The 288358-nt window shown below is 41.9% G+C and overlaps 2 protein-coding genes and 1 long non-coding RNA gene across 7 annotated transcripts in view; 2 read left to right on the plus strand and 1 right to left on the minus strand.

The window, feature by feature from the left end:
• The first annotated feature begins 37006 nt into the window (after nt 1-37006).
• Nucleotides 37007-226204, plus strand: PALD1 (phosphatase domain containing paladin 1). Of its 5 annotated transcripts, none has more exons than XM_069980555.1 (21): nt 37007-37154; nt 37416-37469; nt 125220-125426; nt 126713-126815; nt 128219-128398; nt 131988-132152; nt 132299-132459; nt 134370-134445; nt 136568-136719; nt 137604-137700; nt 147109-147213; nt 161365-161460; nt 161916-162050; nt 163074-163190; nt 164660-164839; nt 168506-168703; nt 170096-170236; nt 172267-172338; nt 175166-175306; nt 209260-209415; nt 223541-226204. In XM_069980555.1, the coding sequence occupies exons 2-21, from the start codon at nt 37447-37449 to the stop codon at nt 223688-223690; spliced, it is 2655 nt and encodes an 884-aa protein (XP_069836656.1). In that variant the 5' UTR covers nt 37007-37154; nt 37416-37446; the 3' UTR covers nt 223691-226204. The 5 variants fall into 5 exon arrangements, with proteins under 5 accessions (XP_069836656.1, XP_069836657.1, XP_069836655.1 ...); XM_069980556.1 differs by having other exon boundaries at nt 37007-37139; XM_069980554.1 differs by lacking the exon at nt 37007-37154 and adding an exon at nt 37312-37329.
• Nucleotides 226205-245076: 18872 nt separating this feature from the next.
• LOC138799422 (uncharacterized) lies at nt 245077-252506 on the minus strand. Its single transcript, XR_011364261.1, has 3 exons — nt 252429-252506; nt 251697-251793; nt 245077-245122 (listed from the first exon to the last, which is right to left on the minus strand). It is a non-coding gene; the product is annotated as an uncharacterized lncRNA (long non-coding RNA).
• Nucleotides 252507-261887: 9381 nt separating this feature from the next.
• ADAMTS14 (ADAM metallopeptidase with thrombospondin type 1 motif 14) overlaps nt 261888-288358 on the plus strand; it is a 121013-nt gene continuing 94542 nt past the window's right edge. Inside the window, exons 1-2 of the mRNA XM_069981848.1 lie at nt 261888-262302; nt 263214-263602. Coding sequence (XP_069837949.1) covers nt 262218-262302; nt 263214-263602 — 474 coding nt within the window. The 5' untranslated portion in view covers nt 261888-262217. The remainder of the gene's footprint in view (nt 262303-263213; nt 263603-288358) is intronic.

The following is a 288358-nucleotide window of genomic DNA, read 5'->3' on the forward strand; positions in this document are numbered from 1 at the left end:
CCTAATGGTAACCAAGAGCCTCATTACTTTTGTGGAAGTTTTTTTTAGCAGTTGGGAGGGCTGCTTTTAACTATTTTCATGTCTGTAGTGGGTCTGTATCTTGCCATTGCGGTGAGCTGTTGCATCTTTTTGTGTTTTTGTGTGTTTGCAACTTCAGCCATAGCAATGTGCTCCTGCCTAGTGTGAATGGTGTTCTAGGAGAGCTGGCCAAATTTGTCCTTTTATTTTCTGTGTACCTGAAAAAGGCATTTTAGCCTTTTAATAAATGTCCCCTATATGTATAAATATGGCTTGGTTTTCTGAAGCCAGTTTCTAGAATCAGTGGAATAACTTGATAACATATTTTTTGGATGAAGCCCTGAATTTGCTTAGGGCCCTATTCCACCAGACGATTATCGTTCAGATTATCGTTAAATTGTTCAAATCTAAACGATGATCGTTCGGTTGAAATGCAGTTAATGATTAACGACCGAACGAGAAATCGTTGATCGCTATATAAGACCTGGACCTATTTTTATCGTTGCTCGTTCACAAAACGTTCGCAAATCGCTCGCATTGAATAAGACATCGTTCGGTCGTTCGCAATAGATACGAACGCAACAGCGAATAAATAGCGAAGAAAAAACTATCGCAATTACGATCATATGCAATCACTAACGATTATGCAAACGATAATCGTCCGGTGGAATAGGGCCCTTAGACAGAAACAATGAGAATTCCCTACTACTCCCTGGTTACATGCTATTACAGCAATTATAACAGTGACCATATTGAAAAAATGTCAGAAATCAAAATTGTAGCTAACATTTTATGTGTGAACATATACTCATACTCATACTAGGCGCTCCTAGTGTATGGTCTGATGAATGTTCAGAAAGGGGTTTCTAGAATACAGAAAGACTCCAAAAGGGGCACTTTTCTTGCACTGGCTCAACTAACATGGTTATACTTGTAGGACTCGTCAAGTTAAAAAAAAAATTTAAAGTACATTCAAGAAGCAAACTTGCCTTCTTTTTCTTATATACGTATACTTATATCTTATTTCCTACTCTTGTTAAAAGCTCATTGTATAGGTTACAGACCGCCAATCTGCTCTAAAAGCAGTGGTCTGGCTGGTATAGACATATATATATATATATATATATATATATATATATACATACACACACACACACCTTATACAGTATATTTACACTGCATCTCTATACATCTACACTATGGGGCATATTTATCAACTTGTTTTCTGGCGTATGCTAGGAAAAATGCACAGATTTTTGCACAAACCACTTGATTTGTGCAAAAATCAGTGCCTTTTCCCTGGCGTAAGGCCCGCTCGCCTGATGGGTGGGCAAGGGGGTGCGTGAAGGCATAAATCATGGCAGAAATCTACACCTGATCTAGAGCAGCTATAGATTTCTGAGCTTGCTGTGCAACAGGCTCACGTCCCACCGGATGTACTGAGAGACGTGTGCCTCTTAATAAATCTGGCGAGGTGAATGGTGGTAGTGCTTTATGTAAGACGTTTCCCGGCTATGTTCCCATTCTGCCAAGTTCCGCTGACCTAAGCTCTGTGATTGGCTAAGCAGGGAGTGGGACGTTAGCAGACGGCGTCAGAATGGGAACACAACCAGGATCAGAAGATCACATTCATCCAACTGTCCATCCCATGTACACATATATGTCTGAATGTTTATGTAATTTCAGTAGAGAGCTGAGGAGTAACACGCTGCCAGACTCTTCTGGCGGTGACTTAATTTTCTGACATTAAAAGGGTTGTCTGGTGAAATCCAACAAACCCAACATCATCTGTCTTGTGAGAGTCATAAGGCCACTATACACATTAGACAGCTGGCCACTCTCACCGAAGTCAGTTCAGATAACTATTGACAAATGTGTATAGGGACCTTTAGATACAACTGTTTGCTCACAATCATGTAAAATCATTGTATTAACTAGCATAATTGCTAAAACATCTATATCCTTTGCTGGAAACATTTAAAAAGCTGTTTTGTTACAAACAATTATAACAGAGTATACTATGTACTGTAGCTAAATGCAGTTGATCTTTGAAGCCATCATCTGGGCAATAGGTAGAACTCTGTCTGCAATATGCAACTGAGAAGGAAGGCACAGTGCAAAACCTGTTGTATTATTATACATGAGCTCTCAGTAAAGCTAAGCTAAGGTTTGTAAGAGAATGATACAACTAAACAGATGACTTTTATGTTTTACGTTCTGGTAACCCACTGGAGTCCTGCTCGGTGTGGTAGATTGGCCTATCCTTTATGGTTGAGCCACTGTTGTCCTGAGCGGTTCAATATAACCACCTCCCATCATATGTCTAATGTGTATCTGGTTGCTGCTGAAATTGGCAAGTGCAAAGTGCATCTACAGCTCACTTTATTAGTGTTCAGTTAGTGACAATCTAATATGTATATAAGGCCTTCCCAACCTAATGGTAGAAACAAGGATTGGATCTGACGCCAAAGATATGATTGATATTTGTCAATGACAAACAGCGACCTATCACAGCTCAGCTTTCATTTCTCAATATAAGCTGTGATTGGTTGACAATCATAGACACCTTTTTCTTGTGGACAGATTCGTAAATCCGGGTCAGTATACTTGTTTCGTGCTTTTCTCTATATTGTGCATGTACTTGTGAAAACCCTGTTTACTTAAGCTATCAATGTAAAACAGAATTCACGAGGTGCTAACAATGATCTCTGTTTGCTCACTAATTGCACTTACCAGTAGCTGCACTGACAGAATACACCACACTCCTTGCACTAAATTGGTTACTTTGTAATTTCCTGGACTGTTATTTTGTCTTAATTGCAGAGCATACATTGATTCTAGTTGTAAGGCTGTAAATGAATGATATTGGACACGTGAGGGTGCAGCCACCTATGGGTTTGAGCAGACACTTGTCTTCTTAAAGTAATTACTCCCTGCAGAGTAAGTGTTCATTGCAATTAATATGTAAGACACCAGACAAGGTGTTATAAATCAGGCAGATATCGTCCTATACAATAGGGCCAATGATTTGTCAATGAACGGCAGTTCACTCACTTCTGACCTGTCAAAAAATAATCTGCTGTCATCCGCACATCTGTTTCCTTCTAGTTTCTGCAATGCCACACCTATCCACTAGGGTGCACATTCCTATATAATTTAAAGGGCCAGTGTGCTGCTGCATCCACTGATCCTGCTCCTTTTGTGCCTAGTTTAAAGTTATTCTGCCTGTTCCTCCCTGCCTGAGCGCCGTTGCTTTTATGTGTTCCAGAGAAAAGATGTGTTCCTGTGTCTGCTATTTCATGTATCCTGACTCATGCCTGTTTCTCTGATTATTCTTGTCTGCCTAACCCTTTCTGTACCATTTGCCATGATGATTCTCTGATGCCTTGCACCAGCACTGTCTGGTTCTTGGGACCAGCCATTGCCCACACCAGGACAACCAGTGTCCTCTAGCTGCAGGAGTCCATCTTAGAGCAGCATAAAGAAAGTGGACTCCTCTCCCTGATGTGCACTAAAGCCACACCAGTTCGGTAGCACAGCAGGTCTACATCTGATACTAATCTAGAGTGTTCCATATGCATGAATGCTTGATTGAAGATTCAAGTATTTACAATGGATAGAGGAGGGAAAGCCACTATCAGCTTTCAAAAGTGATGGGTCAGACCCTTCTAAACTTTTCTACAGACCACTGGTGCCACTAAGTGCTTGAACACTAAATATAGAAAACCCAACTATTTCACTCTGAATATCCAGTTCTTTTGGTCCTATTATGTTTTCTATTCCTTTTATGATTGAGAAATACAATGCATTTGGAAGGTTTTTTAGACCTTTTCACTGGTTTCACATTTGTATAGTATATTTTCTCCCAAAGTACCCAAATAAGTCTCAGCCTGCATAAAACAAGATTCTATGTTCTGATGAAACCAACACTAAACTTTTTTGGCCTCAATGTCATCCCTTCAGTGTATCTTGGTGGTAGCAGCATCATGTACTGTGGGTGTTTTTCAGTGACTGCAATAGGGAGACTGGTCAGAGCTGAGGCAAAGAGTTGGAGTAAGTACAGTAACCTGAAAATTGTTATCCACCAACAGTCACCATCCAATTTACAGAGAGGGAATAGCAGAAAATCTCTAACTCCAGGTGGGTAAACCTTGTGGTATCATACCCAGGACAACTGGGGGTTGTGATCTCTGCCTAATGGATTTCAATGTTAATGCAATATTTAAGTTCTTCCTTATAAGTAAATTAGCAAATATTTCTAACATTATGTTCTCACTTAGGCACTATTGGGCATTGAGTACAGAATGAAGGGGGAATTTTGTTTTTTTATTTATTTGGAAACAAGGCTGCAATATACCAAAATGTGAAAAAAAATTTAAAGGGTCTAAAGACGTTCCGAACGCAAATGCATGTATTCTACAAACTTGCAGACATGCATATATTTATTTTTAAAGCAGCCTTGATTCCAGAGTGCTGTCTGTCTATCTATCTATCTATCTATCTATCGGATAAGTGATACATTTTTATTAAGGGCTCCCTTTAAAGACAAAAAAAAAAAAAAAAATGTCTAGTTTGCATTTCATTATACTATCTATTATTACTATTATGTGTTAAAACTGCCACATGTTGTAAGATTTCTATTATCATGTGACAGTCAACTGTTTTCACTTATTTTTGGAATGAAGTGTTTTTGAAGCAGTGTATTTCTGATTCACTTCTATTCTAAATGTAAGCATGTGTGTGTCTGCTCTAAGAAAAGCACTGGACTTAGTATCCAGTATCCTGGATAGATCCCATTGCAAGGAAATAAATGACACAGCATATCTCATACTTCCATAATGTATATATTTATAAGGCTGAACATAGCCCTCGTCACTCTTTTGTTTAGATCTTTCCGTTCTCTTGGCTCCAGACATATTCCAGCAATGCTTCGATTTCTTACACATGTATATTCTTGGATAACATATGGGGTGTGCAAAATTCATTTATTAGAAACAAAAGACAAGAAAAAAGCTGCGGTGTAAAATACAGGCAGGTAGCCATGTAGCATAAAACTGATCAAAGCAATTCCTTCAAACTGTAGAAGCATAATATGTTACCTCCGCTGTGTTAATAAAAATAAGACACTACAATACCATTGGGGCCATATTAACAGCTTACATTGTCATGGTCACTAATCCTGAATACAACCCCATTAACAGCATATTTACTTTTGCAAATATCATCATGATTCACTGATTTCTGAGCTTTCGTAATGAGAATTGGTCAGTGTTAACTTATGTTTATCATTAATGAGCAATTATGGTGCCGTAAAAATAATTGTTATTGGGTTACTGATGGTACAGTTGTTAAATGTTAATGCCATGTATTGGTGTTGTGGACTGTTTTACCCAAGACTCATGTGGTCTAATAGGAAATATAGTACAGTGGTACCTCGGATTACAAGCATAATGTGTTCTGAGAACATGCTTCTAATTCAAATCACTGGTAAAGCAAGGCACATTGTCCCATATGAAATAATTGAAGTGCAGAAGATTTGTTCCACAACCAATAAATAATTATTTACATACTGTAAATATCACTGGCAAAATTGAAATGGTTAAAGGGAATCTGTCAGTAGGTTTATGCCGTCTTGAATGAGGGCACCATAAACTAATGACAGAAATGCCGAACAGATCGGTGTATTACTTACATCATTCTATTCAGACGTTCTCCTAATATGCAGGAGAATAGGATTCTTGCCACACCCCTCCCCCCGCCGTCCAGCTGCTTATTGACAGGTGACTGCCTATACACATCATTGATAGATAACTGCCAATCAGCAGCTGTTGGGCCTAGTTTTCTGCTTCTCATGAATATCCAGGACTACTTTGCTCATGCACATAATGAAGATGACTACTTATTGCCATGTTATTCCAGAGGATATATCTGGATCAGCTGCACAGAATAATGTGAGTGATACATCATTCTGTTCAGCTTTTCTATTACAAGTTTATGCTACCCTTAGATAGAGCAGCATAAACCTGCTGACAGAGTCTCTTTAAAGCTATACACTTGTGTGCATACACAGGTCTACCACTTTGTGTTATTGGAGTGAAAATCAGCTGGGACACTGGAAATCGGGTGAACTGCATGGCTGCTGTTACAAGCTGATACATTGTAGAGAATCACCAGTGCAAGGCAACAATTTATTTTGATTATTGAGAATAGTAATGTTATGTTCCTTATTACTGACCAGGCCCCCAACACAGGCTGCAGATGCTGCGCAGTTGTGGCCGAGCATGCTTGAGAAAGGCCTTTACTATATACAATAAGGCCGAAACGCTTTGCAAATAAAAAGTTTATGTTTACTACATCTTCTGTGGTCGATCGGACCGTCTGTGGCTTGATGGTTTTAGCTTGTACCGCTGTGTACACCTCCTGGTACTTCTACGCTGATCCAAGTTGTGTGGGGACCTTCTCCTGGTCCTATAATCGGTTGATTACGTTGTTCGCATACTCTTCTCCCACCTACGGTGGTGACGTCCCCAGAGCAGCTGCGGAGTATACTCTTATATGCCTAACCTTGCACAACTCTTCCAGGTGAGTGGATCCCTGTAGTTATCTGCTACCACACTCCTGGCCTCCCTATACTACACAAGGAAGCGCCCATCTCCTTCCCTCTTTACATAAGCCACAAATGAAGAAGTCTAAGTCGTCCTCTCCAATATACTTCTGAGCTAAGTAGTCTTCTCTATGCGTCAAGATGCCCAGTCTGTAGGCTAACAACAGTGAAATGCAAAGGAGTAGAAAGATGCAAATTACAGATTTGGAATCAGAATCCTTTATCCTACTTACCGATTACTTTAGTTTAGGTTTTTTAGGAGGGTGGGTTGGAGGTGACAGAGTCCCTTTCATGGAGTTACAATTTTTTGAAATCGTTAACGTGTCTTGCAAAATGCTTGTACACTATGTTACTCACAAACCGGGGTTCCACTGTATAATAAGACAGAATCTAGAAAAAATAAACATATAGTAGCCCAAATGATAATAAATACAGAGACTAAATAATAACACCATACCAAGACTTACGGTAGACACAGGAAGCTAACTATCGTTAAGTAATTATTCTCATTCTTATTTCAGTGGGATTGGCTGACTATGTAATAATTATAGGAGTCTCCATTCTTCTCCCCAGTGGCAGATATCAGGGGAAAGAAGGATCAAGTGTGTTCAATCTTATGTCTCATGGGATAGGAGCTTGGAGACAGCCTATTTCTTTTCCCATTATGAAAATACTTTCATGCTTGGTCCAGCCGAGTTTATCCATGTCTATCATGAAACTGTGAGGAATAGCTGTCATCCAATAACTATCTCAAATGTATGTACAGTGTTCTCTTTCTTGGACACTTGAGAAATATGACTTTTGTGTTACCAATTTTAGATTATTCTTGCTCTCCAAACTAAATGAAGCCAAGAACTTTTTGAACTCTGCGAGCCTATTGTCTCATTCAATTAGCCTTATTCTTTGCCTCCATAATTGTCTACTTAGATGTAGGAAACAAGCACATGGAGCCTGGCAGTCATGCAGCGCCAATTCTTTTAATAGGAATGTTGTATAAAGTTATTGTTGTTGTATTCAATTATAAAACACAGGGGTTTTTTAGCAGTCCACAAAATTATCAAAAATGTAGTGTACAAAAGTTACATAGGACTTAATTACCAAAAATATGCTGAATTAATCATGGCATAAGCTTGTACTTTGTAGTATAGTTCTTGCTCCATTATACTTAGACTGTGCTTTATTTCCCTTTATACCTCAGACTGCAAAACATGTTATATATGTTAAAAGTAACAATAGTGTTGTGCCGCGCTAAAAAGTTATCATATAATTTAAAATGATGAAAATAATTCACATATTCTCTTCCATGTATTTGTTAGAGATAAAATCACTCACCACATTGGTGTACTGGTTGTGCTCTGACTTGTGGTCCTCCGTATCAACAAACACAGCGTCCGATAAGTATTAGTTTCTATTTAAATTCCTTTAAAATCCACAGAATAGGTTAGGGTTCTGTACGTCCTTTGTAGTTGTTTTTAACTTCTTTGCAAAGCGTGCGCCCCGGCCGGTGGCGCGTAAACCGCTAGCTGGGATGATCCTGAACGGAGTTCTCTGTGAGGTCACAGTATGGGTCGCTGTAGGAGGCAAAAGTGTCCTCAACGCGTTTCAAAGGTTCCGACCTTCTTTCTCAAGAGCCCTCTTGAGAAAGAAGGTCGGAACCTTTGAAACGCGTTGAGGACACTTTTGCCTCCTACAGCGACCCATACTGTGACCTCACAGAGAACTCCGTTCAGGATCATCCCAGCTAGCGGTTTACGCGCCACCGGCCGGGGCGCACGCTTTGCAAAGAAGTTAAAAACAACTACAAAGGACGTACAGAACCCTAACCTATTCTGTGGATTTTAAAGGAATTTGAAAAGAAACTAATACTTATCGGACGCTGTGTTTGTTGATACGGAGGACCACAAGTCAGAGCACAACCAGTACACCAATGTGGTGAGTGATTTTATCTCTAACAAATACATGGAAGAGAATATGTGAATTATTTTCATCATTTTAAATTATATGATAACTTTTTAGCGCGGCACAACAATATTGTTACTTTTAATTATTTTATTGAGTGGGAGCAGTAACCACTTGTTGGTAGCCTGCTGCTATACGGACACCTACGAACAGCGGTGTCTATCAGGAGCGCGGTTGTTTTTTATAAATTTTTTATGTTATACTAGAAAATGTACCCGACGCTGCCCGGGTATAAAGTGTCAGTGTGTTAATTAGATTTGTTATAAGGTGCCCAGGAGGCCAAGCTAAAGGTATTGTTTCATCTGAGTTAATCAGTGGAATTAGTGTATATCTGTAGTGCATAGTTGGAGGGGTTCTGTATACCCACAATGTATAGTTTTTAGGGGTCTCGCATATCTGTAGTGCATAGTTGGGGGGGCTGTATACCTATAGTGTATAGTGTGTGTGGGGGGGTTCCTGTATAACTGTAGTGTGTATTTGGGGGGGACTGTATACCTTTAGTGTATAGTTGAAGGAGGTCCTGTATACCTGCAGTGTACAGTTGGTGAAGGTCCTGTATACCTGTACTGTATAGTTCGGGGGTCCTGTATACCTGTAGTATATAGTTGGTGCTGTATACCTGTAATGTATAGTTGGTGGAGGTCTTGTATACTGTACCTGTAGTTTATAGTTTGAGGGTCCTGGATACCTGTAGTGTATAATTGGTGGAGGTCTTGTATACCTGTAGTATATAGTTTGGGGGTCCTGTATACCTGTAGTAAATAGTTTGAGGGTCCTGTATAACAATAGTATAGAGTTGGTGGAGGTCCTGTATACCTGTAGTGTATAGTTTGGGGTCCTATATACCTGTAGTATATAGCTGGTGGAGTTCCTGTATACCTGTAGTATATTTGGGGTCCTGTATACTTGTAGTATAGAGTTGGTGAAGGTGCTGTATACCTGTATTATAGAGTTGGTGTCGGTCCTGTATACCTGTAGTGTATAGTTTTGAGGTCCTGTATACCTGTAGTGTATAGTTTGGGGTCCTATATACCTGTAGTATATAGTTGGTGGAGTTCCTGTATACCTGTAGTGTATAGTTTTGGGGTCCTGTATACCTGTAGTGTATAGTTTGGGGTCCTGTATACCTGTAGTATATAGTTGGTGGAGGTCCTGTATACCTGAAGTATATAGTTGGTGGAGTTCCTGTATACCTGTAGTGTATAGTTTTGGGGTCCTGTATACCTGTAGTGTAAAGTTTGGGGTCCTGTATACCTGTAGTATATAGTTTTGTGGAGGTCCCGTGCACCTGTAGTGTATAGTTTTGGGGTCCTGTATACCTGCAGGGTTGTATTTACCCGTATGGCAGTGTTATTCAGTCACAGTGTGTCGGTATTGGTCATGTCTGGTATGGCAGTGTTATCCAGTCACAGTATGGCGGAATTGGTCAGGTCTGGTGTGGCGGTGTTATCCAGTCACGGTATGGTGGTATTGGTCAGGTCTGGTATAGCGGTGTTATCCAGTCACAGTATGGCAGTATTGGTCAGGTCTGATATGATGGTGTTATCCAGTCACAGTATGGTAGTATTGGTCAGGACTGGTGTGGCGGTGTTACCCAGACACAGTTTGCCGGTATTGGTCAGGTCTGGTATGGCAGTGTTATCCAGTCACAGTATGGCGGTATTGGTCAGGTCTGGTATGACAGTGTTATCCAGCACAGTATGGCGGTATTGGTCAGGTCTGGTATGGCAGTGTTATCCAGTCACAGTATGGCGGTATTGGTCAGGTCTTATATGACAGTGTTATCCAGTCACAGTATGGCGGTATTGGTCAGGTCTGGTGTGGCAGTGTTACCCAGTCACAGTTTGGTATACCTGTTGTGCCCTGTATATATATGTACTGTATAGATGGAGTAGGGGTCCTGTATATATATGTACTGTATAGATGGAGTAGGGGGCCCTGTATATACATGTACTGTATAGATGGAGTAGGGGGTCCTGTATATACATGTACTGTATAGATGGAGTAGGGGGTCCTGTATATATATGTACTGTATAGATGGAGTAGGGGGTCCTGTATATACATGTACTGTATAGATGGAGTAGGGGGTCCTGTATATATATGTACTGTATAGATGGAGTAGGGGCTCCTGTATATACATGTACTGTATAGATGGAGTAGGGGGTCCTGTATATACATGTACTGTATAGATGGAGTAGGGGGCCCTGTATATACATGTACTGTATAGATGGAGTAGGGGGTCCTGTATATACATGTACTGTATAGATGGAGTAGGGGGTCCTGTATATACATGTACTGTATAGATGGAGTAGGGGGTCTACCAGTTATTACTGTGGATGTTGTGAGGCAGCTTCCCTAGCAACCATTGCTCCCTGTGAAAATGAAAGCAGTAATCCTATTGGTTGCTAAGGCTCCAACTGCCGTGTCTGCTGCAGCTAATTATATCACCTGTGTTTGCAGTGAGGAGATTTTCCCATTCATCTCTATGGAGCGCTCTTTCCCCTCCCCCTCCCCTCCTGTACATCTGGCGGGGACGGGACCTTCGCAATAACCTTCCCGGGCACCCAATGTATCTGTGTGCCAAATTTGGGGTCAAACGGTTTAGGCGTTTGGAAGTCTATAGAGGACAGACAGACAGACAGAAGGACAGACAGACAGACTTTGATTTTTATGATATAGATATGTTATTGAAACAAGCCAATGAATTAGCAATGAAGCTAGCAAATGCAACTTTAGGCTATGTTCACACAACGTAAGAGACCGGCCGTTCCGTGACTTAATGGCACCATTATGCCTAATTCTGGGCAACAGCCTGGTGGTCAACCTCAAGACGATAGTGCTGACCCAGACCAAGATGGGCAAGGACAATGAGCAGTGAGGTTGGATAAAAAAAAAAGCTACCCTGTAGACTGGCTGCAGGTGACAACAGATACTAGTCAGACTCATTTTTGGAGGTTGTCGTATAGATTCTGTGTGTAAGTTGTGCTGTATGGTGTATGCCACCTCTTACACAGGACAATGAGCAGTGAGGTTGGATATGGCTGCACTAAAAAAGAAAGCAACCCTGTAGACTGGCTGCAGATTACAACAGATAATGGTCAGACTAGTTTTCGGAGGTAGTCGTATACAGTCTGTGTGTAAATGGTGCTTTATGGTGGATGCCACCTCTTAAACAGGACAATGAGAAGTAAGGTTCTATGCAGCTGTACTACAAATCACAGCAATACAATGAACAACAGCAGCAGCACCAGCCACAAAAAAAATAATAGTACTGAGGACTTCTTTGGGGTCTGTATGCACCACCTGCTGTCCCCTTTCTGCCAGCAGTCGATCATCACAGTGTGCAGCTAAGAACGTGGTAGCTGCACTACCAGTCCCAGCAAACATGACACAAAAAAAGCTCCAATCTGCGATGTTTACCTAAATATTGGACTCTGTAACAATGTAAATCTTAATTATGTACACATCGCATATCCTACCACTCGTACAGATATAACTCACAAAAATATTGTATACTAAAAATTATGAGCATAAGTATCCATAAAATAATCCACTTTATTAAAACAAAATCATCAATACATGTTAAAAAACAAGGGAGTAAACAATGTCAAAAATACAGCATAACAGGACAACAAAGCAGCATAGGTCTATAGACTGCATTCATCTACCCCAAGAGTCTACAGATATAGCAGTCAATAAGGTGCTCACTTAGTTACTCATATTTTAGCACAAATCCCGATTACTTATATCACCTATTTATATCACCTATAATGCTGTAAGGTGTCCGCATATATCTACTGGGAATGAGAGTATACTATGTCTAAAAACTGCGTCACAACTTACCCATGATGCTGCGGTTGTCCAGATGCCAACCCCGACGTACGTTTCGCCAGTAAATGCTTTATCAAGGGGTGTATATTAAAAAACTAAAGTCGGCTTTATATATATATATATATATATATATATATATATATATATATTCATCATATATTTATATGATGAAGTCCCTTATCACATAACAACCAACTCCTGGAACGCCGGCGCATGTTTCCGGTCAAAGCAGGACTGCGTCAGATCCGCCCTGGTAGCTTCGAGGTCCCGCGCTTTCGCAGTATCTCAATTGAGGCCGTGCCGATTTAACAGCTGCCCGGCCCACCACAGACATGCGCACATTTTTCATGCGTTTTTTGCACAAAATGATTTTTCACTTTGCACTTTATCATGTCACTTTGTCTGATATACTCTTTATTACTCTTATTGATATGTTATTATAATAGATTTGTTGTTTTTTCACGGTATGAATATGCACTTGCACTTTTGATCATGATATTATATCTGATATTAGCAGTCTTACATATAATTGTAGCATATGGGTAATAGTTGTTATTTAATACTTAGACACTATGATGAGTTTATTCTCCAGAGGTTCTGTACTGCTGCCAACCCCGAAAACAGCCCTTTCCCTCCTCCCCTTCCTTTCTTTTTTTCGTATGCAACTGACGGAGTGCGCATGTCTGCGGTGGGCCGGGTGGCTGTTACACTGCCTAAGCGCGGGACCTCTGAGCTGCCGGGACGGATCTGACGCAGTCCTGCTTTGACCGGAAACATGCGCCGGCGTTTCGGAAGTTGGTTGTTATGTGATTAGGGACTTCATTATATATATATAGAGCCAACATTAGTTTTTTAATATACGCCCCTTGATAAAGCATTTACTGGCAAAATGTACATCGGGGTTGGGTAAAATGTGACACAGTTTTTAGACATAGTATACTCTCATTCCCAGTAGATATATGTGGACACCTTACAGCATTATAGGTGATATAAGTAATGGGGATTTATGCTAGTTATATGAGTAACTAAGTGAACACCTTATTGACTGCTATATCTGTAGACTCTTGGGGTAGAGGAACGTAGTAATGTTTGTATGTTTACAGTCCATAGACCTATGCAGCTTTGTTGTCCTGTTATGCTGCATTTTGACATTGTTTACTCCCTTGTTTTTTGTATTGATGATTTTGTTTTAATAAAGTGGATTATTTTATGGATATTTATGCTCATAATTTTTAGTATACAACTCCCAGCAAACAGCCTGGAGTACTCCAAACAAAATAAAAATTTTAAGCCCTTACGAGGGCTGTTGTGTTCTTTGTCTAGTATCCCTGCCTATAGGAACGCTAATTCCCTTCCTAACACTGTTTCTGGCAGCAGTCAATTACCACAGTATGCAGCTAAGATCGTGGTAGATGCACTGCAAGTCCCAGCCAGCAGTCTGGAGTACTCGAAAAAATTTAAAAATTTTAAGCCTTTACAAATGCTGTTGGGTTCTTTGTCTAGTATCCCTGCCTACAGGAATGCTAATTCCCTCCCTAACACTCTCCCTGACAATCAGCAGCTCTGTCCCTAATGTCTTCCAGCATGCATGTGAGGCAAGCACCCCCGTCCCAGATGCCGGGGTCATCTGATCTGGCCAACCAATCGCTGCTATCGACATGTATGGGTCCCACGTGATCGCAGGATGTACCAAAGAGTCTTCTACATGTTTATTGGCTGAGAAATTGCGCCCAAACTTGCAGGAAAAGGATGATGCCATTTTCTCGACTATCGCGAGATGCTCGTCTGAGCATCAAGCACCTTCAAGTACCTTAATACTCGAACGAGTACCAAGCTCGGACGAGCATGCTCGCTCATAACTAGTTAGCACATTATATGTATCTACACATGGAGACACTCTCTTTTTTTCCCTGGAGTTTCTTCTTTTCTTCAAGGTACACTACTTTTAAAATAAAAGGTTTGCAGAAGGAATGTGAACTGTGGTAAATGCAGGGCTGTAAAATATAAGGGTTTTTTTTCAGCTACTTTCATCATACTATTTACTCATGTACTTACACCACAGACTATCCATCCAAACACACGAGAGTAACAATTTATAGTACAATAAACATTAATAACTTAAAGTCCTTGTATTTGGGTAACAGTGTTTAAAAATCTGCAATAGCTGGCGACATGCTCTGATTGTTATTTTTGTGAACATTAGGACAGGATCGGTCATAGTCATCTCCAGAAAAGGATGAGTATTAAGTAAACATCCGGGTTTTTTTTTACTTGCCTTGCTTTGCCAGATACAATAAAAGTAAGAGTGAGGCTGTGTCCACACATAGTATTTCTGTCAGTCTTTTCTTAAAAAGACTGACGGAAATACTATGTGTGAACTTCGCTTTAATGTGATGTTACAGATATAAGACTAATTTATAGCAAGGCACGAGTTCACTGCCTACACATTTTATTTTCTAGTTTTCTCAAGAATATTGCTTGGGCTATGTTCACACAACGTATGTTTTGCATAAATCACGGCCGTGATTTATATATAACATATGTTGTATAAGAATGAATGGAATCCTTGCCGGAGCATATACACATATTATACGCTACAGGCGGGATTCCATCCTGCCGCACGAAAAACTGACATGTCAGTTTTCTGCGACCGCTATTCATTGAATAGCAACCGCACAAGACATGTCAGTTCACACAATGGAGCGTGTGGCTCCAACCGCACACTCCATTGTGTGCAGCGGTGAATTGGGGGGGGGGACGCACACAGGTGCGCCCGCATCCGAATTCATCAGAAATGAAGATCATTCGGCTGGTACTGCAATACCGGCTGGGATGCTCTTCAGTATCAGTATCAGATACATGCAATCTGATGAAAGGAGATGGAACTCCCGAAACACATAATTGCTTATTTTATGTAGGTTTTTACAGATTTTATCCAAAAAAATCAGCCATTTTATTTTTTTGTACTTCATTCTTGGAATTTTTGGCAACGCCAGGACACCAACTGAGGTACTTTTTTCTTCTTCTCTCTATATACAACTTTATTAACAGTTATCTCTTCTTTCCATTCGTTCATGTGTTCCTGATGGGGTGGGGAAAGCCGAAGCCAGACTATTCTGGCGCTGCTTATCCCTCTCAAGAATAAAAGGGTTGGGCAGTGAAAATCCATCACGTTCAACACTTATAGGAAGCTTCCATACACCTTATACTGTGTATTATACTAGTGTGGGTTCGGCCAACCTTTGTATGAAGTGTATGGGCACCTTTTATTTGGAAGACTAGTACAATCCTTTGTATTCTAGCTATCAGTTTGGGACAAAGCATAGTAACATAGTTAATAAGGTTGAAAAAAGACAAGTGTCTTCAGCACTAAGAAAACATACTTTTTAGATCCAGAGGATAGCAAAAACCCTTATGAGGTAGATGCCAATTGCCCCACCACGGGGAGAAAAATTCCCCCCTGACTCCAATGGCAACCAGAACAAATCCGCGGATCAATGTTCTATCACATGTAATCTAGTGCCCGTAACTTGAAATATTAAATTTTTCAAGAAACACATCCAGGCCCTCCTTTAACTTATCCAATGAATCAGCCATGACAACATCATGTGGTAGAAAGTTCTATAGTCTCACTGCTCTTACAGTAAAGAATCTGCATCTGTGCTGATGGTGAAACCTTCTTTCTTCTAATCGTGTAAAGAGATCACTACAAAAAATCTCTGTACTTTCCATTCATATATTTGTACATTGTGATCAGATCGCCCTTAAGACGTCTTTTTTTCTAACCTAAATAGCCCCAAGCTTGATATCTGTCCTGGTACTGTAACCCACTCATTCCCTTACCTGTTCAGGACTAAGAATGTCAATGTACATCTCTTTTTGCGGTGCACTGCCACTCAGAGACGTACAGTTTCGTCCTGGGACCACGTGTGTCAGTGACAGCTGAGTACCTGACGTGACCTGCACCGAGTCGGGATTGTGAGTCCGGATTGTGGCAGGTGCTGCGATTAGTGCGATTGCAGCATCTATAGTGCAGAGAACAGCCCAGATGGTTTCTATGATAACAGGATTGCCCAGTAATTGGTGAGCGCCCTGTCAGTGCAGAGACCAGACCAGAAGGGAACAGAAGGCAGAGCTGCAGTGTCCGGGGAAGGTTAGATGACACCAAGGATGTTCCGAGGACAATGGGGAACATGGTAATGTAAGTAAATACTTAATTATTTTATACTACAATCATAAGCTGCCATTTAGGACCTGACCTAAAGAAACAATGAGCTGATGATCGTTGTTGTTGGCTGATCGTCTTTATTACACGAGCGATAATTGGCCAAATCGGCCCAATTCGTATGACTATCACTCTGTGTAATAGGGCTCTTAGGCAGATGACATTTATAGGAGAATTTACATCACCCTTAGCCATGTCCCCTGTTATAGGATTCTCCTCTGAATACAGTAGAGATTAATGTATTTAGTAGATTGGCCTTTTCCTCATCTCCTCCACCATTGCACCCAGATTATTTTTGATGGGACCAATAGTTTTAAGTCTCATATTATTTATATAGATTTATATATCTTTCTTTCTTCAGCAATTTCTACTTCTTCTTCTCTTTTTTTAACACCATTTATTCGTCTGCCTATAATTGTTTAATGCTTCCTCGCTACCTTCTTGGTAGTTCCTGCACTAGTTGTTTATTCTATACTCTCACTGTACAGATTTGGATTTACTACATTATTAAAGTCTTTTACTTCTTGTAAGAATGCTTTCGGCACAGCGTGAAGGATTGCGCTGCAGTGTCGCCATTTTGGGCCTTGGCTTTAGCTGAGCTGATCTTGATCCTGGATGTTCCACCCTCCTCTTCAGACGCAGCGCTTGTGTGCCGTACTACTGCAATAAGTGGAGTTCACAGTTAGTTCACATGATATTCCTGAATACAGAAGCATATCCGTAAATATCATGTGACCTATGAACATCTAAGGGGGAGGGAAGTGAAGCCAATGGCCTTTCTTTGTTGGCACTTATTGCGAGAGTACGGCACACAAGTGCTGCGTCTGAAGAGAGTGGAACATCCAGGATCAAGAGACGCCCACCGCAGCTGACATCATGGCCCAAAATGGCGGCACTAGAATGTAGTTTTGCCAAAAGTAAGTACACGTTTACAAGACTTCTGGCGGGAGAGCTGCACAGACAGTATGCTTTGGCCGGACTACCCCTTTAACTAACAAAGACAAGTCAGAAGATCTGATGGTCCTTTATAAATCCATATACATTTGCTTGTGCTAAGGTATGGTATATATGTCTACAAAATAATGATTTTGCACTGCCCATTTTTTTATTTTTAATTATTCAAATAATTTTTCATCTCCTTTAATAAAGAGTTGTTTCAGATACAGAACACCATACACTGACTCTTCACAGTAATTTCCCCAGTCCAAATTGTGTATAGATGATGCCCAGCCTACGTCTCACAATAAAGGGATGATTCTACCACATCTGGGAACTAATCTTGTCAAATTCTGTAATTCTAGTGGTAATTTACCTATGCTTTGTATGGCCATTGAACCATGTAGTTGCTGCCTGCATTATGGGCTTTGTGGGCCGAACAAAATAAAGGGTATGTTCACACAGAGCAAAAGTGGCGGAATTCTGCTGTTTTTGCTCAGTGTAAACATACCCTAAAGGGTTCATATTTGACTGTGGAAAAAAATACATATACAATCACCCTGCTATGTTGTAACAGTAATAGGATTGTTGTAATAGTTGCTCCAATACACTATAACTAAGATAAATATTATGCTCATGTACAGTTCAGATTACAATCTATTATTCACTGTTATCAGCCATTTCAGCCCGGTGAAAGGCTGACTATAATGTTCCTTAATATGATTACTGAAAGGAAGGCCAGGACACTGTCTGTCCCATGATCACTACTTTATCTCACTTATCTCCAATTCTGAGAACCTCCAGTAGAATTAGATGCTTTTTTTTATTTCCTATGGATTTTGTGCTTGGAGCTGCTTTAGCTTTAGATTTATGAGTCAACATGTGCAACCACTGAATGTGATATCTGTTGTGTGTTGTTGCTGTTAGTAGCTGATCAGACCCATACTAAAAATATTACTAATCATTATATAAATGCATTTTACAATAGGGATGATACATGTTTAGCCAGAATCAGACACAATATGAGTAAGGATCCTGCTCACATAAGCTCACAGTCTATCAATAAATAGGGCTGAAACAAAAGGTAGATTAAAGTGCTTTATGTCTGTAGTGGTCCAGCTGTATCTTCATAAAATAAAGTGGTATCATCTGTATAATCCAGTCAACAGCCAGTATATGCTATTTAGTGTGGTGATCCTGATGAATGAAAGATGATGGTAAAAAAGATTGAAAGCCGATTACGAAATGTGTGTTTCATGGGAACTCATAAAACTATAGATTTTTTAAGTGCGATTAGGATTTAACTTTCCAAAGGACTGATGCATCTTATACACAATAGTGGAAGGTTTGACCACTGGGTCTATCTAGTCTTCCCTTTCAGCATTTTGCTTTCTTATTATCTTAGCATAGATATACAGTATGTTTATCCCAGGCAGGTTTACATTCAGTTATTGTAGATCTGCCAACCACATCTGCTGGAGGTTTGTTCTAAGCATCTACTACTCTTTCTGTAAAGTAATATTTTCTTGTGTTGTTTCTGACCTTTCCCCCAACTTTTTTTATGAACACAGTCCCTCTTAAAGGAGAAGTCTGGTGAAAATTATTATTAAAGTATTGTATTGCCCGCAAAAAGTTCAAATCACCATTATACACTTATTACGGGAAATGCTTATAAAGTGCTTTTTCCCTGCACTTACTACTGCAGCAAGGCTTCACTTCCTGGATAACATGGTGATGTCACTTCCTGGATAAAATGGTGATGTCACGACCCGACTCCCAGAGCTGTGCAGGCTGTGGCTGCTGGAGAGGATGATGGCGGGGGGATGCTCTGTGTCCCTCCAGTGCCCTGTGTCCCTCAGTGTCCCCCTGCCATCATCCTCTCCAGCAGGCACAGCCCCTACAGCTCTGGGAGTCGGGTCGTGACATCACAATTTTATCCAGGAAGTGAGACCTTGATGCAGTAGTAAGTGCAGAGAAAAAAGCACTTTATAAGCATTTCCCATAATAAGTATTTGCCAGGCAAGTATTTTTTAGATGCTTGCCTGTAAAATTCATAATCCGAGATTTGTGCCCAACTTATCATTTGCGTAATTTAAAAATAAATCACAAAAACAAGTGCAGGCCTATGTCTGGTCAGTAGAAGGTGATTTTTTCGCAAATTTTTGTGAATATTCTGCAATTATTATTTACTCTTCTTTTTTGTTAAATTAGTTCTATTTTCCTGGGTAAAAAAACCCCAAACACTCTGTAGAAAAATTGCATGTTTTAAACTCAATAGTAAATGTCCCCCATTAGATCATTAGCGAAATAAACTGTGAATCAATCCATAAGAATGTTTCCTGGCCGTAAATGATGCACTCCAAAAAACTTTACATGATGTTGTCTACTAATAAAATTTGGGCATCAGAACCCCTGAACCATCAGAAGACCCTTGGGTACCAAAGAAGGCCAGTCTGACTCTGTCTCAAGCAGTTGACAGGTTTAGACACTCTAGTACTGTAGATCTCTGCTGGAGCCCAATATAATCAGCAATTATCAGCCAGGTAACCACAAAGTAATTGTCTATTCTCCTTACATAAAATGTGTCTGTGTCTCAGGCCACCACCAGAGTACACAATAGAATAGGTGTTAGGAAACACACATGTAATAAGTCAATTTAATATGCTCAACAGTAGTGAATTACGGTGTTAGACAATGGTACAGGCACACTTCTGCATAACAAAAAGGTTACAATCTCATTATATCGTCTATGGGGTGTGTTGCTTAGCTCCAAAACAAAAGCAGAAAAAATACTTCAACTTACCATTTTATTACTTTGCGTCTCTTCTACATATTTTTAACCATGGCATGCACTGATATGATTTAGCCGTTGTATGTTTAATATCCAGACACAGATTTATAGGTATATAAATATTATTTTATAATGTAAAAAATAGTAATAGTAACATGATCCCCATAAGTAGTAGGTTGGCTTTATTACACAGGCCACTATGGTTGTTGGGAATTGTATATTGTATGATATTAACAGTTTGGACATGTATTCAATACATAGTGTACATATCAAGGTCAATCAAGGAGGGGAGAAGATGTGGATAAAGGGGAAGGGTATGTGTAACTTAAGTACAAAAGCCCCATTTTTCCATAAGCAATAATGGTATTTTGTTCTTAGAACTTGTCTAGACCTGTTTTAAAGCCCTCAGCTGTTTTAGCTGTGACCAGATCCTGGGGTGGACTGTTCCAAAGACTCGCTGTTCTTACAGAAAAGAAGGCTTGTCGCCTCCGGAGAGTGAGCCCTTTGTCTCCAGGGGGAGGGAGTGTCCCCTTGTGTATTATATATACAAATAAGTTGATCATGTCCCCTCTTAAACATTTCTTCTCAAGAATCCTTATAGTTGTAAGGCCTTTTGCCAGTATAGTTGCATGCCTTTGTACCTTGACCAGTTCTAGGACATCTATGAACTGGTAACTAACACTAAACAGCCTACTCCAGGTGAGACTTTATAAAGTAATAATATATATCCCTATTCCATGAGTCTGTGCTTCTTTTATGACAATAGCTTGCTGACCTAAAGGCCATTAGCTCAACAATACTGAGAACTGATCAGAACTCGATCAATGAGCCCTACCATTGATCAATCTCTTACAGGCTACAAACGATCCTAGGATGATTCCCTTTAATGTCATGATTGATGGCCACATATCACACACTATTGTTGGCTGCATATCAGCCAATATTATGATGATGATTTAGAAGCCTGCATGAAAGATCCTATCAGTTAATGAACGATGCATGGACTGTGCCGTAGTGTGAACATACCCTGATGGTGCAGATATCCAGCTTACCCACTGATCAGCTGCACTACACAGTGAATGGGATGGAAGCAGTTTGTTCACGGTGTTGTGGTGCAACCTGTAACTGCAACTCAGTTCCCATTTAAGTGAACAGGAACCGATCAGTGGCTGATTAGCTATCATGGATAGATCATCAGTTTATTTTGCCAGGAAAACCCCTTTAAACTGAAAGCCCACTGATCCCACAACAGAACCCCTTTAAACTGAAGCCCACTGATCCCACAACAGCACCCCCCCCCCCTTCCCCGGCAGCAGAGATGACAGGAGCACATAAACTGTCAACTACTTCCCTACTTCCCTTATGCCGGCCGGCTTACACACGTTCACTGGAGGTGGCGTGGGTTACAAGATTCGTGCTGGCGCCGGGGGAAGAAGGAAACACTGCAAGCCCTCCACACAACAGTATCCCACCAATAAATCATCACATAAGTAAACATGTTGAAAGACAAACGACAGAAACGATCAGCCGACATCATTCATGTCGGCTGATTGTTGTCTTCTATTACATAGGACGATTATCGGCCGTAACGGCTGATATCGGCCTAATACGGATAATCATTTAGTGTAATACTCCTGGGGTTCTATCAAAATACAAAGACTGCCTGTACATAAAGGTAACTTTACAATTAGGCAATAAAGGGAGACATTTTTGTAAGACAACATAAATAATACAATAGATGATAGCCAGAGCGGTCCATATACAAAGTATGCAAGCAAGAAGCAAGAATACAGTGTGTAGTATATACAACCAGAAACAAAAGTGCAACACTGTGGACGTGATGTAGCATAAGAATGTCCAAAAGGTATGGGCTACCAAGATAATCTAAGGAACAATTAACAGAAGAAACATTAAGGGGCTTCAGAATCACCTTAGGGGCTTCGGAGTCAGAAATAAACAAAAAAAAAAACAACACCAAACAGAACCAAAAACATAGAACAAGACAAGGGGTAAAACACTAGGGAGGAGAAGTTGTCGTGTACAGGACATCCCAAAGGTCCCAGACAAGGCAGAACTTCTCTACTGTATTACTATTTAGAGCAGAGAGATATTCCATTCTCCTAACATCCATTAATTTATTAATCAGAGCCTGACGTGGAGGAGCATTAGCACTCTTCCAAGCAGCAGCTATGGTACACTTGGCAGCAGTAAGGATATGTAATAGGAGACGTGCAGTATGTTTAGGGAGATTCTTAGGAGGAATATTCAGTAAATATGTAGAGACATCTAATGGAATGGCAACTCCCAGAACTGACTGGAGCAGTATCTTCACTTCTCTCCAAAACTAGGTTAACTAGTTGCATTCCCAGAAGATGTGGGGTATGGTACCTATCTGCGATTCACACCGCCAACACAGCTCTGAGACTTGAGGAAACAGTTTATGCAGCATGGCAGGAGTGTGGTACCAGTGCATTAAATCTTGTATTGGTTTTCTTTATAACTGACACAAACAGAGGACCACATCTGCCACGTCTCAAGAGGTAGTTCCCTGCCCAGGTACGATTCGGGAGTCCTCCTTTTATTGACAATAATGACCAGTATCAATGTTTGCTCTAGTTTTCACTAAAGAGAAAGTAGAAAGTGCCAAGTTCAGCAATATTAACGACTTTTCCTAGCAATTTAGTGTTTAAAAGAAAAAAATCATTGCTTATTGTTCACTAAATGAATGCTTAAGCAATTTATCTGTATGTTTAAAAGGACCCTTAAAGGGAACCAATCAGCCCATTTGGGCTGATATGGTTCCCTTGAGCATTGTATAAAGCACCTGGAGCCGGAGACGAGCGGGGAAGTAGTCATGGTGGGCGGCTCCCCGCTCGTATCTTGTCACTGCGCTCTGCCTGTCAGCGTGCTCGGCGGGATGATTGACAGGCAGAGAGGCCAGTAACTGACCTCTCTGCCTGTCAATCATCCCCTCTGAGCGCGCTGACAGACAGAGCGCAGTGACTAGATACGAGCGGGGAGCCGCCCACCATCACTACTTCCACGCTCGTATCTAGTCACGAGCCGGGGAATAAAAGTCATTTTCTCCGTTATAAAGCACCTGCTGCGGCCGCGGCCGGTACGTGCCGGGGCTGCTCCAGGTGCTTTATACAATGCTCAAGGGAACCATATCAGCCCAAACGGGCTGATTGGTTCTCTTTAAGGGTTCTTTTAAACAAAATTAGTATCGGCCACCTCAGACGATAATCGTCTTGTGTAATCAGTGTCGGACTGGGGTACCTTGGCCCACCAGGGAAATTGATTCTTGGGGCCCACCCAACATATAAAGACATAATCAGCGCCAAACCTTTCACGTTAGTACAGCGATTTTGCATAGAGCTGTGTATGTGAGCAGCAATGCTAGTGCACTGCCAGTCACTTATACAGTTGTTACTGATTTATGCAGTTGTGGTAAAACTGCACCATTTATATAGAAACTTTAATGAAATTCCAACAATATTGCTGTAAAAACACATCAAAAATGTAATGTGTGAACACAGCCTCAGAAGATGAAGGAAAAAATGACCATCTAGTCTGCTCCTCTATTACAATCTCCAGCAGAGGAGACCCATGACGGTTTTGCCTCACCACAAGCTGTTGGGCTGGAATAAGACTTTAAAGGACCATCATGAAAAGCACATCAGTGGTCATTAAAGCGTTAAAGAGGTACTCTGGTAAAAAAAAAATATATATATATTTTTTTTAATCTGATGTCAGAAGTTACAGATTAGTAAATTACTTCTAATTAAAAATCTTCAGTCTTTCAGTACTTATCAGCTACTGTATGTCCTGCAGGAAGTGGTGTATTCTTATTAATCTGACACAGTGCTCTCTGCTGCCACCTCTGTCCATGTAAGGAACTGTCCAGAGCAGCAGCAAATCCCCATAGAAAACCTCTCCTGCTCTGGACAGTTCCTGACATGGACAGAGGTGGCAGCAGAAAGCACTGTGTCAGACTCGAAACAATACACCACTTCCTGCAAGACATACAGCAGCTGATAAGTACGGGAAGACTGGAGATTTTTAATTAGAAGTAATAAATAAATTCGTATAACTTCCTCACACCAGTTAGTTTAAAAAAATATTTTTCACTGGAGTACCCCTTTAAGGTCAATACAAAATGTCAGACAGACGTGATTAAAAGTTTAATCTGTCTCAGGGGTGAGACACCCAACAATGGCCAGAATGTCACTCAGTCCATCATAATGCAAGTGAGGGGCTGAGCACTCATTATAGGAGATGGGTTCCATTATAGTCTATGGGCCTGTCATGTGTAACATGACTGATGGAGTGATGATCTAGCCCCCAGATGAGGTCTCAGCACTGACACCCCGACTGATCGAAACATTTCACACGTCTGCATGATGTCAAAAGTTTTTATAATGACAGTCCAGGCTCTTGCACACATCCGTGTACGCCTCCATAAATGCACTGTCCATAACCACACGCTGCCCAAGTCTATGCAGCCCGGCTGCAATCTGGGCCATTTAATAACATGTATTTCTTAGGGGTTCTGCTGATTACAGGAAACAAACTTCATATAATATAGTGGGGACAGTGACCTGTAATCAGCCGGACTGCGCACAAGGTCTGGGAGTGATGCTTGTTACTATCAGAGAGACCCCGACCAAGCTAAACCTCTCATATGTCAAAAGTTCATTCAAATAACAGTTAACACTTTAAAGACTGCAAATATTCACAATCAATGGCTGCAGCAGGTCATTGCAGTGATTGGCTGAGCGGGTTGTCAGCGAGTCAGGACCAGTAGAAGCAGCAGGAGTGCACCAGTGGAAAGAAAGCGGTAAGCATGGTGTCACACAGCTACAGTAGGTTCACACAATATTTTGGTCATTTTTTTTGTAACCAAAACCGGGAGTGGATCTGAAACACAGAAAGGCTCTGTTCACACGCTGTTGAAATTTAAAATAACGCCAATTATTTGCCATTAAATGGCGGCCATCCACTAAATTTCTACAGTGTGGGAACATAGCCTTTCTGTGTTTTCAATCTACTCCTGGTTTTGGTTGCAAAATACTGAGCAAAAATACTGTGTGTGAACCTAGATTTAGGCTGGGTTCACACCACATATAACACCGGCTGTTTTGTGACGCAGCTGGGTCACAGAGCAGCCGGTGTTACTGGAGATCATCCCGGATAGTACTGCAGTACTGGCCGGATGATCTTCATTTCTGCTGAATTCGGATGCAGGTGCACCAGTGTGCACCCGCATCCGAATTCACCACTGCACACAACGGAGCGTGTGGCCGGAGCCGCACACTCCATTGTGTGAACTGCCATGTCTGTACGGCCGCAGAAAAATGACATGTCAGTTTTTCGTGCGGCTGGAGCGTATACTATGTGTATACGCCCCGTCTGGGATTCCATTCATTCCAATACAACGTGTGTTTTGCATAAATCGTGGCTGTTATTGCAAATTGCAACAACAGCTAAGATTTATGCAAAACATATGTTGTGTGAACATGGCTTTAAGATGTAATCTGCCATTTTATACTAGTAGAAGAGAGAGAACACCATGCGGTGCACATAGCGTATTACTGCAGAACAAATGTGTGTAAGTGGCTAAACCTGCTGCTCACCTTGGGCGGTCATGCTACAAGCCCAACACCGCCAGTCACTTTAGCGGTGGTTTGTACACCTTGATGCCGCTTGCAGCCCTTTCAACGGAACCAGGAGACTTGGTACAATAATTCAGCAGCAAAGACAGCACCAAAGTAGTCAAAAATCTTGTGACTTTATTAACTCCCTCTTGTGCAATGTTTTGCCTTACTCAGAGCTAAAACGAAGAATTTTTACTACTTTAGTGCTGCCTCTGCTGCTGCTCCGGAGGGGGTGCAGTCTGGTTAGGGGGCATAATCCTACCTATCACTGATACTACTGCTCCGGAGGGGGTGCAGTCTGGTTAGGGGGCATAATCCTACCTATCACTGATACTGCTGCTCCGGAGGGGGTGCAGTCTGGTTAGGGGGCATAATCCTACCTATCACTGATACTACTGCTCCGGAGGGGGTGCAGTCAGATGAGGGGGGCATAATCCTACCTATCACTGATACTGCTGCTCCGGAGGGGCTGCAGTCAGATGAGGGGTGCATAATCCTATCTATCACTGATACTGCTGCTGCTCCGGAGGGGGTGCAGTCAGATGAGGGGTGCATAATCCTACCTATCACTGATACTACTGCTGCTGCTCCGGAGGGGGTGCAGTCAGATGAGGGGTGCATTATCCTACCTATCACTGATACTACTGCTGCTGCTCCGGAGGGGGTGCAGTCTGGTGAGGGGTGCATAATCCTACCTATCACTGATACTACTGCTGCTCCGGAGGGGGTGCAGTCAGATGAGGGGTGCATAATCCTACTTATCACTGATACTACTGCTGCTGCTCCGGAGGGGGTGCAGTCAGATGAGGGGTGCATTATCCTACCTATCACTGATACTACTGCTGCTGCTCCGGAGGGGGTGCAGTCTGGTTAGGGGCATAATCCTACCTATCACTGATACTGCTGCTCCGGAGGGGGTGCAGTCAGATGAGGGGTGCATAATCCTACCTATCACTGATACTACTGCTCCGGAGGGGGTGCAGTCAGATGAGGGGTGCATAATCCTACCTATCACTGATACTACTGCTGCTGCTCCGGAGGGGGTGCAGTCAGATGAGGGGTGCATAATCCTACCTATCACTGATACTACTACTGCTGCTGCTCCGGAGGGGGTGCAGTCAGATGAGGGGTGCATAATCCTACCTATCACTGATACTACTGCTGCTGCTCCGGAGGGGGTGCAGTCAGATGAGGGGTGCATTATCCTACCTATCACTGATACTACTGCTGCTGCTCCGGAGGGGGTGCAGTCTGGTGAGGGGTGCATAATCCTACCTATCACTGATACTACTGCTGCTGCTCCGGAGGGGGTGCAGTCAGATGAGGGGTGCATAATCCTACTTATCACTGATACTACTGCTGCTGCTCCGGAGGGGGTGCAGTCAGATGAGGGGTGCATTATCCTACCTATCACTGATACTACTGCTGCTGCTCCGGAGGGGGTGCAGTCTGGTTAGGGGGCATAATCCTACCTATCACTGATACTGCTGCTCCGGAGGGGGTGCAGTCAGATGAGGGGTGCATAATCCTACCTATCACTGATACTACTGCTCCGGAGGGGGTGCAGTCAGATAAGGGGTGCATAATCCTACCTATCACTGATACTACTGCTCCGGAGGGGGTGCAGTCAGATGAGGGGTGCATAATCCTACCTATCACTGATACTACTGCTGCTGCTCCGGAGGGGGTGCAGTCAGATGAGGGGTGCATTATCCTACCTATCACTGATACTGCTGCTCCAGAGGGGGTGCAGTCTGGTTAGGGGGCATAATCCTACCTATCACTGATACTGCTGCTGCTCTGGAGGGGGTGCAGTCAGATGAGGGGTGCATAATCCTACCTGTCACTGATACTGCTGCTCCGGAGGGGGTGCAGTCTGGTGAGGGGTGCATAATCCTACCTATCACTGATACTACTGCTGCTGCTCCGGAGGGGGTGCAGTCAGATGAGGGGTGCATAATCCTACCTATCACTGATACTACTGCTGCTGCTCCGGAGGGGGTGCAGTCTGGTTAGGGGGCATAATCCTATCTATCACTGATACTACTGCTGCTGCTGCTCCGGAGGGGGTGCAGTCAGATGAGGGGTGCATAATCCTACCTATCACTGATACTACTACTGCTGCTGCTCCGGAGGGGGTGCAGTCAGATGAGGGGTGCATAATCCTACCTATCACTGATACTACTGCTGCTGCTCCGGAGGGGGTGCAGTCAGATGAGGGGTGCATAATCCTACCTATCACTGATACTGCTGCTCCGGAGGGGGTGCAGTCTGGTGAGGGGGGGCATAATCCTACCTATCACTGATACTGTTGCTGCTGCTCCGGAGGGGGTGCAGTCAGATGAGGGGTGCATTATCCTACCTATCACTGATACTGCTGCTCCGGAGGGGGTGCAGTCAGATGAGGGGTGCATTATCCTACCTATCACTGATACTGCTGCTCCGGAGGGGGTGAAGGCCGATGAGGAGGGGGCATAATTCTACCTATCACTGATACTACTGCTGCTGCTCCAGAGGGGGTGCAGTTTGGTGAGGGGGGCATAATCCCACTTGTGTCTGTGTCTGCTGCTTATATCTTTATTCTTGAGTCGGTACAATAGTTGAGAAGAAGTTCACACTCTGGAGGTCCCAGTTGTGCAGGAGATCCGTGAGGCTTGGGCGCTGATCAGCTGAGTCAGGATTCTCACATCAAAGATGATAGGTGTCGTATTAGATGTAGGAGTAAGATTTAAATCAATGGATGAGGCGTTTCTAAGGGAATCCTCAATAGATCTGATGATCTCATCTGATGAAACGCGTCATCCATTGATTAAAGTCTTACTGTGATATCAACTACAACACCTATCATCTGTGATGTGAGAATCCTCAGCTGATCAGAGCCCAAGCCTCACGGATCTCCTGCATAACTGGACCTCCAAAGTGTGAACTTCTCATCACATACATACAGTATACATATATACACAAATAGACATACTGCAGACATACACACTGTATACATATATACACAAATAGACATACTGCAGCCATACACACTGTATACATATATACACAAATAGACCTACTGCAGCCATACATACTGTATACATATATACGCAAATAGACATACTGCAGCCATACACACTGTATACATATATACACAAATAGACATACTGTAGACATACATACTCTATACATATATACACAGACATACTGCAGCCATACACACTGTATACATATATACGCAAATAGACATACTGCAGCCATACACACTGTATACATATATACACAAATAGACCTACTGCAGCCATACATACAGTATACATATATACGCAAATAGACATACTGCAGACATACACACTGTATACATATATACACAAATAGACATACTGCAGACATACACACTGTATACATATATACACAAATAGACATACTGCAGACATACACACTGTATACATATATACACAAATAGACCTACTGCAGCCATACATACAGTATACATATATACGCAAATAGACATACTGCAGACATACACACTGTATACATATATACACAAATAGACATACTGCAGACATACACACTGTATACATATATACACAAATAGACATACTGCAGACATACACAAACATGCAGACACAACACACATTACATATATACATCTAATGTCACGAGTGGCTGGGGGAAGATAAGACACAAGACAGTGGGCCCTAAATCTGACCCCACCCACTGTCACCTGCCTACTTGCCTCAGTCGACCCTAGGCGGTCGCGGACAACCACGAAGACAATCCCTATACTGGATACGTGCAGAACATAAAACGCAGACAGACAGACAAACAAAATGCGGAGAGTCAACTAGCCGAGTCAGGAACCAAACGAGCAACGCAGTACAAAATCAGAACCGAGCGGAGAGTCAGGGGACAGGCAAAAGGTCAGAATCCAGGCAAGACAAAATGGAGAAGGATAGGACAGAATACAAGGGACTGGGGAGCTGGGATCAGGACAACTAATAGCCAGCGATAACCTGCTGGCTACACTGAAACTTTATACTGGACCAGGAGCCCGGACCAAAGGCTGATTGGTCCGGCCTCCTGAGTCCAGCCTCACTGCAGCTGTTGCACTGCAGGCTGAGCGGCCGGGCGACCTGTCACTCAGCCTGAGTGCAAAACACATCAGCTGCGTGCCGGCCGGCCAGCCGACGGTCACGTGACCCCACGGCGTCCCCGGTTGCTAGGGACGCCGCCGGGTCTCCGTGACGTCACTCGGCTCCGGCGGGCGGAGCAGCGGCGCGCTCCCGAGCCGACAGCCGGAGCCGAGCTGGAAGGAGACGCCGCTGGAGCCGGACAAGGTAAGTTCCTTACATTACCCCCTCCCCTATGAGGGGCCTCAGGACCCTTAGTAACAGGACCTGGTTTAGACGGGTTGTGCAAATGATATTGCCGAATGAGACGAGGTGCATGCATATCCCTACTTGCTACCTAAGTGCGCTCCTCTGGGCCAAATCCTCTCCAATGAACCAGATACTGTAAAGAACTCTGAACTCGGCGAGAATCCAGAATCCTCTCTACCTCATATTCAAGTTCACCCTGAATAATCAAAGGAGCAGGAGGAGCAGACGGTAACACGGGATTAATATATTTTTTTAACAGAGACTTATGGAAGACATCGTGAATTTTTAGACTCTTAGGCAACAGTAACTTAAACGAAACTGAGTTGACAACTTTTACTATGGCATAAGGACCAATATATTTAGGAGAAAGTTTACCAGATGGTGTTTTCAATCTCAAGTTTTTAGTAGAGAGCCATACCTTGTCACCTACCCTGTACTCAGGGCCAGATATACGTCTTTTGTCTGATTGTTTTTTTACAATTTTCTTGGGCTTTAACCAGGTTCTGAAGAGCCTGGGCCCAAACTGTGCACAGTTTTCTGTAGATTTTTTCGGCGGATGGATTAATGGACTCGGCCGCATGTACAGAAGAACAACGAGGATTAAACCCAAAATTACAAAAAAATGGTGACATTTTGAGAGACTGACTTTCACGATTATTCAGGGCAAACTCTGCCAAAGACAGGTATTCTCTCCATTTCTCCTGTGACCCTGCAACAAAACATCTCAAGAACTGTTCCAGTGACTGGTTAACCCTTTCCGTCTGACCATTGGACTGCGGATGGAAAGCTGAAGAAAAGGACAAGGATATGCCCAGGCGACCACAAAACTCCCTCCAGAATTTAGACACAAATTGTACTCCCCTGTCAGAAACAATATTCTCTGGTACACCATGTAAACGTAAGATATGATTAATAAAAAGAGAAGCCAAGGTACGAGCATTAGGAAGCTTGCTGAGAGGAATTAAATGGCACATCTTAGAGAACCTATCAACCACCACCCAAATCACAGTTTTACCCTTAGAGGGTGGTAAATCAGTTATGAAGTCCATTGAGATGTGGGTCCACGGTCTAGCAGGTACCGGTAGGGGTTGGAGAAGTCCCTCGGGTAATCTGCGAGGAACCTTGGACCTGGCGCAAATCTCACAAGCCTCCACAAACAGCTTAGTATCTCTGACCCAAGATGGCCACCAAAAATGACGAGATAATAAATACTTAGTACCAGCAATACCTGGATGACCTGCCAAAACTGAACAATGTGTTTCTTCCAGGACTCTCAAACGAAGATTTGGGGGAACAAACAGTTTGTTCTCCGGGGTATTTCTAGGCGCCATAGATTGAGACTGGACGACTTGGGCAGCCAGATCGGGCTGCAGTATAGCCACCACCACCCCCGGAGATAAGATGGTTTCAGACTCCTTTATGGGGACTTCATTGACGTCGAAACTACGAGATAAAGCATCTGCCCTTACATTTTTGGAACCCGGTCTGAAGGTGATTTCAAAGTTAAACCGTGTGAAAAAGAGTGCCCATCTGGCCTGTCGTGGAGTAAGACGCTTAGCTTTATCTAAATAAACAAGGTTTTTGTGGTCGGTTAAAACCTTAACTTTGTGTTTAGCCCCCTCTAGAAAGTGCCTCCATTCATCGAACGCCCACTTAATGGCAAGGAGTTCCCTATTGCCTATATCATAGTTGCATTCTGCTTTGGAGAACTTTCTAGAGAAATAGGCAATGGGTCGGAGATTGGTGAGAGTTTCAGGACCCTGTGAAAGAACAGCCCCCACCCCTACCTCTGAGGCATCCACCTCGACAATAAAAGGTTGCTCAAAGTCAGGTTGAATCAACACCGGAGCTACAGAAAAACATCTTTTAAGTTTGTCAAATGCCAGAATGGCTTCAGGAGTCCAGTTATCCACATCAGCTCCCTTTCTGGTAAGATCTGTTAAGGGCTTAGCAATCACTGAAAACCCCTTAATAAATTTTCTGTAATAGTTAGCAAATCCCAAAAATCTCTGTAAAGCTTTAAGATTCCTTGGGCGCTCCCACTTGGTAATGGCCGTCACCTTAAGGGGATCCATCCCAAAAGAACTAGGGGTGATTTTATATCCCAAAAAAGAGACCTCCTGAACACCAAACTGGCACTTTGACAATTTAGCAAACAAATGGTTAAGTCTTAGGAGTTCCATAACCTTACGAACATGACCAACATGCGAAGACCAATCTGGAGAGAAAATCAGGATATCATCCAGGTATACCACTAAAAAACGTCCCAGGTAGTCGCGAAACACATCGTTAACAAAACGTTGAAAAACTGCAGGTGCATTACACAACCCGAAGGGCATGACAAGGTATTCGAAGTGTCCTTCGGGGGTATTGAAGGCAGTTTTCCATTCATCGCCCTCCTTTATACGAATCAAATTATAGGCCCCCCGGAGGTCAATTTTGGAGAACCACCGGGCCCCTACAATCTGATCAAACAAATTAGGAATCAGAGGGAGAGGATGTTGATTTTTAATCGTGATTTTATTTAATTCCCGATAGTCAATGCAAGGGCGTAAGCCACCATCCTTTTTGCCCACAAAGAAAAACCCAGCACCAAGGGGAGAACAGGAAGGACGGATGTGACCCTTATGTAAACTCTCTTTAACATAATCACGCATAGCCTCTCTCTCTGGTTTAGACAAGTTAAAAATGCGTCCTTTCGGGTACTTGGATTCAGGAACTAGATCAATAGCACAATCGTATGGACGATGAGGAGGTAGCTCGTCCACCGATTTTTCATCAAAGACATCAAGAAAATCAGATAGAAATTCAGGGAGCTCTCCTTCTAACGAAGAACATTCGGTTAAATTCAAAGAAATACAATGGGCGGCACAACCTGGTCCCCATTGGACAAGTTCTCTGTTTACCCAATCAAACACAGGGTTATGCTGGGTCAACCACGGTAAACCTAAAATAACATCAGAGGACAAATTGTCCATAACCAAAAAATCTAGACACTCAGAATGGATCGACCCCACTTTCACTTCGAGAGGAGGAGTAATATATTTTACCCTTCCTTGGGCCAATGGGGTAAAATCCGCCCCCGTGATACTCAGCGGGCATTTAAGCTGAAGCGGGCATACCCCCAGACCGGACCAAAACCCGGAATTAACAAAATTAGCGGATGCCCCTGAGTCAACATGGGCAAACCCCGAGATACATCTCTCGCCCAAGCATAGCGAGATGGGAACCATCAATTTATTCTTATCGAGTGGTACCTGTGCGCCTGAGTGACCCCCTCGATAGTCACTCAGGCGCTGGAGTTTTCCGACGATGTTCCAGGCCTGGAGGTACATTCCCGAACCCGGTGTCCAGCTTTGCCGCAGTATAAGCAAAGATTATGCTGCATCCGATGGGCTCGTCTAGTTCTTGCATCGGTGGCGCCAATTTGCATAGGTTCCTCCGGTGGTGGCAGCAGGGAGGAGGGGTTTTTAGGAAAAGACACAGGAGAGAAAGAGGTACTACAGGGTTCAGAGGTGCACTTCTCCCTTCGTCTGTCACGCATCCGGCGGTCTACCCTAATGGCTAACGTCATTGTCTCTTCTAACGTTTCAGGGGGAGGATAAGCTATTAACAGGTCCTTCAACTGGTCAGAGAGACCCACCCGGAACTGGTAGCGCAGAGCGGAGTCGTTCCAACCAGATGGGATACACCACTGGCGGAACTCTGCGCAATAATCTTCCACTGGTCTTTTCCCCTGTTTTAGGGACGTCAATTGTCGCTCGGCCACTGCAGTCCTGTCAGGGTCATCGTACAATAGTCCCAATGCCGAAAAGAAAAAGTCCACAGAAGTTAGTTCTATGGCGTTAGGAGGGAGAGAGAATGCCCACTCTTGTGGGGGACCCTGCAGGAGGGACATGATTATTCCCACTCTTTGGGCCTCATCTCCTGACGAACGGGGACGCAGTCGAAAAAACAACCGACACCCTTCTCTGAAGGTTCGAAAACTCTTTCTATCCCCCTTAAATTTTTCCGGGAGTTGTACAGGCGGTTCAGGGGGAGAGGGCGTGGTCATCGTAACCTGTCGAGGAGCAGCCTCCTGCTCCTGAACCCGTTCAGCGAGATTCTGAACCAATGTGTTCAGATTCTGCATCTGTTCCAGTAGTGCCTTCATAGGATCCATGATAACAAATCGTTGGCACACGTCACACAAAATTTTAAGGCTGGCTATTCTGTCACGAGTGGCTGGGGGAAGATAAGACACAAGACAGTGGGCCCTAAATCTGACCCCACCCACTGTCACCTGCCTACTTGCCTCAGTCGACCCTAGGCGGTCGCGGACAACCACGAAGACAATCCCTATACTGGATACGTGCAGAACATAAAACGCAGACAGACAGACAAACAAAATGCGGAGAGTCAACTAGCCGAGTCAGGAACCAAACGAGCAACGCAGTACAAAATCAGAACCGAGCGGAGAGTCAGGGGACAGGCAAAAGGTCAGAATCCAGGCAAGACAAAATGGAGAAGGATAGGACAGAATACAAGGGACTGGGGAGCTGGGATCAGGACAACTAATAGCCAGCGATAACCTGCTGGCTACACTGAAACTTTATACTGGACCAGGAGCCCGGACCAAAGGCTGATTGGTCCGGCCTCCTGAGTCCAGCCTCACTGCAGCTGTTGCACTGCAGGCTGAGCGGCCGGGCGACCTGTCACTCAGCCTGAGTGCAAAACACATCAGCTGCGTGCCGGCCGGCCAGCCGACGGTCACGTGACCCCACGGCGTCCCCGGTTGCTAGGGACGCCGCCGGGTCTCCGTGACGTCACTCGGCTCCGGCGGGCGGAGCAGCGGCGCGCTCCCGAGCCGACAGCCGGAGCCGAGCTGGAAGGAGACGCCGCTGGAGCCGGACAAGGTAAGTTCCTTACATCTAATCATACTAACACACACAGACTCACCAACATGGATACACAGATACAAAAGCATGCAGATTACACATATAAACCATCTATAGAACTACATTACATAATATACACTATATACATGATAGACAACACACACACACACACACACACACACACATATATATATATATATATATCACTCACATGCATAAACACATGACACATGTACAGACACACACTGATGACAGATAGACAAGTATATACACACACACTTACATGTTCAGCAGGGCGGGAAGCTTCAGTCTTCTTGTCTCCATCTTCTCTTCTCCCTGCCAGGCCCAGCAGCTTGCAGCCTCTCCCCATCTCCTGTGCACCGACTGCACACATAGCAACAGGAGAGAGTCACATGATTGCAGAGGGGAGGGGGATGGAGGAGGCCCTGCTGCTGCTCTCCTGACAGGCAGGAAGAGGTCAGTGCTGAGGCCCAGAGCTGATGTAAGGGAGCAAGGTGAGCAGGGTGGAGGGGAGGGCCAATGATTATACAAAGGACGGGCCCTGATGCCGTGCTGAACTCACCCCAGCAGTGTGGGAGCCAGCAGGGGGCCCCTTGAGCTCCGGACACTAGGCAGCTTCCAAACGGGAGGCCCCTCTCTGGCTTAGGGGAAGGGCCCTGCAAGAGGGAGGAGGGGGTGGGGCCCACCGGGGGATCCCCCGGCTCCCCGGTGGCCCAGTCCGACGCTGTGTGTAATAGAAGACAACGATTAGCCGAGATGAACAATGTCGGCTGATCATTGCAGTCATTTGTCTTTCAACATGTTGAAAGACGAACAAATAATATAGCAGTGATATGCTACTGTCACTCTGTGGAATAGGAGAGGCAGTAGCAGACCGCTGCTATCTGCTATGGGTTGCCCGGACAATTAAACCATCACCTGGGCAGCCCTTCGGCAGCTCCCTGTGCCCCCCCTGTACTCAGGGGGGAAAGAGGAGCAAATGCGAGCTGACATCGCTCGTTTGCTCCTCTCTGTCGCCTATAGAAGATGGTGTGGGCTCAATGACCTCCTCTATATGAATGCTGTCACCTGGCTGTACAGATAGGCACAAAGGGATGAACAGGTTTTCTAGCCTGTGTGAATGTGCCCTAATACTTCATCAGCTTCATCTGCACAAACAAAATAATGGCACATTAAAGGGAGCCCTGTGTAGAAGTTATGAGAGTTATGAGAAGTTATGAGTTACCTCCAAAATGCTTTGCAAAGGCTCAGGTGCATTTATGTGTCTATTTTATATAAGAATTAGAGGAGGGTCACAGGTATCCCCTTGTGCTATCACCTGAAGAGCCTCACTACATTTACCAGCAGCCTTTGCAGTTTCACTGCATTATTTCATCGTTTTACCTTCTTCCACATTCCCCCCAAAAAAAAAAAAAAAAAAAAGAATATTGCCTGCATCACCCAAAATATTAAAGGTAATGAGAACTCAATGTTGCTGTGTGACACAGAGTTGCTAGTATGTATTTATTAATTCCTATAAAGTAAAGAAGGTAACATCAGGATGGCCAGGCATTCATCATGTAGAACAAGCACATATGTGAAGTAAGGCTGAGTGTGCAAGCCTGGGCTCTTCTGTTAACCCCCCCCACCTCCTAATTCCAGTGTGATGGTGTTCCTGGGAGGAGCGTGTACAGGCTGAGAGCAGAGAGCTGCAAGAGGGATCCCGCCTCTCTTTGCACATCTGTATTCAGCTAGAGAAGACAATACCAGAAGAGAGGGGTACCCCAGTATTGAAGAGGGGAGAGACAGGAGAGAACAGAGCTACACCAGGGAGGGAGGAGATCCTTATCCCTCTCTAATCTGCATTTTGTAGAGCTGTGAGTCTATTCCCTGTGAGTTCAGCCCTGCATATCCAAGTAACTGTCTCTTACTCCTGTATCAGTCTAGTCTTTGTGCCTCCCCCAGTCTGTGTTATCCAAATGTGTGCCTGTCTGACCTTTTTCTCCACTCCCCAGACAGTCTGCTGCTCTGCTGACCACCTATACATGCCTGCATGCTACCCTCTCAGTATGTTTCTGCAATACCACTGCAACCTGTTGCACTTTGTATATGCTATCCCCTAATGTCAGTCATTTCTATTTCTTTTATAAAAGGACAATTTATCATCGGTTACTAGTCTCAACCATGCAGCAATCACAACCCCCCAGGTAAGAGACTATCACAGCTTAGTATTCTAGTATTCATATGAATGTACACTGTATGGATGGTAGGATGATCTTTCGTTTTACTCCCTTTACTATTTATAACTAATATATCATTGACTTGTATATGGTTAAAATGCAGAAAAGCGCAGATGATCATGTGCAATTGATGCAGTTGTTGGCTGTTTGTGTTAGGATGATATGGCTGCACTACAGATGTCTGTAACATACAGTAATACTTAAGCCAGCTTACATTTTCCATAATAGTCTAAGTTTGCAACTTAGCGTTCCCAGCTCATCTAGCCTTTACGCCATCCCATTACGGTTGTAAATAATGACCTCCTTTCAATGCTTTGCCAACTTCAAGTTCCATGTCCATTATCTTAAATGCAACTGCTGACAGTGTTAATAGGGGGATTTCCTCCAGACACCAATTAGGGTGGGAATTCTGGAAGAAAATTTTGAAGGCACGGTGGTTATACTCTTGATTCGGGATCCTGAAGCATAAGAACATAGTTTGTCAGTTTGGAGGCTCAGAAATAAGTTCAGAACAATAGCACACTGCGTAGCTGGCTCATTCATATTCAAGGCATGCAAAGGAATTTGATTGAAATAAGGGTCCTTATACCCAAGGAGAGTGTAGTGTTGGATAAACTATGCTAAATTATGCACTCCTTTGTGGGGCACATACAGATATGCTGTTTGTATCCAGATGCTATTGTTAGCTGCTAGTAAGGCTTTCTCTTTTTTTTTTTTACTTGGTTAAAATAGGACTGGTGTGAAGTGTAACCCTTCTCCCCAGAGACATTGTACCATTACCTCATTTCTCTGGGTTTTTCTGTGGCTCTTGGTAATTGGAGAGGAGTCGCAGAAAACTGCACATGCTCAGCAAATCTGAGTATATTTGGGAATGTAACATTTCCTGAAAAAAAATGTTTTTGGCAAAGAGCTTGTGCTTTCCTGAGATGCCGTCCAAGACCTTCTGAGCTGTGTGTTAGTTTGTGGATTGCGATTTTAGAAATAGATTAAGAAGGGAAATTATTCAGGGAAGGATATATGCAGAAATATAAGAAGGACTTAAAGGGAAGCAAAGTTTTAGTTGTTTATATGTATGTATCAATAAGATAGACAGATAGATAGATAGATAGATAGATAGATAGATAGATAGATAGATCAGGATGTGAGTGGCACTACAAGCTCAAAAGAGGCGGGTGCCGAGCAGACTTGGTTCCGACCACGAACCTTAGTCAATAGTGTAAACGATGATCCGCGGCACACCAATCGAGTGAAAAAACTTAGTTGTTCATTTTACCCTAGATAGATAGATAGATAGATAGATAATAGATAGAAGATAGATAGATAGATAGTCTGCTGAACGTATGCCATAGACATTTGTAACTCTCTGTCTATACTACTTCTTTTGTCTGCCATTGACAGTTTCCTGATGTACAGTATACTGACCAACATGTGTAATTTAGTATTCCTTTATATATATATATATATATATATATATATATACACATTTCTATATGGTTTGCGTGAACACCTACTTTACAGTATATTACTATGCTTCCAGGGATATGCGATGTAAATAGCATGTTTAGTAGTTGTAAATGTAGATGGCCATTGTATACAGTAATCGTTTGCTAGAACACCACTATTTTGACCACTAGTAATACAAATGAAAATGTGCAGTTTGAGTTTTTTTTAAATTATAGATAGCAAATTTTATCTTGTAGACATCTGGGTTATGATTTCTAACCATGGTTGAAGATTATTTTAGCAGAATCATGATTGGAGGCAGATTTTATCGATGTAGAGTTGTTTTCCCATTTTAGACGCCATGAAGTAGTGACTTTTCCTATGCGGCACCCATGGGCTCAGTCTTTAGTGACCTGCTAGGGGGCGCAATGGAAGAAATTAGCAATAGGTTTTGTTGCATGGTTGGGTGGTGTGCAGGTGCTGTGTGGTGTCACTATAAAGGGGTAAATAAAATATATAGATTTACCTGAGGCCTTGTAAATGGGTAAATGTTGGGTAAATGTTACATCATATGTATTCAAGTACAAATAAAGAACACTAACAAGATGAGAATATTCCACAGAGCAGTTCTGTTAGGATAGGGACAGGGAGACACAAGGATAGGTGAGCCCTATAGCTTGGCACCCGCCCCGCTGCCCCTACCTGCTTGCCTCAGATGCCCTAGGTGGCAAAGGGACAACTGGACGGCAGTCCCCGATCTACTAAAGTGCAACACTAGACGATATAGTGGACAGGAACCTAGGTGCTGACAGCTAACTGGCTAGGTCAGCTGTCAGTCAGAACACAGCAGAGACAATTAGTGAGTGAGCCACAGCAAGAAAGTGCAGGGAGAACTGAGAAAACATGGACCGGATAACAAGCAAAGAACATAATAAAACCAGGAACGGTCTTAAGGTCAAAAGCGCCGTCTTTGGCGCAGCGGTTGGATCTTCACCACAAAGGGTGGCACTGATGCCTTTTCAGGCACGATCATGACAAGTTCAGACTTTCAGGCATTCACTATTCTTGTTATAAATTGACATATATATATATATATATATATATATATATATATATATATATATATACTAGAAAATGTAACCGGCGCTGCCCGGGTATAAAGTGTCAGGGAGTTAATTAGATTTGTTCCAAGGGTGCCCAGGAGGCCAATCTATGCCACTTTTTTCTTTTGTTTAAGGGGAAATCGCCAGGAGCCCTATATAGCCGTAAATACCCTGACAGTCCTGCACTGTTTATGTAAATTGTAGCTTATGCACATTAGAAATAAACTAAAAACATTAAACATCCTAAATACCTAAAAGCCAAACTGAGATGTCATGTGATCAGACTGTATCAGACAACATTGGTAGTGTTATATACAGCCTGGTTATATACAACATTGGCAGTTTTAATATACAGCCTGATTATATACAACATTGGCAATGTTATATACAACATTGCCAGTGTTATACAGAGCCTGGTTATATACAACATTGACAGTGTTATATACAGCCTGGTTATATACAGCATTGGCAGTGTTATACAGAGCCTGGTTATGTACAACATTGGCAGTGTTAGCGGAGGTAGCGGAGAGCATGGGGCAGTCATCGGGGACCCCCCTGTGGGGTCCCGGTACAAGCGATCAGCGGTATATACTATATACCGCTGATCGCTTGTACCATGTGCCGCCGGCACTTTTTATCCCCTGTCACCATGAATGATTGGTGACAGGGGATAAAAAGTGATGTCCCCCCCACCCCCCAAGTCGCCCCCCACCCCCCCTGTCACCCCCGTCCCCCAGTCACCCCCCCCCCCTTCCCCATATACATTACCTGATCCTGGAGCTCCTTCCTCCTCGGCGTCCTGGCTGGTTATGAAGTGCGCATGCGCTTCACAACCAGCCAACTCTGGAAAATTTAAAGTGACAGAGACCAATTTGGTCTCTGTCACTGAACTATGATTACTGTGATAGAAAATATCACAGTAATCATAGTAATACAGTGAAAAAGAATTTATAAAGTACAAAAAGTGACAAACATACAAAAAAAATAAAACACACGTTTTTTATTATAGTAATAATTGCAGTTTACTCCCAAATTACCCCTAACCCCCCCAGATTACCCGTAACCACCGCACGTTGCCTATAACCACCGCACGTTGCCCGTAACCACCGCACGTTGCCCGTAACCACCGCACGTTGCCCGTAACCACCGCACGTTGCCCGTAACCACTTCACATTGCCCGTAACCACCCCAAATTGCCAGTGACCCCCTCCAGATTGCCCGTAACCACCCCAAATTACATTTACCCACCCCAGATTACCTATAAGCACTTCAGTTTATCAGTAACAATCCCAGATTGTCTGTAACCCTTCCAGGTTGCACATAACCCCCCCAGGTTTCCCGTAATCACGCCAGATTACATGTAACCCCCCAGATTGCACGTAACCACCGCACATTGCCTCTGACCACGCCACAATGCCTCTGACCACCGCACGTTGCCTCTGACCACCGCACGTTGCCTCTGACCACCGCACGTTGCCTCTGACCACCGCTTGTTGCCTCTGACCACGCCACGTTGCTTCTGACCACCCCAAATTGCCAATGACCCCCTCCAGATTGCGGTGCCCATGCCAGATTACAGGTATCCACCCCAGATTGCCTATAAGAACTTCAGTTTATCCGTAACCACCCCACGTTGCCCGTAACCACCCCAGATTGTCTGTAAGCACGGCAGGTTGCCCGTATCCACCCCAGATTGTCTGTAAGCACTGCAGGTTGCCCGTAACCACCCCACGTTTCCCGTAACCACCCCAGATTGTCTGTAAGCACTGCAGGTTGCCCGTAACCACCCCACGTTGCCCGTATCCACCCCAGATTGTCTGTAAGCACTGCAGGTTGCCTGTAGCCACCCCACGTTGCCCGTATCCACCCCAGATTGTCTGTAAGCACTGCAAGTTGCCCGTAACCACCCCACGTTTCCCGTAACCACCCCAGATTGTCTGTAAGCACTACAGGTTGCCCGTAACCACCCCACGTTGCCCGTATCCACCCCAGATTGTCTGTAAACACTGCAGGTTGCCCGTAACCACCCCATGTTGCCCGTAACCACCCCAGATTGTCTGTAAGCACAGCAGGTTGCCCGTAACCAGCCCACGCTGCCCGTAACCACCCCACGTTGCCTGTAACCACCGCGCGTTGCCTCTGACCACCTCACGTCGCCTCTGACCATGCCACGTCACCTCTGACCACGCCACATCGCCTCTGACCACTGCAGGTTGCCTCTGACCACCGCAGGTTTCCTCCGACCACCGCAGGTTGCCCCTGACCACCGCAGGTTGCCTCTGACCACCCCAAATTGCCAATGACCCCCTCCAGATTGCGGTAACCATGCCAGATTACAGGTACCCACCCGAGATTACCTATAAGCACTTAAGTTTATCCGTAACCACCCCACATTGCCCGTAACCACCCCACGTTGCCCGTAACCACCCCAGATTGTCTGTAAGCACTGCAGGTTGCCCGTAACCACCCCACGTTGCCTGTAACCACCCCAGGTTGCCGTATCCACAGCAGGTTGCCCGTGACCACCCCATGTTGTCCGTAACCACCCCAGATTACCTGTAACCACCTCAGGTTGCCCATAACCACCCCTGGTTGCCCGTAACCACCCCTCATTACCTGTTATCTCATTTTTTTTATTTTATTTTAGTAACTGCGCTATTCTAATAACCATTACTAGCTGCAGTTTTGCTCCAGTAAATTGGCACTCCTTCCCTTCTGAGCCCTGCTGTGTGGTACAGTGGTTTATAAACAGTGGTTTATGCCCACATATGAGGTACCGTTTTACTCAGGAGAACCTGCGTTACAGCGTTTTGGGGTACGTTTTCTCTCCTGTTCCTCGTCAAATTGAGAAATTTAAAACTAAACCAACATATTATTGGAAAAATTCGAGTTTTTCATTTTTACTGGCCAATTTTGAATACTTTCCTCTAATACCTGTGGGGTCAAAATGGTCACCACACCCCAAGATGAATTCTTGAGGGGTGCACTTTCCAAAATGGGGTGACTTTTGGGGGGAATCTATTCTGCTGACACTACAGGGGCTCTGCAAACGCACCTGGCGCTCAGAAACTTCTTCAGAAAAATCTGCACTGAAAATGCTAATTGGTGCTCCTTCCCTTCTGAGCCCGGCTGTGTGCCCATGCAGTGGTTTATGCACACATATGGAGTACCGTTCTACTCAGGAGAACCTGCGTTACATATATTGGGGTGACATTTCTCTCCTGTTCCTCGTGAAATTGAGAAATTTCAAACTAAACCAACATATTATTGGAAAAATTCAAGTTTTTCATTTTTACTGTCTAATTTTGAATACTTTCCTCTAATACCTGTGGGGTCAAAATGCTCACCACACCCCAAAATGAATTCTCTGAGGGGTGTACTTTCCAAAATGGGGTGACTTATTGGGAGATTTTACTCTGCTGGCACTACAGGGGCACTGCAAACGGACCTGGCGCTCAGAAACTTCTTCAGCAAAGTCTGCATTGAAAAAGCTAATTGACGCACCTTCCCTTCTGAGCCCTTCTGTGTGCCCATACAGTGGTTTACGCCCACATATGGGGTACCATTGTACTCAGGAGAACCTGCGTTACAAATTTTGGGGTACTTTTTTTCTCTTGTTCCTCGTGAAATTGAGAAATTTCAAACTAACTGAACATATTATTGGAAGAATTTGAGTTTTTCATTTTTACTGTCTTCTTTTGAATACTTTCCTGTAATACCTGTGGGGTCAAAATGCTCACCTCACACCAAGATGAATTCTTTGAGGGGTGCACTTTCCAAAATGGGGTGACTTATGGGGTTTTTTCTACAGGGGCACTGCAAACGCACCTGGCGCTCAGAAACTTCTTCAGCAAAATCTGCATTGGAAAAGCTAATTGGCGCTCCCTTCCTTCTGAGCCCGGCTGTGTGCCCATACAGTGGTTTACGCCCACATATGGGGTATCATTGTACTCATGAGAACCTGCGTTACAAATTTTGGGGTACTTTTTTTTTCCTGTTCCTCGTGAAATTGAGAAATTTCAAACTAAACAAACATATTATTGGAAGAATTCGAGTTTTTCATTTTTACTGTCTTCTTTTGAATACTTTCCTGTACAATTTTTGTTGTGAAAAATGCAAATTTTTCGTGAAAAAATTCCAAAATTAGCATTTTTATCATAAAAATTTTCTGTCCTCACCTTGTGGGTTTAATCATGTCATAATTTTATTGACAGTGTTGTTATGCACGCCATGAAACTATTATTTTATTGTCCCACCATAGGAACTTCACAGTGTTATTGCCTTATTACAGGCATACTGTATAATGTTGCAGTGCTGATCTGCACTGCACTGCAATGCAATATGCTTGTAATAGGAATAGCTGATCAGGCTCAGCCCGGCTATCACTGACCCACATGTCATCCCAGGATGTAACTGTACATCCCTCAGTGGCAATGCACCGCAAAAAAGGGACATACAGTTACGCCCTTAGTCCTGAATGGGTTAAAGGGGAAGCATCTAACCTGCTGATATTTTGCAATAGTGCATGGGATACTAAGGATGAAGGTAGTTTTCTTACCTTCATCCTCCCTGATGTTTTCTGTATATTAGCAGTTTATTTAACATGCTAATGAGGTGTTTCAGGATTGGTGTCCCACCCAGCCGTGTAGCCCGTCCGAACAATATTAGTTTGAAATGACAGGCCATCTGGGGGCAGATCAGAGCACTGAGGGAGGTAGCCCCACTCCCAGTGCATTGAAACACCTCATTAGCATATTAAATAAACTAATATTCCAAAAATGGATGCAGAGGATGAAGGTAACAAAATTCCCTTCATCCTCAGTGCCCCATGCACTATAAGTATATATGAGCAGATTAGATGTAGGTTAGTTTATGTTTCCCTTTAACTGTTGACTACAAAGAACTAGTGACATAGCTACCATAAAGGCAGACTACGCCACTGCTATGGGGCCCATGCACTAAAGGAGCCTTCAGGCCTCTGACCCTTTAACTTTAAGTTTTTGTGATGAACACTTGATGAACAGTTAAATACTTCATTGGGTTTCTGCCCTCCTAGCCACTCGTGTGGCCAGAGGCAGCATTGCACCTCCAGCCATAAGCGGCCCCCCCATACACATACTCACCTGGGTCGGCCCAGCTGGGAGAATGAAGGAACTCTGGGGGACTGTGAAAGGGCCAGGTGAGTATGGCGCGGTGGGCAGGCGTACAAAGAACAAAAAACAGACAAAAAAATAGAGTAGATTTCTGTATATGCCAAGGATTTGTTCCTATCAATTGATTATCCCAGTTTTATATTTACTCTACTAAGGGTATAATAACAAGGGCAAAGTAAAAATAACACTATGGTTTGGCACTATACTCAAGCAATGTAAATGATAGGCCAGTAGGTTATCCACAGTGTGTTAAAATACCATATTGTCACTATGAGGGGGGTAATTTGAGGGCTATGTACACTTGATTTAAGTTTTCTACAGCTTTTATGTAGATTCAGGTGTCTCTATGGTAACATGGACACATCTTTTTACCCATCTCTTATCTCTTCCTTTCATACATTCGGTAGGTTGATAGAAGGTCAGGGACTGGTAAAATGGAGCATAAGGGGAGGACTATAAAGGCTTTGTTTGTAATCTGTTACCATGGAGATGCATAAGACTTTATAGGAGCTGTTAACACACAATGCACCATGGCTTCATTTTACATTTTAGAACCTTTGGGGCAACAAACAAATGGCTGTTTAGGTGGACATAGTCTTAGAAGGCTTACTTGGAAGTAACCCCCACAAACATGGGAAGAGCATACAAAATACAAACTCCATGCAGATGTTACCATGAATGGATTTGAGCCAATGGCTACAAGGTAATAATACTAACCAATGAGCCACCATGAAGAAATGCAAGATTCTTATTTCTCATTTTTTGAAAGCCCCCTTATCCCTCCCGGGCCACCAGCCTTCATGGTACCATACCTGCACTATCAAGGATTATACACCTTTTGGCTGGGTTCACACTACGTATATTTCAGTCAGTATTGTGGTCCTCATATTGCGACCAAAACCAGGAGTGGATTGAAAACACAGAAAGGCTCTGTTCACACAATGTTGAAATTGAGTGGATGGCCGCCATTTAATGGCAAATATTTTCTGTTATTTTAAAACAACGGCTGTTATATTGAAATAATGGCCGTTATTTACTGTTATATGACGGCCATCCACTCAATTTCACCATTGTGTGAACAGAGCCTTTCTGTGTTTTTAATCCACTCCTGGTTTTGGTTGCAATATGAGGACCACAATACTGACTGAAATATACGTAGTGTGAACCCAGCCTTTCAAAGTACACCATTGAGGATAAAACATGTTTTCTCTATAAACTACCAGGCTTCATCCATCAGACATTTGATAACCACCAAAGAATGGGGACTAGGCACTGGCCACACTTTAGGGTTCAAGCAGTAAAAGTTTCATTGACTACCAGATACCCCATATTAATACATTGCAGATATCTGAATGTACTGCAACACAAAAATAGCAGGAAAGCATGAACAATGAGTCATGACAGTCATGTCCTGTGGTTTCAGTAAAACCAGTCATAAACTTCGCTATGGATAAGTAGAACAATGGATGACTATGCTGTTCATTATTTGTTGTAAGCGACACATTCAGTGTGTCAGTTCAGTAACAACAGTGTAGTCAAAGCCATGCATCCATAGCAAAAGAGGGAAAAGAAGAGCCCGCTCATTTGGAATTTATGGTATTTCTAGTTACGCTAAACATTTGCACTGAAAAAGAAACATTATCTACACATTTCTTCCTTCAGAGAAAACTGTGGATGACATCAATGTGTGATGATCTGATACGGAGGCTCATGTGCCCCTTAGAACAGGCTGTGTTGCCTTGGCAGTTGAGCACAGTTTCCTGTTGGCTTCATGTGATTTTGTCTCCCTACCACCCTTTCTTCGTTTCTATGTACTTAAAGAAGCACTCCGGAGTTATTTTTCTTGGACTACTAAATATTTGGTAGTATTCTAGCAGTGTTATTTCATCCCAGTTCAGTTACATCCATTCATACTGAACCCTTTTATTATTAACAGTTGTGTCATGTGATTCCAATTTGACCTCCAGTCTAATGCTCAGTACTTAGTAACCAGGATGTCTAAAATCACTTAGGCTGGGTTCACACTGCGTTTTTGAATGGGGAAAAAAAAGGATGAAAAACAGATGCAAAAACGGATGCAATTTTATGCAATTGGTTTGGGTCCGCTTTTTAATTAACTTCTGTTATAAAAATAAAAAGGATCAAAACAGATGCGTTTTTTTTTTAGCGTACACAAAAACATGGTTGACCACGTCCTTACTTACCTCTCCCAATGCCGTGATGTGCCGCAAGACCAGCTCCGGGACCTCCTTGGAATGCATTTTCCCCTAAATTGTTATGATGTCACGACTTGGGGGAAAATGCCATTCACGTCTGATGGACAGCCCGTTCAGCCAATCAGTGACTGGAGCAGTGTCCCACCCTAGTCAATGAGTGAGTGGCCAGTCCATCAGATTGGTCGTGATGTTGGCTCTGCTGCAGATCCTGGAGCCTGGCGGGGGTCCCAGAGTCGCGATCCAGCGCTGGAGAAGAACAGGGAGAGATGAGTTAGTATAGGTTATGTTCTCTGCATGCCCTGCCATTTGAAAAAAAAAAATCATGAGGCCGAACTTGTCCTATGAGAAAGTCACCCATTCGTATAAAGAGGTTATATTTAACCCTTATTTTACCCCTAAGTTCGTCCATGTCTAGCTGATATCACAAGGACAACTTGAGAAACGGATTTTCCAATTGAGACAATAAGCAACAATTAACAAAAAAATAATAGAAGAAACTTTTCTTTAAGAGATACCTTTATTTACAATCCCTGTTGCTTTCCCAGCTGTGTCTTTGTGTTACAGCAGGATTTTTGGCTGCTGGACTGGATGCAGAGCTGTGGAAGTGAATCCATCCAGGTGCAAAGATTAGGATGTGTAAACATGACTCATAGCAAAGTCCTGGCACAATATTAAGGGTTTAACCAGACATTCACAGCTCTGTTTCTGCTCTTTACATCTGCCTTCTGCATGTACAGTAATGTACAAACATGGATATACTTTCCATAGATGGCTCCTTAAGGTTCAAATGGGCAGTGTCATAAAAAAAAGCACATAGTAAAATAAATAGACCGACTATTGTCATATTAGTTACGGACATTATTCCATACAGTGTGTGGGCTGCTGGCCAATTTCCCATTGGCTTTAATGGGGCGCATTATTATATTGAATATACGGATGTATTTTTACCTAAAAATTACACCTGTATTTTACATTTTTTCACAGTGTGTGAACATAGCCTAAAGATGATCTCCCAAAACTAATCTGTCTCCCCTTTTAAAATTTTAATATAAAGTTCCTAAATGCAAAGAAGTGCATGCAGAGGTATACTGTTTCATTGATCTGTCAGACAAAAGGTATTTAGTAAGCCTGAAGTTGCAAATAGTTGGATCCACTTCAAAGATCTGAAAGTGAAGTTTATTTTGCCTTTCCCTCTTCAAACAGACCCAAGTGAATACTGTACAAACATATGCTTAAAGGTGAAGTCCAGGCAAAATATTTTTAAATATATGTTATTGCCCAACAAAAGTTATGAAAATTACTAATAGTCACTTATTATGGGAAACACACCTAGTGCAATTTCACTGCTGCACTTACTACAGCATGGAGTGTTAATATTTTCTTTACTTACTACAGCATGGCCTATTCAGGTCTCTGTAAAGTTTGTGATGTCACGTCACATAATCTGCCAACTCCTGCTGCTCTAGTCTGTCCCACCGCTGCAGCAGGAGTTGGCAGTTTATGTGACGTGACATCACCAACTTTACAGAGACCTGAACACTCCATGCTGTAGTAAGTGCTGAGAAAACTCACTATAGGTGCATTTCCCATAATACAGTTAGGGCCAGAAATATTTGGACAGTGACACAAGTTTTGTTATTTTGTAGTAAAACGGACTGGCACCAGGGAGCTAATCAGTGGATGAGTGCAAGTCCTAACAGCCCAAAATACATATATGCCACAAAAGAAAAAGACTGAAAAAATTGGACTGCACCTCACAAACAATGCAAAATGATAGAAATTTTATTATACATAAATGCCGGGAACAAACAAAGACCATAAAAAACAATTAAAAAATACCACCAAACCACCGGCCCCGATACGGCCAGGTGGCACCCAGACCACTGAAAAATGTATTAGGCGATGACCATACTCTTCATCAAGAAATAAATAAATAAATAAATAGGTATATAAATAAATATGTGAATAAACGACTATATTGAAGCCAATGAGTGTATACAATGACCAGACACAATAGTGTGTCAAATCCCCTGTGCTAAAGCACACTAAATCACATGAATAAATACATCATAACAATGCAAGTAATCAAAAGTGCAAGTGCAAGCAAAGTGCAAAGAAGAGGGGGTAAGTGTAATACAACCACTTATGGCCATCACTCAGTGGGTAGGGGAGAACATCCCACGCGTTCCGTCACATGGACTTCCTCAGGGATGAATGCTATTGTCCCCAATGCTACTATATATAGGCCGTAAGATAAATCAATACATGCTGAACAGGTGTATGGCTTAAACAGTACTAACAGACACATGTGGAAGACACAAATCGGCGGACCCCGCATGGACCCGGCGCCATCTTGTTCCGGTCACATGATGTATCACATGACGGAATGATCACCTGATATCTGTCATGGTGTACGGGAGGTCAGGATGGAACATAGTCTAAGTGCACAAAAATGTGCACAGCGCATGCGCAACAAGGGCAGAACTAAAAGCATATAAATAAACACAAACAAGTACCAATCAATATATATGGTGCCTGTGCATTCAACTAAAATGTGAGGATATATATATAGTATAACTCCTGATGATGAAAAATGCACACAATACAAAAATAATAATACTAAAAAACAAGTTTTGTTATTTTAGCTGTTTACAAAAACATGTTCAGAAATACATTTATATATATAATATGGGCTTAACCCCTTAGCGACCCATGACGTATCTGATACGTCATGGTGCCGCGGGGGGTGTTCAGAGCGGGGTCCCGCCGGGACGTGCAGCCGGGCAGTGCCTCTGTTAGCCGGCGCGGGTCCCGTTGCCGCGCCGGCTAATTAAGCACTTCAATGCAGCTGTCAAACCTGACAGCTGCATTGAAGTGCTTTATGCACACTATCCCTGGTGTCTAGTGGCACGGATCTCCCCCCCGCGATGCGATCGCGGGGGGGAGATCCGTTCTTCTGCCCGTGCCGGGCCTCAGCGTCGGAATGACGCTGATCCCGGCTCGGCAATAGATTGCTATCGCCTGCAGCAGGCCATAGCAATCTATGACCGATCTGATGGATCTTTGCTGTGTATATACACAGCATTGATCTCTATGAGAGATCAGTGCTATGTATATACAAGCCCCCCAGGGGGGCTTCTAGTCCATGTAAAAAAAAAAGTAAAAAAGTGTTTTTATTAATAAAAAATCCCCTCCCCTAATAAAAGTCCAAATCACCCCCCTTTTCCCATTTTATAAATATAAATTAATAAATAAACAAATAAATAAACATATTTAGTATCGCCGCACACGTAATCGCCCGAACTATTAATTAATCACATTCCTCATCTCGCACGGTAAACGGCGTCAGCGCAAAAAAATTCCAAAGTGCAAAATTGCGCATTTTTGGTCGCATCAAATCCAGAAAAAATGTAATAAAAAGTGATCAAAAAGTCGTATATGCGCAATCAAGGTACCGATAGAAAGAACGCATCATGGCGCAAAAAATGACATCTCACACAGCCCCATAGACCAAAGGATAAAAGCGCTATAAGCCTGGGAATGGAGCGATTTTAAGGAACGTATATTTGTTAACAACGGTTTGAATTTTTACAGGCCATCAGATACAATAAAAGTTATACATGTTATATATCATAGTAATCGTAACGACTTGAGGAACATGCATAACAAGTCAGTTTTACCATGGGACGAACGGCGTAAATGCAAAATTCCCCAAAATCAAAACAAATTAGTTTTTTTTTTCAATTTGACAGCGCAAATGATTTTTTTCCGGTTTCGCAGCATATGTTATGGAAAAATAATGCCTGTCATTACAAAGTACAATTGGTTTCACAAAAAATAAGCGCTCATATACGTCTCTAGGTGGAAAAATGCAAGCGCCGTTGACTTTTAAACTTAAAATGGAATAAGCAAAAGCGCAAAAACGAAAATTGGCTTTGACCTTAAGGGGTTAAAGTGCACACTCCCAGCTGCAATATGAGAGTTTCCACATCCAAATCGGAGAAAGGGTTTAGGAATCATAGCTCTGTAATGCATAGCCTCCTCTTTTTCAAGGGACCAAAAGTAATTGGACAATGGACTCTAAGGGCTGCAATTAATTCTGAAGGCGTCTCCCTCGTTAACCTGTAATCAATGAAGTAGTTAAAAGGTCTGGGGTTGATTCCAGGTGTGTGGTTTTGCATTTGGAAGCTGTTGCTGTGACCAGACAACATGCGGTCAAAGGAACTCTCAATTGAGGTGAAGCAGAACATCCTGAGGCTGAAAAAAAAGAAAAAATCCATCAGAGAGATAGCAGACATGCTTGAAGGAGCAAAATCAACAGTCGGGTACATTCTGAGAAAAAAGGAATTGACTGGTGAGCTTGGGAACTCAAAAAGGCCTGGGCATCCACGGAAGACAACAGTGGTGGATGATCGCCGCATACTTTCTTTGGTGAAGAAGAACCCGTTCACAACATCAACTGAAGTCCAGAACACTCTCAGGGAAGTAGGTGTATCTGTCTCTAAGTCAACAGTAAAGAGAAGACTCCATGAAAGTAAATACAAAGGGTTCACATCTAGATGCAAACCATTCATCAATTCCAAAAATAGACAGGCCAGAGGTACATTTGCTGAAAAACACCTCAAGAAGCCAGCTCAGTTCTGGAAAAATATTCTATGGACAGATGAGACAAAGATCAACCTGTACCAGAATGATGGGAAGAAAAAAGTTTGGAGAAGAAAGGGAACGGCACATGATCCAAGGTACACCACATTCTCTGTGAAACATGGTGGAGGCAACGTGATGGCATGGGCATGCATGGCTTTCAATGGCACTGGGTCACTTGTGTTTATTGATGACATAACAGCAGACAAGAGTAGCCGGATGAATTCTGAAGTGTACCGGAATATACTTTCAGCCCAGATTCAGCCAAATGCTGCAAAGTTGATCGGACGGCGCTTCATAGTACAGATGGAAAATGACCCCAAGCATACAGCCAAAGCTACCCAGGAGTTCATGAGTGCAAAAAAGTGGAACATTCTGCAATGGCCAAGTCAATCACCAGATCTTAACCCAATTGAGCATGCATTTCACTTGCTCAAAAAGACAGAAAGACCCACAAACAAGCAAGACCTGAAGGCTACGGCTGTAAAGGCCTGGCAAAGCATTAAGAAGGAGGAAACCCAACGTTTGGTGATGTCCATGGGTTCCAGACTTAAGGCAGTGATTGCCTCCAAAGGATTCGCAACAAAATATTGAAAAAAAATATATTTTTTTTGGGTTATGTGTATTTGTCCAATTACTTTTGAGCTCCTAAAATGTTGAGTGTTTGTAAAGAAATGTGTACAATTCCTACATTTTCTATCAGATATTTTTGTTCAACCCTTCAAATTAAACGTTACAATCTGCACTTGAATTCTGTTGTAGAGGTTTCATTTCAAATCCAATGCGGTGGCATGCAGAGCCCAACTCGCCAAAATTGTGTCACTGTCCAAATATTTCTGGCCCTAACTGTAAGTGTCTATTAGTAATTTTCATAACTTTTGTTGGGCAATAAAATCTCTTCAACATATATGTGTATTTTTTAAATCAACTGTTACTAGAAAAATATAGATGTGTAAATTACTTCTATTTACAAATCTCAAGTCTTCCAGTATTTATCAGCTGCTGTATGTCCTGCCCTGTGTAATACTGGTGTATTCTTTCCAGTATGACACACTGCTTTCTGCTGCCACCTCTTTCTGTGTCAGGAACTGCCTAAAGCAGGTTTTCTACGGGGATTTGCTACTGCTCTGGACAGTTCCTGACAGGGACAGTATATAGGCAGGACAGGCACAGCAAGTCCTTTAGCACTCCACTTGAGAAGGTTTGTGGCAAAAGCAGATTATAATAGGTCCGTTTTGGGCGGTAGCCCAGGGCTCTGAGCTCCTGGGGGGCCCATGGCCACCCAAAAAGACTTATACTTTCAGTGGTGTATTGTCCCTGGCTACAGTTCTGCCATGATTTGCAAAATAAATTGCTGCTTTTTTACCACAATTTTGCACAAATCAGGGCATCATGACATTATCTATCCTGTGCTATGAATACCACACTGGTGCTGCCATAGTTACAGTAGGGTTGGGGGCCCAGGCCTGGTAAACAGCCCGGGGCCTATGGTAAAGTTAATCCGCCCCTGCAAAATGCGTTCTTGTTTTGTCCTGGGCACCTACAATAGGAAAGGGACTGTGGGGTAGGACCACCCTATTAAGGAGTTGAGTTCCCCAAAGGGCAGGGAGAGTTTTTTCTACTATTGAACATACACTTTACCCCTCCCATCCATTGTATTGGATCCCATGCCATTGGAGATTAGTCTTATGCACAATTTTGATTTGTTTCACTTTTTAGAATTGTCATGATTTGCGTAGATTTTATGTACTTTATTAAAAGTTAAAGTGTATGAACCATCAGGTGCATTTGCTTTAAGCGTTGCACATGATCTGCACGTGCGCGGGAACTGGGCTGCAGTTAAAAAAAAAAAGGACCGCGACACTGGCTTCCCCATGCTGTTCCATTCATGTGCATCACTTAAGGAGAATGCACCTGATGGTACATTTGCTTTAAGTTTTATATATCCAACTGTGGTCCTTGGTAATCGGTGAATTCTGTGTATACTGATCACTGGGTCACCATTATCTATAGGATACAGATCCCTTGATCTATTCATAAGTGGATATTCTCAAGCAGCTGCTTAAAAAGGAGCTCTAATGTTAAGCCAAAACATTGCAGATTTTTGGGTGAAGTAAACACAACACGATTGTGAATTTATCCGTAGAGCTGTGGTTTCTCATTATATATATATATATATATATATATATATATATATATATATATATAATTTTTTTTTTTTTTTTTTTTGAATACCCCTGAAATGTTGGTAGGGCTCTAGTTTCTCCACTGCTTTAACACTTATTACAGATGAGTTTTGGCAGCCACATTTTGATATTTCTTTAGACACATCTAGATTTATTATGTGCCTAACTGTGTGAATTATTGCAGCTTTCAGTAGTGAAATGTACACTCGTCATATTGCATAAAGGCTTTCAATGTATCAAAGACATGAATGAAGGACACAACTGTGTAGATCTAAGCTATGTCAGCTATGGCCTGTGTGCCATAGATATCTTTTGGTGCCTCAGTGCCTGGTTGTGTGGTCCCTAAACCTAATTGGAAACTTAATGCATCATAAAATATAACATAAAATAGATTATTTTAATGTAACATAAAACGTAAGACATCTTGAAAGAGCAATTCTTTTCAAAATGTATGAGCAGTGGATGTAATGGCATGTTAACATTAAAAAGGTAGATTGCACCAGAGCACTCCCCACCACTTCCACACGGAAAAAAAAATGAAAGAAAAGTTGTCTGAAGAGCACATCTTCTTTCATACTGGAATACTAGAATCATGACGTGTGATGTAAGTCAATATATATATATATATATATATATATATACACTGTATGTACAGTGTTTACTTGGTTTAAGAGTAACTTGGATTAAGAGTGTTTTGCAAGAAGAGCTCACAGTTATTCACAATTGTAACTTGGTTTAGAAGCTTCCTGTACTGGGTAGGAGAAGGAGTGGGGGAGGGGCATGGTCTCCATAGGTGGTCTACAGTACTGTACTCTGACCCAGGAAGTCTCACTCACCTTCCAAATCACAACAGATCCACTTTAGGCTGGGGCTTACATCAGAGGACAGGACTGTGGAGGTAATCTCTCCATAGCTGTAACCCCTCTCTCCCTGGACAGAGAGTGCTGCTATACTGTGCTCACCCTATACCCTGCTCATTCCTTCCTGCAGTCTCTGTCATCTATTTCCCATCCTCTCCATTCCTGCTATAATGTGCCATCACTTACACTCAGCTATGCACACTGCTGTGTATAAAAGCTTCTGTCACTGTCCTCCTGCACAGCTATTCCTGAATGGCCCATGCTAAACACACACCCCTTCTCCATTGCTGTCATGTGACCACACAGACCTCTGACAGCAGCCCTGCTTCTCTATTCTAGCCTGCTGTACTACGCTACTGCATTATAGGGATCTGCTGTTCCATTCTGTATCGACAAACTGCTTCTGTTTTTTCAGGTTTATGCACTTACTATACATTATACTCCACATGCTGATTGCTATACTGTACAGTGACCTATAATATCACATATCCAGCTTTTTAAATGTTTGTTTAATTAGTTTTACCTGTTATTCAGAATACAAAAAAAATCATTATTTAGGGATGTGAAACCAATTGTCTGCATTTCAATGATTTCTTATGGCAAAATTTGCTTTGGGTGAAGAGTGATTTGGATTACAAGGATAGTCCTGGAACGAATAATGTTTGCAATCCAAGGCACCACTGTATATGATATGTAAAGTGTTTTAAAGTATACTTGTACTTTCAAGTAACATCTCAGGATAAGTTGCAAGTAAATTGTACTAATGCTGCAATATTACTGCAGTGTGTGTCTCTGCGAAGCCCTAGGCCTATTGCAGCTTTAGCTTTAACATGAAGAGCAAAGTGAACCTTCAACATTTTTGTATAACAATATCTAGTATTGGCAGGTTACACTTTCCTATTTGGTACTGTATTAGTGTATATCACACTTTCCAACACTAGGTGGCAGTGCACATCTAATTTGGAACAGAGGCACGCTTGTATAATTGTGGTAAAAATAACCTAAGAACATAAATATAGCAGTACTAAACCAAATAGTGGCATGATTTCCACAAATTGTATTATTTTACTGTCTTAGTAACATAAAAAAATTAAAGGTGTAGTCATAGATAAGTTGTAAGTATATACTGTCCTCTCAATATGACTGCATTGTATAATGCACTCTCAGTATTTTTCTCTTCTTTAAATTTCACATAAAATCTCATCAAAACAACACATTTTACCTCCCCCCTTTTCGCACAAACCAAGAGGGGCAACCCCCCCCCCCCCAAAAAAAAAAAAAAAAAAAAAGATACCACACATCCTTGCCTACAACCACCCTAACTCAAAAAACTCTCATCTATAATTTCATAATGTTCAACGATTGTCACCATATTGGACCAGCTTTGTACTAACTATGTATGCTCGAGTCCATCCGAACCCGAACTTTCGGCATTTGATTAGCAGTGGCTGCTGAAGTTGGATAAAGCCCTAAGGCTATGTGGAAAACATGGATATAGTCATTGGCTGCATCCATGTTTTCCAGACAACCTTAGAGCTTTATCCAAGTTCAGCAGCCCCAGCTAATCAAATGCCGAACCCGGTTCGCTCATCTCTATGCAAACCATAGAATAGTTCTCTTCTGTTAGTTGATATATGTATTTCATTGCAGGCTCCCTGTCTCAATGAGGATTTAACAATGCTAGCTGACCCTTATGAGTGCATGCTGATGCAATGGTCGTGGGGGAGCACAATGACTGATGGGGGCAGATGCCTTTGGGACAGTTGCTGGGGAGATCAGAGCTGCAGTGTCATACACTGCTGCTACTCATTCATTCACACTCTGCGTAGCACGCTTTTAGGGATGTTACGTCTCATATGGCTTTGTCATTCAGTGTCCAGCTGTGCCTTGTCATCATCCTCATATCATTTATTCCAGAGATTGTAAATACTATGGTGGCTGCAAACCAGTTTATACAATTTAGCAAGTTTGAGTCTTAAAGTGCGATGAGTCGGGTGTGTCTGGCTTTTTCATGTTCCATAATGGTTTTGTTCCTATGTGCCTCAGAGAGCTGTAAACATTTATAATTAGGACTTGTTGTTAAAGGGCTCTTGTTAAAGGATCACTACAGTTTTTCCCACCCATATGCACACTTACCATCACTAGTCCTATGGCGCCATTTGTTTTATGTTCAGCATAGCTGCATTCATTCTATGTAATTGGGTTGCAGTAACCTGGCGATGCTAGGTGTTGTTTGCAGTGGGCTAGGTGTAGGGGTGTACCGACTAGGCGCTTGTCACAGTGGCCAGGAGTGGTATGCCCCCCCTCGAGTATACTAACAGTAGGCTTTGAAAAGGTAGAACAAGGGGTGTGTGGGGGCAGGTGTAGTTGTAGAGCAAAAGGAGGACAGAGTCCAGCACTTAAAGTGACACCGTCACCTCCTTTTTGCATTCTGACATCTCTACACAGGTGTAAAGGGTAAATTTAGCGGTTTTCATACCTTATTTTATATCATATGTCATGGTGCTTGTTCAAGTAAAAAGTCATCTTTTATCAACTGCAGATTGTGTTAAGTGGGCGTGGCCTCGCGGCATTAGCGCCACTTGGCCCCGCCCACAACACCACAGTTGGTCCCGCCCCCTCGCAGACCATTAGAACAGGCTGTCCGAAAGGTCTAGACCCCACCCCCTTTACGTCGACCACCTAATGGACGTCAAGGGGGCGGGGCCAACGACGTTGTGAGCGGGGCTAAGTGGCGCTAATGCCACAAGGCCACGCCCACTTCATACAATCTGCAGTTGATAAAAGGACACTTTTTACTTGAACAAGCACCATGACATATAATACGAAATAAGGTATGAAAAACGCTAAATTTACCCTTTACACCTGTGTAGAGATGTCAGAATGCAAAAAGAAGGTGACAGTGTCACTTTAAACAAGAGGATATTTTTCTCTACAAGAGAATACTTTACCCTTGAGTGCAATACAGCTTAACCCCTAGGCGACCCTGGACGTAGGGTTACGTCATGGAAGTCTGTCCCCAGACGACCCATGACGTAACTCTACGTCCTGGGTGTTTCTCCCGCTATGAAGCGCGCTCCGGAGCGGAGCGCGCTTCATAGGAAGTGGGGGCCGGCTGCAGTGAGCAGCCGGGACCTCACTGGTAATGACACGCTGCAGCGATCGCACTGCCGTGTGTCATTAACCCCTTAAACGCCGCGTTTAAGTGTAAGTGACAGGGGGAGTCCCCTGTCACTTACCGATCGGGACCCCCACAGTGTGACTGCGGGGGTCCCGATCGTTGAAACGGACCAGCGGAGGTCTCTCACCTGCCTCCGTTTGGTCCGATCGGCGATCTGCTACACTGAGCCTGCACAGGCAGGCTCAATGAGCAGATCGCCGATAACACTGATCAATGCTATGCCTATGGCATAGCAATCATCAGTGTAGAAATCAAACCAGTGTATGTAAAAGTACCCCAAAGGGACTTCAAATGTGTAAAAAAAAAAGTTCAAAACACTATTACACTACCCCAAAACCCCTCCCCCAATAAAAGTTGAAATAACCCCCCTATCCCATTATATAAATAAATCATATAAAAATAAATAAATAGATAAACATATAATATACCGTAGCGTGCGTAATTGTCCGATCTATTAAAATATAACAAGCGTCATTGTAATCGGTAAACGGCGTACACGAAAAGAGGGAAAAAAGTGCGCGGATTACCGATTTTATGTTACATTATATATTTAAAAAAATCAATAAAAAGTTATCAAAACGTCCGATCTTCACAAATATGGTATTAATAAAAACTAGAGATCATGGTGGAAAAAATGGCACCCCATACAGCCCCGTAGGTGAAAAAATAAAACCGTTATAGGCGTCACAATAGGCCCATTTTATTAATATTTAATTGCCAAAAAAAAGGATTTCATAAAAAAAATACATATATAACATTAGAGAATCTGTGTAAACCTGCATATAGTTGTGTTCGGGCTGACCTATAGAATAATAGTATCATGTCGCTGTTACCATATAGTATATTACGTAGACACAGGAACCCCCCAAACGTTACCATATTGCATTATTTTTTACGATTTCACCTATTTATATCTTCATAAATAATATATTTGGAATTCCATCATACATGTTATGGTAAAATGAAAGACGCCATTACAAAGTACAACTATTCCTGTAAAAAACAAGCACTTACATGGCTTGTAGATAGAAAACTGAGAGTGCTAGAGCTCTTAGAAGGGGAGGAGGGAAAAACGAAAACACTAAGATCAAAATTTGCGCGGTCCACTGGGTCATTTTGGGCCTGGTCCTCAAAGGGTTAAAGAGTCAACGTCGTTAAATTTATTTTTTTGCAGAAATCAATAGTCCAGGCGATTTTAAGAAACTTTGTAATTGGGTTTATTAGCCAAATATGTCATTATCTGCATGTAAAAAGCCTTTTCCTAGGCCACCCCCTCCTCTCCTTTCTGTCATCCACTCCTCAGAATCAGGAAATCTCGACTGTTTTTTCATCAGTCAATCTGTCTGGTCTATGAAGAGGGGACTGGGAAGGAGCCAGATTAGAGTGGAGAACAAAGGATTGCTCAGTATTCAGAGCTCTAATTCGAGGTCAGAGAGGTCATTTGTTACTGTCAGAGATGTGAATGTAAATTAACTCTTTGTTGTCCTGTTTTGCTGCTTTTACTTTCTCTCTCCATAGGAAAAACTATGAAGACAGGGGGGAGAGCTTCAAACTGCTTTTTCATGATAAAAATTCATTTTTCGGCTAATAAACCCAATTACAAAGTTTCTTAAAATCGCCTGGACTATAGATTTCTGCAATAAAAATTTTAACGACAGTGACACTTTAACCCTGGACGGAGCCAATTTTCCTTTTTGCATTTTCGTTTTTTCCTCCTTGTGTTTAAAAGGCCATAGCACTTGCATTTTTACACCTAGAAACCCACATGAGCCCTTATTTTTTGCGCCACTAATTGTACTTTGCAATGACAAGCTGAATTTTTGCATAAAGTATACTACAAAACCAGAAAAAAATTCAAAGTGTGGTGAAATTGAAAAAAAAATGCATTTCTTTTATTTGGGGGTATTTGTTTGTACGCCATTCACCCTGGGGTAAAACTGACTTGTTACTCATGTTCCACAAGTCGTTACGATTAAAACGATATGTAACATGTATAACTTTTATTTTATCTGATGGCCTGTAAAAAATTCAAACCATTGTCAACAAATATACGTTCCTTAAAATAGCTCCATTCCCAGGCTTATAACGCTTTTATCCTTTGGTCTATGGGGCTGTGTGAGGTGTCATTTTTTGCGCCATGATGTGTTCTTTCCTTGATTGCGCATATACGACTTTTTGATCGCTTTTTATTACATTTTTTCTGGATTTGATGCGACCAAAAATGTGCAATTTTGCACTTTGGGACGATACCAAACATGTTTATTTATTTTATTTTATTTACTTTTATTTAAAACATGGGAAAAGGGGGGTGATTCAAACTTTTATTAGGGGAGGGGGCTTTTTACTAATAACAATATTTTTTTTTTTTTTTTTACACCTATACTAGAAGCCCCCCTGGGGGACTTCTAGTATATACACTTTGATCTCTCATTGAGATCTTTGCTGTATAGTAATGCAGCAAAGATCAATGAGATCGGCACTCGTTTGCTTTCGGCTGCTGCAGCCGAAAACAAACGAGTGCCGTCTCGGAGGAGCGATCTCCCCCACTAGACACCAGGGAACGGCTACCTCTGGTAATCGGAGGCAGCTGTCAACTTTGACAGCTGCCTCCGATTACCTTATTAGCGGGCACGGCGATCAGACCGTGCCCGCTAAACGTCATATGTCCCTAAGACGTTTTAAAGAATGAAATGTGCAAAAGATAATCAGAGGGCTTGACTTGTGCTGATAGTAGGTGTAACTTAGGTGAAGTAAGGTTAAGGGGCTGTCTTGGGGCCTTTTCTAGTAGTACAGAACTCTGCCGAGGCAACTTGTACTGTGTGTGACTTGTTGAAGAATCTCGTACTCATGGTTAGTATTGGGAAGAAGAAAGATGCTAGAAGAGCCCACGGGGTGTCAGATCTGGTAGTACAGGTCTCAGGGTTGAATGACTGGGTGTAGCTTACTCCTCAAGGTTCCCAAAGTAGGTCAAGCAGGAATTAATAGAGTTCGTCGCTTGGCTGTACTTAGCTCCACTGCAGAAAATCCTTTGTTGCTTGGATTGTCCTGACTAGGTTCACAGAGGTCACCCCTGGCGTAAACAAGGTTTTCCCACGTGACAGATACCCCACCTTTGGGTTAAGCTCTGCATACTGGTTACTAGAAAGTGCCAAGGGCCCTGGCAATCAGGCCAGACCTGAGTATATGCTTCAGCAGGATCTCTAGTTCTTTTACTGTCTCTCTCACCACCATCCACTAAAAAAGATCTAGAGATCTTCCAGGAACTAGCTATCCTATATAGACAGGGCCGATTCAAGGGTTTCTGCCGCCCTCTCCTGCCCTCTGCTTGCTTCCTGGCACTTCCTGGGACAGCCATGGCCAGTGTTTGGCTGGGCGGCCTGTCAGCTCAAAGAAGCTGTAGCATTGCAGTGCGGGAAAGCAAGCAGAGGGCAGGAGAAGTCTGGGAGCGTGAACAGGTAATGTATGAACACTTTAGGGCAAGGGCTGCACGGACATCACTAATGATGTCCGTGCAGCCCTTGCTAAATGATAATCGAGCTGTTTAATAGGCTCAGTAAACGAGTGTCGATCTAGCAGATCAGCACTCGTTTACATTATTGATGGGACCTTCATCTTCCCGTCTTATAGGGCCCTAAGGCATTGTTCACACTTTATACGCATGAGGTGTGAGGAAATATGGACAACAAGAAAACCACTTCAATGTAGAAATGTAAATCAGTATGGCCAAAATCCTTCCCGTCCCATGACCAAAAACAGGTAAATGCAAGGCATACACAAGAACACTCTACATTATTCTCTGATAATAGCCTATGCTGGACTATATAAGCAAAAAAACTTTTAGGAGTACTTTTTAAGCAAGTTCCCAACTGTATAATATGACCCTGAGATTTTCATAGCATAGGAGCTGAGTAGGCTGCATATTCAGTTCTAAAGAGCGACTATTAAATTAATGGTTCTTTCGTTTTTAAGGTACCATTAAAAACTTTAGGGCATATTACTGAGAATTTAAACATTCCCCTTCACATTGTAGAATAATAAGCCAGATGCCACTGATTTTGGCAGGACCAGATGATTTTCTTATTTGTACTCCTTTAGGCCGGGTTCACACGCTGTAAAACACCGGCCATTCTGTGACCTGGCTAGTTCACAGAACGGCTGGTGTCAGTGAAGATCACCCCGGCTGATACTGCAATACCGGCCGTGATAAACTTCACTGACAACAGCCGTTCTGTGACTCGACTGGGTCACAGAACGGCCGGTGTCTTACTATATGTCCAGTGTATTTATGTGGTTGTATATACTTGTACCTTTTCTGTGTATAATCCTGTACACATTGTGATTATATCCTAGTACAGGGACAGCACCCCTGCATCAGGAGTTTGGGGACACCCACACCAGAGGGGCCCTATTATTTAGTGTAGGCACGGACATCGCAGCTCTTATCTAGACTGTTGTATATTTGTAAATATATATGTGTGTTTTTGTACATAATTTGTCAAGCACATCACTTTATGCCATAAATTGTTCTGCTCACGAAGAACGGTCATACAGTGTTTTCGTTTTCTATGTTAATAAGTATGCAATATAAGACTGTAAACCACTTTCTAATAATCAATTACCGGTCATAGTGTGACCAATTCTGTTACTGTAGTGTGAACCTGGCCTAACAATGCTTAGGAGTAAAGATTGCATTGTTGAGGCTCCTTATCATGTCTAATGTGATCTAAAATGTGAAAGAAATGCCTTAGAAAGACAACAGCAAGACAATGTTGAAAATATGTGTAAGAGGCAGAGAAATGTGTGGGCGGAATGAAGAGACATCATTAGAGTAAAAGGGATTAAGTGAAATTCTAAAAAAGTACAAAATGGCATCTGGTGAGATCCAGAGTATTCTCAAGAGTAGAATTAGGAAGTGTGTAAAAGAAACACATTCACTAATAAAATATGAGAAAATGTTGAAATTGGGAGATAAAATTGGACTTCAAGTGGAATTTTATATCAATAGAACTACTTCCCAGCTTCATTCTTTGTCTAGTGCTTTTCCCCAGCCCACATCATATATCAGAATGCTTCTAATTCCTCAACATTTCTTATCTCTTTATTCTGCACAACTGATCTCAGGGGTTCTCCAGATTTATAGAAATATATCTTATTGGCTTTTTAACAACTCAGTCTATCGTTTCCCTTGATCTCCACCCAAGTTACATGTACATTTTACTGCAGATCCACTGTGGATTTAACCACTGCCATACTATAAGGCCTCATCCACACATCAGTTTTTTCTGTCTGTGAATAAAGATCCTGATTCACAGAAAGAAAAAAGACCCATTGATTTTATTATGAGCATTCACACATCTGATTTAAAAGCTGATTCATTTTGACCCCTGCACAATGGACATATTTAGAGCACAACAGACCGGACTAATTTTAATGGGTCCATTGGGTTTTCTGCTCGCGTTCATCATTCGGCAGTGTTCTAACAGGACAAAAAACTACTACATACATTTAAATGAATTCTGCGATAGAGGCCGTAAACAGAGCCTCAGATGGAGATGTGATCCTAGCCTTATCCATCTGTGCAATGGTAAAGCTGGATAGGTTTTCTACATAAATTTCGAACGCCAGATGTGAACAAAGCAGGCTGAAGGGGTTGTCGATTGGCAAGAGAACACACTAAGTACATGCTTCATATGGCTTGTTCTCCTGAATGGTTGTTGTCTGAATGATAAAAACTTGTCTCTGACATATGAAACTTTTTTTATGATATGTGCCATTTAACTGATCTTTTAAAAAGAAAAATCAAAAAGAAGTTTTTAAAAAAAATCAAGTGTATTGTAAACCTAGCCATATGTCATATCAGCCTCCCTTTAAAGGGGCACAGCCATGTACACAGTGAATGTAGCTAGAAGCAGAGAGCTCTGTACATTGTATACTGGCTGTGCTAGGTTACTCCATTCATTTCAGTGGAGGCTGAGCTGCACTAAACCAGCACTGCCACTACACAACATACTGCACTGTCTGCAACCGGCTTTGTTCACTGTGTGTATGGCAGTGCTGCAGCTCTGGCAAACAGATGATTGGTGGGAGTGCTAAGGTCAGTAATGCTCCCTGCAGTAGTCACAGTTGAAGCACATGTATAAAGCTGGCACACACATGCCGTGTGGTTTGATGTTGCAGATGTAGAATAGCAAATGGGGGGGAAGACTTCTCATCACCAAAGGAAATGCTTACATCTTTCCTCCAGTTCATAAACTTCCCCAGAACCTCTGTGCCTTTGGAGTAAGTCATAATTTCTCGAAAACTTTTCTGACCCAAGAAGAGGCAGGATTGTAGACACATTTTAAAAGCAGGCAACCCCAGGGGAGGAAATGAGTCAAAACTGATAATGATTGTAAACCTTGTGGATTAGGAATTCTCTTCTGTAATAAAACAGAGCTATAGTTCTGCTCTATGTGAATGTCATAGAACAAACAGCCGACTGTGTAACATTTCTCATCATAGATTTATGATTCCGCTTTACATAGCATGCAGGTGTTCTCTTCCCTGCTAGCTGTAAAATGTTACTATGATACAGAGGTGTAACTTGAAGCTTTTACTGTCCCTAAAGGAGAATCTATAGCAGGACCGTGCAATACATAATCTATAGCACTGTCATTTCAATGGGGTTTCATCCTCGCAGCCGAATTGTCATCCTGCTGTCAGTATGTAATCTCATTGATGTGACTGTTAAGGTATCTGCTGTGGATTTTGCTGCAGACCCGCAGCGTAAAATGCGGTATGTGTGCCATACAGGGCACCATTCAATGCAAGGCCATCCCTTATTGTAAGATATATATATATATATATATATATATATATATATATTATATAGGTCCCCTGACCTACTTTCAGGCTAAACCCTGGACACACACATATACTGGTTTATTCTTTAGTCCTATCAATAGATTGATTTTAGTGAACACTGTGTAATGCTTCAACTTTCCATCTGCCCTACACTTATATTGACATAAGAAAATAAAGTACACACAAGACTTGTTCATACAAACTTTGTTCATGCAGTGGTACAGGCAGGGGCGCCATCAGGAATTTCTGGGCCCCGTACACTCAAAGTGTCTGGGCCCCCCAGTCGTCCCCAAAAAAACAACTTTGAAAAACCATATTTAAATTACCCCATGTAGTCATGTGGGCGGCCCTCAGTGGCGAAGTAGTCATGGCTCACACAAAAATATCTTCTCTATTTACACCTGTAATTTCCCGAGTGCCAACGTCATTGCTGGGTAAAATAACAGATTGACAAAATATCAGGGCTTACCATGAAGAGATGACCCCCATTAATATAACACACATACATCGTATACACACAGCACATACTATATATATTACATACATCATATACACACAACACACACTGTATACATTACATACAGTCACACTTTAAACAGATATATACACGTATGTACATTTTATATTTACATCCATACTACTAATACACAGGGCCAATTCTAGCTTTTCTGCTGCCTGAGGTTAAAATTAAAATGATGTTCTGCAGCAACTGAAGTGTGTATTATGATGTTCTGCTGCAACTGAAGTGTGTATTATGATGTTCTGCTGCAACTGAAGTGTGTATTATGATGTTCTGCTGCAACTGAAGTGTGTATGATGAGGTTCTGCAGCAGCTGAGGTGTATGATGAGGTTCTGCAGCAGCTGAGGTGTATTATGATGTTCTACAGCAGCTTAGGTTTATGATGAAGTTCTGCAGCAGCTGAGGTGTATGATGATGTTCTGCAGCAGCTGAGGTGTATGATGAGGCTCTGCAGCAGCTGAGGTGTATGATGATGTTCTGCAGCAGCTGAGGTGTATGATGAGGTTCTGCAGCAGCTGAGGTGTATGATGAGGTTCTGCAGCAGCTGAGGTGTATTATGATGTTCTACAGCAGCTTAGGTTTATGATGAAGTTCTGCAGCAGCTGAGGTGTATGATGATGTTCTGCAGCAGCTGAGGTGTATGATGAGGCTCTGCAGCAGCTGAGGTGTATGATGATGTTTTGCAGCAGCTGAGGTGTATGATGAGGTTCTGCAGCAGCTGAGGTGTATGATGAGGTTCTGCAGCAGCTGAGGTGTGTATTATGATGTTCTGCAGCAGCTCAGGTGTATGATGAGGTTCTGCAGCAGTTGAGGTGTATGATGAGGTTCTGCAGCAGCTGAGGTGTATGATGATGTTCTGCAGCAGCTGAGGTGTATGATGAGGTTCTGCAGCAGCTGAGGTGTGTATTATGATGTTCTGCAGCAGCTCAGGTGTATTATGATGTTCTGCAGCAGCTCAGGTGTATTATGATGTTCTGCAGCAGCTCAGGTGTATGATGATGTTATGCCGCAGCTGAGTTGTATTATGAAGGTAAGCAGACATCATACTACACCTCAGCTGCTGCAGAGCCTCATTATACACCTCAGCTGCTGCAGAATCTAATCATACACCTCAGCTGCTGCAGAACCTCATCATACACCTCAGCTGCTGCAGAACCTCATCATACACCTCAGCTGCTGCAGAACCTCATAATACACACATCTCAGCTGCTGCTGAACCTCATAATACACACATCTCAGCTGCTGCAGAACCTCATAATACACACATCTCAGCTGCTGCAGAACCTCATAATACACACCTCTCAGCTGCTGCAGAACTTCATAATACACACATCTCAGCTGCTGCTGAACCTCATAATACCCACATCTCAGCTGCTGCAGAACCTCATAATACACACCTCTCAGCTGCTGCAGAACCTCATAATACCCACATCTCAGCTGCTGCAGAACTTCATAATACACACCTCTCAGCTGCTGCAGAACCTCATAATACACACCTCTCAGCTGCTGCAGAACCTCATAATACACACCTCTCAGCTGCTGCAGAACCTCATAATACACACATCTCAGCTGCTGCAGAACCTCATAATACCCACATCTCAGCTGCTGCAGAACCTCATAATACACACCTCTCAGCTGCTGCAGAACCTCATAATACACACCTCTCAGCTGCTGCAGAACCTCATAATACACACCTCTCAGCTGCTGCAGAACTTCATAAGCCTCTCACTTTATAAAGAACCAAGCATCATCTTTTAGCTATAATTGTACAAGTTTCAGCATACAGCACAGAGGGGCTGAGGATACAGATATCCAGAGCTGTGCTCACCATTACTATCTGGTGTGCACAGGGTGGTAGCCTAACCCCCACTCCAGGTGACCCCCCAACTCTCAAACAAACACACACACCTCACAAACCCACACACACACAACTCACTAACACACACACCTCACAAACCCACACACACACACACACACACACACACACTTACATTCTCTTCAGGGAAAGTCTGGGGCAGCATGAGGTGCAGTCATCTTCTTCTTCTCTCCTGCACACAGCCGGCCCGGGCCCCTCCCCCTCCTGCTCCTCTTGTCCCGACAGAGAACGCAGCCAGAGAAGGTACGGAGGTGGCTGGAGTGGGGAGGGGCCCGGTGGGGAGTGAGGAGGGGGCCCTGCTTGTGTCTTCTCTCAGCTCTGCTCGTGATAGATGCTGACAGACAGCAGGAGCTGTGTGTGTGTGCAGTACAGTTGTGAGGAGCTTCAGCGGGCCCCCTGAATTCTAGTTTGGGCCCGGGCCCCATACAACTGTACTGCCAATACTGCCCTGATGGCGGCCCTGGGTACAGGGCTGGCGATGTAGTGTACACTTGCCAGCTATGATGTACAATAGAACAGGAGTCACATGCAGGGTCGGACTGGAGAACCAGGAGCCCACCAGAGGAAATTATTCTTGGGGCCCACCATACGGAAATAATGCATGACCACCACGGTTGTGTAATAGATTGTGTTTACATTGACCAAAGCATGTCATAAATGTGCACATTTAGGATTTGCAAAGGTGAACCTCCAAGTATATAGAAATGATGCTTTTTTTTTAGATTTTTATGAGGCGACTTGTTTTTAATCATGTGCTATTTATAATTCTCTGACATAGGACCCTTAAAGGCAGATCGGGATGCACCGTCTTATAACTCTCCATCCATGCTACTGTTTAGATTAAGTATAGGCCACTTAAATTATAAAGAAAGTTCTATAATATTTTTCCTAGACAACTGGAGGTGCACTCATGTGAGAGGAGGTGAGATACAGCTGACCAGCAGCACAGCCAGTCTTTCTGTACTCAGGCTCTTTCTACGTCTGTGAGAAGGTCTAGGCTTCTCCACTACTGGCCGACTGCTCTCTGCTGTGACACGCTGATCACAGGCAAATTCACCAATAATAACTAGAGGTTCAGAAAAAGCAGTCACTGATACCACACACATTATCTGCCACAAACAAAAAAAATGGGGTAGCAGAGGCGTCGTTTTATGCACAGGGGTCGACTTACGTGATGATTAGAGATGAGTGAACAGTAAGTACGATTAGGAAGAAATCCCTCAACAGTACCAGGATACCAGCCATGGACTTAGCCTATTCCTGATACATGTAGATACCAGCAAATAAATCCCATTCATGTAAATCTTGATGACTGCTTGCCATTTCTTTTCCCTTTGGGTTAGATCACTGTGATTCCTGCATTTATCACTGTTGTGCTATTCTCTTGAGTGATCGGCAATTGTTGTCTGCTACCATATTAAAGAGCACGCCAATGATCCTATTTGTCTGCTACAGGTTATGCCCAGCATGTATCCCCTAAGGGAAACCACTATAGCTGATGAAAACACGTAGGGAGGCAGCAATGGACTGGGGTACTTTAGGCCCACCAGGAAATTTGATTCTAGTGGTGCACCCTGCATACACCAGTTATAACCACATTACATTTCTGTGTATGTGGAGAGCGATGCCAGCTCATAGCTAGACACCACCAGCGTCAGACTAGGCTACTGGAGGATACTTCAGCGGGCCCCCGCCTCCTGCACACTTGGCGGCTGGACAGTGATACTGCTGCTGTGATCACCTGACTGGGCCCCAGCGTCAGACTTGGCCACCAGAGAATCGCTCGACTCTGCCGGCCTGCCGCTGCATCAATGCTGGCATCTGACTGGGCCCCTCACTTACCCAGTCAGATGACAGCATTGAAGCTCTGACTCCCAGGACCGTGCCGACCCACATCTCCTCTTTGTAACTGTATGTGCTTGCGCTCCTGATGAGTGTGTACAGGTCCTTCTGGGCCAGCACTGCGACTGACACAGCAAGAAGTAGACCCCACTGTGTCAGTCATTCTTGTGGCTGGAGGCAACATTATGATTCCGACCACAAGAGGCTGCACTCTGTATTGGCGCACGTCAGGCATAAGTGACGTGCCGACATCACTCAGGCACTGGCCTTGCAGAACAGGAAGGAAGAGGCCGGTGAACTGCCACAGCCTGGACCAGGTGAGTATTGTTTTTTTTCTATTTTTACTTACAGATGGGGATAATTGCCTCTTCAGTGTGGCTCACACTCATTTTTTAAGGGTTGTGTGTGTGGGGGGTGCTGCTAACTACTGGAGGGGAGCTACATTTCAGGGTGGAGGGTAAATACCAACTACCTACATGGGGGATACATCCTAAGGCTGGGTTCACACTACGTATATTTCAGTTAGTATTGTGGTCCTCATATTGCAACCAAAACCAGGAGTGGATTGAAAACACAGAAAGGCTCTGTTCACACAATGTTGTAATTGAGTGGATGGCCGCCATTTAATGGCACATATTTGCTGTTATTTTAAAGCAACGGCTGTTGTATTGAAATAATGGCCGTTATTTACTGTTATATGGCGGCCATCCACTCAACTCAATAGGAAGAAGTAATTTTGAACAGTAGAACAAACTGAACAGATTCTCTGTCATGGCTGTGGAAGAGTACTTACATACTTATTCATATATGAGACGTACTAACTGTTCACTCATCTCTAATCATTGCGTAAGTCAACCCCTATGCACAAAACTATGCCTCTGCTACCTTATTTTCCATTTTTTATTTTTGTGGTAGATAATGTGTGTGGCACCAGCGACTTTTTCTGCACCTCTAGTTATTGGTGAATTAACCTGTGATCAGCGTGTGACAGCAGAGAGCAGTCGGCCAGTAGTGGAGAAGCACAGGCCAACCTAGACCTCCGCACAGACATAGAAAGAGTCTGATTACAGGAAGACTGGCTGTGCTGCTGGTCAGCTGTATCTTTACTTCCTCCTCTCACATTATAAAACATGAGTGCACCTCCAGTTGTATAGAAAAAATATTATAGAACTTTCTTTGCAATTTAATTGGCCTATACTTAATCTAAACAGTAGCATGGATGCCAAGTTATAAGACGGTGCATCCCGTTCGGCCTTTAAGGGTCCGACTCTGGACACCACTGTAGTCACTGACTAGATCAGCCAATACGTGTCAATTCTTTGAGCAGAGTTTAGGTGCATTAATTGGCCTTTGGGGGTGTCTTTAATTGTAAAGCCCATTGAATTTAAAGAGTCACTGTCGTTAAAAAAATTTTTTGCAGAAATCAATAGTTTTAAGAAACTTTGCATTTGGGTTTATTAGGCAAATATGCCATTATCTGCATTTAAAAACCTTTTTCCCAGGTCACCCCTCCTCTCCTTTCTGTCATCCACTGCTCAGAATCAGGAAATCTCGACTGTTTTTTTTTATCAGTCGGATCCTGTCTGAGCTATGGAGAGGGGAGGGGGGAGGAGGAAGGAACGAGATTAGTCCAGCAGAGAGCTGAGAACAAAGGATTGATTACTCAGCGGGGGAGCTATTCAGAGTGCTCTTTAGAGGTCAGAGAGGTCAGTGGTGACTGTCAGAGGAGAGAGCCTGTGATGTTGCTGTTAATTAACTCTTTGTTGTCCTGTTTTGGTGCCTCCTTTCCCTCTCTCCATAGGAAAACCATAAAGACAGGAGGGAGAGCTTCAAACTGCTTTTTCATGCTAAAAATTTATTTTTCGGCTAATAAACCCAATTACAAAGTTTAAAAAAATCGCCTGTACTATTGATTTCTGCAAAAAAAAAAAATGTAACGACAGTGACACTTTAATAGTAAAGACGGTAAAAGGACGGTGAAAAAAGAGAAACTGTGTGTGAACAACTGAAAAATAACGTCTGCTGTTTGCAAAAGGTATCCAAAAATAATTGTCATGATTATTTTTTTGACGTCCACTCAGACAACATCCATCATTTTATACACTGTGTGCATCTGTCGTCCGTCATTCCATTGACTTCAATGCATTGCATTGAAGTCAATAACGGACGTCTTGTCAAATAGAAAAGGCGGATGCATTTTCTCTTTTTTTGAAGTTCTGTGAACATAGCCTTAGTGAACTATGTACTGGTCAAGATTTTCTGCATATAGTCTCTTTTTTTCAACCCACAAAAGACTAAAAAGCTGCCTTCAGGACACCAGAGTAAGTATAGCTTTGCTTTAAAGCATGATAATTAAAAAAATATTAATTAATGTAAGTTACAAACATACTTTATATCACATCCCCTGTGAATAGACCCCTAAATTTAGACCCCCCACTAGAATTGTAATACCACAATGGAGTGATGAGGAACTCATGGACAAAAAAAGCTTAAAATAACAACATTTTTCATTATACGTGGGTTCTATTACGTGGGGAGGGGTTTCGATAAGTGGGGGATTAAGGGGTTAGAAAAATGTAAAAAATGGCTGTTTGAGAAGACACATTTCAAAAATCACTGGTGGGGATGTAGGAAAATACAAGGATTTTGGAAATAAGTTTTTGATATTATGACAATATTTGAACTGGAAATAGAAGATAAGTACATATGTTCACTACTGTGTGTAGGGATAAAAACCAGAAACGGCAAATGTTGGACAGCTGTACAGAACCCTCGGACTCCCTACATTGGGTGATAATATTTTGAGACTGAAAGTTTGGAAGCGACGAAACTGGAAGGGAGTGAATAAGTTGAGAGAATGCACTGAACCTTGGTGGCATTTTTAAAGATATTGACAAGTTGAGATTGGTAAAGGGTAGCTAGGGTAGAACAGGGGGTGGGGTGTTAGGGTGAAACCGGAGGATCCTGAAGGTTGTATGGGTATATTTGCATATGTGGATATATGGAAAGGTACTGATGTGAACAAAGGCAGCTTTACATTGGGGAAAAAGGAGTTTTATTCCGGAGTGCAAGGCCGGGAGAGGGGCGGCAACTAGTCATCTGGTTGTGGAGCCGCCAGTAACTAGTCACGGCTCTCTGCCTGTCAGCGCACAGTGTGGTGATGATTGACATACAGAAATGCCACTAACAGGTTTCTCTGCCTGTCAATCATCCCCACACGGGCAGCTCCCCAGTAAGATGACTAGTTGCTGTCTCCTTTTTCCCCTGCAGACATGGCTGGTAGCCTCGGGAAGCTGCACAGTAGATGTATACTGTCCAGCTTGGAACCCTATCAGCACAATCAGATGCTGATTTAGTTCCCTTTCACAAATTAAGTAGACAGTTGCTTTTTTATTCTTTATTATGAAGTAGCATAGGCAAATGTTTATGAAAATATTGACGTCATCTTCATTGGTTTTATTTTATGTTGTGCTGATAACTAATGCTTTTTTGCATTGTAAAATATAAACAAATAATTTTGAATTGTTATAAAGCCGGCATTCATTTATATACCCAGTGATACTACTAACTAGGAACAATATTTGCATGGCTTCATTTTCTGTCAAGAACATATTTTGTGTCACACAATGGAGAGAAATTAGCAATCTATGTCCTAGCTGTAGTAGAGAGTAGGTCCACCTAATAATTACTATTTAAGGGGTTGTCTGAACAAATAAAATCTTTGTAGCAGGGCTCACCCTGGTGGTAAAAGTGCAAATTAAAAAACTTTATACCTTAAAGGGGTTATCCAGCGCTACAAAAACATGGCCACTTTTCCCCATACTGTTGTCTCCAGTTCAGGTGCGGTTTGCAATTAAGCTTCATTTACTTCAATGGAACTCAGTTTCAATACCCCACCCAAACTGGAGACAACAGTAGGGGGAAAGTAGCCATGTTTTTGAAGCGCTGGATAACCCCTTTAAGGTCATCCGGCCATCAGTTCTCGCCCACTGCCTGTCCTCCCCATTCACAGGAATGTTCTGCACAGCCAAGGGTTCCTGCATTCTCTTTGAGAAGAAAGGTGTAAGCTGCAGTGAGATGGGTAAGTTGCAGCTAGAGTACGCTTGCTGCATCTTATATCTCTCTGAACAAAGGAGTCAGCAGTGATTTTCAGTCTCGGACAACTCCTATCACTACTCAAAGGTTTAGTTTTAACACACAGGAAGCAATTGCTCAGCAAATCAGAAACAAAGGTAGCTAACCACTAAGGCCAGCCAGGGACTGAGTGGGTGCTTTCTGCATGTTGAGTCAAAATCAGAAGGCACGATTTTAAATGAGCAGCCTTAAGGCCCAATTACACTAAATGATTATTGGTCTTACTTATTGGCCAATTATCGTATGTTCAACCTCATAATTGTTCAGTGTAATAGCGCATGTTGAAAGGCAATGATCAGCTGACGATTGTTGTCTTTCTACATGCTTAAAAATCTCAATTCAGCATGTCACTCCGTGTAATAGGAACAGTGGCTGCAGATCTAAGGATGGTTCAGGCGGCCCCTCCTGCTGCTGACCGCTCCCTTTCTGTGCATTTAATAGCACAGACAGAGCCTGGAGTGAGGGGGAAGCAAATACTAAGCTGACAGGTCGGTGCTCGTTTCCCCCGGATTATCGGGCCTTGTAACATGTCCTTTGAATGTGACAGGGAACAGGGGCAGGTGAGTATACTTTTTTTTTTGCCCATGCAAAAAGAGATCGATTAAACGGCCCCTTTAATCATATTATAAATCTTGATCATAATTAAATCAGAACGATCAGTTCTTAGGTTGGAACAAGCAGAGGGCTCTGTCTCTGCTGTCACTCATGTCTGTCTCTGGCGTTAGGCTATGTTCACACTACGTAAAAGTGCGGTCGTTGTTGCCATCGGCAACAATGGCCTTACTTTATGCAGTGTGGAACATTGCCTACATTTCTATGGGATCCCGGCCAGAGCGTATACACATCGTATACGCTCTGGCCGGAATCCCATGCGGCGCTGCAAATAACTGACATGTCAGTTTTCTGCGGCCGTAGGAAACCCTGTCAGTTCACACAATGAAGTAAGCGGCTCCGGCCGCTTGCTTCATTGTGTGCTGTGGGAAATTCTGATGCGGGCGCGCACTGATGCGCCCGTATCAGAACACTGCGGCCGGAAAGATCACCCGGGGTCAGGGAACGGCCGATCTCTTACCCCGTGTAAACATAGCCTTAGTCTTGTTGAAAGCAGGGCTGGTTAACCTATCAGAGAATAGAGATGCTGGGCCAATCAGGTTACTAGCATCCCATGTTATCTGACGACACCAGGTTTAAATAGACGGCTGCTGCCCACTTTCACCTGTGATGGCTACTTCTCATGCTTCATTGGGATGTCACCACAATTTATATCATATGTGTTTCCTTGGTTTTTATGCTTCTCGTTCTATTCTGGTTCAGATGTTCCCACTCTTGTTCTGGCATTTGACTAGTATAGTTCTGACATTATTCCTGATGTTACCTCCTGGTCATGGGTGTTGATAAATAAGGTGCATCTTGATAGATGTGTAAGCATGAGTTCACATCTGCCTTTGTCTTCGTTCATGAAGGTATTCATCCATATGCGCAAATGGATTGTAAAATTATTCTATTTTTTTTTTTGGTCCATTCCTATTTTGATTTTAAAAAAAAAAGCACCTTGTACATCTGTTTGTTTCTATCGGCATACGCTTGCATATCCATTTATATTCCTTCCTGATTTTTGTCCTCTTGCGCATGCTCAGTGAAAAAAAATGATGATGACAGATAACTTGCAAATGGACAAGAAACTTGAACAGAAATACGTTTAGATCCGTCATCATTGACTATTATACTGTAAAAAAAAAAAAAAAAAAAAACCTGTTCTTGGATGGACAAAAAACGCTGACAGGTTGGATGAAAACTAAGCATAACTGATGGAAAATGAGCACAAAAAATTTAAATAAACAGGGAGTTTAACGGATTTGCTGATTTATGTTTCTCTGTTGGTAAAATGGAAAAGAGAAACAGAATTGAAGCAAAGGGCTGGTGTGACCCTAGCCAAAGGCTAAGTTTACACTTTTATTTCTGTCTGTCTTTTGGTCAGTATTTTTTTTAACCAAAATCAGGAGTAGAACTCAATGCAAAATTGTAATGGAAAGATTTGCACAGCTTCTGTGTTTTCAACTCCCTCCTGGTTTTGGTTGAAAAAACTGACCAAAAGACTGACAGAAAAAATGTGTGTGAAAATAGCCTAGACATTTTCTCTTCTATATGCCATCTCTAGGTTGACTTACTTAACACCAACATTTTAACTAAGACCAACATTGTTGGCATAGTCTTAAAAAAGCTGTATTTGGACAATAAAGCTTTGAACTATTGCTAAATTACTGGATGCTGTTGGGTTCTCTTATACCCGCATGTCTCTGTGACACATCAAAAGTTTTTCATGTGACAGTGCCTCTTTAAATAGATAGTGGCAGGCAGGAACAAGTGGAGGACACATTGGGGATGCATGCACTAGTCCCTTAAATTGCATCCAGACAATGTGCACGGTCCCTACGGGTCAGACCAGGATCTGCAGCCGAAGAAATAGAAGCAGAAGGATGACTGCATGAAGAAGCCTAGTCCTGGTCACGGGGAGGTAAAGCAGTGACTGTGACCGGGCAGCTGGGTAACACTTGTGGATGACAACAGGTTTTACTAAGAGGTGTCCTGTCTCTGTCATTGATTGGCTGAGTGGGCCATCACAGCTAAGATTGGTCCATCTCTGAAGCAGCAGCCATTGTGACCAGCAGGGAGCTGAGGTATTGACAGGGGAAGCCCCAAGGCACCCAGGTAGGTGAGTATGTGCTGTTTTCAGAAGTAATTACTGTATATGGCCAACTGCAACACAACCACAATGCAAGCCAACTGGATTGTGCATTTTTTGCTCTAATGTACTAAATGTACAGCTCGCAGGCAGCTGCTTTTACCTAGTGTAGCTACATGTGCTCCTCAACTGCAATTACTACCCCTATTCTGTAGCTGTCATTCCTTACATCAGTGTTCAGGGACTGAATTATGAGGTTATGTGTTAGTTGTTTTTTTTTATTACTTTAGAGTAATTTGTTGACCCATGGAACAATTTTAAGAACACTATGATTTTTTTCCTTATTTATTGCTATTTTAGTTTTTGCCATTAGGTGGGAGTAAAGCTAAACTTAGAACGCATTTGTCTTGCTTTTTTTATTCTCTCAAGATCAGTGTGTGTTTCTTTACAGTGTTTAGTAGATTGTGATGAGAGTCTGAAGGTAGTTAGGGTTAGGGTTATAGAACTTCTCATTTCACTGCAGACTATTGCACATCAGTGAGGTTGCAACACCTGCTGTATTTAATTCCGCTGTAAACAGCATGCTAAATGAACACCTCTCTAAATGTCCAAATAAAGATGCATTGTTTAGAGCAGTGCTTCTCATTTCCATTACTCATGGCCACCAAAAGGTCATGTTTTCATAGATGATATAACTATACTCAGTGCATCAAGTATTATCACAGGTGTTCTTTGTATGGTATATCCTCAAAAATGATCTGTTGGTCTAGACGCTAGAGAAAAATGGAGGAGCTGGAGACAATACACATTTTGTAGTTCTTCTGTTTTTAACTTCCTGTCAGCATTGAATCATGCTAAAACATGCTGAAACCAGTAATATTGGTTATACAATTATAAGAGTAAGTATATATATCTTGGGATGATATATAGGTATATTGGACTAAAATACCTTTAACCAGTGACCCGATCCACGTGCACCATGTGCCCTCTGGTTAAAGCGGCCTTGCCTGTATCCTCCTACCTCCACCCAAAACTGGTCACCCTGTATCGCCCTGCCCTCACCCCAGACTGGTCACCCTGTATCCCCCTGCCCCCACTCTAGACTGGTGACCCTGTGGCCTCCTGCCCCCGCTCTAGGCTAGTCACCCTATATCCCCTTGCCCCCAACATGGACTGGTCACCCTGAATCCTTCTGCCCCCAACCCAGGCTGATCCCCTTGTCCCCACCCCAGACTGGTCACCCTGTATCTTCCTGCCCCCACCCCAGACACATCCACCTGCCCCCAGCCCAGGCCGGTCACCTTGTATCCTCCTGCTCTAACCTGAGACTGGTCACCCTGTATCCTCCTGCCCCCACCCCAGACTGGTTAGACTGTATCTTTCTGCCCCCATCCCAGACTGGTCACCCTCTTTCCCCCTGCCCCCACCCTAGGATGGTCACCCTGTATCCTCTTGCCCTCACACCAGACTGATAACCCTGTATCCTCCTGCCCCAATCCTAGACTAATTACCCTGTATCCTTCTGCCCCCACCCTAGACTGGTCACCCTGTATCCAGGGGCGGATTAACTTTACCATAGGCCCCGGGCTGTCTGCCAAGCCTGCCCCCCCCCCACTGTAACTATGGTAGCACTAGCATGGTGCTCATAGTACAGGATAGATAATATCATGATGATCTGATTTGTGCAAAATTGCGCTAAAGAAGCTGTGATTTTTTGCAAATCATGGCAGAACTGTAGCCCCGAGACAATACACCACTGAAAATAAAAGTCTTTTTGGGTGGCCATGTGCCCCCCAGGAGCTATTATAATCCCCTACTGTCTGTATCCTTCTGCCCCCACCCCAGACTGGTCAGCCTGTATCCTTCTGCCCCATCCCAGACTGGTTACTCTGTTCCCCCTGCCCCCATCTCAGACTGGTCAACCTGTGTTTTCCTGCCCCATCCTAGACTGGTCACCTTGTATCCTCCGGCTCCCACCCTAGGCTGGTCACTCTTTATCCCCCTGTCCCCATCCCAGACTGGTCCCACTTTTCCACATACACTTTTACCAGTCCCTTTTCCACATACCTGTAGCTTTATACTTCCTTCTCCATATTGCAGACTGCACAGGACCTATGGTGACCTTATAGTCACATGTAAGGGTCATTCTCTAATGTTACTGAATTGTCTCCTGGCTGCGGTCTTTTGCAAATTATGGCAGAACTGTAGCCAGGAGACAATACACCACTGAAAGAATATATATGTTTGGACCTGTTATAATCCACTACTGATTCCAGGTATACTAACAGCTCATGTATGGTCGTAAAACCAGCAGTACACCCATTTATCCACTGTCCCAGAAGAAGGTTTTTAAACACAACAACATCAGGCAACAAGTTGCTCGGACTACTGTAAGGGTCCTATTACACTGAGCGATTAATGACTAACGATAAACGATCACAAACAAGATTTTTTATCGTTAACCTGAAATCGTTCACCATATTACAAAGAACAATAATGGCTAGTTACAATGGTCACTATGATCGTTATTGCTAACGTTACTATGATCGTTTATTCCTTCTAAACCCAGAAAAAACTATGAACAATGTGCTATTAGACTGAACGATTAGTGAAAAAACGTGAAAATTGAGTGAACGAATGTGGAATTACAGCGAACGATTAACAATAGTTTTAGGTTCAGATGTAAATCAACGATGAACGACATATGAACGATCTTTCGATCGTTGCCTACAATTACACAGAACGATTATCGTTTAAGTTCGAACAATTTACCAATTTTTTGCATGATAATCGTCCCGTGTAATAGGGCCCTAAGCAACCTGTGCAGCCTAAGCATGCTGCCATGGCCTGCAGTGTCTCCATCAAGCAAATCTGTTATGTAGTTGGTCAGCAACTGCAAATGGAAATCCCAGCAGCATTTCCTAAAGCTTTGCGTGCCAAAATACATTTAATAGGAACACTTCTCAGATAACCTTTATGAACCTCTTTGCCAAGGCATGTAAGTGCATGTACACGTGTGTAGCTCCTATGCTGTACTGAATAGAAATGTTGAATATTTTTCAATCATATGCATATTATTAGCATGCCCATCGATTCTATGTTTTCCATAATTATACCACTTTTCCTTCTTCGTGTTGCAGTTTCAATGTTGTGGAGTGTATTACTCACTTTCTAGTTGTTCATCACTGAGTTTATCCATATTTACTGCAAAAGAAAAATTCCATGGATCATAGCTTTTCTGTAACACTGAATGGTGACCACGATAGAGACAATTTGCAGTATTTGTTTGCTGCAAGCTACACCTAATTTCTTAGTGTTAAAGAGTAGGGGCTTTGTAATGTTTGTGTGCCCTTACATGGCTAGACAAATATTTTTAGTGCAAAATGTAGGAAGCGTGTAGTCTTCACCTTCCATTGACACAATAGAAATTGTACCCTGGGGTATTGAAGCAACACGTGTTTGTCTGATGCTCATATCCTGCTGCCATGCCTTTGTCATTACTTTGTCATTATTTGTGGAGGAGCCATCTTTTTGTGTTTTTAAGAGGTATTCAGATGAGAAAAGTATGGATTTAAAAGTGCCCAGCTGAGGACGGCATTATAAAAAAGAATACACACCTTCTGCCACCCCCTGCCATGTCTACACTGCCGATCCCACTGCCCAAGGCATGCAGTTTTCCATTGCAATGCATAGGAAATACCAATCCAGCCAAACAGTCTTGTTTCTGTACATTACACACCAAGTGTCACATGATCTCCTTATGGTTAAATTTCAAGGCAGGCATTCTTTGTGGATTTTGATAGATTTCCCTACAACATTGACACTGTAGTTCACCATGTACTCCTTATTATGCTCTGGCTTGCAGAGAGAGTATAGTTATATCTGGCTCACTAAGAACTAATCTACTAGAGCTGGTCCAGCGGTACATACCGCCAGTACATTGGACCCCATACATCTTTTGTATCCTCTTTACAAACCTTATGGAACAGAAAGTTCCCCTTATAACTAGACCAGCAATATATACTGGCAATGCGTCTCCTATTACAGAGCATTGGGAACACCATACACCGCTCTCACACAGTGCCAGGACCATATGTTACGATCACACAGCACTATTGGTAAGTATTGCCTCCTATTGCCGTTTATGGCTGTATCTTTGCTCTCTAGAGTGGCATTCAACTTTTCCAGCCGTTGGAAGTCAAATACCAGGTGTTTGGGTTAAGAGAACGTTGCTGAACCCAAACAGTTTGACAAGTCCACTCAACACTATTCTTAATCTTTTTAATTTACCCTGTTGTCTACCTACCTATACTTGTTATGCCATAGCAATTGTATGCTAAGAACGCCATCTGTTTTACTTCTCCTTGTACCTATCTATTACCATTTGTCTGCCAAGAATAACAGTAGACTTGTTTATATCCTGGAAGTGTAAACAAAAATTATATAGTCCTCTAAGTCACAGCAGCCCTATGTGATATAGTATTGAAACATAATAAAATAACAATATAAAATGCTAATTTAATTAGAATATATATAATCACATATAATGATCATGGAAACAATAAAGTACAATAAAAGATACTAGTAAAAATGCCGCCGGGCCCTGGTGGGAAAATAAATAAATGAATATTTGGATACCAGCACTGCGGGTTAAGTTTGTAATGGGTGATGTCCGAACAGCAATAGGCAGAGTAGCTATAGATATAATAGGCAGCTATGTGCCACGGAGCTTGCTGTGTACAGTAGTTCAGATGCTGTCACGTAGTTGTGGCAGTTTGTGCTCCCCAAGGTAGCAACCTTGTATCAATCAGCAACAATGATAGCAATCCATATAACCAACAGTAGAAAATCACAAACTGTAGATTTTTAGCAGGATTCTTAGTCATAAGCTGCTGCCAAAAACTGCTCTGGAGACATGAGCCTGGTGAGTATCTGTGGTATGTCAGTATACTGGTACTGAAATGGCTGGGATTGCTGGGATCTTTAGTGTGTTTGTCAGTATACCAGTACTGGAATGACTGGGATTGCTGGGATCTGTAGTACTACAGTGCCAGTCCAAGTACATTCTACAGACACATGCTTATTTGTCTAGGGTGGAGGTTGTGTAGTAGTAAAGAAAGCGTCTGGTGTCTGTGACACCTCTCACCCGTCCCGATGGAGATACAGCAGCAGAAGCGATCAGGGCCAGCCTGTGGCAATGCGTCCTTGTGTAGTGGCAGGAGCAGCTCACACACTCTGCGCGGCCGTGCTCTGGATGTTCTCACCGTCCTCTTTTTGTCAGTTTCTGATGCAGCAATATTCAGGTATAACCAGCAGTTTGTTTGGAGAAAATGGCATATGTTGAATGGGGCCCCAATAGTTAAAATGGTGTACAGGACTTGCTCTTACACATGTGTAGGAGCATAATGTTTAGCCATACGCGTTTCAGAGTGTCAGGTTCACTCCTTCATCAGTGGCACAGCACAGGCATCGGGACGGGTGAGAGGTGTCACAGACACCAGACGCTTTCTTTACTACTACACAACCTCCACCCTAGACAAATAAGCATGTGTCTGTAGAATGTACTTGGACTGGCACTGTAGTATTACAGATCCCAGTAATCCCAGTCATTCCAGTACTGGTATACTGACAAACACACTACAGATCTCAGCAATCCCAGCCATTTCAGTACCAGTATACTGACATACCACAGATACTCATCAGGCTCATGTCTCCAGAGCAGTTTTTGGCAGCAGCTTATGACTAAGAATCCTGCAGTTTGTGATCTACAGTTTGTGATTTTCTACTGTTGGTTATAGACTATCTATGGATTGCTATCATTGTTGCTGATTGATACAAGGTTGCTACCTTGGGGAGCACAAACTGCCACAACTACGTGACAGCATCTGAACTACTGTACACAGCAAGCTCCGTGGCACATAGCTGCCTATTATATCTATAGCTACTCTGCCTATTGCTGTTCGGACATCACCCATTACAGACTTAACCCGCAGTGCTGGTATCCAAATATTCATTTATTTATTTTCCCGCCAGGGCCCGGCGGCATTTTTACTAGTATCTTTTATTGTACTTTATTGTTTCCATGATCATTATATGTGATTTTATATATTCTAATTAAATTAGCATTTTATATTGTTATTTTATTATGTTTCAATACTATATCACATAGGGCTGCTGTGACTTAGAGGACTATATAATTTTTGTTTACACTTCTTGGTACTCATATGCCACTATAGGTAGGGGCAGACTATATATTTTAACCTCAGTCATTTGCACTTAGACCTGTGAGCTGCACCACTTCTCCCCTTTGTTTATATCCTCCCTTTCCCAGTGGTGACCAGCTTGAGAAAGGTCCGAAGGGCTGAAACGTTGCTGCTTTTTCTTGTGTTTTCTTATGGAATAAACTTTACTTTTCTTTGTCACGAAGTCTAGAGTGCTGCAGTTATATATATATATATAATTCGTTCTGGGGCTGTGCTTGTAATCCAAATCCACTCTTAAACCAAAGCAAATTTTCCCGTAAAAAAAATCACTGCTATGCAGACAATTGGTTCCACACCCCAAAAATAATGATTTATAATTCTGAATAACATGTAAAACAAATGAAACAAACATTCAGAAATAGCAGAATATGTGATATTATAAGTCACTGTACAGTAATGGAGAGGATGGGAAACACAAGGGCGGACAAAGACTGCAGGGAGCATGAAAGAATGAGCAGGACATATGTGGGCACATACATGCAGCACTCTCTGTCTAGGGAGAGAGGGGTTACAGCTATGAGGAGATTACCTCCACAGTCCTGTCCCCTGATGCAAGCCCCAGCCTGAAGTGGATTTGCCATGATTCGGAGGGTGAGGGAGACACTTCCTGGGTCACAGTACAGTGCTGTAGACCCTGCTATGCAGACCATGCCCCTCCTCCACTCCCCCTTCTACCCAGTACAGGGAGCTCTTAAACCAAAGCAATGCTCTTAAACCAAGTCACAATTTTGAAAAACTGTGAGCTCTCAAACCAAATAGATCTTAAACCAAGTTACTCTTAAGCCAAGGTAATATTTATTTATTTATTTTTTCCCCATTAATTTATGCCTTTTCATGAACGTTGGTTACATCTGATGAGAATGAAAAACCTCCTCAATTGTGCACATTTTTTAATAAATACCAAGCTTGACCTGCAACTTTGTCCAAATTTTTTATTTTGGCCTAGTGTGTATTTGAGTTTGACACCCCTGTTCTATGCTTTTGGCTTTAAAGGAAATCCTTTAGCCACTGGCAATGTTAGAGCATAAATGCCTTTGTTTTATTGTCCTAGCAGCAGCTGCTGAAGAGTCAGGGAGGCGGGCTCTTCCCATAATAATTATAAATTAATGGCAAAAGATTAAAGTCTTTATCAATTGCAATCATTCTGCAGCACAATATGGGTGTAAATAAACCATTGCCTTGCGAGTGTTGCAGCTTTATATTTTATAGCATATTATGTCTGAAAACAATCACGTGAGCTGTCTGTGATGGGATAATACAGGGTGGGGCGTCTGTTTGCATTAAACAATATCCACCCAGCTTCATGGATCATAGGTTCAGCTTGGATTCCTTATATAGAAAGGTTCAGGTATTTTTAATATTGCATTAATTACAAAACATCATAGTCTAGATGATTGATCAGTATGTGGGGAGCATTAACGTATGCATCTCTGAGACCAAAAAAACTTAACTCTGGATCTGTTTAAAGTGGTTTTCCTACCACAACGACTAGTTTGAAAGGGCCATTGTACTGCAAAGAGGCCTCTTTTGTTTGTCCCTGATGCAGCATCACTTCCAGCCAGGTATTAAGTAGGAACTGCAAAACAGTCCTAATGATTAGAATTGGCCAGTATTGGTAGGCCAGTATTCTCTGCAAACCACCTGGTCATGGGAGACTCTGTCCAGCTCTCTTCCTCTGGCACCACAGTTCCTTCTGTCCATACACTGTGAAGATCTCATAGGTTGGACCCACACAATTAAACATTGATGGGATATCATGGCATAGTTGAGCGGTAACATATTATTATATTTATTTATATTTTATAATTGTAGAGTTTTATATGACGTTGGATGGTAAATCTGTTAATGGTGATGCAGTAGGGCAGGGAAGAGTAGATACATTTTCGATTTTTTTTTTTTTTATCTTAATAGGTCAGCAATTCTTTACAGCGCTTTGTTTTTCTAAATATAAATTCAGTGCCCTCAGACACAGATTTTTTGTGGCGTTTTTCAGACCTCCAAAAAAACGCCAGAAAAACTGCCAAAGATTATTATTTTCTAGCGTTGTTGCCTTTGGCTTTCTTGAAAGCTGCAGCCTAAAGGTCCTATTACATGAAACGACTGTCTGCTGATATTGGCCAATAATCTTCTCGTGTAAGGGTGGTATTACACGGGCCGAGCAGGGCCCGATAATACCTGTAAACGAGCAGCGATCTGCTAGATCGTTGCTCGTTTACTGGACCTATTACACGGCCCGATAATCGTTTGACAATAGCTGCAAGGACATCGTTACCGATGTCCTTGCAGCCCTTGCTAAACTGGCATACATTACCCATCCACGTTCCAGGGCTGCTCCTGCGTCCGCTTCTCCCGGGGGTCCCGCGCGCTCTCTAGCGTCACAGCAGCCTGTCAGCTGGTAGGCCGCTCAGCCAATCACAGGCCGGGACCGCCGCGGCCTGTGATTGGCTGAGCGGCCTATCAGCTGACAGGCCTCTGTGACGCTAGAGCGCGCGCGGGACGCAGGGAGAAGCGGACGGCAGGAGCAGCCCTGGAACGTGGATGGGTAATGTATATCGTTAGTCGCCGGCCACGCACCGCTATTACACGCAGCGGTGCGCGGTCGGCGCCCGACGAAAATAGGTTCTAACCTATATCAATGATCAGCCGATGATCGTTGTCATCGGCTGATCGTTGCATTTATTACACGGAGCGATAATCGGCCGAATCGGGCCAATTCGGCCGATTATCGTTCCGTGTAATACCACCCTAAGGGTCCATTTACACAGAAAGATTATCTAGACTATAAACAGAGATCAGGTCATAAAGGAAAGCCTGAGATTTCTCCTCTTTTCCAATCTTGTCTGTCTGCCTATTCCACTGAGCGACGGCAGCATATCAATGCTATATTAGTAGAGGTGAGCGAACCGGGTTCGGGTTCGAGTCGATCCGAACGTTCGGCATTCGATTAGCGGTGTCTGCTGAACTTGGATAAAGCTTTAAGGTTGTCTGGAAAACATGGATACAGTCAATGACTATATCCATGTTTTCCACATAGCCTTAGGGCTTTATCACACTTCAGCAGCCACTGCTAATCAAATGCCTAAAGCTCGGGTTCGGATCATCTCGAGGTTCGCTCATCTCGATATATTAGCCATTTGTCTTTTAACATGTTGAAAGACAAACGACTGCAGCGGTCAGCCGACATCGTTCACGTTCTATTACACACAGATAATCTGTCAGATAATCTTTCTGTGTAAATAGACCTCAAATTTATCTAATAGGACCCTTATGGTGTTTTTAAACACAGATTTATCTAACAGATTTTTGAAGCCAAAGCCAGGAATGGATTTGCAAAGGCTTTGACTTAAAAAATCTGTCAGATAAATCTGTGTAAACACAACACAAGATAGCTGTTAGCACAAGGAGAGACATGGTACCTTTAATGTATCCGTCTGTGTAGAAAAGTGTTTTTATTCTATAGTGTAAAGAATGAAAGAGGCTTTCCTGAGCTCCTGAAGTGCAGCAAGCTGTAAAATCTTTGGGGGGCAGTGGGGTGAGGCACCAGTGTCAGTATTTCCATGTAAAAAGAACACCAAGCGATATACCTAGTGGTACATTCGCTTAAAGGGGAACCAAATGAGATGTCACATAATCTATGCGTGTTCTATGCATAAAACGTGTTGGATGGCCAATATGCGGATTAAGGGTACGTTCACACTTAGCAGATCCGCAGCAGATTTCATTTAAATAACTGAACACAGCATCAAATCTGCACCATCAAATCTGCTGCGGATCCTGTAGGTGTGAACGCACCCTAAACCCGTAAATGGGGTTCATATCCAACAATGCAATAAAGAAGGGCATGTCTCATATTTCTGCCTCTTAGGACCCTATTACGCCAAAACATATCTGAAAGATTTTTGCAGCCAAAGCCAGCAATGGATTTGAAAAGAGGATAGATCCCAGTCTTTCCTTTATGTCCTGTTCTCTGTTTATAGTCTGTTCCTGGGTTTGGCTGCAAAAATCTGTCAGATATCTGTTGGCGTGATAGGTCCCTTACTCTGGAAGAATACGTCATGTGAACATAGCCTTACAAGGCAATTCAGGGCTGCCATATAGGCCAGCTCAGCAACTCAGAATCAGGTGCAGGATCTTACAGTTAGCGATTGCTGCTGTGTAGGTAGCATCATGTGTATTCACTGCTTGTGCTGCCAGGAGTGCCATGCCTTATGATTGGCGAGAGTCCTTAGATGGAGCAGGCCTTCTTCTGTGTAAGCCCTCCCCCACATCCTCCAGCACACAGACAGTCAAGGCTATTATGAAGGGAAATACACTGCTTCAGCAGAGCCTCTCACTCTAATTCAGTGTGCTCAGCTCTGAGCAGGGGAAACACTTCTCAGAAAGCTTTGCTACCTCCCTGCCCAGCCCCCAGTTACTCCTTTGAAGGAAACTTGTGAGATACTTGGGACTGGGGCACTGGTGTGCAGTTGCTGCATGGATCAGGCATGAGGGGCTTTGAAATCCTTTGAGATAAAGGAAGATTTTATTTCCATTTCCTGGTTTTTACGTTTCATTTAAGCCTTGTTTGCAGAACTGGGAGGAAGCTGAATGAACAGCTGGGCGGCTGGATATCAGGTATTGCTGACAAGTATCTGTTCACTTATTTGTTTTATTTCTGCAGTACCTGGACACACATTACACAGGGAACTAGAACATTATAACAAACCTGGTACTGATCAGAAGCTTGCGCCATGTAACCCACTAGATCTGTATAGTTGGCAACAAAGTTTATTCCCAGTTTATACAAGAGATGTACAATGTTTGCTTATTAGGGATTGAACGCCTATAAAAGTGTTGACACATCAGTCACATATATGGCGTATATGCTTTCAGCATAGGCACAAAGTTTGATGCACTTTGACTTGTCAGTCATTGGGTTACAGGCACAGAACATATTTTAAGTATCGCTGCTATAAATGCCCTACTTTCAGAAAAGACATCCAGCAGACTGCATGACCTTTATTGTGCATAGATATTAATATATTCCCGCTAATGCTCCAACAGTTGTACCACAGCTGCAGTCTTCCCAATCTGATACCCTGAGTGCAATGTGACCAGCATTTATACAGTCCTGAGCACATGTGTTTATTGTTATCCAGGCCATCTGTACATGTAGAAAGGAATCACATCATAGCTCTGAGCTGTCTCATACAGTGAATTCCAGGCACCATCTATTTTAAACCTGGTTTTCTTTTACTCCACGTTTTAGTTGTTTAGTAGTTTCAAAAATTTTGTTAAATGAAACATTTATTTTATCGTTTATAGAGTTTAACTTTAGTGCACACTATGGAGAAAGCTTTACTGGGCCTGCACATATAAGGTCTAGAGGAATATGTACTAAACCAACTGTTCACACTATATATACACAATTAAATTGTTATTGCAGAGAATTTTTTTTTTCTTTTTATATTTTCGCCCTGGTCTTCCTAGGAGGCCAGCGATCCATCACAGACCTATTAAAGTTTCCATCTGCTACCAAGCTTCTATGGAAAGGCAAAGCAGAAATGTCACTCATTATTTATTCTCTTGAACTTGGGTCATGACTTGGAAAAGCACAATGTTAATTCGCTGCTCCCCTTCCAGAAGCTTGCCTAATCTGTTTTAACATCTTCATTCCAATTTTTGCTTCTCTTGTTTTAAACAACAATGACTTTTCGTCGCTCTTCTCGCAGTTGTTTGTTACTTTGTAGTGTAGTATTTGCAACCAGCAGGAAGGGGGTTAAATGATATGCAGTGCTAATGAAGTTAGTTTTGCAAGTTGCTTAAGCTGGGGTACACAGCAAGATCAGGAACACATGCTTTAGAATACTTGTACAAATCAGCCTGAAAGTTTTCCCACACTGAATACTGCCCACTACTTACAAACCCCCTTTATAACCCTCCCCACCCCCTGCATTAGCTATTGTGGCTGTGTATTTCCTCCTGTCACCCTTCCCTGTGCTGAAACTCTACACCCTATCCTTTATTCTTCACTCATCCTTTTATCTTGGAGACTGGGGGAAGTGGGAAAGGACTGGTTCATCAACCGAAACTCTGATTGTGCTTAAAAAAAAACAAAATTATATATAGTATTATGCACTGAATTTTTTGCTACACCGTTTTCTATTACGCTTGCAATTTTTTTTAAGTTGCAGCAGGGCCTGTGTTTAGCGTTTTTTGTTTTATTTTTCAAAAAAGTTTTTACCCCCAATATCTCATGTCTATATGCATGTTTTTTTTTTTTTGTTTTTTTTTTTATCCTGGATTAGCGTGATATAGAATCAAGATTTTGTAATGGTAAAAAAAAAACCATAGAAAAAAAGGCCTATATTAATTTACGCTAAAATGAAAAAATGCCAGATAAAGCCCCAACATGTTTTGAATAGTTTTACCGCATTTTAGCATTATTGCAGATATAATAGCCATGTGTAGTTGTACTGATCTTACTTCGGTACGGCAGAACCAAAGGGGGTTAATTTCTAAAATGAACATTAATATGTAGTATTGAGCCATAATACAGCAACCATTGAGGTTAAGATGAGACTTAAAGTTGTTTTTGTAGGATTATCTCCAAAATATGATGCTGTATGGAGCACCATATGGCTACAACCTAATGCTGCAGTCACGTACCAGGGCATGTGGTGCAGTGTATACAGTATGTCACCAGCTGTTAGAGCTAGGGAAGGAAGGCATGAACAGCTTACAGATGTACTGCACCACTGTCACAGCTCTGTGGCTATGAACAGTGCTCTAGACAAGAAAGCTGGGGACATTGTCATGAATGAAGAAGTGGTCAGTGAGGTCTTATGGAAGAAACAGAATGCATATATAACAAGCCAAACCAGGATGTTGCAGTATAGTTCTGATAAGCTGCCTCGGAAAGGTGTATTTTCAGGAAATCACTGAATGATGCAAGCAGGTTTCTATTTTGCAGAGCTTTAAAAGTGTTTGCTGCAAGGAAGTTGCAAACCAGAGGCTGTGATACTTATTAGAATTCAGTGATGTGTAAGCAGTGTAAGTGAGAGAAAGTATATTGTGGAGATGAAAGAGTCTCTATAAACGAATGCATTGAACTTAATGGTTCTAGATTAGAGATGAGCGAACCGGGTTCGGGTTCGAGTCGATCCGAACCCGATCGTTCGGCATTTGATTAGCGGGGACTGCTGAACTTGGGATAAAGCTCTAAGGTTTCAGGGAAAACATGGATACAGCCAATGACTATATCCATGATTTCTACATAGCCTTAGGGCTTTATCCAACTTCAGCAGCCGCCGCTAATCAAATGCCGAATGTTCGGGTTCGGATCGACTCGAGCATGCTCCAGGTTCGCTCATCTCTATTCTAGATCTACCATGTCATTGCTCAACATACCACAATGCATGTGAACAAAATTTTTAAAACATCCTATTAAAGGGGTAGTGTGGCGGTAAGCAATTATTCACTAAATAACACACATTACAAAGTTAAACAACTTTGTAATATATGTTATGTTAGTGAATGGCCCCCTTCCCCGTGTTTCCCCCCACCCACTCTAGACCCGGAAGTGTAGTGCAGTATACTCACCTAATTCGTGTCAACCCCTGTCCGCCATCTTGTGACAATGATGTCATCTTCGTCCATCCGTCCGAAGATGACATCATTGTTGCAAGATGGCGGACGGGGGTCGACACAAATCAGGTGAGTATAGAGCACTACACTTCCGGGGTGGGGGGAACACGCGGAAGGGGGCCATTCACTAGCATAACATACATTACAAAGTTGTATAACTTTGTAATGTGTGTTATTTAGTGAATAATTGCTTACCGACGCACTACCCCTTTAATATCTGACATGATCATTGTTGGCAGTGTCAAACAAACTGGGGGAGATTTATCAAAGGGTGTAAAATTTAGACTGGTGCAAACTGCCCACAGCAACCAATTACAGCTCAGCATTCCTTTCAGCACTGCCTAAAGCTGAGCTGTGATTGGTTGCTGTGGGCAGTTTGCACCAGTCTAAATTTTACACCCTTTGATAAATCTCCCCCACAGTGTATACTGACTTAGTGTGTCACAGTATTCCTACAATTTCATATCATATCCTTAAAGGGGTTGTCCAGCAAAAAGCTTTCTTTCAAATCAACTGGTGTCAGAAAGTTTATATAGATTGGTAATTTACTTTTATTGAAAAATCTTAAGTCTTCCAGTATTTATCAGCTGCTGTATGTCATGCAGGAAATGTTGTTTTATTTTCAGTCTGACACAATTCTCTCTGCTGACATCTCTGTCCGAGACAAGAACTGTTCAGAACAGGAGAGGTTTTCTATGGGGATTCCCATAGAAAGCCTCTCCAAAAGCAGCAGAACTCTCTGCTGCGGAATCCCGCCTGCCTCTGTCTCACACAGTTTGTCTATGGGAGGGTTTGCGCACCTCCACTTTCATCGCTCTCCGCTAAAATAATTGACATGTCAGTTATTTGAGCGGAGAGCTAAGGAAGCGGAGGCGCAGTGCTATACAGAGGCACGATACAGTGACCCCATCTGAGCGCTTATAGGTACCAACCAACTGTATGCAATCCTGGGGGGCCATTCACATGTGTGCAAAATACTGTGCACGTGCGGACCGGACCTCAGGGCTTCCGGCATCAGCATTTGTTATAATGCTGTAACTTTTTAAATCTTAGCGCTATTCTACAGACACTTTCAAAACAATGCAAAAAAATGTTGTTTTAATGAAAGAGTAGTAGATGCTTGAACCTTCCAGCTGAAGTATAAACATATATAAGAATAAAAAACAAATAATATAAGGGGAGACTAGATACACCAGTAGGTCTTTTTCTGCTGACAAACTTCTATGTTTCCATGTAACAATAGTACTTTTTGAAGTGTCATACTGAAGCACAGGTGTGTCCATAGGATTTAAAGGGCAATTACCAGCAAATCTCTATGATCCTTACCGATATCCCTGATATATTAGAAGATTTAGGCCCTTAAAGAATCTGTGTCTTAGGGTCTGTTCACACTTAGTAAAACAGGCGGAATTCCACATGCATGTCAATTGTCAAAGAATTGTGCCTGTTTTACTTAGTGTGAACAGACCCTTACTAAGTAATAAAAGTAGTTACTAAAAAGTGTTTTAGATTGGGTTGGGGAACAGTGGAATAAAAGAGACCATAATGCCCCCCTATGAAATACATCAGTGGGGCCAGTCCTCCTTTTAGTATATTAGCCATGTTACTTATTATTTTATTTTCAAATCTGCAGGTATATAAAGTCCTGTTACAGTCTAACAGGCCCTCATCAGCGCAATGCCTTACTACCTCAGTTTATAAGTCTGCCCTGCAAACATTGTTTTACCACTCTGGGTGCTTACAAGCTATTAGGATCCCCTTGAAGTTTGAGGAGGCATTTTCTGCTTCATTGTGCCTTTAATTTGGCAGAATTCGGTGTAGAGCTCCACCGCAGAATCCCGCCTGCCTCAGTATCAAATGGAGACTCTATGGGAGGGCTTGCGCGCCTTCGCTCAAACAATTGACATGTCAACTCTTTGAGCGGAGACACGCAAACCCTCCTATAGAGTACAAACCCACACACCGTATACACAGCAGATACGCAACAAATACGCAGCAAATACGCAGCAGATTTGTTGGTACAGATTTGATGCTGTGTTCAGTTATTTAGATCTAATCTGCTGCGTTTTTGCTGCGTGTTTGCTGCGTATTTGCTGCGTATCGCAGCAGTAAATACGCTGCATATACGGTGTGTGGGTTTATACCCATAGAGACGCTACATTTACTCAGTGTGAACTGGCTCCTATACAGAGGTGTACAACAGGGTGGGCGCTACCATCTGGTGGCCCAGGTTGGCCCATCTTTCCTATGCGTATTGGGCCTATGGAGCATATAGAAACCTTGGTGTCTGGGACTGGAGCACTTTATTCCTAGTTAGCATAATGTTCAGGTACCACACATGGAGTGCGCGGTTTTTAGTATCAACGCAGCGTAAAATCCTCCCTGTGGATGAGGTGGTTAGGGGCACACTTGGTCACCTGGTGAAGGTGCGTTCTCTGGAGTGCCAGAGGCTGGAGGCTGCTAGGGCCTCTTTTCTTTGGAGGGGCTTTACCTTTAAAATGTCTTAGCCTGCGTCTCCTCTCTCCGTGGTAGGCTGATGCTGGTACATTAGTCTTGTTTTGTGCTGTAGATATGCTGCAATATAGGGCTTGCAGGCGCTGAACTGTCTCACATTGTGTCTGCTTGCTGAGATCAGGCTGATGATGCAGACGGGGCAGGGTGTGATGTCACAGGAGGCTTGGCTGGATCCCCCAATCCCCTGAGTGATCCACCATCTCTGACCGGCCAGAAGCAGGTGTTGCACGGATTTCTCTGATTGTGCAGAAGTGTGCAGTGAAATTAGGGCTGTGTTCACACATGTTGGAGTGGCATTGCAGTACTGCAGCGTATTCACAAAAATTATGCAGTAACACAAGTAAATGATGCTAAATGGCAGAGAGGATCAGAGCCTTATTGTGGGGCTCAACTTCAAAGATAACAGATGCTTAATCATAATATGTATGTGGAAATGAAAAGGAAAAAAAAAGTTCTTTACTTTATTCCAATATCAGCAATACAGGTAGAGAATACAGCGTGCTGTGTGGTGTTACAGGTAGAGAATACAGCGTGCTGTGTGGTGTTACAGGTAGAGAATACAGTGTGGTGTTACAGGTAGAGAATACAGTGTGCTGTGTGGTGTTACAGGTAGAGAATACAGTGTGCTGTGTGGTGTTACAAGCAGAGAATACAGCGTGCTGTGTGGTGTTACAGGTAGAGAATACAGTGTGCTGTGTAGTGTTACAGGTAGAGAATACAGTGTGCTGTGTGGTGTTACAGGTAGAGAATACAGTGTGCTGTGTGGTGTTACAGGTAGAGAATACAGTGTGCTGTGTGGTGTTACAGGTAGAGAATACAGCGTGCTGTGTGGTGTTACAGGTAGAGAATACAGTGTGGTGTTACAGGTAGAGAATACAGTGCTTTGTGGTGTTACAGGTAGAGAATACAGTGTGCTGTGTGGTGTTACAGGTAGAGAATACAGTGTGCTGTGTGGTGTTACAGGTAGAGAATACAGTGTGGTGTTACAGGTAGAGAATACAGTGCTGTGTGGTGTTACAGGTAGAGAATACAGTGTGCTGTGTGGTGTTACAGGTAGAGAACACAGCGTGCTGTGTGGTGTTACAGGTAGAGAATACAGTGTGCTGTGTGGTGTTACAGGTAGAGAATACAGTGCTGTGTGGTGTTACAGGTAGAGAATACAGCGTGCTGGGTGGTGTTACAGGTAGAGAATACAGTGCTGTGTGGTGTTATAGGTAGAGAATAGAGCGTGCTGTGTGGTGTTACAGGTAGAGAATACAGCGTGCTGTGTGGTGTTACAGGTAGAGAATACAGCGTGCTGTGTGGTGTTACAGGTAGAGAATACAGTGTGCTGTGTGGTGTTACAGGTAGAGAATACAGCGTGCTGTGTGGTGTTACAGGTAGAGAATACAGTGTGCTGTGTGGTGTTACAGGTAGAGAACACAGCGTGCTGTGTGGTGTTACAGGTAGAGAATACAACGTGCTGTGTGGTGTTACAGGTAGAGAATACAGCATGCTGTGTGGTGTTACAGGTAGAGAATACAGTGTGCTGTGTGGTGTTACAGGTAGAGAATACAGCATGCTGTGTGGTGTAACAGGTAGAGAATACAGCACACTGTGGTGTTACAGGTAGAGAATACAGCGTGCTGTGTGGTGTTACAGGTAGTGAATACAGCGTGCTGTGTGGTGTTACAGGTAGAGAATGCAGCGTGCTGTGTGGTGTTACAGGTAGAGAATACAGTGTGCTGTGTGGTGTTACAGGTAGAGAATACAGTGTGCTGTGTGGTGTTACAGGTAGAGAATACAGTGTGCTGTGTGGTGTTACAGGTAGAGAATACAGTGTGCTGTGTGGCGTTACAGGTAGAGAATACAGTGTGGTGTTACAGGTAGAGAATACAGTGCTGTGTGGTGTTACAGGTAGAGAATACAGTGTGCTGTGTGGTGTTACAGGTAGAGAATACAGTGTGCTGTGTGGTGTTACAGGTAGAGAATACAGTGTGCTGTGTGGTGTTACAGGTAGAGAATACAGTGTGGTGTTACAGGTAGAGAATACAGTGTTGTGTGGTGTTACAGGTAGAGAATACAGTGTGCTGTGTGGTGTTACAGGTAGAGAACACAGCGTGCTGTGTGGTGTTACAGGTAGAGAATACAGTGTGGTGTTACAGGTAGAGAATACAACGTGCTGTGTGGTGTTACAGGTAGAGAATACAGCATGCTGTGTGGTGTTACAGGTAGAGAATACAGCGTGCTGTGTGGTGTTACAGGTAGAGAATACAGTGGGCTGTGTGGTGTTACAGGTAGAGAATACAGCGTGCTGTGTGGGTGGGACCACAATGAAATAATAGATTACTGCAAATAATTCAGTAACACAATGAAACTGCAATGTGTGAACACAGCCTAGATGTTCTGCAACAGATTTGGGCGGGGAATAGGCAGGCTGGAGGACTGTGATGAAAAGCTGAGTGAAAGCATTGCATTCTGGAACCTGTAGTACTGTGTAGAACTGATACACCAGGAAGTGCAGAAACACAAAACAGAACAAAACCCCCCAAAACAAATGGATGTTTGGTAGTTTCAAAACTGGAATAGATAGGTAAGTAATGCTATATGCTTCTGCAAAAGTTTCATTTTTTTTTTACCTCTACCTAGAGTTCCCCTTTAATTGCAAGCCACACCTGACCAGGAGACAAGAGTCCTGTTGTCTCTGAAAGAAAGTGGCCATGTTTTTGTAGCACTGGTTATCCAGTTTTAGAAAAACATGGACACACTCTATTAGAGACAGCACCACTCTTATCTCCAGTTTGGGTGAGGTTTTGCAACTTCGTTGCATTGAAATGAAAGGAGCTAAATTGAAAACCACTCTTGAACTGGAGACCAGAGCTGTGCTGTCTCTGGAAGAAAGTGACCATGTTTTTCTAACTCTGGATAACCCTTGTGAAGAGGTTTTCCAACCAGTTGTGTGTGTTTTTGTTTTTTTTACAAACTGGCCAGCTACCTGTCATCCTGGCTATGGTAATAGTGTTATGAACAATATAGAAGAAACCTAATGCAGCATATTATGTGCGGAGTAGCTTGATTTCTGTGCCTATACGCAATATGAAATATATTGTTAACAGATGTAAAAATAATGATTCAGAAACCATAACCTAGGTATGCTTTACCATAGGAGGGACCTGTAGTATCTAGAACTCCACATTCCAGAGATATTTTCAGGGTGTGTATGGCTGAAGTGAGCTATCATCTATGTCTGTACATTTCAACCTTGGAAAACAATTTTGCCAAGCGAAGTGTCTTGGACAATCTGCTATATATTGGGATATACAGTCAGCTGCAAATCTTTGAGCCCAGGAAAATGACCATAATAATGGAAGACCTTATTGTCTGAATGCTGGGTTACTAAATATTCTTCCTCATTTTCTTGGTAACTTGCTACATTGTATCACACAGCTGCTGCCCATGTATTTAGCTTACTAAAGCTATGTTTCCACATTCACGTTCTGCTTGTGGTCGAATCCTCACCCCCATTACCCCAATAGGCACGCAATGTTCACGGGATTATCGAAAACATCTTGTGGCTACTGGTTAAGAAATGGGGGCATGGCTTTGACCGCATACAGGGCACGAATGTAGAAACACAGCCAGAGGATTGCCTAGACTGAATACAATTACACCCATTTCTCATTTGAGAGCAAGATTGGGTATATAGAGTTCCCTCGCAATCTCCAGAATGGTGACCTGGCTCCTTTTAAATGAAGTGGCAGGTTGGCACATGCACCGCCACTGAATTCATGGGAGCTGCTGAAGGTAGCAGAATGTTCTTCTCAGCAGTCTCCAGCAGCTTCACAGACAATAAATGGAGTGGTGGCATGCGTCGCAACTAGCCGCCCTATTCAAAACAAAGGAGTCAGGGCCCTCCAGTCAGACCCCTTTGATTTTATACTTATCTCCTATACACAAGATGGGGGTACATTAAGTCAGAATACCGCTTTAAATGGTGAGGAATTAAAAACATATCAGAAGGTTGTAGAATTTTTCATGTATACAACAGTCCTAAAATTCAACCTCCCCCCACCCCACCCCATTTAACACCAGATTACTACATATGATATATTATAGGTTTAGGCAGCTGGATCCTTGATATCTGTTGAAGTAAAGAGATTCTTTTTCCCTCTGTCATAGACTATCCTTCTGTAAGAAATGATAGCCAAGGATGTATAATACTATTAATTTTATTTCTATATTGCTGGTGTATTCCAGCAGCATTTTACACTTCTGGGGGTACCTATCTAGACAATATCAGACATTACAGAGATACACATGTAACCATCAAGCCAAACCTGAGGAGTAAGGGACCTGGACACAAGAACTTATATATACCAATATATAAGATTATGACAATGCTGTGTGCAGTTTATATTTACTGCACTTATTTATTTATTTTTTTTACATATTAAAAACCTTGCACTATTTACATTAAAAGAAGCAGGGCTGGCCTTATGCTGCATGGTGCCAGGTGGGGCACCCTGTGAAGATGCTTGTGTCCTCGATAGGCTGTTCTGAGATATACTGTATACTTGACTTTACCCAATAGTTTAATGCTGTGCCCTGAGCAGATGCTGCCTAATGGGCTTAGAGGTATTAGGGAAACTTAATTGGAAGAGAGAAATAGACTGGTTTCATGGGCCATTTGTAACATTGGGCCTGCCAGGTCTTGGGTAAACATAGTACTGGAAAAAGAAGCCCTGTGTTGTTTCTCAACTTTCTAATCAGACAGCGGTGGCATTCTATGAATAGAAATAAATTGCAGCGTTCACTTTCAAAATAGGCAGTTCCTTTGTTAGACCGTGTCTAACAGTGTCATGCTCTGCGACCTCGTGCTGTACTTCCCTTCAGTCTATGAAGATGGCTCCAAACAGAAAAAAACTACCTAAGACCTGAATAATATGAGGTAGGTTACCAGCAAAGATTACAACTTATTCTCTTTATAAATTGCTTTGCCTGTTGACATTTTAGAATTTACTGGTGCAAAAGAGTCCAGATTAGCTCGGTAATTAATGCATTGAAAAAATTACATTTACAGCTATTTAATCAAACTTCTTTGCAGATATTCTCCTGTCAGGCGCTATGTTACGTTTTTGTTTTTGCTTGTGAAAAAGATTTTCAAATATATTTATTTCAATTTTTTTTATTTTTGGTACAACATTTTGATGGATTTTTTTTTTATTTGTTTATTTTTTGATATCTTTCAAGTTGTTTAGAGAAGCTTATAGTAAAAAATGCAAACTTGAAAACATGTCTTTTAAAGAAAATGCCACATAGATAAACATGTTCTTTATAGTGCATCACATGTTTCACTATACACTTGTATGTAACATCTGGCTGCAACATTTTGGAAGAGAAAAAATATGAAGAAACGTCATGAAAAAAATTGCATTTGCATCAATGGGAATGCTGATCAGTTTTTTCTGCATGTGCTTTTTACATGTGAGGCTGGGTTCACACTACGTATATTTCAGTCAATATTGTGGTCCTCATATTGCAACCAAAACCAGGAGTGGATTAAAGACAGAGAAAGGATGTGTTCACACAATGTTGTAATTGAGTGGATGGCCGCCATATAACAGTAAATAACTGCCATTATTTCAATACAACAGCCGTTGTTTTAAAATAACAGCAAATATTTGCCATTAAATGGCGGCCATCCACTCAATTTCAACATTGTGTGAACAGAGCCTTTCTGTGTTTTCAATCCACTCCTGGTTTTGGTTGCAATATGAGGACCACAATACTGACTGAAATATACGTAGTGTGAACCCAGCCTAAATGTGTAGAAATACTTAAAAACTGCAAGCAAACACATTATTTCCATAGTGCACATAGACAAAAAAACATGCATAAAAATGGTCCAGAAAGCAATATATGCTTAAACATTTCAGGCTTATCCCAAAATCTGAAGTTATTATGTCTCTTGTAGGGGGAAAGTAGCCGATCAAGCACATGCATGGCCAGCACGTCATTCATTCTCTTAGGCTTCGGAACATTGCTGTTACATCTTTACTTGACCTCACAGTGACATCTTCTGCATTGTCCGGAGTGCCACCCCAGACTTACAGGGACCCTCCTGGCAGCTGCACGCTGCAGGAGCACTTCCCATCTCTTGACATCACAGATACCTGATGGTGTCCCTGCCGCAGGCTTGCATCACCACCCGGGGGACTTGGCATGGCAGCAGCTGTTTTGTTGACTGGCAGGTGCTCCTGCCAGTAAGTATGTTCTGCCACATATGTTCTGTTGAAGGATCAGGGGGAAGACCCAGTCATCTCTTGGACTGGGTCCCCGACCTCTTACAAACTGCATCATTACCCTGCTATTCATGTTGGCTATTAGACTAGTTTTTCTAGCATCCCAGCATCTCCATATCTTTTTGTGTATTGTTACCTGGATTTACCTGACTTTGGTTCTTTTACCTGACTATTCACTTGGATCCTGTTTTTGTACTTTGCTGTCCGTTTGGTTTGACCCCGGCCTGTTGATAACTCCTTGCATGTAAGTTTGTCTTGTTCTTGTTTCATGTCTTTACCTTATTGCAAGTAGTGATCTTCTCTGTGGTTGTCTGCAGTCGCTTATGAACCTTGCTTTCCCCTAATCTGACAGCAAACCCTTGCTAAAGGGTTTAGGTGCATGTGGGCTATCAGGTAGGTGTTCCTAACTCCATGTATGAGTAACTTTCCCATGTGTGCTAATCTAATATGACAGGCAAAAACAACATTACTGTGCAAGAGGTATGCACAAGGTTGAAAATGGGAAAAGATGAGAAATTATGGTTATCTGTACCTCCATTTAAATATCTGCTCGTCTTGGAATATCAGTTCCACCTCTGCCAAGAGAAGTTTAAACTAATTCAGAGGTTAATCCAAGATACTGTTGGTAGCATCAATACACCATCAGACTAGGCCTGTATGATGGCTTTGGTCATCACGGTCACAATTGACCGGCTCAATTTGCTTTTTTATTTTTAAGCATTGGATGTATTGGACTTTTGCATGATACCCCAATGTTGCAGTCAGCTACAGCTGTGGTGAGATAATAAGTTGTGGAAGCATGTACAGAATGGGCAACTTATTGCTTTTCTACGGTAGCTTTAGTTGCACAAAGATACCATGTAGCCATAGCCTTAAAGGGGTTGTTCTTTAGATTGAAACATATCACTTCTCTACAGAATAGGGTATAGATGTCTTATTGCCACCAAGGGTTTGCCAGTGTATACAGCTGCTGATTGATCCAGTGTTTGGCTGAAAGCTATTTACAATGCATGTACTGGTGCAGGTACTGTAGGCCTGAGCAACAGAGAAATTTTGTTGAGCAAAAATACATTTTAGCTATTGAAACATAGCACCGTCCAAAGGAATATACTGATTCGCATGTGACCTCAAGGACTGCACTTATAAAAAAAAATCTCTGTTTAAACAAGGCATAAAGGTATTGGTGAATGCAATTTTCATAACAGGATTGGTAAGAACTTATTTAAACAGGGTGGTCAAATTGCAAATGCAGAGACCACAACATGACTACACCACAGGAGTATACCCAATTGCTTAACTTTAGATTGTTTTAACTAAACCTTACCAACAACCTGATAATATATGGTCAGCTCTTATTTAATTTTTTTTTTTTTGTTATTATGTATCAGATCTTTCCATGTTTCTTTTATGGTTTGTTATGTAATGGTTTTGTTATCTTCTTGTGGTTTTTGATGTTATTATTTCTCGCGTTTGATTTTGTAGGATTTATAATGTTTTCTAAAGTTATGTTGTCAGTTTCTTGGATCTATTCATTACTTTTGAGCAAGTTTAAGTCTGACCCGCATTGTTCTCTTGAGTGTGCAGTGCTGCCCGAGGCTGTTTCTAATGTCTCAAATGTCTCCTGACAAAGTTTGAATCTACAAAGAGAGTCTGCCTATTAAATATTACAAACATGATCATTGTTTGGCTTAAACTTGTTTGGTGGTGGATTATTGAAAGATCATGATGAAAGCTATTTCACAGACAAACCTTAGATATAAAACAGGGCTCTTTTAACTATTACGTTACCAGGCTTTGCATTGTATCCCAGGAGTATTCTGTACAAAAAATAAAAGATGGTAGAAAAAACACATTGGCAGAGACTTAATACCAGTGCGTAAGCGTTGGAAAACTTAATAAATCACCAAAAGGGAACAGAGCACTTCATAAATATGGCATCATTCAGCCCAAATGCCCTTATATTTTTCCAAACTGATCCATTAATGGGTCCATGGGTTTTCAATAGAGCTTCCGTCATGGATAAAAGTATCCATTGGGTTCAGTATTTTTTATTTTTTTTTAAAGGAGATGTCCCGGCAGGGGGGTGAAAATTCATATTGGGCAAGCGGTGGGGGAAAAATAACAAAGAAGATATACTTACTGGACCTTATGCCTGTGCTGCACCGCATTACCAGGTTTAGTTTAAAATGGAGATATTTAAACAGGGCACAAAAACATGATGTCAACTGTGAGACTCTCTTAACGATCATTGGGCCATGGAATAGGCCCAGTAAATGAGCGCCGATCTAGCAGATCGGCGCTCATTTACATCGTTGATCGGGCCCTGCTCGGCCCGTGGATTAGGACCTTTATGTTATCACTTCCTGATCAGTTAAATATGTTATCCGGGAAGGACGTTTGGTCCTACTGGTTCTGCTTCCTGGCTCTCCACTTCTTTCCTTAGCTGTCTAAGAAGTAAACCTATCGAAGCAAGAGGTGCAAGTTTATGTTGCAAGCATGGTGGCGAGTAAAACCATGCTCGCATGCAATGTCCAATGGCTACCCATGGGGTATTAGGCGGCTGTGGAACATTGCAATGCTCATGACATGCACCTGCCCTCATCTCCTCTCAGACTGTATAGTTCTAGAGGGAGGAAGTGGAGCGCCAGGGAGCAGAAGAAGTAGTTTTTGCTCCCTGCTTAAACCCCCTTAAAGGGAACCCTGTACTGTTTCTCTGGTAGCTTCAATAGAGCATAACAATTTTATATAGGCCTAACATATTCAGCAGCACTATGCAATTCTGGGGGTGCATACATTGACAAAATCAGAGAGTTTGATTGGTACTCTGATGGGAAGTTTGGATCCCTGTTCTTGAGATCATGAGGGTACCTGAAGTTGGACCCCCAAGGATCGGGGATTAAGTCTAACTGTGGAACAACCCCTTCAAGGTCCAACTTTTATGTTCTCCTCTCTTACTAGAATGCATTGGCCTGTGTGCTGTTTGAAGCACTATGGCACCTTCCAAGGTACTATGTTGGTTCTTTCATTCTTGTGTTTGGTGGGAATTCCTGTGAATGGACATCCATAAATCCTCACGTAAAATCTCATGTCTGAACTCACCATTATTATGCTGGATCTGTGTTTAAATTTTTTGACAGTTCAGTTTTTCCCGGACTGCATCTCTTGTAACGCCTAGATAGTCAATGTTTGGGCTATATACAATTATTTATATAAAATGCCACATGCCCAATTCCAGGAATGATGATATATAAAACGTCCATGCACATATTATTTAATGTGTAAGGAAATGTAAAAGCCGCAGGTTGTTGTCGTCTGGCTGATGAGTCAGAGCTTTGTAAAAATAAGCTCCAAGTGCAGCAAACTATTTATACTGTGTGTGTATATAGTGTGTTGACATTTCTGTTTTTAATTATTTTCCATTTTTTTAAAATTCATTTTAATCTGCCTGTGTAAAAGAAGCAAAGATCGACCATCAAGCGAGTGAACAACCGCTCATCAGCTGCACTGATCTTTTGTGTGGCCGTAAAATTCATTGTTATTGGCTGCTCATCTCCCTGTTTAAACAGGAGACGTGTGGCCAATAACAATGTATACATTGATTGTTCTGCAATTTTTTTCCATGCCTTGTAAAGGTACTGCTAATGAGCACCGATCACACTGATCAATGCTTGTTTGCGTTTGTACACAGCCCTATATCAGCCTATGTAAAAGGATCCTTACAATGTTATCTAGCAGTAATGTGTGCCACTTCCTCCATCCCCACAGCAAACCACTTCACGTGGCAGGTATAATTGTAATATAAACATGAAATTGTAGAAGTTTGGTGTTTTTATAATCCACAAGAAAGAGAGAAGCAACATCAGTTTTAGGTACAGTCCACACTTAGGGTCCTATTAGACAAAGCGATTTTTAATGATTAATGATAAACGATTGCAAACACGATCCTTTATTGTTAACGTGAAATCGTTTACCATATTATGGTGTGTTTACATGGAGAGATTTATCTTACAGATTTTGGAAGCCAGAGCCAGGAATGGATTTGAAAACAGGAAAAAATCTCAGTCTTTCCTTTATGACCTGATCCCTCTTTATAGTCTGTTCCTGGGTTTGGCTTAAAAAATCTGTCAGATAAATCTCTGTGTAAACACACCATTACACAGAACGATAGTCATTAGTTACGAACGTAACAATGATCGTTACTACTGATCGTTACTACTATCATTTACTCCTTCTGATCCCAGCAAAATGCATGTAATAAGATGTCGTTCATTCGCAGTAGCGACGAATGCAATAGCGACAACAAGACAAGTACAAGAACGATCATAAGTAAAGATCATTGTTCTGTGTAATTGGGTGAACGATTTCAGGTCGTTCGCCATAGCTGTCGTTTGGGATTGTTTATCGCTAATCGTCGAAAAATCGCTTAGTGTAATAGTACCCTTATGGAGCAAAAGGTGAGCCACTGGAATGATTGATTCTCCATGTCAATGACCCTCACCCCCACCATTGTAGGCTGCTTGATGGAATACTTTAGATCTGTAATCCCTTTTCGTTTGCACCTGTTTTTGGGCAGCTCTACTTACAAAAAAAAACCCATTCCTGTTGGCAACTGCCAAATACTGGGTAAAATGTCCCCTTGTGAATTTGTGTAATGGTATTGATATTATTATCTTGCTGTTTGTGAAAGCCATAAGTTATGGTGGTGAGCTGTAGATTTCTCTTACTTTACCTGTCCCAAAGTCACTATGACTAGGAGGTTCACTTTAATTACAATGGGCATAAAACAAAGGAAAAAAATCTTGTTGGAAAGTGTGACAGATTGCATACATTTCCGGCAGCAAAGGATGTATCTCTTGGCTAGGCTTGTAGCTTCACTAACTCTGCAGACATTTCTACACCCAGAGGATAAACAGGAAGATGGCAGGAACAGATAGCCTGTGAGATTAGCTTTACATTATAGTTACCTACGTGAGAGTTATGTGTAAAAAGAAGGCAGCATTCTACAGTACAACCATAGTAAACTCTTAGGGTGGTTTTACACGGGCCGATGGGGGCCCGATAATACCTGTAATCGAGCATCGATCTGCTAGATCGGCGCTCGTTTACTGGGCCTATTACACAGCCCGATAATCGTTTAACAAGGGCTGCAAAGACATAGTTACCGATGTCCTTGCAGCCCTTGCTTAAACTATATACTTTACCTATCCAGGAGCAGCCATGGAGCGTGAATAGGTAAAGTATATTATCAGTCGCCAGCCGCGCGGTGCGTGGTCGGCGCCCGACAAATATAGGTTCTAACCTATATCAATGATAAGCCGATGATCATTGTCATTGGCTGATCGTTGTATTTATTACACGGGCCGATTTGGCCGATTATCGTTCCGTGTAATAGTACCCTTAATGGACAACAAAAGGTGGGTTCACATTGAGGAATTCTCGCGGATAAACTCTGCAAAATTCTGCCGGCTGTACGCGCTCATGGACGCGTGCCTTTCCGCCGGCTCCATAGACACCATTCAATGGTGGCTGATTCTGCATTCTGCTGAAAGAACTGACGTGTTAATTCTTTTGGCAGAATGCGGAATCAGCCGGCCCATAGAATGGTGTCTTTGGAGTCGGCGGAAAGGCGCGCATACAGCTGCCGGAATCCGCAGAGTTTATCCGCAAGAATTCCTCAATGTGAACCCACCATAACATACTAATGACTACATTACAATTTTTATTTAGCCCCCTACCCATAGTTTTCTTACTAAAACATAGATTGGGGGGAGGGGGGGACAACAACAAAGTAAAGCTACACAGTAAAAGGGAATAATTTAAGTGTGTGTGTGATTCTGAAGAGTGTATTACACGGCTTGATTATTATGCAGCAAAGGCATTGTTATCGGTGTCTGTACAGCCCTTGCTTTGGTGTAAAATAATAAAAATATATACTGTACTTACCTGATCACGTTCCCCAGTGTCCTCAGGCCTTGTCAGTGGAATTCCTCAGTCTCCACAGCTGCAGCCTTGGTTCCAAATCTGAAGTGACTGGCGGTGGTGCTGTCCTGTGTCAGCCAGTGATTGGCTCAGCGGCGTGTCACTTCAGAGACGGGACCAGAAGTGAGAGCTGCAGTGACTGGAGAATCCCACCGACAAGTAATAGCTTTAATATTTTACACACACAATTATCAGCTGTCATTTGCTATACCTGTTATGTGTATTCTTGCACGTTTGGTGGCCGATGATCTTTAAATTTGCCAAAAGACAACAATCAGCTGATAATCGGCTCTTCGGCTGATTGTTGTCTTTATTACACAGAGCGATATCTGTCTGATTTGGCCAATTATGCTGTGACATAGCAGAGAGGAATAGGTGTACTTTGATTGGACAGGAAGGGAAAGGAAGTTCAAGTGTGAGTATTGCTGGCAAACAGCCCAGCTCTAGCTCTACCCCAGAATGGAGAGAATGAAAATTAGGTACAGCTACCCTTGTACCTTTTTAAATTGAAAGCAGAAAAGCAAAGAGAAATCTGTTTTTCTATTCTAGTCTATTATTCTGTCACTGTCCAAAAGCTTTTGCACTCACCTTTCTATAACTTTGTGATGTTGGACTACAAATTAAAAGTGTGTATATATTCAGACGCCAGCCACTCCTTTACCCCTTCCCTTTGCTGAACCATAGAGGAACAGATGGAAGGGCACAACACATGACTGCAAGAGGAGGAAGTTGTATAACATTGGGTGTCATTTACAAAAGTCAGTGCGATTGCTATACTTTGCAAATTATCAGATGTTAGTTTCGTGTTTCTAAACAGCACAAGTAATTGCAATGCAGAATTTAGTGGTTACTCTTTCCATTGCTTCTTTGTTTTATCCAGTGCCTATGCTATTGTTTCCACTTTGATGTGTAGGGTTATTAACTTATTATCTTCCTGTTCTATTCTGTAAAAACTTGCTGACTCTTCCCAAATGTTTCACATGGTTAGTGTGACAGACGTGTTTTTGGTAGATGACTCAGAAGAATTTTATGAACAGTAAATATGGGTAAACCAAATAATTACTATATTGTCTAGACAAGCCAAAATATACAAAAAGCAGATGCTTTTTTTTCTACTCTATGCTTTTGTATCCCAAATGTATTTGCAGCCTGGTTCAATTTATTGTATGGATAGATAAGTTGTTATACATGTCAGTGGAGTAAGCAGAGACCTCAATATTATTTTATTATAATTGGGACACTCCCATAATGCCAAAAAGCTTTTGAGTCCTCATTGGAGGGGGTCTTACTGCTAGGACCCCTACCAGTTCCAAAATGAATAAAGCCTATTCACAGATTTTATCTGCACAGTGGTGTCTCCATCCCCATCCCGTTTGCGCAGAGGGTACAGGGCTGTACTAAGAAAGAGCCAGTTTTATCTCCACCCATATTTAGCAGAATTGTTTCAGGTCATTGACTTTCTCAAACCATTGGGCCACCCTGGCATACTTTGTCTGTCCACTTGGTTTATATATAATCTTTTCCAAGGGCTATTTCTTCCTTCAACCCATTTTATATATGCCATTTGGCATTGACTCTGGCTATACATTATACTCATTCATCCCATCCATTCAGTGGCATATGCTGTTTATCCTCCCCTGCCTCTACCTAATGTTCTTATGTTAAATGAATTGGAAATAAATATTATGTGAGCCCCTATTTTCTACAGTGTGTAGGGTCCTGGGCTTATTTTTTTCTGTTATATGTTTATATATCTGTATATGGTCTGTGTTGGCCACATTCATGCATTTTTTGTTTTAATCTTATTGAATAAAATTATGGGGGGGGGGGGGGGGTTGAACATAGCTAACTAGTGACTACATTCAGCCCATCTTCCATACCTATGCATATGACTCCAGTGTGCAGAATTCTAAGGTACACCTTTTAACATCTATACCAGCAATGTACTACTAAAATGATGTGAACCCCATTAGTTCACTTCTTAATTGTATACATGGAAGTTCCCGCTCTATCATTTCTGTCCCACCTCAATGCTTTGTTAGCTATGAGATGTGGTTTTTCAGGATGTGCAAAGGGAAATGGCAATGTGTAGTGAGGTCACTTCCTGATGCCTTTATAGCACATTGCTCATACAATAGTGAGCTGACATCTGATTGCCGCACACTTCCATCTGCCTTCACTTCATGGCCTCATCACTCAGAGTGATATCTTGTAAGTCCAACAAATTTGTAATCTGTTTTACAAATATTCAAATTGGTCAGTTTTGTCTTTAAAATCTGTCAGCATACTAAAGGTCTATGTCTGCTGACATATTTGCATTGAGTAACATTGAGTAAATACCCTTCAGCCATTCATGTGCATTACTGGGTCACATCTACTGTTACAGGAGCCAGTCTGATAACAATGGTTTCTTAGGGAATTGCATGTATCGCCATGTTAGTTATAAAATGTATGGACGTGTATACTGTTGATGGACATGACAGCAACACCTTCACGTCTTTTATACCTATCAGCATGGTTTTTAATACTGTACTGTAATCTGAAAAAGAATCCTGTTTAGGCAGTGACCTACCCAGCTTTTACAGCATTGGCTTCCACATGAACAGACAAAGGAAATGCCTCCGGGGATATTGGAGCCCAGTGCACACATGACAATACCAGGCGAGATCTGCAGTTTGCTTCCTTTCAATCTGTGAGGCAAAGGCAGATGTATCCTGCAGCTGTGCAGACCTTGCATTTCATTAGACATTTTTATATTAAGTAGCATTGTGCTAGAAATGCAGTTTTATTAGTTACCTAACCCTTGGTAACATTCTCTGAAATACATGAACTCTGCCTGTATTGCTAATGTAGCATGTTATTACAGTAGAGATGTTTAGTCAAATGACACTGACAACTTGTGGATGTGCAGCGGCTATGGCACAATGTTTCCCTATGACATTTAGCAATTCATTAACTGGGTACCTGTATATTAGGCATAAACTCTATAAACCCTTTTCACATTACATATTGGTGCTCTAATGTCAGTATATGTTGGGATAGTTTTAGTAAGGTATCCTGATGTATACTGTGGCATACCTGCATTGCAGTCATTGACTATATTACACCAATGTAGTCTACTTGTGATTATAGTAGGTCTTTATATACGTTTTGTTTGTGGAACAGTCTAATATCTGGCTTTCTATCTGCCAACTAACTCCTTATCTATGATCGGTAAATATAAAACTTGGAAACTTAAAATCTATGTTCTGTAATACATTGAGACCAGGCAAAATGAAACTGGATATGTGCCATCTGCTGACCGGAGTTTGTATTGCAGTTTTTTTAAACTTTTTTTTTTTTTTAACATTCAGCTGTGCTTTTTTTGTTTAGTCTTTTTTGCTCTCTGCCTATTTCCTTTTATACTGTAACATCTTCTCAAGGCCCTTTACACAGGGTGATTATAGGCCTAATGGGCCAAATATTTCCCAGTGTTTTTTGTGCATAACAACAGAAAAAAACTGAGTTTACAGATACACATTTTTTCAGTTTGCAGAGTACATATAGTTGTGTGAAAGCAGCAACTCCAGGTGCTAGCAGCAATGATAACAGGGATTATCCAGTGCTCAAAAATGTTTCATATATTGCTACACTGTTAGTAAACATATTAAACATGTTATGCTTACCTCTCAGTGCTCCCCAGGTGTTCCGATGCGGCCTCTCCGGTGTCTGGCCTATTAGAGGGGGATGGTCGGGGAAAAGTTGGCAGTCACTATTTGGCAGTTTGTTTCTGAGCTGGAAGGGTCCATTGTGTAGTGGGAGATCTGTGCTGTTCTCTTCCTGGATGCAGTAACCTCTGTCCTCAATGTGTTGTTTTGTCTCCGGGATTACATTGTATGTTTTTCTTCAGTGTTTTATGGCTGCAGCAGGCTGTGTGTTTATGTGTGTGCTATGGCTGCAGCAGGCTGTGTGTGTATGTGTGTGCTAGGGCTGCAGCAGGCTTTGTGTGATTGAGAAGAGAGGTAGAAATTAAGGGGGTATTTTGGACAACAGTGAAAAGTCCACACGCAACACCGGCCACTATTCAATGAAAATTAAAATAACATTGTGTCCTGTGGATTCCCTTCTGGAATGTATATACACTGTATACACTCTGGCCAGGATTCCATGCGGCCGCATAGTAAACTGACATGTCAGTTTTGTGTAGCTGCTATTTATTGAATAGCAGTCACACAAAGCTGACAGTGCAGACAATGTAAAATGCATCTTCGGCCACACTTTACATTGTCTGCTATGGTGATTTGGAATGCAGGCACACCCGAATGCGCCCATATTCCAAATAAAAATATGCCACCATATCTTCACCAATAGCCAGGCGATTTTGGCAGGATTATTAGCAACATTGCATGGCTATTGGTTAAAAAAAAGTGTGGTTTTGGCCACATTTATGATCTCACATGTGGAATGTGGCCTAAGGCTATGTTTCTTTATAGAAGTTAATACATACCTTTCTGTGCATTTATTATTAATAAGGAAAATGTGCACAAAAGGTAACACAGAAATGAAGTGTGGACACACACTGATGTGTAGTTACTACAGTTGCTAGAACACCTAAAACAATGGTGTGTGTCAGCATGTTCTAAGGACTGACAAGCCTCACTAAGTTATAGACATTCATCACTTTATTCAAGTTCCCAGTGCTTGTGATAGCTAGAACATACTGTATGCTGGACATCTAGTAGAGGAAATACATTCTGTACTAGTTCATGTATTTGTAAGGTGGAGGCACTGTACCTCTAAGATGTGCAATGATATTTCATTGTTATACTTGTGTGTTGCATGGGTCTTGGGTATGCCGGCCTAGTGCCAGCTTTCTTCTTTATCTGCACTGTGTATGACTACTTAATTAAGCTTCATGGACCCCAGATTGACAGCTAGGTGGAGGTTACTGCACATTTTGCACCAGTCTCAGGGGTTATGGTCCAGCGATAGTTAGGTGTGAGCTATTCTGCATGAGGTGTGGAAGGTCGTATGGGTATAGCACTTGTAAGGTGACTGAGGAATGCTGTTGGACCAGGTGTCACTGGACAGAAGGCTTAGCTAAGACCTAGGAAAAGACTACTGTGTAAGACTATCCAGCGTGAGACTATGCTCATGGAGGGCACCCTACTGTATTAGAAGCCCCCACTGATGGCATGTGGCACCCATTTAAATTTTTTCCTGCTGTTTTGGCAATTCCCGCCATTTAGCAAGGGGTACAGCTTGCCCCTGTACTCCAGGGCCAATGAGGAGCCGGCTTCCCCCAGTGTGGCCCATCCCAGTTCATATACTTTCTTTGCTCTCCCTTTCATTGGTCAGCCAGTGTGAGCAGTTTGGTGTTTGGTTTTCTATGAGATATGTTGATTTTTAAGTCACAGCTTGACAGCAAAAACACTAGCTTATCAGGCCAGGAGAGGGGGGGGGGTAAGGTAGACTTGTGTGGCAGGAGTCTGTCCCGGCAAAACACTTGCTAAACCCAACCCCACACCACCATGTGCCCCCCAACCGCCACACAAGCTTTTGCCACCATGTGCTGGTTATTTGAGTTTTGCATTTAACTCAAGGGGACAGACTCTATTGTCATCTATGTCAATGAGTCTTGCTGTAAAAAATGTCACTAAATGTTGTTAAAGAACGCTCAGGCAAGATGGCAGCCTCCATAACAATGTACAACAAAAAGTAAAATAAAAAAAATATTTAGAGAATAGAAACAAATTAGAAGAAAAGACCATGTTTTAGTATTTGACTCTAATCAGTAAAAGAAAATATAGTTTAAACATTACCTTTAAGCCTTAAAGTGTACGTGCATGTAACTTTTAAAGCCTAAATCAACAGTTGATGGAAAAAAAAGCAAGTTTGCAAATTACATTTTTTTTTTTTTTTAGTTCTCATGGAAAACATGGCACTTCCTGTGTTCTGACTTTTTTTTTCTAAGCATCTAAACACAGGAAGTCCCGTGTTTCCCAGGTCATCTGCATGCTCACAGGTAAGACAGTCATATGATTGACAGATGCGGTGACAATGCGCGATGTTGGCTGATCGTGGTCTCCCAACCGGTTGAAAAATCATGTTAACAACATCGACGGTCTGCTGCGCATCACTTCCTCAAACCCAAACACCCCCCCCCTCACTCCTCCCACTTGCTGTTTGTGCATGTAATAGGAGGAGGAAGCAAGTGCTGATTACTCTGTTTTTTCCCTATAACTGTCACTCCCTGATAATCAGGTATGACCGCCTACTCACCTGCTCTGGGTACCCTACCCTGCCTTCACCCTGTGCTGTGACTGATCGTACTGGCAGTGGGTTGTTATCCTATTACATGTTTGTTACAGACCTTTTATTTATAACATGATGATTTGACAATGGTTTAATAAATTTTGCTGAATACTGGAAATACAGCTCTCCTGCAGTGATTCCTCGGCGGGATACACCATTTGTACTTCCAGACATTTTCTTTTATTTCATGCTAGTTTTTGCTGTCAATACTCCATGCTTTTTATAGGAAGCAGAGACATGATGCTACACAAGTCAGTTGGGGAGCAGGCTACTTATATCTATTCCACTTATCTCCTATCATGAGGAAACATTATCATGAAACTAACACATTTTTCTAATCTATTTCATACAGTACATGCACATCTCATTTTAAAGAAAAATACACAATATCCCATAATGTAATGTCTTCTGTTTAATGTGTGATATTTTGTCATTGTTTTGGACTCTTTGAAACATGCAATTTTATGCCATTGATCAAGTATATACATGGACATAGCATGTATTTTACTTCACCTAGTGACTTGAAATTGTATTTCGGTAAAAAAAAATAAAAAATCAAGAAAAAAGTGCAAGCCTACCCTGGTCCCCTGCAGCAGCAGTGATTGGCTGAGTGAGCTGGTCCTGCTCCAACACGTTTTCTAGTGAGAAGAGAGATGCGAGAGAGATGCGATGAGCATTGGTGACGGGAAGGAGTTGCTGCAGGGGCCAGAGGTCGATAAGTATTACTACTTTTTTTTTCTTGAGAAGAGATCCTTATGTAAGCGTGAGCCGATCTGCTAGAGCCTAGTATGCGGCTTGATGATCGCGCAGCCCTTGCTGTGTATAAAAGAAATAAAAAAGTTTTACTTTACCTCACCAGACTTCCCCATTATCCTCCTGCCTGTTTCCTACTTACCAGAGCCACCACTGGCACATGTGAAGCCATCTTTCAAGTGACAGGCCAATCACTGTCCGAGATGGGACAGTGTCGCAGCCAGGGATTGGCTGAGCATACTGTCACACACAGACAGCTTCAGATGTGCCAGTGGCGGCTGCGGTGAACAAGAAACAGGCAGGATGACACTAGGGAGTGTGGAGAGGTAAGTATATAGTTTTTATTATTTTCTACATACTTTCATCAGCGCACCTCCTGTTACACGGAGCAGTCCGCGGCAGCAGATGACTGGCTCCTTGGCTGATCGTTGTCATTAGTACACATACAGGAAGATTCTCTTTTTGGCCTGTAGCAACCAATCACAACTCAGGTTTCATATACTCTCGTAAAAGCCCGGATTGGCTGCTGTGAACAAATTACACCATTTTTCTGTTTTGCAAACATTGATAAATCTGGGCCAATGTATAGACTATATAGGACTCCTCAGCAACTAGTAGCTAAAACAATTGCATCCTAATCCACCTTAAAAGATGAAAGTGCCTGTCTCTCTTATATGGCACAAATATTGGGCTCAATCATTAAACCAGGTAGAACATTGAGGATATAGCTGTCTTATCTTTGTTGTGCAGTTGAATACAGTCTACCATTCCCTGTTATCAGCCATTTTATTTTTGAGGGGAAGGTGATTGCAATGAGGTTACAGACAGGAAATGTGTTAAAACTGGCACCACAATTACTTATGTCAGACTTCCGCACACACTTACAAGTGTTTGTAAATGTCAGCAGTTCTGTTTATACTGTATGGTGCTCTTTTATAATATAGTAATTGGCATTACTGCTCCTTTAATTCCATTAGAGCAGGGCTGTGTTTTGTATTGTATCCTTGGCACCATTTACCTGCTGATTGCTTTTGTCTCCTCTGTCTGGTCAGCATTGCTTTGTACACTGCTGTTTTGTAACCTAACAGCGCTGAGGTGTGAAGGTGTTTTGAAACACCACTTTAACCACATGATTGATTGTTGCAAGAGAGATCCTATTATACAAATAGAGGGGATTACTGGCCAGAGATAGTACACTGGTTACAAGCTACAGTGGGTTCCCAAAAACACAAGCCTCACAATTATTTGTGGTGTTTGGGATCTTAGGCTGTTCTTACTTATTTTCTATTCCCTTGAGAGTCGTCCCACACAGCTTAAAGTATGTCCCCTAAATATTGCCTATTTACATTCACTGCATACAATTTGGAAAGTTTTGTTTTCAAGAGGCATACAGTACATAATCTTAAAAGAGTATATTAAAATGTATGTGTCCATATGCAATCTTACGTAGATTTGGTAGTGGCTATGGACCATTGGACATAACTTCATTTTCTAGTTTCTGATTTTATTCTAGGCTAAGGTTTACATCATGTTTTTGAATCTTGATAAACTTTCTTTCTTTCTTTCTTTCTTTCTTTCATAATCTGCAACAATATCCACAATAGGTGGAAGAGGGTGCTTATTACTTTTGGGCTCACATTACTGCTATCCTCACACACAGTAAATAAAAGAAATACCAAAATACGTCCATAATTTTGAGTCAAAATTAAACAATGTGGGAACAGGTGAAAAAAATGGACGGTTGCAAACAATTGTGGCTGTTCTATACCTGTTTGCGCTGCCGGCCAATTTCCTATTAATAATGGAACGTTTTACTACCTTGAAATGACGGACATATTTTTACCACAAAATGACAGATCTCACCTTTTATTTTGCAATGTGTGGACTTAAAGCGCCTCTGTACCCACAATCTGATGAATTCGGTGGGGAGGAGGGATGGAGGGGGTGGTGCAATGTTAGGGCACAGATACGCCAGTAGGGCACGGAGCTGCAATTTTAAAATTAATTTTTTATGACAATAACTGCATCACCTGCCAAAAGGACCGCAGGACAGATCTTGGATTAAAAGCAGCTATCTGAAGGTACAAGTGGTTTGGAAGGTCAGATTGTGGGTACAGAGTCACTTTAAATTCTACTTTCTGTTAATAATTCACGGTACAAAATTAGCAGTGAATTATACCAGGTAAAAGCCTGTTATTGGTCAGTAGCTATGTTGCATCATTTATTAGACATGCCATTTCTTTAAGTCGAAACATGCTACGGTTGTAATACAAAGAATCCAAAATCCAAAGAATTGGGATAACACCAGCTTTTTAAAGAACCCACTTTTACTGTTCTAGAGAGCATTAAGGGAAAGAGGAATGTTTTGGCCCACTATATTGGAATGGTCTTGATTTACCCCAAACAGGAAGTTTTGTAGTTGACTTTCAATAGAATATTGTCTCCTTTCTCCCGAGACAACTCATTAGCCTTTGCTGTCTAAGTGGCCTAGTGGGATCTTGTCTCTGAGCTCAATCCCTATCCCTTGAGTAATGTCATTACCCCTGACCAGCCGCTACAACCTGTATCACTATCTTCCTGTCATATACACACATATATATATATGTTTGATAAATCTCCTCCATAGTCTTCTGTGTAAAGCAATGTTCTGCAGGAGCTCTTGAAGGAGAACTAGCACAATTGTTGTTTGAGGGCTTTGATGGACCAGCAAGTCAAAGCAATGTATTCTGGGAATTAGTACTACTGATCAACTGCACAGACAAATATATATATATTTTTTGAGGTTTCAGAGCTAGGTCAGACAGGTAAGCAATGTGCTTCTGCAGTGTTTTGTTTTTACCTGACACATTATATTTTAATCCAAAACTGCCAATTTTATCAGGATCAGCTTATATATATTTTTTTTTAATATTTTTATTTTATTTCCGTTTTCCATCAATTAGTAGCAAAAAAAAAAAACACATATCCACATCCAAGTATAAAGTATAAATTAGAAATCACAACTTATAAAACAACCTTATATCCCCTTACCCCCCACTCCCCACCCCGTCCGCTGAGAGAAAAATAAAGAAAAAAATAAACGAAATAGAGAAGAAAAAGGGAAGAAAAAACAAAAAAAAAAAACCTGACCCCTTCAACCGAAGTGTTTTTCATACAAAATGACACACCTTTCCCAGTCCCCCACTTTTGGCGCTTCTTTTGCTGCCCAGTTCCTTACCAACACCAACCTAGCATAGAAAATGAGTCTCACTATGATCTGTCTCTGATCTTTTCGCAATTTAATGCTACCCGTGTCCCCCAAGAGAGCGAACTGGACCGTTCTCGGGATTTTCACCACTACTTCACTCTCCACTCTGTAGAGTAGAGGACCAGAATTGAAAAATCTTTTCACAGACCCACATCCTATGTATATAATCTACTCCACTCATTCCACATCTCGGACACTGGTCGTGGGGTTTACAACCAATCTTGTAAAGAAAAACCGGGGTATAATACAGGCGATGGACAAGGTTAAACTGTACAAGTTGGTGGTTACCTGACCTGGAGACCCTTTTTATATTCTTAAATATTAAGGACCAATTCCAGTTCACCTCTTCCCCAACTTCTTTTTCCCATTTGTGACAACTTCTAAGCCTAAGAGCTGAGTCCATTACCTCATTACTCAAGTGTTTATACAGGAAGGAAATTTCCTTTTTCCCAATATTTTGACCAATTAATCTTCCCACTAGCCAATCTTGCCCTATGACTTGCCACGACCTCTGTTTTAAGTCTGCCATCAATGCTGATTTCAAACCCTCGTATTCTAGCCATAAGCCCTGGTCAATATTGAATTCCTCCCTTACCCTTACCCAGCTTTTGATTACCACCCCCTTACAATATCCCCAACTTACTGAATTCCCAGTCTATGCACCCTCTCTATCTTCTCTAACTTGCTAGTATTCTCTAAATAACGATTCCCCCAAAGCGGGGCGAAATCGCAGAGTCCTCCAATACCTCTTCAACTCTTTCCACACCTTTATAAGCAGTTTTACCATGGGCCATTGTCTCAACTCCCCGACTTCTAGGCTCCCTGCCTCTAATTTCTGGAATATATCCCAGCCCTGATTATCTCCTTTTACTCTTAATTGGCCAAAAAAAAGAGCTAGATCTATGTTTCACCAACCAGTATACTTGTGAGGCCAACCAGTACCTTTTTATGTCAGGGACCCCCAGACCACCCTTCTCCCTTGAGATGCATAACATCTCCAATTTTATTCTAACTCTACCCCTGCCCCAAATTAATGCATTAAATAAGGATCTGATAAGTCTAAAGAATCTTTCCTCAATCAGCTTATTAGCAGGAATTCTTCTGGTTTCAATGGATGCAAGTGATGTTAGATATTACTTTCTGATTTTAAGTGAAATGCTCTTTATTTTGTTGCAGAGATGAGTTAAGAACCTGGTATTTCTGCTTGGATTACCCTCAATAACAAATTACAGTACATGGCATAAAATCCTTAAACCCTTTGCTTCCACCGGATGGAGCTCATATCAGATTGCATTGTATGATAAGTCAATGCATTCTCTCAGAGTCCATTATGAAAATGAAAAAAATATATTATGAGTGCACTTTAGAGTATGAAGCTCTCCTGTGCCTACAGGCTTTTTAGAAGGATTTCTATGTTCTTAATGATATAAATAATGCTTTTCATTATGTAACCAATTTTACTTTTCAGCATTTTCTTGCTTCCAGATGCACGTGTCATTCAAATGCTGCCTTATGCCTCTTACTACACTGCAGGACACGTCTTTATAAATTTAAGGTCCTGACAAAAGCAGTTTACTATGCCTGGGAGAGAACAGTGATGGGTGCTCGTGTATTGTTTGCACTTATTAACATTTGTGGTACATTTACCCCTTTTCATGGTCAGATTGTAATTCCATATGACATGATGGTGCAGGCATTCAATTTAACCTCTATCATCTTGTTTAATGGATAGTTGGGATGTAAAGCATTTTTTAGAACATGTGTAACACATTAACCAGCATTCGAAAACATCTGCAGGATAAAATATATGGCTGCTTGAAGCTACATTTCATAAAAGGCAAGCTTGTGACCGGTGACATAAAAAGCAGAAAGGGTCCCTGTAGCAAATTTTAAAATGCCGCCCCCCCCCCCAACACACACACACACACACACACACACATACATTGTTGCACTAAGTTTTTGTTCATAAAGACATTTAGTATTGTATTTATAGGGGTACTTTGAAGAAAAAAAATAGTTTTTAAATCAAATGGTATCAGAGAGTTATACAGATTTTTAAAATCTCTTTCCCAAGATACCTGAAAACTTTCAGGTCTAGAAATGAGTAAATTGTCCAAAGCTGAGCATTTGATTAGTGGTGGCTGAAGAAGTTGGATGCAGCAATAAGGCTGCCTGAAAAACATTGATACAGCCTTAGATCATAGGCTGTGTCCGTGTTTTCCAGGACTCCGTAGGGCTGTGTCTAACTTCTGGGCATGTAATAATATTTATAAACTGGTCTTCCATGCACAGAAAGGCTCGTGAGGGCTCTATGCTTCTGTCAAGGTGGCCAGACACCTTTAACCCCTTAACGACATAGGGCTTGCATGTATGCCCTTGCGTCACTAGGGGCATTCAGAGGGGGGCCGCACGGCGACCCCGCTCTGAACTGCCACGATCACAGCTGCTATGTGCAGCCCAGGACCATGGCAATTAGTGGGCATAGTCTGATCGCTGTGCCTGCTAATTAGGCATTTAGATGCAGTTGTCAAAGTTGACAGCTGCATTTAAAAGGCTGTTTTCCCCCATCTGTGGTGGTCTAGTGGGGGGGCGCGCCCCACCTGCGACACGATCATGGAGGAGCGGTCCCTCTATCTGAGCTGGCCGGGGGTCTGTGCCGTAATGGCCCCGATCCCTTCTCGTTGCAGCAGCCAAGAGCAATAGATCACAGATCTCATTGATTTATGCAGCATTTCTATACTGCATAGATATCAATGAGAGATTAGAGTAGTGATACTAGAAGTCCTCCTAGGGAACGTCTAGTAAGTGTGTTAAAAAATTTTATTTATTTTTTTTCATAAAAAATCCCCTCCCCTAATAAAAGTTTTGAATCACCTCCCTTTCCCCATTTTATAAATACAAATAAATAAACAAACATATTTGGTATCGCAGTGTGTGTAATTGCCCGAACTATTAAATTATCACATTCCTGATCCCGCATGGTAAACGGCTTAAGCGCAAAAACCCCACCAAAGTGCAAAATTGCACATTTTTTGTCACATCCAATCCAGAAAAATTGTAATAAAAAGTGATCAAAAGCTGCATATATGCAAACAAGGTATATAGTACAGATCATGGCGCAAAAAATGACAGCTCACATAGCCCCATAGACTAAAGGATAAAAGCATTATAAGGATGGTAATAGAGCGATTTTAAGGAACATTTATTTTTTTTAAAAAAGTTTAATTTTTTTAAAAGCCATCAAATAAAGTAAAAGTTACTCAAGTTACATATCGTTAGAATTGTACTAACTTGAGGAACATGTATAACAAGTCAGTTTTACCCTAGGGTGAATGGTGTAACCCCTCCCCCCCACCCCACCCAAAAAAAACAAAAAAACTATTGCGTTTTATTTTCAATTTCACCACATATAATTTTTTTCTGGTTGTCCAGAGTATTTTATGCAAAAATTAAGCCTGTCATTGCAATTAGTGGTGCAAAAAATAAGGGCTCATGTGTGTCTCTAGGTGAAAAAAATTAAAGCACTATGGCCTTTTAAAGGGGTACTCTGTCCCAGCCATATTTTTGAGATATGCCTGGGGAGGGGGTGGTTATGTTTGCTGGAGGTCACTTACCTCCCCGGTTCCAGCGCTGTACCCCCGTCCCGTGGCTAGGATGGAGTACCCCTTTAAGCACAAAAGGGGAAAAAGGAAAGCGCCAAAATTGAAATTGGCTCTGTCCTTAAGGTGTTAATATTTCTCCCATCATCCCTGTACACATGGAAGTTCAGCATAGCTGAACATTTCTATGCACTCTATGGGGAGGGTAAGGGTAAGCCGCAGCCAGACAGTTTTATATTTTTCCAATTTTCCAATATTTTTCCTGCAATATCAGATACATTATCGGAATTTTCTTTCACCGACTTCCAGACCTAAAAATGTTTTTTTTTTTTTTTTGTATTTCAAGCAATTTGGAAACCGAATCCTCCACTTTTTAAAGCAAAAAATTTGAATGAATGTCTGCAAAGCTAATCAGCCCTCGATCTGGATGTGTACTTCAGACTGTGTTTGAGGGTTTTTTTTTTTAACTCTATATTTATACCTCACATTTGCTTAAAGGAGAACTCTGGCCAAATCTAAAAATCCCAGGTGGTCAGGAGGTGGGGGAAACACAATAAAGAAGCTATGCTTATCCATCCCCAGCACAGTGTCACCAGCTTTCTGTCAGCCTCCAGTCTTCAGTTTCTCCTGGCTTCCTAAAATCCCAATGGAAACTACCTGCTCAGCCAATTGGTGACTGCAGTGGTTTCTTGCTCTATGTGTCCATTATACATGACATAAACTCTCTCACTCCATTGGTTAGTAAAGGTTAATATTTAATAGTAATCCAACTTTTAGATTAAAGCTCCCCATACACCTTCAATAACTGATGGCTAAACGTTTGCCCCCCCCCCCCACACACACACACAGGAACATTTGGCTGCGGCTTTGCCACCGACATTGTCTGTCAGTGGTCAGTTGGGAGAACCCCACACAGCTGGTACCAACAAAAATGTAAGGTTCAACTAAAGTGCAAATTTCCTTAGGTTTCAGAAGGAACCTACTTTGTTAGTGCTAGTCTTAAGACCTGTTGGCTATCCTAAAGACAGTTTTCTGAATCCTCCTACAATGAATGTCAGGATTGGTTCCAGCCCTTACTGAGCTTGGAATACTGTGAGCTTTAGCAGTTCTGCTTTTAATTCTGCCATCCTTTTGTCAGTCGCTAATTATCAACTGGTGTCTAATGAATAAGTGCAGCTGTTCCCATATTATTCTAAAGAGAGCTCAGCCCAGAATTAATGGAATAATGCTCAATCAACTGAACAATTGTTTAGTTAACCAAAGCAACCTGTTTGTTTTTTATTGGACTGAATTGCTGCATTCTGTGCGCACATTCTGTATTAGTAAACAATTCATCTATTTTCATTAAAAAGAATACTTTTTACTAACATCTTGTCAAATTCAGTAAAAGCTAAATAAAATGGAGATTGTGTTGATGTCATTTCAGCTTTCTGCTTGTTGATGTGTCTGGACCACCCACATAATTGTATGCACTTTAGTCGGTATAAGGTCTCTGACAGGAAGGAAGACTGCATTGGAGGTGGCTGCCAGTTGATTATCTTATAAGATTGGATAAAAAACTTTTTTTAATTTAGTTAAAGCCCAATGGTTAAAGCTATGGTCAGATATCGATACATGTTAGGACAAGTTCTGTGCCTCCTAGTGTGTTGTTAGCTTTCCAGGGTCAATTCAACCCTGATAACTATACAGTATATAAGTACACAGAATATTCATGCAGTTGCCTTTGATTAAAGTGACTGTACCACCAGGCCCAGGCTGAAGCACTGGAGGCGGGCCGACCCACCCTTAGTGGGAAGACCCACCCTTAGTGGAAAGAAACTCCAGCACCTCTATGACGTGACTCCTTTAGAATCAATGGAACCCTATCATAGAGGGGCTAGGGTTTCCTCCCACTAAGGGTGGATCGGGCCGCCTCCAGTGCTTCAGCCTGGGCCTGGTGGTACAGTCACTTTAACACGTTATTTCCAACCTTTGTCTAAAAGAGGCATTTATGAGAGGTATTTTAAGTTAAATACACTTATCCCCCCCCATCCACAGTAGAAGCGTTAAGATTGTGGGAGGTTCTGACCACTAGGACTCCCAACGTGTTCTCCCACAAGACTATACTTCTGATATAATAGTCTATAAAAAATTCTCATTGTGAGTGACCACCAAGCTTAGAGCCCTATTATACAAAGCGATTATCCACCGTATTCGGCTGATACCAACCGCTACGGGCGATAATCACTTTGTGTAATAGAAGACAATGATAATGCATGTTGGCTAATCGTTGTCTTTCAACAGGCTGAAACACAATCAGCCTGTTAATGATCTGCTTCTGTCGCTCCATGTAATAGGAGTAACGGCAGCAGACCGCGGCTGTCCCCTATGGGTTGCCCGGATGATCTGACGATCACCCGGGCAGACCCCCAGCTCTTACCTGCTCCTCCTCCGCAAGCGAGCACTGACTTGACAGGTCGGCACTCACTTGCTCTCCCCATTGCCCTGTTTAATAGGGGCTTTAGAAGCCTTTGTCACATGGACATTTTACGGCATTTGTTTTGGTTTTGACTCTTAGGGTAACTTCACACACACTGTATCACAGCGGATTTTCTGCTGCGTATCCGCAGCAGATATGCAGCTGATTTGTTCTATTGTTCTAAATAACTGAACACCGCATCAAATCTGCTGCAGATCCGGTGTGTGTGTGAAGGCACCCTTAGAGTAAAAGCTCAGATTTTCATTTGCCTGTGGCTAAAATGTATTTTTCTGTGTTGATATCTTCTAAAAAAAAAAATCTAATATATTTGTGAGTGCATTGTTAGGTCATAGGATTACAATGGGGCACTCTCAGATAGAGGTCAGTGTACATCTTGAACAACTGGGTTCAGTTTGGACTTGAATCTCACCTTCGGGTTGTCAAGATGAGTCTTTCTTATGATGAAGAATCCACATTTAGTTATGATGTACAGTTCACTTTTTAAAGTGGCATTGATCTTCTAAATTAGAAAATAAAAGTCCATGCTTGACATTAGCTGCTTTTAATGCATCACTTAGTCTCCTGGGATTCGGAGCTCATTAATGCTTCCTTCAGATAACATAAACGCTGCCTATTATGGTGCGGCCTCTGATGAGAACTAGGTTTTTGTCCGTGGAGAGTTGCTGTGATCCAGGCTTTGGCATTACAAAGTTCTGATCTTCTATGTGAACTATTGAGGCTCTAGCCTACAAAGAACAGATAAAAATGTCTCATTTTATGAAGTGTAAGATGAGGAAAGGACATGACTTGTGTTTTGGCGGCATCCACTGCCTACTAGGTTGATAATATGCTATGAAATTATTAACCTGTGTGTTTACAAATATGGGGATCTTTTAGTGTGTGCACTATAAACAGGGTACAGGTCATAAAGGAAAGAGATTTCTCTTCTTTTCAAATCCATTCCTAGCTTTGGCTTCAAAAATCTTTCAGATAGATCTCTTTGTAAACACACCATAAGTCTCCCATTTAAATCTTTAAATAACACTGATTTTCGGGGCGTTTGGGGCTATTTTTATTATTATCTAGATCTCCATAGTGGGCATCAAAACTCAAAAATATCAGAACCCTGATAAACACTGCATGAACTCCATTATATGTCAATGTGATCTGTCATGATACATTTGACGCTGTATCTATTGTAGCTACCCCAGATCTGACTTTTTATTCTGTTTTTAATGGAAAATTACAATTTGTCTTTTATAACTGAGAGCTTTGCCTGGGGGACACCACTTTCTTTATGGGCACAGCAGTAAAACCAGTTACGTAATTTGTCAGCATTCATTTGTGAAGTAGTTTCTATGATGGCTAAAGGAAATCCCGAAGATAACTTATTTATGGAAAGGGGACTTCCTCGCATGATACAGACTGGCAGTACAGGACAATGTAACACAATTAGCCTCATTACCAGTCTACAAGTGTGCTGCACATTGATAGCAAAGGCAGGAAATACCTGACAAATGACATCCTCATATGGACACAACAAAAATACAATCATTAGGAACAAACTGTGATGTTGATGAATGCCACTTCTTGACTACGAACAATCACAAACGAGAGCTACCTGAAATGGTTCACCATAATATACAAAGCGATAGACATAAGTTACAATGGTTACTACAAACCTTTACTCCATCTGATCCCAGCATATGAACGAACTATGTTGAATTACACTGAACAGTTAGTGAAGTATTAGATTTTCCCCTTCTCCTTGGCATATGCCTGCTGTACCACCCGCTCACCTGATAGCGGGCAGGAGGGGGCAGCAAAGTGTAGAGGAGGCATGGCCTCCTCCCGCCCCTAATTTTATCATGATTTATGCCTCGCAAGAATATACTATTATACAAATATACACGTGCTGGAAGCAGGTGTAGATTTGCTGTGCAGAGCCCGCGCAAAGCTGGCTTTTTTAGATTTACCCCCTCCCCCAAAAAAATGTTGAATAAAATATGCAATACTCTTCCCATTATTTATACTAGAAACAAATGTCATAATTCACATTGTTTATTTTTAAAGTGTAAATTTCAAATGGGCATAGCTAGGTGTAAAGTCATGTAATTGCGTGCATGCCCTAAACAAAAGTGAACACCAAAAATAATTGAATACATAGCAAAAATTTGAAGATGTGCCTTGTGTTTCTGTTTTTTTTTTTTTAAAACCAAAAAATGTGCCAAGAGAACATAGCATTAGACTTTTCAACTCCCAAAAGTAGACCTTTTAAATGTCGGTACCATAAACCTTCTTTTTAGTCAGGCCTTGTTGATGTCTTCTAAGGACCTAAAATTTTGCTTTACAGCAAGATCTATGGATTTTGACAAAATATACTGGGGCATGCTCTGTGACCTCTCCAGTGGTTATTTCTCAGAGAGGGAAGGCTGAGCTGTGAGGTTTAGCTATTATGAGCTGTTATTTATATACTGGTGTAATTCTGTCTGTCATATAAGCGAGGACGCTGCTGGAAAGTTATTAAATAGTAGGTTGCAATAATCTGTGAATAAGCTGTATCCATGTTTTCCCAGCTTTCCTAGGGCTGCATCCAACTTCTTTAGCCACTGGTATTCCAGTGCCAAACGATAGCACACTAGCATGCTGTAGTTGCGCTCATCTCTAATGACCATTTTCAGCTGACAGTTATTCTGCCTGACTTCACTGCTAAGATGCATGGTCAGCTAAACTTGCATGTTATTTAAATACAGAAGAATCAGCTGATGTCAAATACCTTTAAGAGCTGTTTATCTCCGTCAAGAACAAGGGATAGGTAATGTCCATCATGCCTCATTCTGCTTTTTCCTACCTTTCTCATCTGCACATTTTGCCTATTATATCTCCTTTTATTCTTTTTTTTTCTTCAAAGATTGATACCTGTTTCTAAGACCTTGTAGTGATGTAAAGTCCTATTTAATAGAGAGAGGGCAACTTCTATATTGTATTTAATTTCCTGCTATACTAAAGTGACCGAAAGGACACCAATCTTCACTTTTCTTATCCAAACACTCATTGGTAGAGCCGGATGTTTTATCACTGAACAGGAAACCCTCAGTGCCTGAGTTTACCATCTCATATCCTAAACCACATGAATTGCAGCAATACCTTCAACCTTCTAATCTGTGCATGTGTCAGATTCTGAAATAAGATGCTTAAACCATGATCATTCGCCAGACAGAAGTAAATCAACTCCACCTCTCCTGCCCACACACATATCGTATGTTCCAGACCACAATTTATTAGATATCTTGCAAATGTTCATTGTCTGCAGCCTTCTTGTAGAACATCTGTAAGTTAACTCTAGTTCTGTGTGATGCTGAGATTTTTATGCTTTTCTAGGAAATTACTGACTATGTGTTGTGTAGCATGTCGGTAGTGATAATTAAAGGGAACCTGCCCCAAAGACAATGTTATCTTATCTATCACCATCATGTTGTAGAAAGAGCAGACTGATATACAGAATCTTTTCCCACAAAGATATAAACCTTGAAATTTCTTTATTTAAATTCCTTTTTTAGCATGGAAACATTAAACGTTATACTAAAAATAATTTATACCAAATCTTTTCATATATATATATATATATATATATATATATATATATATATATATATATTACACTCAGTTTTTCCTGCTCTATAACATGATGTTTATAGCTTGGATAGCTTTTTTTATGGTGACAAGTTGCCCTTGACAAAATAGTTTGTTTATTCCCACTGAAGGTCCATTTACACAGAAAGATTATCTGACAGATTATCTTCCAAAGATTTGAAGCCAAAGCCAGGAATGGATTTGAAAAGAGGAGAAATCTCAGGCTTTTCTTTATGACCTTTTCCCTGTTTATAGTCTGTTTCTGGCTTTGGCTTCAAATCTTTGGCAGGTAATCTGTCAGATAATCTTTCTGTGTAAATGGACCCTAACTTTGGTTGATGATGATTATGATTATTATGATTATTATTATTATTTTCCTTTTAAGGCGTTTGTGGAGTATGGGTACAACTGCCAGTGCAGCTCAACAGCCGGCCCCCACAGTGCCCCCTAGTGAAAGCCTCCAAGGAAATGGCAGTGCAAGTTCAAGTACAGAAGACCGAAACTCTCTGAGCATCCACTCTTTTCAGACGGTGAACATTCACAACAAGGCCAAATCTATCATCACCAACAAGGTGGCTCCAGTTGTAATTACGTGAGTACAATATAATGCCGTTCTTTTAATGAAAAGCTTCACTGGGTAACTAGCAAAATTAACTTAACAGAGGACATACAAATATTTAATGCTTGTTAAAAAAAATCTCCAAAGAGAAGCTACTACTTTAACATGCTAGTTTTTTTTGTTACAGTGTGCCCTTAAAAATACTAGTGTCTACTATAGAATAATAATAATAATGCTTTTATTTGTATAGCGCACACAGATTCCGCAGCACTTCACGGATTTCAGTGTAATTGAATAGCGTCACTATGAATAGTGTCACAATCAGTTACAAACAGGGTGAGAACATAATGATTATTTAGAAAACAGTTTTGCATAAAAGTGACAATGTATAGAAGAGGGATCTGATAAAACAAACTTAGTGTCACTATAACTTTGAAAATGTAAATAAAAAAGTTTAAAGCGACTCTGTACCCACAATCTGACCCCTCCAAACCACTTGTACGTTTGGATAGCTGCTTTTAATCCAAGATCTTGTTCTGGGGTCCGTTCAGCAGGGGATGCAGTTATTGTCATAAAAATAACTTTTAATCTGGCAGCGCTGTGTCTAACGGCAGGGGGCTTAAATTTGTATATGCATTAGGCTGGCACACCCTCTCTGTCCTTCCTCCCCTCCCCACCCTCCTCAGCATTAGGAATGCTCCAGGTAGATTGCTCCCTATTCCCCACCTGTTTGTATAATGAACATGGGCTGGATCGTTAATACACCTGTGCAAACCTCAAACAGCAGTAAATGATGAGGAGGGTGGAAAGGAAGGACAGGGAGGTTGTGCCAGCCTAATGTATATACAAATGTATGCCCCGGCCGTTAGATACAGCGCTGCTGGATTAAAAGTTATTTTTATGACAATAACTGCATCACCTGCCAAACGGACCCCAGGACAGATCTTGGATTAAAAGCAGCTATCCGAAGGTACAAGTGGTTTGGGGGGGTCAGATTGTGGGTACAGAGTCGCTTTAATAAAGCAAGTTTGTAATATACATTATTTTTTTTTATCGTGCTGTAAAACAAAGCTGAACTTACTTGTATCCAGGTCCAGTCTCCTGAAGACAGATTTTTAGTCTTTTTGGAATTCCGACCAGTACAGAGTCACAGCTCAATATGTCCAGCGTTTTCCAAGATAACTAAAATATTAATAATAATAATAATAATAATAATAATAATTATTATTATTATTATTATTACCAACATCTACTGTTGATTTAAGTTTCAAAAGTTGCCATGACAGATACAGTTTAAAGGATGAGCTTTTTTCTCCTAGGTACAATTGTAGAGAAGAGTTCCAGATTCATGATGATTTACTTAAAGCCAATTATTCTGTTGGGAGGATCTCTGAGACCATGCCTGAACACTATCTTGTACAGGTGAGATGTAACATCCTGCCTTTTAAAAAAAACAAAGCTCATATAGATTCAAAGAGTTAAGTTGACCATATGCATAAGATAGCATTAAGCTTAATTGTCTATTGGCTAACAGTTTTCTCTCCTAAGATCCCCAAACACATGCATGCTTGGCCAAGAGTTCATGTGTTTTTAATGAAGGGAGAACAAAAAGACTGATCTGTGGAAAACCAATATGTCTTATCCTTCCTTTCCCCAATATCTGCAATATTTGTGACTATAGTCAACATCCATCAGTGACAATTTAAATGCTTGCATTGTTTTTAACCGGATATTATTAGCAGATTTCTATTTTCCTTGGAATTTTGGTAGCCCTCAATCCCCACGCACTAGGAGGGCAACTATTATTTCTGTATCAATTTCAAAGGAAATTGGACTTTGGTTTACTTCTTAAAGCGTACCTGTCATGTTTCAGGCTCCAAACCTTATGTGAGTAGACACTGCTGTCAATGAAAGTTTGGGTAACTGTGAAAACATCCTAATTAGAGATGAGTGAACCTCGAGCATGCTCTAGTTCATCCGAACCCGATCGTTCGGCATTTGATTAGCGGTGGCTGCTGAAGTTGGATAAAGCCCTAAGGCTATGTGGAAGACATGGATATAGTCATTGGCTGTATCCATGTTTTCCAGACAACCTTAGGGCTTTATCCAACTTCAGCAGCCACCGCTAATCAAATGCTGAACCCTCTGGTTTGGATGAACTCATGCTTGAGCTTCGCTTATCTCTAATCCTAATAATCTGTGCATTCATCGTTCCATGCTTGAACCCTATTCTTCTTAAATGGGTTATCCAACGCTACAAAACCTTGGCCTCTTTCTTCCAGAGACAGCCCCACTCTTGTCTCCAGCTTGGGCGGGTTTTTGCTGCTCAGTTCCATTGAAGTGAATGGAGCTTAATTGCAAACCGCACCTGAACTGGAGACAGAGTCGTGTTGTCTTTGAAAGAAAGTGGCCATGTTTTTGTAGCACTGGATAACCCCTTTAATAGGGCTTTAGCATGTAATTCACAGATTATTAGGACATTTCCAAAGCAACCCAAACTTCTGTCGGCAGCTGCGTCTACACACGGAACGTTGAGAGCCTGAACCAAGGACAGGTACAGTTTAATGTATGTATGGGATGTATTTTTTTAAGACTCTGTGTTGATACACAAAGCCCTATACTATAGTATAGAGTTCTTGTTTTGTAAGACAAGCATCATGTCCCATCTACAAGAGCAGGCAAGATGTGATTAAAGGTGTAAGAACTTGCAAACAAACTTCTTGGTATTCCCATCTCATATGACTAAAATCTGCAAAACAAGTAGTAGTTAATGTTTGTTAATATAGTCTTCTATTTAATAATATGCCCATTGTTCTTTCTTTTAGGGTAAATATTTTATGGTACGGGATGTGTACAGCAAGTTAGATGTTCTAAACACTACAAGTAGTTTTGGCGCACCTAATTTCCGACAAGCAAAAGGAGGATATGAGGTGTATGGAATGGGCCAACCCAGCCTGAATGGCTTCAAACAAGTACTGCAGAAGCTCCAGAATGATGGTCATAAGGTACCAAATAGAAGTAGACTTGTGTGTCCGTAAAGGATGGACACACACTGATAGCTGAGAATTTGGCTTCTGACTGCTGTCACCCTCCTTTTATCATTTCATGTTTTGCTATATATAAATAACTTCTTGTCTCTGAAGATGGATTTGCTAAAGTGTTGCTAGCCAATTCTATGTAGATAGGAGTGGTCATACTGTAACAAGTGGTCTTAGACACATAATTTAGTAGATAATAATAGTGATTAGCCAGTTATTAAACCCAATTTCTTAACCCAATATGAGTTGATTCCTCTGAGACGTTTGAAAAACTCTGAAAATATTTCTTTTCTTAATGATTCTGGAAGAAAATCTTTAAAGGGGTTGTGCACTTTATAGTAGAACTGTTCAGTGTAAAGTATTAGTAAATGCACTTACTGACAGCAGCTCCCTGTGTGTCTCACTTGTCCCTTGTGACAACCCAATTAAAAAATTTGGTTCTTGGGCATTGTGCTCTGATTTACTAAACCTGTCTAATTTGTATGCAGTGTAAACTTACACTAGACAGTCTAAAGGCCCTATTACACCAAGCGATTATTGACCATACTTGGCCGATAATCGCTTGGACAAATAGCTTCTGTTAAAAAGCAACAATCAGCTGACATGCACGATGTCGGCTGATTCTTGTCTTCAACCCCTTCAAGACAGAGCCCTTTGATGTACAAAAGTCCAGGTCAAATTAATGCAATGTTCCTCCCCGCCTTCTAAGAGCCATAGCGCTTTTATTTTTCCACCTACAGGGCTGGTTGCAGTGCCATGATCTTTTGTTTATATTAATATATTGGTGTAACAGAAAACTTTTGATTGCCTTTTATGATTTTCTTTTGTGATATATAATTTAATAAAATCAGCAATCCTGGTGCGTTTTTTTTTTTTTTTTTCCGTTTACGTTGTTCACCGTACGGGAACAATAATGTTATATTTTAATAGATTGGACAATTCCGCACGCTATGATATGTAATTAGTTTATTTATTTATATTTTTATATTTATAATGGGCAAGGGTTCTTTTTAATATATTTATAACACTTTTTTATTACATTTTTTTTTAACATGCAATCATTAGATTGCATATACTGGTCTATGCTATGTCATAGCATAGATCAATGTTATCGGCGATCTATGTATAGAGCCTGCCTGAGAGCAGACTCTATACATGGATCGCCGAACCGACAGGACTGAGGTAAGGAGCTTACCCCCACCTGTCACTACATGCGATAGGGACCCGATCACTCAGTGACAGATGCTTGATCTGTCACTGAGCACCTTAGAGCAGCTGTAGATCGTGTTGTTTAAGGGGTTAATGAGTCGGCTGCGGGATCGCAGCTGACTCTCATTACCTCCGGCCCCGGACTCAGTGATGTGAGTGGCAGCGCTTTCCCTGGAGCGCTCCCGCTCACATGAAGAACCCTGTCAGTCAGGAACGTATATATACATTCCTACTGCACGGGGTGTGTGCAGTAGGAACGTATATATACATGTTACTGACGCGAAGGGGTTAAACATGTTGAAATATTTTTTTTCTTAATGATAACAAAGATCTGCTGGCTGTCACTTAGTATCATAGGAACAGCGGCAAATATTTATACAGTGGTGCCTTGGATTACCAGCATAATTTGTCCGGGGCCGTGCTTGCAATCCAAATCCACTCTTAAACCAAACCAAATTTTCCCATAATAAATCATAGAAATGCAGACAATTGGTTGCACACCCCAAAAATAATGATTTATTATTCTGAATAACATGTAGAACAGATGAAACAAACATTCAGAAACAGCAGAATATGTGATATTATAAGTTACTGTACAGGAATGGGGAGGATAGGAAACACAAGGGCTGACAGAGACTGCAGGAAGCATGAAGGATTGAGCAGGGCAGATGTGGGCACATACATGCAGCGCTCTCTGTCCAGGGAGAGAGGGGTTACAGCTATGAAGAGATTACCTCCACAGTCCTGTCCCCCCATTCAAGCCCCAGCCTGAAGTGGATCTGCTATGATTTGGAAGGTGAGGGAGACTTCCTGGGTCAGAGTACAGGGCAAAAGTGTATACTTATATCCATGCTGCTTGGCATCCAGCATCCAGGTCTTCTAGCCGCTGGCTGTATCTTCAGGGCCCCCCTCCTCTGGCTGTCAATCATTCTGGAGAAGATGGGGCCTGAAGATACAGCGATACAGGATGGGAGACCTAGATCTCGGATCACAAGGAATGTGGATGTAAGTATAAACTACTGCTTGTGATCTTTAAACTGACAGCACAGATTTATACCTATATATGTGCTGTCAGTTTTCTTTTATTATTCTTGGCCACACATAACCCTGTTTACACAGGAAGATGTGTGACTGACAACAATAAATTTTAAAGCCCGCTCTAAGACCCAGTCAGCGAAGGATGGGTGTTCCCTGTCCTTGGCTGATCGGTACCACTTTTACACAGGCCGATTATTGGCCCTTTTAATCAGTTTTTTTCCCTAAAAAATATAAAGCTCAAGAGATTGTATTGCAATCTAAAATGAAATGTAGTGTCAAGGTAATAGATGTGTATAAGTCTTCCAGTGACTCACATCCTTCTTGATACATAGAAATATATACAGTGGTGCCTTGAATTACGAGCATAGTTTGTTCCGGGACCATGCTTGTAATCCAAATCACTCTTAAACCAAAGCAAATATTCCCATAGAGAATCGTTGAAATGAAGACAAATGGTTCCACATCCCAAAAATGATTTTTTTATTCTGAATACCATGTAAAACAAGAGAAACAAACATTTAGAAATAGCAGAATATGTGATATTATAGGTTACTGTACAGTATAGTAATCAGCATGTGGAGTATAATGTATAGTAACGGCATAACCCTGATAACACAGCAGCAGTTTGTAGATACAGAATGGAACTGCAGATCCCTATCATGCAGTAGTGTAGTACAACAGGCTAGAATAGAGAAGCAGGGCTGCTGTCAGAGGTCTGTGTGGTCACATGACAGCAGTGGGGAAGGGGTGTGTGTTTAGCATGGACCAATCAGGAAGTGAGAATCACAGAGCTGTGCAGGAGGACAAAGACTTTTCTGTACAGTAGTGTGTATATCTGAGTGTAAGTGCAGGCACATTATAGCAGCAGTGTGCAGGGAGCATGAAGGAATGAGCAGGGTAGATGTGGGCACTTAAATGCAGCACTCTGTCTGGGGAGAGAGGGGTTACAGCTATGAAGAGATTACCTCCACAGTCCTGTCCCCTGATGTAAGCCCTAGCCGGAAGTGGTTCTGCTATGATTTGGAAGGTGAGGGAGATTTCCTGGGTCAGAGTACAGTGCTGTAGACCCCACTATGAAGACCATGTCCCTCCCCAACTTTCCCTCCTACCCAGTACAGGGAGCTCTTAAACCAAGGCAATGCTCTTAAACCAAGTTACAATTTTGAAAAACTGTGAGCTCTTCTTGCAAAACGCTTTCAATGCAAGTTACTCTTAAACCAAGGTATCACTGTATTATAATTGGGTTTAATAGGGCTGGATGTAAAATTGGATTTTAAAATCATTATATCCTTCCTGTGTCCTGCTGCAGGAATGCATGTTTGTCTGTGTCCGTGAAGAACCAGTGGTGTTCCTGAGACTGGAAAGTGACTATGTGCCTTACACTCCAAGAAGGAAGGAGAATTTGCATGAAAATTTGCACAATCTGGAAAAAGGCGTTCGAGTAGAGAATTTGGAACTTGCTATTCGGAAAGAGGTTTGTCAGTTTTATAAAACGCAAATTATGTCCACAATATAGTATGTTGTCTTAAATGCACAGAACTGTCAGAACAACAAAATGTATAATTTATTAGGATGAAAAAATATTTTTTGACATATTTTGTCCTTTTTGTTTTTGTTCAGCTTTATGACTTTGCCCAGCTGAGTGGGAACAGTTATTTTGTATATAATGACATTGAACATTTTAAGGATGAGCCTCACTCCGTCAACGTTGAGTGTGAAGAAGACATACATGTAACAGAGGAAGTGTATAACAGGCCTGTTTTCTTACTGCCCTCCTACAGGTAAATACCCGTAAAGTTTGTGCGAGCAAATACATCTACGTATTAATATAGAAGATGTGGAAATACATCCAACCTGACAGAGGGTGTGTGGGAGGAGCCATAGCCTAAACATGACAATCAAGGTGGTCCCCCAGATGCTCAATTGGGTTAACGTCTGGGAATTAGGGGGGCAGGGTAGGACTTGGAAATCTTGGTCATGCTTTTCCAACCAATGTCAGACATTTCTAGCCATGTGATATGTCACAATGTCTTGCTGCAAGATCCCATCCGCCCTGGGAGGACAATCAGCATGTATGGGTGTATGTAATCTGTAAGGATGGAGTCATACCCAAATAGGCTAGGTGTGCCTTTCACATGGATGAGTGGGACTAGTGATTGCTACAAAAACAAAGTTGCCACCACCAGTTTTTTTTTTTCAGGAATGGTTACAAGATTTTTGTCTTGTGATGTTTCTCATCTGACACGCCAATGTCCTTTTCTGTCAATGCAACGGTTTGCGTCCGTCTGCTTTGGAGCCCCGTAGGATGTAGTGGAATTCGCTTCGCAGTATCCCATGCTGCTTATTAACAGTGGTGCCATTTCACTACAACAGCACATAAACAGTTCACTATTTTTAATAGCAGAGCTAATACAGCAACTCAGCAGAACACACCCTATTGTTTTCAATGATAATAGATACCGTAGTTTACACAGTGGCGTATTCCTTGGGATTGTACGTTAGAGACCTGGAGTTTGGCTAATCTTCACCCATGACTACAATTAAAAACACTGTCTAAACTCTCAAAGTATGTGGCAGAAATTCAAGGCTACCCTTGCATTTTCTGGCAGTATTGCACAGTGCATGTTTATGCCTGAATTTTCTTGTTTGTGGTGGTGTATTGTTTTAGACCTTTTATCCAAAGGTATTATTAAAGGGAACCTGTAATCACTTTTCTACTACCTGAACCATGAGTTATTGGGTGGTCCCCAATGGCTTCTCCCTGCTCCAGCCTTGGTTGATAGATCTCTCTCTCACCAGAGAAGCTACCAGAGACCATTCTGATCATGGCTGAGGCAAAATGAAAGCAGCGATAGGCTCCCTTCAAAGGGAATCTGTCAGGTCCATACCAGCTACAGAGTTGCAGACACAGGCAGATAGGCGATATATAGATAAAACAAGATGCCTTTGTCTTTGCTGATGACAAATCGCATTTTTCTTTGGAAGCTGAAGTATTACAGAAGTGAAGCTGAGCTATAGCATGCACGCCTTTTCCCTTTCACAGTAGGGGAAAAAGTGTGCATGCTGTGGCATAGCATCTCTTCTGTGGCATTCTCTTCAGTTTCCCCCCCAAAAAAATTAAATATATATATAATTTTTTTTTTTTAATCTTTGCAAATCAGCAAAAGCAAATGTATCATTTGTTTCATCTCTCTATCTCTTCTGGAGTCTGCAGCTCTGTACCTGGCATGGACCTGACAGATTCCAAGGGTGGTTTAAATCACAGCATTATTGTGAAAATATATTACGGCCACGATTTATTAAAAAGTGTAAAATATAGACTGGTGTAAACTGTCATCAGCAACCAATCACAGCTCAGCTTTAATTTTACCAGAGCTGAAAGCTGAGCTGTGATGGTTGCTGTGGGCAATTTACACCAGTCTATATTTTACACTCTTTATTAAATCTCCCCCCTACATGTCTATAATAAAACATTAAAATTTTTCTTTGGGTTTTTCTTTGTGGTGTTTTGATGGCTTTGTGGTTTTTTTTTCTGCAATTTTAATATGCTTCTCTAATGAATTTTCCAAAAAAACTTATTACAAAAAGTTGTAAAACACTATTTGAAAAAAAGGTTGAAATTCTTGACTTTTTTTTTATAAGCAAAAAAAAAGTTATCACATAATAATAAGGCTTGTATTGTATTTTACAGATACCACCGTTTGCCACTACCAGTAGATGGCGCTCCTCTGGAATCACAGTTTGATGCGTTTGTTAACTTTCTCAGGGTGAGAAAAACTTTTAGCATCCAGTGCCTTTATGTGCCTCGCCTAGCTGTGAACTTGTAGGATGTTGGTGCAGTTCACATGTACATTACACTGGTACATGTAATCAGGCTACCCATCGCTTTACTAGAGGAAGTTTGAAACCACTGCTCGTATTTCCTGTCCTTGATGGGATACAAAGTGAACATGTATTAAATACTCCACCTTCCTCAGTACAACATGTCTTCAAGAGAACCAAGTTGCCAAATGTGATCACGGAATGGAATGTGAAACTATACAAAGTGTTTTGGGCCGATTTCAGAGTCTAGAGTAGTACTACACATTTTAGTATGAGTAGTCATTTACATACAAATATTAGATTGAACTTTAGCCCACACTGTAGACTTTCAGAACTGACTCTGGCACATTACCATAAGAATATACAAGTAGTGCCAGGAGGTGAATCACTGCACTTACAGGAGTTGTTTGAAGTTGGCAAATATCACTTTGAGTTACTGCTGTGTTATGTGAATCTGCCAAATCTACAGTGTATCTGCTCCTAAAGCTCAGACTTCACCTCTTCAAAGTAATCCTTGTTAGCAAAATTTCTTGTGATGGTTTTGTGATGGTAGAAAATATTTTACAGAGAACTAACAGATGTGCCTACAAATTAAGTCATTGGTGTACACTATTAAGTGGGATCACCTTAGATCTTGTACATCATGGCTTTCATTAATATTCAGATCTCAATGGCCACATCATTATTATTTGTAAGTTCTCATGTGTGTACTTTACTTACAGGGGGCATAGATACTAGTGTATCACTTAGTTAGTCTCAGAAAACTTTGCTAAGTTAGTTTTGGAAAACTTCTACCAGGACTGGATCCAGCTTTCCAGGCACCCGAGGCGGAGCAGCACAGACTTCGAAGGCAGATGGCTGATAAACTGATTGTGAAGCTAGCAAAGTGATTTGCTTTGTTTGTACTGTAAATTCGCTCATCTCGAATAGATACTGTACATGGTTTACTGCCATACCCTCTTTTGTCATTTTAATACAACATCTATCTTAAGCTTTTATTTGTCTGGCAGGTTATAGGGGCAGGGCAAAATGGACTGATGAGCTATCCAAAGGATAGATCATTAGTACTGTTGAGTGGATCTGTCAAAATTTTCAGATTCGTCAACATCATCTGAACCCGAACGTTCTGCGTTTGATTCCCGGTGGCTGCAGAAGTTTGATGCCTGTGGCTTCCTAGGGTGGCATCCAACTTCTGCAGAGGTGGGGAATCAAACAGTGACTGTTTAGTTCTAAATGATGTTGCAGAACCCAAACATTTTGACAGATCCACCTAACACTACTCATCAGTCATTGATCAGAGGGATCCGCTGTTCGACGCCTGCACTACACTACGATCAAAGTTTGTCTCTTCGTAACATAACTGCAGCTCAGCTTCTATTTACTTGAAGGGAACCTGAGCAGCAGTTACACATTGTCACTGCTATGCAATGTAGCCCGGAACAGCTGATCGGCGTGTGTGACTGGGTCAGCACTCTGCCGATCAGGGACAAGCTTATCACCCCTTTAATTGCCTTTTTACATATTTTATTATCCTCCAATAATCTCATTGACCGTACATGTTTTTGATTTTTATTCTTGGCTACTTTGCATAGACACTATTAGTGTAATTTAGTGCTACTTTATTAGGTATACTAAGTGCAATATATGTGTGCCCCCCATACAGTTCAGGATTCCCACCATTGTCTAATCTTTTTTTTACTTTCTTATGCTACTAACACATTTTGTAATCAATCTATTTAGTCTTTTTTTGCCCAGTTATTATAATAGTATCTATGGTATATATTTTTAAAGACCTAGCTGGCAGTGGATTATTTTGGACCTGGAGTTGTAATACAAATCCGCTGTTGTTGGCATTGGCCTTAATTAATTCTCCATGTCCAGAATGTACCAGAAAGCTCAAACTTTACATAATAACTTTTGGTTATATTGGTATAATGGATTCTGTCTAAGCCCACTGCACAGGCTCATGTGTACAGTTTGAGGTTTGTGTAAAATACAGAACTTTGATGCTAATATGGACTTATTTTCTTCAGTTCTCCAACTAAACATATACTTTTTTCATTTCAGGAAAACCCTTGTCTCCTGCGGCTTCATGATGCCAGCTGCCACCCACCTGCTTTGCTTTTCAGTTGCCAGACAGGCGTTGGTAGGACAAACCTTGCAATGATTCTGGGAACATTAGTTTTGTATCACCGAAAGGGCACAACCGAGAAACAGACGTGAGTTCTTCTGACGGTCTTTTGTTATAGAAGGACCACGGCACTGGCATTCCCACACCGGCGCCGGTCTATTCCCGGTCACCGTCCCAGCCTGAAACACTGGAGGCAGGCCCCTCTACCTCCTGTGTGACAAAACCACTCCCCTCCATTGATTCTAAAGGAGTCGCATTACAGAGGGGAGGGCAGAACGTCACACTGAGGAGCGGTGGGCCCGCCTCCAGTGCTTAAGGTGGTTATGGTAACTGGGAATAGACCCGCATCATGCAAGGGAACTGGGCCGCAGTTCAAGAAAAGGACCGTGGCACTGGCATCCCCACTCCGGCGCCGATTTATTCATGTAAAAATCTTAAAGCCATGTACCTGCTGGTACATTCGCTTTAATAAGCTGTGAAAAATGCAGGCTCAGCAGATCATACAACAATCACATAGTGCATATGTATTCACTTATCCTAAATATAATAATAACAAATACATACATAAGAAATATTCAGCTTGCATGTTCCACATTCTTAGGAGCCTGGCAATAATATATATCAGATGTATTTACATAGTATGATGTATATACAGGAGCTGGTTTCTATGACAATGTCTTGTAGTAGTTTATTTGGCACCAGTGTAATTTGGCGAGCAGTCTTGGCTTTGTTCTCATTATTTCTTTACAAGCCATATGCCTGGTCCGTCTGGCTGGTAACACACAAGTTTTTGTGATATGTTTTGATCAACATAGTGAATTCATAACCTTTACGTTAAGCGCTATACTTTAAACTAGTATGGGCATATAATACTTGTTTTTTAGGTTGTTTATCATCACCTGGGTTAAATTCTTTTATACTTTAAGTACGCTTTTCTACACATTCTCTGAATACAATCTACTTGCATTCCAGGATCGCCCAGAGCACCAATGAGTTGCCAAAAGAACGTTTTCAAGTGATACAGAACTTTATTAATATGGTACCAAATGGAGAACAAATAGTTGAAGAGGTAACTATTGACAAGGCAGATTGCTTGCATTACAGTAGCTGTCTTTTAGACTGTGTGACTGATCTGAATTAATAAAGGTTTTTAATAATGCAATTTTTAAATAGGGAAAATGGTATAAAATGATCACACTGACTTCTAGATGAGAGACGTAAATGCTTCAGAATGCATAGTGTGTGACACCTGTGATTGCACTGGGTCATATGATGTCTGAGAATCATAATGTACTGTGTCTCATATATAGTATATGACTAGTTGGATTGCATGATGCTAGTTATACATGTGACTGCATTGAGTTGAGTTGCATTTTGTGTGTCGGATATATATTATTGCATTGCGTTGACTGTAAGGGTTATAATGAGACTTGTAGCACTACATGATTGATTTTATCTATTAAGTGACAGCTGTTGTATACAAAATTGCATACAGCTCAATGTATTGCTTTGTACTACAGCTGGAGCCCAATAGTTAAAATCAATCTTGCAGCACTACAAAAAGTCAGTGTGTAACATAAATCACAAGAAATTAGCTAGAAGGATGATCACACACTTCTACATTCAATTGGATTTTCATATAGGTAGAAGACTTGTGGCCATCATACATACAGCTGAGTGTGTCACACTGGCACATTAATACTTTCAGAAGACATTAGTGTTTGTTATATGTTTTTTCCCTCTTTGCTGCTGTTGTTGTTTAATAGAAGATGTATGATGGGGAAAAGTCCTCTTTTTATACTGTATTTCGTTCCCACTTTTGCCTTCTCCACATAATGCAGATAATGTGCGGCTACCTGCGTGCATGTAATTAAGGGCTGAACAACACAGGCAGATTAATGGCAGCAATGAATTCTCTGGAGATTAATCCCTCGACAAAAAAGACTGCCCTACTTTGCACAATTTTCTGTGATTTAATCCCTACAGATTAATCTCTGGATTCTGTAGGGAAAATAATTTCCTGCTGAATCGCCTGTAAAACAAATAATCTGAATTAGGTATATAATTGCATAACATTATTTTCTGTGGAAGAGGTTAACCTATACATATGACTTAGTTGTGCATGACATGATTCTCATTCTATTTATAGGGACTCCAGGAACCTAACTGTATTGGTGGTAGGGTTTAACCCCTTCAAGACCAAGCCTATTTGCACCTAAAAGACCAGGCTCATTTTTCAAAATCTGACCTGTCTCACTTTATGCTCTGATAGCTCAGTGATGCTTTAACGTATGCTAGCGATTCTTTACGTCACATATGGCACTTTATATTAGTGGAAAAATTTGGTCACTACTTTGTGTGTTTTTTGTGAAAAACATCAAAATATCATGAAAAATTGAAAAAAATTAGCATTTTATGAACTTTGAAATTCTCTGCTTCTAAAAAAGAAAGTCGTATCACATAAATTAGTTACTAAGTCACATTACCGATATGTCCTCTTTATTCTGGCTTCATTTCATAAACATATTTTACTTTTTTAGGGTGTTATGGGGCTTAGAAATTTATCAGCAAATTACCACATAGTTTTCCAAAGTTTCCAAAACTGATTTTTTTAGGGACCAGTTCTTTTCTTAAGTTGATTTAGGAGGCTTGTATACTGGAAACCCCCATAAGTGACCCCATTTTGGAAACTAGACACCTTAAAGAATTAATCTAGGGGTATATTGAGCATTTTAACCCTACAGGGGCTGGAGGAAAGTATTCACCATTAGGCTCGATTCACACGTTGTAACAGTGCGGCTGTATTTGCGGCTGTAATTGTGCGGCGGTATTTTTGGTGGTTCGTGTGTATGCTTGGAAGTATAGGATATACGGCTGCACAGTGCACACTATGTATGAATCTACGGCCCTATCGTAAACGGACCCGTAAAAAATGAACAAGACCATTGTTTGCGGCTGAATATGCGGCCGTGGATTGACAGGCGGTCCGTACGGAGTACTTCAAAAATAGCCGGCAATGATGCCGAATGCCGATGCCTCTAATAGTTAATATATTAAATTAATCAAACACATTTTCTTTGTAATCAAGACACTTTCGTTGATCAATAATTTATTTCTAACGAATCCATCATTTTGCAATTAAATATACTGTTAAAAAAATAGATATATAAATAAATGTATATTTATCTATATATTTATTTTTTGACAGTATATTGAATTGCACAATGATGGATTCGTTAGAAATAAATTATTGACCAACGAAACTGTATTTATTTCAACGAAAATGTGTTTTTTTAATTAAATATTAATTAGTACAGGAAGCTCTATAAGCCGTTAATTCATATGCCGGCAATAGAGCATTCTGTACTAATCATCACTTTACTTTAATGAAAACATCAAATGTTTCTTCTAATTATGTTGTGACAATAACATTATTAGAAGAAACATTTAGAATTATATGTGCGCTCAGCTGATTGGCTGTTCGGCTGAGCGCACATATAATAAGCCGGTCCGCAGCACACTGACTTCATTGTGCTGCGGACCAGCGAAGAGGACACATCGGGGTGAGTATAGAGCTCTCCCCACCCCCTCCCCGGCACTGCACCCCTCCCAGCAAGGAAGGGGGGGTCACTTAACCCCTTCCTTGCTGGGATGGGTGCAGTCTGACATCAGTCTGGCCCCCAGGGGGTTAAGGGGGATGCAATACATCCTCCCTTAACCCCTTGGGGGTCAGACTGTAAGCAGCGATCTGTAAAGATGCTGCATACTGTAAGGAGCACAACACCGCTCACAATGATGGGTGTTGTGCTCCTGTTTGTGTGTTTTTGTGTGTTTCTCCCTTTTTGTTTTTCAGATATCGGTATCCTGGGGATTACGTCGGATTCCGTGGACTACGTCGATGACCAGCGTTTTTTTAATGTTTTTTTTTATAAAATGGTCAATGAGGGGTGTGAGGGTGTTTTTATTTGAATAAAAAAATTTGTAAACTTGTGTCTTGTCTTTATTTCTTTACTTTTTAGACTTAGTAGTGGAAGCCGTCTAATAGACGGAATCCATTACTAAGTCGGGGCCTAGTGTTAGCCGGTATAAAATGGCTAACACTAACCCCCTATTATTACCCCAGTACCCAATGCCACCAGGGGTACTGGGAAGAGCCGGGTGCCAGTGGTCCCGGAGCGTCAAAATTGGCGCTCCTGGATCGGGCGGCAGCAGGCTGGTAAGATTTAGGCTGGGGAGGGCCTAAACCAATGGCTCTTCCCACCCTGGTGTTACCAGGCTGCTGTCGTTTGGTTTTTAACCCGGCTGGTTCTAAAAATAGGGGGGACCCTATGCGTTGTTTTTTTTAAATAAATAAATAATTAAAAAAAAACGCATAGGGTCCCCCCTATTTTTATAACCAGCCGGGTTAAAAACCAAACGACAGCAGCCTGGTAACACCAGGGTGGGAAGAGCCATTGGTTTAGGCCCTCCCCAGCCTAAATCTTACCAGCCTGCTGCCGCCCGGTCCAGGAGCGCCAATTTTGACGCTCCGGGACCACTGGCACCCGGCTCTTCCCAGTACCCCTGGTGGCATTGGGTACTGGGGTAATAATAGGGGGTTAGTGTTAGCCATTTTATACCGGCTAACACTAGGCCCCGACTTAGTAATGGATTCCGTCTATTAGACGGCTTCCACTACTAAGTCTATAAAGTAAAGAAATAAAGACAAGACACAAGTTTACAAATTTTTTTATTCAAATAAAAACACCCCCACACCCCTCATTGACCATTTTATTAAAAAAAACATTAAAAAAACGCTGGTCATCGACGTAGTCCACGGAATCCGACGTAATCCCCAGGATACCGATATCTGAAAAACAAAAAGGGAGAAACACACAAAAAACACACAAACAGGAGCACAACACCCATCATTGTGAGCGGTGTTGTGCTCCTTACAGTATGCAGCATCTTTACAGATCGCTGCTTACAGTCTGACCCCCAAGGGGTTAAGGGAGGATGTATTGCATCCCCCTTAACCCCCTGGGGGCCAGACTGATGTCAGACTGCACCCATCCCAGCAAGGAAGGGGTTAAGTGACCCCCCCTTCCTTGCTGGGAGGGGTGCAGTGCCGGGGAGGGGGTGGGGAGAGCTCTATACTCACCCCGATGTGTCCTCTTCGCTGGTCCGCAGCACAATGAAGTCACTGTACTGCGGACCGGCTTATTATATGTGCGCTCAGCCGAACAGCCAATCAGCTGAGCGCACATATAATTCTAAATGTTTCTTCTAATAATGCTATTGTCATAACATAATTAGAAGAAACATTTGATGTTTTCATTAAAGTTAAGTGATGATTAGTACAGAATGCTCTATTGCCGGCATATGAATTACCGGCTTATAGAGCTTCCTGTACTAATTAATATTTAATTAAGAAAACAAATTTTCGTTTAAATAAATTCAGTTTCGTTGGTCATTAATTTAATTCTAACGAATCCATCATTGTGCAATTAAATATACTGTCAAAAAATAAATATATATATAAATATACATTTATTTATATATATATTAATTTTAACAGTATATTTAATTGCAAAATGATGGAATCGTTTACATTTAATTATTGAACAATAAAAGGGACTTTATTAGACAGAAAATGTGTTTTATTAATTCAATATATTAACCATGAGACACATCGGCTATACTGCAGAGGATCACAAACCCCGGTAATAGCAATTCCTGTAAACTGTTTCCCTGCTTTCCCAGATGCATCCAGAGGTGTTTCCATCACTTTCTTAACATTTTATTTGTTATTTTTAGTTGAACCAGATTTCCAAGTAAATGACCGTATGTTTTGAGCCGCATGTCTATTTTTTCCCACGGCCGGAGTTTCACCCGCACATTTACAGCCGCATAAAAAATACAGCCGCACAGTTACAGCGTGTGAACCCGGCCTTAGGCCGTAAAAAAATGAAAAATTACAATTTTCCAATAATATATACGTTTAGATTAAAGTTTCTCATTTTCAAAAGGAACATGAGAGAAAACGCACCCCAAAATTTGTAACGCAGGTTCTCTTGAGTACTTCGGTACCCCATATGTGGGCGTAAACCACTGTATGGGCACACAGCGGGGCTCAGAAGGAAGGGAGCGTCATCTAGCTTTTCCATTGCAGATTTTGCTGAAGAAGTTTCCGAGCGCCAGGTGCGTTTGCAGTGCCCTTGTAGTGCCAGCGGAGTAAAATCTCACCCATAGTCACCCCATTTTGGAAAGTACACCCCTCAAATAATTCATTTTGGGGTGTGGTGAGCATTTTGACCCCACAGGTATTAGAGGAAAGTATTCAAAAGTAGACAGTAAAAATGAAAAACTCGAATTTATCCAATAATATGTTCCTTTAGTTTAAAATTTCTCAATTTCACGAGGAACAAGAGAAAAAAAAGTACCCAAAAATTTGTAACACAGGTTCTCCTGAGTAAAAAGGTACCTCATATGTCGGTATAAACCACTGTATGGGCACACAGCCGGGCTCAGAAGGGAAGGAGCGCCAATTAGCTTTTTCAATGCAGATTTTGCTGCAGAAGTTTCTGAGTGCCAGGTACGTTTGCAGAGCCCCTGTAGTGCCAGCGGAGTAAAATCTCGCCATAAGTCACCCCATTTTGGAAAGTGCACCCCTCAAAGAATTCATTTTGGGGTGTGGTGAGCATTTTGACCCCACCGGTATAAGAGGAAAGTATTCAAAAGTAGACTGTAAAAATGAAAAACTCAAATTTTTCCAATAATTTGTTCCTTTAGTTAGAAATTTCACAAGGAACAGGAGAGAAAATTCACCCCAAAATCTGTAACGCAGGTTCTCCTGAGTAGAACGGTACTGCATATGTGGGTATAAACCACTGTATGGGCACACAGCCGGGCTCAGAAGGGAAGGAGCGCCAATTAGCATTTTCCGTGCAGATTTTTCTGAAGAAGTTTCTGAGCGCCAGGTACATTTGCAGCGCCCCTGTAATGTCTACAGAATAGACCCCCCCCAAAAGTCATCCCATTTTGGAAAGTACACCCCTCAAAGAATTCATCTTGGGGTAGGATGAGCATTTTGGCCCCACAGGTATTAGAGGAAAGTATTCAAAATTGGCCAGTAAAAATGAAAAACTTGAACTTTTCCAATAATATGTTGGTTTAGTTTGAAATTTCTAAATTTCACAAGGAACATGAGAAAAAACGTACCCCAAAATCTGTAACACAGGTTCTCCCGAGTACAACGGTACCCCATATGTGGGCATAAACCACTGTATGGGCACACAGCAAGGCTCAGAAGGGAAGGAGTGCCAATTTGCTGGAGCAAAACAGTAGCTAGTAATAGTTATTAGAATAGCGCAGTTACTAAAATAAAATAAAAAAAATTAGATTACAGGTAATGTGGGGTGGTTCCGGGTAATTTGGAGGTGGTTACGGGCAGTCTGAGGTGGTTACGGCTAATCTGGGGTGGTTACGGCTAATCTGGGGTGGTTACGGGTAATCTGGGGTGGATACAGTCAACATGGGGAGGTCACGGGCAACCTGCTGTGGTTACGGCAACCTGGGGTGGTTACAGGCAACCTGGGGTGGTTACAGGAAACCTGGGGTGGTTACAGGCAACCTGGGGTGAATACGGACAACCTGCTGTGGTTACGGACAACCTGCTGTGGTTACAGACAATCTAGGGTGGTTACAGGCAACCTGCTGTGGTTATGGGCAACGTGGGGTGGTTACAGACAGTCTGGGGTGGTTACAGACAGTCTGGGGTGGTTACAGACAATCTGGGGTGGTTACAGACAATCTGGGGTGGTTACAGACAATCTGGGGTGGTTACAGGCAACCTGCTGTGGTTACGGATAAACTGAAGTGCTAATAGGTAATCTGAGGTGGGTACCTGTAATCTGGCGTGGTTGCGGGCAATCTGGAGGGGGTCACTGGCAATTTGGGGTGGTTAGAGGCAAGGTGCGGTGGTCAGAGGCAAGGTGCGGTGGTCAGAGGCAAGGTGCGGTGGTCAGTGGCGACGTGCGGTGGTCAGTGGCGACGTGCGGTGGTCAGTGGCGACGTGCGGTGGTCAGTGGCGACGTGCGGTGGTCAGTGGCGACGTGCGGTGGTCAGTGGCGACGTGCGGTGGTCAGTGGCGACGTGCGGTGGTCAGTGGCGACGTGCGGTGGTCAGTGGCGACGTGCGGTGGTCAGTGGCGACGTGCGGTGGTCAGAGGCAAGGTGCGGTGGTCAGACGCGACCTGCGGTGGTTGCGTGCAATCTGGGGGGTTACATGTAATCTGGCATGATTACGGGCAACCTGGGGTGGTTATGCGCAACCTGCGGTGGTTACGGGCAACCTGGAGGGGTTACAGACAATCTAGAATTGTTACGGATAGACTGAAGTGCTTATAGGTAATCTGGGGTGGGTACAGGCAATCTGGGGTGATAACGGACAATCTGGAGGGGGTCACTGGCAACGTGCGGTGGTTACGGGCAGTGTGCGGTGGTTACGGGCAACGTGCGGTGGTTACGGTCAACGTGCGGTGGTTGCGGTCAACGTGCGGTGGTTACGGGTAGTCTGGGGGGTTACGTGCAATCTGACGTGATTACAGACAACCTGGGGTGGTTATGGGCTAGCTGCGGTAGTTACGGGTAATCTGGGGGGGGGGGGGTTAGGGGTAATTTGGGAGTAAACTGCAATTATTACTATAATAGAAAGTGTGTGTTTTATTTTTTTGTATGTTTGTCACTTTTTGTACTTTTCACATTCTTTTTCACTGTATTACTATGATTACTGTGATATTTTCTATCACAGTAATCATAGTTTAGTGACAGAGACCAAATTGGTCTCTGTCACTTTAAATTTTCAGAGCTGGCTGGTTGTGGAGCGCATGCGCACTTCATAACCAGCCAGGACACCGAGGAGGAAGGAGCTCCAGGATCAGGTGAGTATATGGGGTAGGGGAGGGTGACTCGGGGACGGGGGTGACTGGGGGGTGGGGGGACATCACTTTTTATCCCCTGTCACCAATCATTCATGGTGACAGGGGATAAAATGTTCCGGCGGCACATGGCACAAGCGATCAGCGGTATATAGTATATACCGCTGATCGCTTGTACCGGGACCCCACAGGGGGGGTCCCCGATGACTGCCCCATGCTCTCTGGTGGCGGAGAGCATGGGGTTTTCATTAATTTTTACTAAGAGATCACTGTGAACAGACATTAGTCTGTTCACAGTGATCGCGGCGGCCATCTTGGATCTGATGGCCGCCGCGGGGAGGGGGGGTTAGATGCCGGGGCACTAGGGGGGCTGGTCTGGGGTCTGATTTTAACTATTTCATCTCCCCCCACCGTGGATTCACGGGGGGGGGGGAGATGAAATATAGCGGCGGCATCGGCCCATTAGTGACCGCCGTTTCGGCGGTCACTAAGGGGTTAATGGGGGTCAGCTGCGGGATCGCAGCTGATTCTCATTATCTCCGGTGCCTCACTCAGATGAGAGCGGGATCGCTGTCCCTGCAGCGATCCCGTTCTCATCACAAACCCCCGTCAAAGCAGGAACGTATATGTACATTCCTACTGCACGGGGCATGTGCAATAGGAACGTATATATACAGATGGCTGACGTGAAGGGGTTAAATAGGATTAATTGTCATGCCCTTATTGTTGGTAGCCGCTGTCTTTGTATGGGGATGATAAACATATTTCTTTTTTGCTTACTGGGAATAAAAGTCCATACTATATCATGTCACTGTCTCAGCCCTGCACTTCACTGGAACTTGGCCCTGTGCTTATACGTTGCCCTTGGTTGCATTCAGCCCCAAGACCCTAGAGATTCAATTTCAAGGACACAGTGCTGACCTGTAGGCCTCATGTTAGACAACTAGTTCAGACATGAACAGAAAGTGATGGCAACAGTAAATGAATGTGATCACTGCTTAACGCAAATGTACATTCGCTTTAAGTTTTACACATGAATAGAATGACGACGGCTTGGGGAAGCCAGTGCCGCAGTCCTTTTTTTTTTGTTAACCGCGGCCCAATTCCCACGCACAGCGCCGGACTATTGCCGAGCACCGGCCGGGGGCGAAGCACTGAAAGCGGGCCAGCCAGTCCCCAATGGGAGGAAACCCCCACCCCTCTATGATGCGGTTCCATTAAAATAAAAAGAGCCGCCTCCAGTTCTTCACCCCCGGCTGGTGTTCCAGGTCGTGGTTAGAGAAAAAAAAAAAAAAAGGACCGCGGCTTCCCGGGGCGAATTTTCTGATGGTACATTCGCTTTAAAGTAAATAATAGCTGAATTCTGCTGCTATGGGCATCCTTATTAGTTTTTGTTTCACTGGTTTTCATATATGTTGTTAAAAGTGAATATTTAAATTACCTTTCTGTCTAAATGTCAAAATTCTTCATACAGTTTATGTCCCGTTTTTTACCTTTTAACCCAATAACAATCAAATTTGATATATTATAATTTTCCGCTATCATTTTTTTCTGACATAGGTGGACCATGCTATTTCCTTATGCTCAGAAATGCATGATATCAAGTCGGCCATATATGAATGCAAGAAGAAACTGGAGGGCATTGGGGAAGACTACCAAATTCAGGTAAATAAGGTCTCCTATAAACAATGTCCATCCTCGAAGTACACACCAAATATATAGAGAAGGGAGTTGATTTTTTATTGTTATAAGCATAATGTAGTTGTGTCTAATATATTACTGTAATAGTTTTTTCCTTTAACACCCGGGTATAGCATGTAGATAACAGACTGCTCGGCTGTTTGCGATCAGACAGGTGTCGTCTTCCCTGCAGCTAGCAGAAAATCCACCTCCTCATTGTCTAACCACAATGTACACATCACCGGCTCTACTGGCAGATCCGGGGCTGTTAGTTTAAAAAAGGAAGGAAATAGTGTCTTTTCTGATTCATAACAATCCAAGTGAGCAGTATAAACAGGACAGACTTGATGTAAACAGTGTCAGGAAGGTGTACTCGGTAACAGCAAGTGTCTGGGTGACAAGATGCTTAGAAGGCCTGCGCATCTCTCATACAATGTTTGTCATCCAGGAAGCTTCAGGAATTTGGATTGTCTTCCAAGAGTGCACTCACAAGGAAATGTATCTTCCTCTGCACCACGGTAGATGTATCTGTCATAGACGTGTGGTTATAATATACTGTCTTCACGATCCATGAGTCCAGATTACAAGTTAACATGACTATCTCAGAGGAAATGTCAAAACCTCTAACGGTCCGGATCATATGCCTGTTAGGCTGGAGATAGGTGATAACACAATTCTGTTCGATAACCACCCCTATACTTTCATCTGATTAAGAGACTGGCACTCTGTATACTAGCCATATCTAGACTTGTCATGAGCACAATGTCCATAGTGCTGAGTATAATAACCTCTTCTGTCGTCCTTCAGGATATAGTCAGGCGAAAACACTTCTGCTCATTGAGCAGGGTTGCCAAACAGCACTGTGTGGCTCAAGGCTCAGGTAGGATGCCTGCCCCACGGTTCCAGACCCAGGTCCCGGAGGTAACTCAAGAAGAAGGTAAGAGGCGGCACTCCAAACTTAAAGTGAACAAAGCGTGGTTTAAGTTTATTCACCCAGTATGCAACGTTTCAATCTACTCAATGAGATCTTTGTCAAGCACTTGACAAAGATCTCATTGAGTAGATTGAAACGTTGCATACTGGGTGAATAAACTTAAACCACGCTTTGTTCACTTTAAGTTTGGAGTGCCGCCTCTTACCTTCTTCTTGACTTCTGCACATTGTATATTCCATCGTATATTCCAACCCAGCTAGAGAGAACAAGGACAATTTCCGTTTCACAATTAGAAAATAGCAGGTGGCTGTCACAGCGATGTTGGCGCACTGGCTGTCATGGTGATGTGGGCGCACTGGCTGTCATGGTGATGTGGGCGCACTGGCTGTCATGGTGATGTGGGCGCACTGGCTGTCATGGTGATGTGGGCGTACTGGCTGTCGCGGCTATTTGGGCGCACTGGCTGTCACGCAGATGTGGGCTCACTGGCTGTCACGGAGATGTGGGCTCACTGGCTGTCGCAGCGATTTGGGCGCACAGGCTGTCACGGAGATGTGGGCTCACTGGCTGTCACGGAGATGTGGGCTCACTGGCTGTCACGGAGATGTGGGCTCACTGGCTGTCACGGAGATGTGGGCTCACTGGCTGTCACGGAGATGTGGGCTCACTGGCTGTCACGGAGATGTGGGCTCACTGGCTGTCACGGAGATGTGGGCTCACTGGCTGTCACGGAGATGTGGGCTCACTGGCTGTCACGGAGATGTGGGCTCACTGGCTGTCACGGAGATGTGGGCTCACTGGCTGTCACGGAGATGTGGGCTCACTGGCTGTCACGGAGATGTGGGCTCACTGGCTGTCGCGGAGATGTGGGCTCACTGGCTGTCGCGGAGATGTGGGCTCACTGGCTGTCGCGGAGATGTGGGCTCACTGGCTGTCACGGAGATGTGGGCTCACTGGCTGTCACGGAGATGTGGACGCACTGGCTGTCACGGAGATGTGGACGCACTGGCTATAACTAATGAGGGCACAGCAGACAAGATCTTGGAAAGTGCATAACTTTTTTCACTTGGCTTCAGTCCCATTCTGACTGCACGTCTATAGCTGTGTAAATGACTGCTTCACATGTTTATGTTTGAAGCCTATCAATTGTTCTGGTCCGAACCCAAAGTCAATTATGATCTTAGTTAATGGTATAAGGTTATCTAACATGCATCAAGTTCAATCATTACCGTATATAAGGCAAGGATTCCATTTAGAATTTTTATTGCTCACTATAATAAATTACTTCTAAATATCTGTCCATAAGACAGCTAGCTATGGATTTTGGAAATGTTTTTATCATTCTCAGTATACCCACTGAGCAATTTTTTAATTACAAGGGCTGCAGTTGCATTTGGAAAGTGCAGCAAATAGACTGTGGGAATGCCAGGCTCAGTCATGATTTTGGTGTAATATCAAAAACTAATATATGTAGCAAGATAGACCGCTAAAGAACTGTCAACCAGAGACACAAAGGAGCCTACTAATTTACCAAGTACCCTGGGAAATAAACTACAGCTCTAATGACTTTTATTTAATGTGAGCAAGGTCTATGGCACCTCTGACACTTAGCTATAAAAACGTGCTTTTGGCAGACAAAGATAAACCACTGTCGAGAGATTTCATGGTTGGAGCCGTGCCCACTCATCTTCTGCTGCTCCCAAACTGGAGGCTTTTGTAGTTGCAGTTTAGCTTTAGTTTGGAGCTCTAATTTAGATTTGGGAAGGTCCTCACCTTTGGACAATCTCTGTTTGTTAAAAGGGTCCATGAATAATAAGCCAGTCATAAAGTGTATTCCCAGTGACCAGCTTAAATCCATAGGGAAATAAGACTGTGATGGTGCGTTCACACAGGAGGGAAATGTTGCAATGTTTCCTAGTTGATGAGATCTTAGGGTCCTATTACACTGAGCGATTTTCAACGATTAACGACTAACGATAAACGATCGCAAACGAGATTGTTTATCGTTAACCTGAAATCGTTCACCATATGACACAGAACAATAGTCGTTAGATACGATCGTTATTGCGATCGTTACTATGATCACTTATTCCTTCTAAACTCAGGAAAACAATGGGCAATGTGCTATTACACTGAACGATTAGTGAAAAAGTGCAGAACTTGAGCGAACGAACGTGGAATTACAGCAAATAATTAACGATAATTTTAGGTCCAGATCTAAATCAACGATCAATGACATATGAACGATTTTTTGATCGTTGCCTGCAATTACCCAGAACCATTATCGTTTAAATTCAAGCGATTTAACAATTTTTTGCACGATAATCCCCTGTGCAATAGGGCCCTTAGAGGCGGTAACTTGTCATGCTGGTGGGTAACGTCTAATAACTTATTGGAGTGTCATTACTGGAGACTAGGTGTACAGAGATTAGCAGAGGACCATAGTGTTGTTAAATTATAGACCAGATCAGCTGCTATCTGTACCAAAATCTGCATGGCATGATGACATTTGTTGTTGAAGCTTTCCCTTTTTTATTTCTGTGGAATAGCTCAGAATATTTTTAGAAGCGAAACCGATACACGTAAATGTAGCCAAAGTGTTCTATTTCCCACAGAGGGAATTGGGCATTGCACTGCTCCCATTGAAATCAATAGGTTATCTGTGTAATCCAGGACAGGAGAGGTCCTCCAGGGCAGGAGACACTCTTTGTAACCACATTCCACTCAGGGATGAGGAATCTGGATGTGGAGCCCTCCCCCCATTGATTGATTAACACAGAATTCCCTTATAGGGTATATGAAAATAAAATTGGGTTAATCTAAACCAGATAAACCCATAAAATGTGACACAAAAGCTCCAATCTACAGTGGATTTTCAATATATATCTACATTTGGGCTACAATGAGCGTCTCTATATATTCACCACTTCTTCTATACATACCAATAACCAAGAGAAAACTCACTTAAAACATAGTATACTTTAAAAAAAATATGAGAGTAAGTATTCACAAATATAATTTTATTTTATTAAGTAGAACAATCAATTAAAACATACAATAAAAACAAGAATAAAAAATGTCAGGACAAATAAATAACACAAGGGTGATTAATGTAAACATATATTACTTAAGTCTCCTAGCCACATATCTAGGCAGGTGCATCAGACGCTCAATCCATTAATAGCAATACTGAAGCTAGTAAGGTACTTTCCAGCATTTACTGATTACTTGTATGTGCAAAATAACGTAAACCACAATACCATAATCCATGTAGTGGCTCTATCTAATGTCTACATGTATCCCCTCTGGCAAAGTCGACTCACCCATTGTGTTGTAATTGTCCTGGTGCCAACCCCGACGTACGTTTCGCTGATGTAGCTTTATCAATTGCCCCTTGATAAAGCTACATGGGTGAAACATACGTCAGGGTTGGCACCAGGACAATTACAACACGATGGGCGAGTCTTTTTGATTTATGTTTAAGTGGTTTATGTTATATTGTACATACAAGTAAGCAGTAAATGTACCTTACTAGCTTCCGTATTGCTGTTAATGGATTGAGCTTCTGATGCACCTGCCTAGATATATGGCTAGGAGACTTAAGTGATGTATGTTTACATCAATAACCCTTCTCTTGTTTATTTGTCCTGTGATGTTGCATATTGGAAATTTTGTTTTTCTCCTTGTTTTTAATGTATGTTTTAATTGATTGATTGTTTTACTTAATACATAAAAATTATATTTGTGGATACTTATGCTCATATATTTTTTTGAGTATACGAAGCCCTTAAAATGGGCAGATTTACTATTGCAAATGTGCCACACGACTACTTTGACTTGCACTACATATATTATGCAATATGCTTGTGTGGTATATTCTCTAGTGGTATACACTGTCACAGTGCTGGACTGCAGAGTAGTATGTTTGCTGCTCAATACACAAGAGGCCCTGTGTTTCTAGAAATGGTATGCTTGACAACTGGTGTGGCCCCCTATTGTAGATTGTCACATAGCTAAGCAGGGGGCAATCCTAAAATGTAATGCCATACATTCAAAATGTTGGTGCACTATTTTGGCATAAAGGAAGCCAACTAATGGGTGGTCTATACTTAGACTAGGCAGTCTACAAATATGGCAAATTCTAGCAGAATGAGCTGTTGGAATAAATCTGGTGCATTCTTATGCTGCGTTTACGCAGAGAGATTTTTGAAGCCAAAGGCAGGAACAGACCATAAACAGGAAACAGGTCATAAAGTAAAGACTGAGATTTCAAATCTCAATCAAAAGTAAAGACTCTTTTCAAATCCATTCCTGGCTTTGGCTTCCAAAGTCTGCCATATAAATCTCTGTGTAAATGCACCATTAGTTTACACTATTATCAGGACTTAAAGGGAACCAATCAGTAGAAGTGTTCTGATTAGGTTCCCAGCAGCGTTTAAAGCGTAACTGTCATTTCAGGGCCATTTTTTTGAAAACATTAAATATCTATAGTACAAGCGATTTTAAGAAACTCTGTAATAGGTTTTATAAACCAAAAGAGTTACCTTCTGGACTGAAAAAGCAATCTCCCAGCCTCCCCCTCACTTCAGAAGAAGCAGGATTTCTGTGTCCATTATGTGGCTATGGAGAGGGGAGGGGCTGTTAGGAGTGACTGAGCACGGAGCATTCTTGCACAGCACAACACCCTGCAATCTTCTCTCAGTAAGTTCATAGATAAGCACTGACCTTTCTGACCCCAGAATCCAGCATCTTAGTTGTCCAGACAGTCTAGAAACAGCTGACCGTCATGTCACCTCTTCCTGCTCACTCATCTCCCTCAGCCCCTCCCCCCTCCATAAGGATAGAATGGAGAGAGCAGAACCCGTCTTCACTGGCTTCTCTGTAATGAAGACGTGTTTGCCTGATAATGCACAGATAAGAAGTCAGGGGGGAGGCTGGGAGATTGCTTCTTGAGTACAGAAGGAGGCTTTTTTTGGCTGATAAAACCTATTACAGAGTTTCTTAAAGACGCTTATACTACTGATTTCTGCAATAAAAAAAATATGACAGTTACGGTTTAATAGATGTAGTAAGGAACCTTCCTACCATGTCCTTGGTTGCTTCTTCTTATGCCGGTAAAACGTCTTTTACTGCTGCACGCAAGGCGGGGAGAGAGACGGGAATTAGTCATCTGGGCTGTGACTGGTCATGGCTCTCGGTCACCTTGTGCTCGATCTGCAAGTTGATTGACAGCCAGGGAGGCCAGCTGGCAGGTTCTAATGGGCCTCCTTGCCTGTCAATCACAATTGTACTGATTGATTCCCTGATTGGTATTAGTAATGGTGCTTTTACACAGAAAAATTAGCTGACAGATTATCTGCCAAAGATTTGAAGCCAAAGCCAGAAACAGACTATAAACAGAGATCAGGTCATAAAGGAAAGCCTGAGATTTCTCCTCTTTTCAAATCCATTCCTGGCTTTGGCTTCAAATCTTTGGCAGATAATCTGTCAGATAACCTTTCTGTGTAAATGGACCCTAAGGGTACAAACCCACTTGACGTATTTGCTGCGTGAATCAGTCTTAAAAATAAGCAGGCAAAACGCAGGTTGGCTTTATACGATTGTTCTGCGTTAAAATACGCAATTGCGTATTTTTGAAGCGTGAAGCTACATGCGTTTTTTGCACAGGTTGTTAACAACTGATGCTTTCCTAACAACAAGCTTCACGCTTCAAAAATACGCAATTGCGTATTTTAACGCAGAACAATCGTATAAAGCCAACCTGCGTTTTGCCTGCTTATTTTTAAGACTGATTCACGCAGCAAATACGTCAAGTGGGTTTAACCCATAAGGGTATAAACCCACACACCGTATATGCAGCGTATTTACTGCTGCGATACGCAGCAAACTCGCAGCAAACTCGCAGCAAAATCGCAGCAGATTAGATCTAAATAACTGAACACAGCATCAAATCTGTACCAACAAATCTGCTGCGTATTTGTTGCATATCTGCTGCATATACGGTGTGTGGGTTTATACCCTAAATCTGATTTAAAGGTGAGTTAACTTGTGTTTTTATAAACTGGAGAACTATTCAAGTGGAATATGCCTTTAAATTAGCAGGAGAATTTTAAAAATAAAATGTAAAACTTTTATGTTGGCTTTTTCAAAGGAAATAGGAGGGGCACCAGATTTCTTCATTACTGTAGCAGCTTTGTCAAGTACTGTAAGACTTTTTTTAGATTCAGTTGCATAAGGGCATTTGCTTTTACAGAGATACGTTTATTTTTTATTTTATTTTTTTAGTATTTTTTTTTTTTTTATTCAACAAAGTAGGATTAAGCCTGTCCATTGACTTGCATTAAAACCCCCAGTTTATATTTTTGCCCTATTTTAGTTTTCTAACATATCCATTTATGTTTTATAAGGCTCTAAACTCTTTACTAGCAACTGAGCCATTAGTGATAGAATGCTTTACAGAGAAATATTCAGGAGAGGAGAAAATATGCAGGTTAAATTATGTATAGTATAGCGCCATCATGTGGCCACTGAACAGTTTTGATTATGTTATAATCTCAAGTGGTAAAGTAGTCCTAGACACGCCTCAGTGGTTTAAAAAATAAAAATAAAAAAACTGTCATAGACTAAATGGCTTTTAAGTGGGTGAAAATTCAAAGATTCAGAGGGGGACATACTAGATGCCTGTAACATGGGCTCATGTAGAATTCCATGAGCCTCTACTGTACCTACAATCCCTGATTTTGTAACTGACGGACAATACGGTGCTTTATAGAATCACTATATGCCTGCACTTAAGTACCTTTAGGTCCATAATATGGATCTGAACAGGATCTATGTGCTGCCATTAAGAGGGGCTGTGTATTTTTTACATATGTATAGGATATGTCACACCACCGGACAGTGTGTAATTTGGCTTCAGTGCTCCGTTGTCATTCTAGCTCCAAACTACTTAGTCAATTACACATGCAGGAAACAATCTGTTAAAATCCAGGCTTATATCCCTGTTATGTGTTGTCCATACTGGTATTATACAAATCCATAATTAACTGATACCGTCTATGTAACTAATCCTAATTAGCTTCTCATTAGGAATAATGAGAAGATAATCAGATGTGTAATCCAGCCAAGTCGTTCTGTGATTGCTCTATGTCAGCTGTGATTACGGGGCTACAATTTCTTCTTCTGATGATGATGACGACAAGGTGCAGAGTAATTTTTTGTATAATGTTTGAATATGTAAGTATCACTAGTGACTGGTCAGTTTGCTGCTTTTGTCTCACACACTTGGACAGGAACTAGTTCAACAAAATTTGTCAAGGAGACATAGCAAAGAGTTGATACTATACTTGCTGAGTGCAGCCCTGAATTCCCATTCAGATAGGGTTACTAAGAGCGCCTTGTATGTCAATAACCTGGCCTAACTGGCAGATTTTAAGCCATACATTATTAAGGTTGTCTGTCTAGATTGTGCTTGTCTTGAGTTATCCCTTCAGGCTCACTTCCCTATGTGACATCATGTCCTACAACAGCATCACAGAATTATGGATGACGAGTCAATGCCGACTGCTACTATTAACCTCTTAAGGACAGAGCCCATAATGGCCTTAAGGATTGTGCCAATTTTCATTTTTGCGTTTTTGTTTTTTTTCTCCTCGCCTTCTAAGAGCTATAACTCTTTTTTATTTTTCCTTCTACAGGGCCATGTGAGGTTTTGTATTTTTAGGAACAGATGTACTTTGTACTTTTAATCTACCATAAAATTAATGACAGAACCTCCAAAATATCATTTATGTAGTGAAATTGGGGGGAAAATGCAATTCCACAAATTTTAGGGGTTGGCATATTTACGTAATGCACTTTATGGTAAAACTGACATGATATCTTTTTTTCTATAGGTCAGTCTTAATACAGCGATATGCATATTTACATAGCTAATGTTTTACTATTGTTATTTTTTGCAAATAGGTACCGCTTTTATTTTTTCACCTATGGGGCTATATGCGGTGTCATTTTTGCACCTCGATCTCTAGTTTTTTTAGTATCTTACTTGTGTCGATCAGATGTATTGATCACTTTTTATAACTTTTTTTATATATAGCATGTAATAAAAAAAATCTAGAATCTCAGAATTTTTTTATTGCTTTTTTATCACGCTGTAAACCTTGCTGGGATAATATTGTTTTATTTTAATAGATCAGACGATTATGCATGCTACGGTATATAATATGTTTATTTATTTTATGTGTTTTATTAACAAAATGGGAAAGGGGGTGTGAGTTCAACTTTAATTGGGGCAGGGGCTATGGTGTGTTTTTACAAAGAAATTATTTATTTTTTACACTTTTAGGCTATGTTCGCACTACGTGAGAGACCAGCCATTCCGTGACCCGGCCGGTCTCTGCAAAGATCTTTCCGGTCGCAGTGTTCTGATGCGGGTGCATCAGCGTGCGCCCGCATCAGAAATCTCATAGCACACAATGAAGCAAGCAACCGGAGCTGCTCGCTTCATTGTGTGAACTGACAGGTCTTTCTGCAGCCGCAATTCACTGACTTGTGGCCACAGAAATGTCAGTTCTTTGCGGCGTCCTATGGGATACCAGCCGGAGCGTATACTATGTGTATACGCTTCGGCTGGGATCCCATAGCAGAAAAGACAGTGTTCCACACTGTACAAAGTACGGCCGTTGTTGCCGATGGCAACATAGATTGGATTACATACACTGATCACTGCTATGCAATGGCATAGCAGGGATCAGTGTTCTTGGCAATCTTCTGATAATATCAGAAGACTGAAGACCTGACCGCACGGAGGAAGGTCCCCGGCAGTCAGGCTTTGCGATTAGGACCCCTGCGGACACGCTGCAGGGGTCCCGATCGGTAAGAGCTGCTCCTGTCACACTTTAAATGCTGCGCCATAGCAGTGTTTAAACATAGAAGAGGTTTAAGGGGTTAATGGCAAGTAGCATGGTTACACCTTCCTAGTTTTACCTACTCCCCCCCCCCCCCCCCCCCCCCCGGCAGGGCATACATTTACATTCTCCTGCTTTAAGGCCCAGCGCTGAGGGCGTAAATGTATGCCCACGGTCGTTAAGGGGTTAAGGATGTAACCATGTAACTTCCCTGAAAGCTGCTTTCCTCTGCTTGTTAGGTAAATTCCACCTGTAGTAACAGACCAAGATGGAACACAGGAACCAGAGCTTTGCTACTAGTGTGTGCAGGAGAGGGAAGGCAAACTGTGACTGTGTAACAGTAATATTTGAGCCTGTCTCCATCCCCCAGAGAATCCTTTCTGTCCCTGAAATGTAAATCAAGGCTTCTGTCTCATCTGACGACAAATTCTAAACATACCAGTCCTCAAAGAAAAATCTGATAATATATGTCAATTTATTGTAATAAAATGTGATAAAAATGTAATAGAAAATTATCTTACACCTGAGGTGTCTTTCTGGCTTTTCCAGGATAAAATACTCAGACACATTAAAAGCATAAACCATACAAATGCATAAGCCCCGGGGCCCTTATAGTGCAATAGATCAAAAGAGGGTTAGGCAATGCGGTACAAAAGCATATGAAAATAATAAAAAAATATCATAAGGTGTATAAAAATGTATATAACAACTAGATAATATATAAATAGCCATACAGTCATTATACTGCAATGTTTAAAATATATGGTCAGCACAAATGTGGTAGAGCTGATCTTTTGGTTCAGACCAAGAGAGGGATTCCCATCATCCTCTCTCTGGCTTGCAATAAAATCACACAGTGAAAACAGGCAGATGGGGGTAGTAGTCCTGGCTCACTGGACTGATCCAACTTTGTTGTTAAAATTCAAAAGTCAGTTAATTTGTAGATAACGTTCTAAAGTAAATGATCTCCTTATGTGGAGTGTATGGTTATTAGACCAGTATAATAATTAGCCTCAGCTCTCTCTTAAAAAGTCTTGTGGGATGTTGGGTAGCCTCCGGATAGGCTGCCAGCAGTGGCTACACAATTGTTAACTCCTACCCTGCCGGGCAAATCTGTTACACCCCGCAGGTGTTGTACCTCTCTATTCCATAGGTTGGTGGGTTACTTTTGACATACTGAAAGTTCAACGTAAATATCTTAATAAATATAAATATAACAGAGTAGATATGAACCAATAATTGTGTATGGATAAAAGAAATGGATACACTGACAGAGGATGGCTATATGGTATAATAAATAATTTACAGTATGGGTGCCTTCACACCTACCAGATCAGCAGCGGATCTCACTTCTGCGGATTCGCAGCGAGATCAGCTGTGGATCCAGGATCATTCACCCCTATGATAGCACATACTCGCAGCGGGATTGACATCCCGCTGTAAATATGTGCTTTAACCCCCCGCTGTCCGCAGCCCCGCCGCCGCATCCTCCATCCCCGGCCGCATCCAGCAGCCCGCATCCCCCATCCCTGGCCGGGGATGGGGGATGCGGACGGCTGCAGGATGCGGCTGGGGATGGGGGGATGCGCCGGGGATGGGCTGATGCGGCCGGGGATGGGGGATGCGGCGGCGGGGCTACAGACAGCGGGAAGTCAATCCCGCTGCGAGTATGTGCTATCATAGGGGTGAATGGTACCGGATCCGCAGCGGTTTTCGCTACGAATCCGCAGAAGTGAGACCCGCTGCGGATCTCACTTCTCACTTCTGACGTGGGGCTGCATGTGGTGGCCTCCAGCCTCGGTTCTGGCTCTGTCTGGGTCTGTCTCATCTGACCTCTTAGCATAACCTTGTTTACGCAATTCTGCTGCCGTTTTAGTTCTGTTCAAAAAGCACCTTGCAAACTCATTAGTAAACCCTTCTTCCTTCACATGTCGTCATCTATAGTGGTGTTCCCCAGTACAATGCTATCCTGTTCAGTCCAGTGCACTCCATCAGCTACCTTTACTGATCAGTATGTTTTTAATGTGCGGATATTCCTACTGACCATATCTTAACTTTGGATCCCTGTTTTACAAGACTATGGTATTGACCGCACAATCACAATTTAGAGTGACAAAATGGGAAGAAAAATTACAAAGCTTTGGAAAGGGCAGAAACCTTGTCAGGATGAACTTGGGGTCAGCGCTCCAGCCACTGTTCTGTCTGCTGCCTGTTATTTTATAATGCATTGTTAGTATTTAGAGCAAGACCTTTGTCTAGAGCTAGAACTCAGTATGTCTGCTCTCTAAGAACTTCACCAGCCTTAGATTTGGTTTCTTAGTGACCAATAAAAGTGCAGTGTAGTATAGATGTAGAGATGAGGTCCACAGGGAAACATTGCATGCTGCCAGTGACAGTGGAAAATTACTTTGACTTGACCATAAATTGAATCTGCATAGCTGTTTATTCACAGATCACGTTAGTAATAACATTTTTAAACACATAAGATTTACATCAGGAAGGAATGAGACTTTATAAGCAGCAGCGATCTTCAGGCGTCATTGTCGGCGTGTTAACTATTTTAGCACTGGCTGGGTATCTAGAGTGGTACTTTGATTTGATTTGAATTTAATTTATGTAACATTTCATTGATATTATCTATGACCTCTATCTATATGCACCGATGTATGAATGTAAAGGCCAATTTCTAAGAAACCAGTTTGGTTAAGTATGTATGAGTGCAGGGGAAAACAAGAATTCATAGGGCCCCATAGCAAAATAGGATGAGCCATTGCCACTTATTGACAGAAAAGTGAAACATTGGCATACATAGCAATAAAAAAAAAAAGTATAACAGTTCACTGTAGAGATGGGCATGGGCAAAGTACCTGGAAATTCATTTCACGAGCTTTGTGAAATTTGGGTCAAATTTTTTTTATATTCGCCCAGTGACAGTGAGTGAATAATATGGACTGTGTCTTCACAAGTGATGAGCGTACATGTTCATAAATGTTTGCACAAACATGACACTAATTGTTCGTGTTCGCCAATCACAAACAATTTGTTCGATGATCAGAATGGTTATAACGATCATTTTCGAACATATTCAAACTTGCGAATGCATGCAACTGCGTAATTTACACTTTGCACCTGATAATCTGTATGCATACAGTATGCGTAGACCGAAATATATGCTTCTACTGTATGTTATTTTTTTCGTGAATGTTTGGTGAACACAAACTGATAACAATCATTTTTTTTAATGTTCTGGATCCAAACCGAACATCAGGATGTTAGCTCATCATTAGTCTTCACTAGTCCCAGTGAATTCCTATGGGTACCCAGTTCCTTGGAAAACTGGACACTTAGTTGGCAGCTAAAACAAAATATCAGCCCTCTTCTCCTCTCTGTTCCTATATCGCTCTGTTAGTCTCTCCCTGTTGTGCTCTAACTGCCTGCTGTGATCCTGCTCTCTTCTCCACACACACAGCCAACTGGCCACCTCTGTTAACGAAGGGCCTTATATAGAGGGGGAAGTACTGACATCACAGAGGGACCTGAGGCTGATTGGATGGCCGCTAGGTATTATGATTAATCCTTTTCTCCTGCACAGTGATGCTCCAGGCAGCATGTACGGCTGCCATTTTGTTTTGCTTGCTAATTCCCTTATGGGCCCGAATGGGCGGAAATTCACTTCACAGAAGGAAGCAAATTGACAGCCTAATTCACAGCGAATTTTGAATCACTGGATTCGCTTCACTCATCTCTAGTGCCATGTATAAGATTCCACATAATAGTGTGAGAAATTAGAGTTTTATCTCAGAAAAGGCAAAATGTTCTCCCTCCAACTCTGTAGCCCATACCAGCTGATATAGTTATGTCCGTGTTTGAGAGTAAAAAGAGCATTGAAAAGTGGGTGGAAGAGTGTCAAATTACTTTATGTAAATGTTACACTGAATGACTTCGCTGTGGTGGGTGCCATGACTGGACATATAGGAGGAGATTTATCAAACATGGTGTAAAGTGAAACTGGCTCAGTTGCCCCTAGCAACCAATCAGATTCCACCTTTCATTTTCCAAAGAGTCTGTGAGGAATGAAAAGTGGAATCTGATAGGTTGCTAGGGGCAACTGAGTCCGTTTCAATGTACACCATGTTTGATAAATCTCCCCCATAGGACGTAGATTGGCCAAAGTATATTCTTTAGGTGAGTTGAGCCCTATAGTTATATGTGGCATGTAAATTCAAATTAAAGGTTTTGAATGTGATGTTAAAACACCTTTTAATTATATAATAATATATTATATCTTTTCAGGGAAATAGCACCAAAGAATATTTCCTCCGAGGAACCCTCAATAGTCTTGAGCGCTACTTTTACCTAATAGCTTTCAACTTTTACCTTCATGAGCAGGTAAGCTAAATTTAATGTACATTTTCTGAGACTACGTGGTTTAGTTAGTCCTTCTTAAACCTTACCTGTAATCCCATGATATCCCTGAGATACTGGCAGTTTTTTCTATCTGCATCCTCATGACATATTCAGTAAGTTGTCTCCTAAATCAACCGATCATTTATAGTGATATTTGCTTCTTTTGCGACACAATTTAGAATTGTGTTTATTTCTAGGATTATCCATTGGTTCTAAAGAATTTAATTTAAATGAATTTAATTTAAAATTGGTGAACATATTTTTAAATATAGCTGGAGTTGGCCATAGCATAACCCTATTACCTCAGTGATATACTGGTCAGTTGAACAATATGTGTTCACTACCTAGTGTATACGTTTTTGTAAGTAATAAATGTCATTCATATTTCATTTGACTGACCTCCCATGGGTTTTTATCCATTCACATCCTCTTTTCAGTATCCCTTGGCTTTTGCACTGAGTTTTAGTCGATGGATGTGTATGCATCCCTGGATTTATAGGCTTCAAGCAACCATGAATTTGTCCGAACTTACTTTATCTGGGGAGCTAATAACCAAAGGATCACGGGTATTGGTAAGTATTGATGTGTGGGAGATTCAGTTATACTTATTTTATCATCTAGTTGATATCTAAAGGTCTGCACACCTCTTAGTGAATCCGGACGGGTTGCCGAAACTGCGCCCGGTGTACCAAATCTACATGTAGATATGGACCATGATTTACGCCTCCACACTTTTCCCCCACCTTGCTGTGCTCCCCCCCCCCCCCCCCCTTGGCCTGCCCATTGGGCGTGCGGGGGATATGGCAGACGTACACCTTCTCTGCGCCTTCTCCCTGGCGTACGCCCCTGCCGTTTCATTAATGTCCCCGAAAATGTCTACATAGTGCTGAAAATTTGATAATATAGAGTTATTGCTGATGTGTATGGAACTCATTAGGGTTAATAGAGCATTTACATAGACTGATGTTGTTACAGCACCCTTTGGCTGTAGTATTTGGCTCTCTGCATTATAAAACGTATCACTCCTAAGAAATGCTTAGAAATTTTGAGCTAAAAAGGCCGCGCAAAAGATAGTCCTCATCTGATTGCTTGTTTGGCTGACCTCTATCCCCCTGTATTGCACCATAAACATGCTCTTTTGGATCAGCCAAGCGTGCACATGTATTTCCTCAGTAAGAGGGCGATAAGCTGCCATCAGACACTTTTAGCAGAAGCTTATCTCCCAGAACAACAAAGCATGGATTTCAACAGACCTAATCCTCATTTTGTAAACCTTTTTCCTTTGGTGGACAGTTAGGATGCCCTGACATAGATTACACTGTCAGTCAACACTTACATGTATGGGCAGATCTTATAATTTGTAAGTATAGTCTTTTCACTAGACTGCAGATTTAACCAGTTCTACATCTCGACTATGGTTCATCTCTTTGATGAAGATTTTTTTTTTTTTTTAATTCAGTCAACAAAGAAGCAAAAAACATCTAGTTGCTTAGTAAACAACCTATTATACATGTGGATACATTTATTGGTAGTATTGCTATTCATGGTGGACACATGTTATCGGTTATGATGACCTGATCTGTTTTCCGTTCCAGGTATTGGATGAGCGATTTTCACCTGATGTTCTGAGCACTGTGAAGGAAATGAATGTAGCTAACTTTCGAAGGGTACCCAAGACTGCTATTTATGGCACCGCTCAACCAAACTCGAAGGTGCAGTACATTTTATGTGCAGTCCAATCCTTTCTCATTTGAATGTAGAATTTTTTTATATAGAAATCATAAGTTTTATTTCACACAAACCTTCTGACTTGTAAAAAAAAGAAAACAAAAGTTAAATAAAAATCTTGGCTGAGCACAGTTATGCTTAGCCAATCACGTGACGCGCGTCATCAGCTGCCGCGATTGGCTGAGCACAGTTATGCTCAGCTGATGACGTGGCAGAGGGCGGCCAGCACTAGGGACGGTCGGAGCGGTTCGTCCGTCCGAAGATGACATCTTTGGCACAAGATGCGGACAGGGTTCGGCAAGAGTCAGGTATGTATAGAGCACTACACTTCCGGGTCTGGTGTGGGTGGGGGGAAACACGGGGAAGGGGGCAATTCCCTAACATAACATACATTACAAAGTTGTATAACTTTGTAATGTGTGTTATTTAGTGAATAATTGTTTAGAGCCGCACTACCCCTTTAATGGAGCACAGCTAAAGACAGCAACACCTATTAAGATAAATGGCAGGTAAGCATGACATATTGGATAGCTGCTTATGTATGTTTTTAGACCAGAATTTGGCTTTATTTCTGCTATAGCCCTAATAGCAGATGATCATAAGATTTCAAAGGCAATTATTAATAGAAAAAAAATCAATACATATATTTAAAACTTGTTTTGTATTAAAATTACATTAAAAGTTATATAGATGTGTCTATACAATGTATTACTGTATCGGTTCTGCCACACTGGTAGCTGATAGAAATCCAGGAAGTGAAAAAAGTGGCCCCTGTGCCTATTCACATTGTCTCCTGCTCCTGCTGCTATCCCCACCCAGGAGACAAATCTTCCATGCCTCTGTCTCACATTGCGTGTGTTTGCTGATGATGCAAACAGGGGGCAGGGCGTGATGTCACAGGAGACTTGGCTGGATAACCCAATCCCCTGACTGATTCACTATCTCTAACCAGCCAGAAGCGGCTGCTGCACTAATTTTACTGATTGTAATGGGTGGGGGCTGTGGTGGCATTCTGGGAAATGCCAAACCAGGAAGAACAGAAACACAAAACAGAGCAAAACCCCCCAAAACAAATGAATTTTTAGTAGTTTCAAAACTGGGATAGACAGGTAAGTAGTGCGTAATGCTTCTGCAGAAGTTTCATTTTTTTAACCTCTACCTGGAGTTGCCCTTTAAGTGTTCATGTGTAGAAATTCTGCGCATCACTGTATACTACCTTCATGGGGTACCATATTCTATTTAGAAAGCAATGTTTTTTTTAGGGTAATTTTTGGGCAATATTTGGGATCCGTGTGATGCAGGTCTATGAAGATGGCTGTGTACATTAGGCCTTAGAGTGCAGATATACCTCCAATGTCTACAGAGTACGGGAAGCCATAATATTCATTGTTTCTACTTTTTGTTCTCATTTTCTGTTACAAAGTTTTAAAATGTACCTTGAAATTCTTTACAGGCCATAGGTTGTGTTCTGAACTACTTGACAGATGCAAAGAGAAAATACTCCAACATTTTATGGGTCAACCTCCGAGACGATATTATATTGGAAGGCAATGAACAAATATACACACCAAGAGAGCAGGAAAACTTGGAACAACATATTGCTGTACCTGTCAATGAACCAGAGCAGCTAGAGGTGATGGCTTGAAGAGTACACACAATTTACACTACAACTTTCTCATTGCAGATATAAAGTGGACATTATACCCTATAGTTATTGTCTATACTTAAGATAGCAAATTCAGTTGCCAATTTTACTCAACATGTTCCATTATTGATGATAATTGGATCTGATAGCTGGACATTGTCATGAAACTTAGGATTGTAGGTGTTATTAGTTTTAAATGTAACACTGCCTGTTTTGTATTATACAGATATAGATTACATACCATTAAGATAAATAATTCCACCACAGTTAGGCAATAGGGTCTTAAAGATTAGTTTTGCTGTTTATAAATTACTCTGCTCATGTCCTAGTTTAGGTCACTAGGGGGCAGTATAAACTAAGTGAATATCACTGGATCCTCCAACATAAATAACAAACAATGTGCCAGTGATGTCAGCAAACTGATTAATTAAGGAATACTTCAGGTTTAAGGGTAAGTCTAAGTTTGTGGGCTTCTCTATTGATTTTGCTGCAAATCCACAGCAAAATCTACACGTGTTAATAAATTCACTGTGGAATTCACCTCTTCCATATTGTGAAGGGTGGAATGTGCTGTTTAAAGACAAAAACGAACATTGACATGATACTGGTCATGATTTTCCGTAAACTTTTCTTAGGTAATAGGAAATGCAAGAGAAGGCAATTTTGCAAATGCATTGTAATAGCAAATTTGCCTTATTTTTATTTGTCTTTATTTTCTTTGCCTTTATTTTTAAAATTTTCTCCCATTTTTTTCTCCCTTTAGGGCCCTATTACACGAATCGATAATCTTAAAAACCAGGACGATTTGCCAGATTATCGTCTGTGTAATAAAGACAATGATCGGCCAAAGAAATGATCATCGGCTGCTTGTTGTTGTTAAAATCATCGCTACGAGTAATAGTGATGGCTGACTGGCAGACAAAGGATGTGAAAAGAAAATTTTAAACTTTATTCTTACCTGTCCATGCCCCCCAGTGGTTTTCTATCTTCTGCCTCTCCCCATTGCCGTCCACAATTCTGAGCTGATCTCTGAAGTGACAGAAGGTAGAGGACATGGGGAGTGTGGAAAGATAAAGTTTAATATATTACTTTTAGGGTGCTAACACACACGACCGATGCGCAGCAGATCAGCAACAGATCTGCAGCAGATTTGATGCTGCAGATTTGATGCTGTGTTCAGTTACTTACATCAAATCTGCTGCGTCCGCAGCAGAAAATTCACTGCGATACGGGGTGTGTGAAGCTACCCTTAAGGCAAGGGCTGCATGGACATTACTAACAATGTCCATGCAGCCCTTGCTGCACGATTGTTCAGTAGTGTAATAGGCTCGATAAGCGAGCACCATTCTAGCAGACCTTATCTGGCTTATCAGGCCGTGTAATACAGTACTTACTGTTAATGGCTCATTGCCTAGGTTCCCAACCACTGTTCTCAGATCGGAGAGCAGTAAGCCACTGTCTGAGGTCACACACATCTTCAGTGCTTGGAGTGTCCCTAGAGACATGTGTAACCTCAGAGGCGCACACAGCCCAGCTGAGTTCATTCAGCTTGGCCCCCCTGGGTCCCAGCACCTCTTCCCCCAATCCCTTCCCAAATCAATAAGTGAGCAGGGATGCAGTGGTGCAAAACAGGATATTTGTCAGGTGGGACAACCCATTCAATAAATCCATTAATACCAAGGTTGTGGAGTTAACAAGCTAAAGTCCTAGTTCAACATCTTTATTTTCTGTGCTCTGGCTGTGACTCCCTAATTGGTACATGTATAATAATCAGTAATAACAAATTTACTGTAATAAAATGATAATATATGGCTTTTTCACCTCCAGGTAAATAGGCTACTTACAAATGCCCTGCTGTGCTTACTACATTTCCATCTTTGTTTTAAGAGTATGTGTTTTTAAGCCAGATATTTGTGCTACGACATAAACATTGTGTCATATTACCTATACCTATATTACCCTCTCCTATGTACAATAAATATAACAGTAATACAATTCAAAATCAATACATTCTGTGATTTATGTATATTTTAGCAGAATATATATTTGCTACTTTTTTTTGTTTACCTGAAAACTTTTTTACAAAAATTACCATATTGGTGACAAAGCTGCTGCTTTTAGGGCAGTTTCATGCACATAATTTTTTGGAATAATACTGGACTTTTTGGCAGTCATTCTGTGATAATCCAGGACAGCCAGGTGGTGGTGGATAGGGCAGGTTGCTGTACTGCTGCGGCACTCATCACAAGGCCTGGGTGGTGTAAGCCCTCTCTGGGTCCCAAACACATTCCGTTTAAGGCAGTAGGGTAGTCCTTGGTGTCCACGGGAGACAAAATGAAAAAGAATAAGACCACACGCGGTGCTACGTGTTTCGACAACAAGTCTTTTTCAAGCAAGTCCCTGGTGTCCCTGTAGTGTTTTGGTGGTGCAGTGTAGAGGAACCACAGAGTCGAGGAAAAACTTAAATAATTTACTGGAATAGGTTTTAAAGTGACAGTACAGTTCAATACTTTTGCATAAGTATTTGGTTTGTACTTGAGTAGGATTGCCAATCCCTTGAAATACTTGGAGCTATGTTTTGAGAAGGTAATAAAGTGATAAAGTTTCTTAGGTAGGTTTTATATAGAATAACTGTAAAGTAGAGGGGGAGGGGCTACCAGGGGAGACCAATCTAGGCAGTGCAGAACTGTCAGGGTGACCTTAAGACTTGACTCTTGATAGAAGAAACCCATTCTCATGGTATAGAAAATACCGCCTCATGCTGGAAGAGATCACAAAGTGCCAGATCCAGTAACACGGCCCTGGGTTTGAACAACCAGGGTAGCTAATTTCTCAAGATTTACTGATGAGATCAAGTGAGGTTCAGTGGGGTACTTTGGCTTTACTTATACTTTGCCAACTACTGGGGATAGTCTTGGACAGCTGAAGGACTTTCCGAGAATAGACTTTTGTAGAAAACGATCACCCCAGGCATAGACAGGTTTGATGCCTAAATGGTAGATGCCCCTCTAGGGTTTTAACAGAGCGTACTGCTGTGTAGTAGTTGGTAAGAAATCAGGCTTGTAGCTAGAGTGGGAGCTTGGTGGAATAGCTGTGAGGCAGGTCAATGTCTCATTTGTGGGAATTTCTAATAGATGTGATAGGCTAAAGGGTAGGACTTGTCTGGCAGCCATACTCTTGCACGTAAAACATCCCATAACATAAACAATACATTAACTCCTATTGTCTTATGCTGTAAAGAATAAGGTGATACTCTTGTGGCCAAAAAGTAGTAAGACATTTCTGAAAATACAATATAAGAGAACATAGGCAACCTATACAGAAACTACCTTCATGGCTGACTGGATTAAGAGAGAAACCCATGGATTTCCATACACTACAGTTTATTCATTTGTCACTATCTAGAACTCGTCAAGGATTCATTAGAATGACAGGAGAGGACTTGCCACTGAGCACAATTTTTTTTTATCTTAATATAAATTTTTGAGTTTTTTTTTTTTCTACTTTCTGTTAATGTATGTTATAATCTTTTTTTTTTTTTATTACTTGTCCATGATTTCGTGGTACTGTGTGTCGTGCAGTCTTAACCACACATGTAGGTAAAATCAATTCTACCCTTATGATGTCCTCATATCCTTTAATTTCTTTTGTTAGAAATTAGAAGCATCAATAGCCAATCATATCCTGACTTCCCAGAAGTTTCTGGAAGTGTACGTTGAACAGGAGAAACAAATGAAGATGTTCAAGACATGTCAGACAATGCAGGAAATATTTAACCAGCAAAGAAGCACATATCCTGGACTGGTGTACAAAAGAATCCCCATTCCTGACTTCAGTGCTCCTAGAGAACAGGTAACAAGAACTAATTTATTAAATAATAATAGATATAGACATTCTATGGGGCACTCGCTTTTAGGGATGTAAAAAAAATTATTCACGCCATCATGGGGACACTAACAGAAGGGCATCCTCCATGTTGATGCCTTAAAGAGTCACAGTTGTTAAATTTTTTTTTGCAGAAATCAATAGTCCAGGCGATTTTAAGAATCGGGAAATCTCTACTGTTTTACATCAGTCGGATCCTGTCTGTGCTATGGAGGGGGGAGGGGGAGGAGGGAGATTAGTCACAAGCAGGGAGCAGAGAACAAAGGATTACACAGCAGGGAGACGCTGAAATTCACTATTCAGAGGCCAGAGAGGTCAGTGCTGATGTCCGAGTAGAGAGCCTGGTGATGTAGCCGTAAATGAACTCTTTGTTGTCCTCTTTTGGTGCCTCATCGCTCCCCTCTCCATAGAGAACAATGAAGACAGGGGGGGGGGGGTGAGCTTCAAACTGCTTTTTAATGATAAAAATGCATTTTTCGGCTAATAAACCCAATTACAAAGTTTCTTAAAGTCGCCTGTAGTATTGATTTGTGCAAAAAATTTTTAAATGACAGTGACACTTTCAATTAAGAATTTTTTTTTTTTATCACTAATTGTGAGTGCTGCATGGTATGTCTCTTCGGACTGTGCTGGGCTATTCTGCTTGTTTTTATGATGCATCACCAAGTGCGGCTGCTAAGACTGTGGCTGTACATGGTGATCTGTGATATGAGACGATATTGCTGGCTACTATTTCCCTTTTGTATTGAACGATGGATAAAGCTCATAAATGAGAGGAAGCACAATCACATTTCAAAAACTTTTACATAAACTATTAACATATGGCTAAATATCTCTGCTCACTTATTTTATTGAAATTAAAGACAACTCCTGTCCATATAACCTTTTTATGCATATGGATGATGTGTGGTTCACCAGTTCAGACTTTTTTTTTATCTAGAGAAAAGCTGCAAACAAAGATGGTAGGGTATTCATTAAGGTTAACTGTCAGGCCAGGTAAATGTTTTCCTGTCAATAACAGTTGGGCTTTCTGAACTCTTATCCATGCCAATCATCGGTTTTTAGGCTGGCTGCAAATTAATGAGATTTTTAGGTTGAGAGAACTGTGCTGACCAGTAGTCTTCTGAAAAATCCTTTAGTGTGCATTCACACATACAGGATCCGTAGCAGATCTGCAGCAGATTTGATGCTGTGTTCAGTTATTTAGGTCAAATCTGCTGCGATACGGTGTGTGTGAAGCTATCCTTATATGTTTGGAGCCTCTATGCTTTTTTGTAATAATATCTCTATATAATATTAACATCCATCTTTATGCCTAACCATGCCTTACAACATCTCTACATATTATCTGTTATGCAGGATTTTGACATGATCCTTCTGGCTATGAAGAACATACTTGCTGAGGACTCCAATGCAGCTTTTGTATTTCACTGTCACGGGGGCAAAGGCAGAACGACAACTGCAATGGTCATGGCATTACTCACACTCTGGCACTTTAGTGTATGTATTAATTCATTAAGTACAACCAAGTGTTGTGTTTGTGTGTGTTTGTTTTTTTTTTTTTTTTTACTTAAGTCAAATTTTTTGTTAGGGTTGTATGGTCACATCTTTCAAGAAACTTTTCATGAATTAATATATGCTATATGCATAATATATGGTGCTACTCCTGATATGCAGACACAGCAACCTATCCTGGAAAGTTACCTGAAACAAAAGGCATGCCACTGTTTTTTTCCCTAGCAAGAATGGCAACGGTCTTCACTGTCTTTCCCTAATTATCCATTCGTTTTTCCCTAATAATTTTAGATTCTATACAATGCTCAGGGAGATACTGAGTGGTTCTAATTTACTACATAGTTGAATGTTATGGGGTTGGCTGGGCTACAGCCTAGTATGCTGGCTCCTCTATGGCAGGACGCATCCAGCATCATGAGCAATAAGAAATGAAATAAGACTGAGGCAACAGTATAATGAGTTGGAGGGCCTATAGAAGTACATGTATAGTTCCAGATTAAAATGATTACTTCTGCAGCGTTTCGGGGGGTTGAAGAGTGAGAGGGTGAGGAAAGGATGATGGTGTCTGTAGTTATAAACTTCTAGGTGGCTAGGCCTCTCCTGTGTGTACCGCTGAGCTCCTGAGTGAGGGGATGCACTATGAGCTGCAGAGTGAGAGTGTGTCGCTACCTGCAGGATTGGTGGGTCTTGTGGTTCACCGCAGCCTTAGGCACTGACTTGTGGGGCACAAGGGCTTCCAGGTGGGCTTGAGGGCTTCCACAGGAACAGGTTACTCTCTAGCACTTCCCTGTGTTCTCTCTCTCTTCTGTGGGCCGCTGTAGAGGTTTTAGGGGGGCTGCACCTGTGTGTAAGGCGGTCGGTGGTGTGGACCTGTAGTTCCCCCGGGGCCAACCCCAAATACTGCTGTCTGGCAATATGGCCATTGATGATGGTGTGGTGCAGGTGAACCAGACAACAGGGAGACAAGGAGGGAGGCAATTTAACAATAACTCCTTTACTGGTAAACTTGCAGGCTCTTGTACAGTCCAGTTGCCTACAGTTGTTAATTCTGACGGCCTTTAATGGGTTACTGTGCTGTGTGGAGAGATGATCTGCCTCAGACCTTGGTCTGTCACTACGTGTGGGACGCTGGTGGGCACTGTGATCCTGTGGACCTCTTCCCCAATGATGCTTGAGTCTCTCCCTCCCTGTCAGCTAGGGAGCTTTCTGCTTTGTTTATCTAGGCCGGGCCTTAGACCACAATTTGCGGGTCCTAGAATTATTCAAAGGTCCTTGCTCAACCTCCCCTTTGAATCCCAGAGAGATATGGTACAGAGACTTTAGTTATCTCTGCTGCCCAGTATACTCAAGTCCTTTTGCTTAGGGTTCCTGTCCTTAGGATTCCCACTAACAGTATAGAAGTACCTTGTGTCTCTGTAGACACTCCTGACTGTCACTCTCAGCTTTACTTCTCCTTTGGTTAAGTTCTCCTTTATCTCCTTCCCCTTCTTCAGCAACAGACAGGCTTGACTGGCCTGCTTACAGAACAGCCACCAGCTGCACTATACACTCACTGAGCTCACTGAGCACTGAGCTCTACTTCCTATTACAGCTAGGGTATTGTAAGGAGCCTGCTACTCCTACTTTCTAGCAAGTTCTGGAAAGAGCTGGAAAGTCTACACTACCTAAAGCAGTTCTCACTAAAGACAGTAGGTGTCACTGTTGGTTGGTGTGTGCTGTGTAAGGCATGTAACCCATTCTCTGCCGGCCATTAACACTGGTACCGAGAAATACATAAGGCATTTTACATTCATAAATCCTATGACCTAACATATACAATACCACTTGGTGAACAAGTGCCATCCTATACTCAGTAGGAATTGTGCTCTTGTATACTATTACTATACTTCCACTATGTCCTTTTATACAATGTATTTTACAAAGTGGCTATACAGGGCTAACTTGAAATAATATTGGGATCCAGACAAAAGAATGTGCACTCCCTTTCACAAACCATCTCTCTATCTTTATTACAGAGCATTCCTGAAATTAGTGAGGATGAAATTGTAAGTGTTCCAGATGCCAAATATACCAAAGGAGAATTTGAGGTAAGACTCGCCATCCTGTATATCACCTCTTAGTTTCTGCTAGTTTTCTACTATTCTGTCTATAGAGGTTGTAGGAACTAGGATAGAATTGGTTTAATAGCATAGGGTTTATCAATGTCACATCGGTTTTCCTTTGCTGTATGAACCCCATTGTGAACTAATTAACTGAGCTATTCTATCTGATCCTCGTGTAAAAAGATCCTGAAGATGCTTATACACCTTCATTAGCTTTTTGCATACAGTATTCTTCCAGAATACCTTCTCAGACATACATTTTGCTTGACCAACCAAGCATATGAAGTCAATGGAAAAAGGGGAGAAAGCCACTACCAGACATCTCTGGTGGAAGCTTATCTCTATAGTGAATAAAAGTACTAGATATTGAAATGTATCCCCTTTTATTCTTTGGATGTATAGGTCCCTAACATCAGAACTCAGCCAGTCATAAAGTAATGGTATATCACATTAATATGCCATCACTTTTTTCCTGATAACCATTGTACAAGTAAGAAGGCTAAATTATATATTACATGACAGTACATGTTTCCAATTGTATTTTACTTTCTTGCTAATGTAGTGTAACGTTGCACTAACTCTCCACAAGGGATTTTACTACAGTAATCGCTTAACTTACAATGGCCTAAGCTTAGAATATTTTCCACATTATAACTTGAGACCAGACACAACATACAATGCTACAGTGAGTCAGGATCTGCGGCACATGTGATTAGCTAGATGACTGACCAATAAAATTGGCCATTTTACTGGTTGAACCCCCGTATTACTGGAGCACATGAAGTGATTGGCTGTCTAGTATCTGCTCTGTACAATACAGTGGGATACTACATGTCCTCTACTGCTCTTTACCTGGGCCAGGATGAGTTGCTCATTTGGGCACCTGGTGAGAGCGGCTTTATTTTAATTTTTTGGGGGACCCTGTGTGATCTGTACAGGACCATGAAAGCACTCCAGTCTTATACAGAGTTTCCAGTAGCTCTTTCTGACTGTTGTATATAAGGACTTACTTTATCCATATTAGTTATCTGCTTTTTTTATATCTTCTTTTTTGGGTGGTTTCAGAATTAATTTCCATAGAGTTTTGGTCTCAAGATAAAATATTTTCAACATATAATGGCCATCCTGAAACCAATTAATATTTTATCTTGAAAAAACACAGTAAAAACCCTCAATGTTTTAGACTTACCTTAATTCGTTTTAAGGACAGTCACAATACTGATACAATTTGAGCAGACATGATAGTATGTACGACAGGAAAACAACATGCACTTGCCTCCCCGCCTCCAGTGTTTGGGTCCGCTGCCCTCCACTCTAGTTCCCGATCCCTGTCCGCTTCCTGGTCTAGAGAGAGTATTTAGGATGTGATCTTCCAAGCCCATTCAGCCAGTCAGCGGCCGTAGCAGGGTCCCATATCCCACTCAGACTGGGGACTGGAGCAGAGGTCAGGGGACCTGTGCTGAAGCCAGGGAGGTACAGTAAGTGCATGTTGTTTTGTTCACCCACCTAATCCCCAGCATCTTTGGAAAAAAAAAAAGTTTGTGCCCAGACTTCTCCTTTAAGTAACAAATGGTAGTCATGAAGTCATTCATAATTGTCAAACAAGGCGTAACCTTATTTTTTATGGTTTATTCTCATTCCTGCCAAGTCTTTTTCATGCCACCCACTAGGTGGAGAATTTGTGGTTGAGGCTTCCATGTCAGTTTGCAGCAGTATCTAATTCACAGCTTACAATCTCATGCTATTTGGCTTGATCTGCTGCCAGGTACTATTTGTTGCTGTTGAATACTCCCACGTGGAGCTGTGTGGCATGCCGCAACAGGACCTCCCACAGACTCCGTACAGGAAGTAGAAGTTAAGCACACAAGATATACTTCAGTTTTCTAGCTTATGTAAGGGAAATGGTGTCCACCAGCATCCTCTGGGCTTCTTCCAATGTTTTCATTGAATGTCTGAAGTAGCTGGTACCAGCCTCCTGACCACTTGGATGATATATGTCATGCATGCGCCCTTACATAAATATTTTGTGAAGAGATTTGGTAAAATTGAGCACACCCTTGTATCATTAAATGTTTCCATTTCACAAAGTTAGAAGTAGAGGAAACAAAAACAAAAAGTTGAGTGTCTAAGTCCATTAATCATTTTTCTTTTACGCTGAATCCTCTATACAGTTGTATACTTGTATTTTCTTAATGAGAGACTGTTAGATGTTTTCCTGTTTACCAGATACTGCAATGAGATTCAATTGTATATGTATTTATTATCATACCACATACCTCAGAATTATCCTATAAAAATCAAAGTAGTAAATGCATAAGGGATGTATTTAACCTGAACATGAGCTATTAGAGATCTGAATATTCGGTGACTTTTTATGGTCCAGCTCTGTTGAGAAAATGATCATGATGGCACCTTGTAGATGTTGCTATTGATGTCCATGATACACTTAAGCCACCACTAGAGGGCAATCACGTGCAGTTTCACATGCTGTATATCTTTGGTAGTAAAAAAAAAATTACATTAAACTGTAGAGTCCATGTGTATGCAAATAATGAAAACATATCTGAGTCTTTCCATAAGTAAATTGTACTATAAGTAACATAAAGGAAGACTATAGCACAATTGCAGTGGCTAAGAAAACATGAATAAATATCAGTAATGTAAATGTTAAAAGCATTTGTAGGAACTCCATATAGAATAACTCTGTTACATGGAAGACCATCTATAATGGAAACAAAAAGTAAATCATGAATCTAATTAGTTGTTTAAAGGAATCACCCTGCAGGTTTAATATGTGTATGCCATGTTTCAGGTGGTGATGAGGATTGTTCAACTGCTGCCAGATGGACACAAAATGAAGAAAGAAGTTGATATGGCACTCGACACAGTTAGTGAAACCATGACTCCTATGCATTATCACTTACGAGAGATCATCATTTGCACTTACAGGCAGGTGAGTGGTCTGGTTTCCTTCTTAGCGCATATATTTGTAGTATGCATACAGATGTGTCACTAGATCTGATCACCATCATATTTTATTGGGATTATTCCTCTTAGCTGCACACTCATACACATATTCTGCCAGGCTTCAGGGGAAATAATCTGATTTGCTTTTTAACACATTTATGATGAAACCCATTGGCTAGATATACAGTCTCCAATCACTCTAGCTGTTAAATGGAGTGGTTCCAAAGTAATTTGCTTATGATGATCTATCCTTTTCCCTCCTCAATGGCTTAAAGGACATCTCCGGTGCTAGGGAGAAAAAAAAAGGAAAAAAAACAATTACTATACCCTCCCTTACTATTGGGTCCACGTTCATTTGAATTTCCTGCCATTCACTGGTTACTGGAGTGCCACTCAGTGTCTTCTCTTCTTTCTGGTTGTTTGGCTGCCAATCGGAGCTGAGCAAAGCTGTAAGTCATCTGACAACGTAGTAGAGGGAGCCTCCCTCTACAGATGACAATATTGACACAAAATAGTGCCGGCATAGAAGCCCCTGGTTGGGGAGGGGTTGTTGTGGGCGGAAACATAGGGAATGGGGACAGAATGGTGGTTGAAGCACATTATTTTTTACACACTCATGGAATTGGAAACTTTGAAACTTTTTCTGCCTTTTTCTTACCAAGGATGGAAGGTAATTATTGAGAAGGGTTATTTATGGTGGAGCTGGATTTTGGTCCCATTTTAAACTATATGCTATGTAATGGCATCTTCTTCTACTCCATACTACAGTGCTAAAAGATCTATGGTATTTATAGAAGTTTTCATTACCAGTGAGCCATACTCGTGCAATATCGCAGGGCAGCTGTCCTCTCCACTCCATCAGCACAATGCCTTATTCTGTATTTGGGGAGCAGGGGGCAATCGCAGTGCATTACTCTCTATTCCCAGCATACAGGTGACACAATTGGATAACAACATGAAGAAAAAAAGACAGTGGGTTAGTCTCATATACAAATGAAATGCTCTGAAAAGTCAAGTAGCTCATGACATTTTATCATTTACTTTAAGACAGACTAAATGGATTGTCTAATATTTAGAACTGTGGTGTTTAGAACTAGTGGTGAAAAACTCTCACTTATGGAAAATTGTATCTTGGCAAGCCATTGCTGTCCTTTTCACATGAAGCAAGACATGTTGATATACCACTGTCGTCTTCAATGGAACATATGGCAAATACTGAAGGGGACACAGACATGAGGACACGATAGGGGATGCCATGCAGGAAAGACAGGTAGAGGTGGGAAAAGAGACAGAAAAACTCTCCTACCAACACCCTTCTGTATGATGAGATTTTCCCCATAATTTGCCTGGACTGTTGCATAATTCATTTATCAAGGGTAATAGCAGATAACCATCATCCAATATAATCTGTAGTTGCCATTGAGAGATCCTCTGCAGCCCCTCAATTTCTATAGATGCTACTGCCGTACAATCTCTCAACAAGGGTTCTGTAATCAATCAGGGCTGCTTCTAGATCAGGGTTTTCAGTGGGCCAAAACTGAGAAATTGGACAAAGTAGCGCACCAACCATGATATTTATTGACGTGTGCAGAGTGGCGTGCGGCCCTTCCAATAGTGATGCACATAGTAGCCATGGCTCCCAATAGTGCCCCATATAGTAGTCAGCCATCCCAATAGTGCCCCTTTATAGTAGTAAGCCCTCAAATGGTGCGCCATATAGTAATCAACACTCCCAATAGTGCTGCATATAATAGTCAGCCCTTGCAATAGTGTACCCCATAGTAGCCAGCCTTCTCAGTAGTGCTCCACATAGTAGCCAGCCCTCCTAATAGTGCACCACATAATAGCCAGCTCCAACAATAGTTCCCTATTACTGCCCTCACCGGGAGACTGGACTGCTGGACTGGACCTTGGGCAGGGCCTGTGTGGTGATATCACCACATTGCCTGGACGAGACTCACTCACTTTAAGACCACAGGGCTGAGTGGCCAATTGGACTACCCATATTATAATCCGCTGTGACATTGGCGGGCCAGTTTTAGGAAACTAGAAGAAATTTGGAAGCCAGAATCTGGATCAGGAATTAATATTAAAATAAACAGGGTAGTGTGCGGTTGATCATAACATTTCATTGCATTACCTACTAGTGCAATATGTAAAAATGCTTATCGTGTCTGGTTATCTGCAATGTCAAAATATTTTCATTCATTTCACTTATGCAACAGCATCACTAATGGTTTCTCAGAAAACCCGTCTCTGGATATCAGTGATATGCCTAACTATGTCATAGAAAGTGAGAGTGAGATGGAAGGCAGCACTGCTATGCTCTCCAGTAACATGATCCTGTTCTCATTAGCTGCTGCTTGTTGGCACCACTGTAATCCGGGCCAATGCATACAATACTGAAACACCTGTTGAAAATATCTGGTATGAGTCATGTCTCCAAACTGGCCCTAAAAACTGTCCAATATCGTGTCTGAGTTGTGCCATATGAAAAATGAGCAGGTGGTCTGGAATGATTCAGCGGAAAGATATCCAGTGTAGGCTGCCAGTATAGGATTCATGAATGGCTGCCTCTGGGTTACTGACAGCTGTTTCATGCAAATGAGATGATGTCTGGCATGGTATCAGGTTCAGTCTGACATTCATCGTTGACACCTTCTGAACCAGTAAGATCTGCAAGTAGTTTAATATGGTACATAGAATATAGTATTTTGTAAGCATAAATTGCATTCAGTAAAAGCCAAAGAAAAATAAATAATTTTTACTGGTAACATAAAAAACACCAGCATGCATCAGTTTAATGGACCACTATTTGAGGCATCATCCTGAATTGTGATGATCCTGCAGCCAGTCAATGGAAGATACCAGTGATTGGCTGCTGCATTACAAGAACAATGCACACAAAATAGAAAGTTTTCGTCTATTGAGGCCATGTTCGCACAATGTATCTTTTGCATAAATCACGGCCATTGTTGCAATTTGTAACAACGGCTGTGATTTATGCAGAAGATACTTTGTATGTGAATAAATGGAATCCTGTCCAGACATAGTACACGCTCCGACCGGGATTTCAACCAGCCACATGAAAAACTGACATGTCAGTTTTGTGCAGCCGCTATTAATTGAATAGCAGCCGCACAGACATGTCAGCTCACACAATGGAGGGTGCGGCTCCGTCTGCACTCTCCATTGGGTATAATGTGAATTGGGATGCAGGCACACGCGGGTGCTCCTGCATCCAAATTCAACAGAAATGAAGATCATCTCGGATGATCTTTACTAACACTGTTCGTTCTGTGACCCGGCCGGGTCACAGAATGGCCGGTGTGAACCCGGCCATAATCTGTAAAACCAGGTGTACACACATACAGTTATCAGAGACGGCGCCAGAACGCCCACCAGTGATGGCTGTTCCATGTTAATCACACTTCTTGTGATTTAAAAGTTAGATTGAAATACAATGTGAAGCAAATCATGTATGCTCACCTGTTATGGTTATCATGTCAAAGTATGTGAAAATAATACACCCGCTACTCCACAGTCCTGACATGTTTTGCCACCTGGTTTCATCTAATGGCAATTACTTTTAGTATGTTAAGACTAAACTTCGGGCCATACGCACCAAAACATCTTGCTTACTTTTTGTTGAAAAGCTGACAGGAACCTTGTTAATTCATATTAGAAAAAGTCCTACAAAAAATAACTAATTAAATAAAAAAATAAAAAGCTTTCAAAAAATTTGTAAAACAAATAATTTACATAGTGGACAGGATCAGACAGGGTCATAGCGCTTAAAGGGGTATTCTAGGGGGGAAAAAAACAGTTTTTCCAACCTCTGTACCAACGCTATTCTCCGTATTGGGCCTAGATGACCCTGTATATGAATACAGCTGCTGATACGGCACAAGGCCCGTGGCTCTATTCGTTCCTATGGAGCCGACAGAGCCAAGTACAGTGCTCCATAGGTATGAATAGAGCTGCAGGTCGCATGCCGTACCCAAGGCTCCATTTATAACAGAGCCAGCGAGGCCTGATACAGAGATTGGGGAAGGGGGGTACAGACCCGTCCTGGACAACCTGTTTACGTAGTCAAAGCAGTAAGCTCCACGAAATTAGTTTACAAAATTCTTCTTAGGGTAGTGAGTAGTTGGTGCAATGGTGCCCCATTCGCTTTGACTGGGCAATGTCAGTTTTTTTCTTTAATTAAAAGACTTTCACAGTGTTCTTTATTCTAATAGTAGATGCATGCCAAACGGATTCCTGTACAGATGGTATATATTTTACAGTGTATTAGCGTTTTTTAGTTTGACTGTATTTCTTTCTTTCTGAATTGGTACTTGAACTTGCCCAAATTTGTTATTGCCTTTTATTTTACTGTCTTTTGTGAGCCCACATTCCTAAGACGTAAGCTCATGAAAGTCTGGCAGCTGCTTACGGGCTGGTGGATTCTCACGGCATGGTAATCATAAACAGATAGAGCCTGATAACAGTAGCAGTTCATATTAGACCTTTTAACATCTGTTATTTAGATGTAGAATTGTAAAACCGCTTCATTAGTTCAGTGGCAGCTATTTGGTTCATAGACGCTGAACTATATCACCCAGCAATAATAAAGGGTTCTCTAGCTTTTGAAATATATGGCCTATCTTCAAGATAGGCCAAAAATGTGGGTGGTGACTCTTGGTACCTTCTGCCAGTCAACTGCTTATAGGAGTGACAGCTCTAAGGCGAGCACAGCAGTCACTTTGTTGCTTACATCAGGTCTTACAATATACATTCAGAGAATGAGACACAGCTGCATTGCCAAGTACAGCCATTATGAAAAATTATTAGTTATTACAAATGCTGAACAATGAAATAGCTGCAACACTTGCTTGGTTGATGCAGCCCACTGTTTGATAAGAGTGCCAAGAGTCAGACCCTCGAAGATCTAATACTGATGGTTCGTTCTAAGGATAGACTAGTTAGGGTAGCTTCACACGCAGCGGATTTGATGCTGCAGATCCACAGCAGAATTGATCTAAATAACTGAACACAGCATCAAATCTGCTGCAGATCTGCTGTGGATCCTGTACGTGTGAATGCACCCTTAAGAAGCACCCTGGACCCTTTTTGTCCATGTATTTGCCCACTTCCAACCCCAGCTTTCCTGCAGTGCCATCTGTTTCCTTCCAGCTAAGCTGCATCTTCATAGTTCATAACCGCATCTGGGACATGTGGCCACTAGTCTGACAACCAGTAAATTCTATAGCTTAATATTGGTCTGCAGTGGGTTGGTTAAATACTTGTGAAGTACAGATCTCTTATGGCGGCCCTCAGATCCCTCCCTATCCAGTTCTAACTGTATGTCTTTCCACTTACAGTGGCTGCACAGAGGGGGCTTATATACACTATGTGGGGGTACAGAGGAGGCCTGTATACTAAATGGGGCAGAAAGGGGATGTATATTCTATATGGGGTACAGAGGAGGTGTGCATAGCATATGGGGGCACAGAGGGGGCCTCTATAGTTTATGGGGGCTACATACAGTGTAATACCCTATAGTGTAATGGCCCTTTTACATGGGCAAATTGTTGCTAACAAGTATTCCCATTAACCATCATTCAGCTAAATCAGCCTATGTAAAAAGGTCAATGAGCAAGAAAACACCCGCTTGTCAGCTGATTTGATCTATTGTGCGGCCATAAAAATCAGGAGCCAATAACAATGAATGCTAATGGCCGCATGGTTAATCACGCCTTGTAAAGGCACTGCAAGCTTGTAAAAGGACCTGAAGTTAGGGGACAGAAGAGTTATATCATAAGCTATATCATTATAACTAAGATTCATCAGTTACTGCACTTGGATGAGAACAAATAGTTATAAGATTCCTCTACCTCTCCATGCAATTACACAGACATTATGGGAAGTGTGGGCAACATTTGGAAAGCATTTCCGAGGGAACATAGGAATCAAGTTGGCTGATGCATGCCACCCCAGCTACAACAAGACATACACAAGAAGCTATACATTAGTTTATAATAACAGCCTGTTAGTAAAATCAAATTCCAGAGTGCTACGTTATGTAAGCAAATATCTCAAAGCTCTGGGAACTAGAAATGCTAAAGTGTTATGTATTTGAAAGACAGAAGATGGAATACTACCTGCATCTACAGTACCTCACTAAATGAGGCCATATACATGTTTGGAATCAGATCTATTAACTCTCTGCGGCTACCACCTGCCATATCTGTAAATGTCTATGTATATCTATGACCTAAGACAGAGTGTTGACTTCTGACTGGACAAACCTAAGCTTCCCTAAGTGTAGAGTAAGTCCCTCTTGACATTTGGGGACCCTTGAATCAGGGGGTCCCTGCATAGCAGTAGGTAGGGCCTACCAGGGTCACCACACTTTCTTTCACATGACTGAAGAAATACTCCATTTTTGGGTGTTAAAACTGTATTTTTCTATGTTTATTTTCAATAAATGCTTTGAAACATAGCAATCCACTATGGTCCTCTCACTTAACGCTTTCTAATGACTGACCTAAAGGACTGCAGGGATACCTATCCTCCAACCATCACAGGTTCCTTCTTGCATATAAAGTGATATGTAGAAAGAGGAAACTTGTAGCATTCCTTTTGTTGTAAGTTGATTGTATATATTCTGAGTTTTAAGGCTGATCCGAACACTAGAAATATGTGTGGAAAGTGCACCTTCATAGACAACTCCTGTTTGCAGTCTCATAATAAATCTTACATCCATATGTTTGGTGTGAAAATGTGACTATTGTGGTCTCTATGGCTACAATATGTGCATTGATGGCTTAAAAATATTTTGACCAAGCCGATCTAAAGATGGGATCACTAATGGGTGGGAAATGTCCATGGAAAGAGCTGTTGGTATATCCAATCCATCAATGAGCATGAATGCATGACTTTGGTGTAAGCAAACAATGGGCCAACAATGCTCAGTGCACAGATTATCTGTTTCACATCGTTCAAGTTACTACATGACACATGTGAAGGATGTATCATATGAGACCAAATTTTAATGAAAGGGAAAGACTTTTTTACACAGGCCAAAGTAGTGCCACAAACGCATGCCGATCAGTTAGATCAGTGCTCATTTGCCAGGCCTTCTTAAGGCTCAACCAATCATGCTACCTATGAACTTCATGAAGATGTACAAAAAATGCAATTGGCCGATAAACAAGTGGTTTCTCCTTTGTTGGCTGATCACTGGCTCTCTAACATTGGCTGACTATGAGCAGTAAGGTGTCCTGGCTGACAATAATTGGCCCCTGTAAAAATACCCTTTAAGGGTGCTAACACACACGACCAATCCGCAGCAGATCTGCAGCAGATTTGATGGTGCAGATTTAATGCTGTGTTCAGTTATTTACATCAAATCTGCTGCATATCTGCTGCATATCGCAGCAGAAAATTCACTGCTGTACTGTATGTGTGAAGCTACCCAAGTCCAAATTGTCATTAAAGAGAAGACCCCACCCTTTCTCCATGGCAGCTTTGAACTGTCCCTGCATTATATATAAACGACCACATGTAATACTAATTTTATGTTCCCAAAGGGCTTCCACCTTAAAGCTACTCTGTACCCACAATCTGACCCCCCAAACCACTTGTACCTTCAGATAGCTGCTTTTAATCCTCAATCTGTCCTGGGGTCCGTTCGGCAGGGGATGCAGTTATTGTCATAAAACAACTTTTAATCCTGCAGCGCTGTGTCTAACAGCCGGGGCTTACATTTGTATATGCATTAGGCTGGCACACCCTCTCTGTCCTTCCTCCCCACCATTAGGAATGCTCCAGGCAGATTGCTTCCTATTCCCCACCTGTGTGTATAATGAACATGGGCTGGATCGTTAAGACACCTGTGCAAAGCTCAAACAGCAGTAAATGTTCCTGGAGCATTCCTAATGATGAGGAGGGTGGGGAAGAAGGACGGAGAGGTGGTGCCAGCCTAATGCATATACAAATGTAAGCCTCGGCCGTTGGACACGGCGCTGCCGGATTAAAAGTTGTTTTTATGACAATAACTGCATCCCCTGCCAAACGGACCTCAGGACAGATCTTGGATTAAAAGCAGCTATCTGAAGGTGCAAGCGGTTTGGGGGGGACAGATAGTGGGTACAGAGTCGCTTTAAAGATCAGCTTTTTCTTGAGGCAGCTGGACCCACAGAAATCAACAAGTTGCCTTGTAAGGGGTTGTCTCTGATGAGATCCCTACTAAATGGCAGCCCTTTCATTACATAGATTCTAAACATGTTTTGCTACTCTTTAGAAGTAACATCATGAAATAACAACCCGCTAGAGAATCTACGTAGAATACACAGAAGGCCATCTTGATGCTGTGTAACCTAAGTATGTACTATCTTATCACTATTGGTAGAAATTGGTAATTCTTTGCTTCTCCACTGGGTGATACTGCAGCATTTCTGTAGTGTAGTGATATGTTTACTTCTGAAATTTCTAATCTCCCCATAAAATCAATAAATAAGCTGTTCTAGTGTAGGTTCGGTATATATATTGTCTATGTATCAAAGTAATGTTTGATCTAAAATGTAGTTTTTGTGGACACACAAGGGTTAATTATTAAATCAGATGCATGTAGTGTCCGGTGTGGTGTAGTGAGCACAGACAGTGGTGAAATAACTTACGTCATTTCTAGTTTAGCAATAACATTTCTAATTTACTATGATAAAAATGCAGCTGTCATTTAGTAAGCATGACTACACATAAGTTGGTTCTCAATATGTGAAGTAGCTGGGAACATGGGAAGTTTGATGGATATGACCTTTTTCCTCCTTTGTCTGTTGGTTGGCAGTAATTGACAACATATGAGCGTATTTATGGGCATCCTGTTCTCTTCCTGTGTTAACAGTCATGCCTCTAAACAGTATTCTGCAAACCTTGTGTGCAGGAAACAAAGGTACAAACCTTTCCATTAACAATTTCTTCAGTAGACACTGGTGTTACATGATCATTTTGACAAATTCTATTCTGAAATAATGCTATGGTGTTGTTGTGGTAAATTATAATCTATTAAGAAGCAGACTTTAATTATAATTTTATTATATAGCCCTTAGACTCTTAGGGCTGGGAAGATTGGTATGAAAAGTGACACCACCTTTTAAAGGTAGCTTTCCCTTTTAGGTCAGTGTTTCATTTAGAAAATCATTCCACAGAGGAAGTTTAAAAGGGTATTTTTTTAAATCATAAAATGTTTTTAAATGACAGTATTACCCAAAGACATATAACTTACATACACTATGAGGCTATGTTCACACTACGTAAATTCCATAGTACTCAAGACTGCTATTGCTGATTTGCAACAACGCCCATGATTACTACGGAACTAAGGTAGTGCTGCCGTCTATGGAATCCCGGACGGAGTGTATACACATATACATAGTATACACTCCGGCCGGGATCCCTAGCGGTACTGCAATAAAACTGACATGTCATTTTTCTGCGGCCGCTTTTCACTGAATATCGGCCACAAAAAAACTGTCAGTTCACACAATGAAGCGTGCAGCAAATTGGGATGCGGGCGCGCACGGATGCTCCCGCATCCCTATTTATCAAGAGTGAAGATCAGCCTCCTTCAAGCATGCTGCCCTGTGCTGAACAATGCCACAAGCAGAGGAGCAGGCAGATTTTGCAGCATAAACTAGTAACATATGCTAAATAGAACTATGTATTTCTTAAGAGGCTGTGCTGTGTTATTCTCTCTGCTGACCAGCTGCAAATTAAAAGCTGTCTGCCTAAAGGCTAATAAGCAGAGGGAGTGGGTCCAGGCCCGGACTGGCGATAGGGCAACTCTGGCATTTGCCAGAGGGGCCGACCCCCTCTGGGCCGGTCCCAACCCCCTACATGCACGTCTGGCTACTTGTTCTCCCCAGACGGGCATATAGGGGGTCGTGGGGAGGTTGATGGGTCGGCCGGGTTGCAGCTTCGGGGCCGGGTGAGCTTCCAACGCAGCCTGTATTACACAGGCCGGAAGCTTACCGCTGCAGCCCCGCTGTGCCCGAACTTGTCTCCTGCTTGGCAGTGACTGTGACGTCACATGTGCTGGCCGAGCAGGAGAGAAGTTCTGGGACCGCGGGGCTGCAGTGGTGAGCTTCCGGCCTGTGTAATACAGGCTGTGTCTGAAGCTCACCCGGCGCAGAAGGAGAAGCCTGGTCCCCTGCTGCTTCCCCTGTCCCCTGACTGCTCCCCCGCCCCCCAAATTCTCTCCCTGCTGCATTCCCTGCCCCTCTCCGACTGCTTCCCCTGCCCCCCAGATTCTGTCACCCAAGATGCCCCCCTGCTGCTCCCCCTGCCCTACAGCTTCTCTTCTGCTCCCCCTGCCCTACAGCTTCTCTTCTGCTCCCCCTGCCCCCCAGATTCTCCTCTGCTCCCCGTGCCCCCCAGATTCTCCTCTGCTCCCCTGCACCCCAGATTCTCCTCTGCTTCCCCTGTACCCCAGATTCTCCGCTGCTCCCCCTCCTCCCCAGCTTCTCCTCTGCTCCCCTGCCCCCTAGATTCTTCTCTGCTCCCCCTGCCCCCAGATTCTCCTCTGCTCCCCCTGCCCCCCAGATTCTGTCACCCCAGTGCTCCCTCAGCCTGTCACCCCAGCTGCTTCCACTGCCTCCCTATATTCTCCCCCTTTCACCCCATCTGCTCCACCTGTCACCCCATCTGCTCCCTCTGCCCCATAGCTGCTCTCCCTGCCCCCACAGCTGCTCCTTCTACTCCCCCAGCTTCTTCCCCTGCCCCCCCAGCTTCTTCCCCTACCACCTGAAGCTGCTCCCCCTGCCTCCCCAGATTCTCCCCCACCCCTGCCACCACTAGCTGCTCCCCCTGTCACCCCAGTTTCTCCCTATCCCTGTCACCCCAGCTTCTCCCCCAGTCACTCCCAGCTGCCTCCCTTGGGGCAGCAGAATGGGGTCTATATACAACTTGGAGAGCACACAGGAGGTCTATATCCAAGTGGGGAGCACACAGGGGGGCTATATACTACTGGGGGAGCACACAGGGGTCTATATACTACTGGTGGGGCACACAGGGGGTCTATATACTACTGGGGGAACATACAGGGGGTCTATATACTACTTGTGAGGCACACAGGTGGTCTATATATAACTGGGGGAGCACACAGGGGTCTGTATACTACTGGGGCAGCACTCAAGGGGTCTATTTAATACTGGTGGGGCACACAGGGGGTCTATATACTACTGGGGGAACCACACAGGGGGTTTATATACTACTGGAGGAGCACACAGGGGTCTATATCCAAGTGGGGGAGCAGACAGGAGGTCTGTATCCAAGTGGGGGAGCACACAGGGGGGCTAAATACCCCTGAGGGAGCACACATGGAGTCTATATACTAGTGGGGGAGCACACAGGGGGTCTATATACAACTGGGGCAGCACACAGGAGGTCTATATACTTCTGGGGGAGCACACGGGGGGGCTATATATAACTGGGGGAACACACAGGGGTCTATATACTACTGGGGGAAGCAAACAAGGGGTATATACTATTGGGGGCAGGACACAAGGGGTATATACTACTGGGGGCAACACACAGCGGTCTATTGTTTTGGAACGCGTGTCAAGGGGGGGGGGGCCCAGACATAACTTCGCTTGGGGCCCCAGAAATGCCAAGACCGCCCCTGTAAGTATCCACCTAGTGTTATCCCTATAGGCACCCAGTGTGTGTTTTGGCTTTTACACAGAAAGATTATCTGACAGATTATCTGCCAAAGATTTGAAGCCAAAACCAGGAACAGACTATAAACAGAAATCAGGTCATACATGAAAGCCTGAGATTTCTCCTCTTTTCAAATCCAGTCCTGGCTTTGGCTTCAAATCTTTGGCAGATAATCTGTCAGATAATCTTTCTGTGTAAAAGGGCCCTTACACATGAAGGAGATAGAGATTGATTGTGCTGGACAAGGTCTAAAGGCAACACATACTGTGAATTGAGAAACTAGTAAAGACAAAAACCCTAGAGATTGGATGAAGACTATAATATTCACGTTTTATTTCTAGAACCACTAGTTATTGAAGAGTAGGAGCCCATTCAGTTTTTTGTTATGGGGCTCCAGAATTACCTGTCCTTGGCTGTTCCTTGGTACGTATTTTGCTCATGGCAGAGAATAGCTTCAGGAATTGGCTTCCATTTTCTAGTTCCATAAATCTCCTCTCTCCTTCATGTAAAGGGAGTTGTATTATATTCTAGTATACTATTTACATATATTCGGGAATTGCTAGTAATTTATGCTCTGTACATGGACAAACCCACAAGTGCCATTTAACATCAATAATTAAAGTTTAGCTGGGCTGTGTTGTTCATGTTGTCATCTTGTATAGGCCTATTCTTCTTATGTCAGTGAGTTATCCTATGATGATGCATTCCACTTGAAGGCAGTTTTCATATGTACAAAATATAAAATAGGTACAAAATAGGCAAATTGTTACTTTGGTATTGGCCTCTGTGAATGTAATATGTAACAAACTCTCAGGCTTTCATTGTATGTGCAATAACATTCACAGAATTGTTTGAGAATATAGGCAGCTCTGTAAGGATTTCTTACAATGCATGCAGACTTAATCCACTTTTAGCCAGGCACTACCACCCCACAAGTATTCTCAATATAAAGAAAAAAGCAATCTTTTCTACCGTAAGAAAATTGTTCCTTAGATTCCGGGAAAGCATTCAGCTCATAAGCTAAGATTAATATAAAGTATGTAATATACAAACAGAGTCTTGGCACAGAGGTTTCCTTACAATTTAATGAATGTATTTAACATTACATTTATTATAGCTCTGCTTTTGGCCCATTTTTTTTTCAATTTACAGAAGCTTTATTTACATATTTTGTTCATATTTTTAGTTTTTGTACTTCTGCTGGCATCATTGCCAACTTCTAAATATTGCTGAACTCAGTGCTCATTAATGTTTGGCTGCACAAGCACACTGCCACACCATTGCTTCTGTCCTGCCTTCTCAAGATCAGTGGGGGTCCTAATGATCTCTGCACTGATCAGCTGCTTCTCCTCTATAGGGGATACCTTTGGATCTTTGGATAACCCCTGTACATTTATGTTTGTTTTAAAATTTTAGGCTATGTTCCCCACAGTATTTTGCAATTAAAACAGGAGTGGATTAAAAACACAGAAAAGCTATGTTCACACACTGTTGAGATTGAGTGGATGGCCGTCATTTAATGGCAAACAATTACCGTTATTTTAAAACAACGGCCGTTGTTTTGAAATGATGGCCTCTATTGGCCATTAAATGACGGCCATCCACTAAATTTCAACAGTGTGTGAACATAGCCTTTCTGTGTTTTCAATCCACTTCTGGTTTTGGTTGCCAAATACTTAGCAAAAATACTGTATGGAAGCATAGCCTTAAGCTCTTGGTCAAAATTCACCTTTTCCCCCTCGCTGCATAGTGATCTTTGCACTGGTCACAGTATGCCTAGAAAATTCCCCAATAGAAGTCAGAGGGGGGCATTTATTAAGTCCGGCATTTTTTACGCCGGACTTAAAAATGCCCCCGCAGCTCCGGCGCTACGGAGATTTATGTAGAGGCGGACTGCCTCTACATAAATCCCGTGCGCGCCGGTGCGCACCGCTGAAAACCTACTCCAGCTGAGGACTGGAGTAGGTTTTCGGCGTATATTTGGGCGGAACGGATGGTAAATCGCGCGGACTCTGAGTCTGCGCCCTCCGTTCCGCCCACTACACACCCCCTTTCCGCCCCCCTGACGTACTCGTCGGAAAGTGCCGATTTGCAAATATTTTATTCGCAAATCGGCCATTTGCGTATAAAAAAATATGCAAATCGGCACTTTCCGCCGAAAATCATCCGTTCGCAGGATGATACATGTGGCCCAATAAGTTTACTTTAGACTATTGCTCCAATGGCTTATATAGGTGCTGTAAAGTATATCTCTAAATGCTGTGCAGAAAGAGCAGTCAATATGGTTGTCCCCATAATAAGGAACAAAAAGTAAAATGAAAACAATTTACATTCAGAAATACCAAAACTTCTTTTTTTTCTAATATTTTTCTATCTGGCCTTTTAGTCTTAGAGCTACAGAGTTAGCAGGGAACCCATTACCAGGGTTCCAGGAGCCCCAAGGTTCCTGTAGGAAAACACAGACTTATATGTAAATGTTACAAAATAGTTAAAAAAAGATCTGGCAGGTCGGAGCAGGGCTTTTGTGTATTTTTCTTTCCTCTACAGGAAACACATCATTACAATTGCTATTTACTGCAACCAGTAATCTGGAGCACAGAACTATGCTAGAAGATTAAAAAAATATGTCTGGTATATACTTGAAATTGCTGTCGAAAATACAATTCAAAATACAAAACCCCGGCTTGCTACTGTGGAACACAAGGTGGGACGCTCAGAAGTAAGGCATATGTAAGATGGGCTATTTTTAAAGAGAATAATGGATGTTACATAATGCTGCGGTCAGTAAAAGTAATCTACATCATATGTTAGTTTGCACTGACAGGACATAAAGAAATTGACTATTGGAGACATAGAGAGAGTGGCCATAGATGAAGCTTATCATCCTGTCAGGAACTTCTGAACTTGAGACAATCTCATTATTTGTTAAAGAGAGCAGGGTCAATCTAAGTGATTAAACTTGCCCTTGAATTTTAATGCTTCCCCCTCTAGGAAAGCATCTCATTAATTCCTGAATTACCTACAGTTTTTGGCCTCATTCATTATGCCCAGTGGGCATTCCCAAACATTTGCAATCCCCCCGAGTAGAAAAGTGCTTCCTGATGTGCGTGTCTAACTCTGCTCACCCCCTGCTCTTAGTTATTGCATTCTACCACAGTCAACACCATATAAAATCTGATATGTAGTCTATTAAAGCTACCTGTAGAGCAGAAGAAAGTCCTTCGGATCTGCGAATCCCAATTGCTTCTCTTAATTTCACAAATTTAAAAATTTCCTTTCTTATAAAAAAATAGGTATATGTGCTAATAATATTAATATTAAAATATATTTATATTAGACCTAGATAATCTGTACCTTTTATTACAATTATTTTAATCTTGTACAATTCCAGAGTTGTGTAAAGCTCTAATAGGGCATGCACAGGTTTCTGTGGCCCTTCCGTATCTCCGAATGCTAACACTTTCATTCAGAAGGAAAGAAGGACTGAAATACATTGTTAGGGCCCTTGCACACTACGGAAATTGTGTGGGTAAGCTCTGAGGGATTCCATGCGCCATCTGGCTGTCCATGAACATCTGGCTCCATCCTATGGTCCGGCAGATTCTGTCCTCCGTCCAAAGAATTTGCTGGTCAATTCTTTTCTGGACGGACAGCAGAATCTGCCTGAATAGAATGGAGTCTATGGGACGGACAGATCTTCAAGCAGGATGTTTGGAGCATACGAAATGCGCCGGAGCTTACCCACGCAATTTCCATACTGTGCAAGGGCCCCTAAACTAAAAACGTGGTAGAGCATGAATTCGTCATGGAAACATAGTATGAAGCCACAAGACTATTTTTTTTTTTTTTTTTTAACTGTCAAGGCATATGATGCACCTGTCCCTGCCACAGGAATTAGGTTTCATTGCCAAAGCTGAGATCTGTGAATGGAGCCTTTACACCAGTACTCAGAGGTTGTGTGCCTCCTGATTAGAAAACCTTAGACTGTCTGTTATGGTTCATACTCACGTATAGGATCCACAGTGAAATCCGCTGTAATCCTCTATATTGTCATTTTCCATGGCTTTAGATTCTCGTAGCTGATTTTTCGTTCCGCTGCCAGAATTTAAGCACCTTCCCACTTAACCTAGCAGCTGCCTGGCTAATACGTTTCCCCGCCCGTTCTCCTGCTTGTTTCTCAGGCTCCCTGGTGTCCCACGCAGCCAATCGGTGTGCTGCCCCGACGCAGCCATAATTTCAATGCACGAGCAGTTCTGAATGCACTGCATCAAAATTTGCTCCACTTTTTTTTCCAGCCCCGTATTTTAGGCTAAAAGCAGGACTTGCTGACAAAATACTCCTTTCCAAGGTATTTTTAACATTGTGCCTGTCATGCATTAAGCTTACTGAGACCATTACACAATTTCTCGGTTTCCTTCTCGGTGAAAAAGTTTTGTCACATTTACAAGAGTTCCTACATGGCTGGAATTTTTGCAGCTCATCCATGCTCTTCTATAAATTAGTGTGGATGGACAATTTCTTTCCTTTAAAATATTGGTTTCTAAAAGAACAAAAAAATAGTTTTGTGTATATTCCCAAGCAAAAATGCTAATTGTAAAAAAATGAGAAATGAGCGTAACTGTGATAATGGAGTGGAATCATTGTAACCTAATACTAACCACTTTTACTGTGCAATTCTAATAACTGTGGGTTCACCACTTCAGCATTTCAAACGAGTCCTGTGTTTAGAACAAAGTGTAGCCTATTGTAAAATCAAAAATCTCATCTTAAAATTGCTGCTAAGTAGACCCTACCAGTTGAGTTCTGGGTTCTGTTGGCAGTGAACACTGTATTATTTCACAATAATCCCTGTCAGCATGTCAACAGTATGTGGTATTGGTTTGGACTTCAGCTTCTCAGAAGGGTATCTTTTGTCTCCAGTATCATATGTCATTAAATTAGGAACAACTGTTCTAGTCTACGAGCTGTAATTGCATTTGCTTGTGGGGAGATGACAAACATTTTATTAATTCATGGCCAATATTGCTTGCTTTCCAGGAAGTCTTAGCTAATAAAGGTGCTCTCTGGGGTTGAGAATATACACCTCAGTGCACAGCAATTGGAAGCATAAAAACTTACAGAAATATTACACTGAAATCTAAACCTTGTCCAGACCACATGCCCAACTACTCTTACTCAGTAGCACCAAACCTCCTCCTGAGCCATGTCACCACCTTTGGGCACGCTTCATTGTAGAGTGTTATGCATTGCCCATATGTAGCTATAATCTGACAATAGTATATAAGCTTGTATGTACTGAACAGATTGAAAAAAAAAAAAGAAATTTTTTATACATTATATTGTATGCAATACAAACCATCAGATGTGGACACAGACTGCAGAGGGTCCCTGTGCAAAAAAAATGTGCCTGCTCCCACCCTCCTCTCCCATATAAAAGATTAGAATGTAGTTATTTCATATAACTCAGAGTATTTGTCGTCTTTGGGTCACTGGAGAGGCTTTCTCTGATTGGAGTTGTTTACTTCCTGTTTTAGACAAGTATACAGCAGGTGCGCAACACAAATATGTAGCTTGAGTTCTAGCCCACAAGCTCAAAAAGTACTTTATTAGCAACAAATAGTCAAGCAAGTAGGCACGGGCTGCACGGCACTGCCGACGCCACATGCACCTTGGTCCATGGCCCCCACGTCCTGATGCATGCCACACGCCTCCGCATGCTGCTGCCCTTTCCTAGTTGGGAGTAGCTATTGGCTATCTGCTGCTATGCGCTGTTTTTAAAGAGATTGGAGAAGAAAGCGGAGACTTGTGTATAATCAGGGACCAGTTGTGGAGTGTGACTCGGAGCCGATACGGAGCTTGTGAACATGTCTTTTCCTAAGGCGCCTCTGAAGCGGTTTAATGAGCACTTTGGTATGTATCAGCGTGTATGTGGTTTATCATCTAAGTATGTACATGGTGTGATTTATAATGACGTCCTATCTCCTAGTGCACACTGCTTATGTTTCTGGGTCATTGCTGCCCCTGTTGCTTCTGCTGTATGGGTGGTCTTCTGTGGTACACGTCGCCGTCTGACCCGCCGACACGTCCTACAAGGATGCCAGTATTCCAGGGAAAGGGATGTCTTATTTCTCTCCCGGCCGGGGGGAGAGAAATAAGACATACCCCGAAAAAATAACATGGGGAGATTTATCAAACTGGTGTAAAGTGAAACTGGCTCAGTTGCTCCTAGCAACCAATCAGATTCCACTTTTTATTCCTCACAGACTCTTTGGAAAATGAAAGGAGGAATCTGATTGGTTGCTAGGGGCAACTAAGACAATTCTACACCAGTTTGATAAATCCCCCCATAGGCACTGTCTTATTTTTAGGGAAACGCGTTAATTCAACTTTAATAACTATCACTTTACAAATTTTGTGGATCTGTGAAAAACTGACAATACGGATGAGCACTATAGAGTTTTTTTTGTTTTTTTTTGCAATCAAATTTTGCAGACAAATTGCAGACTCAAATTATAGTCCACGAAAACATACGGATGTGTGAATTAGGCCTTAGGTGAGAGACATGATTTAAACTGCAGCCACTCCTGTGTAGCAAAAAAATATTATAGTGACATATTTAGGTCAGTATGCTGATCCTCTGTTTGGAACTCTTATACTTTTTATGTATGTTAATGTTAATATAATAAAAACACAAAGATATGGAAAACGGCTATAAAAATGTTTTACATGCTTTATTGCACATAGCCTCTAAAGTCCAAGAAACCTCAAGACTGTGGCTTACCACCATGGCTCTCACACACTGTTGTTTTGGGTAGCAATATTATTATAGTCTTTTGCCACAATTTTTTTTTACTAAAAAACATAATATCCCTCTTTCGGGGCCCCAAATTACTTAATTGTCAGGAAGTATAATGCATAGACACTGAAACCTAAATACACAGCAGACTGGAGCTCTCAAACTGCTTCCTCAGCATTGCTGTTCAACAAAATAGTTTGAAGTATTTGGAAGTATTCAAGGAATTTTAGAGAGCTAGAAAAAATTAGAAACAAAATGTAAACTGTATTTCTTGCAGTTTTTGGCTAATCCATTTGCGTCAGAGGGTGCCTCTGAGTGACTGCAATTGTGTCTTGTGCTTTTCTTTCCTGAATTGTGCCATCTCCGGGACCTGTGCTTCTTAGTTGTGACTTTTAAACTCTGTTGAGGAAAAATGTAAAAAGGTGAATGAACTAAAAACTCTGTGCAGTCATGCTGCTTTATTTTTTATTAGTTTTTGATGAGATTAGAAGGACATATGTTTTTCTTACAAATGTAACAAAACCAATTGTAAGATTCCTCATTATGAAACTATTTCTTCCATAGATTATTGCAATAAGTTGTTCTTTTATAGAGATATTCCCAACTCTGACATTGGCATATCCTGTGAACTCCCATAGTAGTCAATGGAGGGAGCTACTCACATGCATGGCCACCTCTCCATTCATTCTCCACCTGTATGCAGCAAAGACCTCTCTTCTTCACACAGGTGCAGGTGCCTAATCTAACAGAAACTTATGGCATGTCCATTGGCCACAGAAACAGAGTGTGCCTCTGTTCCCAACAAAAAAAAAAAGTGCAAGCGCAGTTTACTGATGTGGTACCACACTATTCCTAGAACTGTTTCCCAGCAAACAAGCATGTAAAGACTTGTAAAAATGTGTTTCTTTATGGACTTCATACATGCCGTGTAATGAGGCCTAGGGCTAAAATTACATTGCTGAACATATGGCACACACATACTGTATGCTACTCTCAATATATTAGATAGACCAGTGCTTCTCAAACTTTTTCTACTGGAGCCTCACCCAGCAGACCAGGGAATGCCCGAGCCTCACCAGACTGAATAATAAGGCCGGGGCCTCACCATCTGTTGTAAAAATCCATTTAAAAGCTGAAAATAATACTAGAGCTACCTTTCACCTGTCTCCCACGTTCTATATACTAATAAAGCAAGTACAAAATAAATTAATAGTGTTAAAATGGACATTTTTGCAAACAGCAAAAGGACTGTGCAGATTATTGTTACTTTTGTGAAAACTCTCTCTTCAGCTGGGCCTCACCAGCAACTAGGGGGCGCCTCACTGGTGAGGCCCGCCTCACAGTTTGAGAAGCACTGAGAGACTTTTCTTTCTATTGTGAGGATTACAAGTTCACAGCACCTCTTCTTATGCATAAATGAGCTGGCACCTGTTGCTCTCTAGATAGAAATTGCCTGAACCTGACAAATTTTAGTTGAATTAGCAGTCTAATGTGTAAATGACCCTTAAGATTGCCAATGTTGAGGGAAAAAAAGGGATTAGTATGTTTGACTTTAAAATGCCTCATCCTTCATTTCTACATAAAATAAACTACTGCCAGAAGAGTCTGACAACAGTGTATTCCCTACTAACGGGAAAAACCTACACACTCTGCTAAATGGAGGAAACAGCTTAACTAGTGTCTCAAGTGCATGGCCAGTACCTCTGGAATCTTTTTAAGGGTACAAACCCACTTGCCGGATCCGCAGCGAGTCCCCTTGCTGCGTATCTGCAGCGAGACTCGCTGTGGATCAGGCCCCTATTCTTTCAATGGAAGACAAAATCGCAGCAGGGATGTACATCCCTGCTGCGATTTTGTCTGCAGCCCGCCCCATTAACCCCCCGTCCGCCAGACATTATACATTACCGGGTCCCCGTTCCTGCTTGCTTCAGGGCTCCTGGTGTCTTCACGGCCCGCCCGCCCGCACGATCGCCCGTAGCCCCGCAGCCCCCAGCCGCACCATTGCCCTCCGGCCGCACGGGGGCGGCCGGGGGCTGCGGGCGATCGTGCGGCTGGGGGCTGCAATCGGGCTGCAGGGGGGCGGGCAGGATACAGTATACATTACCTAATCCCGGCTCCTGCTTGCTTCGGCGGCTCCTGGCACGTCCCGCCCAGCCAATCAGTGCGCTGCCCCACCGCAGCGCACTGATTGGCCGGGCGGGCGGTGGAGACACCGGGAGCCCCGAAGCAAGCAGGAACGGGGACCCGGTAATGTATAATGTCTGGCGGCCGGGGGGTTAATGGGGCGGGCTGCAGACAAAATCGCAGTAGGGATGTACATCCCTACTGTGATTTTTGTCTTCCATTGAAAGAATAGGGGCCGGATCCGCAAATACGCAGCAAGGGGATTCGCTGCGGATCCGGCAAGTGGGTTTGTACCCTAAAACAACTCTGTACCCACAATCTGCACCCCCCCCCCCCAACCGCTTGAACCTTTGGGATAGCTGCTTTTAATCCAAGATCTTTCCTGGGGTCCATACAGCAGGTGATGCAGTTATTGTCAAATTGGAGTGGCCTAGAGTGTGTCTGCCTTCGTCCCTCCACTTTTCTGACCACTGCACAGGTGCTGGATAGTTAAGACACCTGTGCAGTGTTCAGACAAGTGATGAATAAAAGAAATCCTGCCTGGGGCTTTCCTAGTGGTAAAGAAGGTGGGGGAGGAAGGACTGAGAGGCAGTGCAAGCCTAGGGCACAGACACTTTAGGCCATGGCAATTTGACACAGGCCTGCAAGTTTAAAAATTGTTTTTTAGGACAATAACTGCATCACCTGCTGGACAGACCCCAGGACAGATCTCGGATTAAAAGCAGCCATCTGAAGGTACCAGTGGTTTGGAGGGGGGGCAGATTGTGGGTACAGAGTCACTTTAAGGCCCATGGGTCCATTTTACTAAGGCATGTAGACCAAGTCTCAGAAGTGTAAAACATTTAGACTTTTTTTATTTTACTCTGCTGTTTGCAGGGGCTTAGTAGGAGGAGGATTGGTCTCCACCTGTCCGGTACATCCAGTTTACACCAGAAATTGGGGTAAATAGTAGAGGAAATGAAAACCGGCTCATAAACAAAATAGATTTTCATAAAGATAGAATGTAAAATAATAAATGTGATGCATTTTATTCCCAGCTAATTCCGATTAGGACCAGTGTATATAATGCCAGTCTAAGTAAATCTTTCCATCCCTCTAATTTTTCATTCTTGTTAGATTGCATATCTGTGACTGTGCACCTACCACAGCTACCATGTAGAATCCATGCTGTAATGCAAAATACACACAGCAAAGAAGCTTTAGCATTGTACAGTCAGAGAATGCTTTAAGTTCTCCTTTTAGCAGATTTTTAGCAGGTTAGATGTATGGTAATAAACTGCCCTTACTGCTATCCAAGTAAATCCTGAATGGTCTAATAGGACATCACAGAAAAATACTAGAGAAAGATCACATGGGGGAGGATCTAAATATCTCTCTTAAATTTTGCCCTTGTTTGCAAATTCCTGAGTTTCTGCGTATGCAGGGGCTTATGCAAGCTCTAGGAAAACATGCAAACCTATTCTCTAAGCTCTGAATGTTTGTATCCACTTACACATCTTTGGCTGAGTGTGTTGTATAAAGCCTTGGTTATATTATACACAGATGTGAAGCGGTACCAGCTGGTGCATTTTCATGCCTATGTGACTCTTGCTGGCCCTCATTTAGGTTCACTTCATCTCTATATTTTTTCCTTATACGTTATACCCTCAGGTTGTCAAGGAAAGTGTGCAGGCGTGGTTTTACCTGCCGGTTGACTTACCTTTCAAGATTCGAATATTAGTCTTTTTTTATTTCACCAATGGGAAATTGGTTAGTATTACATTAGATTATGTCTGTCTATTAAAAAAGTGTGAGATTATCTCAGTGGGGATTTAATGGCTCAATGTGGTCACTGACTCGGTATGAGTCAACAGCCCAAAGGAGCTGACTAAGCAAGAAGTGAAATATGAACTTTATTCTGGATGTGGAATAACATTCATTTATATAGTTGTGTATGAGTTGTGTCAAACCAAGGAACATATCTACATAGAATTTATTCATTCTGTTTGTTTGCATGAGCTTTCTATAGGTACTCCAGTATTCTCCTACACTCCAAAAGCTTTGTGATTAATACGTTTTCTATAAAATTGGCCTTAAGAACCTTTCACATGGCATGATCATTGCCTGAACAAACAGTAAGAGTCCAGGACTAATGGAGGCCAAGAGAGTGCTATGCACACACACAGCTATAGCAAATTTGTTTATTATTCTTTTTTTTTTTTTTTTTTGCTTACATTTTTTTATTTGGTAAATAGAAAAAGGGGGATGAGTTGAAATTTTATTATGGGATGGATTTATTGTTGTTTGAAATAAAAAAAAAAAATTCAGACACTTTTATTGTTCCCTGGGGGATGTCTATATGCAATACCATGATTGCTCATAGGGAGCAGTGCAGTACCTATGAACTGCATTGGTCCATTAAATCTGCACTTGATTGCTTCCGGCTACTAAGGGCAGACTGAAGCTATCACAGATTCAAGGACCACCCAGGAAAACAGGAGAGGGCCTGGCTGGTAAGTATAATTGATTGGCTCGCTGGAATACAATCACGGCCAATGGACCACAAGGAAAGGCATTTAAAAGCCGTTTAAATGCCACTGTTAGTTTTGGAGGATCGCTCCAGGCTGGCTTCTAGTGGCAGCCCCCAGTTACTGATAGCATATAGGGGCCACCCGTTATGGAGAGAGCCCCCCCCTCTTTAATCCCTTACCGCCTCCAAGACACATTTGTATGTCGTTGTTCCCAATCGGGTTCAATTACCTGGGGATCTTTAAAATGTAGGCCGGCAGTTTATATGACAGTGGTGCAATAGTAAGCACTTTAAAACTGCAGTAAGCAGAGGTTTTGGGCAGGAAAAATGTTTACAATGCACCAAATAAATTATGGTGTTCGCCACTTCAAAAAAAAATCAAGCTTTTGCAAATGGCAAACTACACAAGCGATCTTTACCAGACTTCTCATTTATTGCTCCCATTATGTTTCCTAGGTAGCTGCGGTAGTGGTAGGAGTTGTCTGTGTGTGGATGTTGATGTGTCTGCTGATTTGGATTCAGACAGGGTTCTTCATGAAAACATAGTACCTGGCAGAGATCAGAATCTGGAGCAAAAAGAAGTCAAAGCAAATAATTTATTTGCTATGTTAGTATAATAAAATGTCACTCATTTACGTAGCATGGGTAGCATAAAAAAGTTAATAGTAAAGTATTTTTGCTCTTGCTGCAATTCCATTTAAGCTAATGAACACATTTTAGCACCGATTAAGCTTAATCCATCTTTTGTCCTCTTTAAATTCAGTGTTTTTAATGGCAATTTCATTGCCTTCAGACCCTTTGGTTTTAAGTCTATGCGATGATGTCATTTAGTTTCCATAGTAACAGAAAACATTGGCAATAGTAGGTTCAACAAAGCGTGACAGTTAAGATCAGGTGGGACTACAACACCTGCCAAGTATTTGTAGGCCATCCGTAGAGGTATGAGCAGTCCTATAATGTCAGCATTGGCAGTGGACCAACAAAGTTGCAAAGCCTTGGCCAGATTATAAACTAAAAGGATTAAACAATAGAGATGATTTATTGTTTAATTTACAATTTTATTTTTACACATTAATAACCTTAGAATTAGAAAACATTTGGTTATTCATCCCAAGAAGTCCAACTCCATCCCTAGAATGGAGTGCCAGTACAGGGTCCTGAGATCTAAACTTCACACTATAACCACTAGTAATATGATGTTCTGCAGTGGAAACTTCCAGCCTTTATGTTGCTTAGCAGCATTGTACCAGTTTGTAGAAAAAATATATATTTTTTGTTTCACACAAGAATAAACGTAGTAACCCTTTCACTATCAGAAATAACTCCTGCGGGCATCACCTTTCACAGTTGCTGGGTTACCAAATATTCAAAATATAGCATAACATATATACACTATTCGTGCAACATATAGCTCAGAACAAGTAACCTACTCCATCTCTAGAAATCAAAGGCATACATTTTTATGGGTATGTGTTAAATCCACTGTATACATAAGCTAAGTTTCCACAAGCAAAGCCCCTTCCCAGTCTTCCCCTGTACAGTGGCCTACTTTGTGAATGGGTCTGGCTGCAGTTCCTTGCACAGCTGGTTGGCCGCGAGTGTCACTCAGTACAGCTGCTGCTTCTTTCTTATGATCAGTGGTGATTATAAAGTGATGGTATATTCTATATATTTTGCAATATTGCAAATACATTTCCATGGAGAGCTCCATTTGCTTTTACAGTAGTGGTAGTCGTCCCGCTAGCCGGAGCAGGTATGGTGGCTTCTTGTGCTTCAGAGTTCTGAGATGTAAATGATGAATCATAACCCTTGGGGGCCGTGATTTGGTTTCTATAGAAACTATAAACAATGGCAATAGTAGATTCAATAATGTATGATAGTTCTGTACAGCTGTTTTTACTGTCATGATAATAATAGATACATTTAATTAAAGGGGTATGCTAAGCTGAACTTGTTATCCCCTATCCATAGGATAGGAAATAACAAACTGATCACTGGGTGTCTGACACGGGGACACAGTCACCCTGGAGCGCATAGTGCGCCTGCGTGGCTGCCAAGGCCAGTGCTCCATTCATTTTCTATGGAGTCACTGAATACTTCCGAGTTCAGTTCAGACCCCCAGAGAACATCTTGTTGTTCCCTTTCCTATAGATAAGGGTTAACAAGCCAAGATGAAAAAACTATATTTAAATAGCTTGAAAAGTAAATGGATGAAAAAAACAGCATATGGCACAAAGATAGTCACATGACATATCTATTGCGGTCATCATGCTTCCCCTCACAGCTTCTTGCAATGCTATACTGCTAGATTCCTGATATAAAGGGTATTGCAGTCAGAATCCTTTTAGATCCCCTTTTCCTGCAGACCTAGAAGAATAGCACACATGTACCACTACTCTGTGTGCATAAATCCTATTATTTTAAGGATTCAGGAACAATGAGGTCAGAATGACTGGGGGACACTGTAAATTCTGAAGGTTATGGTATTTCCACTGCTGTGATATCCTTGGCATGTTGTTTTTTCTTCTCTGCCTGGCAGAAATATTTATTTGTGCTCTTTGGGCACAAGCAGAGAAAAAACATTGCAATGGTAAATTTTTCCATGTTTTAAGTCCACTTTAATGAGTTTGTTTTGCGTGTCAGAAATGAACGTCCCCCTATGAGAATGTATCGCTGTCAAGGGGGCTTATGGTTCGCAGAGCTTCAGGGTAAAGTATTTCCATAACTTGCCCTATTTTGATATGTACATGGCGAGATTTTGACCGCATGGCTCTTTTAATCTTTTAAAAATAAGACAACGTAAATTGTACAACATATGTGAGTACATAAGCAAAAGGACAATGAATACTGTAACGAGATCTTAACATTTTTATTTTTGTCACAAGTTGTAATTGAGTACAATCCAAAAAACAACTCAGCAAATATAAAAGTGTAGCTTGAAGATTCAGAACCCAATACATAATATGCACTATAATCTACGTTATACAACAGGAATCAGGTGTAATAGTGACCTTCACAGAATCATACTGTAGATATAGAATAGCATGTTGATCCCCATAATGCAGTAGTGTAGTACAACAGGCTAGAATAGAGAAGCAGGGCTGCTGTCAGAGGACTGTACGGTCACATGACAGCAATGGAGAAGGCGTGTGTGTTCAGCATGGACCAATCAGGACTGACAGACTGCAGGGAGCATGAAGGAATGAGCACATACATGTAGCACTCTCTGTCTGGCGAGAGAGGGGTTACAGCTATGGGGAGATTACCTCCACAGTCCTGTCCCCTGATGTAAGCCCCAGCCTAAAGTGGATCTGCTATGATTTGGAAGGTGATGGAGACTTCCTGGGTCAGTACAGTACTGTAGACCCCGCTATACAGACCATGCCCCTCCCCAACTCGCCCTTCCACCCAGTACAGGGAGCTCTTAAACCAAAATAATGCTCTTAAACCAAGTCACAATTTTGAAAAACTGTGAGCTCTTAAACCAAAACGCTCTTAAACCAAGTTACTCTTAAACCAAGGTACCGCTGTATGCATGTGTGTGTGTGTGTGTGTATATATATATATATATATATATATATATATATATATATTATATCAATCACACAATACCTACAGTATGGTTTTTTTGGTGTTCATGTGCTCCAGTAAGACAAGTAGAATGGACAATTTTTGGCAGCAATGTCCTGAAGGAATCTATGTCCCTTTGGTAGAGAAAAACATTTTGATTGATGAGCAGATTTGTCAAGTACAAAGTTTAGAAAGACATCAAACAGAAGACTGTGGCACTACTCACTAGGGTTCAATCAATGCTCTACAAGTCCAGCAGGTTAGCAGCAGATCAAATTAGCTGTTCAACTCTGGCATGGCTAAATCAGCTTGTGTGGTGCTCAGTATATAAATTTCATAGAATCTTACACTGCAGAGTAAAGATTCAGCACTCACCAAGTCCAGTATAAACAACTTTATTACATTACTCAAAGGCATCCCGCAAGTCTTCATCTCACAATCTTAGTAATGGAATAAAGTTGTTTATACAGGACTTGGTGTGTGACACATCCTTACAGTGTATGACAAAGTTCAAAAATTTGTTCTCAAGTCACTCGGTTCCGAGTGGGGTTTTATCCTGCATAGCAGTTCAACCAAGACTGTTTGTGACCCCAAGTTAGAACTTATTTACTATTTCAATGCATCTTCAATATCCTGTAGCATCCATGATAGTCATTGTGCAAAGGTGTATGTGTAGTGCAGTATAGAAAAGCAACTCTGAAACAATCATTCTGAATCTACAAAAGATTCTTTGGTTTGAAGGGGTTGTCCAGGATAAGAAAGACATGAATGTTTTTCATTCCCACTTAACTGGTGTAAAAGCTAAAAAAATATGAACATGCAGGGGAACACTAGTTATTTTGCCTCGATAACTTACGCACATGGAAACAAACATCCATTTAAAAAATCCGTTATTGGGCTGGGTTCACACTACATTTTTGCAATCTTTTTTTCATCTATTTTATGCAAAAAAAAAAAGGGTGAACCAATTGTATGTGTGCATCAGTTTTAATCCTCTTTTCCACTGACCTCCATTATAAAAAAAATGCATAATTTTTTTTTGGGTACCATAAAAAAAGCAGATCCCTCTTTAAACCTTTTTTTATTATGCAAGTCGATGAAAAAATCGATCAAAATGGATGCACACAAGTGCATCTATTTCTGTTCACCCTTTTTTTGCATAAGCCAGATGGAAAAAAGGATTGCAGAAATGCCGTACGCAGCCTTAGCAAAAAAAAATAAAAAATAGCACAAACACACTGATACATGTCCCCCAATACCTTCATTCTTCAGTCATTGGAGAATAGTCCAGATATTGTGTTTTTTTTTTTTTTTTTTTGACATGGTAGCACATTGGTTACCACTGGAATAGTGGATCCTAGATCCACAAAACACAGCAATCACTGAGCTCAGGGAGACCAGCGACAAAAAAATCTAATGGAGTACTTACTGAAGAGTCTCCACTGATGCAGTGCCCCCTATTAATTTAAATATGCAAAAGAAGGGTCCGTGGAGTCTCAGTTACAAGTCTCAAAACACGGGAATAGCCAGATATCCCTCCAGGGGAGGGAAGCCTTTTGCCAAGGGGGTGCCTCACAGTGGGGATAAATCTGGTATTTCCCCATTTATGTTCCAATACTCGCAACCGAGTGGGACTTAAGGGGCTACGTATGAGGGTGGTTTGGTGATCTCCCCACTGGGAGGCACCCCCTTGGCCATAGGCTTCCCTCCCCTGGAGGGATATCTGGCTATTCCCGTGTTTTGAGACTCGTAACTGAGACTCCACGGACCCTTCTTTTGCATATTTAAATTTATAGGGGGCAATGCATCAGTGGAGACTCTTCAGTGAGTACTTATTAGATTTTTTTGTCTCTGGTCTCCCTGAGCTCAGCGATTGCTGTGTTTTGTTGGTCTATTTTTCCTTGACCCTGTTAGCCAGAATCCTACTCCACACTGATGAGGGGCAACTACCCCGAAACGATCGTCTGTGGATGCCTGCCTTGGTAAACCCTTGTCATGTCGCGATAGTCGCCACAGAGTTAGACTTTGACGTAAAAGGGGCCACCCTGGTATTTCCCTATTTATGTTCCAATACTCGCAACCAAGTGGGACTTAAGGGGCTACGTATCAGGGTGGTTTGGTGATCTCCCCACTGGGAGGCACCCCCTTGGCAATAGGCTTCCCTCCCCTCTAGGGATATCTGGCTATTCCCGTGTTTTGAGACTCGTAACTGAGACTCCACGGATCCTAGATCTAGTTACAGGGGATATGAAATAAAGCAAGTTTGCAAATTACATAATTTTTTGTAGTTATGTTTTAAAACAAAGCTATACTTATCTGAAATCCAGGCCCAGTCTCCTGAAGGCAGTGTTGTGGTCTTGTACTAGTTGAAAAAAAGAGACTAAAAGCATGAAGTCCCAGTCATCTTCATACTCACAGAGAAGGCCATCATGTGATTGATGGACACATTGAGCCATGACACTCTGTACCAGCTGGGATTTCCTGTGTTTTACTCTTTTATGGTGCGTTCACACCTACAGGATCTGCAGCTGATTTTCTGCAGCAGATTTCATTTAAATAACTGAACACAGCATCAAATCTGCTGCAGATCCTGTAGGTGTGAACACACCCTTAATTATTTTTTTCCGCCCAACCATCAGAAGACCAAAAAGCTGCTGTCAGGAGACTGGACCTGGATTTCAGATAAGTATAGCTTTGTTAATTTTAAAATACAAAAAACTGTTTCTAGATTAAAGTGAAGACACAACTATAAAGATTAAAGGGTATTTTTCAATAAACTAGCATTGCATTGACCTCTGTGGATGTTGCATATTTTACATACACTTCTATTTTTTATTTAGAGGGCTTACTTTGTTCTCAGGCTTAGTCACATGACCACTCTGCCTGTGTTTTCTTTACTTCCTGTGATATCTTGTTCCCTTTCTGTTTCCTGTTTCTGCCAGTGAGGGAACAGTGAGTCATTAGGTGGGCGTGGTTATGCCTCCACATTTCTTTAGCCACACCTCTAACATCTAACTGACATCTGAGGCCATAAGAAACTGCAGCAGTAAGGACAGCATGACAGACTACAATCTCTGTACAGCACTGCAGCATAGGTTGGAGCTATAAACAGTAAATAAAGGAACTATGGGGTGATTTAGCAAAACTTGTGCAGAGGAACAGGGAAGCAGTTGCCCATAGCAACCAGTCAGATTCTAGGTTTAATTTTTCAAGGCCTTTTTAAAAATGAAAGAAGCAATCTGATTGGTCGCTATGGGTAACTGCTCCCCTGCACAGGCTGTGATAAATCTTCCCCTATATTCTTACTATTGTACTGTAAAGATGTACAGTGTTAGGGCAGAGCTGCTGCTGTGTGTAATATGGAAAGGAGAGAGGCTGCTTGACCTCATGTCAGTCACCATTCTATCTATTTCTTGGTGTGGTAACAGAATCCTGCCTCATTGACACCCCACCCACCTGTAGAATGGCTACTGTAGTGTATATGTAATCCAGGACTACAACTCCTATCATGTACATGTGTGCTGGGGTTTGTAGTCCTACAACAGATAAGAGTGAAAAAACTAGTTTATTTGATAATATAAGTAATTGGCAGAAACTGAGCCACCATGCTGCTCAAAAGACACTTGTAGTAATACAGACATTTCCCTGCCTATGTGTAGAGAGGGTGGAGCTAGATTCAGAGAGGGGTGGGCGGAGCTACAGGCTTGCAGAGCTGGGATGTCACTGCTGACCCCTGTGACCTGGAAGTTCTTTATGTAAACAAACACAAATCCAAAAAGCAGCAACAGATGAGGCGGCCCAGGGACACAGAGGTGAAAAAAGGTGAGAGAAAACCACTAAGAGAAAGGGACAGATTACATATTATTCACATTTCCAATAAGAAAAAAATGTTGGACAACCTCTTTAACCCTTTGAGGATCGGGCCCTAAATGACCCAGTGGACCGCGCAAATTTTGTTCTTTGCGCTTTCGTTTTTCTCTTTCCCTCCTCCCCTTCTAAGAGCTCTAGCACTTTCAGTTTTCTATCTACAGGCTGTGTAAGGGCTTGTTTTTTTTACAGTAATAGTTGTACTTTGTAATGGCGTCTTTCATTCTACCATAACATGTATGATGGGATCCCAAATATATTATTTATGAAGATATAAATTGGTAAAATAGTAAAAAACAATGCAACATGGTAACGTTTGGGGGGTTCCTGTGTCTACATAATGCACTATATGGTAAAAGCGACATGATACCATTTCTCTATAGGTCAGTCCGAACACAACCATATGCAGGTTTACACAGATTCTCTAATTTTTTTTTATGAAATCCTTTTTTTTGGCAATTAATTAATAATAAAATGGGCCTATTTTGACGTTTATACTTTTTCACCTATGGGGCTGTATGGGGTGTCATTTTTTCCGCCATGATCTCTAGTTTTTATTAATACCATATTTGTGAAGATCGGACGTTTTGATCACTTTTTATAGATTTTTAAAAAAATATATAATGTAACATAAAATCGGTAATCTGCGCACATTTTTCCCTCTTTTCGTGTACGCTGTTCACCATTCGCAATGACCCTTGTTATATTCTAATAGATCGGACAATTACGCACGCTACGGTATATGTTTATTTTTATATGTTTTATTTATATAATGGGAAAGGGGGTGATTTAACCTTTTATTGGGTGAGGTGCTTTGGGGTAGTGTATTAGTTATTTTAACTTTTTTTTTTTTAGACTTTTTAGGTCCCTTTGGGGGCTCTGTGCAGGGTCAGTGACCAGAGCGACGATCGGACCGCACGGAGGCAGGTGAGAGACCTCCGGTGGTCCGTTTTAACGATCGGGACCCCTGCAGTCACACTGCTGGGGGTCCCGATCGGTAAGTCACTTACACTTAAACGCCGCAGCCGCGACACGATCACGGAGTTTGAGATGTTAATGGCACGCTGCAGCGCGATCGCTGCAGCGTGTCATTAACGGTGAGGTGTCGGCTGCTGATTGGTTGCTCTGGAGCGGAGCGCGCTTCATAGCTCAGGACATACCAGTACGCCCTTGGTCGTCTGGGCGCAGACTTCCAGGACGTACCGGTACGTCCTAAGTCGTCTAGGGGTTAAGTAAGACAGTAGCTTGCTAGTGCCACTGTAATGTTTGTTATCCCTCATAGTACTAAGCTTTGTCAGCAGACCGCTGTACAAAATATATTGTACTGTGTGCAGTAAGGATAAAAGTAAAGATTGAAACTAATTACCTCCAAGACTCTATGGCAGTCTGTTAATAAAATATCTGAAACAAAATAAACCCTGTGCAGTACAGTTGTGAGGTTTAATGAGTCCCCGGTTACTGGAATGGCAGCTGTCCAACAAATCTGAATGCATTTCACAGCCTACTATAATATATTTCATTAGAAAATGGGTCTCTAACATCCTCATCAGAGTCTTACATATAGGCGTTAATTTGTTTAACATATGTAGCAATTTGTGTCTTAACCAAATTCCCTTTTTTACCCTATTTTGTATATAATGTGACACCAAAGCTACATCAATATTAATCTGTATCACTGCATTATAAAAGCGTTATCTAGGATTAGAAAACCATAGCTTATTAAAAAAAAAAAAAAAAGTGCCACACCTGTCTACAGTTTGTGTGTGGTAATGCAGCTCCATTGCAGTGTAGAATTATAATACCACTCACAATGTGGAGATAGGTATCGTGCTAATTTTTGGAGTAAGCACATATGGTTTGCTAAACATGGATAACCCCTTTGAGTATACCTCATGACTGCATGATTATATAGTTGTATTATTTTGCTTAGACAGCTTGATCCATCCTCAAATTGACAGTCATAGCCAGACAGGTCACTATCATTGTATATTTATACCTTGGATACTTGGATGTGCTCTTGTTGGTGTGGAGCTATGTACTCTGACCAATCGGATAATCTCGTAGCATGACTAAGATAGAGACTGCAGCTTCATACCCCCTCCTCCCTGTGTCTAAATCCAGGATTATTTTTTTCTGGTAAAATGATGAAACCTTATGGCACCTGACAATTAAATATAGGGTAGCTGGAGCCTTACTACTTGGCTGCGGTCATCAGTCCCATAGACAATAAATGGAGCAGAAGCATACATTCTTATGGCCACTCTCTTTATACTTCTCACCATGGTTGCTCTGTAAAGAGGAAAAGGACCCTGATCTATTGGTCATTAGTAGTTCTAGCGGTGGGGCCCCCAGGGATCATACATTTATCACCTTTTTCTGTGGGTGATAAATGAACTTAATTGGAAAACCCTTTAAGTCCTCACATTCCTCAAGGTAATAATTTTCCATATATTGTATAACTGTCTGAGCTTAAGAGACGTCCTTTGTGTAATCAGGAGACTTTTTGTAAGGAGGGGAGGGTAACATTATTTGGGTCTCAAGGTCTGCTCTGTTCTCTGATATATATCATATAATACCTGGATGATTACAATCACCCTATTATATAACTCTGTATATCATAATCATTAATCCAAATTTAGAGTTTATTGTTATAAATACAGTTCGGTCAACTGAATATATAGCTCTATTTACAGCAAGATATTATAGCTGCAGTTATAACATGCCAACCTTACCAACAGCAACAAATCCTACTGAGAGATTAACATTCAAGCTCAGACATATACATTTGTAGGGATTTACCAATTCACCACATTCACTTTTATATATTATGGTTTGCTTTTAGAGTCAACAATCTAATATATAATGTATGGCAATTCTTAAAGTATCCACCATGATATAGTAAGCCAGTGTAGATTCATCAATGTTATAACAACATCAATGTTGCAAGCAGAGATTTTTCTGCATTTATTATGCAAAAAATGCTTCATAATATTTCCCATCAAAAATGTTAAAATAACCCAGATAATAAATAGAAGAAGAATAAAACAATTTAGAAATTGTGCATCTAGAATTTCAGGTGGCCTCGGTGAGGGTGTGTCAGGAGTTGTCCCAGCACAGGTTATATACTGCTAATCTAGAACAATGTGCAATGTCTTACATAGCTGCCACGTGGCCAGGTTTTGGTGGGGCCGTCCCATGAACCAAACTGAAAAATAGACAAAGGTTATGAAAACTCCACCAGAAATGTTTGTATTGGGGCAGAATTAAAATGTCCCGGTGTAAGTTATTTCAATGTCAAGTATTTGATCTTTTACCTGCAGAACTTTTTTTATTATTATTTAGCATGATTTTTTTCTCTTTGTTTTGATAGATTAAAACAGCCAAAAATGTAAAGGAAATGCAGTTACTTCAGCTACGGAGTCTGCAGTACTTGGAGAGATACATTTACCTGATCCTCTTTAATGCTTACCTTCACTTAGAGAAGAAGGAGACATGGCAGAGACCCTTCAGCAAGTGGATGCATGAGGTGTGTATAAAATCAAACCAGTCCTAAATGTACTTACTACACATTTACCTTCCATATATGCCTACCCTTCATTCATAACTGCTTTACTTTTAATTATTGAAGGGCTTATGCCATGAAAAAAAAATTGTGTGCATTTCATCACAATGTATGAGTATAAATAGTTTAGGCATATTATTGATTAAATATCTGTCTCTGTTAGAAGATATCTCACATTTTTGTCAGTGACAGCACCCCCTGCACCCCACAAGTTCTGTTGCTTTCCTTTGTAACCAGGCACATTATTACATTAAAGCGACTCTGTATCCACACTCTGACCCCCCCAAACCACTTGTACACTTGTACTACACTTGTACAGCTACCTTGTTAGCTGCTTTTAATCCAAGATTTGTCCTGAGGTCCGTTCGGCAGGTGATGCAGTTATTGTCCTAAAAAAAAACTTTTAAACTTGCAGCCCGTGCTCAACGGCTGGGGGTTAAAATGTTTATGCATTAGGCTGGCACGCCCTCTCTGTCCCTCCTCCCCACCCTCCTCATCATTAGGAATGCTCCAGGCAGATTGTCTCCTATTCCTCAGCTGTGTGAATACTGAACATGGGCTGGATCGTTAAGGCACCTGTGCAATGTTCAGACAGGAGAAAATGTTCCAGTGGTATTCCTAATGATGAAGAGGGTGGGGAGGAGGGATGGAGGGGTGATGCAAAGTTAGGGAACAGATATTCTAAGCCCCGGCCGTTGGGCACGGGGCTGTAAGTTTTAAAAGTTGTTTTTTTGGACAATAAACGCATCACCTGCCGAACGGACCCCAGGACAGATCTTGGATTATAAGCCGCTATCTGAAGGTACAAGTGGTTTGGGGGGAGGGGGGGGTCAGTTTGTGGGTATAGAGTGGCTTTAATACATTTGTTTTATATACTCTTTTTATGCACTTAACGTTATGCACTTCCGTAACCTTGTGTATGTTAAGAGAGTTAAAGGACAACTCCCACGAAATTTTTTTTTAGCTTATTTAGCACACATTACAAAGTTATATAACTTTGTAATGTGGTTAAATACCCGGTCTGGCCCCCTTCCCCCACTTTCGGACCCCCGACCCCCCCGCCCGGAAGTTAAAGAATATATACATTACCTATTACGATCGTCACGGTCCTCTTCTCCCGGGCGGCATCTGGTGACAACGACATCAGAGCCGGGGGGCGGTCCGGGTCTTCTTCCTCCTCGGCGTCTTCATAGAGAGTGAATGGGACGGAAAAGGCTGCTGGTGCACATGCGCACCAGCAGCCTTTTCATTGGCTGGAGCGCATCACATGGCTTCCAGCTTCGTCAGCCCTGATTGGCTGAGGTTGCTGGAAGCCATGTGATGCGCTCCAGCCAATGAAAAGGCTGCCGGTGCGCAAGCGCACTGGCAGCCTTTTCCATCCCCAGGACCCGGAAATCAGAGACATCGCTGGACGGCGGACGGCGGTGACGGTGAGGCGGACGGCGGGCGAATGGAGTGGCGATCGTCACCGGAGGGATGGTGAGTATAGTGTCTGTGTGTTCTGTGTTTTTTTTGGGGGGGGGGGTCCCGCGGGAGTTGTCCTTTAAACTAGTACTACACAGAAATTCAATTAGATATATCTGTTTCTGCGAAAGAAAGAGAAATTGATTTTACGTGTAGTACAATTTCCTCTCTCTTTACATATACAGACTTAGGCTATGTTCCCACTATGTATAATACCTTCAATGGACGGTTTTATACTGTTGGGCAGCATTCGGCACGTTCCTGCAGCCAATACCACTGTATAGGCTGAAGAAACATTATCTGTTTCAATTGAATTGTGAGCACAGTCGGGTGTGCCCGCAATTCAATTAACAATTGACTACAGTGTAAAGTACATCCGCCAGCCGTACTTTACATTGTATGAACACCTATTGTTTCTGGACATTAAAATTACAAAAACAGTGGGCGGCAAACAAAGACAACATAGTGGGAACATAGCCTTATAGAAGTGCACAAAGGAAGTATACAGACAACTTTTAAATAGGAATGATAGATTGATAGTGACAGTGGAGAAGAAAAGTCGGGAAAATTAATCCCATAACATAATTTATGAGATGACTCTACGGTTCTGCTTTCTCCCAGAAACAGCACCACTCTCGTCCTCAGTTTGTGTTCGCTCTTTCCGCTCAGTTCCTATATAAAGAGAATACCACACAAAACCAGATGACAAGTGTGGCACTGCTTTTGAAATGAAGAAACTATGCACTTCTTATCCTGGATAATATCCTTTAGGGGAAGGAAGGAAGAAAGAGAAAGCATTTCTCACAGATAACACCCACTAAAATGCATAGATTGTTATGTTGTTATCGAAAGCAGGCTATGAAAAAAGTAATAATAATCAGATGACATTGTTGTAAACGTTCATAGTACATAGGATTTTGTGGGGCCAATTGTACTTTGTAATGGCACTCTTCAGTTTTCTATAAAATATATTGTGAATAAAAATATCTATCTATATATTTGAATTAAATTCAGAAAATCTGAAAAAAAAATCTATGCTAACTGTTTCTAGCCATTCAACCCCTTGAATAAAGCATTCAGTAGACACCATAGTATCTAGGTCTTTGGGCAAAAAGAGAGAGAGAGCAACATATGTGGTCATAGAACGACAGTGGGTTGACCATTATAGGTAGGGGTATGACAAAAGCTTCCTGTGTTTTATTTATTAGCAAGGTTTAATAGGTTGTCTGGTGGTATAACACTCAATTCAAAGCAAAAATGGAAAAATTTTAAAAATTCCCAGTCTTGAATGGGTTAAAGAAAAAAATGGGTTAAAAAATAAAACAGTACAATAGATGAATTGCTGTTTTTTTCTCTATTACGTTTAAAAAAATGTTTGTAGCTTATGACTTGTGTGTACCCCAAAGTGCAACCATTGTAAAATATTACTTATCCTACAAAAAACACATGCCCTTAATGGGCTATAAAGATTTTTAAAAAATTAGCTATCCATGATAATGATTTAAAGACTAAAATGAAAACATTACTTACACCTTCCAATAAAAGGTGCAAAAAAATAATTAGCTTGGCAACTCCAATACGCCACTACTTATTTGTCAGAACCTGAGTAAACTAGAAGAATGTTGTGCATATATACAGAATAATTTTCTGATCCCAGATCCCAGATTCATTTCTATTAATTAAGAATTTGGCACGAGGTTAAAGGGAGTCTCCTGTATTTGTTGGACCATTTATAGTCATTTATTTTTGATATGTGGTTCTATGTCTATTCCCTACGTATGCTGTGGACATATCCCTATTCTATCCATACGTCAATTTCAAAGTAGATCAAATAAGCAGCAGAGCACAACACACCAAACCATTTAGAATCCGAGTAGAGGTGGATTTGTTAAATAAATATCAGATCTCCTGCAGTGTTGAAGCAGAACAGCATGGCACATATGTTTTCATTTCTAGGGAAAAGCGTAACTACTTCTAGGAACATATATGAATTGTGAGAATGTATTTATATCAGGAATGGTAACACTTAATGCATTCTGGATGGGTGCCCAAACTTCTGTGATACCACGTGCGTATGTGTATGTGCGTGTGGGGTCGGACCAGACAGGTTTGCAGTTTTGTCCAGCGCACATCAATAAGCCTTGGGTGCACATTAATCTATTGCTGGCTGACCAGTTGTCCTTCCTTGGACCTCTATTGGTAGAAACAACCCACCCCATACTTTAATTTTTTATGTAAAAACATTTAGTGGCATGCCTTTACTGCTTTACACGCCTCATAGACACAATGAACAATGCCAGATTTTTTTTTTTTATAGGAAGCATTTGTAAGTATGCTCAGTGATTTCTGACCTGTGCACATTCCCTTTAGGGAGATATTCAATGTCATTCACTTTACCTTTCAGTAGTTTTGATATGGGTGTGTATAAATCTTTGTGGCTTTATGTGCTTCAGAAAGGCAACTTCTGGCTAAAGTGATGGTAAATCTGCTGGTCTGCAGGAGGCCACACAACACTAAAGGCCCTACTACACAGTGATTATTGGTCGTATTCAGATTATATCAGCCATTATGGTCAATAATCGCTTCAGGTAATATAAGACAACGATCAGCCAACATACACAATGTCGGCTGACCGTTGCCTTTCAACATATTGAAACATCAACAATCTAGATAGCAGCCATCTGCTGTTGTCGCTTTGTATAACATGACCAACGGCAGCAGACTGCTGCTATCTTCTATGGGCTGCCCGGACGATCTAAAGATTGTCCAGTCAACTCCCGGCGGTCTTCGTGGTCTTCAGTTTGGTGTTGGTATTTATAAATGGTGGTTGTTCCAATTCAACTTAAAGGGTTGTGCAAGTAGAAGAAGACAGCTTTAGACTTCTGCTTCCTGTCGCTAACTTGCTGTATTTCAATGTCTGAGGTATACTGCCGAGATGTGGAAATACAGGAAGTTAGCACTGGGAAACAGAAGGTTTGAAGGTTCTTTTCCACGCAAGTCAAATTGTCTTTCTAGTAAATAGGATCTTCTCTAAGAAATATAACAGGCTGTTATCCTTTGCCAGCTCAAAGTGGTCATATATACAAGAAAAAGGGATCAAAGAGATACTAGTTCTCCATAAAGACGTGTGGAGACTTAAAGACCATTCCTGATCAACTGGAAATTCTCAGAAGAAAGGATACTCAAAATCACTCTCACACCCCCTAGGCAAAGTGGTGGCACAATGATGTCGCCCTGCTCTGCACTGAAGAAGGGCAACAACCCCAAAACAGCTGTCTGCAGATGTGAAATCTTCCTTTTGGAGACATTGTTTGGTCCGAACAGAGTTCGGTTCAGGTTCGTACAAACCCGAACTCTCGGTAATGATTTCCGCTGTCTGCTCGCTCCGTGGAGAGGGTGGATACAGCGGGAGGACCGCCTGGAAAACTGGGATACAGCCATAGCCATAGGCTGTATCCCAGTTTTCCAGGCGGTCCTCCCGCTGTATCCACCCGCTCCACGGAGTGGGCAGACAGCGGGAATCTGATGCCAAGCGTTCGGGTTCATACAATCGGCAGTTTCGGACCATCCCTAATCCCCAGTCAATGTTCTAAGACTCCTAGATGGAGTGAAACACTTACGTGAAGAGACACCACTCTGCCTAAGTGATGTAAGGGCTTTTTTGCATATCCTTTCTTTCAAGTAAAGAGTTCATTGGCCAGGAACCCATGCATAGAGGATTCATTTTCTATCTACTGTAGGTCAGTGTTCTTGCATTGAGTGTTTTATGGGAACAAAAAAAAGTAATTAGGTTATTTCTACATTAGAAAATAAGTTGCATGGTTAAGAGGATAAATTATAGGGTAACATTAGAGATTGTGTACAATGTGTCACAGAAGAAAAGAATTATTATTATTTTTATTTAATTTTTTTGCAACTACTGTATACACACATGGCAATGTAACCCAATCTGAACTTATGTAAGGGGTAGGTTGCAGGACTGTATCTTTTAATCTTCCTAATCTAATCTGCCGGTTGTGTTTATTTTGTGGCGTGTCTTCCTACCTGTGTTGTTAATATGTGGGATAGGCCAAATTTATGTCCTGTCACTTTGGTATTTTGAGGCAAAAACTGAAACAATGAGAGGAGGCCTCTCTTAGTTTGGATAAGTAAATGAGTGCTGGATTCCAGGGGGTCTACATTACTTTGTCACTGACTTTACCATTGGTATTCTAGCAGTTGCAGACAGCTGCTGTCAGATGTAAACAGTTCGAGTGAGCACACATACCATGCAATCTGTGAGATGAGAACTTCTCCATTGCTTGCTTTTGACTGTTTTACTGTTCCTGGTACAGCTGTGTGATCCAAGAACACTAACTTTTGAGGCTTTCATTGCTACTCTCCAAGGGGACACCATGAGCTTATTAGGTCTCCTATTGTCTCGGCGTTGTCTACATACTGAACTGTAAAATGTTTGGTTTCTGGATTGTTTTTGTTGATTGATTTGCTTAGGCCCCACCGTTTGGTCAGCTGGTTTTAAACAGAGGAAGGTGGAATTTATGTACATTCATTAGAAATAACTGCTTTTGCCAGGAACAACTTCATTCCCAAATGTACTGTAGTGTTTCCAGCTAGTTCTCTTTTTTCCAGTTAATTTCATGAGTCTGTAAAAAGGAAGATGTTTGGGCAGTTTTAATGTAATGCATATTATATAGCTGATAGTCTAAAACTGTTCACACATTAAACATGGGGAGTACATTTTCGAATTAAGTAAACAGCTTTGATATCCTTACACATGAACTAAGATATGGACATTGGTCTCCTGTGGTTAATATGTGATTTATAAAATATTGTCATTTTTATCTTCCTTATAAAGTCCTGATACATGCCAGTAACATTACATGTCAAACAGAACACCCACACACCAAGTAGCCTCACTCTTATTTAATGAACACACCATCTGCCCCTCTCCGTTACAACACTATTCAACCCTGAACAACCCAGCCTTCCTGCAAGGAAGAGACCCCATCCCATTTACCATCAAATAAATAGAACTTAAAGTATCAATGTCGTAATAACTTTCAAAATCTGAATCAATAGTAGATGTGATATAAAGCAAGTTTACAATTTATATATATATTTTTTTTTTCGTTGTTTATCATGTGGTAAAACAAAACTATACTTACCAGAAATCCAGGTCCAGGCTCCTGAATGCAGATTTTTAGATTTGTGCTGCTTGAAAAAAAAACAGACTAAACACAGGAATTCTGGCCAGTACAGAGAGTCACAACTCTGTGTCCATCAATCACATGACTGCCTTCTTTCTGTGAGCGCTCATGTGGCCTGGAAAACACTGGACTTTCTGTTTTCTGACTATTTCTTGGTTTTTGAGAAAAAAGTGTCAGAAAACAGGAAGTGCCGTGTTTTCCATGATAACTAACAAAAAAAAAAGAATGTAAATTTCAAACTTGCCTTATCACATCTACTGTTGATTTAGATTTTGAAAGTTATGACGACAGTGGCACTTTAAATCCCTTTCAATTTTGTGAAATAATAAGATCAAGCTACATTCTTGCTTGAGATCAGGTATTTCTGCCCACACTTCCATTGTAAGAAGACAAAACTATGAGTCTGAGACTCCATTAGATAAAGTACCGCTGATGTTATCGGAACAAGTGACTGGTCACTCCAGAGATTAGACCTTATAGCCCTATTAAACAGAGAAATTATTTGCTAAATTAGGCAAATATCTCCCTAGGTAAAAGAGCCAATGATCAGCAGGCGACAACGTGTCAAAAGATAATCTACTGCTGGCCGCACATCTTCCTTTGTAATATAAGATGTGTGAAAACTGACTACCTCAAAGTTTGGGCTGTGTTAATGGTATGCTCTCTACTGAAAGTGTCACTGTCGTTTAAATTTTTTTTCCAAAAATCAATAGTACAGGTGATTTTAATAAACTTTGTAATTGGGTTTATTAGCCGAAAAATACATTTTTATCATGAAAAAACTGTTTGAAGCTCCCCCCCGTCTTCACGGTTCTCTTATGGAGAGGGGAGGAGTGGAGAGAGATGAGGCACCAAAACAGGACAACAAAGAGTTAATCTACAGTTAATCACCTGGCTATCTCCTCTTACAGTCAGCACTGACCTCTCTGACCTGAATATGCTGTCACCCACCTCCTTGTTGTGTAATCCTTTGTTCTCCACTTCAGACTAACTCCCTTCTCCCTCCTCCCCTCTCTATAGAACAGACAGGGTTGTGTCTGATGCAACAAGTCACAATTTCCTGATATTTTGCAGTGAATGGAAAAGTGGAGGGAGTGGGGGGGCCTGGGAAAAGTCTCTTTGAATGCAGATAATGGCATATTTGGCTAATAAACTCAATTACAAAGTTTCTTAAAATCGTCTGGACTATTGATTTCTACAAAAAAAAAACCCAGACAGTGACTCTTTAATAATATGGTGTCTGCAAAGGAGAAATCTCATTCCGTAAAGAAATGTTATAGAGAACACCTTATAAAACTGTTAAAGCAATTTCCTAAATCAGAATTACAAGGTCCCATGCAGATAGCTGGTTGCATACATTCATTCATGAGGTCAATAGATGGAAGATAATAAAATGGCGAGAGAAAGAGGGGAAAACATAAAACTTTAAAGTCATATAGGAGACAAATCTGTAAAACCATTATCTAGCATATGCCATTATAAAAATGTGCATGGTTTCATTTAGCAGGAACGCAGTGTGTATTTCAGATGACTTCCAGTTTTTTTTTTATTATGACTTTGTACTTAGTTCCTACTGATTTAGGTCTCTGATAAAGGGAAACACATTAAAAGAAAGGTTGTAAGTGAAGTACATATGTTCTATTATGTATATGAGGAAGTTTGTCTTAGTCTGATGAGGGTAAGGAACGTGATCAGCATTCCATCAAGTGTAAAGATCCTTCAGCTTCACAAACATTTTTTACCCTGAACAATACACAGTAATAGATGGCTAATATAACCACTTCCCAGCCACTTTATATAAATATACGGCAGCTAGCCGTGTGTCAGGCTGCAGTATTGGTGTATTTTTTTGCTTCTTTTACAGTCCCCATTCCTAGAACACTTAAAACATTTTTGCTATATGCCCAGAGGTGTAACCAACAGTCTATGGTCCAGGGACCCTTATTATGATCTGATAAGTTTGGTCTCGAGTCTGCTAGTAGCATGTCATAGTGGAATCCTGCATTCAGTAACCTTTATTTTTGCCCAACTGTTCCACTGTATCAAATTAGATTCTCTGAGCAACACCTGCATTATTCATGAAATGAGCACTTTATCCTTCATGCTAGTTGAAATGAAGATACACCAATTGCCAAATGAAACAATGCACCAGGAAGCAAGCAGCCAGCAGTTATGGATTTTGTTTCATACTTAGCTGGAGCGTATTGGAGACTTGCTGATTTTGGGTTGTGGGAAAGCCCCTGGCCCTCCATCTCAGCTAGCTGTACTAATTCATAGCGACGGGGCTGATCTCTGGAGTGAGAGATGAAAGGCACATCTGCCAACTCCAGTTAATCAGGGCAGAGTAGCCCCAGTAGAAGTGGAACCCACTTGTCTTAAATGTGCGTTGGGACGTTCTCAATAGGTGAATGAAGCATCCTTTGGGCTTTTAGCTGTAGTCACGTATTTCTTATGAGATGCATGTCGTTCGTCGAATTGACATTTTGCATGACACTTCACCACTATGACCATACAAACTTGGCCAGGCATGAAAACAGTATTTGTCCCTAGTTTTACTATTGATGCTTTGCCACTGTTTCCCTTTTTACAGTATGTTGGAAATTTTCAATTAAGTTTCAAAAGAAAAACGAAATACTTTAAAGACACCAAAAATATCCTAGCATTTCCTTAGTCTTTTTTTGTATTTGTCTTATATTACAATAAAACCATAGAAATATATGAACAGCCTTCTTTGTATGTCTGAAGATATCAGCCACATGACCACTCCTCCTCCACCTTCTCCTTCTCTTCCTCATTGTCTTGTGCCTGGCAGTGAAGGCTCCCAGTAATGAGTGCCATTTTCGGTGCTCACTTACTGAGCTTTCACAAGGCTCTATTGTATGTAGACTGCACATCTCCTGTTTACACAGGGCCATGCCTGGCCAACATTCTGCCTATGTAAAAGGTCTTTAGAGAACTGTCAAAGCAGGAGCTTCCCCACCTAGTCTTTGGTTGGACAAAAAGATTTTTGAGCTCCTCTGCTTGGATTACCCCTATTCTCTGCAGTATTCCCCCAACCAGAGATGGTATGGAGGAGTCCTTGCATTTTCTAAAAGGTTTTTACAACTGTTTGTTAGTCAATAGAAATTTTGTTTGTTTTTGAAACGGTGAGAACAAAATTATGACCTGTTTACATTAACTTATAGGCTTAGTGTTAAATGGACTTCCAGTGTAAGTCTATGGGGTTTGGCTAGGTCACAGACAGGAAAGGAGTGTGCAGCTGCACCGTCTTATTTCTGCTCGAGCTACTAATCCTTAAGGGTTTAAGTGCGATTAAATCCAATGTTTTAATTACAACCTTAGGTATGGGAAAATGCAATGTTTCAACCCCAAGGGACTTTTTCAAACATGGGGTGAAGACATTGCATTATTCTGCTGATGCAGTTAAAGTTTAAATGTATTCGGACTATGGATGCTTTTGAATGGCAGGTACTTTTTAAGGATTCCTCTATATGGTTTTTCATTGAGGGGTTTTCCCATGGATAATTCTCTTTTCTTAATTTAGTCTGGACGCTGCACAACCAAATTACCATACTTCCCTGCACAAATCTTCCACCAAAGCCACTTCAACTTAGTTCCCATAGAGGTGAAGAGAGAGAGAGTGTATTATAACATCCATCTAAGTTATCAGTGCAGAAGAAAGATCTTCACTAGAGATGAGCGAACCTGGAGCATGCTCGAGTCGATCCGAACCCGAACTTTCGGCATTTGATTAGAGGTGGCTGCTGAAGTTGGATAAAGCCCTAAGGCTATGTGGAAATCATGGATATAGTCATTGGCTGTATCCATGTTTTCCAGACAACCTTAGAGATTTATCCAAGTTCAGCAGATCGACCCGAACCCAGTTCGCTCATCTCTAATCTTCACTGTGGCAGAGAAGGAACTGTATATGGTAGCTCAGTAAAGGATATAGGGAATCGAGCTCTGGCCTCATGGTAGACTTCCCTGTTTATCTGCATTATTTGGTATGTACTGTATATTAACAAAAGTTTTCCATACAAATTAATTTTTCCACCTTTTCTTCATGAAAGGTGGTATTGTCATTAACTCCTACCTGTCTTGCCCTAATAAATTTTCACTGACAACAAGGAAACATTGTAACATGCAGAAGCGTGCCAAAGACAACACAGTGTGCAAAGTATAACACAAACCCTTCAAAAGTTAGAAATGTGAACTACCACAGAGTGAAACGTAAGAGCAAACCCATTGACTTGTCATGTATATACAACATAGATTGACGTGGTATTAACAAGAAACACACATACAAAGGTTTATAGTGGATATGTCAGGTCTTTTATACTGCCTCTTGTGAGGTCAGCATAGGATAGAAGGGGGAACACTGAGCTTAGACTTAATCATTAGACTAAATGCAGACATGTAGTGCTATTCTTGTCATCAAAATGACAGACACAATCGGACCTCAGCAAATCTATTCTAATATAAGTCAGGAGGTTCACTGAGCACATTGACACCAGTTGTACAATGGATAAGTAAGGATTTTTAAAGTGACAGTGACACTTTTTAAAGGCAAACTATCACAAGGTTTGTTCTAGTTAAACTGCTTAGAAAACCCTAAAAGAGATTACTGAGCACCAAAATACTTGAGTGCCCATTACTCAAGTCAAGTATTTTTCAATACTTGTGTACTCAATTTGAGTAAAGAGCCCCTCTCAAATCAATGGGTGACTCAAGTATTTAACCAGATGCCCCTCATTTGGCAAAGCAGAGGGTACCTGGTTAATCTAAAAGTGGCAGTCTGGTCCCCCAGGGGGTTAAGTTAATCCCCTTTGGGCCAGACTATGCTCTGTTGGGGGAGTTATACTTATGATCATGGGCTCGACTCACGTCTTCTCTCGTCAGCACTGGCTCCAGTAGTTTTTGCTCAGCCAATTGGCTGCTGCTGGAGCTAATGCTGAAGAGAGAAGGCATGCGCTGAGCCCAATGCCACCCACGTTCACACAGCACAGTCTAGCTGTTAGGGGTTAACTGCCATGCAACAAGACTGTGCCCAAAATGCTGTGATGAGCACACTGTGCCCACTCCAGTAGGTGTAGTGCACTTAACACAGCTGATGGGCCCAGTCTGGCCCCCAGGGGGCTAAGTGGGGATGCTTTTCTGTACCTACTTCACCCACTGGGGACCAGACTTTGCCCAATATGCTGTGCAGAGCTTACTGTGCTCAATCTTTCAGCACTAGAATATTGGTGGCTAAAAATAAAAAAATAAAATGAATATATAATATATATATCGTGTGTGTGTGTACACAATCTGACTTCAAGCTTTAGCTGTAGTATTAGCTGTAAGTACTATATTGTCAATCCAAATTTTTTAAATGATGAAATACAGACTGAAAATCAGACTGAGGTGAGGGCTTGACAGAAGGAGAGATCCAGTACTCTTCTTTGGATAGCTGCCAAAACCTTAGTGTAAACTATGCAGACTTGTACACCCTCTTTTCCCAGTGCCTCCCCAAATCTACAGTGAAACTTATTAGTAGAGCAGTACAGATTATAGATGCCCATTGTTACTCTCTCAGGTTTTGAAACAGTGTATCTTATTCATGAAACAGTGGGTGAATGTGCTGACGGCAAATAAGCAGACTCCTGTTTCTTGCCATACAAAAGTGACTGGTTGTACAGTTCACAATGACTTTTTCTGCATCTCAAGGTAGTTTAAGTGACTGAAAACAAGAGTTCTGTTGATGGTTCAACTTAGTACAACTTATATGTTGCTGCCATCTTCTCACATTACAGACTGGCCAAATATAAAATGTTTATGAATTCCACTTTACCTATCTCCAAGTCAGGCACAATTCATATATGGTATCTATTCATCCATATGTTTGTTATAAATATATATACCACCAGCTACCAGAATAATAAAACCACCTGATATAGTGCAGGCCCCCTTTTGCCACCAAAACCTGCAATGGAGCCAATGATTTTTTTTTTTTAACTTTGTCACTGATCTGCACATTGATTGTTGGAGAATTCATACAATGTATAATTGATTAACCATGTTTGGATGGTTCTTATGTGAAAGGGGTATTTTAATCTTGTAGGTCTCATCAAGGTGAATATTTTTGAAAATACATTCATTTAGCAAACTCTAGCCTCCTCATATGCCTGCTCTTTCCCTCCCATTGTTGGCAACCACCGCTCTGCTTTAAAAGCAGTAGTCTACTAGTGTGTGTATATCTATACTGTACGTTTTGGCATACAAACACTAACCTAAATGTTGTCAGATCAGTGAGCCGTAAGATCACACCTTGAAAAGCCTATGCACTTGTCAGGCAAGGAGAGAGAAAATATATATTTTTAGGCCGGGTTCACACTACGTATAACACTGTCCATTCTTCATTATTTTCATTTCTGGTGAATTTGGATGTGGGCGCATCTGTGTACGCCCACATCTCAATTCACTGCTGCACATAACTGAGCGTGTGGCCGGGGCCGCACCCTCCATTGTGTGAATTGACATGTTCTGTGCGGCCGCAGAAAACTGACATGTCAGTTTTTTGTGCGACCGGATGGAATCCCGGCCGGAGCGTATACTATGTGTATACACTCCGGCCGGAATTTCATTCATTCACATACAACGTATGTTTTGTATAAATCACGGCTGTTGTTGCATACATTATATGGGCAACCCACTAATTTCAATGTACTTTGTAATAATTATTAACCCCCTATAATGGCACTATGGGGGAAACGCTTGGCATTTGACTCCTAGTGGCTAAAGAAGTTGGATGCAGCTCTAGGGGTGCTAGGGAAACATGGATGCAACCTATGGCTGTATCAATGTTTTCCAGGACTTTCTAGGACTGCACCCAACTTCTCCAGCCATCGGGATTTAAATGCATAGCGCTCAGGTTCAGTCAAACCCAAATGTTCAGCAAGTTCGCTCATCATTACTGCAGACTACTGATAGTTGGGAGTATCACTACTAGGATAACTTGCCATCATCTTATCCATAGGACAACCCTTTCAAGACCTATCAACATGTAGGAATTATTAAGATGATTAAATAGATTTTGAGGGAGATTTATCAAACAGGTGTACAGTAGAATTGTCTTAGTTGCCCCTACTTTAACCCAGTTTGATAAATCTCCCCCATAGTCCAAACTGAATTCAGTCCAAATTTCAGAAAAAAATGGGAGTGTGTAGACGATAATGCAGAATCATGAATACAGACATCAATGAAACAATTCTCTAGTTAAAATCTATTGTTAAGAAAAGGTTGCTAGATCTTGTGTTATTGTAAATGATTGTTTCCACTTCTTACAAATGTACTGTATTCTATGCAATATTGTAAAGGGTCAAAAGAAGATAGATGAAGAATCCTTTGTATTAAACTTTTTTTTTTGTATGTGTATGTAGGTGGCATCCAAAGCTGGAGTCTATGAAGTGCTCAATCAACTAGGCTTCAGTGAATTTGAGAATGTGAAAGACCAGCCTTTGTCTCGGCTGCGTTATCGTTGGCAACAGCAAAACTCCAACTTGCTTCCCTTCCGAGGAGAGTTTATTTAGGACTGCTCTATCCTTACTTGCTAGATCTCTCGTTATTTGGATCCCTCGAAAATGGCCTTTAAAAGGCAAGCAAAAACTTGTGGTGTTTTTTATGTGGTCACAGAAATCCCTAAAGAGTACATTGGAAGTGACCATAAAGAAGTACTGTCATTGACCCTACTGTATAATGTAAAAGAGACTAAATAACCACACATTCCATCTATTTCTTTTTTTTTTTTTATTATTATTATTTCCGATGAGTAAAAATAATTTCTTTTCCTACAACCAGTATATTCAGTGGGTTGACGTGCGTGGAAAGGCTATATTTGGCCGTGTGGTTTATATATGCTCAGGAGCTCTCTCTATACGACTGCCACTTTGTTAATATTCATAAGGAATAAAATGATGAGTTTTCCAATGTAAGCAGCAAATGTCTACCAGATATAACACAAATGCTGCCAAACTGTGCATGAAATGGACAGACTAGATGTGTACAAAATTTTGCTGTTTTTATTGTTTAATATGTGATTTAAGATTCTTTTAGAAAAATATACTAATAAAAAATCTAAAAAAAAAAATGCCTAAAAATAAATAGGGTGTAGCATGCCTTATTTGAAAGGACCTGATGTACAGCAAAAAAAAAAAAAAAAGTAGTATGCTACTGTGTGAGCCATAAAAATCTGTGGTGTTAAGTAAAAAAAATTATTGTAGGAGTAGTATTGTAATTGGCTAAAGAAAAAAAAACAGTTATAGCAAAGCGCAACCTTTAAGAGAATGTTACATAAAAGGGATTATCCAGCATTAGAAAAAAAAAAACACATCTGCTATCTTGCCAAATTGGCACCACCTTTGTCCCTAGGTTATGTATGGTATTGCAATTTAGCTCCATTCACTGAGCTACAATACCACACTCAAATTGAGGACAAGAGTGATGCTGTTTCTGAAAGACAGCATCCATGTTTTTCTAAACCTAGATAACCCCTTTAACTTATGTTACATCAGATGACACATGTAACATCTTAGCAAAACATTTCTTAAATGTTGACCTGTGGAAATACATTTTTGAAAAGACTAAAAGAAATATAGTTGTATAATTTTTTTTTCTTTTTTAAATACATTTTTAATGCAGTAATCATGCTGCCTAATCAGAAAATGAATTAAACATCTTTCCCACAAATAGAGATCAAGTATGAAGGGGACTGTGTGTTATGCATGCAACAAGCATAGGGCTTAGTGTTTAACGCTGCCCCCTGTAGTCAAGGAAGAGTATTGGAGTTCTCAATTCATTGTGTGCACCGCTAACTTAAGGGCACTAGATTTTTTTTTTTTTTTTTTTTTTACAAAGAAGCTGCCTTAAAAAAATTAGAATATGGTAAATCTACCTGCCTGCTCCCTCGTGGCTGCTGTTCTAGTGGTACCAGGTTCCTGCTCTAACAACCACTTACTGGGGTGGGTTATTGCTGCAGCCACTGGCTGAGTAGGCATTTCTGGAAGTGTTGATCGTTGAGAACTGTGTATGACCAGAAGAGCAGCATAATGGGCAGGGGAGTATACCTTATTTTTTATTTTTAAGCCAGCCTTTGACAAAGGAATCCAACCTCTCAACAACCATTTTAATGATGAGGTCATGCTTATATGTTTATAGATTTTCTTGGTACAAAATCAATATGTGAGAAATTAAATATAAGATACCACAAGCTTTCCCTTTTAAATGAGATTTTACCTCTTAAGGTAGCTTCACACACACCGTATCACAGTGGATTTTATGCTGCAGGTCCGCAGCAGATCTGCAGCAGATTTGATCTAAATAATTGAACACCGCATCAAATCTGCACCATCAAATCTGTTGCGGATCCTGTACGTGTGTATGCACCCTAAAGAAGAATTTGACAAACCATTCATCCTAAATCATGTCCCTGTATTTCTTCCATCTATATTTTTGATCTATCTTTGATTTAAACAAGGTTCGCTCTGATTTTATGTAATAATTTAAATATCCATATTTTGGTTGATAATTGTTTGTTTTATTGTTTTTTATGATTCCATTGAGTAATGTCTCAATTTATTTCTGTGTTGTTTATAATGTATGACAAGCTTTTCTTACCCCATTTGTAGAAAGGTTTCCAAAAAACTTTTTATCAGCACTGCCGAAATAATAAAAAGAGAAAATATCAACTCATACAGATGTATTGGAAAGTCTGCTTTTTAAATACAACCTCTGATACATTTCTGAATTGCTAAATCCACTTAATAGTAGAATATGTCTAGAGTCAACAAGATTACACAGATGTGCAGACCTAGAGTACATTTCGGGTTTGTCCAAACCCGAACTCTTGGTATTTGATTACCAGTGAGTGAAGAAGTTTGATGCAGCCTAAGGCTGGGTTCACACTACGTGTATTTCAGTCAGTATTGTGGGCCATATAACGGTAAATAACTGCCATTATTTCAATACAACAGCCGTTGTTTTAAAATAACAGCAAATATTTGCCATTAAATGGCGGCCATCCACTCAATGTCAACATTGTGTGAACAGATCCTGTGTTTTCAATCCACTCCTGGTTTTGGTTGCAATATGAGGACCACAATACTGACTGAAATATATACGTAGTGTGAACCCAGCCCTAGGGAGTCATGTTGCCATGTGATAGTGGACCTTATTTTTTAGGGAAGAATATCTTCATAATAACTCTACTGTACAGAAGCTTTGATGAAGTTGTGGGGACTTTGTATGCTTAATGCAACATGTTTAAAGTCTAGTTGTCACGAAGCCTGGACCATCCATGGAGACTAACATGGCGGGCCGGTAATGCACAGGACCCCAATTAGATCAAAATGTGGGTCGCTTGCAGTACCTACCTAACATAGTCACCTTTCTTGATACCAAAAATTCCACTGGCAAATGGATTTCAGTTCGAGCCAGGTCCAGACTTCATTCCTTCTAGCTAAAGCAGTTGATGAAACACTATGATTTTGACAATTTGTCTCCTGTCCAGCTGCATGATCACAAATTGCAGAAGCCCAAACAATGTATTTATGAGGATACAAAAAAATAAATTATATATATATATATATATATATATATATATATATATATACACACACACACACAATCTCTTATCTCTCTCTCTCTCTCTCTCTCTCTCTCTCTCTCTGTATACATTATATATATATATATATATATATATATATATATATATATATATATATATACATATATACAACCAATCCAAGGGCCATATATCTTCTAAGCTGAGCCAGGAGAAAAAAAATCTGAGGACTGCTTGTTAGTGCCACTGTTAATTTGTAATCCAGGAATTTTACCACAAGACAAAATGGGGCAATGCAGAAGAATTATATACGCCAAATTAGCTTCATCCTAACACTGTATCAAGTGGCCGTGCTATGTAGGCATCCAATGACTGAATGCAGGTTGCAGATATTCAGTGCATCATTTGGATCTAACCACTTCATAAATGAGGCTGAATTTATCCTTTGCTTGTTTTGTGCAATTTTATTTCCATTGGATCTAAGTAGATATGTCAGAGAATATTGCTAATATATGGCATCCAGTGGAGCATAATTGTGTTTGTTTTCCTTCAGCTTCAGTATGGAAAAGCTTAGTAGGCTTCTAAGCGCAAACTTGTATACTTTTTTTTATAACATTAAAGTGAATCTGTAGCCTATAAAATTGATATAAAACCTCTGGAATTGTTATATACATGGTAATAATGGGATATAGAATACACCATATTGTTATGCATTCATGTTTTTATTTCTTTACAAATGCAGCTATTTTGGTCATCCAAATGTCAGAGACATGGCCTATAGTCTTCAATGCCCTAGGCACGCTACATCTGTGTGTTCACAAACTTAGCCCTCCCTTTCATTCGTAATTAGGCAAGGCATCACAAGATCCCATGTGGTGAGAGTCACAGGTAATCACGCGGCATCAGAGGCTTATAAAGGGCACTGTAGAACCTAGGCCCCTCCTGTTTGACACTTGGGCAGCAAAAATAGCTTTTTAGAAGTAAACACACACATGTATGCAAGTTAGTTTCTGTATCTTTTCATTAACAGGTATGTAACCGTGTCAAAGTTTTGTTAATTTTAGAGAAGTAAGTTGTTAGACATTGAATTGACTTTGTTTTTCATGTTTATAATGCAAGGAAAATCAAAGAATATGAAATCTATTTATTATGCAATTTTTATTAGTTTTGTAATAAAGTATAAAGCGTTTTACCTCCTATGTATAGTTGTGCAGCTCTAATCCAGTTTTGATCAGCATGCTTCTTAAAGGCACATGTGTATTATTTGTTATATATAACATAGATATACAGTACTGTTACAAGGTGTCTATACATTTATATTTGTAATACTAATTTTGGCATCTACATTTTTACCTTTTTGCTATTATGGAAATGGGGAGTTCAGATTTAGGATTCTTCTGCAACTTTCACCCAATTCCATGTAGAAGTTTATTTTTGTAGTTTGTTCTAGAATTTTTAAGAAATATTAGTTTGCTCTTACATATATTTTCCTACATGCTTAACCTGACTGTATTTTATGAGCAAGAAAAAAAAGATGTGCTGATAAAGATGAATCTTTGTATAGAATTCTGTATTTTTACTGTATTATCAAAATCTATTCCATTTGCTGTGATAGATTGCGCTAATAAATCTAAGCCTTTGTTAAGTTCTTTATAGGGCCCAGGAAAGTATCATTGTACAGTTATGTGGAATATGTTAGTAATTTATAAATAAAAAAGGATGAAATAATAGCTGTCTATGCCATTATTGAAAACCCGACAAGGGGGCATTCAGTTCACTGCAACTTATTGCTTAATTTCTTACAAAAGATACTCATTGCTTGCCAAAACTTAAAGTGTAACTGTCATTTCAGGGTCATTTTTCTGAAAACATTAAATATCAACAGTACAAGCGATTTTAAGAAACTCTGTAATAGGTTTTATGTAATAAAAGAGTTTCCTTCTGGACTGAAAAAGCAATCTCCCAGCCTCCCCCCTCACATTAAATGAAGCAGGATTTCTGTCTCCATTATGCGGCTATGGAGAGGGGAGGGGCTGTTAGGAGTGACTGAGCACGGAGGATTTCTGCACAGCACAACACCCTGCAATCTTCTCTCAGTATGTTCATAGATAAGCACTGACCTTTCTGACACCTGAATTTAGCGTTTTAGGTGCCCAGAGAGTCTAGAAACAGCTGACCTTCATGTCACCTCTTCGTGCTCCCTCATCTCCCTCGGCCTCTCCCCCTTCATAGGCTTACAATGGAGAGAGCAGAACCCGTCTTCACTGGCTTCTCTGTAATGAAGACGTGTTTGCCTGATAATGCACAGATAAGAAGTCAGGGCGGAGGCTGGGAGATTGCTTCTTGAGTACAGAAGGAGGCTTTTTTGGCTGATAAAACCTATTACAGAGTTTCTTAAAATCGCTTATACTACTGATTTCTGCAATAAAAAAAACATGACAGTAACGCTTTAAAATATACAATAGATCCGATTTTTTTTTTTTACCTACTGAATAACATACTATAAAAAAAAAGGTAAAAGTTGTGGCAATTATTTATTTTGTTATTATTATTTGTTTTGGATACTCACCTCACCACACATAACAAAGAATAAAATATGTCAGGCTAACTTGGAAATTGAAATTCATGTAGTTGTAGCTTTTGTAACTAGAGGAAACGTGTCTAAACCTTTTGTAAAGTGCCTAGATGCCTTCAAAGAGAGAGGTTGTTAGCCTATCCAAATTTAGTTTGATAACCTACATAGAGAATGTTCACAAATAACAGATTTTTTTGCACATGCTGCAGAAACAATCTCATTTAGATGGATGGGATAGATTTTGCACAATGACGAAATATATACATAATTTGAGGAGATTAGAAACATTTTTTGGGGGGTGAAAAGTGAACTAAGAGTTGTGACCTCCATTTTGAAAGATTGGTCTTAAGTCAAAAGTTTTGGATTCCTTGAATCACTAAATTCTATTTTTGAATTCAGAACCATTTGGATTGGTGCCAAATCCAATTCGATCATCTCTAATGTCAAAAGTGTAGCCAGGTAGTCTAAGGTAGCTTCAAATAGCAATATGATCTGGAGCAATGGACATGGCTGCATGCTACAGTTTCACAAGAATGCAATATGGTGGACTCCATAGAGGCATTACTCAGTTGTTAGAGAATAATAATCATAATATTTATTTGTATATCGCCAACAGATTCTGCAGCATTGAGCAAACTTGCCAAAAGTTCAGGTTCGTACCGGAACGATCAGCGTTTGAATCCAGCTGCCATGCGAACCCAAGTTCACTTATCTCTAGTTAAGGCACATTACAACCAAGAGCCTCTCATTTAGGCATATAGTACCGGAGTTACTAAGTAAATACTAAATGACACCTTCACCAAAATCTAGTTTTGAGCTAGAGATTAAGTTTTTTCTAACTTCCATGGAGAATGCCCAAATAATGCACAACACAATTTTATGTCTCCCTTCCACATACTATAAAAATTATTGACCAGTCCTTTGGGTGATGATGTATTGTTTAAACTAACAAAAAGATTCCTCATTGGTTATGTCAGCTCATTCTAAATAGCAATAATGGGCCTATAAAACAAAATAGTTTGTTTCTACAACACATGGTAACCTAATACAAAAAGCCTATAAATAAAGAATATTAAAGAATGACTTTTAGTTTGCCATTACTATTTTATATTTAATTTATTTTTGCTATATTGGCTGTTTTTAAGCTTAGTAAATGTTGAAAGCTAAAAAAAAAAATACAAACAGGAAGTTTACTTGTTTTATACAGTACTTCTATCCTTTCCTCATCTCAACTATGTTCACACACAGCGGGTATTTTACACACGATATCTCACACAGTGTAAACTAGGCAGTCTTAAAGAGGACCTTTCACCCCCCATGCCGGGGTGACAGGCTCCTGACCCCCTGTTAGATCCCCCTATACTCACGTGATCCCGCCGGGTCCCGCTTCCTTAGCCGGTCGGGTCACGGAGATATCAGCGCCCGAAGCCCGGTGCGCGCGCTGAGAGATGAGTCCGATGCCAATAGAGAATGATGGATCATCGGACTTCTCATTTATTTTAGGCTTCGGGCGCTGATATCTCCGTGACCCGACCGGCTCAGGAAGCGGGACCCGGCGGGATCACGTGAGTATAGGGGGATCTAACAGGGGGTCGGGAGCCTGTCACCCCGGCACGGGGGGTGAAAGGTGTCCTTTAAGGTCCCCATACACCTAATACTTTTGTAGGCTATACAACCACTCGCAGCGGCTTTGGCCATTGGTATAAGGTGTATGGAGCTCTCCCAACTGTCCACCAACAGATGAAAAATCACTGCCTGACCCCTTTGTTCTGGGAGAGTGTTGGAAGTATTTTTAGTGTTTTAAAGCTAAACTCGAGCCAAAATGATAGATGCAGTGCAGGCAGGGGGGAGAGGGGGGTGTAGAAACATAATAAAGAAGCTCTACCTCCCAAATTTACTATTGTGTTTTCCACAGCATTTAATACTCCTGTAAATCACAATTTAGTAAAAGAAAAATGGTATGACCGCATCTCCAGCTCGGGCTCATATTCCGATCCATGTCAAGAAAAATGCTCAAGTTCAGTTTAAAATAAAGAAACTTTTTGCATCTTTATTTTTTTTCATCAATAATTTGCACACAGAGATACCACCTCCAACTAACACCAATTCATGGCTAAGTGTACATAACACATCCGAAACGCATTTTTGTTAGTTAGGGGGTTTGTATTGCTATGTGCAAGTTATCGGTAAAAGATAAAAAAAATTAAGCTGCAAAATGTTTCTTCATTTTACACTGTACTTAAATCATAATTAAGACTTCATCTTTTATTTTAACTTGCCAAAAAGGGGCAGTTCATCACTTTTCTAGTCGGCTTTATGAAACAAAAGCATCAGAAAATGGTGCAGAAATCTTTTACATGATCTACCAGTTACAAAAAAAAAGTATGAACAACACCTAGACAAATAACATAATGGCAAGATCACACAGGTAGCGTCAAAATAACTTTAGCCACAATAGTTAATACATTACTACTGACTGGGCCGGATTAAAGAGAGGGTACCAAGGGCCTGCATCCTCCAGAGAGCGTCCACCATTTAGGGTTCTCCACCAGCCTGAACCTAGAAGAAGTGTACAGGAGCCACCATTAAATCAGTCCCATGCCTGGAACTTCCCAGTGCTTGTGAGTCTTCTGGTGCAACTGTACATAGCAGACTTAGGGGCTTCCTCTAAGCAGGGACACCGCTATAGTTGAGCTTGCAGGGTTAGGAGGCCATCTGACTTAGTTCAGAACAAAAGAATGGAAGAATGTGCATAACTACTCACATTGCCTGCTGCACATCCTCCAGTCCATGCAAGTTTATTTAGATGTCGGGCCAGAGAGGAGGGGAAGGTGAGGAATTCAGCCTTCAGAGATCAAACAGCACATGGTGACCAGTAAGTCTCTGCAGCTCAGTGGTGGCGCTGCCCGGGACTTTGCCAGGAAGCTGCTGATCTGCCGGGGGCAGAGGAAGGGAGGAGAAGAGACCTGCGACTGACTGGGGAGTGTGTGGTTAGGTGAGTTGTGAGTTTTTTATTTTTATCAGAGGGGAACAACACTGTGGGCTATATATATGGGGGATATAGAAAATAAATCCTGGCACTCACAAGTAATGCTTTTTTTATTTAAGTGAGTAAAGCAGGTACATGAGAGGACGCGTTTCGGCCTATTGCCTTCATCAGCTCAAATAACAGTGGTATCTAGCTGTCTTATATACACAAAGTGGCGAGTACAGTAGGAGTTAACCAATCTGTGACGTCACAGTAGAATGTAGACAATGTCACATGTATAATGAATGAACACATAGTAAACAGATGACGCGCCTGCAAGAAAAACATATACCGGAGAGTGTGGTGATCAGGGGAGGGTAGTGTACATCATCTGGAATCCCGTGGATAGATGGGAGTGGGGCGATGTCCCAGCGACGATCCGTGTGCTCTGACTGAGCGAAGGGGTTACAGTCCAAGTAAGGCAAAGAGCGCTGGTCCTGCACATGGGCTGTCTGAATAATCCTTGTGTAGTGTCAGCGGCTGCAAGAGGGTATCCTGGAGGCAGCCGGGAGTGCCGGGATTTATCTTCTATATCGACTGGGACCTTCTCCTACCACGAGCACCACCCTATTATCTGGAGTGCCGTCCTCTACTCTACTACATTGTCCTTTTGGATCGTGCACCTGGATCTGACTACCAAAGTCGACCCCCTTATCATATGATGACGCCGATACAGCCAGAATACTATCCCAACCAACAGTCTCCAGAGATTTTCTCCAGATCCCTGCAAGTGAATACAGGAAGAGAGATCTAGAGAGGGAATCCAGAAAACTCACCTCCATTGAATTGCATGCAGCCACCTTGACTGAATATCATCAAGGCAAGATTCCAAGAGGCCTCAGGGTCCCCTTAAGACCCACAGATGATGAAACCTACTGCCTCAACTTTGAACATATTTTAAACAAATGTTCTATGGACATTATCTTGCTTACAATTGATAGACTGCATAAAGAAATAGTAGCCACTAAAGACAAAGTACAGTCAGCTGAACGCCAACTGAAGGACGCCCTCACACAAGAGGATTTCAAAGCACTCAAGGATAATCTGGATAAACAACTGGAAACCTATCGTAAAGAAACAGAGGAAGTGAAGAGAACCAAATTCCTGAGAGACACAGAGGATTACCTCAAAAAAAGCGTATACAGATGGAGAGATCCCACGGGGGGCGCCCGTCCTTACCACGCATGGGGTGGATACCGCTCATCAGGCTCCAGCAGCGATGCATCTGGAACCAGCCAAACCCGATATCCTTTTCCCAGGCGCAACAGGGGCAACCGCACAAGAAGACGAGGAGGGCGGGCAGGCACCACCGTAGGCGTCCCTATGAGAACCTGGTCCCAGGTAACGAACAATCTATAGAATTGAATATTTCTTCCAAACCATTGGACAATACCCAGAAGGGACTTCTCCAAAAATGCCTATCCTTTGGACTTTTTAATACATTTCAGCTTGATCTTGAACTACAGAGACTGTACCGTAATATAAGACTTAAAACACATTTTGCTGAATTTTTGATGTCTCAGACCACACTAACACCACTGATGCAGATACTGACGCACCCCTATCACCCAAAATTCTAGGTTTGAAGCCCCAGAGCAAATATAACCCACCTCACAACAAACATCCAGTAGAGACGTTTATACATTTAGTCCAGAAGGACATTGAACAAATCACACACACCTGGATTACCTCAGGGGTGCATCTCAAAGGGAACATCACCAATATAGAACGCAAAGCACTTAGCGACCTGATAGTTGATACAAGCATAACAATTAAGCCAGCTGACAAAGGGGGCGCCATTGTCATAATGGATACCCCCACATACAGAAGAGAGATCTTACGACAATTGTCTGATACCACCACATACAGGGTTTTGCCTGGGAACCCCCTACCTGGGATTCAATCCAAAATACGTGACACACTTGACAGACATAGTTCAAGGGGCACGATAGATGCCAAAATGACCAACTTTCTGACCAAAGACTTTCCAGTCACTCCAGTGATTTATGTGCTTCCTAAAGTACATAAAACTTTGGATAATCCCCCGGGGAGACCAATTGTGGCCTCTATAGACTCAGTGCTGAGTCCACTGTCTATCTGTATAGAAAAAGCCCTGACACCACTAGTCAGACGTACTGCCTCATTCCTGCTAGATACCTCACAATTTCTTACCATCATAAGAGGGGTGACCAACATTACTGATGAAACATGGTTAGTTACCATAGATGTTGTGAGCCTATATACATCTATTGAACACGACAAAGGCCTGAACACTACCCGGTGGCTATTACGTGACAGTGACTACACACTAGCCCAGCAGGACTTTTTTCTGGACCTACTAGAGATCATGTTATACGAAAACTATTTTATGTTTGTAGGTTCCTATTACCTGCAGTGCCATGGATCGGCGATGGGCGTGAACGTAGCCCCCCCGTATGCCAATGCATATATGGCAGATTTATAGACAACATATTCTGCATCTGGGTAGGCTCACGGGATTCCCTTGAATCATTCTTCACATTCCTCAATTCCGTATGGCATGAACTCCAATTCACAATGACCTGTAGCAAAAATACGGTGGACTACCTGGACACACGAGTGACGGCTAACAACACAGGGGGGCTTACCACTGACCTGTTCCGGAAGAACACTGATCGGAACAGCTTACTACATTTCAGTAGTGCACACCCCCTTAGTGTAAAACAGGCAATACCCAAATCCCAATTCCAAAGAGTCAGACGCATTGTTACAGACAGCGAGACGCTAGAAAAAAGGCTCGATGAAATGGAAAAAAAGTTTGTGGAAAGGGGTTACCCCAGTCACCTACTACAGCAAGCCAGACAAAGTCCACTGTCCAGGTCCACTGCCACGACTGAAAGACTTATCCCGTTTGTACGACAATATCACCCACTGAGCCCTAAGATTGACAATGTAATCAAGAGACATTGGCCTGTACTGTGTAAGTCCTACCCAGACATCCAGGAATTCCAGTCACCTTCTCTTATCTGTAATAAAAAGGCACCCAACCTGTACAACAGCCTAGTGAGGGCAGAAAGCAGACAAGACCCCGATCCAGCCACACAACGGGTCTTACATCCCACAAGACAGGGGACCTATCCATGTCTGCATTGTGCCCAATGCAATAACATTATCAGGGGAAATGAGATCAGACACCCACACACAGGCAAGGCCCACAAAATCAGGGGTTTCTTCACTTGCGAGTCCAAGAATGTTGTGTATTGCATCAAGTGCCCCTGCAGTCTTTTGTATGTGGGTGAAACTATTCAGTTAGTACGCGACAGAATCAGTAAGCATAAGTCGACAATACGTTGCCAAAATCTCTTACTACCCTTGCCACATCACTTTAAAGAGAAGGGACACAATGTATCACAGCTCAAATTCCAGGTACTAGAAAAAGTGACCTTGCCCACGAGAGGGGGTAACCTAAAAAAAACTCCTTAAAAAACGTGAGGCATACTGGATACACACACTCCAGAACTTGACTCCCAAAGGACTGAATAGGGAGTATGAATTGTCCAGTATATTGACCTAACTGTTTAGTATACTCTTGACTCTATCCCCTACAGACTGCATCGGCACCAGGAGGCACATCTTCTTTGGGATAGTTGACTACCTCCACCATATGAGGTACGGTAGCTATACTCACGTGTCATAGTACATTTATAGCCCTTCTCATACCCATGCTACAATGTAGAGTTGCTGTTTTCTGTTACATTGTATATTATGTATATTTATGCATATTTTATGCATTATGCATATATACTCACTTGTACATATTTGGTGTCACTTTATTTGATGTCCCGCCCTGTAGCTGTTCACCTGTGGAAAGCTCAGACTCTTCTGCCGCAATGGTGTCATGTCCTCATCCCTGCACCGCGGCTCCATGAACTCTTTACCGACTACTCAGAGACTTTATGCAACTTTACTAGTCCGGTCTGATACAATGTATTTACTCAAATGCTGCCTCCAGGATACCCTCTTGCAGCCGCTGACACTACACAAGGATTACTCAGACAGCGCATGCGCAGGACCAGCGCTCTTTGCCTTACTTGGACTGTGAGCCCTTTGCTCAGTCAGAGCACACGGATCGTCGCTGGGACATCGCCCCACTCCCATCTATCCACGGGATTCCAGATTATGTACACTACCCTCCCCTGATCACCACACTCTCTGGTATATGTTTTTCTTGCAGGCGCGTGATCTGTTTACTATGTGTTCATTCATTATACATGTGACATTGTTTACATTCTACGTCACTGTGACGTCACCGATTGGTTAACTCCTACTGTATTTGGCGCCACTTTGTGTATATAAGACAGCTAGATACCACTGTTATTTGAGCTGATAAAGGCCATAGGCCAAAACGCGTCCTCTCATGTACCTGCTTTACTCACTTAAATAAAAAAAAGCATTACTTAATTGTGAGTGCCGGGATTTATCTTCTATATTGACTGGGACCTTCTCCTACCACGAGCACCACCCTATTGTCTGGAGTGCCGTCCTCTACTCTACTATATATATGGGGGAGGCACAACACTGGAAGGTTATATATATATAAATGGAGGAGGCACAACACTGGGGGCTATATATATATATGGAGGAGGCACAACACTGGGGGCTATATGGGAGAGGCACAACACTGGGGGGGGCTATATATATGCGGGAGGCACAACACTGGGGGCTATATGTATGGGGGAGGCACAACACTGGGGCTATATGTATAGGGGAGGCACAACACTGGGGGCTATCTATATGGGGGAGGAACTACAACACTGGGGGCTATATATGGGGGGCTATATGTATGGAGGAGGCACAACACTGGGGGCCATATGTATGGAGGAGGCACCACACTGGGGGCTGTATGTATGGGGGAGGCACAGCACTAGGGGCTATATGTATGGGGGAGGCACAGCACTGGGGCTATATATATATATATATATATATATATATATATATATATATATATATGGGGAGGCACAGTACTGGGGGGCTATATACACTCACCGGCCACTTTATTAGGTACACCATGCTAGTAATGGGTTGGACCCCCTTTTGCCTTCAGAACTGCCTCAATTCTTCGTGGCATAGATTCAACAAGGTGCTGGAAGCATTCCTCAGAGATTTTGGTCCATATTGACATGATGGCATCACACAGTTGCCGCAGATTTGTCGGCTGCACATCCATGATGCAAATCTCCCGTTCCACCACATCCCAAAGATGCTCTATTGGATTGAGATCTGGTGACTGTGGAGGCCATTTGAGTACAGTGAACTCATTGTCATGTCCAAGAAACCAGTCTGAGATGATTCTAGCTTTATGACATGGCACATTATCCTGCTGAAAGTAGCCATCAGATGTTGGGTACATTGTGGTCATAAAGGGATGGACATGGTCAGCAACAATTCTCAGGTAGGCTGTGGCGTTGCAACGATGCTCAATTGGTACCAAGGGGCCCAAAGAGTGCCAAGAAAATATTCCCCACACCATGACACCACCACCACCAGCCTGAACCGTTGATACAAGGCAGGATGGATCCATGCTTTCATGTTGTTGACGCCAAATTCTGACCCTACCATCCGAATGTCGCAGCAGAAATCGAGACTCATCAGACCAGGAAACTTTTTTCCAATCTTCTACTGTCCAATTTCGATGAGCTTGTGCAAATTGTAGCCTCAGTTTCCTGTTCTTAGCTGAAAGGAGTGGCACCCGGTGTGGTCTTCTGCTGCTGTAGCCCATCTGCCTCAAAGTTGGAGGTACTGTGCGTTCAGAGATGCTCTTCTGCCTACCTTGGTTGTAACGGTTGGCTATTTGAGTCACTGTTGCCTTTCTATCAGCTCGAACCAGTCTGCCCATTCTCCTCTGACCTCTGGCATCAACAAGGCATTTCCGCCCACAGAACTGCCGCTCACTGGATGTTTTTTCTTTTTCGGACCCTTCTCTGTAAACCCTAGAGATGGTTGTGGGTGAAAATCCCAGTAGATCAGCAGTTTCTGAAATACTCAGACCAGCCCTTCTGACACCAACAACCATGCCACGTTCAAAGGCACTCAAATCACCTTTCTTCCCCATACTGATGCTCTGTTTGAACTGCAGGAGATTGTCTTGACCATGTCTACATGCCTAAATGCACTGAGTTGCTGCCATGTGATTGGCTGATTAGAAATTAAGTGGTAACGTGCAGTTGGACAGGTGTACCTAATAAAGTGGCCGGTGAGTGTATATGGAAAGGCACAACACTGGGGACTATATATATGGCGGAGACACAACACTGGGGGCTCTATATTTGGGGGAGGCACAACGCTGGGGGCTATATAAATGGGGGAGGCACAACACTGGGGGCCATTTGTAAGGGGAACAACACGGGGCCATCTATAAGGGGGGGCAAACTATAAAGAGGACAACACAGAGGAGGCATCTATAAGGGGAACTACACTGGGGATGTGTATATAATAGGGCATGCGCAGAGAGGGGGCATGTACTATAGTGGACTACACTTAGGGGGACAACAAGGGGGGGCATCTATAAGGGGAACTACACGGGGGGGATCTACTATAGCAGACTACACAGAGGGGGCCATATACTATAGGGCAGGGATAGGGAACCTTGGCTCTCTAGCTGTTGTAAAACTACAGCTTAAGCTTTACTGTCTACTCATGATGGGAGTTGTAGTTTTGCAACTACTGGAGAGCCAAGGTTCCATACCCCTGATATAGGTAATGCTTAGAGGGTGTCATCTACTATAAAGGGATTACACAGAGGGGGGCTCTCTACTATGGTAGATGCACATGGGGACATCTATGTGGAAGACTGAACCAAAGGACTATCTACAAGGTGTCTATATATATATATATATATATATATATATATATATATATACACACACACACACACGCATATGCTACAAATAGTCAAGGCTAACCACTAAAAGAGGGTGTAAAGAAAGGACCAATACAGATGCGCAGTTTGTAGAGAGATGAGGATGATGCCAGAGTGAAGAGCCTAATATGTCTGTTTGGCAGATTCTATGGATTTGTGGCTCAGAGAAGTTCTTATAATGGCCCTGGGCAGATGGAGAAAAAAATGAAAAGATGAAGGGAAGAACTCTGTTCAGAGAAGATGTCCCCTGTAAGTCACTAAATACATTTGCACTGTAATTTATATGTAGTATCGAGCCTGTGTAGAGCTGGGTGTGTTGGTTGGGTAGTGGTTGGTTGAGGTGTGTGTGTGTTGACATATAATCCACATAGCCCCCAATACAATAATAAAGGTTTGGGGGGGGGGGGGAATTAAAAAGCACACATATTTACCATGGCCTGAGGACAGGGATGGTGCTGTGCCTATATATGTATTTGCAATATATGGAAAGTAGAATTAGCAGCTAAACAAAAAATGGATGTAAAACTACACAATTATATGGATATTGAGTAATAAAAACTTTAATGGCTTTAATGATAGATTAACCCTACCATGCTTGAGTCCAAAAAAAAAAAAATAATAATATTGTATTTTCGTGGTCACTTTCATGTTCACTAGGGTCACAAATAGGGTCACAACAAAGAAAAGGAGGGTCTCAGAATGGCATGCAGTGATGTTTTTTTTACTCATTTTATCACTTTTTATTTGGATAGACTTGAACTGCAATACCAAACACAGACCATGAGCAAAAGTAGCACTATTTCTAGACAATGTGCAGATCTAACCAAATATGGATAATTTCTAGATGGATTTAGTGAACTTTTAACATATGTTAAATATTATTTTTAAGTCCTAAAACAACAATCTGATGGAAACATTAACATGAGTCCATGGCTTTTGCTTATCCTGTGGACAGTCACTCAGCTACATAGTTACATAGTTCACACCTCAAAGTCACTTGGAAAATGAGTGGGTATTAAAGATTGTGGTGGGTATCCTTAACTGTGTTTACTTGTACAGGGGATCTGAAATAGCGGGATAGAAAACCACTTCCTCGTCTAGGACATTTGCCAAAAAGTCTGGAGAATGATCCATGAGAAGCCTTCAAGAAATATCACTTAAAGACAATGTTTTGTGATTCTATAGAGAGTAATGCTATTATATTTAAAGATCAAGAACATTTTGTGGTAGAAGATTACATAGTGAATGGGGCTATACAAAGGTGCTAAATGCCTGACTATACATGACTCTCCCAGAAGTACATAGATCTTTGGCTGCTTGCATATGACTGGTGCAGCTAAGGGCTAATATAGGGTAAGATTTTAAGTGGAACTGCTCTATAAGAGAATATCTCAGTACTACTGAGGGTGACTAGTTTTAAGCATGGGTCCACCATCACATGCTTATGTCCGAATAAGGCATTTTAACTGGATTGAGGGCACATTCACACTATTCTATAGCCGAAGCCCCCACCGCTGCCCGGCATGGATCCCACCACCTGGCCGCAGAGATGACAAGAGAGCCTAATGTGCTCTCCTGTCATCTTATCTACTACTCACCTACTCCCCACGCTGACCGGCTTCACGCCCTCACCGGAAGTGGCCTGGACTACGCTGCTGGGAGAAGTTAGCGTAGTCCTGGCCACTTCTGGTGAAGATTAAGCCGATCAGTGCGGGGAGTAGGTCAGTAGTAGATGAGATGACAGGAGAGAACATCATGCTCTCCTGTCATCTCTGCGGCCGGGCGGCGGGGGGTGATCCGTGCCGCGATCCAGACTACGACATGTTCTTTTTTTTGCTGTGCAGGTCACGACACGGATCATGTGAATGGCCACATTCACTTCAATGGGCCCTAAAATTCTCTGTGGTTGCGCATCCGCGACCATGGAAATTTCACAGGATGTGTGAATAAGGCCTTATGTTTGGGAGATAACCCCTTTAAAGGGAATTTTTCAACTCTTTATAATGCTTATCAGGGAGGCATTGCTAAGCATGCATGCTTCCTCCCTCCCTATCCCTGCTTCAGCTTTCAGCACTGGGCCCTATGCATCAATCACTGGTAATATAGAAGGAGAGATGCGCTCCAGATTGCAGAAGCTTGCAGATTACCGATACAAGGTGCAGGACCCCTACCCAATAGGTAACGTTTACCCAGGGTAGTTGTGCTGGACAGGCACAACACTGTTAGACTATCTTCATTGAGGGGGCCTGGACTTTCGCCCACCGCAGCTTCACCTGATTACTCCACTCGGAAGAATACACTTGGCAGGCTCAAACAAATACAGGTATCTTAGAGTGCAGACCAGTCAGCAATAAAGCACAAGGTAGGACATAAGATGAATATAAACACGGTTTATTTAAGACAAATAAACGTGTTTTATGGCCTATTCGGCTATGACATTCAAAGACGTTCCATGAGAAGTGGCAGGACCAGCAATAAAATGCACTGATTTGTCTTAAAATAAACGATGTTCCTATACATCTTATATCCTACCTTGGGCTTTGTTGCTGACCAGTCTGCCCTCTAAGATACCTGTATTCGTTAGAACCTGCCAACTGTTCATCAACCAGTCAAGGCAGGATGGGTGGGGGAGGAGGCGGCATGCATACTGAGGATTATCAAGTAAATACACAAGGCTTAACCAAACAGTTGATGCTATACTTTAGGAGACATTATGCAAGCAATATTATCTTTTTTGGGCTACTGATATTTCTAGTAGCATCCTATTATCCTTAGGTTGTCATTTAAGGAACATAAAACGATCATGCTTACATTTCCTTACACAACCGAATGATGGCAAGGAAAGATTTATTTTCTCACTGTGAGGATCTGATTCCCTTAAAATAGTATGTTTGCACATGACCTGGCAGCACCATTCTCTCTAATCTTTTCTGAGTCAGCAGGCAGTGTGAGCATTCCTGGCATGCCTGTGGACAGTGGAATCAAAATTTACTGTCCCTTTTGGACCTTTGCCATAGAAAAGCAAGTGAATGTTTTAGAGCCAATGTGCACATGGTGAGCACAAATGATAGCCTTTCCCTGATATAATGGCATTTGGCCTTTGCAAAATTCAGATTTCACAAATCCCAGAATAGATGTAATTATATTCTTTCCAAATCTTACAGGTCAAAGGCATTTACAATATTTGTACTTTGTATGCCTCTGCATTGAATATACCACATGATAAAGGCTAAAATGAGACTCTTTTGGCCTCCACTGAGTAATGGGGGCTTATAGCTAAATCTATGGTATATGCCAGGAGTTTTTCCAGCTCATATGGGTCAAAGGGGTAGTGACTCTCCTTAAGGAATCTTAGAAAGAAAGGATATGTCTGCAGATGGGAAATCTTTTCTTTTGGAGAGATTGTTTGGCTTGGCATAAAATCCCCAGTCAATGTTCTAAGGCTCCTTGACTGAGCGAGACTTGACTTGAAGAGGTGTGAGAGCTATTTTGCATGTCCTTTTTTCATCTCATATGGTAATGTATCTTCCAAACGCCATGTCAAAGAGACCTTATCCTAAAAGTATCAGTCTACATTGCAAATGCACACATTTTAGAAAGTCATAACGAATAATAATTGATTCGTCCAAAATAATAAATAAGAGGTCAAAGCGGTATAGAGACAAGAGTCACTTCATTCTTTAAAAGCATTCAGGACTTATCTATGATGAAATAATCCATAGCTAGCAATAAAGAGGTTGCCATGTCTGGACAAACTTCTGTATTTAAAAGCCATCCCAGCAAATTCTTTTTTTGTTGATCATCTATTATACTAGGGGAATCTGTAAATGAGTTAATGTCAGATTCCCTTCTGCTCTATGGAAGTGAATGGTTAATGATAGTATACATGGTAGTCTAGGGAAATGAGAGGGTTAATTCCAGTATCCCTGATGATCTAGGGTAGTGAAGAAGTTGATGTATGAATACCTGGTGGCTTTTATCAATAAAAAGGTTAAAGTAAGGATCCCTGGCAGTGGGAGGTAGTAAGAGGACTATTCCTACATACATTGGGTCTGGTGGTTACTTCAGGCTGTAGCTTCCTGTATCTGATGTTTCTGTGACTTCTGATGTATTCTCTGGTTGGAGTTCTAGTTTCCTTTGTTCTCCACTTGTCCCAGGCAACCCTTAACTTGGTTTGCCATTTTTAATATGATCTTTTTCAAAGCATTGCAGTGTATATAACAGATTATTTACTTATAGAAGAAGTTATCTCAGCCCTAATCTGTCTGATGATGCAGCTCTTTCTTCGTTCGGTGCCCATCCTTGTATGCAGCCAGGCATCTGATCTGTCCATACAGTACATGGGTGCCGGTGGAGGAGCATGGGATGATACATCACTTTTGTATACTACAACAAGATGCAGACACCATGATCTTGTCGTCATGCCGCATAAGGGTATGTTCACACTGAGTAAATACGGCAGATCTCTCCGCTGTGCTCAGTGTGCCCCTGTGAGTGAATGAGAGGGCACGCACTCCTCCGCTGTCGCCGCTCTCCGCTGTCACTTCTTTAGGCAGAGAGCGGCAGCTGCAGAGGAGCGCACACTCTCCCATAGAAGGGCTATGGGACACTAAGACAGGCAGAGTTCCGCCTGTTTTACTCAGTGTGGACATACCCCAACAGAGGAATAGCCAAGAAGGGATCCACCAACCAGTGCTTCATTTTTCAATTGTATCAGTTTAGTAAGGACACTGATACAATTGAATTCAAGAATAAGCAGATGCCTCTTCTCATAAGCATCCTGAGCCAGCTTTTGTTTTAACATCTAATTTGGAAGAACTGACCATATGCCACCTATATGTGGACCTTTTTGTCAATTGTGTTATTCCTGTGCTGCAGCCACCACCACAGGAATAACACTCCTTTTGTTTGTGGTGGTGGCTGCAGCAGGGTCAAAATGGTCCATCCAGCAACGATATGTAAAGCAGAATCCAAGGCTATCAAAATTCGAGGCTATTTCGACATGCGCAGTACAGCAGAGATAGGATACTGCTGTACTGTGCATGCCCACCAAAACGAAAACATTAGAGCGGCTACTCAGAGCCAGGACCGCTTCTGGATGATGATTCTATGACACAGGGCTGTGAATCACGTCCATAGAGGTGTAATTACAGTGAAACCCAGCCTCGGGAACATGACTACTTGGACCTGAAGAAACTCCCAAATGACTAGATGACATCAATTGTTCCTACTTATATGGCCCTACTGCACAGGAGACACCAAGGAGGAAGGTATGTGTCTTACCTTCCTTGTCTGCACCATTTCGGTGCAGTTAGTCTTTTGCGCCACAGTCCAGTGAGACCATTAGGAGCACTGGGGCACCCGTTAGGAGCACTGCCCACCCCCATAGCGCCAATCCGCCCCTATCTAATGATAATGAATAGAGTGGGACGGATGGGGGTGGGCAGTGCTCTGCAACAGCACGGATGAGGAAGGTAAGAGAGCTATATCAGCAGGTTAGATTTGTCTCACCTACTGACAGTTCCCCTTTATATTTTTTCAACTATTTATCCACTAGAAGGAAAGTAAGTTAAATTTGTCAGACAGCCTTTCTACTCTTTAAGTGTTGGAGATAACAGCAGGTCAGAGACAAACCTTAGGAAGCAGCTGATACCAACTATAGAGAGAGAAGTGCTCCCAAAAGGTAGTTTGCAGGAAAACTTATTTTGTCTGTCTACAAATGTGGAGAAATCTAGAGCTCACAAAGCAAACTGCAGAAGTTGTAAAACAAAACTTTAAAGTATAGACCTATAGAGAATTTCCAACCTCAGGTGGTTATCCATACACTTACCTGCCACATCACAGTCCTGATACTGAAAAGTGTGAAGACCCAGTATGGTGGTGCTTGGGTCTGAGGAGGAGCCTGAGAGTGAGGAAGGTAAAGATTGACATTCTGACAATCTGTTGGATTATTCCAATAAATTACAACTGATTAAAAACAAATGTCACCATAGTGGTATGTTGGATAATTGGCTCTTTTGGCCAAACCAACCATATTATAAACTGTCACTGTAAGGCTGGGTTCACACTACGTATATTTCAGTCAGTATTGTGGTCCTCATATTGCAACCAAAACCAGGAGTGGATTAAAAACACAGAAAGGATCTGTTCAATGTTAAAATTGAGTGGATGGCTGCCATTTAATGGCAAATATTTGCTGTTATTTTAAAACAACGGCTGTTATATTGAAATAATGGCAGTTATTTACTGTTATATGGCGGCCATCCACTCAATTTCACCATTATATGAACAGAGCCTTTCTGTGCTTTCAATCCACTCCTGGTTTTGGTTGCAATATGAGGACCACAATACTGGCTGAAATATACGTAGTGTGAACCCAGCCTATGCTAGCAATGACAGTTATAATAAGGTAACTCCACTAATTTCACTGTATTCTACTAAATTCACCCCACGTCAGCTGCACTGAGAATATGCTGGATCCAATGCTCAAATTCCCACAACATTTTTTATGTACCATTTCATGATCCAGCTGTTCAGTGGTGAACAGTGTGGGAAACTGATGTGTAGCTTGTGGAAAATGCTATGATATAAAACACTGAGGTCATGTTAAATGAACTGATACGTAATGCAGGACAGTATCATGGATGAAATGTTATAGTTACCCACATATGAGATACAGTTTACGCATACCCACTGCTGCCAGGCAGCTCTTTATACTGAGATATTCTCATTTGTAGCTTAGTAACATTATGAACTTAATAGTTAGTGCTTATTTTAATGAAATTATACTGAGGGTAAAGAAGAAATGGGTTTTAAATATAAAGAATTGGTGGAATTTAGCAGCAGATTTTAATCTTCACGTTACTGAAAAAGGAATCCAGAAGAAATCCACATCTACCGAGGGTGTCTACCTAATGAGGGGCAATACCTACCTACTGGGGACATTTATCTAATGAGCAGGATTTATCTACCTTCTGGCTGCATCTACCTAATAATAGAGGGAATTACGTACTATGTAAAAATAACGTCCGTATTTTATAACAATGGCCGTTATCTTGAATTGTATCTTGTTTTCACAGCTACGGCCATTGTTATGAAATACTGTAGTTGATTTTACATAGTGTGAACCTGGCATTAAACTGTACATATACATTAAATTATCTACCTACTGGGGGTGTCTACCAGAGATCAGCAAAGTAAATCCTACTAGGGGTATCTGCTAGAGATGACATTTTATATAATTTTTGCTAAATTTGTTAATCACAAAAAAGTAAAAAAAAAAAAAAAGTTAATTAACTTGTCCGCACTCCCCCATTGTCCTCTTGTATATCTGTAACTGCATTCATCCCAATCAGGCAATCAATGACTCAGGGACAGCGCGATGGCCAGTGATTGGCTAGGTGGGAGCAAGGACAGGTGAATAAACCATTTTAGGGGGGGGGGATTTTGTTGATGAATTTAGCAAACATTTGCTCTGTCATCTCTAGTAGACACCCCCCAGTAGGATTTGCTTTGCTACTCTGTAGTAGACACCCCCAGTAGGTAGATAATTTCCTCCTAGATGCCCAAGTAAGTATAGGTAGGTAATTTATTTTATTCAAAATTTACAGTTTTGGTTTATAAAAAAAATCAATATAGATAAGGCTATGAAAGTCCTTAAAGAGCATATGCTTTGCGCATATTATGGTGCCAAAACACCCTAATGTTTATTGAGACACAAGAGTGACAGCCCACACAGCCACTCATTGGCCACGTTGCTGCCTCTCAGTCAATCATTGCCTGAGTGGGCTGGAGGCAGCTGAAGACACGGAAGAGGACAGTTTGGCCAATTGTAGAATGATATCTTACTCAGCTAATCAATGACTGACTGAGAAAGGACAGCGCTCTTGTGTCTCGAGAGTGACAGCCCACTCAACCAATCACTGGCCTCCTTATGTTGGAGGCAGCTGAAGACATAAAAGAGGACAACAGGGGAGCATGGACAAGTAAGTATAGATTTGCTAAGGTTTGGTTCGCGAAGTTCACGGATCTTGTGTTAAAATTTTTGGAATATTGCTAACCGAATTTTAAAACGATTTGCTTATCTGTAACCTACTGTACATTTGTATAAGTACAAATGTACACTTTTATGTTTATTTGGGTTATTCTAAACATTTTGCCTTCTATCCAGCTATAACCTAATAAGGGATAATTCGCACACATATCTTCAGCATATTCACAATGACAGCAAAGTTCCTATTTAGGAGAATCATCATCATGATAGTCAAACTTTGTTTATATTCTTAGATCTGAGATAGTGATGCTCTGCGTCTGCACATTTCTATCCTACTCCAGTGTTCAACTTTGTAGTTTCATAAATAAACTGATTACTGATCTGCATCCAAGTTGTCCTTCCCATGAAAGGGGGTTATGATGATAAATATACAGAAATGATGTTAATATTCTATAAAGGGACATACAGTATAAAAGGATATATAAAAGCATCAACACTGCTTTCTGCTTGAGAAAGCATGGGGTTGTTAAATCTGAGAAAGTTGTTCTGGATGGCCAGGAGTTTTATAACTAGCATTTCTACTGATGGAGCTGCTTTTGGGTCATATAGTAGAGGTTTACAGATTTTGAAGGAATTTATGTGATTTAAAAAAACATCTCCAAATTTTACTAGTGGTCATGCTACTGGCTGTAGTGATATCTCCAAGGTGGAGGTTTTTCTTTTGCAACAGATCACTCCTCTAGATAATATACAGTATCTAGATTCTATTATGTCTATCTTCCTAAATACAGCAATAGAAAAATGTTATCCAATTGAATTTTTTTTTCTAAAATCTATCAGATGCCTTAATGTTTATTCTGTGTGTCAAAGTAAGAAAACAGAATGATAGGATGATATTGAAAAAAAATATTTTAAATATATTTAGATTAGGGATGAGCGAATCGAACCATAACGAACCAGATTCGTTACGAACTTTACAAAAAGTTTGGTTTGCTACCGAACTTTGAGAAAGTCCGTAACGAATCTGGTTAAAATAACAATAACAAATAAAATCACAGAATAGACCAGGATACAAGGGATTATTACTCTTATAATCCCTTGTATTCTGGTTTTCTGTGAAAATCAAGATGTGTGACGTCACCCCTGTTAGCAGAGGTGTAGCTAGGCTCTCCTGCACCCGGGGCAAAGATTCAATTTGGCGCCCCCCCCCTTGTGTGCGCAGTAAGCACAGGGGGGGGGCATGTTGTCCCTTCACTGCTGGTATATAATATATATTTTTTTTTTTCTTAAATGAAGTTTAGATAAGCGATTGTTCAGATGAGCGATTCGCTCATCTCTACTGGCAGCACTAGTGTGGTGTTCACAATATGGGATACATAATGTCATATTTACTGTGTACCTGGAATGTTTTTATGAAGAATGATTATCAGGCAGCTCTGGGCTCCATCACTATTTTTTAAAGTACTTCCATTTTTCCCATTTAAAATTTGGTCCCTAAGTACCTTAATGGAGGTGCCGTTGTCTCCGCTCCCTGCTGTCTGTACCTGAGGAGGCGCCGTTGTTTCCGCTCCCTGCTGTCTGTACCTGTGAATTAGGAGGCGAAGCTTCCTGATCTATTTCCAGTGTGACACCCAGTGTAATGTGATTCTATGGTGGCGTCTCCTAATGCACAGGTACGCTCAGCAGTAGAGTTGATCGAAACTAGGGAAATCCTAGGTTCAATCAGACTCGAACATTCACAAACCTGCCGCATTTGATTGCTGATGCCTTCTAGGTCCGTATGGAAGGAAGAGACAGCCCTATTACCTAGGCTGAATCCCAGAATTCCAGGCAGTACTCGGGCACTCTCCTCCTTCCCCACGGACCAGGCAGGCATCAGCAATCAAATGAGGCAGGTTTGTGAATGTTCGAGTTCGATCAACCTAGGATTTCCCGAGGTTCGATCAACTCCACTTAGCAGCGGAGACAGCAGTACTACAGCAGCAATACCTCCAGAAAGGTATTCCATCACGAAATTCAAAATAGAAATAATTTAGAAAAAAGACTCTTGTATCATGGTCGCTGTATATACTGATACAGGTGCTTTATAGATTGGTGTAGGGAACCTTGGCTCCCCAGCTGTTGCAAAACTACTACTCCCATCATTCATGGTCAGTCAAAGCTAAAACTTTGGTTGTCCAGACATGATGGGAGTTGTAGTTCTGCAACAACTGGAGAGCCAAGGTTCCCTACCCCGGCAGATAGTAGGGGAGGTTTATATAAATGTGATATATATTTGGAGAGGGCAGTTATTAAGGGGTTAAATATATAATAATGTTCAACCAGACCAGACTCCAAAATAGACACTGGACACTCTCTTGTGTGTCTTCCCCCATCCCAGACTGGTGTCACCTGTACCCCCTTGCCCCCCTCCCCACTCCAGACTTGGCACCCTTCATCCCCCTCCCCAGACTGAGCACCCCTGATTGTACTCCCCTTTCCACACACCTGTATTTTTTTTTCTTCCTCCTCCATAGTGCACAGTGTACATACAGAACCTGCGGTGACATCAAAGTTACATGTCAAGGTCCTTCACCATCTACACAGTAACTTTGCTGTACTGTCTCCTGGCTGGTGTTTAGCCCTGATTTGCGCAAAATCTCGGTAAAAATGCAGCGATTTTGCGCAAATTATAGGTAAACAGCAGCCAGGAGACGGTACAGTATGGGAAATACTGTAGCCCACAATGGGAAGAACATTGTCTCTGCAGTGCAGCAGAGAGGGTTGAGTCATACACCTTGTATGGCACATGTGATAAACCTCATAGTGCACAGGTTTCTTCGAACATTTCCTGCCAATTGTTGATCGCTTTTGAGGACGCGACTCTGTTTGTGAGCAGACATGACTATGGATTCAACAACATCATCCCACTCGTCCGTGTTCTGGAAAGTGCGCTGAACAACATCATCAGCGAGGATTCCCAGGCCACCACTCCAAGGCTGAACATCCTCCTCCTCCTCCGTCAATTGTCTGTTCTCAACCATACTAGCCTGGGTGCAATCAGGTACTGCCACTTCCTCCTCCTCAAATAGTCTGTTCTCAACCATACTGGGCTGGGTGCAATCAAGTGGTGCCGCCTCCTCCAATATTCTCTTCTAAACCATACTGGGCTGGGTGCAATCGAGTGCTGCTGCCTCCTCCTCCTCCGTCAATTGTCTGTTCTCAACCATACTGGGTCCAATACAGAACTATTATTGGTGCTGTTTCCACTGTCAAATGTCTGTTTTCCACCCTACTGGGTCCAAGGAACTTTGTGTCCTATGTCCCGTGTAATCACTTACACCTTGGCTAATTTTTTTTTCACTATTTTTGCACTTTTCATTGTAATAGCAACTGCAACTAAACAAAACTATACCCTATTAGACTTCCACTATTGTAGCTGCAATTATTCATCAGTTATAGCAAGTTTTGTTTTACGTTCGATTCGTAGGAATCCGAATTTCACGAAAGTTCGCCGGATTGAACCGAACCCAACTTTTTAAAAGTTCGCTCATCCCTAATTTAGATTACATATCATTAAAATAAAGTTGAAGTTTTGTAACCCTAAAAAATGGGCAAGCATTTGGAACTTAGTGTCTTTGATTAGAGGCAAATAGTGATGGTTAGACTGGGACTGAGCAGGTCTTGTGAGTGTTACTGGCATGCAGTACCTACCAAAGTGGTTTAAGGGAGCACCACTAGTGAACACAAGTGTAGTTAAGCCCAGTTTGTCTGCTTTGATCCCAAAGAACTATTGCCAAATTGTTACTCAAACAAGGTGTCATGTAGCTGCATTGGGGACATATAGCTTCAGATTAGTAAGAGTAAAATTGATTTATGAGAATCATAGTGGTGTCCCGCCTCTGCCACTGAATGGCTGAGCGTGCTTGTTACGTTACATCTCAGAACCCCGAAGCAGAAGCACAACAGGGACCGAGGCAGCAGAGTAGGGGCAGCAGTGTGGGAGCCAGGAAGGTAAGTGTATGTTATTTTCACTCACCCGCTCACTCCGCATTTTGCAGAAAGGGGTCCTTGCCAGACAACCCATTTAAATGGGTTATCCAGAAAGTAGAAAAGTTTTTACCTGTTCCCTTCCCTATGTGCTTCCTCCCTCTGGCCATTCTTCCCTCTGGAGATGGGGGTGTGTGCATTTTTAATAGCTGCATGATTTTACTGAAGCCACTGCGACATCGGGCAGCTATAGGATATTGCATGAGAGTGTTCTTTCACACGCACTGGCCATAACATGCATCTGCTCCCCTAGCATCGCGGAAGTAGAGGGAGGAAAGATGGAGTAGAGGGAGGTAGAGGGAAGAAATAGAGCACTGGACAGCAGAACAGGTAGGACCAGCTTTCTGGATAATCCCTCTGCTGTTAACGTCTTGAAGGGGTTATCCAGAATTTTAATTTTTTTACATATTGCTGGCCTGTTTGTATGGTAACATATTAAACATCTTATTCTGACCTCTTTGTGCTCCCCTGGTTTCCTATGTGCTTCCCCGATATCCATGTTTTCCAGGTGGTCCCCAGGCAGTATTCTCCATCTGCACGGAGCTGGCAGCCTGAGGGAGATGAGAGCAAATCATTTTTTCTTTGTACGAAGCAAAACGAGTCTGATTTGCGTATCTCTTGAGAGTGTCCATGCCTCAATAAGTTTTAGAATTTTCCGGAGCGCCTACAGAAAAGGCAGGTGGCATTATATATATATATATATATATATATATATATATATATATATATATATATAAAACATGAAACAGACCCTGGTTTTCTCCTTTAAAAACAACCATAATCAAGTCCTTTACAATATAGTTCATTCAACCACATGGTTCTAACCCATACATCCATCTGCTCACCATAACCCGCAGATGAAAGGAAGGCATTCCATAATAGAGATGTGATCCCAGCTGTGTAGTGTGAAGTAAACAGAGCTACCACATACATTCAGAGATAAATAAACTTCTGATCATGATATAATAGTATTGTCAGATAGTGGCAGGTTATTTAAGGTCTGGAGATCAATACATCCAGACAATATGGGATGCACAGCTTCCTACTATGCTTAGTAGTTCTAGTATTTTTGTAAATTGTTATTATTATTAAATATGTTCTGAGCAAAAAGAAAAAAGTGCACCCAAATGAATGTATGAATTGCACAGGTATATCACTGCAGTGTCCGAGTACGCAATCTACTTACTGGTGCAGAATATAGGTGTCAGGGGCCAGCTACGGCTATCGCGCTTGGCTCCTGACACTAATGCCAGCGAAGTGCCTGAGGGATGCGTCGATGTTTGGATAGTCCTTAAACTTTTTCATTTTTTTTCACTTTTTGTTATGTTACAGCCTTGTGCTAGAAAAAGTAAAGTTCTCCTCATCACCATTCTGCACTCAGTAACCTATAATGAAAAGGTGAAAATAGAATGTTATAAATCTTTGCTAATTTTTAAAAAAAACAAAACTAAAATACTGCATTGGCATAAATATTTAGACACAATTCCAGCCGCCAGTCTTCTTGGTTATGAGGCTGCAAGGTTTGCACTCCTAGATTTGGAGACTTTCTGCCATTCTTCTCTGAAGATCCTTTTAAGCTGCTCTGTCAGGTTGAGTTGAGATTTATCAAACTGGTGTAAAGTAGACATGTCTTAGTTACCGCTAGCAACCAATCAGATTCCACTTTTCATTCCTCACAGATTGTTTGAAAAATGAAAGGTGGAATATGATTGGTTGCTAGGGACAACTAAGGCTGGGTTCACACTGCGTTTTTGCAATCTGTTTAACATACTGTATAAGTTATATGGAAAAAAAATGGATGCAAAAAACAGATGTGTGTCATCCGTTTGGATCCGTTTTCCATTGACTTCCATTATAAAAAAAAAAACAAAAAAAAACCCATCAAAACGGATGTGCTTTTTTTAACGTACAGAAAAGTAGTGTCAAAGCATACCCAGACCTAGTGTCAACGCATAAAAGTGAAACTAGTATAAACTATCCATAAGAACCACTAACAGCTCAGCTTTCATTTTACCAGAGCTGGGTGCTATGGGTGGTTTGCAACAGTTTCAGTTTTGTTCAGTTTGATAAATCTAGGCCATGGATTCTATAATATGGACCAAAAGAAACTCAGTTTGGCACCATTTGGTGCCTTTGTAAAGTATGCTATTCACCCTAGAAACAATGGGGGAGATTTATCAAACATGGTGTAAAGTGAAACTGACTCAGTTGCCCCTAGCAACCAATCAGATTCCACCTTTCATTTTTCAAAGAGTTTGTAAGGAATGAAAGGTGGGATCTAATTGGTTGCTAGGGGCAACTGAGCCAGTTTCACTTTACACCATGTTTGATAAATCTCCCCCAATGCTTCTAGTACTTACTGTATGTAATACAGCATATGTTGAAGCAGGACAAAACTTTTTCTACATAAGAAATGTAAGCATAAGGTCCCTTTAAGAGTGACTTGGGTAACGTCCCTTTAAGAGCGACTCGGGTACCGTCCCTTTAAGAGCGACTGACTGACATCTGCCCCTTTACTGACTGACCTCTGCTACTTATAATGGTAAAGATCATTGCTCGGTTACCATGACAATCTTACTCATGTCAGTGAGACAAAATCGTTAAGGACCTTCCATATATTACATCTTCTATTCGCCAATAATGGACATGTGACTGTGTGAATGTTGTGATACATTGACTGACAAGAATTTCTATTGGCTGCTATATTTCAGCTATTTGCATATCTGCTGTGATTGGCTGTTAGCGTTTACAATGTGGACATTATTTCCAATGGGCCATTATTTTTATGTGAAATTAGGGGTCTTTAAACATAAATTTCTTAAAAATGACAAATCCAATCAAAACCAAAAATAGATAGCACATCTGTCACCGCCGAGGGCTTTGAAACGCAGTTTGAACAGAGTCTGTGTGCAAAGCGGTTCCGTCTGTATTATTCGCAGAAGAATGTCTGGAAGAAGAAGAAACGGAAGAAGAATACGGATTACAATATAGTGCTTTTTCAAGCACTAAAATAACGAAGTTGGAACTCAGTGGGCAGCATTGCATTAAATTTAATGAAATGCTGCTGCAGAAAAGAATGGACACTGATTTCATTGCAATCAGTGTCCATTCTTTTCCAAAAAACAACACTTTGGGAACATAGCCCTAGAGACACTCTAAAATCTATTAATGAATTGTATACTTTTTTTTTTTTTTTAGCCAGGGGGTATTTGTAAGATGGAACATGACTGTGTAATTTTGGTTGGTTTGATGCAGAGTAAATAGAAATACTCATTTACTGATGGCAACTGATTAGCTTCTTGTTGGCAAGCTGCACCTAAAACTTATATCAGTAAATTAGATTTAAAAAAAAAATGATGTTTAGTCAAGGAAAACACTCATTAGTATAGAAAAATAAAATGTTTTAAATCCTTCATCCAACTCTACATTAGACTCATGGAAAATTCATGCTACACCTTGAGCGACAAGTAACTAATCTCTACAATGATATCACAACATATGGATGTTATACGTTATTACATGAATCTCCTTTCAGTCTGGTTAGACAGTCTGATAGAAATCTTATTTACAGTAGTATATAAATAGGCTGGAGGTAGACAGTGCCCACCTGCATACATCTGCAAGATGAAATACAACCTTCATCATTCCTCTGGGCAAAGGAGAACCTCTGCCAACAATATCAGATACAGCATAACATACAGAAATGTTTAAATACTGTGTCAAAAGTGAAGTTTAAAGAGTTTGCTGTAGAAAAACCTATAGTGTTCTTATAGATCTTTACGACTGATGATTTAGTATTCTCTGCACCATAGAATGTTCTTCCATGAATGAAACTATAGTCTCTAAATTAAGAAAATCATGTTTAAAAAAATCTGGTTTATATCTTTATTGATTTTCCAAGATGTAGCTTTACTTGAAGCCTACATGACATTGCTCGATATAGTTGTGGTACACGATTAAGAACTAGTGTAAAAAACAGAGTAGATAGTGTAACAACTGGAGTCATGGATCTGCAGTACAACTGCTAGTTATGGAGCAAGCCGCACAGGAGAATGGAGTCTGCAAGGCACTGCTGCAGCAGGCAGCCCCAGGTCGCTATCACTGGCTTGGGTTGCTAGTGGCCGGTGAGGTGCAGCTGAAGACACATAGGAGCGGTGAGGCGTCCCTGGGAGCTGAAGAGGAGGTGGCATCAGGCCCGGGCTGGTGGGCTTTTGCGTCCGTAGGTGGAACTGAATAGGGAGAGCTGGACGGGTGACTGGAGCACCGGACACCACCGCAGCCTTAACAAATAGCATCCACCAGTCCTAAGGTTTTCCTGTGCAATGCCACATTGAAGGTTCCTTATGCCTTTTAAAGGCTTTATCCACAATCAGAAGTAGCACAGCTTCTTTCTTAAAAAACAGCACTGCGCCTATTTCCAGGTTATGTGTGGTATTACAATTTAGCCCCATTCACTTATGGAAATGAGCTGCAAAACCACAAACCAAACTGAGGACAAGAGTGGTGCTGTTTATGAAAGAAAGCAGCAATGCATTTCTAAGCCTGGAAGACCCCTTTAAGTGCAGAAACTTGGAAAACAGTTTTTTTTTTATTTTATTTCTGAACTTGAGTTTAGTCAAGTTTACCTAATAAAAATATTATACATATTTTTTCATGCTCAAGCACACTTTAGGATATTGTGTTGGGACCCATGTGTTTGGAAGGATAATGTTGAAACACATAGATTAGATACAAATAAGTTCATAGTCTTAAATTTTTATTTAAGGTCATATTAAAGAAACACATTTTATAAACTAATATACAATATAAAGATATTCATGTAGTTACTTTTCCAATGTATGTAAGGCAACATATTATGGAGTTTGGTTATACTTGGAATGTAGTTTGCCTAGAACCAAAACCAAAGATCTCACGCACAGTTGTGTAGGAGTTCTGGCATGGACAGTTCCTGAGGAAAAAAAAAGTGTCAATGATCATACAACTTTCCTATTTGTCTCTAGGAAGCAAAACATTGCCCCACCACGTATTTGTGAGAATTTAGTCTTGTGCCATTAAAAATAGGATTGTTTTGGCTTTAAGCATTTACTTTTATTACCCATGGGTCAATATGTACAGAAAGTGAGAAAACGCTCCAGATGACATGGTGTTTTACATTCCCCTCAATTCTGATATTTATGTTATTTGTCATATATATAATGCTAGAATTCATGTATTTTTCATTAGAAATCATAAAAAGCTATGAGAAAAACTTCCACCCAAACACTGACAACAACTGTCACATGGGAAATAGAAGATTAAATTCAATATTTAGATGGTCTAAGATGTTATTAAGAGTTAGGGCAGTATTAGATAGGCAAATGGCTTCCCAATATGAGCCCCAATATACTGTATGATGCACAAGTTGATGGATGCTTGTTTAAAGAGCCCTTTAAATGGCCTAAAAGTTTGTTGGCTGATTGCTGAGACCATAACATGGGGCAATTATAGGTCAGTTTGATGTATTTAACTTATATTGAGGTGTAACAAACAACTTATTGGTCACTGGTCCACTTTGACAGGTCAAGGCTTTTTACTAGATCAACACCATAATCATCACATGGTACTGTTAACCTAACAAAAACATAACCTCAGATTAAAGGAGAAGTCCAGGGATTATAAAAGCTGGCAGCAGGCAGGGGCAGGTGGGAATTGATTACAGGTGGGTGGCGGAACAGGCCACATGACCCCCACCGGAAGGCATTTTCTTTTGAGTTGTGATCACATCACAACTTGGGGGGGGGGGAACCTGTCCCAGCTGATGGACTGGCCGCTCAGCAAATCAGTGACTGGAGTGGCATGTCGCCCCAGTCACTGACTGACTAAGCAGTCAGTCAATCAGCTGGGTCGTGACATGTCAGCACTAACGGGGTCCCGCAGCTGGTCCTGCTGCTCACAGTGGGCATGAGGAGAGGTAAGCCCCTCTCTGCTGACGGCTTCTAATCTGCTGGATTTCTCATTTAAACTTAGCCACCAACAAATAAAAAGGCAATTAAACATAACTTTAAAAAAAAATTATCAATTACAGTAAAATAATAATTTGTAATGGTCTAAATATTTATTTAATGATGTTATGGATATTTTGTCATGTCTCAGTCAATCCTTAGCTACAGCAGTGACCAGCCTCAGTCGTTGAATGGCTGAGTGGCCAGTTTCTGCTGTAATGACTAAGAACCAAGAAAAAGCAATGATGAACTTGACAAGGGAGCCATTGGAATGGCAGCTGTGGGGGATTGGGGTAAATAAACATTACTTTTTTTTATGATTTACGCACCCCCAACTATGTGTAAAAAATGTGTTTTGCTCAGCTTTTTTTTTAAAAAACACAGGGCTATGGGCCCATTCATCACTTAGAAGATGCCTTAATTTTTAAAAGGGCACTCTGCAAGCTAAGTAAAAACATATTCTTAACATGTCCATGAACTTGATAGACTTGATTTGAATTGTACATTGTAAGCCCTTACCTCTCCTCCTTTTTGTCAGTCGAGTCTTTCTTTTATTCTAGTTTATTGTACTTGCTTTTGTCTGATGTTATTTATTCAATCCCTTATCATATGTACTATGGCCTTAAAGGGGTTATCCAGCGCTTCAAAAACATGGCCACTTTTGCTCCACTCATGTTGTTGTAGCACTGGATAACCCCTTTAAATTACGGGTTCATTATAATAAATAATAATAGACACATGCCTATAACTCTGTAGCTATGTAATGCTAAAAAGCAAAAGTAAAACAGCTGTAACAAACATGTAATGCATCCAGTTAAATATTTGATGCATTACATGTTTGTTACTAGTGTTTGATTAACCTGGCAGCCGAGATGAAGTCATGGTGTGAAGGTGCATGTTACTGAACTATATCCAACAAGAGCCAGCTGGCCCGAGGCATGAGGTCATGCTCTCAGACGTATTGACAAATGTACTTGGCCAGCTTCTCTGAAATTACACTGTCTAGAAAAGTACATACATGTACTTTGGTGACAAAGGTTTAGGAAAACAGGCTTGCCCAAAGCAAAATACAGATGGAACTACAGTACGTTTCTGTGGCAATGTTCTCACATAAAAATGTGTTACGTCAGTGAAAAAAATACACTTAGGATCAGTCACGAGAAAGCAAATTCATATTCTAATCTTGTATGTTATTCTATGACTCCAGCTTCATACCAGTTGTGGCCTGTCATTACAAGAGCCCCAATATGTTACATCATCTATAGATTACCAAAGCCAAACCTAGAGGAGCTTAGGTTTCGTTGTTGTTTTTTTTAGTTTTTTAATTTCTAACTTTTTTTTTAAATGAAAACCACACACTGTTTTTTTATTGGCACCAAGCCCAGTTTTGCAGCTAGCCAGTTCTCGCACACTGTACTGAATAATGGCCGATACGGTAATATTGGCCACAGGAACATGTCAAACAGCAAACGTTGTTTGACACGGCAAACAAAAGCTATGTCAGCAGCTTTTTATACATAATATGAATATGGCCTGACTCTGCAGTGACTATTTTTTAAAATCTGGCTGGTCTCATTTTATGTGCTTATAACTATATGAAACAATGTGAAAATTAAATTTATACAAGTGATTCCGAGATCTCGTGACAAGATGTTCTACCTGTTAGTAATAAATTTTGGTTGATACATTAAATGTTTTTGAAAAATGAAAACATCATAAAAAATTTTTAATTGAGCATTTTTCTAGGTTTGTAATTGCTTGTAACAAAGATAATCAGGTACAGCAAAAGGGGACAGTGTAGACTGTCAGATAAGGCAACGGGGACAGGGATGACTATTAGTTACAGCAACAGGGGACAGGGATTACTATTAGGTACAGCAACAGGAGTCAGGGGTGACTATTTGATACAACACTGAAACTCTGTGTGAACAGAGTCTAAAACAGAGGTCAGTAAGCAAGCATTGAAAAAGTGCAAGTCATGTTGTCATTAACTTTTCTACGGTATACAAAGCAAGTACCCTGCTAAAAAAGCTTATTTCCATTATGTGAACTTTGTGCTCAAATTTTTTGAAATGCACAATATAGGAATATTTCATTTATCTCTATATTTTTCATATCAAATCACTAGTAATTGTCTAGAAAAAATGTATTTGTTGAAAGGCCTTAATCCCCAAGCTAAAGATATTCAACGATAATGGACCAGACAAATTTTCAGTGATATTTGTCTGGAGATATATTTACTTGACATGCACATTGTCCTGGGAGACTAGAGATAGTAAAAGAATTTCAAGTAAATAAGACTCCACATGTTTAACAAGCAGTCCTGTAGCCTGAGCACTCGTACATATTTTTGTCAGTAGTTATTACAGCATACCTCAATGCACTTCAAATAAGAATACAATATTATACATAACCAACCTTTCTAGTTATGTCCCAAGCCTTTTGGAAATTAATCTTTTGAGATATTATTTACAGACAAAAGCTTGCCCCTAATAGAAATACTTTTTATTCCTAATCATTTTTAGTTTTTAAGTAGTTAACAGTAATGTAAAACTGTTACAAGCATGAGAGTATAAACATATAGCTAACACACATCTAAATAGTGTAAATAATAAAGATTGACGTCTCTCTAAAGATGCAGTGACATAAGTGGTGCTCCCATTTAGATCAATTTAAACTAGTTTCTGCTCAGTTTACATCCCAGGAGGGGGTGGATAGATTTATTTAAATACACTTATGATATCAGAAAATTGTAACATGTAACATTACTAATATAATGTTATTACCAATAGTACTGGCTTCAGCGTGCTTTAACATGATGCATGTTCACACATTACGGGAAGTTGAAAATAAGAAAACTGGTTCTCATTCTCTCTGAAGAAGTCATGGCTGGATCTTGTCTCTGAGTTCTAGCCATGCTTCCCTGAGTGACATCACTATCTCTGACCAGCCTATCCAGCGTACATAACCATCTTCCTGTCATATACACCTATACGTATATATTGATGAGGTGTGCTTATAGCATGCTGCCTAATAGTGAATGATGTTACAAAAAGAGAAGACAGAGAGTAAATGCAGCAGGTGCAACAACTTCAGTGGTATTGCAATAATGTGCAGTGAAATTAGATGTTAGATAACAGCTTAGGGTGGACAACTGGCATGAGTGCTGTGGAAGGGAAGTAGACAGGGTGGGAGGACTATGATGGGGAGCTGAGGGAAAGCAATGCATTATAGGACAACTGCTTAACTAGGAAGTACAACCAGAAGCTACAGAATGAAGACACCAAAAATTATTTTTTTGTGGTTTCAGAACTGGGGCAAACAGGTAAGAAATGTAACATGCTTCTGCAGTATTTTTTTTTCCCAAGAACATACCAAAAAGTTGCCATAGATGTTGCCAATTGATTTACTCTTGTTCCACCTAGTTGATTGTTTGCTATGTTATTTACATAAGACATGTACAGTATTAACAGTCAGGAGTCAATATAACCCAAGTGATAAAACGCTGACACAAATTTGAAAAAGACCATCGCTACAATCTTATGATAACAAGTCAACGAACTTAAGTCTATTGGCCCTTAATAAATTCTTTGGCATCAAACTGATGTTCTGTTTAAACCTTTTAAAAAAGCAAGAACATGAATACTTTATTAGTGGTTTCCTATTATTTTGTGTAATTACAGTAAGTACAAACTGCTAAATTAATATAATATGATATATCAGATATATGCTAGATTAGGTAAACATACTAGATGTGCAACTTGCGTGGTTGCATAGGGGCCCTGTAGGTAAGGGAGGGTAGGGCAAATATTACTGCTTTCTACTATCTATTTGAATAGCTATAGGGGCTAAACAGAATTAGAAAAACATGACTGTTTTCATAAATAGCACCATCTTTATCTACAGCTTGTCTATGGTATTGCAGCTGAGATCCATTCAACTTTGTTATACTAAATACATCTCATAAATGAGTATAATGATGCTGCCCTTTATTTTAATGACTCATAATTAGTGATAAGTTACAACCCGTCTAGGCAATTAGTTACAATTTCATGAGTTTGCTAGAAAACTAAGAAGGAGCTGCTGGTGTATGTTGTTGGAGTGGCCTATATATTACTCCTGTACAGGGGCTCACAGCTGTGTCCTCTCTTGACATTAAAAAGCAATGCCTGTTGAAATGTGATTTAAATCATTTCCAATGTATTTGCAAAGTTAGAAAAAAATTGTGCGGACTGGTTAAAATTACAGAGAGTTCGAAAGCAGTCACCTGGAGGAAAATAGGGAATAAAGTAATATTTCTGTTCAAATGCTGAAGTGTTTTCCTACTGGGAACACTGAAGCTATTATTCGCAGTCAAGGTAATGAATGCAGACTGATTCTGTTTTTACTTCCCCCCCCCCCCTCCCTTTCCAATTTTCCGGCAAAGTACAGTCTCACATGTGACAAATTTGGGAGACCCCTTCTGTCCAGAGGAGGGACAGAGGGAACCCAGGGTGTGTCTGTGCTACAATGTTACAGATGATGTCAGTATTTGCATCCTCTGGCTGGAGTTGCAATGCACTCTGACTATCCAGACCTCCCTCCCTTTTCCACTCTCTTTTTCTCCTCCTCCCTTCTTTCTTTTGCCTTCCTAAATGGATGGGGCTTCTCCTGGATAGGCACAGTTTACAAGGGTCCAAAAAGACTGTATCAAAGCTGCTCTAAGTTTCTCCCCCAGCACTCCAGAGTGTGCCTCTCCTGATCTGTCAATCTGCAGCACTGCAACAGGAGAAGAACAGATTGTTAAACGCCTGGCTGGCTGGAGAAAATCCTGCAAGCTACTTCTCTTTCTCTCTTACTCCCTCTCTCTCTCTGAATCTGTAAATGTTCTTCTAACTGATCCAAATAGAGAATTTCTAAAGAAGAAAAAGTCCAGTCAAGCTCCTTATTTACTGGATACCGTATGCTTGTTTTTACTTAGGAAACTATACTAACTCTTCTGCAAGCTTTATCCAATGGATTTTCTTTACATGTATGGGATTGTGTCTTGCTTTTTTACATCTTTCTGCTGGCTGGCTGTGGATTCATTTATTTTAAAAGGTAGGATTTCAAAATGTTTGCATTGCAATTTTTGTTTGGCCCAAATCTGTTTAGCCTTATGGACAATAAGCAAATGCCATGCTAATACAATGAATGGTATATGAAATGCATTCTAGAGATCCAAATTGAATTTTTTAAAGCAGATTTCTATGAAACTGGGTAAATGCTAATGAGGTTCACCTTATGCTATGACTGACTGCATACACAAGCAGGAGGGTTTTAGTGAACATGCTGGATTCTTAATATTCAACCTTATTTTGCTGTCTTTGCGGAAATACTGGGAACTTTTGACTTATTTAGAATTTGACTTTGTTCTGTTATTTATAACTTCTGTATAAATGCATATGAATTAGTTTGTTTTATTGTTGGCCCTTGTGAATGCTACCACTTTATAGAGGTATTATTTATTACTCTGCATTTAGTAAATTCAGTCTGTTACTCCTGTGTTAGATACAGTATCCAATTTACCTTTTTCTTTGTTACTTGTAAACTAATATATAGGTGTGTTTGTTTTGACAGGTGTCAATAAACTTGCTCCATGCAGATGGGGCTGCAAGTCAAGGCTTTGCTTATTCCCCCCTGGCGGGGAAAGTGTAATAAGAGTATGTAGCTGGGAAAGCTGTAAAATGTTTCTTAGAATACAGGCTAGTTTAACAGCAGTGTTGAGCGTTTTGTGAATGTGTTGCACCATGCAACCCCTGCTCTACAGTATTTTAAAATGCCCAATATGTTACCAGCAAACAAGAGCAATGTGTTCCTTTAAAGTATGTCAAAGCAAATGTGCTTGATGGCCTGGTGAAGTCCAAGAAGGTCTACAAATGGAGAATATGTGTTCTTGAGAACCATTAGTACTACTTAAACCCATGTCCAATGTATTTCTAAAGACTTATAAAACTCTTTATTCCCAATAGAAGACCTCTCCGGAAAGCTAAGTGAATATGGTGTGGTTGTCCCATTCAGTACAGATCGTCTAGGACGCTATATTTCCCACGTGGTGTCAGCAGCAGGAAGTAGGATGACCTTAAAGCACCCTGGGCAGAGGTTTGCCCGAAGTATTCCTGATCCACCAACAACTCAGTCAGATGATAGGTCCTTGTTCTTCAATGTCACAGTCTTTGGCAAGCAGCTGCATCTGCGTTTGAAGCCCAATAGAAAACTGGTTTCTCATGAGGCTACTGTTCAGTGGCAGGAGGATTTCCAGGAGATTTCCCATGACTCAATCCATGCTGATTGTGTATATACAGGAGATATTACGGATATGCGTGGAGCAACTGTGGCTATCAGCAACTGTGATGGACTGGTAAGTCAATGATCATTTCAATTTTGTTTCCCCCTACTTTCTCTATATGTTTCTGGGATATGGTACCCGAACAAGCCAACATATTCTGAAGCCCCATTATTTGTTAGGAAGGAAAAGACAACTGTCTCAGTTTTAGACACTGGATAAAAATAGTATGCATTCATCCATCCAAATAGTTTTTGGACCTCTTTCTAAAGTGTCTGCATTAGCCTGATCTTCCAATTCAAGAATAGAATTCCCTTTCATTTTAACTTTTCACCAGTAAATCCAGCCATAAATACTGTAGTAGTAATGTTCTTTGATGGGTCATTCTGAAACATCATACCACACTCAACAACTCCAGGGACATTATATGCAGCTAACTGAACTTTATCTGTTGTCGGCTCAGCTGGTGCCAAAAATACATTGACTTGTTATGTGTATCTCTGAAAGAGTTATGGAGGCTTACATGACATGTCCAATGTATATAACATTCTAGGATTTTCAGGTGCATTTCTGAAAATAGAGCATAACTACGTAGCACAACATTCTTGATAGTTGAAGAAACGGGACATGCAAAAATTCGTATTGTACTTCCACCTGTTTGCCTGGTGGGTATGTCTGAACTTCACATATTGTTCTTGGCAGATAAATGTTAGCATGCATAGTCTGAGGAGATGGGATGACTTGGAGTTTATATTCATTATTGTATTTGCTAGCCGTGCAGCAGATTTATGGACTGTTATTTAGCGTGGCCTCATTATGCAAATTAGCCATGTGTTGTTGTCTGTATGAATAAACTCCAGCGTCACAAGGATTTCAGCTGAGTAAGCCTTGAGTCATTAAATTATGCATAAAATGTGTATATGTTCACTATAATATGTTAGTCAATGAACAAACGGCATTTCCACTGAGCAATCCTCTATACCTAACCTACTGTCACATGGTATTCAACTGAAGACTATGACCTTCAAAGCAAAAAAAAATTAAAAAAAATTACCGAGATTGGACTTTGGAGTAAAGTGGCTCTTGCTGGTAATATTCTATGTCTGAATCTATTCCTCTTCTTATGGCTTTGAGTTTCATTACAAAGCTTCAGGGGGTGAGCCTGTATTCTCTATGAATTTGAACCAGCTTGGAGTCCCGCCTAGCGGTGACCTCTGACTGTAGATTGTACAATGCCTTAAAGACAAGGAGGGCTTTTTAATTAACCTGTTGAACCCCCTTTAAATTGACAATATCATAGAAGGAAAATTAGCTAAATTCCATTTGTCAGAATGTAGCAAGATATTGGTTTCCCACGCATTACACAGTAGGTGCTACAAACTAAAAAAATAGCAACAGGGAGGCAGTGACTAAAAGAATGTTACTTTTATATGCTGTCAAATGACTGCCTCAATGAACTGATTTATGCTTTCGATTCTCTCATGTTTTCTCACAGACTTTTCAGCAGAACATATTTTGCTCCAAGACATTTCGGAAGGGTAAAGCAGCACATAGATGAAGCAGCACATACTGTAGATGGACACTTAGATGTAAATAGTGCCTAGATTATCAATGTGTGTTAAAAAAGAATTTTTTTAGAAATACCCTTGTGAATATCCTGGATTTTTACAACAAAAGTTACTTAAAGAAAAAAAAAAACATGGAAACAGGTACGGTGGTAGTCAGTCAATTGTGGGTTGATCCTCTAGAGCTAAACATAACCCAGGTTTACTATTGCAAGTACAAGTGAATTAAGGTGTAATTTGTACCTCATTTATCATATGTTTTAGATATTTCTCAGCTTGATCTGAAAAGGCATTAAAAGAAGTGTGGCTTTGGTAAAGGGGCATGGCTTTACTGTGCCAACATGTTGGTACTCAATACTGGTTTAAAGTAAGGCAACTGTATAGTGCTTACCTAGCCACACTCCAGCAATAAGTATGGAGATGTCCGCATGTCCATTCTTGTGGCAAGCCGATGGGTTATTCTTGTGTCGTTATTAATTTTCTGTGGTTTTTGGTGGGGGCTGACACACTTAGATTTATATGGGGTGGTATCTGCATTCCTCACGTACCATGGTGGCTTCTGAAGTAGCATAATGGGGGCTGGGGTGAAAGGTGATTCAGTGGGCAGGGAGTTAGGAGTCTTAGCATTTTCAGTCCTTTGCCTACAGTTATTACCAGGGTTTGAGTTGTCTTTGTGGCGCCCACTGTATTTAGTTATGTGTATCCTGTCTTTTTTGTGTTGTATTTACTTCTCAGTGTTGCTTTTAGACCACTGGTATAAATTTTGGGGGGATGAACATGCAGACATGAAACTGCATGGGTTGCACTTGGCATAAGTGTGAGAAATGGCAGACCTGTGCTCTTGAGTTTTTGATGGATGAGGTGGAATCAGGTGTTGGGAGAGTTTCATCAGTATGACTGATTTGATAGGCCTTTTAATATTCTCAGGCTACATGTCAGTGGCAAAACTTTGGGGGTCCACCCATTCAGAGAGCATGAATGGGTATCATGTGAAATTGTCCCAAAGAAGACTTGCAAGACTTAAATAAGGCTAGGGTGAAGATGAACATGAACAGGGCAGTGTTCTGTTTTATATTCAGAATGGGAGCGTCAGTGGGCAGCACATTGATCTGAAGGACGGCAGGGCAATTTTTGGTTGGCCAATGGTGTTCTCCCTAGGCCCATTCACATATAGTTTTCGGGCTATGTTAGATTATGTTCAAAAAGGGGTACCTGCATTAAGACCACTGACTTTCCTAGACCACTCCTATATAGCTATATTGTTGCAGCAGTGTTATCTGCTCACAGTGTGACAGTATTATCCAGTCATAATATGGAGATGTGATATTGATGTTATTGAGTGGTGTTATGGGGATGTTATGGAGCAATGATGAGGTGGTGTTATCCAGTCACAATATCATGGTGATATTCACCATTATTATTTTTATTTGACAGTAGGGCTAATCCATCCATTGCTTATTCTGGTACCGTGCCGTTTTTTTCTGAATTGAGCCAAGTCTTGAAGAACACAGTCTACACCACTTACCAACAGGTCCAAGGTATGCGATAAACAGCAATAACTTGTAAATGTCACTAAGCAGCATTTACATTTATCAGTCAAGCCCTGATAATTTTATAGGCTAACTGATGATCATTGGTATAGTTCTATTGCTGATTTTCTCTTTTTTTTTTTATACTGACCAGCAATCATTACAACTGCTCAGAAAAAAGCGATTCATGACTATAATTGGTGAGTGCAAATATGCTTTTAGTGTGGCATACTAAGAATTAGTCTCTAGAACAACATAAACTTTGTAATGGTAATGTTATAATAGACAGTACTGGTCTAAAGGTCCTATTACATAGGATTATTATTTGCCAAATAGGCAAATATCGCGATATGTAATTGGCCCAGTGATCAGCCAAAGAACAAGCAAACACTCATTCGGAAGGCGATCAGGTCTTTTTGACCTGTCAGAAAATCATCGCCTACGCCCCACTATGTATAAAATGTGTGGCCGATGGCTGGATACAGCAAAGAGTGGCATGAATGATCCTATTTCATCGGTGTGTGGCCCTCCCCAATCCAATGCTCTTGCCATGCAATGGGCTATGTAAACAGGCACCAATATCATACACCACTTATGTGATCATAATACGTCTGCTTAGAGTTTCAGGCTGCCTAATAGGGCCCTAAGAGCTACAATAACCCAAGTCACCCACATGCAGCGATACAAGGGGAAGGCTAATCTGAAACCAGCGAAAATTTTGAATAAATGGAGAAAGAATTACTCCCTGAGGAAGAGACCTTTAAAATACTGTAAATGTTTCTAAGATTCCACATAATAGGAGTGGAAGCACTTGTCTTTTTGGCTTAGGAAGCATCTGTGTCCTCTCCTGACCTGTCTGTATTAGTAGATACTTGTATTACCCAAGATATAACAATTCTGGAACATCTTTCCTTATAACTGTTAGTTGTGTCATTTTTGCTATTCTTACTAGAAATATATAACCGTACAGTTACCGCCATACATTGTACTATGCAGCTTAACATAATCATAGGCTGGAGGAAGAAGAGGTGGCCATTAAGGGCTTATTCCCATGTCCTGTATTGTACGGATGCTATAGACAGGGAAGCCCTGTAATAGAGTTTTTCCCACCCGGCATGTATCAATATCATGCCGGGAGCGGGGAAACTTAATGTTCGCAGCACTGAAGTGGCCGCGTGTAAATGCTGGATAACACCTTTAAGTAGGCTGTGTTTTAATTTCTATCTCATAGTCACTAGTCCATGACTTATCCATGAAAGACCCTTCTCAGGTCATTCCCATAGCACCCCAAAACACTACCTTTCCAAATGCAGGAGTCTAGGAGAAGTGCACAGGTTTATATAAAGCTGATTGGGAGTATCACTTGTGCACCAAGGGTTAAGGTAGCAATACACCTTCAATACCTATAAGCCAAATGTTGGCTTGTCTGACTGTTATGTCTCCCGTCCTCCCAATACACATGAACATTTAACAAAGTTCCTGTGTTCTCTATAGGGAAGGTTTATCTTGCAGCCAGATAGTTTTGGCAGCGGCTTATCGCTCTGAGAACAGAGGGGTCAGGCAGCAAAATTGCATCTGATCCCTATCTTGATTGACATCATTTGTCATTGGAGTCTTAGGAGGTCTCTATACAATTTATACTGACTGCCGAAAATCAGTATAAAGTGTATAGGGATCTAAGTCTTTGCTGGAAAAATGGTTGGATAGTGACTACTGTTAATGTGTTGGGGCTAATAGGGGACTGACTGTGGCTTACACTTTTGTGTTTTAGCTGCCAATGAAGTTGTATATGTTGTGTATGCTGTCAGCCTGTGATTAGCTAACTATGGGTAGTCCACAGATGCTGTGAGAATTTAGTCATAATGCAAAGTGAAAATAAAAAAGTCTTTGTTCCAACCAGACCAGACTCTTCCTTCACTATGCGCAGAGACCTTATGGCTTGAAGACGTTTTGGGAAGGACCGAAACGTCACACTGCCATATGCCATATAGGATTTAGGGTCTCATAACTTGTATTCTTATATACTCTGGTTGGAACAAAGACTTTGTTTTTCACTTTGCATTATGAATAAAATTCATCTTCACTTGCTCAAAAGAAGTGTGCCGTGGTTTACCTAAATTTCTGCGATTAGTGGTTGAAGAACCAGTTGCCACTCAGCACCTACCAAGGTGAGAGCTGTGCAGTTCAGAATACTGTTTTTTTGCTATGAGAAGTTATGGTGCGTTTACACGAAACGATAATTGGCCTGATCGTACGATTAACGATGTTGGAGTGACAATTTTTTTTTCATGACGATCAGCGTTTAGACGGTACGATATATCGTACGGAAAAAATCGTTTTGCGATCGTTTTGCGATCACGCGCCCTTAGCCCGGCCCGCCCTTAGCCCACCCCCCCGCTTGCAGCCCGGCCCCCTGCTCATCCGCAGCCCGGCCCCACGGTCAACCGCAGCCCCCTGCGCCGCCCCGATCGCCACCCCCTCCGCTGCTCTGATCGCCACCCCCGCCGCCTCTCCGATTTGAAATTCCCGACTCCCCTCTTAAGCCAATCAATGCACTGAAGAGGGGAGTCGGGGATTTGGAAGACCTGCGACGCAGAGCAGGTAACGTATGCTCGTGGCGGGGCGATCGGAACGGCGGCGGGGGCGATCGGAGCGGCAGCGGGGGTGGCGATCAGGACGGCGATCAGAGCGGCGGCGGGGGTGGCAATCGAGCCGGCACAGGGGGCTGCGGATGAGAGGGCGGACGGACTATCGCGCGACGACTGTTTACACGGAATGATCGGCGAATTTTTTGCCAACGACGAACGATGATTTGATAACATGTTGAAAGATCAAAATGAACAATTTCTCGTTCGTCGTTTGATCGTTCGATGCGTTTACACGTACGATTATCGTTCGAATTTGATTGTTATCGCGAAAATTCGCCTGATAATCGTTCCGTGTAAACGTAGCATTAGTTAGCCCAGTATGGGTAATCTGTAGGGGGTGATCAGTGAATTACTTAAACCTAGTGGAAGCTGTGGTTGGGTCTGTTGTAGACGCTGATGGTATGTATGGTAGAAAGCCACAATGAGAAATGTTGCCCTGTAGGCCTTTTTTTGTAGATCTGTGGTATGAACTAGTGGTCCATGGGTAGCTGTCCCATGTTTGGACAGTCCTAGTAGCATTAGACCGGACTCAGTAAACACCAAAGTGGTGGTAAAGTAGGTTCCCACAGAATGCTGTAAATTGGTCTTTAGTGGTCTGGTGTGGTCAGTAGAAGGAGAAGGTCTGCTATTCAGCAATAATTTAGCAGAAAACTACACAATATCTAGTTCAGTGTCCTTGAGAAAAATGTTAAATGGTAGTGGTTGTTGCCAATTAGAAAGTAAAAGCTGACAGACGATTGTGGCCTTTTGTGAGGTACCACAGGTCAGGAAAGGCATCTTGTGAAAGAACAAGATCTATGACTTATTAGCATTGTTGACTCCACTGCCCAGTGAGTTTATACCCTTAAGAGAAATGTGACCTAAATGGGCATAAGACATAGAATGGTAAGATAGACGATACCTTAGGGAAGAAAGTAGATGGTACCTGCTAGAGTTCAGGGTGAAATTATAATGGGGGATGATAAAAATTAAATGTTACACCTTCCAGTGTTCATCTGGTTGGGGTTGTCTAATTAATCATGAATGAGGTACTATCTAACCAAAGGTCAGCAAACTGGTGCCTATTATTGGAAGCCTTGATAAGGAAATTAAACCTACGTTTAATGCATTAGATGTTTTCTTCTTACTTTACAACAGCTCTGCATTTATGCCACCACTCATATAGTAGGTAAAGAGTTGTTTGCAGTCACCTTTTCAAAAACACTTTAGGGAAGACTTGTTTCCTGTTTGAGCATTCCAGAACTGCTGTGCATACGGCAAGTGAGTAAAGAGTTAATGGCTTGCCAAGCCTGGTGTGAAAGAACTTAACAGGCCAGAGCAGTTCTTACCTTAACACCAAAGACCTTTGGGATTAATTGGAATCTTGACAGTGAGCCAAGTTTCATCACATAACATCATGGCCCAAACCTTCAATAACCCCCTTGTAGGTGCATAGACACAAATTCTGGTGGCCATATTTTCAAATTTTGTGAAAAATCTTTTCAAAAGAATGTTGTCTATACTAGCAGAAACACAGTGCTCTAAAATAATAGTAGTGTCCAGTTTTGCAATGAGATTAACAAAAATAAGTAATGATTGGTTGTCCTTACCAATAAAATCAGTATGTTCAGCATGTGTCCACTGCTGTGGCTATATGCACTCCCAGGTCAGCACAGCACATATACAACAAAATTTGTCAGCACCGTCTTCTGGTTGAAAGGAGCTTTAATGCACTTGTATATTATTATTATTATTATTATTATTATTATTATTATTATTATTATTATTATTATTATTATTATTATTATTATTCAAGATGCTGTAGATTCTGTAGTATGCTGTGAATGACACAATAAGTATAACCCAACACATTGAGTAATAACTTATTTTATTACAGTTGCAGACGAAAATCTGCATGATGTTCAACAAGTTTCAAGTAGATTCTAATTCTCAATGATAAGTGCTAAGGCACTTATTTTTATGCAGAAAATGAAAGATAGATCGGGCACTCACCATTCTGCAGCACAATCCGGTTTATTTCAATATATATTTTTAGGCTATGTTCACACTGCGTATGAATCCGTCCGTAGATCATACGCCGCCGTACATGTGCGGCTGAAACTACGGGCGTGGGAAAAATAGACATGCGGCCGGATGCGTACGAACCGCGAACATACCCCCATAGTACAGTTATGCTTCCCTAGCTTGTTTCGAAGCGATCTGAGGCAGGTCATTTATTTGGAAATCTTCGCCCAGCCCTGTAAACCACACAGAACCTTTTGGATTGAAAAATTAAGTTCAATTTGGCTGAAATAAGTACTTTGTACAGGACCGCATGGAAATCCACGGCCGTGAGTTTCAACATTTCCATCCTCAAACAATGGTCTTGTTCATTTTTCATGGCGCCGCATACGATCCGGCCGTAAGCTCATACGTAGTGTGCACTTTGCGGGCGTATATCGTATACTTTCAAGCGAATGCATCAACCTCAAAACGACGTGCGTATATTCGCGGTTCGCACTACAGACGGATTCATACGCAGTGTGAACATAGCCTTAAGATGCGGGGTAGGAAGGTGAAAGAGCAGCGTACCTGCTCCTTCACCTCCCCTCCCTGCATCCCATGAATATGTATTGAAATAAACCAGACTGTGCCACAGAATGGTGAGTGCCGGATCTATCTTTCTCATTTTCCTCATTGTATTTCTCATATTTAAGAGCATCCTGGGTAGATCGTGTGAACGCCACATACCATATGGGAATAAAAGTAGTAGAATTAGGAGAAAAGCAACGTGGTTAACTACAGCTGTTAAGAATGCAATAAATGATAAGAAACAAGCATTCAGACTTCTAAAACAAGAAGATAGTGGGGAAGCATTGAGCAACTATAGACAGAAGAATAAAATGTGTAAAAAAACAAATAAAAGAAGGAAAAATTGCAACAGAAAGAAGGATTGCCACAGAAAGTAAAACGAATCCCAAAATGTTCTTCACCTATATAAATAACAAAAGACTTTAAACTGAAAATGTTGGTCTCCTCAAAAAAAAAAAAAAAAATCTGGGTGTAATAGTGAAAGGGGAAGAAGAAAAGGACAATCTACTAAATACATTCTTCTCTACTTTATTCACAAAGGAGAATTCCATAATAGACGACATGACTAATGATAAAGTAAATCCTCCCATAAATCTCACCTGCCTAAAACAACAAGAAGTGGGGCGACGCCTTAAAAACATTCAAATCCATAAGTCACCGGGCCCAGAGGGTATCCATCCTAGAGTTTTACAAGAATTAAGTACTGTGATTTTAATTTTAAAGATTCTATAATGACAGGGATTGTTCCACAGGACTGGGCCATAGCTAATGTGGTACCAATATTCGAGAAGGGGTCAAAGAGTGATGCTGGAAACTATAGGCCCGTAAGTCTAACACCTATTGTGGGTAAAGTATTTGAGATGCTATACTGGAGTATGTTAATGAAAATAATCTTATAACACAGCTCCAGCATGGATTTATGAGGGATCGATCCTGCCAGACTAATCTGATCGGCTTCTATGGGGAGGACCTGGGGGAGGCTGTGGATGTTGTGTATCTGAACTTTTCAAAGGCATTTCATACTGTGCCGCATGAAAGGTTGGCCTATAAAATGAGGATGCTGGGACTAGGGGAAAACATATGCAAATGAATAAGTAATCGGTTGAGTGATAGAAAACAGAGGGTGTTCATTACAGATGAGCGAACCGGTTCGGCGGGTATGGGATCCGGTTCGGATTTTCCCAAAAATCCGAGTCCGATCGGATTCGGATTTTTGGAAATCCGCTCCGATTTTTTTTTTCTTGCTTTCTAAAATGGCCATTCTAGGAAGCAGGAAGTGTTCCGGGCAGGAAAAGCGCTTTCCCATGATGCCCGGAACACATCCAAAGAGCAGGGATCTTGTACTAGCCGACCCCCTGTGTGACGTCGGTATTGCTTTAAAAGTAGCGGTCACATGACTGCACCACGCAGTGTGTAGAGGGAGAGAGAGAGAGAGAGAGAGGAAGCAAGCTGCTGTTGTTGAGTACTACAGACTACTGAAAAGATATTGTGGGAAAAGAAAGATTAGGAAAGCGTAGAGGAGAAACATCTAGGGGGACATGTATCAAGGCAAAACTGCGTACTTTATTGCGGAAAGGGGCGATTTGCAAATATTTTATTCGCAAAACGGCCATTTGCGAATAAAATATTCGCAAATTGCCCCTTTTTGCCGGCTACGCCGGGGGGGGGGCGGGGAGGGGGTGTGGAGGGGGCGGAACGGGGGGAGCGGACTCAGAGTCTGCACGATTTATCATTTTTAACACTAAAAGATACGCCGAAAACCTATTCCACCTTTCAGGTGGCGTAGGTTTTCAGCTGTGCGCACTGACGCGAACGGGATTTATGTAGAGGCAGTCTGCCTCTACATAAATCTCCGTAGCGCCGGAGATGCGGGGACATTTATAAGTCTGGCGTAAAAAACGTCGGACTTAATAAATGTCCCCCCTAGTGATTGAGAAAGAAATATAGAGAGGGCGAAAATAGATAGATTAGGCATAGGACAGCAAAGGGTGCACGGAACCAAAACGTGCAGTACAGATATACAAGTCCTATACTTCTGATTGTTCAGGTGTATAGCATTGTATCTTTAAAAAAGTGCTATATACCCAGTTTCTATACTTGGATCCTTCTGGTTGAAAGTGTGAATATCACATCTGTCTTATCCTGAAAAACAAAAATGTGTCTTTGCATTATAATGTAAGCATTATATCTTAAAAAAAAGTCATATATATATAGACAATTTCTATACTTGTCCTATATATTACTAGTCTTATATACAGTGGTACCTTGGTTTAAGAGTAACTTGGTTTAAGAGCGTTTTGGTTTAAAAGCTCACAGTTTTTCAAAATTGTGACTTGGTTTAAGAGCATTGCTTTGGTTTAAGAGCTCCCTGTACTGGGTTGGAGCGCGAGTGGAGGAGGGGCATGGTCTGCATAGCGGGGTCTACAGCTCTGTACTCTGACCCAGGAAGTCTTACCTCACCTTCCAAATCATGGTAGATCCACTTCAGGCTGGGGCTTACATCAGGGGACAGGACTGTGGAGGTAATTTCTCCATAGCTGTAACCCTTCTCTCCCCGGACAGAGAGTGCTGCTATACAGTGCCCACATCAGCTCTGCTCATTCTTTCATGCTCCCTGCAGTCTATGTCCGCCCTTGTGTTTCCCATCCTCTCCAATACTGTACAGTAACTTATAATATCACATATTCAGCTGTTACTGAATGTTTGTTTAATCTGTTTTACATGTTATTCAGAATAATAAATCATTACTTTTGGGGTGTGGAACCAATTGTCTGCATACAGTGGCGGTCTTTGGCACCAAGCACACCAAGCGATCGCTTGGGGCCCCCAACATCCAGGGGGGCCCCCACGCCCCGCTCTTATGCTCAAGACCTCTGGACAGGGTCGCTGCCCCGCTCGCTGCTGCCATCTGAACTGTAACTATAAGCACTCGTAATGAGCGCACAGGGGGAGCACACAGGGGTCTGTTTAACTGGGGGAGCGCACAGCGGGGGTCTATATAAATGGGGGAGCACACAGGGGGGCTATAGACTACTGGGGCTTCACAGAGGGGTCTATATACTACTGATGGCAGCACACAGGGGGTCTATATACTACTTGGGGCAGCAGAATGGGGTCTATATACAACTTGGAGAGCACACAGGAGGTCTATATCCAAGTGGGAGAGCACACAGGGGGGCTATATACTACTGGGGGAGCACACAGGGGGTCTATACACTACTGGGGGAACATACAGGGGGTCTATATACTACTTGTGAGGCACACAGGAGGTCTATATACTTCTGGGGGAGCACAAAGGGGGCTATATATAACTGGGGAACACACAGGGGTCTATATACTACTGGGGAAAGCAAACAAGGGGTATATACTACTGGGGGCAGGACACAAGGGGTATATACTATTGAGGGCAGCATACAAGGAGTATATATTACTGGCGGTAGCGCACAAGGGGTATATACTACTGGGGGCAACACACAGCGGTCTATTGTTTTGGAACGCATGTCGAGGGGGGGGCCCCAGACATAACTTTGCTTGGGGCCCCAGAAATGCCAAGACCGCCCCTGTCTGCATATCAGTGATTTCTTATGGGAAAATTTGCTTTGGTTTAAGAGTGGATTTGGATTACAAGCACGGCCCCGGAACGAATTATGCTCGTAATCCAAGGCACCACTGTATTACAGAAAATACTGTTCTCATCAAGTGTAGAAATCATAATTTGAATATAAAGTCATTGCACAGTGGCAGCAGGAAACCTTACAAAGCGTATCAGGCAGAGGGCAGGGCAAAAAGTCTGGCTCAAGGGGCAGAAGAGGAAGTAGCGCAGGAAGAGGGTCCAGTGGCAGGCCTGAGCTTCCTTTGTCACACCAGGGTCGTGTCCACACGTCTAATTCCACAGTCCTGGAGTGGCTGGCTCACACTTCGACGTCCACAAGGATGAGTGGTGAGACAGCCAGGTATCTGTGGGTACCTCGAACACGACCCTGACTTGGCACGGGCACACAGCAATTCCCCCATGTCCTCCATCTGACATCCTCAGCAACATCCCGCTAACTTTTGACCCGCCGCCTGCAAGGGAACTGTTGGCGTCTATGAGCAGTGAACTGCTCTTTGATGACGATGAGCACGTGGGGGATGAGACAGGGGAAAATCAAGTGCAGGGCATAGCTGTGTCGGAGGCGATATCAGAGCAGGCCCATGTTAGACCTGGCAGGAGAGCAGTAGGCAGTAGACAAGAGAGGGCTGGGCAGGAGCCTGATGAGGATGATAGCATCATTCTGGAACAGGAGGATGCTACATCGGATGTTACATGGGATCCACGGCAGGATTTGGCTTATTTGGCGGATTCGTCAACCACAAATCCGTCCGCCAGTAGGCCCGCCACAACTAAAAAGCAGACAGCCAGCAGTAGTCAACTAACAAGTCGGAAGCGTAGCCGGGACAAGCAGATGACCAGTGGGGAACCCTACTCCACTGCAGGTCCTAGTATCGTCAGTGCCCGCCCATCCTCGCAGCCTGTCGGTACTAGACTCTACACCTCGCCTGTGTGGCAGTTTTTTTTAAAAGTGCCTGGAAGATACCTATTTGGTAATCTGTCGCCTGCGCGACAGGCGCATTAAAAGAGGCAAGAGTTGCCAGCGCCATGGCTGCCCATATGAATCGCCACCACCTTTCCACCTGGGAGAAACGGGGTGATGGTGGGTCACTGCAGGCCCAGGCAGACCCGTGGTCAACAGCAGCAGGAAGCAGCATTAGTCAGGGGGGCCTTTCACAGAGTCAGACCTCCTCTGTGAAAGGGAGTGTGGCTTCACTCCCTTATTCGGCTGGTGGCCCCTGTGTTGCTAGCAGTAGGCAGCCTGGCATCATGGAGTCCCTATACCGGAGGCAGACATATGCACCCAACAATCCAGCAGCAGTCACGGCTCTGCCGTTTAAAGTTGTCGACTCGGCACCTTTCCGTGAGCTGTCGACACTACTTTTCCAACACAGCTATCCTGGCCATGTACAGCTATGTTCGCGAAAAGGTTGCTGACTCGCTGAGCCATTCAGTGAGCAGACATGTACATTTAACCATAGACATCTGGAGCTGCAATTACGGGCAAGGGCAGTATATGTCCATTACTGCTCAGTGGGTAAATGTAATATGGCCGACGGACCCCCAGCAACTTGGCCAGGGAAGGGCGATGACACCACCCCGTTTTCACAGCAGGGTTTCTGTGTCTCAGTCCTCTTCCACCTCCTCCAGTAGGTCCAAAACCTCCTCAACCGCCAGTGTCCCTCCCTTGTACCACTTGGGTGTAGCACGGAGGAGTCACGCTGTGCTGCATCTAGCCTGCCTGGGTTAAAGGAGACACACAGGGGAAGAGCTGCACCGCCTGCTCGAGACAGAAATCCTCTCGTGGCTGACTCCACGCCATCTTAAAGTTGGGACGGTGGTGAGTGACAATGGGAGCAACATTCTCTCCGCGCTGCGTTGAGGAGGTATGAGGCACGCCCCGTGTATGGCACATGTTTTAAACCTAATAGTTACACACTTTCTAAAGTCTTCATCCCATATACAGACTGTGCTGTCAATGGCTCGAAAGCTGTGTAACCATTTCAGCCATTCAAGTCGCTATCACCACATCCTCCTTGACCTGCAGCGGAGGAATAGTCTTCCCAACCATCGTCTCATTTGCGATGTAGCCACGCGGTAGAACTCCACCCTCCACATGCTGGACCGGCTCTATGAGCAGAGAAAAGCCTTGACTTATTTCCTCTTGATGCAGGCGGACACGGCGACTCCCCTATGTAACCTGGAGCTCGGGCAGTGGCAGCTCATGCGTGACACCTGCTGCTTGCTACGACCCTTTAAGGAGGCCACCTTTCTGGTCAGTGGGCAAGACACAGGACTGAGCGCCATCATACCCATGCTTCATGTACTGGAGCTGATGTTGATGTGACTCAGTGGCGAGGGGGAAGAGGTCTTGCCACTGTCGCAGCCTGGGTCGCTGGAGAAAAGATTGGCAGAAGAGGAGGGAGAGGAAGTTGAGGAGAAGGAGGAGGAGGACCTGATCACACAGGAACTCTTAGGGGAGACGGGTGGAGGAGAAGGAGTTGAGCCTTCCTGCCAGACCAGAGGGGGGCCAGAGGAGGATATGCAGGGCTATGAGGAGGATGAGGAGGATGGAGGAAGTACCCATTGGCAGTATGCTGTGGAGATGGAGGCGGGGACTCCTTCCCACTCCCTGGTGGAAATGGCTAAGCACATGTTGATATGCTTTCGAGCTGACCCACGCTTGTAAAGGATTCGTCAACAGGACGAGTTCTGGCTGGCCACACTACTGGACCCACGGTATCGCAAGAAGCTGTGCGAATTCATTCACCCTTCCCAACGGGAGGAAAAAATGAATTATTATAAAGAGGAGCTGGGTGCACAGTTAGTGGCAACCTTTGGAACACGGCGCTCTCACTCACGCCATTCCCACCAGGGCCACACCAGCAGCGCTGCCTCCTTCACATCCTCCTCTAGCAGCTTGAGTGGCATGAGCAGCGGCACCAGTCTGAGCCTGATGTCCATGATGCACGCTTTCATGCAGCCACAGGCCGGGGTAACAGGGGCACCCGCACAGCAGCAGGACATGGCGGCACACCTCAAACAGCAAGTCCAGGTGTTTTTGGACTCTACGTTGCCACCTAACGTCCCCGAACCCCTGGACTACTGGTTGGGAAAATTAGATGTCTGGCCACAACTCGCTGAATTTGCTTTGGACATACTCTCCTGTCCGGCCAGCAGTGTGTCATCCGAGGGAGTTTTCAGCGCAGCAGGTCATATTGTCAGTCCTAGGAGAACCAGATTGTCCTGTGATAGTGAGTCTGACTTTCATCAAAATGAATGCCACATGGATAGATAAGGACTTTGTGAAACCTGCTCCTGATACCACAGAGTAGGATTTGGTCCTGTTGTCACCAAGATTTAGGACCTTTTCTGCATCTATTATGGCCTATATGTGAACTAGACCTTAATGGTCATTCCACCATTCCTGCTGCCCTGCTACCTCTTGCTTGTCCATGCACCTCATTATTCTGCTTCTGCTGCTCATGTCACCCCATTACAACTGCTACTCCTGCCCTCCATCTTGGCTACTGCTGGGCCTTCACTGGCCTCATAATTGGCTACTGCTGGGCCTCAACTGGCATCCATGTTGACTACTGCTGTGCCTTCCCTTGCCTCCTTGTTGGCTACTGCTGGGCCTTAACTGGCATCCATGTTGACTACTGCTGTGCCTGCCCTTGCCTCCTTGTTGGCTACTGCTGGGCCTTAACTGGCATCCATGTTGACTACGGCATTGCCTGCCCTTTCCTCCATGTTGACTACTGCTGGAACTTAACTGGCATCCATGTTGACTACTGCTGCTCCTGCCTGGCCTCCATGTTGGCTACTGCTGCTCCTGTTTGGCCTCCGTGTTGGCTACTGCTGCTCCTGCCTGGCCTCCATGTTGGCTACTGCTGATCCTGCCTGCCCTCCATGTTGACTACTGGTGCTCCTGCCTGGCCTCCATGTTGGCTACTGCTGCTCCTGCCTGGCCTCCATATTGGCTACTTTTGCTCCTGCCTGTCCTCCATGATGGCTCCTGCTGCTCCTGCCTGGCCTCCATGTTGGCTTCTGCTGATCCTGCCTGCCCTCCATGTTGACTACTGTTGCTCCTGCCTGGTCTCCATGTTGGCTACTGCTGCTCCTGCCTGTCCTCCATGTTGGCTACTGTTGCTCCTGCCTGTCCTCCATGATGGTTACTGCTGCTCCTGCCTGGCCTCCATGTTGGCTACTGCTGATCCTGCCTGCCCTCCATGTTGACTACTGTTGCTCCTGCCTGGCCTCCATGTTGGCTACTGCTGCTCCTGCCTGCCCTCCTTGTTGACTACTGCTGGTACTTAACTGGCATCCATGTTGACTACTGCTGCTCCTGCCTGGCCTCCATGTTGGCTACTGTTGCTCCTGCCTGGCCCCCATGTTGGCTACTGCTGCTCCTGCCTGGCCTCCATGCAGGGCCGGCCTTAGGGTAGATGGCGCCCTGTGCAAAACTTTCTTTTGGCGCCCCCCCCCTGTTGATATCCCCAATAGTAACATGGACTATCTATCTATCTCTCTTTGTATCTCTATATCTATCTATCTATCTAGATATCTACCTATCAATCTACAGTATCTATCTAGCTGGGTGACCTCTATCATACTGAGTACTATACAAGATGCTGGGAAAGCTGGGTGACCTCCATTATACTGCCTACTATACAAGATGCTAGGAAAGCTGGGTGACCTCTATCATACTGACTACAAGATGGTGGAAAGCTCCATCATACTGAGTGTAAGATACTAGGAAAGCTGGGTGACCTCCATATAGGATACTGTATCAGCACCACAGCAGACACGTTGCGGCTTCAGCACATACAGGATAAAATGACGCACAGACTCCCGCCATAACACAGAGAGCCCGTAAACTAGAAACGGTGCTGCGTGACCTCCATGTCTATCATCAGGCCTTGGAGATCGCCGCTCCTGGTGACCAATCAGCGAGCTCTCAGTATCGCCCCCTCCTGGCTCCTCGGGGAACCGTCCTGGCTACTCGGGACCTCAGCTCCTGGGAGCCGCCACCGCCGTACAGGTAGATGACTCTAAATGGAGAGTCACCGAGGGGTCACGAGTGACTGCGGCAAAGACTCCCTAGGTCAGAGGGGAATTAAAGGGATTATTGTATGAAAAGTTCTGGAACTCTCTAATAGTTGCAGTTCTTTCCAGTATCTCTGCTGTCTGTCAGGGAATAGAGTACACGTACTCGTAGCAAACCCTCAGCTGTGAGAAACATCAAAGGATTTCATTTAATTTGCTTAAAAATAAAACAGCACCGCTCCAGGTTGTTTGTGGTATTGCAGCTCAGCCCCAGAGAAGAGACTGGAGGGAGCTGCAATATCTGGTGTCACCTGTGCACAGGGGTGGCGCTGTGTGCTGGAGGAAAGCAGCCATGTTTCTCTAATGCTGTACTCCTAATGTCTGAGATTCCCAACCACATCAGTGTCCACATAACACTATGGAGGTCGGTAAGGTGGAGATACTGATGGGGATCTGGAAGGAGACAGGAGGAGGCACAGAGGAGGACATGGTGAGGGCAGGCCCGCTTCTGCCATGAGGCGGAATGAGTATTCCGCCTCAGGTGGCAGATTCTGCGCTCCTGCAGGGGGCGGCAGACAGCAGCCCTGCAGCCGCTTGCCTGTCCTGTCATCAGCGCTCACCACTGTACCCCGCCGGGCTCCCGCGCCGTCAGCCAGCATCTCCCTTTGCCCTTCAGCCTGTGGTGAGTGTCGGCGAGGGCTGCAGTCGGATCGGAGCGCGCGGGGGGGTATTCCTATAAGGGCTGCATTCCCATGTCGAGGAATGCCTGTAACCGGAGTCTCCCCCGCCCGGACAGCATCTGATAAGATGCTGAGAGCGGGGGAGAACTGTACTGATACGTGCGATGCTTTAATGAATCAGCCACGCGTGGTGCTGTCATTACAGCGCGGCACATATCAATAGAGTTCTCCCCCGCTCTCAGCATCTTATCAGATGCTGTCCGGGCGGGGGAGACTCCGGTTACAGGCATTCCTCGACACGGGAATGCAGCCCTTATAGGAATACCCCGCCCCCCCCCCCCCCCCGCTGCGCTCCCGCGCGCACCGATCCGACTGCAGCCCTCGCCGACACTCACCACAGGCTGAAGGGCAAAGGGAGATGCTGGCTGACGGGAGCCCGGCGGGGTACAGTGGTGAATGAGTGGTGGTGGTGGTGGGGGGGGGAGGGAGGGGGGGTCGCTAGTGTGGGGCGGCCGCCTGAGGTTTGCCTCAGGCGGCAGAGACCACAGAAACGGCCCTGGGTGAGGGGGACCCAGATAATGTCATGGCCACACTTCAAAGAGAGTGCACTCTGCAAGGAGAGAGGCCGTATTCGCGGTACGCGTGGGGCGGGGCTTATCGGCGGGAGGCGGGGCTTACCGGGACTTACCCGGAACTGACTTTAGGAGCGCCCCAAAACAACCACTGTGCTCGGAGGGTGAGCGGACAGCTAGGGGGGCGCTATGGCAGACAGATAGAACGTCTGTCTGCCAGAGCAGTTAGATGTGCAGCTGTCTGCCAGAGCGCCCCCCCAGCTGGCCAGGAGTGATGCGCCCTGTGCAACCGCACAGGTCGCACACCCCAAAGGCCGGCCCTGCCTCCATGTTGGCTACTGTTGCTCCTGCCTGTCCTCCATGATGGCTACTGCTGCTCCTGCCTGGCCTCCATGTTGGCTACTGCTGATCCTGCCTGCCCTCCATGTTGAATACTGTTGCTCCTGCCTGGCCTCCATGTTAGCTACTTTTGCTCCTGCCTGTCCTCCATGTTGGCTACTGCTTCTCCTGCCTGGCCTCCATGTTGGCTACTGCTGATCCTGCCTGCCCTCCATGTTGACTACTGTTGCTCCTGTCTGTCCTCCATGTTGGCTACTGCTGCTCCTGCCTGCCCTCCATGTTAACTACTGTTGCTCCTGCCTGGCCTGCATGTTGGCTCCTGCTGCTCCTGCCTGGCCTCCATGTTTGCTACTGCTGCTCCTGCCTATCCTCCATGTTGACTACTGCTGCTCCTGTACTGGCCTCAAATGACTATTGCTGGACCTCCACTGGCCTCCAATGACTACTGCTGCTCCTTCACTGCATTTGTGACCTTTTTTCTGCATAGACCCTGTAATGGTGAGTTTCCTGCATAGACCCTGTAATGGTGAATATTGAAGTCTAAAAAAAAAAATTGACTTTGAGATATCAAAAAGATAATGATGTTACTGACATCGAGAGCCCTACATTCAACCAAATACACTACCCCCGTATCATATAGATGCTTTAAACTATGAAATCCGAAGAAATCCGAAATTCGGTCGAACCGAACTCTTGAAAAGTTTGCTCATCTATAATGGACATTGATGGAACATATTCAGATTGGGTTTTAGTTACTAGTGGGATACCGCAGTGGTCAGTGTTGTGTCCACTTCTTTTTAATATTTTTATTAATGACCTTGTAGAGAGGCTACAGAATAGAATCTCAATTTTTGCAGATGATACTAAACTGGGTAAAGTAATCAGCACAGAGGAGGATAATATAACACAGAGGGATTTGAAGAAGCTGGAGGCTTGGGCGGAGAAATGGCAAATTAAGTTTAATGTGGATAAATGTAAGGTTATGCATTTGGGCCATAGAAATAATAAGTACAGTTATGCGCTAAATAAAAAAACACTGGGTAAAACTGCTTTTGAAAGGGACCTGGGGTTATTTGTGGACAGTAAACTTAACTTTAGTGATCAGTGCCAGGCAGCAGCTGCCAAGGTTAATAAAATAATGGGAAGCATCAAAAGAGGCATAGATGCTAAAGATAAGAACATAGTTTTGCCTTTTAATAAATCACTGATCAGACCACATATGGAATACTGTGTATAGTTTTGGGCACCGGTATATAAGAAGGAACGCAGCTGAACAGGAGCGGGTGGAGAGAAGGGCAACAAAGGTCATTAAGGGAATGGGTGGGTTACAGTACCACGACAGATTATCAAACTTAAGGGTTATTTACGCTAGAAAAAAGACGTCTTAGGGTCGATCTGATCACAATGTACAAATATATGAATGGCCAGTACAGAGATCTTTGTAGTGATCTTTTTACTCCTAGGTCTGTAACTATGACAAAGGGGCATCCTCTCCTCCCAGAGGAAAGAAGATTTCATCATCAGCATCGATGCGGATTCTTTACTGTACAAGCAGTGGGACTATGGAACTCTCTGCCACATGAGGTTGTCGTGACTGATTCATTAAATAAGTCCAAGGGAGGCATTGATGCTTTTCTTGAAAAATATAAAATTACAAGTTATGGGCACTAGATTTCTGGAGATACGTTGATCCAGGGATTATTATGATTGCCATTGGAGTCGGAAAGGAATTTTCTCCCTGTGATGGGGCAATTTTCATCTGCCTCATAGGGGGTTTTGCCTTCCCCTGGATTAAAACAGTAGGGTTTCTGTAGGTTGAACTTGATGAACTCTTGTCTTCTTTCAATCTTACTATGTTACTATATTGGAGCACCACCTTTAGCAACTATTATCAAGCCTTGTATACAGTTGTCTACCTGCCTCAGAGCCCAGGTGCGTGAGATTTGTCTGGAGTGCTCCCCCACCCATACTATTTGTTCACACTATTATTTTTATGTTTTTGAACAACTTTAGTTTATTTTTTCAAACAACTATTCAGTTAGCCAGGGATATCAAGTACATCTGTTACTGAGTATGTGTATGTATATGATCAATTGACTGATGCTATATTTGACTAGTCATTGCTTCATCTTTTTAGTTATTTATTGCTGTTAAGATACCACTTTTTGTTATGTATTAAAATGAGTCATATGAAATGTGGTTTAATATTTATTAAGAGAACTTATCTGTTATAATTGTCTTCTATGGGGACTTAGAAACATGCATCCCTCCTATAAATTTAAATAAAAATTAAAAATCCCCCACCCCTCAATTAGGGCAATATGTGGAGTTGTCTGGACTGTTAAAGGAGAGGTCCAGCCAAAATTTTGAATAAAGTATTGTATTGCCCCCCAAAAGTTACACAAATTGTCAAAATACACTTATTAGGGTCAGTTTACGAAGTAAAATTGGCGGAACCCTCCGCTGCAGAATCCCACCTGCTTTAGTGTGACACTGTTTCTCTATGGGAGGTCTCACACGCCTGGGCTCTCCGCTCAAAGAATTGACATGTCAATACTTTGATCAGAGAGTGACAAAAGCTCTGCGCGAGCCCTCCCATACAGAAACAGTGTTATACTGAGGCAGACGGGATTCCAGGGAGGAGAGTTCCGCCACTGAATTCCGATGACTTTAATCCGTGTGAACTGACCCTTTTGGGAAATGCACATAAAATCCTTTTTTCCCTGCACTTACTACTGAATCAAGAACTCTCAATAACTGAAATCACATGAATGTATGGAAAGGTATGACAAAACTTTATTAAATCTACCACAAAACAACACCAAAAACAAGACCTGGGAGGTGGGAGACCCCCACTACTGGGACATGTAATAATATAAAGTGCATGTGCATATAAGGAATAAACGTTTTGTAAACTCATCAGCATAAATGCAAGATTGCACAATGTTATAGGTCCCAGTCTGCTGGCCTCCCACCTCACTCCAACGCTGTTTTGCTTCCGCTTCGTCAGGGAGGGACACACTGTGCGTTGGCTACTGGAGAGGATGATGGCAGGACTAGGCACTGGACCCTAGAGTGTGTGACTGGGGCAACTATGTGTCCAGCAGCTGCTGATGCCCCTGGCACAGTTGTGGTGTTGGTATAATACTATTGCCTGTCTCACAGTGGGGGAGTGTTCCCTTCTGCCCTGGGGGGATGCTTAGTATCCCTCAGTATACTACCTCTATCACCCTGCTGCAGGAGGCTTCCCCGCCAGTTTCCTCCAGCTTGGGGACACCTAACCCGGCGTGCCCACTTCCCGCCCGGCAGGACCTGCTTGGCTGTCTCACAGGTGATGGCAAATTCAAACAAGCCAGCACTCAGCACCGTGTTTACATGGCTTCTGCCGATGTCTCTCTCTCCCCTGCCGGGACTCCTCACATACCCCTGCTGGTACTCTGCTGGGCATGGAGTCACCACCGCTTAAAATTCCGTAGTATGAACGGCCCCTGAGTGTACATTGTAAATGTCTATTGGAATTATAGAGCATATTGACAAAGGTCACTGACCCTACATTTTAGGTTTTAGGGTTTTCTTTTGAATGTACTCCCTAGCTGAGCACAAATGCCAAGCATTTATGTGTACAAATCCTTAAGGTATTAGTATTGGCTTATCTCAACCCATTAGAATCTGGCTTTCACTATTTGCTTGGATACAAAAGAGTAAGTGACACGTTCTTCGTATTTAGAGCCAAATGCTACAGGCAGAATATCAACTGTTTCTACATATTAGATAAACTTTTTACACGGGTGCAGCCACTATAACAACAGAGAAGCTGCTCTTACTGGGTGTTATCTGCCCACACACTATCCAACAAATATTTTGATACCTGTTTCCGGTTATTTGTGTATTATAAAGTTCACCACTTATCACTAATCCTTACTGCTAGACCCTGTATTCCTTAAAGTGACTCTTCACCCACAATCTGCCCACCCCAAACCGCTTGTACCTTCGAATAGCTGCTTTTAATCCAAGATCTGTCCTGGGGTCCGTTCGGCATATGATGCAGTTATTGTCCTAATAAAACAACTTTTAAACTGGAACCCCTGTGCCCAACGCCCGTGGCTTAGAATGTGTATGCATTAGGCTGGCACAACCCCTCTGTCCCTCCTTCCCGCCCTCCTTATCATTAGGAATGTTCCAGGCAGATTGTCTCCTATTCCTCAGCTGTGTGAATACTTAGCATGGGCTGGATCGTTAAGACACCTGTGCAATGTTCGGACAGGAAAAAATGTTTCAGTGGCATTCCAAATAAGGAAAAGGGTGGGGAGGAGGGACGGAGGGGTGGTGCAAAGTTAGGGCACAGATACTCTAAGCCACGGCTGTTGGGCATGGGGCTGCAAGTTTAAAAGTTGTTTTTTAGGACAATAACTGCATCACCTGCCGAACGGACCCCAGGACAGATCTTGGATTAAAAGCAGCTATCTGAAAGTACAAGTGGTTTGGGGGGGTCACACTGTGGGTACAGTGTCGCTTTAAGGTCCTATTACACAAAACGATTATCGGCTGTATTCCATTGTGTGAGCTGTCTTCTGTCTTTCGTACTGCCGTATTCCATTGTGTGAAGTGACAGGTTCTCTGCGGCCGCAGAAAACTAACATGTCAGTTTTTCGTGCAGCAAATTGCAACAACGGCCGTGATTTATACAAACATACGTTGTGTGAACATGGCCTTAGTGTGCATTTCTTATACAGTTTATGTGAAACATATACCTTAAATGCAGACAAAAGGTACATGTTAAACATATAGGGGGAGATTTATTAAACATGGCGTTAATTGCAACTGGCTCAGTTGCCCCTAGCAACCAATCAGATTCCACTTTTCATTCCTCACAGGCTCTTTGGAAAATGTAAGATGGAATCTGATTGGTTGCTAGAGGCAACTGGGCCAGTTTCACTTTACACCATGTTTGATTAATTTCCACCATAGTTACAGGCTTATACTGTATATGTACAGTGTATCTATATCATAAAAATCAAAGTCTGTCTGTCTGTCTGTCCTTCTGTCTGTCTGTCTGTCTGTCCTCTATAGACTTCCAAACGCCTGAACCGTTTGACCCCAAATTTGGCACACAGATACATTGGGTGCCCGGGAAGGTTATTGCGAAGGTCCCGTCCCCGCCAGATGTACAGGAGGGGAGGGGGAGGGGAAAGAGCGGCGCCCCATAGAGATGAATGGGAAAATCTCCTCACTGCAAACACAGGTGATATAATTAGCTGCAGCAGACAGGGCAGTTGGAGCCTTAGCAACCAATAGGATTACTGCTTTCATTGTCACAGGGAGCAATGGTTGCTAGGGAAGCTGCCTCACAACATCCACAGTAATAACTGGTAGACCCCCTACTCCAACTATACATTACATGTATATACAGGACCCCCTACTCCAACTATACATTACATGTATATACAGGACTTCCTACTCCAACTATACATTACATGTATATACAGGACCCCCTACTCCATGTATACAGTACATGTATATACAGGACCCCCTACTCCATCCATACAGTACATGTATATACAGGACCCCCTACTCCATCTATACAGTATATGTATATACAGGGCCCCCTACTCCATCTATACAGTACATGTATATACAGGACCCCCTACTCCATCTATACAGTAAATGTATACACAGGGCACAACAGGTATACCAAACTATGACTGGATAACACTGTCATACCAGACCTGACCAATACCACCCTACTGTGACTGGATAACACTGTCATATAAGACCTGACCAATACCGCCATACTGTGAATGGATAACACCGTCACACCAGACCTGACCAATACCGCTATACTGTGCTGGATAACACTGTCATACCAGACCTGACCAATACCGCCATACTGTGACTGGATAACACTGCCATACCAGACCTGACCAATACCGCCATACTGTGCTGGATAACACTGCCATACCAGACCTTACCAATACCGGAAAACTGACTGGGTAACACCTCCATCCCAGACCTGACCAATACCGCCATACTGTGACTGGATAACACCATCATATGAGACCTGACCAATACTGCCATACTGTGACTGGATAACACCGCTATACCAGACCTGACCAATACCACCATACCGTGACTGGATAACACCGCCACACCAGACCTGACCAATACCGCCATACTGTGACTGGATAACACCGCCATACCAGACATGACCAATACCGACACACTGTGACTGAATAACACTGCCATACGGGTAAATACAACCCTGCAGGTATACAGGACAATACAGGTA

Source organism: Dendropsophus ebraccatus, chromosome 8 (assembly GCF_027789765.1).
Source record: "Dendropsophus ebraccatus isolate aDenEbr1 chromosome 8, aDenEbr1.pat, whole genome shotgun sequence".
Lineage (NCBI taxonomy): Eukaryota > Metazoa > Chordata > Amphibia > Anura > Hylidae > Dendropsophus > Dendropsophus ebraccatus.

Coding starts and splice junctions, on each gene's coding strand:
- PALD1 (XM_069980554.1), top strand. Junction 37,470..125,219: donor CAGCAATCACAACCCCCCAG/GTAAGAGACTAT, acceptor TTTCCTTTTAAG/GCGTTTGTGGAGTATGGGTA. Junction 125,427..126,712: donor GTGGCTCCAGTTGTAATTAC/GTGAGTACAATA, acceptor TTTTTCTCCTAG/GTACAATTGTAGAGAAGAGT.